General features: G+C 27.4%; 27 protein-coding genes and 2 long non-coding RNA genes across 50 annotated transcripts in view; 17 read left to right on the top strand and 12 right to left on the bottom strand.

Annotated features, from left to right (window-relative positions):
- The window catches only part of LOC123267545 (transcription initiation factor TFIID subunit 6-like), a 4,812-nt gene extending 4,554 nt beyond the window's left edge, over positions 1-258 (top strand). Inside the window, exons 5-6 of the mRNA XM_044732227.1 lie at positions 1-13; positions 153-258. The exon at positions 1-13 is cut by the window's left edge and continues 189 nt beyond it. Coding sequence (XP_044588162.1) covers positions 1-13; positions 153-178 — 39 coding nt within the window. The 3' untranslated portion in view covers positions 179-258. The remainder of the gene's footprint in view (positions 14-152) is intronic.
- Positions 1-4,804, bottom strand: part of LOC123267547 (28S ribosomal protein S28, mitochondrial) — a 10,663-nt gene extending 5,859 nt beyond the window's left edge. Inside the window, exon 1 of the mRNA XM_044732229.1 lies at positions 4,792-4,804. The gene's annotated coding sequence lies outside the window, so the exon portion shown is untranslated. The remainder of the gene's footprint in view (positions 1-4,791) is intronic.
- Positions 1-61,121, bottom strand: part of LOC123267544 (RAC serine/threonine-protein kinase-like) — a 74,089-nt gene extending 12,968 nt beyond the window's left edge. Inside the window, exons 1-2 of one of the 2 annotated variants that reach the window (XM_044732223.1) lie at positions 61,036-61,121; positions 6,086-6,119 (exon numbers count right to left, since the gene is read on the bottom strand). In XM_044732223.1, the coding sequence (XP_044588158.1) occupies positions 6,086-6,119; positions 61,036-61,074 (73 nt within the window). In that variant the 5' untranslated portion in view covers positions 61,075-61,121. The remainder of the gene's footprint in view (positions 1-6,085; positions 6,120-61,035) is intronic. The other variant, XM_044732224.1, reaches the window with a different exon arrangement.
- Positions 1,506-3,648, bottom strand: LOC123267548 (cytochrome b5). 2 transcript variants are annotated; one of them, XM_044732230.1, is made up of 2 exons: positions 3,234-3,434; positions 1,506-2,069 (listed from the first exon to the last, which is right to left on the bottom strand). In XM_044732230.1, exons 1-2 carry the CDS (start codon positions 3,296-3,298, stop codon positions 1,586-1,588), a joined length of 549 nt encoding a protein of 182 aa, XP_044588165.1. In that variant the 5' UTR covers positions 3,299-3,434; the 3' UTR covers positions 1,506-1,585. The 2 variants fall into 2 exon arrangements, with proteins under 2 accessions (XP_044588165.1, XP_044588166.1); XM_044732231.1 differs by lacking the exon at positions 3,234-3,434 and adding an exon at positions 3,584-3,648 and having other exon boundaries at positions 1,508-2,069.
- LOC123267542 (junctophilin-1) lies at positions 6,003-27,885 on the top strand. Of its 7 annotated transcripts, none has more exons than XM_044732214.1 (12): positions 6,004-6,236; positions 10,093-10,481; positions 13,372-13,583; positions 16,701-16,996; positions 17,053-17,220; positions 18,239-19,264; positions 19,667-19,744; positions 19,908-20,179; positions 20,256-20,372; positions 20,813-21,059; positions 27,429-27,638; positions 27,773-27,885. In XM_044732214.1, exons 2-12 carry the CDS (start codon positions 10,183-10,185, stop codon positions 27,857-27,859), a joined length of 3,012 nt encoding a protein of 1,003 aa, XP_044588149.1. In that variant the 5' UTR covers positions 6,004-6,236; positions 10,093-10,182; the 3' UTR covers positions 27,860-27,885. The 7 variants fall into 7 exon arrangements, with proteins under 7 accessions (XP_044588153.1, XP_044588154.1, XP_044588149.1 ...); XM_044732216.1 differs by lacking the exon at positions 6,004-6,236 and adding an exon at positions 6,759-6,779; XM_044732215.1 differs by lacking the exon at positions 6,004-6,236 and adding an exon at positions 8,151-8,636.
- Positions 36,815-61,195, top strand: LOC123267541 (RB1-inducible coiled-coil protein 1-like). The gene is made up of 10 exons (XM_044732213.1): positions 36,815-37,135; positions 40,291-40,499; positions 46,504-47,308; positions 48,348-48,765; positions 49,124-49,356; positions 50,798-50,948; positions 53,064-53,804; positions 55,195-56,271; positions 57,725-57,834; positions 61,045-61,195. The coding sequence occupies exons 1-10, from the start codon at positions 37,068-37,070 to the stop codon at positions 61,091-61,093; spliced, it is 3,861 nt and encodes a 1,286-aa protein (XP_044588148.1). The 5' UTR covers positions 36,815-37,067; the 3' UTR covers positions 61,094-61,195.
- Positions 61,196-70,648: 9,453 nt separating this feature from the next.
- On the bottom strand, positions 70,649-71,641 carry LOC123266900. Its single transcript, XR_006509893.1, has 2 exons — positions 71,393-71,641; positions 70,649-70,678 (listed from the first exon to the last, which is right to left on the bottom strand). It is a non-coding gene; the product is annotated as an uncharacterized LOC123266900 (long non-coding RNA).
- Positions 71,642-73,875: 2,234 nt separating this feature from the next.
- LOC123266892 lies at positions 73,876-74,800 on the bottom strand. Its single transcript, XM_044731344.1, has 3 exons — positions 74,738-74,800; positions 74,350-74,392; positions 73,876-74,294 (listed from the first exon to the last, which is right to left on the bottom strand). Exons 1-3 carry the CDS (start codon positions 74,783-74,785, stop codon positions 73,909-73,911), a joined length of 477 nt encoding a protein of 158 aa, XP_044587279.1. The 5' UTR covers positions 74,786-74,800; the 3' UTR covers positions 73,876-73,908.
- Positions 74,801-78,317: 3,517 nt separating this feature from the next.
- On the top strand, positions 78,318-79,330 carry LOC123266898 (protein SRC2 homolog). Its single transcript, XM_044731349.1, has 2 exons — positions 78,318-78,419; positions 78,921-79,330. The coding sequence occupies exon 2, from the start codon at positions 78,997-78,999 to the stop codon at positions 79,318-79,320; it is 324 nt and encodes a 107-aa protein (XP_044587284.1). The 5' UTR covers positions 78,318-78,419; positions 78,921-78,996; the 3' UTR covers positions 79,321-79,330.
- An 8,711-nt stretch (positions 79,331-88,041) lies between these two features.
- On the bottom strand, positions 88,042-90,483 carry LOC123266891 (hsp70-Hsp90 organizing protein 3-like). Its single transcript, XM_044731343.1, has 5 exons — positions 90,372-90,483; positions 89,988-90,197; positions 89,003-89,156; positions 88,497-88,597; positions 88,042-88,427 (listed from the first exon to the last, which is right to left on the bottom strand). Exons 1-5 carry the CDS (start codon positions 90,390-90,392, stop codon positions 88,188-88,190), a joined length of 726 nt encoding a protein of 241 aa, XP_044587278.1. The 5' UTR covers positions 90,393-90,483; the 3' UTR covers positions 88,042-88,187.
- Positions 90,484-92,304: 1,821 nt separating this feature from the next.
- LOC123267201 lies at positions 92,305-98,180 on the top strand. The gene is made up of 5 exons (XM_044731747.1): positions 92,305-93,294; positions 93,905-93,976; positions 94,035-94,124; positions 96,003-96,297; positions 97,045-98,180. Exons 1-4 carry the CDS (start codon positions 92,305-92,307, stop codon positions 96,075-96,077), a joined length of 1,227 nt encoding a protein of 408 aa, XP_044587682.1. The 3' UTR covers positions 96,078-96,297; positions 97,045-98,180.
- An 881-nt stretch (positions 98,181-99,061) lies between these two features.
- Positions 99,062-103,002, top strand: LOC123266885 (8-oxo-dGDP phosphatase NUDT18-like). The gene is made up of 4 exons (XM_044731337.1): positions 99,062-99,622; positions 101,299-101,842; positions 101,923-102,028; positions 102,730-103,002. The coding sequence occupies exons 1-4, from the start codon at positions 99,514-99,516 to the stop codon at positions 102,967-102,969; spliced, it is 999 nt and encodes a 332-aa protein (XP_044587272.1). The 5' UTR covers positions 99,062-99,513; the 3' UTR covers positions 102,970-103,002.
- A 569-nt stretch (positions 103,003-103,571) lies between these two features.
- Positions 103,572-109,375, top strand: LOC123266877 (protein smoothened-like). Its single transcript, XM_044731318.1, has 6 exons — positions 103,572-103,695; positions 103,764-103,964; positions 105,697-106,645; positions 108,596-108,773; positions 108,845-109,039; positions 109,176-109,375. Exons 1-6 carry the CDS (start codon positions 103,675-103,677, stop codon positions 109,264-109,266), a joined length of 1,635 nt encoding a protein of 544 aa, XP_044587253.1. The 5' UTR covers positions 103,572-103,674; the 3' UTR covers positions 109,267-109,375.
- Positions 109,376-114,020: 4,645 nt separating this feature from the next.
- On the top strand, positions 114,021-125,899 carry LOC123266882 (protein smoothened-like). The gene is made up of 4 exons (XM_044731329.1): positions 114,021-114,159; positions 114,675-114,899; positions 116,000-116,824; positions 125,641-125,899. The coding sequence occupies exons 2-4, from the start codon at positions 114,675-114,677 to the stop codon at positions 125,728-125,730; spliced, it is 1,140 nt and encodes a 379-aa protein (XP_044587264.1). The 5' UTR covers positions 114,021-114,159; the 3' UTR covers positions 125,731-125,899.
- On the top strand, positions 119,139-119,808 carry LOC123266895. The gene is made up of 3 exons (XM_044731346.1): positions 119,139-119,350; positions 119,429-119,605; positions 119,712-119,808. Exons 1-3 carry the CDS (start codon positions 119,157-119,159, stop codon positions 119,728-119,730), a joined length of 390 nt encoding a protein of 129 aa, XP_044587281.1. The 5' UTR covers positions 119,139-119,156; the 3' UTR covers positions 119,731-119,808.
- A 752-nt stretch (positions 125,900-126,651) lies between the features above and the next one.
- On the top strand, positions 126,652-127,185 carry LOC123266896 (protein smoothened-like). Its single transcript, XM_044731347.1, has 3 exons — positions 126,652-126,677; positions 126,752-126,919; positions 126,992-127,185. Coding segments are annotated over exons 1-3 (312 nt in total). The 5' UTR covers positions 126,652-126,675; the 3' UTR covers positions 127,134-127,185.
- A 699-nt stretch (positions 127,186-127,884) lies between these two features.
- LOC123266894 (40S ribosomal protein S11) lies at positions 127,885-131,026 on the top strand. The gene is made up of 5 exons (XM_044731345.1): positions 127,885-127,982; positions 128,259-128,384; positions 128,745-128,950; positions 129,202-129,335; positions 130,957-131,026. The coding sequence occupies exons 1-4, from the start codon at positions 127,971-127,973 to the stop codon at positions 129,323-129,325; spliced, it is 468 nt and encodes a 155-aa protein (XP_044587280.1). The 5' UTR covers positions 127,885-127,970; the 3' UTR covers positions 129,326-129,335; positions 130,957-131,026.
- A 254-nt stretch (positions 131,027-131,280) lies between these two features.
- Positions 131,281-133,889, bottom strand: LOC123266889 (lysM and putative peptidoglycan-binding domain-containing protein 4). The gene is made up of 4 exons (XM_044731341.1): positions 133,731-133,889; positions 133,426-133,627; positions 131,561-132,054; positions 131,281-131,464 (listed from the first exon to the last, which is right to left on the bottom strand). Exons 1-4 carry the CDS (start codon positions 133,754-133,756, stop codon positions 131,392-131,394), a joined length of 795 nt encoding a protein of 264 aa, XP_044587276.1. The 5' UTR covers positions 133,757-133,889; the 3' UTR covers positions 131,281-131,391.
- A 118-nt stretch (positions 133,890-134,007) lies between these two features.
- On the top strand, positions 134,008-134,710 carry LOC123266897 (cytochrome c oxidase assembly factor 5). The gene is made up of 3 exons (XM_044731348.1): positions 134,008-134,193; positions 134,292-134,393; positions 134,666-134,710. Exons 1-3 carry the CDS (start codon positions 134,086-134,088, stop codon positions 134,702-134,704), a joined length of 249 nt encoding a protein of 82 aa, XP_044587283.1. The 5' UTR covers positions 134,008-134,085; the 3' UTR covers positions 134,705-134,710.
- A 2,720-nt stretch (positions 134,711-137,430) lies between these two features.
- LOC123266879 lies at positions 137,431-152,655 on the bottom strand. Of its 4 annotated transcripts, XM_044731323.1 has the most exons (9): positions 152,407-152,655; positions 152,157-152,224; positions 151,930-151,982; positions 146,478-146,701; positions 141,498-141,656; positions 139,792-140,029; positions 138,962-139,255; positions 138,102-138,362; positions 137,432-137,770 (listed from the first exon to the last, which is right to left on the bottom strand). In XM_044731323.1, the coding sequence occupies exons 2-8, from the start codon at positions 152,195-152,197 to the stop codon at positions 138,148-138,150; spliced, it is 1,224 nt and encodes a 407-aa protein (XP_044587258.1). In that variant the 5' UTR covers positions 152,198-152,224; positions 152,407-152,655; the 3' UTR covers positions 137,432-137,770; positions 138,102-138,147. The 4 variants fall into 4 exon arrangements, with proteins under 4 accessions (XP_044587256.1, XP_044587258.1, XP_044587257.1 ...); XM_044731322.1 differs by having other exon boundaries at positions 152,157-152,655; XM_044731324.1 differs by having other exon boundaries at positions 151,930-152,074; positions 152,157-152,654.
- LOC123266888 (regulator of microtubule dynamics protein 1-like) lies at positions 147,122-156,657 on the top strand. Of its 2 annotated transcripts, none has more exons than XM_044731340.1 (4): positions 147,122-147,300; positions 154,927-155,115; positions 155,229-155,477; positions 156,004-156,657. In XM_044731340.1, the coding sequence occupies exons 1-4, from the start codon at positions 147,274-147,276 to the stop codon at positions 156,349-156,351; spliced, it is 813 nt and encodes a 270-aa protein (XP_044587275.1). In that variant the 5' UTR covers positions 147,122-147,273; the 3' UTR covers positions 156,352-156,657. The 2 variants fall into 2 exon arrangements, with proteins under 2 accessions (XP_044587275.1, XP_044587274.1); XM_044731339.1 differs by lacking the exon at positions 147,122-147,300 and adding an exon at positions 154,469-154,703.
- A 590-nt stretch (positions 156,658-157,247) lies between these two features.
- LOC123266880 (protein Wnt-7b-like) lies at positions 157,248-201,232 on the bottom strand. 4 transcript variants are annotated; one of them, XM_044731327.1, is made up of 8 exons: positions 200,543-201,232; positions 173,636-173,856; positions 161,490-161,604; positions 161,360-161,431; positions 161,165-161,252; positions 160,582-160,767; positions 159,239-159,557; positions 157,248-157,993 (listed from the first exon to the last, which is right to left on the bottom strand). In XM_044731327.1, the coding sequence occupies exons 1-8, from the start codon at positions 200,608-200,610 to the stop codon at positions 157,842-157,844; spliced, it is 1,221 nt and encodes a 406-aa protein (XP_044587262.1). In that variant the 5' UTR covers positions 200,611-201,232; the 3' UTR covers positions 157,248-157,841. The 4 variants fall into 4 exon arrangements, with proteins under 4 accessions (XP_044587262.1, XP_044587261.1, XP_044587263.1 ...); XM_044731326.1 differs by lacking the exon at positions 200,543-201,232 and adding an exon at positions 191,036-191,746 and having other exon boundaries at positions 157,248-157,987; XM_044731328.1 differs by lacking the exon at positions 200,543-201,232 and adding an exon at positions 191,036-191,746 and having other exon boundaries at positions 161,165-161,240.
- A 3,159-nt stretch (positions 201,233-204,391) lies between these two features.
- On the bottom strand, positions 204,392-208,028 carry LOC123266878 (ataxin-10). Its single transcript, XM_044731320.1, has 6 exons — positions 207,877-208,028; positions 206,690-207,064; positions 206,130-206,629; positions 205,646-205,842; positions 204,703-204,766; positions 204,392-204,602 (listed from the first exon to the last, which is right to left on the bottom strand). The coding sequence occupies exons 1-6, from the start codon at positions 207,975-207,977 to the stop codon at positions 204,424-204,426; spliced, it is 1,416 nt and encodes a 471-aa protein (XP_044587255.1). The 5' UTR covers positions 207,978-208,028; the 3' UTR covers positions 204,392-204,423.
- A 167-nt stretch (positions 208,029-208,195) lies between these two features.
- Positions 208,196-211,803, top strand: LOC123266890 (proteasome subunit alpha type-5). Its single transcript, XM_044731342.1, has 3 exons — positions 208,196-208,334; positions 209,210-209,770; positions 211,250-211,803. The coding sequence occupies exons 2-3, from the start codon at positions 209,210-209,212 to the stop codon at positions 211,415-211,417; spliced, it is 729 nt and encodes a 242-aa protein (XP_044587277.1). The 5' UTR covers positions 208,196-208,334; the 3' UTR covers positions 211,418-211,803.
- A 6,336-nt stretch (positions 211,804-218,139) lies between these two features.
- LOC123266883 (proline-rich protein 4) lies at positions 218,140-219,604 on the bottom strand. The gene is made up of 2 exons (XM_044731330.1): positions 219,501-219,604; positions 218,140-219,424 (listed from the first exon to the last, which is right to left on the bottom strand). Exons 1-2 carry the CDS (start codon positions 219,504-219,506, stop codon positions 218,309-218,311), a joined length of 1,122 nt encoding a protein of 373 aa, XP_044587265.1. The 5' UTR covers positions 219,507-219,604; the 3' UTR covers positions 218,140-218,308.
- LOC123266901 lies at positions 219,544-226,899 on the top strand. The gene is made up of 4 exons (XR_006509894.1): positions 219,544-219,622; positions 223,807-224,086; positions 224,189-224,802; positions 226,663-226,899. It is a non-coding gene; the product is annotated as an uncharacterized LOC123266901 (long non-coding RNA).
- Positions 226,900-241,604: 14,705 nt separating this feature from the next.
- On the top strand, positions 241,605-260,738 carry LOC123266884. Of its 6 annotated transcripts, none has more exons than XM_044731333.1 (9): positions 241,605-241,693; positions 241,835-241,898; positions 242,893-243,122; positions 243,218-243,504; positions 248,949-248,981; positions 253,363-253,583; positions 259,086-259,326; positions 259,491-259,665; positions 260,265-260,738. In XM_044731333.1, exons 5-9 carry the CDS (start codon positions 248,969-248,971, stop codon positions 260,668-260,670), a joined length of 1,056 nt encoding a protein of 351 aa, XP_044587268.1. In that variant the 5' UTR covers positions 241,605-241,693; positions 241,835-241,898; positions 242,893-243,122; positions 243,218-243,504; positions 248,949-248,968; the 3' UTR covers positions 260,671-260,738. The 6 variants fall into 6 exon arrangements, with proteins under 6 accessions (XP_044587268.1, XP_044587270.1, XP_044587266.1 ...); XM_044731335.1 differs by having other exon boundaries at positions 242,893-243,131; positions 243,218-243,349; XM_044731331.1 differs by having other exon boundaries at positions 242,893-243,131.
- A 2,338-nt stretch (positions 260,739-263,076) lies between these two features.
- On the bottom strand, positions 263,077-270,910 carry LOC123266887 (LHFPL tetraspan subfamily member 3 protein). The gene is made up of 6 exons (XM_044731338.1): positions 270,891-270,910; positions 268,377-268,607; positions 267,015-267,209; positions 265,479-265,566; positions 265,240-265,394; positions 263,077-263,311 (listed from the first exon to the last, which is right to left on the bottom strand). The coding sequence occupies exons 2-6, from the start codon at positions 268,591-268,593 to the stop codon at positions 263,079-263,081; spliced, it is 888 nt and encodes a 295-aa protein (XP_044587273.1). The 5' UTR covers positions 268,594-268,607; positions 270,891-270,910; the 3' UTR covers positions 263,077-263,078.
- An 8,147-nt stretch (positions 270,911-279,057) lies between these two features.
- The window catches only part of LOC123266876, an 82,326-nt gene continuing 73,025 nt past the window's right edge, over positions 279,058-288,358 (top strand). For both annotated transcript variants that reach the window (XM_044731317.1, XM_044731316.1), the window contains exon 1: positions 279,058-279,344. The gene's annotated coding sequence lies outside the window, so the exon portion shown is untranslated. The remainder of the gene's footprint in view (positions 279,345-288,358) is intronic.

The following is a 288,358-nucleotide window of genomic DNA, read 5'->3' as shown; positions in this document are numbered from 1 at the left end:
TTTATTCAATATGGTAAGTTTTTTTTATTTATTATTAAAATTTTTTTATTTAAAAATTAATTACTTTTTTTGTAAAAAAATTATTAATTAATTTTTTTATTTAAAAACTATTTATTGTTTTTTTGTACAAAAATTAATTATTTTTTTTTTAGTGCAAAATAATCAGACTTTAAATTGACCTTCCGAAAAAAAGTCTTCTATTTTTGAATCAAAATCTGAAACGAGCATTGAACATCAAGAAAAAATGTAAAATTTAATGGTAATTATTAAATTTCTCAAACTAAAAAAAATTTTAATTACTAGGAAAAAATTAATGCAAATTTTGATTCAAAATAAGTTAGATAATAAATAATTGTAACTTTGATCTCAGTATGTCTGTAAAAATTAAGAAGAAATAGTTGTAAAAGTTAATTGTGATAATTTTTTTTTAGTGATTATCAATTATTAGATTAGAATTTATATTATAAAAATAAATGATGACTGCGTTTTTCGAAACAAAAAACCCGGTAGTTTTTATAGTCATTATTGATAGTTAATAATAACAAATTAATTATAGCCTGAAGGTGTAAAAATTTATGAAAGACAATAATGATGATTGATGATAGTAAAATTTAAAATTTTAATTTTAAAAATTCTTGCTCAATGATTAAAGCTACAATCAATGTTTTAGCTAAAAATAATTTTTTAAAATTTTGAAAACTTAGGACAAGTTTTATAATTTAATTTTGAAGTTTAAATCCAAATTTTAGAGAAAAAAAGAGAGATAAAGTAAAAATTAACCTTTTTTGTAGAGAATTTAATTTTCTATAAAAAAAGTCTGATATAATTTTTTTTTATTTTCAAAATTTAGTTAAAATTTTGAATTTAAATTTAAATGTCAAAAATTTAAATTTTTTATTTGAAAAAAAAATTTATTTTCTGCCCTCCAGGCGGAAAGTGGCAACTTTCGGCCCGCTGCGCTAAACGAAATTGCCGCTTTCCGCCTCTGTCGGACAGAAAAATAGTATACAAACCTATGGCAGGAAAATAATAAATATCTCAAATCACATATATGTCGACCTCGGCTTCGCCTCGGGCAACATATATGTGTTCTGAGACATTTCTCATTTTCTTGCCACAGGTGTGTAATATACTATTTGTTGAAGAAATTTTTCAATTAATTTTTTATTAAATTAATTTTTTTTTAAATTAATTTTATTTTGTTGAAGAAATTTTTTCATTAATTTTTATTTTTAAATTCATCTTTTTATTAAAATAATTTTTTTTTTAATTAATTTTTTTTAAAATTAATTTTTTAATTTAATTAATTGTTTTATTAAATTATTTTTTAAAATAAGATAATTGATTTTTAAATTATTTTTTAAAATAAGATAATTTATTTTTAAATAAAACTACAAAAAACTTAAAAATAAAAATAAATAATAATACAAATGTCAATACATAAAAAATTTCAAGAATACTTATGCTTAAAATAACGCAATAAGCAATAAATAATAAAAAAATTAAAAATTAAAGGTAACAATGCTAAAAAATTTTCTCTTTTCAAAAATTAATTAAAATAAACACATTTGGTGTCAATAAAACGCTACAGAACAACTTTGACCCCGTTCTCGATGCGGAAAAGCCGCTCGTTAGGAGGCAGCTCGCCAATTAAGTACTTGTCCAATAAATTAACCGCTGACTCGGAGTGTCCCGTGCTGATAAACGCGATGGTTCCATCCCTGCCCGCGTATTCGCAAAGGACGTCGTCGCCCCCGGGGTGTTTTATCATGAACTCGGTGCAGTCGTAGACGTAATCGTAAATAGCGATCCAGCAATCGTCAATTGTGTCGTGCCAGGATAGCTCCTCCAGAGTTATTGTCTTCAAGTTGCTTTCTGACTTGTTGCTTACAATTTTGTTGTTATTTTTATTTTCTACGGCGCTTTGCTCGCTCAGGGTTTGCTTCAATTCGTTTTTTATTGAAGACAAAGTTTTTGATACTGTCTCGCGTAATTCCAGTGCGAGGAATCCTAAATTTAGGTAGTCCATGTCTAAGTTATTTTCTGTTGACGGATTTTTGGATAATTTACTGGAAAAATTATTATACTAGGTTAAAAATAATTTTAATTATTAAATAAAAATAAAAATTCAAACCAATAATAAAAATTATTCATTTCTTCAGCATGGTTTCATATCATTTTAACCAACAGTCAATTTATTATGATAAGTATTTAAGCTGCATTCGAAAATATTTCTAGATACATAATTAAGAAATGTATCTCGTGAACTATTGACATTTTTAAAGATATAAGCTCATCCCGATGTTACCCTCATCAAGAGCTTTCATTTGAGTACCCACATCAATTTTTCATATATTTTATATATTTATATCTATTATATATATGTATATATGAAAAATATATCAAAAATGCATGTGGGTACTCAAATGAAAGCTCTTGATGAGTGTAATAACGTAATGAGCTTATATCTTTAAAATCATCAATAATTAAGAAAGTACAGTGCAATTTAACAAAAGTTATTATTTAGTAAAGATTTTGTATCTTGTAAACTATTGATATTTTTAATGATATAAGCTCATCCAGATGTTACTTTCATCAAGAGCTTTTATTTAAGTACCCACATCAATTTTTCATATATTTTATATATTTATATCTATTATATATATGTATATATGAAAAATATATCAAAAATGCATGTGGGTACTCAAATGAAAGCTCTTGATGAGTGTAATAACGTAATGAGCTTATATCTTTAAAATCATCAATAATTAAGAAAGTACAGTGCAATTTAACAAAAGTAATTATTTAGTCAAGACCTTGTATCTTGTAAAGTATTGACATTTTCAAAGATATAAGCTCATCTCGATGTTACCCTCATCAAGACCTTTCATTTGAGTACCCACATCAATTTTTCATATATTTTATATATTTATATATATGTATATATGATAAATATATCAAAAATGCATGTGGGTACTCAAATGAAAGCTCTTGATAAGTGTAACATCAAAATGAGCTTATATCTTCAAAAAAGTCAATAATTAAAAAATTCCAGTGCAATTTAACAAAAGTCATTATTTAATAAACCGAAATTTTATTAATTTATTTTTTACATTTTTTAATTATCATTTTATCATTCGAAAAAATTTTCCCAACACTTTAAACTTTAAAGAATTTTTCTTTGCACTTTTTTCATCAAAAAATAAATAAATAAATAAAAAGCAATAAAATACCCAAACATTCGAATTTCCCCGGAAAGACGTTCAAGCGATACCGCGCGAGTTATTGACGAGAGCATCCTTACAACAGTGCAGGTAAACTAATCACCTCTTCACAAATCCCTGCACTAGTTATATAGGTATACCAACACACATAAATTTGTTCAAAGTCTCACACACATATATATATATATATGCCCATTATCCCACAAAAAAAAAAAAAAAATAAAATAAAAAACATTTTATTACTGGTTTGAAATTTAAAACCTTTCTTAATATTTTTCCTCCACAGAGGTATAAAATATATATTTTATATAAAATATTAAGTATCAAATTACTTCACAATGCAAGCTTATCGAACTTACCTCTTACAAATTAAACAATTATTATTTGCAGCTAAAATTTCTTAAAGTAGATAAAAAAAAAAAAATTAAATAAATTGACAATAATTTAATTGAAATATTGACTCAGCAAGTATTGAAGTAAACTGAAAGATTCCTTGACCTTTTTCAGCTTATATACCTCTCGGCTCTTATTATCTTCCAGAGCATTGATTATAAATTTTTGTTTTAATTTTTATTTATATTATGAAATTATCTTTGAGTTAGACGCACGAAATATTTTACGCTCTTACGTTAGACAATTTATTATTAATTATTTGTAATAATATTTTGGTGAAAATAAGTTGGTATTTTTTCTTAATGTCAATAACTAGAAAAAATACTAAATAATATTATCGGGTAATTGTAATTGTTATTGAGGATGCCACTTGATAATTTATAATTGACGCAGCCTTGCGCCAGTGATGAAATCGTGACGTTTTATTATTAAATTATTATTGTTTCATCGGATTTTTATTTACTACAATATATTTTTATTTTTCATGGTTGACGTTAAAACGTAATTAAAATGTAATTAAAATTACAGCGAACAAAACATAAATACTATTTTTTATTATTAAATTTATTGAAAAAAAATATTTACTTTGTATTATTTTTTTTTATTCGGTAAAAAATGTTTATTTATTTTAAATTAATGATGCAATAGATGATTTAAAAATCCGTTATCAAGTTCCGATATTTAATCATTTCGAGCACGCGCCCAAAGAAAAAAAATTGTGATAATTATCGTGAGAAATAAATGATGTAATTTTGGTTTGTTTTTCATAGTGGGTTTAAAAAATTTTTTTTTATTTTTTATCATTAGATAAAATAATTTTTGAAACGACGCATTCAATTTATTGATTTATTTATTTATTATCTGAATTATTTTAAACTATTGATGACGGAAGTTGTTTAGGAAAATGTTAATAATTTTATTATAATTATCAAAATAGTTATAAATAATTTTAAATTTTATAAAAATTATTTTATCGGTAGTCAGCAAAGAAATTTATTAGCGCAAGATAAAATAACAAACTATTTAATCATTGTATACTAAAAAAAATTTTTATTTAAAATATTTTTAAAAAAATTAATTTTTTCACTAAAAAGTAGAACACAAAAATTTATCTTCTTATTTCTCAGCTTAAAAAATTTTTAATTTTACTTTATATTACTAAAATTAATTAAACTTAAAATTAAATTAATTAAAAATAAAAAATTTAATAATTTAAATTAATAAGTTAATTTTTTATCTAAAAATTTAAAAAAAATCCCTACAAAACTTATAAGAATTAAAATTTTTTTTAATGTATCTTAAAAATTCTAACAGATGGCGCTAGTAAATGACGTCACAACACAAACTATACATAAAAAAGGCGTTTCTAATGTTAAAAGCGCGGGTTTTTTTTTTTAAATCTCATAAATTATGATGTAATTTTAGTTTGATTTTCATAGTGGGTTTTAATAAATTTTTTTTTTTTTAAACTTTTTATCAATCACCTAAATTTTTTTTTTTATATTCAACCAAAATGATTTTTTTAACGACGCATCTATTAATTTATTATCTAAATAATTTTATGTTAAATTTGATGACGGAAATTGTTAATAATTTTATTATTATTATTAAAATAATTTTAAATTCTATAAAAATTATTTTATCGGTAGTCAGCAAAAAAATTTATTATCACAAGATAAACTAACAAACTATTTAATGATTGAATACTAAAAAAAAATTTTTAATTTAAAATCTTTATCTTTAAATTAATTAAAAAAAAATTAATTTTTTCACTAAAAAATAGAACAGAAAAATTTATCTTCATGTTTCTCAGCTTAAAAAATTTTTAACCTTACTTTGTATTACTAAAATGAATTAATCTTGAATTAAATTAATAAAGTTAATTTTTTATCTAAAAAATAAAAAAAAATCACTGCAAAACTTATAAACCTAAAAAATAAAAGAATTCAAATTTTTTTTTAGAATTTTTCTTAAAAATTCCAACAGATGGCGCTAGTAAATGACGTCACAGCACAATGTATACATGAAAAAGGCGTTTCAAGTGTTAAAAGCGCGGTTTTTTTTTTGAAAAATGTTATAAATTATTATTTTTCTTAAAAAATTGTTAAAAAAAAATCAATTTTTAATACTTTTAATCAAAAATAATAGAATTTTTACCAAAAAAAAATTGTAAAATACTTTTAAAAAAAGCGTAAAACAGATCTCGTGACCTCGGGGTACTAAACTACCTTAATATACATAAATAAATATATGATGCAATAATATAAGCAACCGGTATAGCGTATGCCGTACAAATAAAATGAAAATGTTAAAAGCAAAAGAGCGCATGTGTTGTCTCTCTCGAGCAGTAGGGAAACTCTTTAGGTAACGACGGTACTGAGGGCTGCGCCGGCGACTTCAGTAGTCAGTAGTCGCAATCATGCCACCACCTTGACAATTCCGGATACTTTGCTTCAACTTGTACTTACTTTTATTCTCGCGGATCTTTCCTAGTCCAAGTATCTAGAAAAAACATAATAAAAAACACTTGATTATTTTTAATGAAACAAAGTTTAGTATTCTTAAAAAGGAAATTATTTTTTTGTACCCCTAATCAAGAGGATTAATTACGAGTAAATGGTATTAATTTCATTAATAATTTTTAATAATTTAAAATAGAAGAAAAAAATTTTTTTTCCATTTTTTTCATCTTTTCTTCAGTGAGCTTTTATTTAAGTTTGTTCGGGCAGTGGCCGCGCTCAGAAATTAGTGACCGAATTTCTGGATCGAGCTTTATATTACTTGAACCAGAATCGGAACCAGAACTAGAGAACGGGTGAATAAAATAAAAATAAGAAGATAAATATATGAAGAATTTATTTTTTTTTTTTAATTAATTTTTGTATACATTTGTTTTTATTATTAAAATTTTTTAAGTAAAAAAAATAATGTGAAAAATACATATAAAGATTAAGTGGTACAAGTATTTAGTGATCCGGATGGAAGGCAATAGATATAATATTTTATTTTTTATGCTGAGTTAGTGGTTAATATGTGACTATTTTTGGAATTTTATTTCAGTGAAGTGATGTGACTAGTGGGTGTATTATTAATATTGTTATTTTAATTAATTATTATTTATTAATACTTAGCTGTGTTTTTGAAGTGCTTTTGAGGCCGTAGGTAAACAAGGGGTTGCTTTTTGTGGGGGTGGTAAGGTTGCTTGTATTTTTTGGAAATTCTCACTGGATATTTCACTTAAATTTTTTTATTTAAAAATTAACTAATTAATTAAAGAAAAATTTTATTGTCTTTGATCGGATATAATTTTTTTTATTCTAGACTTTTTTATTAATTTAAAAATTTTTAAGACCGGCGAAGAAATTTAAAATATTATTTATTATTTATTAATATTAAATATTATTTATAAATTTCTTTTTGTAAAAAAATTTTTAATTAATTTATTTTAGAGACAAAAAAATGAAAAATTAATTTTAAAAAATATTTTTGTAATTTAAATAAATATAAAATAATTTTCCGAACTAAGAATCTATTAAACTTTCGGAAAAAAAACGTATAAATTACAAATGAAGCTCGCTATGATTAAATTAATCAATTAATTAACTAATTAGATGGAAAAGAGGGTCATATATTGAAGTGTCGCAAAAAAGGAGATCATTAAATCGATAGGACGTTATGAATATTGATTGACGTGGCCGCCGCGTGGTTGCCTATATATATATAACTCATTATTCACGATAGTAAATTAAAAAATCAAATATTATTTTTATTAAAAATTATTTTTAATATCAATAATAAAGAAAAAATTTTTATTTTTCTAACTTTTAAATATTTAATTTTCATTTTAATAATTTTGTTTGTATCTAATTATAAGCCGGTTTAATTTTTTATTTATTTATTAAATTAATTAAAAATAATAAATAAAATTTTTTTAAATAATAATTAATTTTTTTTTTTAATTCAAAATAATTTTTTTTGTCAATTAAAATCCAACAAATTTTTATTTAATTTTTTCTTTGATATCAAAAAATTTTAAAATAATTATTTTAATCCTCAAAATTATAACTACAATATTTTATTTAAAATTTCTTATTAAATTAATATTAAAAATTTTTAAATAATTATTTTAATCTTTAAAATTATAACTACAATATTTTATTTAAAATTTCTTCTTAAATTAATATCAAAAAATTTAATTAAAAATTCTAAAATAATTATTTTAATCTTTAAAATTATAATTGCAATATTTTATTTAAAATTTCTTCTTTGATTAATATTAAAAATTTTAAAACAATTATTTTAATTTAAAATTATAAATGCAATATTTTATTTAAAATTTCTTATTAAATTAATATCAAAAAATTCTAAAATAATTATTTTAATCTAAAATTACAACTGCAATATTTTATTTAAAATTTCTTCTTAAATTAATATTAAAAATTCTAAAATAATTATTTAAATTTTTAAAATGATTAAAAAAATAAAAATAAAAATTGTATTAGGATAATATAGTTAATATTACAATAAAGCAGTAGCCGGGAACAATTACTAGTGGCTACCCCATGCCCCATGTATTCAATGATAGAGTATAAAATGTATAAAAATAGAAACCCTAGGCCAGCTACTAGACTCACTTGACCGACTAGAGACGCTTCATATAACAATTAATTAGCATTTCTTTTAGAATAAACATTTGCGGTACAAGATATTCCTCTTTCTCTTTGTTCTCTCTTTCTCGGACTAAGATCTCGGGCTACGACTAAGATCCAAGATCCAAGATCGGAGAAGATTATTTATCCGCGGGGCGAAGAATAGTAAGATAGAAAATATAAGAATATAAGAATATAAGAATATAAGAAAAATATAAAAGTTATAAATGTAAATGTGGGGGATAAATTCCAAGCAGATCACGGATGCTTATAGAACCCATTGCGTAACATTAGACGGTGGTAAAGTAGCACCTCCACAGACCCTGCTTGCTTGCGAGCTTACGCCTAGTAAGCTCCGGTTCGCTCTAAGGTATATAAGCTTAACATATATACATCGACATATATTTATATTACTACACTAGCGCCACACATGTTGGCAATATATAAATTTAAATACGATCAATGCGCACGCGTTTTCAAACACCAATAACTTTTTTTTCTTTCTTTTTTTTTGGAGTCAAGATTATTTTTACTAATTTTTTTTACTAATTTTGGGAGAAAAAAAATTTATTTTAGCTCTTAAAATTTTTTAATTATTAAAAAATAATTTTAAATTAATAATTTAATTTTTTGTTTAAAAAAAATTTTTTAATTTAATCCCAATAAAAAAAAAGTAATAAAATTTTATCTTTAATTTTAGCTCTTAAAATTTTTTAATTAGTAAAAAATAATTTTAAATTAATAAATTAATTTTTTGTTTAAAAAAAAATTTTTTTCAATTTTTTTAATTTTGTCCCACTGAAAAAAAAGTAATAAAAATTTTATCTTTAATTTTAGCTCTTAAAATTTTTTAATTAAATTTTTTATTAGTAAAAAATAGGTTTTAAATTAATAATTTAATTTTTTGTTAAAAAAAATTTTTTTTTCAATTTTTTTAAATTTTATCCCAGTGAAAAAAATGTAATAAAATTTTATCTTTAATTTTAGCTCTTAAAATTTTTTAATTCAATTTTTTATTTATTAAAAAATAATTTTAAATTAATAATTTAATTTTTTGTTTAAAAAAATTTTTTTTTTAATTCTTATAATTTTGTCCCAATAAAAAAAAAAGTAATAAAATTTTAATAAAAATTTTATCTTTTATTTTAGCTCTTAAAATTTTTTATTTATTAAAGAATAATTATTTAATTTTTTGTAAAAAAAAATTTTTTTTTTAATTTTTTTAATTTTGTCCCAGTGAAAAAAAAGTAATAAAAATTTTTTTGTAATTTCAGCTAAAAAAATTACAAATATTTAATTATTTTTTTATAAATAAAATTTTATTGCATTTAAATTTTATAAAAATTTAATTAATTAAAAATTTTTAAATTTTTAATTTTAAAAATTGAATAAAAAATTTAGCAATTTTTTTTTTTAAAACAAAAAAAAGTATATAATTGAAATAATATACTGGTTATTCTCACGACCTCACCCTCTTTCTTTTTCCTCTGATTCTTCTCTTACGAGGGCGAAGGCCGGTTATTTTTGATCACGACTGAGTTACGGTTTAGAAGAGACCAAGAGAGTAAACTAACCAACATTTATAAGCCCGAGAAAGAAAGAAGAGAGAAGAGAGAAGAAGCTAAGGAAGGCTCTGGCCGATTTATACCAGCCACGTCCACGGATTGGAATGGCTTGACAGTTTAAGAATTGCCAAACTTATTGATAATTTATAAACACATTTTCTATTTAATAATAATTATTATTTTAAATGGCGGGAGTGTTTAAATTAATTTTTATTTTGATAAATACTTATAAATAAATCCAGTGGACAAAAATCTTTTTAGGAATCGGAGGAACCGCGAGTTCTCACCGAGAAGCTTGAGAGGATGACGGACGGAGACACGGGAGTGAGTCACGCCGGGGACTGGTGACGAATGAACGCGATGCAGCAACAGCAGAGCCAGGGAGCTCCTGCCCCGAACGGGGTCGCCGGTGGCGCCCAACTCCCACCCAATCCGGCCCAGGTCAGTCCGGCCTCGGGGACCACCAACAACGCCCGGCTCCAAGTCAACGGCGGCAGGTTCGACTTTGATGACGGTGGGACCTACTGCGGGGGCTGGGAGGATGGTAAGGCCCACGGGCATGGAGTCTGCACCGGGCCCAAGGGCCAGGGCGCCTACTCCGGGAGCTGGCACTACGGGTTCGAAGTTTCTGGGGTCTACACCTGGCCCAGGTGAGATTTTTTAATATTTTTTTATCCTTTGCATTTTTATTTTTTAGAAATTTTGTTGAAAAATTTTTTTGTCCAACAAAAAAATAGTTTTGATGAAGAAATTTATTTTTTTTTTTTTTTTTAATTTTAAAAAGATAGAAATTGATTAAAATTATTGAATTTGATTACGCCAAATATAAAGATAATTTTTTAATTATTGATCAATTGCTTTTTATGCATCGTATTCAAATTTTTTAGATATTTTGCAGGTAAAAATTTGTTTTTTGAGTAAAATTAAATATTTATCGACTTCTAGGTCATTTTAGTTAAAAAATTAATTCATTTTAAGTTTTAAGTGTTGGAAAATTTTTTCTGTCCAATAAAAAAATTATTCTTTTTATTAAAAATAGTTTTGATGAAGAAATTTATTTTTTAATTGAATAAAATTATCAAATTTGATTACGCCAAATTTGAAGATAATTTTTAATAATTGTTAAATTATAATCAATTTTTTTTTATGCATCGTATTCAAATTTTTTAGATATTTTGTAGGTGAAAAAATTTGTTTTTTGAATAAAATTAAATATTTATCGACTTATAGGCCATTTTAGTTAAAAAAATAATTTTGCTAAAGAAATTTATAATTTTTTATATAAAAAAGGAAAAAAAATTAAAAATTAAATAAAATTATTAGACTTTAAAATTTTATAATGCAAAATTTAAAGATAGTTATTGATGAATTTTTTTTTATCCATCGTATTCAAATTTTTTAAATATTTTGTAGGTGAAAAAATTAAAAAATTTGTTTTTTGGGTTAAATTAAATATTTATCGACTTGTAGGTCTTTTTAATAAAAAAAAAAATTTCCTTTTAAAGAAAATAATTTTACTAAAGAATTGTTTATTCATAAAAATTTGTAAGATTCAAAAAAAGTAACTATTTAATTTGAGATTAATTTTTTTTGGAAACATTTTTAATTTTATTATTAGTTTGAATTTTTATTTTTATTTAGTAATTAAAATTTTTTTTTGTCTATTATAATAATTTTTCCAGTAAATTATTCAAATTTTTTTAGATATTTTGTCAGTGTAAGTTTAAGTAAAATTAAATATTTATCTTCTAGATCTTTTTAATTAAAAAAATAATTTTTTTTAATGAAAATAATTTTTTTAAAAAAGTTTATAGTAATTTTTTATACAAAAAATAGCTGAAAAAAATTGAATAAAATTACAAGATTTTAAAAAACTAACCATTTAATTTACCTTTAGGCTGTTGAAAAAATTAAAAAAACTTTTTATATAAATTAACAAACAAATTTTTCTTTCAAAAAATTGGAAATATTTATTAAAAAGTATAAAAACTTGCTTTTGAATTAAAAAATTGATATATTTTCATTTTCAAATAAATTTTTGTTTAAATTTAAAAAATCTACAGTTGCAAATTCAAAAAACTATTATTTTATTTCAAAATATCATTTTAATACTTTAATTTTCTTTATTTTAAAAGAAGTTTACAAAAATTTGTTTTTTTATTTGAAATAATTCTTTAAAAAATTAAAATAATCTATACAATTTAAAAAATTACTAGTTTTTGTTAAAAGTTATTTATTTTTAATTAATAATACTGACTTTAACATGATAAAAAATTAATTTTTTTATTTAAATCTAAATTAAATTGCTAATTTATTAAAATTCCATTTTGTAACTCTTAAAATTTTAAAATAATTAAAATAAAAAAGGATTTTTTAAGATGTTAATTTTTAAATTTATCATCTTGATAAAATTTCCTGATTTTAATTATTTCTAATTAATTATTTTTGTAAAAATGATTAATTTTATTATTAGTTTGAATTTATTGTTTTTATTTAATAATTAAAAATTTATTTAACTAAAAACAAAAAATAATATTGTGGGGCTGACTTAATCTCAGGCCTGACTACTAACAAACCCGCAAAAGCAAGCTGTCATAAAATAAAAAGTGTAGTTTTAAAAGACTGACGGGATTTAATTCAGCATTGAAGATTCTACCGTAGGGAAATAGGAGAGTTGTGCCGAGGAATTAGGTCGAGGGTTCAAGTACGACATCAAGTCTAGGTCACAGTGACCTCGACCTAAAACCTCCTCCATTCGTTCTCTATTTTTTATTTTTATTATTATTATATATACAATAACAATAACGACTAAAAATCAAACAAAAATATTAGTGGGCCGAGGTCGATTTTCCCCATTTATTTTTTCATTTTCCCCTCAGTTATTTCGCGTTACTGATGCCATAAGGGCGTATCCCGAAAAAAATACCCTTAAAAAGGCATAAGGGCGTATAAAAATTTTTTTTCCGGGAATCGACGTAGTTATGTCTGAAACGGGCAGAAATGCAAAAAAAAATTTTGGTACGCCCTTATGGCACCCAAGGTACCTACCGGGAACCATAAGGGCGTACCAAAAAATTTTTTTTTCGGAAAACAACGTATTTTTACTTGAAACACGTAGAAATGACAAAAAAAATTTTTTTTCAAATTTGAAATTTTTTTTTGGTACGCCCTTATGGCACCCGAGGTACCCACTGGGAGCCATAAGGGCGTACCAAAAAATTTCAAATTAAAAAAAAATTTTTTTTCATCATTTCTACGCGTTTCAAGTAAAAATACGTTATTTCCCGAAAAAAAATTTTTTAGCACGCCCTTATGGCCTCCGGTAGGTACCCTGGGTGCCATAAGGGCGTACCAAATTTTTTTTTGCATTTCTGCCTGTTTTAGGCATAACTACGTCGATTCCCGAAAAAAATTTTTTGGTACGCCCTTATGGCATTTGTAACGCAATTTATTTATTCGGTTAATGACTAGTGACTAATGACGGATGACAATTTGTCAAAAGAGTTAGCTTGATATTTTATTTTATTTTATTTATTTCAGTGGCTCGGCTTACGAGGGCCAGTGGCAGAACGGAAAGCGGCATGGTCTGGGCATGGAGACTCGGGGCAGGTGGATTTACCGCGGAGAATGGACTCAGGGCTTCAAGGGCCGGTATGGGGTCAGACAATCCACCACTTCCACTGCGAGGTACGAGGGAACTTGGGCCAGTGGGCTTCAAGACGGATATGGCTCAGAAACTTATGCAGATTCTGGTAATTTTAATTTTTTATTATATCTTTTGTATAAAAAATTAAAAATTTTCAATCAATATTTCTCAAAAATTTTATTAATAATTTTATAAATTATTTTTATTGAAAAATATTTATTTAAAAAATTTTATTATTAATTTTATAAATTATTCTTATTGAAAAATATTTATTTAAAAAATTTTATTACTAAATTTATAAATTATTTTTATTAAAAAATATTTATTATTAATTTTATAAATTATTTTTATGAAAAAATATTAAGATAAAAAATCTTATTACTAATTTTCTAAATTATTTTTATTGAAAAAAATTATTTAAAAAATCTTGACATAATTATTAGTAAAATAATGACCAGAAATTCAATAAAAAAATTCTCGCATGTTGTTTAGGAATTCATAAAATTTTTTGCGGTCTAAAAATAAGTTTGTAATCACCCAAGTTAGTCTAGAAGACTATTAAATAAAATAAAATGAAATATAGTGTATCGGTTGGATGTTATAGCTGAAACCACTTAAAAACAGTAGCATCAGTGTAGCAGATAAGTTTTATTGCATTTCATTCTGCTCTATTGCCTCTTGAGAGCTTTATTTATATGCATACAAATCTCAAAACTAATCAACTTAAACAAAACCAAAATTAAAGCTACTCCCCCATGGAAATTTATTTTTTAGCTGGAAAAAATAAGTATTAAATTATAAAATAAATTTATTATTTGACCCTTTTAAGAATATTAAAGCAATAATAAATTTCCAAGTGTTTTTTTAAATTTAAACAAAAATTTATTTCAAAATTAAAATATCGATTTTTTAATTTAAAAGCAAGTTTTTATATTTTTAATAAATATTTATAATTTTTTAAAAGAAAAATAAAATAGTTACTTTTTTTAAAATCTTAAAATTTTATCCAATTTTAATTTTTTTAAACTATTTTTTTGTATAAAAAATTACTATAAATTTTTTTATAAAAATTATTTTCATTAATTATTTTTTTTTAATTAATTTAATTAATAAATTAATTAAGAAAAATTATTTTTTTAATTAAAAAGACCTAAATATTTAATTTCACTCAAAAAATAAATTTTTTCACTTAAAAAATATCTAAAAAATTTTAATTCAATGTATAAAAAAGAAATTAATCAATAATTATCTTTAAATTTGGCATAATAAAATTTTGGCAAGATTGTGGTACAAATTTTCGTAATTTTACGCGGGATCTTCGTCATAAATTATAATAAACCACCGAAAGTTCAACGGTCATGATAAAACGTTATTTATTAATAAAAAAAATTTTTATGTAAATAAAAATAATAAAGATTACGCAAGAATGTGTCAGAAGCAAGTTGAGAAAAAATTGTAAGAGTTGAATTAAGTGATGAAAAAAGCAAAAGAAGAAAAGGTTGAGAAAAAACAATGGTTACAGTCCTGGCTTTTTGGTACGTGGCAAAAACGGCTCGGGTGCCTGAAATAGCAAGCCACGTATCACCATCCGACATAGTGTGTACTGTAGTAATGGTAATAGTTATTTTATTTAACTTGTGTTGTACAATCTATATGTATAGATCGAGTACCTCGTGTTTTGTGAATAAGTATTGGGTGTTGGCGTGAATTAGTCGTGCTAGTGTGTATTTCGGTACGCAGCTTCTTTCCACTCTACTAGGATCTTAACCATCACACGAGGCTATCGCCCGGGAACTTTGTTATTATTATTATATTTTCAAAAATTATTATTTATAAAAAAAATAAACTAGTTTTTTTTTATTTTTCGATAGTTTTATTTTAATTCAAAATTTGAATTTAAAGTTCAAAAATTAAATTGTAAAATCTATCCCTAGTTTTCAAAAGTTTAAAAAATTATTTTTGGCTAAAATATTAAAAATACAAAAAAATAATAGACTTTTTGATACACTAATAGAAGGATTTGTTTATATTTAATAAGCTTTATTAATTGTTAATAAATGATTATTTAACATAGGATTTAATTAATATTTATTAACAGTTAATGAATATTTATTTAAAATAAAAAGCAAAAAAGGTAAAAGCCCTAATTATTGACAAGGGTCCAAATATTGACACCTTTAATTATTTTTTAATATATTTAATTATGGGCCCTGGGCCCATAACCTGTTGTAAAATAATTTCAACTGCCTCTAGCTCCTTAAATAATCATTCTATCGAAATTTACAAGACCTTTTTTGTAGATTATTAAATTCTCTACAAATTTTGTTCCAAACTTTTTTTTTTAAATCAAAATTTCAAAAGTTAAATATTTTATTAATTTCGAAATAAGGTAAAAGCCCCAATTATTGACAAATTATTTTTAAATATATTTAATTACCTGTAATAAGAATAACTATCATCTACATTTTTATTAAATTCTAATTAATTAAAAAATTTAAAAAAATTACTGCCCGTTAATATTAAATATTTATTATTAAAAAATAAAGTTAACACCAGTTAAAACCTTACGAGCGTCTATTTTCTTAACAACTTTGGTTAGAAAAGCAATTTTTTTAAATGCCGAGTTTAAATTAATTTCTTCATCTAATTATATGATCATTTTTTTTTTTAATTAACAATATATGAAAAATTTATAAAATTGAATAATTGAAATTAATTGTATGCTTTATAATATTTAAATAATGAGTGTCAATAACTAGTTGATAATTTTTAAGTTGAATCTCATATTGACAGCCAGTCGACAACGCTATCACGCCTTTTTTTTACTTTAATCTAAAAAATTAACTGTAAGAGTTTGAACTCTTCTGATTAAATAAATTATTTTTAAATTAATTTTTATATTTCTAAAAGTAATTAATCATTTATGGAAATTATTATTAATAAACTTTAATAGTATTGATTACTTAATAATAAGTTTGGATTCTCTAGGCATGCTTAGTATAGGTGTCAATAATTGGGGCTAAGGTATGTCAATAATTAGATCAATCAGTTTTTTAACCTATCAATAATTGGTGTATCCGGATACTCTATTTAATTATTTAAAATTAACTAGTAAATATCAGTGATTATCATTTAAAAAAAAAAAAAAGAAATTAATTAGTAATATCATTCAAATAAATTAAATTATTAATTGTTAATAAATCTTTCTATCCAAATTTTCCAGGAACTTATCAAGGACAATGGCTGCGTGGGATGCGTCACGGGTACGGAGTAAGAACAAGTGCTCCCTTTGGCCTTGCGAGTCATTACAAACCTCCCAAGCAAATCCGCGCCTCCTTGACATCTCTAAGAAGCACCGACGGCGCACCAGCAGTCCCTCCGACTCCAGAACCGACAGATCGACGGGACCGCCGCGTGGATGACAGTCGCGGTGGCTTTGTACTTAAAGCACGCAGCGATGATCCTCCCGCGAGACGGAAAAGCTTGACGGAAAAATCACTAAAGAAAGGAATCCTTTCGGTATTTATTTACTTTAAATTATTTTTTGGCTAAAATTTATTGAGATTTTTTTTTAGGGGTTGAAAATTCGGAAACAACGCAGCACAGGGGACCTGGAAAAACGGGGAACTGTCGGGAGTATAAGGAGCAATGCCAGTTCTGCGTCATGGATGTCAACTGAGAGTTCACAGAGTCAAGCTTCTGCGTCGGTCCATACTGATAGTAATGCGTCGTTTGTTATTGAGGTAATTATTATTTATAGTTCAAGTTATAGAAAAATTATCTATATTATTAGATATTTAATTAAGAAATGACCTTGTATTTTGTAAACTATTGACATTTTTTAAGACCTTTCATTTGAGTACCCACATCAATTTTACATATATTTTATATATTTATATATTTCACAAATACCATATATATAAAATATATAAAAAATGTCATGTAGGTACTCAAATGAAAGGTCTCGATGAGTGTAACAACAAAATGAGTTTATATCTTAAAAAATGTTAATAATTAAGAAATTACCTTGTATCTTGTGAACTATTGACATTTTTTAAGATATAAGCTCATCCCGATGTTAGTCTCATTAAGACCTTTCATTTGAGTACCCACATCAATTTTTCGTATATTTCATATATTTATATATATCATATATATAAATATTAAAAATATTTCAAAAATGCATGTGGGTACTCAAATGAAAGCTCTTGATGAGTGTAATGTCAGGATGAGCTTATATTTTTAAAAGCATCACTAGTTAAGAAAGTACAGTGCAATTTAATAAATATTTTGTGAAATATTGACATTTTTAAAGAAATAAGCTCATCCCGACATTATACTCATCAAGACCTTTCATTTGAGTACCTACATCATTTTTTCATATATTTTATATATTTATATATATTACATATATGTATATATGAAAAATATACGAAAAATGCATGTGGGTACTCAAATGAAAGCTCTTGATGAATGTAACATCAGGATGAGCTTATATCTTTGAAATATATATTATATATATATATATATATATGAAAAATATATCAAAAATGCATGTGGGTACTTAAATGAAAGGTCTTGATGAGTGTAACATCGGGATGAGCTTATTATATCTTTAAAAATGTCAATATTTAAGAAAGTACAGTGCAATTCAACCAAAGTCATTATTTAATAAAGCAAAATTTTATGTATTTATAAAATAAATTGCTAGTTTTTTTATTAATTAAATAATTTAAAAAAAAAAAAAAACTAAATTTTCAGGACGAACAAATGGACGCATCAGTAACAGAAACATACTTAGGAGAGTGGAAAAACGACAAACGAACAGGCTTCGGAATATCCGAGCGCAGCGACGGACTCCGTTACGAAGGCGAGTGGTTCAACAACCGGAAATACGGGTACGGCGTGACGACCTTCCGAGACGGTTCCAAAGAAGAGGGCAAGTACAAGAACAACGTCTTGATAACCTCCCAAAAAAAGAAACACCTGTTCCTGATCCGTTCGGCAAAGTTCCGGGAACGAATAGACGCCGCAGTGAGTGCAGCGCAACGTTCCAGCAAGATGGCGCTCCAGAAAGCAGACATAGCAATTTCCCGCACAGCGACATCTCGCGGAAAAGCCGAACTGGCGGACATTGCCGCTGACCACGCGAGACAGGACTCGGAACTGGCCCAGCAGACGGCGAAGCAGTTCGCGCCTGATTTCAGACAGCCTGGGCTCGAGCGTTTAAGGAACCGGGAGATTCCCAAGTACGTTCCGCCTCCGCAAGACGCTCAGCCGGCCAAAAGCATCCTCTCGTCTGCGAAAACTGCAGCTGAGTCTACGCCTGCGAAATCAAGTGAAGTTCCAAGCCCACCCGCGCTCTCTGCTGGAGGAACCGCTCCGAACAATGCCCAGAACTTCAACCAGTCCATCCGACGACCCAGCATGAAGGCGATGACCAATCAGATTCCTATCTTGGGGAACGCCAATCAAAATCATCCGCAGAACAGTGGACTTGCGGGACAATATGGCGCAGGCTCGGGTCTAGGTCCTGGTCCTGTTCCCGGTCCTGGGCCTGGGCCTGGGCCTACTGGTGCTCAGAGTTATAATTACGGTGGTGGTAGTGGTGGTGGTGGTGTCAGTGATGGTGGACAATTTATGGTTAATTCAAACGCATATGCACCAGGTGTTAGTCAGTTTGGTTTAGGACCAATGCCCAACACGCAACAAGTTTTAGAAATCAGTGGTGGCGCTCCTGCTTCTGGATATCTACCTCAACATGGATATCAATTTCCAAATCAACAGGTTACTATTTTTTTTTTTTTAATAAACAATATAATAAATTATGAAATTATTTGAAGATAACTTAAAACACTTATTTATAATTTTTAGTCAATAATCTGTTATATTATTTATTCTTTCTAAAATTTATGTATTTTTTAATTAATTAAAAATATTATTTGCTAAAAATATAATTAAAATACGAATTTATTAAAAAAAGAATTTTTTAAGTTTGAATTTTCGCGGGGTTGTGACGTAGTTCTCTTTCCGGCGCGCAACGCCATCTTACATCAAAATTAGAAAGTATATTTATATTTTTTTTTTTAATTCTAATTTTTAGTGATAAATTAATGCAAGGTTTGATGATATTTTATTTGGAAACTATTTTTAATTGTAAATACAGGGAGAGAATGTCTTTTTGTGTAGATTTATCAGCAAACCCAGAGTTTATACGACCCGACGAGTATGGCCCCTAGCAATTTATTACCACAACAAATTTATGGTGTAAGCTATTATATCTGATGAATTTTTTGGTTATACCCTGGTTGGTTTTAGACTATTAATAAACCCAACGTCCTCCAAAAAATTTATAAATTACTTCCCACTAATAATTTTGAATTTTTCAAAAATTATGTTACAAGATTTTAATTGACCTTGACGTTTACAGGGGATGAATAATTATCCTAATGGTAATTATAATTCAATGGCTTTCCAACAAATGCAACAACAACTTCAGCAACAACAGCAATTGCAATTGCAACAACAACAACAACAACAACAAATGCAACAGCAACAAATCCAGCAACAAGTTCAACAGCAAAACCAACAGTACGAAGCTAATGATGGAATGAGACAGTCTACTTTGAGAAGAAATAGCAGAATTTTGAGTCAGCAAGATCGACCTACTACGGTCGTCAATGCGCAGTCTTTGAATGATCGGTAAGAATACTAATTTATTAAATGTTTTTGATTCAAGTTTAAGTGATTAACACATTTGTGACTAATTATTTTTTAGATTGGATCATTACAAAAGGCCACCGAGTCGAGATAGTTCTGTCGATCGTTATCGTACGAATCGTTTACTTGGATCACGTCAACCTTCTGTTGATAAACAATCACAAGATGGTGATAGGTTAGAATTATTTTATCAAAATTATTATTAATTAATAACTATTATAAATAATTTATCTTAATTTAAATAGAGAAATTGTTAATTTTATTTCATTATTTTTAAGTTTAAAGGTTTAAAAGTCGAAAAATTAAAAAATATTTAACTAATTTACTCATTAAAATAATTTTTAAATAAAGAATTATTTTAAAAAATTCAAATTTTCGCGGGTTAGTGACGTAGTATGATATGTGGCGCCATCCTACAGAGAATTTAAGAACTAAAAAATTTAAATTTTATTTAAAATGAAAAAGAAACTATTTTATAATATAATTTTTAATATTAGTGTTGAAAAATTAATACAAGTGCTTGATTTTATTTTTTAAAAAATTCTAAAAATATTTTTTTGTAATTTAAACTCACAAAAATTGTAAAAAGTAAAATTGAGTATTTTTTTTCCAAAGAACTGGAAGAAGCGGAAGTTTAATAAGATCGGGAACACCATTGAACGGATCAGCTATCGGAAGCGGAGCAGCCACGCCGACTTACACGCCTCCTACAACCAGCCAGTTCGAGGGCGCCCTGCGACGTCGCGGAACCGGCCAGGAAATAATTCCCAGCGCCGTCCAACCGAAGCGAACTGAAAGCTTGTACGTAGCACCTGCCCGCGGTTCCATCGGCGGCGGAGGCGGCGGCGGCGGTAAAATAAAAGTGAGTAATTTTTAAAAATAATTTTTATTAAAAACTAAACTCTTGTTTAATAATATAGCTAATAATTTTTAACTTCCTTTGTTTTAATTTAATTTAATTTAATTACTGTGTGTTATGTTGTCATGTGTATTTTGTGCATGCTAACCCAGGACACGGGAGGAACGGTCCCTGCCTTCAACGCAACACCCAAGGCCCCCGCTACTCTATGAGTATTTTTAAATTAGCAATAAATATTTTTCAATACTGGGAAAAATTAATATTTAAATTAGAATTTTTTTTTTGCTTGAATTGGCTTGTATTAAGATTCACTCGTCACTTGTGACCAATAAGGCTAAAAAAAAAATTCTAATTTATATACACAATCGGTCAATGAAAAAAATAACTTGAAAATTAATATTTAAAATTTGTTTTTAAGGTTCCGGATTCATTTTTCGAGCTTGTATTTTTAAAAACATTTACACGATTATTGCCGACTACTTTTTTAAATTATTATAATGCAAACAAACGCCCTCCAAATTTTTTCTGCTGAAATAAAAAATATATAATATATATTTTATATATTTTAAAATGTATACTATTATTATTAAATAAATATTATATATAAGAGATATATTTAATTAAGTATATATGAAAAATTGTTGCCCGGTTTTTAAATTATTACCAAAAAATATTTAAAAAATTGTGTCAATTTTTATTAAAATTTTAACACAGTTTAAAAAATACAAATAAATAGAAATCGTGATTGGTGTGGAGGCGGGGACCGTTTTCGATAAAATTAATTAAAAAAAAAAATTTTTTCTCCCATAAATAGTAAAAATAATTTTTTTTTTTTCAATTTAAATCCATATACATACGTATTTAAATATACATTAAAAATTCCATGTCTAAATGATAATTACTCAGTCTAACTTAATAGGTAACTGAATAGTAATTACGGATAGGTCTCGGATAGTTTAACTGGTAGAGCATTTGGCGCATAACCAAAAGATCCAGGTTCGAGTCCTGGTCTGGGCTGTCCGAATTATTTTTTCAGTCACTGAAAAAAAGTTACACTGAGTAAAAAATTACATCTTTCTTTAATAATAATTGTCTAAACAAATTTTAATTGTTATCGTCACCTAAATTTTCTCTGATGGTATTGAGACTTCATACCGATAAAATATTATGGTGAACAATTAATAATGAAAAATTAGTCATTCTCCAACAATTTGTATCGGGTAGCTGGCTTATAATATTAACTATCTTTGATTTATTAAATATATATATATATATATATATTTAGTTATTATTTATTACTCTCTTCCACACCTTCACGAAGCCTTTTGTCAGAGAAATTATTTTTCTAACGCATGCTATTGAAAATTTATAATAGTTAAATAAAATAACAATTTTAAATCCACACACTTTATATACACAACAATTTTAATGTTTGTATTCGATATTTAATATATATGAATTTATTCTCATAAAATTCTTGACAATTCGATCCAATAACATAAATATATATTTACATATTCATATTTAATAATAAAATCGTGTGATTACTGTTGATTCGATGTTAAAGGAACGAATTATAAATTATTCTATATATGTATTTTAAAAATGTCCAGAAACTGAAGCGCCTTTATGAAGAAAGAAACGAAAATAATTCAATTATTTAATTACTTATCATTTATTAATCAATACTCTAATAGAAGGATTTTTTTAATTAAAAAATAACTTTTTTATAGCAGACATTAAAAAATTTTTTATATTTTTTTTTATTAATTAAATTAGAGCTAAAAAAAAATTTTTAAAAATTGCATTCATTGTTTTTAAAATTTTCTAAATGTAGAATTAAAAAAAAATTTTTTTGTTACAAATTTTTCAATAAGAAAAATTTTTAAAATTGTCAAATGTCTGCTAATTTTATTTTCATCTCAATTTACACAATATATTCTCAACAGATGGCATTTTTTTAAATATAATTAAACAAAAAGTTATTTTTTATAAATTTTCATAAATTAATTTATTAAAACTCTAAAATCCTTCTATATCAGTGTAAAAAAATACAATTGATATAAATTTCAATATTTATGTCTGAATCCTAATTACCTGTGATACATTAATATAATTTTTCACCGCTTTTTATTCATAGAAAATTTTTAAATGATTTGCAGAAAAAATGATAAATTTTGTTATTAATTTTACGGCCTAATATTTTTTAATTAAAAAAATAATTTAATAATTTAAATAAATTTTCTATGAATACAAACAACTTTTTTTTATAATTTATTCAAATAATTTAAAGGCTGACTTATGTTGTAATTTTATTATTTAAAAGGCTGATTAATTAATTATTAACCGATAAATATTATTTGAAACTTTGCCTTGAAAAATAAGAAACTATAGCTTGTCTAAAAAAAAATGAACTCGTCTGGTGAATAAAAAAAAGTGCCAAGAAAGAAACTAATAAATATTTCCATAACTACAAATAATAATAATGATAATATTGATAAAACTATTAATGGAAATCCAGAAAAAGAATCTATATTTATACAAAGGACACTAAATATATGTATAATACACGCGTTGTGTAACATTATATTAATTAATTAATTAATTAATGGAATAACAAACATAATTAACTCCGAGCTTTTAAAATAAACATAATATTTAATTGCTGAAATTACTTTAATTAAATGTTAAGGCTAAAGGTGTAACAAATGTCCATTAATCTTCAGCGTATAATTTCGCACAAACATATATTAAGTTTATAAAATACTTGAATTTATTTTTTATGCACATGTAATTAAATTTTAAATATAAATTATTGGAAGAAAATATATATAAACATATATACACGTTGATTGATAAAAATATTTGTTTGTTTGAGATTAAATTAGGATCAAAATTATTAGAAATTATTGTATCAATGCTGTAATTAACATTATATTATAAAAATCTGTAAATATGCATGCTGTTTTTTTTTTTTTTAACCTATTAATTTAGTTGTAAGAAAATTTTTTATTTCTTTTAACAATTTTTTTATGTTCAAAGTACTTTTAGACTGACTATTTCTGGTAGAGAGAATAATTTTTATCCATGCACCGCCTAGCGGAATTTTTTAAAACTAAAAATTATAATTTTAGATTTTTTTCAAATTTTAGTAAGACAAATTCTTTTTAATTTTTATTAAAAATTATTTTTACTAGCGAGAAGAATTTTTTTATAAGCCATCTAGCGGAATTTTTCAAAACTAAAAATCAAAAAAATTATAATTTTTAAGTTTTACAAAATATTTTTTAAATTTTTGTTAAATTCTTTTTAATTTTTACAAAAAATTATTTTTACTGGCGAGAAGAATTTTTTAGAAAGCCATCTAGCGGAATTTTTTAAAACTAAAAATCAAAAAAATTAAAATTTTAAAGTTCTATTAAATATTTTTCAAATTTTAGTAATACAAGTTGAATTCTTTTTAATTTTTACAAAAAATTATTTTTAATAGTGAGAAGAATCTTTTTTCGAAAGCCATCTAGCGGAATTTTTCAAAACTAAGACTTCAAGATTGTTTTAAAAGCTTTTTTTGATACTTTTCTTCTCATATAATCTTAAAGATTATCAATACAAAGATTTATTTGCCCCAGGGGGCGCCACTCTCCATTCTAACGCGCATGCGCAGCAAAAATAAAATAAAAATTTCTAGTTTTTAGAAAAATAGAAATATTAAAAAAATTCTAACAAATATATAAAGTACTTAATGATTCATCTTAAAACGATGCGCTTACATAAATAAAGTATATAAACAAAAAGTCAAAGCATTGAAAGATTGTTTCGATATAATTTAAATCGAAGCTTCGTAAAAGTCGAGCGAGTGTTATTTTAGTGTTTCTATTTTAGAAATAAACCTTAGACATTTTGCTTTTTAAAATTAATTATTTACACAAATATAAATTAATAATTAATCATCAGACTATTCGGAATTTACGATATAATTTTGTTAAAGATATTTATGAGTCTAGAATGTCGAGTAGAAGACAACATTCTTAAAGTTTAAGATAAATAATGGCCGTCGAGAGCGATTAACGAAAAAACAAAATAAATAAATAATAGTCAGTTAGGCTTTCGGCTATTTCGATGTCCAATAAGTGGGGACATCTTCGGGGAGTTGTCTCCTAAGTATCTAGAGTTATTTTTGTCCTATGAGGTACATCTGATCATCAGTCTGTGCTCTAGCTTCATAACTTGAGCTTCTATTTAATTATTTTTTTTGTTTATTGATTCAAAAAGTTTTTATTTTAGAGAAGAAATAAATTTGATAACTATGGCTTGAAGTTTCCGGAAATTAGTGATTTTTTTTTGGGGAGTAAATTTTTTATAATGTTTCGGACAAGGTGAAAAGTTTCGGAGTATAAATAGTGTAAATTAGGGAAGACGAGGTTAGAGTTAAAAATTAAAAAAAGGGAACAAGGTTAAGATGTTTTGGTCAGAGCCAGATGAAGAAGAAGAAGCTTTGTTGTGTAGTCCGGCTCTGATGGCTCGCAGAGCTTCAGAGTCTTGGATTGTTGCGCCTCCTGTTGAGGTATTATGTTTTTTTTTTTTTTATTGTTAATTAAATTTTTTTTTAATTAAATTTTTTACCGATAAAACAGAATGTTAGGTCGGATAATATTATTTTTTATCGGTATTGTAGAATTTTGTCGGTAATGTAGATGAATAAAAAAATTTTTTGTTGTAGAATTGTTCAAAATTAGATCTTTTATCAATTTTATTCTAAAAAGTTCATTCTAAAATAAAAAAATGCTAACTTAAAGCTATTTTTTAGGTATATAATCTTCTGAAGAAATACGCATATCTGATTTTTAAAAATTGTCTATATTTTAGAAAATATTATTGACCCTAAAATTTTGAATCAGACTAAACTTGTTTGAAATAAAATTATCTACAATTTTGATCCAAAGAATTTTTGACTAAAATCAAAAATTTAAAAGTTACAGCAATTTTTTTTATGCAAAACACACTTTTTATACACTAATAGAAGGATTTATTAATTATTAATAATTTAATTTAATTGAAGAAAATTATTTAATTTATTAAATATTTTTGAACATTTAATAAATATTCAATTGGGAGGAAAGTACATTCATTAATAGTTAATAAGTATTTATCAATAGTTTTTTTTTCAAATGTAATTTTTTAATAATTTTTCCAATGAAAAAAAATTTTTTTCAATATTTTAGCCAAAAATAATTTTTTAAACTTTTAAAAACTAGGCATAGATTTTATAACTAATTTTTGAGTTTTAAATTCAAATTTTGAAGAAAAAATGAGAGATAAGAAAATTTATGACCTTTTATATAGGAAATTAAATTCTCTATAAAAAAAGATTTTTATCATTTTTTTGTATCAATATTTTAGCCAAAAATAATTTTTTAAACTTTTGAAAACTACGGATATCTATGATTTAATTTTTGAGCTTTAAATTTAGATTTTGAAGGGAAAATTAGAGATAGGGAAATTATTTTACCTTATTTGAAGACAATTGTTAAATTTTAATAAATATTTTTCAACATTCAATAAATATTTATTTGAGAGAAAAGTACATTTATTAATAGTTAATAAGTATTCATTAATCGTTAACAAATATTTATTAACAGTTAATAAATATTTTGTTGAGTGAATTTGTTTCGCTTGCAATTTTATATGATATCTAGATTGCTTATAAACAAAAATCATCTTTATAAATTATTTGCATTAATTATATTACATTATAATAACGTTTAATGTAAAATATCAAATTATATCACAGTTCATAGTTATGTTTTATATTTTTAAATATTAAAAAGGTTAATTTATTTAGCGAATTTAATTATTATCATATATTCCAGCTAGAGTTATAAAAAGTGGCCCAGATTTTTTTTTTATTTTAATATTTCTAAGTCTATTTATTCTACACTGATAGAAGAATTTATTACTTATTAATAATTTTATTTATTTGAGGATTTTTAAATAATTATTAAAATTTTTAATTATTTTTAATAATTTAAATTTTTTAATTATATTAATTAGATTTATAGAATTTGATAAAAGGAATTATTAACTATTAATAATTTAATTCATTTGAAGATTTTTAAATAATAATTAAAATTTTTTAAAAATATTATATATTTTATCAATAAAATTTATTCTAAAGAACTTGTGATTAAAACATTTTTTTCTAAAATCAAAATTTCCAAAAAATAAATACTTTATTACCGACAGCTGATAACAAGACACTTACCGACAGAATACTAAACTAACAATATCCCGAATGATTAACGCTAATTACCTTAGAAAAACAAAATAACAAGTAGAACTTTTGTATGTTTTTTTTTTGTAAAACCTCATCAGGCCATACCGGTACCAGCGATGCCACTCCAAAGGAAGAAATCGCTGCCGGACGTGTACCAACCGATCCAATTGACAGCGACAAGTCCGCTGTCCAGAGAGGAGGTCAGCGTGCTGAGCAGTATGAGGAGAGAGGAGATACGAAGACAAATTGACGAAAGTGAAAGACTCAGGGCCAATCCCCTTCTGTATCTAGTCAGTCCCCAGGTCAAAGTGAGTCGCTCTGCTTTTCCTTATTTTATTTGTTTTTACCCGCCAATTATCTTAACTCCGCCGGTAATCGGTAATTAATCTTCAGTCGGTAAAATATTCTTCTTTTTTAATAAAATATTTTTTCTTTGTTTCAGGACTGGTTCTCGCGGCAGCAACTAGTGATGCTTGTACTTTTTATCAACATATCATTGGCCCTGATGTTCTTCAAATTGTTGACGTAGCAAATGCTTGTTGATAAATATTTAATGTAAATGTATTTTGTAACAATAATTGCGCTTGATTGAAATTCAAGCGGTAATTAATGTCTGGTAAATTTTATCTAGTCTTCTGAAGAAAGACTGCTTTACCGAGATAAGTTTTCAGTTAAATTTTTTTGTTAAATTACCGACGGTCGGTAACTTTTTAACAAGGGGCAAAACGAGAATAATTTGGGCGATTTTTAAAACTACTTACGATTTTTATGCTACGAAAATAATTAGTTAATTTAAAAAAGAGTATCATAAATTTTTTAAAGTTAACAAATTAATTTATTTATTTAATAAATAAATAGGAAATAGGAGACTCAATATTTCCAATTAATAATTTTTAATATCTGTATAAAATATGTATAAATACAAATATAATATATATTATACATTCGAGGGAAGAAATATTTATATGTCGCTATCATATGAATAATATTTAATAATAATAATAATAATTATTATATACGTAAATCTGTAAATTTGTTGTCACTGCAGTGAAATTTAATTGGAAGTTTATTGATTAATATTAATAATCAAAAATTTTATAGGCAGCGCCTATTGTTATTTATTTAAAAATAATTTTATTTATTATTTGTTTTTTTTTTGTTTGTTTTTAAAAATTCTTTGGCTTTTCGAAAATATTCAAAAAATTTATTTGTAAATAAAATTAAAAAAATTTTTGAAATATTTAAAACTTTTCTAGCTTTTTAAAAGTTATCGTAAAATATTAAATATTGAATATTTAAATAAATAAATTGTATGTTATTTGAATAAATATTAAAAATATATACGAAGTGTAGTGTGCCTTCTTCGCCTTCTTCAAGTTTCCAAGGTACTCGAATACTTTTTGAATAAATAATATTAATATATATATATTTATGTAATTATTAATTTACATGAGGATTTAACATCATTTGTAATTGTTATAATTATTGTCAGTAATTATACAATCGATAAAACATTTAATATTGTAATACAAAGTTTAAATAATATAATAAATATTTAAAATTATAATTATTGTTTGTTTAATTTTTATTTTTAGTTTACAGTGGCCGGCCACTTGCAGCGCTTCGGCAGAACAGGGTTCGATTCCCGGCGCGGAAATTTTTTTTTTTTTTCATTTAAAAAAATTTTTTTTTCTATTTAAATTAATTGAAGGTTACGCTCCCATTTTTTAACCTTCAGAGAACCTTGAATAGCTGCGAATCAAATTTATAAGATTTGAGTTAAATAATTTTAAGATCCTTGAAGCTGTTCAAGGCCAAACTCCCTAAGCTTGACAATTTGAAAGTGTATGTTCATTTAAATAATTTTTATTATTATTTCAATTGTGAAATCGATGAATTTTTTTATTTTCTTTTAAATGACAAGAAATTAAAGATTAAATGCAGTAAAAAAGTAATTTTTACGCGGTTTATAGTTTAATAAATAATAAATGGATTTAATTAATATCTTTTGTTGAAAAAAGTATTTTTTTATTAGTTGTATGCACTATATATGTGAATATATGAAATACGTGAATAGAGGTGATTCACTTTTATCGATCGGTCGTAAAAATTCTTAGAAGTAATTGCATTACAACATTAAATATTATTATATTGTTATGAGACTTAATAATAACAAAATTATTTTTTTTTTAATAATAATAATAATAATAAATAAAAAAATTATTTAAAATTAATTTTATTATTTTAAATTAAAATTAAATAATGATGATGAATTTTTGCAGTCTCAAATAACTGTTAATTCTTTTATTACTATTATTATTATTATTTAAAATTAAATAATAATAATAATAACAATAAATTTTTGCAGTCTCATATAACTATTAATTATTATTATTATTATTAATGTTAAATTTTTTTATAAAAATAAATTACCATAAATTAAAATTTAAAAAATTGATTAAAATTTTAAAGTATTATATAAAATCAGAAAATTGATAAATGATAATTAAAATTTAAAGCAGAGTTTTATGAATTAATTTGCATTTTTATGCTTATATACTAATAAATAAAATCGATTATGTATATATAAAAGAAACTCCTACGTTCAGTGTATTAATAAATAAACACATGAAAGATAATTGAGTAAAAGTAGATACAATTCTTTGTCTTTAAAAAAAACTGCGTCATTTATATTTTTATCTCTTTTTTTTTTTCTCTATTGCTCTTTTTATTTATTTTTTTTTTATCACTGTAAATTTTTTTTTAAATTGTAAATATTATTTATTTTATTAAATTCAAGATTTAAGGTGAGAAATTTTATTGATCGCAGGTCAATGACCTGAAGATTATTTTAAATATTTATTTTTAATTTAAAAAATTTTTTTCTCAGAAAATAAAAAATTCTCAATTTTTTTTTTGGCAATTTTTAAATAAATAAATAATAATAATAATTCCTGATAAAAAAAACGCACAAAAATTAGTTTAAATATTTAAAATAAAAAAATATTGTACCAAATAATTAAAAAAATGTTCTCTAAACAATTTATAAATGTATTTGTATTTAAACATAAAATAAAATAAATTAAATAAACAGATGATGTAAAAAAAAAAAAGGCAATTCTATTTAAGAATGTTAATTGTAATGTTTTCAATAAATAGAATAAATAAAAAACGTTTCGATAAATATATAATTATTAATTATATCACTGGAAATTTACCACCGGACCCTAGTTTATTTTAAATCCGCGATATATATATTTATTAGATTGTATTTTTTTAATTATCGCTTTTTACATACATACGCTTCGGAATGTGCGCCAAGTAATTGACCTCAAATGTGTAATTTTCTTTATCACTATCTCAACTCATAAATAATTCTATAAATTCAAATTTCTCTTAAAAAAAATAAATTATCTGTTTTTTTAATTTTTTAATTACCAATTAAGTGATTTGTAATTAATTATCATTTGTCATAGGTCATATTTGTTAATTTGGCGGGTTGAAATTTAAATTTGTATTTTATGAGTAAAATAAAAATTATATTTTTGTCGAGGAAATGATTGACGGAAAAAGTCATTATTTTCATTGATTTGTTGTCTATTGTGCTATTTTTAAACTAATGATTGAGTATACTCAAGTTATTTACATGAGTAGTAACGAATTTTGACTGTTGCTATGCGGAACTCACCCCGTAGGTTAAGCCGCAACCGATAGATGGGTACTACGCTGTATTATTGTATTTTATATATTATGCTGAACTCATAAATAACTTTTTTTTCAGAGGTTTTATTCAATGCGTGTGGTGGAAAATTTGGAATGAAATTTCTTATTGATTTTTAGATTTTAATAAAATTTAATATTTGTTTGAAAAGTATGATAATACATTTCAAACTTATTGTTATATTTTGGAAAATGATTATTAATAAATTAAAAATTTTATTTAAGTTTTTAATGCTCCAATTCAAAATTTTGAGTTAAATATTGAAAATATAAAACAAATATAAGAGACCTTTTTTGTAGAAAATTTAATGTATAATAAAAAAGGTCCTTAAAAATTTTTTTCTTCAAAATTATAATTTAAAATTCAATAATTAAATTATTAAATTTATCCCTAGTTTTTAAAAGTTTGAAAAATTATTTTTGGCTAAAATATTGATACAAAAAAATGATAAGAATTTTTTTTTTATAGAAAATTTAATTTCCTACAAAAAAAGTTCTTATAAATTGTTCTATATATCTTTTATTTTTTACAAAATTTAAATTTAAAGTTAAAAATTAAATTATAAAATTTATCATTAGTTTTTAAAAGTTTAAAAAATTATTTTTAGCTAAAATATCGAAGATAAAAAAATTAACAAGAATCCTTTTTTATAGAAAATTTAATTTCCTATAAAAAAAGCTCCTTATAAATTTTTCCTTGTCATTTTTTTCTTAAAAATTTGAATTTAAAATTTAAAAATAAAATTCTAGAACTTGTACATAACTTTCTATAGTTAAAAAAATTATTTTTAGCTAAAAATTGATACAAAAAAATAATAAGAATCTTTTTTTTATCGAGAATTAAATTTCCTACAAAAAAGGTCATAAATTTTTCTCTAATTTTTTTCTTCAAAATTTAAATTTAACTCAAAAATTAAATTATAGATCTTATCTTTAGTTTTTACAAGTTTAAAAAATTATTTTTGGCTAAAATATTGAAGATAAAAAAAAAATAACAAGAATCCTTTTTTATATAAAATTTAATTTCCTACAAAAAAAGTCCTTAAAAATTTTTCCCTCTAATTTTTTTCTTCAAAATTTAAATTTGAAGCTCAAAAATAAATTTGTATAATTTATCGCTAGTTTTCAAAAGTTTAAAAAATTATTATTGGCTAAAATATTGATACAAAAAAATGAAAAGAATTTTTTTTCATTGGAAAAATTATCACAAAAAAATTCATTTGTAAAAAACTTAAAATACTATAAGTGCAATTTTGTTGTTCTAATTTAATTATTGAAAAAAAAAAAATCAAAAAACTAATTTTAATTTTCATTTTAATTATTCTTTCTAAGGACAGAAATATTTTTTAAAATAATAATAACAATAAAAAGTGAAAAAAAAATAAGAATCAATAATAGGAAAGTAACTAATTAGCTTTCCCAGGTCGTCGGCTTAACTCTCGCGATTCTCTATTAACGACCTCCTAACGTGCACGTGCACGTGCGTGTTCTGACCTCGTATTATTGTTCACGCAATTCTCGCATGCATCACTATATACATATTTTATCTATATCCCTCTCTATGAAGTATATACTTAAACATCAAACTAATTACATACAGATAAGTAAGCAAGCAAGTACATTTATATAAAATTTATCTACAGATACAATACTCCGTAGACTACACTAAACACCGCAAAACTGTTTAGACTTCTAATGAGATTGTTAATAAACGTAAGTTTAATTGGATACGAAGATCTATATGGCCGTAAGTAGCCGGAAACCTTCGCAGCAACAAGCAGAAACATGCTGAGACCTGCGTTTATTTATATGTATATATATATATACTTTTTTTTCTGTATATATACAAAGAGATAGATATGACTAGCCAACCTACACGCATTAATTATCTCACTCTGAAAAATGAAGCTCCTATCTTTATTCTGTAGCGCATAGCAGTGAGTGGAGTTTTTTTCTACAATCCACAATTGAACCTCTTTGAATTCTTAACACTCTCTCTCTCTCTTTATGGTTTAAGTTAAAAGATGTTTTTTTGTTGGTCGGTCTTTATTTAGATTTTTTACCGAGCTGTGGGTGTGTTAGACCTCAAGGCTTTTGTATGCTACAACTCTGGAGTAAAGATTCTTTTTGACCTTATTATGTTTGTATCACAGATTACATTTTAATAGTATTGTCCTTTACTTTGTAATAAATAAATTAATGAATTTTATTTTGGAGTTGATAAATCAATTTTTAAATAATAATAAGAAGCTTATTATAATTTTTGAAAATTATTATTTAATAGTTTGATGTTTAATTTAAAATTTTGAGTTAAATATTAAAAATTTGTTTATATTTAATAATTATTAACAGTTAATAAATTATTTATTAAATATTAATAAATATTTGTTAACTGTTAATAAAATTTATAATATTTTTAAAAAATTTTAATTATTATTTAAAAATCTTCAAATAAATTAAATTATTATTATTATTTAATAAATCCTTCTATCAAATTTTATAAATAAAATTTATATTATTAAAAAATTTTAATTATAAAAAATAATTAAAAATTTTAATTATTATTTAAAAATCTTTAAATAAATTAAATTATTAATAGTTAATAAATCCTTTTATCAGTGCTGAATAAATAGACCTAGAAATATTAAAATTAAAGAAAATCTGGGCCCATAACCTGCACTGATAGGATTGTTTATATTTAATAATTATTAACTGTTAATAAATGATATTTTAACATAGAATTTAATAAATATTTATTAACAGTTAATAAGTAATTTATTAAGTACAATTTATTAACTGTTAACAAATATTTATTTGAAATAAAAAGCAAAAATAATTTTCTTTTGACACTTTTTATAACTCTCTAGCTGGAATATATTTTATTTTATTTTATTTTATTTTATTTTATTTCAATAAACAAACCCAACAGCCTAGGCCATTAACAGGGTTAATAATACAATCGTTAGTACATAAGAAAAATAAATTTTTGATGTATGATATATGATAATAAATAAATTCACTAAATAAATTAACCTTTTTAATATTTAAAAATATAAAAGATAATTATGATCTGTGATAAAATTTGGTATTTTACAATAAACGTTATTATAATGTAATATAATTAATGCAAATAATTTATAAAGATGATTTTTGTTTATAAGCAATCTTGATATCATACAAAATTGCAAGCCAAACAAATTCACTCAATAAAATATTTATTAACTATTAATAAATACTTATTAACTATTAATGTACTTTACTTCCAAATAAATATTTATTAAATGTTAAAAAATATTTATTAAAATTTAATAAATTAAATTATTAATAGTTTATAAATTCTTCTATCTAGAAAATTTAATTTCCTATAAAAAAAGGTCATAAATTTTTTCCTATCTTTAATTTTCTCTTCAAAATTTAAATTTAAAGCTCAAAAATTAAATTATAGATATCCCTAGTTTTCAAAAGTTTAATAAATTATTTTTAGCTAAAATATTGATACAAAAAAATAATAAGAATTTTTTTTTTTTATAGAGAATTAAATTTCCTATATAAAAAGTCATAAATTTTTGCCTATCTGTCATTTTTTTTTTAATTTGAATTTAAAGCTCAAAAATTAAATTATAGATATCCCTAGTTTTTAAAAGTTTAAAAAATTATTTTTGGCTAAAATATTGATACAGAAAAATTTTAAAAAAATTTCATTTGTAAAAAACTTAAAAAACTATAAGTGCAATTTTTTAAAAATATTTTTTTGTTCTAATTTAATTATTAAAAATAAATCAAAAAACTAAAACTTTAGTATCATAATTAAAAACTAAAATTTCCACTTTTAAATTATTAATTAAATTGAAATCTTTGCCAATAATTTAACTCAATAATTTTTTTGCGCTTTAAAAATAAATATCCAACATTAGATAAAAATAAAAACCAAAGTAAATCATAAAAAAAGAAATATTACGCATTCTAAATGAAAAAAATAATATTTGCGCGGTACTTTTGTTTAATTTGCGTGCTTACACGTGTCGGTACTTGCTATTAGTTTACAGTATATAGTTTATAAGAGCTTCAAGGTCATTTGTTAGTTAAACTTTATACAAATCCATTAAGTTAACTTGGGCAGAGCTCCATCATATTACAACCATCAGCAATTAAAATGATCTTTCATCTCTAAATTTGAAAATCTCAAAAATAAAAAAAAAAACAAATCATTGAACCAACAGTTTGTTTTTTTAAATTTATACTTGCATAATTATTGCATCATTTAAAAGCTTAAATTTAAAATGTTTAACAGTAGCAATTTAAAAATTTTTAGAATTTTTTTTTATTGAAAAAATGGTTACAAAAAAATTAAAAAAAAACTTTCACTTGTTAAAAACTTCAAAAACTATAAGTGCAATTTTTTAAAAATATTTTTTTAGTTATAATTTAATAAATTAAGCAAAATAAAAAATCAAAAGTGTCGGCTAACTTTATTATTATAAATTTTTCTCAACTTATTTCTACACGTGCCGTGATAAACTTTTTTTCCTTAATTAAACCTTTATTATTCAACAATTTTAATTTTAAAAAATTAAAAATTCAAATTAAAAAATGATGCAATAATTATTTTTAAAAAATCACCTCAAAATTTTTTAATTTTTTAATTAGAAATAAAAAATAAAATAAAAAAAAAAACAATATTAAAAAAATCTGACGTAATTATTAAAAAAAATCAATAAAAATTGTAATTTTAAAAAACAATAAATTAATAAACAAGATACTCCACACGGAAGATAAATAACTTGACCTTTCAAACTTTTCTAAATTTAAAAAAATTTATTTTTAACTTTTTACTGAAATAAAATAAAATTTAATTAATTTCTCAAAATTATTTAAAAAAATATTTAAAATCTTTGAAAATTTTGATAAGTTACAAAAAAAAAACATAACCTAAGTCCAAAAATATTTTTTTGCGCAGGCGCGGTAAATTTCGCGCATGCGCAGTTCTTCCCGCGCATGCGCAGAGCAAACCAAATAAAAAGTGGAATATCTTGACAAGTAAATTGAAAATACATGCACTGTACACCTTTAGTGAGACATTTAAATGTGTGTGGATATATATATAGATATATAAATATATATAAAAGGTTTAAAAGCGTTTGCACGCGCAGTAAACAGCTGGCGTCGCGATGCGTCAGTATTAAGTAAAATGTCGTGTAGTGATCACTGTTAGTTTGTTCAACGTTAACAATAACAAGAGTAATTTTTTGTTTAGTTGTTATTTTGTTAAAAAGAGTTTAAATTTGTGACGCGGATTAAAACAAAGAAATATTCTGACATTTTGTTTAAAACTGTCAGAGTTTTGCTGGTTGACAGTCCGATATTTAATCCAAATATTGTTTTATAAAATATATAAAATATACAAGTGATCGCATCATACATTGTACACACACACACAAATATATATATTACATGAAATATAGTAACATAGAAAACCGTGATTTTCTTTGTTCGCTTCGTCTTGCGCATTGGAGTTAGTTACTGCGCGCAGTCTTTGTTCTCATTTGTTTTAATAATATTTCCTACGTAAATAATATTAGTGTTACAATTAACACACTTATTATATAAATAAATAAATAATAATTGTTTACAAAATTGGAGAAGCTAGTATGAATTAAAATAGAGTTTTTCATTATCTAAATGTCAAGATTTGGTGACAATTGATTGACAAGTAATAATAAATTATATGGTTGATAATAATTAATCATAAATCCGATAATTGCCAGTGGGTATATATGATAGAAAACAGATTAAACGGGGCCGTCCTCGCAAATTGTGAGATACGTGGGGTACGGCCCCAAAGCTGACTACTGGGGTTACTAAGGGACATTTAAGTCTCTTTTTTGGTAGTTGTTTACTCAACATTATTTTTTTCCTATCTAAATATTTCAAGAAATTATTCAGAATTTTCTACGGCTGTTTTTCTAAATTGGATTATTTTTGGTGACAACAATATTTTTATTTTCTGGATTACAAAAATGTTGTATGTATTTCATGTTGATACTGGTGCTACGTTGACCTTTGACATCAAATTAGCACTTCAAACGTGAGTATTTTTTTTTTTTTTTAGGTTAAGTTTTTTATTTTATTTTGATCTTTTTTAGGGTTAAAAAGTTATAATAATAAAGCTAGCCAACATTTTTGATTTTTTTATTTTGCTAAATTTATTAATTTATAACTAAAAAATATTTTTTTTAAATTACACTTATAGTTTTTCAAGTTTTTAACAAGTGAAAAAATTTTTTTGTAATAATTCTTTAATAAAAAAAATCATAAAACTTTTTAAATGTCGGCTAACTGTATTTTTATTAGAATATTTTGTGGTTTGTTTTTGACGCGACTTGTTTTTTTTTTTTTTTTTTTTTTTTTTTTTTTTTGTGTCAAATAATTTATTTTGTGTTGAAAAAAATTTTATAAAAAATATTAAATAATTTTTTTTGTTAAATTAAAATTTTTTTTGATTATTTATTTAAAATTGAGTTGAAAAAAATTTTATAAAATTCAATTAAGGTTTAAAAATATTAATTGTTAATTTTATTCAGAAATATTTTTAAAAAATTATTTATTAAAAAAAAATTGAACTTTAAATATTTTTACACTAATTTGTCAAAAATAAAATAATTATCAGCTGTCATAATATTTTTATTAATTAATTATTAACTTATAAATTATAAAATTGCAAAACAATATTTTATAAAATCATTATTAATAATTTAATTTTACAAAATTTTTTTATAACTCAATTTTTAAGGTTTAAAAATTTACTCAATTTTTTTGTTTGATAATTTATTAAAAATTGACATAAAAAAAATTTGTAAAATTAAATTAAGGTTTAAAAATATTAAATTTCAATGTTAAATATTTTTTTTTTTAATTTTATTCAAAAATATTACAAAAAAATTGAACTTTAAAAATTTTTTACACTAATTTCTCAAAAATAAAATAATTATCAGCTGTCATAATATTGTTAATAATTAATTATTAATTTATAAATTATAAAATTGCAAAACAATATTTTATAAAATCATTATTAATAATTTAATTTTACAAAATGTTTAAGGTTTAAAAATTTACTCAATTTTTTTTTTTGATAATTTATTAATTTATTAAAAATTGAGTTATAAAAAAATTTTGTAAAATTAAATTATGGTTTAAAAATATTAAATTTCAATCTCAAATATATTTTTTTAATTTTAAAAATTTAGAAATATTAAAAACAATTTATTTGTTAAAAAAAAAATTGAACTAAATATTTTTTACACTAATTTCTGAATAATAAAATAATTATCAGCTGTTATAATATTTTTATTAATTATTAATTTATAAATTAAATTGCAAAACAATATTTTATAAAATCATAAAATTTTTTATTTTAATCAAACTAAAATATTTAATTTAATTTATAAATTTTTTTAGAAAAAAATAACTTGCCTAAATAATTAAAAATCAAAGATAAGAATGATGAAATAGAAAAAGATATTGCTGCTTAAAAAATATAAATACATTAAAAGAACCTGTTGAAAAAAATTACGTATCAAAGTTGGCTGGTGGCTTGTAATTTCGTAGCGTTGACGCAACATTACCTACGATTTACTAGATATATCTATTAACTGATTAGACATATATATTCTCTTATATTTAATGGGTTACTCTGTTGGCTCGTGTCAATCCTCACCCAGCCAACTTGATACGCGTAATACGAGCGGAAATTCACTTTTATTAATATCCAGTCAATATATGTCACAAATAACAATAATCAGTATGAAATTAATGACTAATTAAAAAAATAAATAGAAGGGTTATCTATTGTTAAGAGTCAAGGATGTAGATAATAAAAGTCGATAAAAAATAAATAATCACAATTATTGAATTAGAAAATTAACGCGGGTCAGATAAAAATTTTCGCGGTCTATTTCTTGTTACGATTACTGTAATATGTTAATATGTTTATTAGATGGAGAAAGAGGGAAAGAATAGATACTTTATTAGTTATTATATAGATAATGTTAAGAAATGAAAGAGTTGAGAGAGTTAACAGCTGAGATTAAAGAGAAAGAGGAATAACAAATAGCGAATAGCCAAGTTAATTCAGCTAAATAATAAGGAGTGGGAATGGGGTCTGTTGGGTGTGCGACCCGGTTTTCATTCAGGCACTTGCGTATTTTTATATATATATGCTTAAGTCTAAGATGTTACGATCTGACAACTAAACTACTGTACTATTTATTTTTTACACGATATATATTATCATTTTGTGATATTAAATCACCGGATGTTTTTAAATTTTTTTTTGAGAAATTAAAAAAAATTTATTATATTATTTAAGTCAATATTTCTAGATGTACGTAAATTTTAGTATTTCATTTATTTATTAAGTGATAAAACAAAAATTTTAGAGGGAAATTTTTAATACTGAAGTAAAAATTAATATTTTTTACAAAATTAAAATTTTAAATAATTTTTATTTTTTACTATTAAATTATTTTAATTATAAAAAATGGATTAATAAAAATTACTAAGTGGGAAAATATATGATAAAAAAAAAATTTAGATTGAGAAATTTTTAATTTTGGAGTAAAAATTAATATTTTTTACAAAATTAAAATTTGAAATAATTTTTTTTTTTAAATATTTTTTTATTTTACTATTAAATTATTTTTATAATAAAAATGGACTAAGAAAATAATCTATACAATAATTTATTGCTAACTGGGAAAATATATGATAAAAAAAATATTTCACAGAGAAATTTTTAAATTTAAAATAAAAATTAATATTTTTTACAAAAATAAAATTTGAAATAATTTTTTAAAAATATTTTTCATTTTTTATTATTAAATTATTTTAATTGTAAAAAATTGATTAATAAAATAAATTATGAATAATTTATTACTAAAAATTAATATTTTTTGCAAAATTAAAATTTGAAATAATTTTTTAATAAATATTTTTTATTATTAAATTGTTTTAATTATAAAAAATTGATTAATAAAATAAGCTATTAATAATTAATTGCTAAAAATTAATATTTTTTACAAAATTAAAATTTCAAATAATTTTTTTTTATTTTTTCCTATTAAATGATTTTAATTATAAAAAATGGATTAATAAAAATAAGCTTTTAATAATTAGCACTTGTAGCTTAATAAAATATTTTTAAATAAATATTTAAAATGAAATTTTTTATGACTGTAATTACAGGGTTGGCGAGCTGAAGGAAGCAATTGAACGAGAATGTGGGGTTTTAGCAGTACACCAAGTGCTACTGATGAGCGGTGGCGAGAGTTTAGAGCCTCATGCCCGAGTTTGCTCGTACTCTGCTGGCACCGACACAAATCCCATTTATTTGTTCAGCAAAGCAGCTATCGAAAGTCAAGTGCCGCCTATACCTCACACTGATTACAGTACAGGTAATTTTTTATTTTTGTTTTATTTATTTTACTCAACTTTGTTCCGCTAATTCAATTTCAATCATTCCGTTCATTTATCACTCTTGTCACTCATTAATTAAACATTTAATTAAATTCTTATTGTGTACTCAATCAAGCCTCGGAAATTTTCTATTTTCATCCATTTTTTTCACAATTTATATTATAATAATTGTCAGAAATAATTTTGATAAATAGTTGATTATTTAACAATTTTGAAAGAAAGCCAAAATATTTTCTGACTCAGATCTTAATTTTATTTTGCTAAAAATTGGTCCCGTCAAATTTTACGAATTTTAAATTTTAATTTGATTTTTTTTTTAAAGAAAGTCAAGGTCGAAAAATTCGGGGTTATTTTAATATCTTAAAAAATAATTTTATACTTCAAAATTATGCCACGGTCAAATAATACATTTTTTTTAGCTTGCAAATATTTTTTTTTTAATAATTTAATTTAAGAAAAAATTAAATAAAAGTAAAAGCTCCAATTATTGACACTATAAGAGACAAAGTTATGATTTGATTTTTTTTAAGCAATCAAATATCAATATCGTTGAATTTTGTTTGTGGTAATGTCTCAAGTAATGTTTTTACTAATCAATTTCTTTTTTTAATATCATAATCACTGATATTTACTAATTAATTTTAAATAATTAAATAGAGTATCCGAATACACCAATTATTGACCGGTTAAAAAACTGATTGATCTAATTATTGACATACCTTAGCCCCAATTATTGACACCTATACTAAGCATGCCTAGAGAATCATCTGCTTATTCGTATTTATCCAAACTTATTATTAAGTAATCAATATTATTAAAGTTTATTAATAATAATTTCCATAAATGATTAATTACTATTAAAAATATAAAAATTAATTTAAAAATAATTTATTTAATCAGAAGAGTTCAAACTCTTACAGTTAATTTTTTAGGTCAAAGTAAAAAAAAAGGCGTGATAGCGCTGTCGACTGGCTGTCAATATGAGATTCAACTTAAAAATTATCAACTAGTTATTGACACCCATTATTTAAATATTATAAAGAAAACAATTAATTTCGATTATTCAATTTTATAAATTTTTCATATATTGTTAATTAAAAAACAAAAGATCATATAATTAGATGAAGAAATTAATTTAAACAGCATTTAAAAAAAATGCTTTTCTAACCAAAGTTGTTAAGAAAATAGACGCTCGTTAAGTTTTAACTGGTGCTAACTTTATTTTTTAATAATTAATATTTAATATTAACGGACAGTAATTTTTTTTAATTTTTTAATTAAGTAGAATTAAATAAAAATTTATATGATAGTTATTCTTATTACAGATAATTAAATAAATTTAAAAATAATTTGTCAATAATTGGGGCTTTTACCTTATTTCAAAATTAATAAAATATGAAACTTTTGAAATTTTGATTTAAAAACAAAATTTGTAGAGAATTTAATAATCTACAAAAAAGGTCTTGTAAATTTCGATAGAATGATTATTTTAGAAGCTAGAGGCAATTGAAATGATTTTACAACAGGTTATGGGCCCGGGGCGCAAAATTCAAAGATTTTAATCCAAAAAAAAAGGAGCTTATAAAAAATAAATTAGATTAATTACCAAAAAGTAATTCAACTTTAATTGCAAGTTAATTTAAGTAATAAAATGTCAATAATTGGGGCTTTTACCTGTTGAAAATTATTTTAAAACCTTCAATTTTATAAATTTTTTATATATTGTTAATTAAAAAAACAAAAGATCATATAATTAGATGAAGAAATTAATTTAAACAGCATTTAAAAAAATGCTTTTCTAACAAAAGTTGTTAAGAAAATAAACGCTCGTTAAGTTTTAACTGGTGCTAACTTTATTTTTTAATAATTAATATTTAATATTAACGGACAGTAATTTTTTTTAATTTTTTAATTAATTAGAATTTAATAAAAATTTATATGATAGTTATTCTTATTACAGATAATTAAATATATTTAAAAATAATTTGTCAATAATTGGGGTTTTTACCTTATTTCAAAATTAATAAAATATGAAACTTTTGAAATTTTGATTTAAAAAAAAATTTGTAGAGAATTTAATAATCTACAAAAAAGGTCTCGTAAATTTCGATAGAATGATTATTTTAGAAGCTAGAGGCAATTGAAATGATTTTACAACAGGTTATGGGCCCGGGGCGCAAAATTCAAAGATTTTAATCCAAAAAAAAAGGAGCTCATAAAAAATAAATTAGGTTAATTACCAAAAAGTAATTCAACTTTAATTGCAAGTTAATTTAAGTAATAAAATGTCAATAATTGGGGCTTTTACCTGTTGAAAATTATTTTAAAACCTTCAATTTTATAAATTTTTTATATATTGTTAATTAAAAAAACAAAAGATCATATAATTAGATGAAGAAATTAATTTAAACAGCATTTAAAAAAATGCTTTTCTAACAAAAGTTGTTAAGAAAATAAACGCTCGTTAAGTTTTAACTGGTGCTAACTTTATTTTTTAATAATTAATATTTAATATTAACGGACAGTAATTTTTTTTAATTTTTTAATTAATTAGAATTTAATAAAAATTTATATGATAGTTATTCTTATTACAGATAATTAAATATATTTAAAAATAATTTGTCAATAATTGGGGTTTTTACCTTATTTCAAAATTAATAAAATATGAAACTTTTGAAATTTTGATTTAAAAAAAAATTTGTAGAGAATTTAATAATCTACAAAAAAGGTCTCGTAAATTTCGATAGAATGATTATTTTAGAAGCTAGAGGCAATTGAAATGATTTTACAACAGGTTATGGGCCCGGGGCGCAAAATTCAAAGATTTTAATCCAAAAAAAAAGGAGCTCATAAAAAATAAATTAGGTTAATTACCAAAAAGTAATTCAACTTTAATTGCAAGTTAATTTAAGTAATAAAAAAAATATCTCGTTAAAACTATAAAAGATAATTAAATTGAGCGTAATTCAAGTAGCTGCGCAGCTAAATAATGTCGATAATAAGCGTAAACAAATAACAAACAACAAACGAGCAAAAAGAGTGTTATAAAAAATGTTTAATAAAAATCGTAAACAATTAAATAATAACAATAAATTTCCATTGTTTATCAGAAATAAATAATTATTTAAAAAGTTTAGATATGAGTAAGCAAAAAACGGGTGAGTTGGCGTTAGCAGACTGTTGGACGCCAATCGTACGACAATTTTTATTCTTCTCTCTCTCTTTTGTAAATGTATAGAGTACCTTGCATACATTTGTACATTGCACATTGCTACACACTCATACATATAACAGTTTATCGCGAAGTTGAGCGCGTGAATCGAGGACGGTACTGACTTACTGCATTGCGTAACATCAAACATGAAGACTTTTAAAAGAGCCTAGATACTGAGACTTTGACCCTTTATAAAAATAACTTTTTTTTTTTTGCTTATATTTTTATTAGAAAGTTGAAAAATGAAATTAAGCCGATGGTTTTTTTAATTTAATCAGAGTACCGGGTCACTGATATGAAATAAAGTTTTATTTGATCTTAATGAATGATTTATTAAGAGCGGTGTATTATTAGGGTTATAAAGTGCAAAAGTCACTTGTCATGATTCATTTTATTTTCTATTATTGTTGTTATTAGTTTTTTTTTTTTTTTTTTTTTTTTTTAAAACTGCTTTAGTATTCATTTATTTATATATGCAGACAGCGGCAATTGGTTTTATAGATTCAGTTATTAATTATTTATTATTTATTTAGCATTCACATATGTGGCAATTAATACGACCCACTCATTTATTAATTCGGTCAACGAGATATAAATTAATGTATTGTCTGTAATGGTTTAATGATAATACATTTATGGGTTATTATTATTCTGGAAAATTAGTATAAATATTTTAAAAAATAGTTTTTTCTTTAATTTAAAATTTTGTTAAATATTGAAAATAAAAAAAAAATCCTTATCAATTTTGCTCTCTATTTTTTTCTTCAAAATTTAAATTTAAAGTTCAAAAATTAAAAATTAAAAAATTTATCCCTAGTTTTCAAAAGTTTAAAAAATTATTTTTGGTTAAAATATTAAACACAAAAAAATGATAAAAATTCTTTTTTATAGAGAATTATATTTATTATTATTATTAAATAAAATAATAGAAAACTTTATTAAAATTTTAAAGGTCTAAGTTTTTTAATTAAATATAATTGCTCTGTAATTATGACACGAGTTTTATTGTAGGTCATGCAAGAATTTAATAAGAAATAATTAATGTTATTTTTCAATAAAATTCTTATTAAATTTTCAAGTAAATTTATGACTGAAAGTTACAACAAACTAAAAAATTAATAAAATTAATCACACAAACATAACCTTCCTCAATAGAGCGCATTAATCAAGATAACCGCTTATTTTGACACTTTTAAAATTATCAACGGTAATTACCAGAAAAAAAAAAAAAGTTGATTAATTTTAAACAGTAGATTCTCAAGTTCAATAAAACAGAGATATATTACATGAAATAAATATAATATGGTAAAAAAAAGTTGACGTAATCAATGTAACTAATCACATTTGTAACCTTGGAATTTTATTAAACATTAATTAATAATTACTGTTATTATTATTATTATTATTTTTATTTTTTCTCTCTATTTATCATTGCCATCATATTCATAAATATTCCAGCTAATCTGTATTATATTAATTTAGTAACTTCCGGAGGTTTATGTTATAAAAAAGTATTACGTTTTTATTAAAAAAATATTTGCTCAAGTGGGTCTCTGTGTCATTAATAGGTCATTAAATTTTAGATTGTAAAAATTATTTTTCTGAGGCGTAAATTCTATTTATATTGATCATTTTTTTGTACATTTATTTCATGAGTTTTTAATGAGGATCAATAGTTTTTTTTTAAATTTAGACCTAGAAATATTAAAATTAAAGAAAATCTGGGCCCATAACCTGCACTGATAGGATTCTTTGTATTTAATAATTATTAACTGTTAATAAATGATTTTTTAACATAGAATTTAATAAATATTTAATAACAGTTAGTAAATTATTTATTAAATACGAATTATTAAATGTTAATAAATACTTATCAACTATTAATAAATGTACTTTACTTCCAAATAAATATTTATTGAATGTTAAAAAATATTTATTAAAATTTAATAATTGTCTTCAAATAAATTAAATTATTAATAGTTAACAAATCTTTCTATCTAGAAAATTTAATTTCCTATAAAAAAGGTCATAAATTTTTCCCTATCTCTAATTTTTTCTTCAAAATTTAAATTTAAAGCTCAAAAATTAAATTATAGATATTCCTAGTTTTCAAAAGTTTAAAAAATTATTTTTGGCTAAAATATTGATATAAAAAAATGAAAAGAATTTTTTTTTATAAATAATTAAATTTTTTATAAAAAAGAATTTTAAAATTAGAAATTAAAATTACCTTAATAAAGTTAGCCGTTATTTTTTATTTTTTTATTTTATTTAATTTATTAAATTATAACTAAAAAATTGCACTGATAATTTTTGAAGTTTTTAACAAACGAAAAAAAATTTTTTTTACTTTTTTGTAATAATTCTTTAATAAAAAAAATAATAAAAATTTTTAGATGTCGGCTAACTTTATTTTCATTCTAAAAATTTTTTTTTCATTGAAAAAATTATCACAAAAAAATAAAAAAAAATTTTTATTTGTAAAAAACTTGAAGTGCAATTTTTTAAAAATATTTTTTTGTACTAATTTAATTATTGAAAAAAAAAATCAAAAAACTAAAATTTCCACTTTTAAATTATTAATTAAATTAATTTAAATTTCTGCCAGTAATTTAACTCAATAATAAAAACTTACTAATATTTTTGCGCTTTAAAAATAATTATTCTTCTATCAGTGTTAGTAAATTTTGATAAATAAGTTAATTAATTAAAATTAATAAATTAAAATTAATAAATTAATTTTACAAGTTATAATGATAATTTTGCAGATGTCGACTTAGTAGAACAAATAACAGCCTCGCTAGCAATGCCAGCAACTTACGCAACTCTAGTAGCTCGGGCCCAATTGGCCCAACAATGCTGCGCAATAGCCCGGGACCAGACACGAACATGCGAGCGACTGGTCCACGACCAACATCTCCAACAGCAGGGCTGGGCGGCGGTGGTAGCAAATTTGGAAGACATAACGCAAATGTTCAAGTCAAAGGCGGATTTGTTGCAGCAATCTTTCACCCAATACCTAGCGGAGCGGCAGCAGCACATGCAGCTGCTGAATAACTTCAACAAGGACCTGGACACGCTTTCGAAAATTCCGATTTTGCCGGCTCTGAGGGCCCAAGCTGAAGGACTGTTGAGCGTTGACGACGGGGATGAAATCATCGAGCCTAACAACTGCGAGGTCATGAGTCTCCTCCGTTGGATCTCTGCTAAAGACAACCAGAGCAGCTTGGAACAGGTCGCGGAACAGTGCTCGCGAGGATTGGAACAGTTCGACGAACGGATGATGGAGGCGCTCAAAAGCGAAGTTAATGCCGCCATTGATGCGTCTAATAAGCCTGAAATGAAGGAAATTAAGGGCCTGGGGGAAAGGTTGTTTGCTTTAGAGCAGCTGATGGCTCAGACAAAGCGGCTCGTTCAAGAGCAAGGCGAATTGGCCCAAGGGTTCCACCAAAATCAGACTAGGGCCAATAATTTGGGCGATGCTAGTGTCTTACCTGATTTATGTGCAAGTCATCGCAAACAGCTGGCTGTTATGATGGAGAATTATAGTCAATTGAGGGATATTAGAAGAAGGTGAGATTTTTTTTGTTAGTTTATCAAAAATTTCTTTTTTTTTGGTTTCAAAATAATTAGAAATTTGAAACCCTTAAAAATGATACTTATAATTTATTTTCTTAAGATAATAAGCAAAATATTAACATTTTTTAGGATATAAGCTCACCATGAGGATACACTCATCGAGACCTTTCATTTGAGTACCCACATCAATTTTTCATATATTTGATATATTTATATATATTATATATATGTATATATGTAAAATATATCAAAAATGCCATGTGGGTACTCAAATGAAAGCTCTTGATGAGTGTAACATAGAAATGAGCTTATATCATGAAAAATGTCAATAATTAAAAAATGACCTTTTATCTTGTAAAATATTGACATTTTTAAAGATATAAGCTCATCTCGATGTTACACTCATCGAGACCTTTCATTTGAGTACCCACATCAATTTTTCATATATTTTATATATTTATATATATATAATATATATGTATATATGAAAAATATATGAAAAATGCATGTGGGTACTCAAATGAAAGCTCTTAATGAGTGTAATATCAGGATGATGAGCTTATATCTTTAAAAATATCAATATTTAAGAAAGTACAGTGCAATTTAACAAAAGTCATTATTTAATAAAACAAAATTCTATTTATTTATAAATAGATATTTTTTTTTAATTAAAATTGAATTGTTTTGATAAATTTAAAAATAAAAATAACAAGAGTATAAAATTGAAGTCTTTAAATTAAATGAATATTGACCCCAATGAAAAATCAAGGCTAATATTTAAAAAAGTTCAACGACTATTTTAAGCATCATAAATATTTATGTTTTATTATCACTAAAATAGTAAATTAAAATGAAATAATCGTATTTTTCTAACGGAAACTATAAAATAATATTGATATTATAATTATTTATAGAAATAATTCAAGTTTTATTGACCTACGTCATAAATATCCGGTTTTTAGTATAAATATTATGTAATTTAATGTTTTAGAAAAAATAGTGACTAATAAAATATTTTTTTTTTTTGCTACAGATGTACTCGAGCTAAAGAGGAGTTATCAGTAAATATATATCAACGGCTAAAATGGATAATGTATGTAGAGAACAAGATGATGGAAGTGAACGGAAAACTGGTGATGTACCACGAAAATTTAAAGCGATTACGTCGTCATTTGGAGGTACTTCTGCAAATACATTTGGCACCGCAGATGTATGTTAGTGCTGTCAGCGAAGTTGTTAGAAGACGTACGTTTTCGCAAGCATTTTTGGTGTGGGCGAGTAATCTCGCTTGTCAATTATTAACAGTACACAATGAGGAAATTGCTAGACGTAGAGAATTTCAGAGCAAATTCGATGGGCATTTTTTGAACAGCCTATTTCCGGGTTTGGAGGATGTTCCACCTAGTTTTGCTACTCAAGCGCCAACTGTTTTCGATAATGGATTGCCTAAGGTAATTTTTAAATTCAAATCATTATTTTTCATGATTAAAAAAAAATTTTTATCATTTTTTGTCTAAACTTTAAAAATAATTAATTTTTTTTCAAAGGTCAAAATTAAATAAATTAAAAGCAATTTAAATTTATCAAACAGAGTTAGTAAAAAAATTTATTTTGAGGCTTGCAATGTCAATTTGAAATAATATAATTGACTTATTTAAATAATCGAAAGACGATAAATTGATCTGAATGTTAAATAAATATTTATTTAATAAAAGAGAAATGCTTTACCGAGAAATGGAAAGTAATATACACAATGGAGAAAGAGCAAATTATTGTTATTAAATTATTAACTATTAATTTGTTATACAGCTGACTGCGGACGATATGGAATCTCTAAAAATTCAATTACCCGATCTCACGGATTCCATTTCAACGCCCGATTTAAATAGCATCACGCAATTTTTCCTCTCCAAGAGTCTCACGTCGGTTACGAGCAGCGAAGAAAATAATATTAACAAAATAATTAAAGAAGACGATAGTACAACTTCAATGCCTGTCGATGTGTCGGCTACCAAGGAACCAAGTGACAGAATTTCTCACAGGTGAATTTAGAAAAAAATTTAATAAAAATAATCATAATAAAGTTAGCCGACGATTTTAATTTTTTTTTTTTAATAATTAAATTAGAACAAAAAAATATTTTTTTTTAATTGCACTTATAGTTTTTAAAGTGTTTTACAAGTGAAATTTTTTTTTAAATCATTTTTTCAATAAAAAAAAATTCTAAAAATTTTTAAATGTCGGCTAACTTAATTTTCATATAAAAATAAATTTAGCAGACAGCTGACAATTTTCAGAATTTTTTTTTATTAATAAAATTATTAAAAAAAAATTAAAAGAAAAAATTGCACATGTAAAAAATTTAAAAAAACTACACGTGCAATTTTTTTTAAATATTTTTTTATTGCTAATTCAATTAATAAAAAAATTTTTTTGATGTCGGCTAATTTTAGTTTCATAAAATTGTATGATTAAGTAAAATGTCAAGTTTTTAAAAATTTAAATTTATTAGAAAAGTTTATCGGTCAGAGATAAAATAAATTTTAATTTATATTAAATCTGGATTTATCGTCCACCGACCGATTGACGGGTGAAAAATAGATCTTTGTATTTTTGTAGACAGTTATTATCAATGTGATTACTTTGATTGATAAAAAAATTAATAACTCTTTTAAAATTTTAATTTTGATATTATTATTTCAAATTTTGATTAAGATAATTATAAAGTGCTGATAATTTTGTTTTTGTAGTTGATTTATTTGAGAAGGAAAATATTTTAAGATTAATTTTAATAAATATTTTTGATCAGATATTTTGTTAAAAAAATTTATGAATGAAATTTTTTTATTAATTTTTAATTTATTAAAAATTTTATTAAGTGTTACAAAATAATTTATCTATATTATTAAGAGAATAAGCAAAATATTGACGTATTTTAAGATATAAGCTCATCTTGATGTTATACTCATCGAGACCTTTAATTTGAGTACTCACATCAATTTTTCATATATTTTATATATTTATATATTTCATAAATACCATATATATGAAATATATAAAAAATGCCATGTGGGTACTTAAATGAAAGGTCTCGATGAGCGTAATATAAAAATGAGTTTATATCTTTAAAAATGTCAATAATTAAGAAATGACATTGTATTTTGTGAACTATTGACATTTTTAAAGATATAAGCTCATCCCGATATAACACTCATCAAGACCTTTCATTTGAGTACCCACATCAATTTTTCATATATTTTATATATTTATATATATTATATAAATGTATATATGAAAAATATATCAAAAATGCATGTGGGTACTCAAATGAAAGCTCTTGATGAGTGTAACATCAGGATGAGCTTATATATTTAAAAAAGTTAATAATTAAAAAATTACAATGCAATTTAACAATAATCCTTATTTAATAAAGCAAAATTAAAATTATTTTTAGTCCATAATTAATAATAATTTTTGTTTCAGAGTTGGCTTTGAATCAGAAACAGATACAGACGAATTTGAGAAAATAAGCCAGCAAAATGTGAGCGATTCAAATTCATCATCATCAAAACAGCAGCAAGAAAGAGTAAATACGTACGAGAAAAAATTAATGATGCCGAACAAACAATTGGAGGTTGGTTGTTCGCAATCCTCCATATCTCCCGCAATGTCCTTATCACTGTCAACAAACATATCCACATCAGCAAATAAATCATCGCGTCTGATAGACTTAAAACATATCAAATCATCATCATCATCATCAACTTCCTCCTCAAGCTCCTCATCATCAAACTCTCTAGATCGTAATGAAATATCGGTAGCTCGGTTCCAAACAACTAACAATTACTCATCATCCCAAGAGCTTAAAAGTTCCTCAACATCTCCTTGCCCAATCCCGACGTCCTCAGTGCGTCCAGTGACGTGCGACGGCCAACAACAATTACTGCAAGTGCAACAGCATCAGCAGCAAGTCCAGATATGTAGACAAATAGACAGTGGTGGAAGTAGTCCATTTGCTGATCCAAGTATCAATAATGATTTTATAAATACGGAATTCTATATCGATGAATCCCTGCCCAGCAGCCTGAGTGAGCATCCAAATGACGCAGAACATGCTATTGTTTCTCTTCTTCAGGTACTGGACGAATTTACAGCTCACAACCACTTTATCAGTAGTCGCAGCCGTAAACGTTCCACTACCTCCATTTACTTTTATTTCTACCGAATAGTTTTTTTTTTACTTCAATGCTTCCTCATCCAATCATTCATCTGTTGATAATTTTTCATTTTACTTCGATTCTATCTAAATTGCATGGATAACTATTTACTCTTTTTAATCTAATTTTAATTTATAAGTTTTAATTATTTCCAGGGTAGCCGACGCCGTCGCACTATAAGTCCTTGTCCTTCCTTATTTCAATCGATTTTATATACCACGTATTTTTAAAAATACTAACACACACTCAATACACTCATCTTTTATTTTTTTTAATATTTAAAAGGAAATTAACATTCATCAGGGATTTAAATTTTTTAAGTGTTAATTTTTACATAATTCATTTAATATTGGGGCAAAAATTATTAACACCATCATTCAAAATTAAAAAAAAATTATGCAATGTTAATTTTTTAATATTTAGCATTAGAAAAAAATTTTTTTAAATTGTGTTAATTTTTTAACAATGAAGTGTTAAATTTTTAACACTTTAAAATGTTAAATTTTTTTCAAACATTAAAAATTGTAAAAATAATTATTCTAGTAAAATAATTTAGTGTTAATTTTTTAACACTAAAATATTGAATTTTTTAATATTGGGGTAAAAGTTATTAACACTATCATTCAAAATTAAAAAAAAATTACTCAGTGTTAATTTTTTAACATTTTTATTGTGAATTTTTTTTTTTAAATATTTATTGTGAGACAAAAAATTTTTTTTTTTACATTTTAAAAAATTGTTTTAATTTTTTAACAATAAAGTGTTAAATTTTTAACATTTTAAAATGGTAGATTTTTTTTAAAAATTAAAAATTGTAAAAATAATTAACACTATCATTCAAAATTGAAAAAAAAAAATTATTCTAGTGAAATAATTGTGTTAATTTTTTAACACTTATTATTAGTTTTTTTTAATATTTAGCATTAGAAAAAAATTTTTTATTAAATTTTTAATAATAGTGTTAAATTTTTAACACATTAAAATATTAAATTTTTTTTAAACATCAAAAAATGTAAAAATTATCAACACTATCATTCAAAATTAAAAAAAAAATTATTTTAGTAAAATTAAGTGTTAATTTTTTAACACTTATTATTTTTTTTTAATATTTAGGATTAAAAAATTTTTTTGTTAAATTTTTAGTGTTAATTTTTTAACATTAAAGTATTAAATTTTTAACACTAAAATAATAAATTTTTTTTTAAACATGAAAAATTGTGAAAATAATTAACACTATCATTCAAAATTAAAAAAAAAAAAATTGTTCTAGTAAAATAATTCAGTGTTAATTTTTTAACACTTTAAAATATTGATTTTTTTTTAAACATACAGAGTAAAAAAAATAATTCAATAAATTTTAAGTGTTAAAAAATTTAACACAACAATTTTTTTTCCCAAAAAAAAAAAATTTAGTGTTAAAAATTTATTTATTAAAAAAAAATAACACAATTTTACACATAAATAAAAATTAAATTCCCAAAACTAATTAAAAAATTTATTTTTAATTTTTTTTAATATTTGTATGTCAACAGGAAAATTTGGGAAACACACGCAGTGAAGTAGAACGTTTACGTACAATATTACGTACCCTAAAATTAGCAATGAACGAGGCAATATCGGCCTTCAAGAGCGAATTAAATTTATTACGTGAAAAAGTAAACACGGATAAAAACGGAATAATTGATGTAAGCGAGCGAATGAACGAAGCATTAATTCTACACTCACGTGAATGTGAACGTATATTACGTGAACGTGAGCAAGAATTAACAGTGGATCATGAATTGGAATTAGCGGATGCTAAAAAATTGATCCAAGCCCGCGACGACGAAATACGTAATTTGGAAGCTTCCATTGAGGCGAAAGACACCGAATTTACCGAGCTGAGGGCCCAGCTGATGCGTCAAAAATTGGACAACAGTCAGCAGGAAGAAATGTGCAATTTGCAGACGCGCTACCAGAGTCAATTGAACGAGGCGCTGGAGCAGGCCAGGATGGACAAGGAGAATGCGCTAGCTCGGGCTCGAGAGGCCAGTTTGATTGAAAAAAACGCTCTTATGATCCAGCTTGAAGAGTGTCGAAAAAATATTTGCGAGTTGGAGGATACTTTGGCTAAGACTCGCGCCGATCAGTCGAAATTGATAAAAGAAGCTACTGATAAACTTCAAGCTGAGCATAAAAACGAGTTCGAAACTATGAAGGGACGATTTAAATTGATGACTGCATCTTCTGTTATGGAACGCAGTCCTAGTGACTCAAGTCTTGAGAAAATCGAGGTAAGTTTATTTATTTTGTACAAAATTTTTTTAGGATTTATTTTTAACACTAGTGTGAGGGAAAAATTTTTGATATCTAAAAAAAAAATCAATCCTTTGGCCTAAAAACCTTGTAGACGATGCAAAAACTATTTAATTGGTCTACAATAATAATTACTAGCAACATTGCAGTCACTATGTGACTGCCGTGGCTTGTGGACTATAAATAAATAAAATTTTGCTTTATTAAATAATTACTTTTGTTAAATTGCACTGTATTTTCTTAAATATTGATGTTTTTTAAGATATTAGCTCATCCTAATGTTACACTTGTGAAGAGTTTTCATTTGAGTACCCACATGCATTTTTGATATATTTTTCATATATACATATATATAATATATATCTTCTATATATATATATAAATAAATTGCTGTGCATTAGTCTCGCTAAAACTCAAAAACAGCTGGACCGATTTTCAAAATTTTTTTTTTGTTTTGTTCGTTATAGTTCAGGGATGGTTTAGAAACATAAAAATTTTTGGAAAACCCGAAAGTTCAGCTAAAAAAATAAAAAATTGTTAATTTTGTATCGGAATCGCTATTGTTACGCTTGAGCCTCAAGGTTGCAAGAGTGTACCAAAATTGTTCAATATGTAGGAAGATACGTACAAGTACACTGCAGAGTTATACTATCTTCTTCTTCTATATATATAAAAATGAATTGCTGTGCGTTAGTCTGGCTATAACTCAAAATCTTCTGTATATATGAACAAAAAAAAAAATTTCATAAATTCAGTGTTCATTTTTTGGGATCTTGATTTTCAGGCGATAATGAGAAGCGAGTTTCATTTAATAACTTGACAAAATTCTATTCGCACTTCATGCAGCCAGTATTTATTCTTTATCGAAGTAGACTAGAGTTTAAAGATTGATTATCGCTGATCAAAAGGTGTAATAAAATATATTGTAGGTCATACGAAGTTCACCGGGTCAGCTAGTAAATATATAAAATATATGAAAAATTGATGTGGGTATTCAAATGAAAGGTCTTGATGACTATAACATCAGGATGAGCTTATATCTTTAGAAATGTCAATAGTTCACGAGATACAAGGTAATTCCTTAATTATGTAATATATATTTTAAAGATACAAGCTCATTCCGACGTTACACTCATCAAGAGCTTTCATTTGAGTACCCACATGCATTTTTGATATATTTTTCATGTATATATATAAAATATATGAAAAATTGATGTGGGTACTCAAATGAAAGCTCTTGATGAATGTAACATCAGGATGAGCTTATATCTTAAAAAATGTCAATATTTCTCAAGATACAAGGTAATTTCTTACTTATCTAAATAAATTTGAGATATTAAAAATGAGTTAATTATTACAAAATTTCAGCGTCCAGATGTGATAGAACTATCAAACCACGAATCAATTCTCGCGCAGACGAGAGAAAATCTCGAGTCAGAAAAATCAGAAGCAGTGCGCCAAGCTCTAGTAAAAGAAGCTTCAGACTTCGAAGCGAAGCTGCAGTACGCCTTAGCATTGTCTACCAAGAAGCTGACCTCCGAATTGGAGTCTCAGCGACTCCGCGAGACAGTCTTGGTGGATCAGTGCCGTCAGTACCAGGAGATGATCAGACGCCTGACAGAAGAAGACCACTCAGCGCATCAGGTGCTCAAGGAGAAGGTATCCACCCTAGAAGCTGAGAACTTTCACCTGGAGAGCAAGATGTCGGCTGATAGGAAGATGCTGAAGCAAAGAGAGACTCAGTTGCATGATTTAGAGACCCAATTGTCGACCAGCAAGGATGACATCGACGTGTCCGAGTCTAAGAAGGTCAGGTTGGAGTCTAAAAGCGAGCAAGACTCGCTGAACCTCAGGCTGGAAGCTAAGAGCGAGACTGATTCGCTGACCCGGCGCCTGGAGATCCTCGAGGTGGACAACAAGCGGCTCAGTGCGGAGTTAAAAGTTTCCAGGGAGAGCAGAGAGTCCATTGAGAACCGCGTGGAGGCTCTGGAGGCAGACAAAGTTCGCCTGGAGATCGAATTAGTAAAAGAACGCGCTCTCAGAGGATTCGCTGGAAGAAGTCTTGGATCTGTTAGCGACAGTGGTATGGCCTCTTCTATCGAGTCCAGGGACAAGGACATGATTGCTTCGGTCGCTGTTGTTGAGGCTCATGAAGAGCTGGCCGCTTCCAAGGGAATCTTCCGCGAGAAACTCATCAAGAGCACCAACAGCTTGCTCAGTCAGTTTTCCATCAGCTTGCACACTTGCAATACTGGAGACTGCGTGGTGGTTCTTTGGGACTCGGTTCATACTAGCTACATTGTTCTTCAAGAGTCTACTACTATGTATTTCCTCCATTCGGACTGTGTTGATCTCCTTGGGTTGAAGACTGGCTCCGATGGTATTCCTAAGCAGATTTATGTCTTTGGGGAGGTCATTGATAAACAGTATTGTCACGCCAAAAAGGTGGGTTTAGTTTTTTACTCTAATATAAAACTTGTTATAATTTTATTTTTTTTTAATTGAGAAAATTAAATGAAAATTAAGTTAGCTGATTTTTATTAATTTTTATAATTTTTTTCATTAAAAAAATTTCAGTGCAAAACAAATATTTTTTTTTTTTTCAATTCAATAAATAAAAACTAGTAACCTTGAGTGACTATGAGAACTATATAAAAATTTTGCTTTATTAAATGAGTTTTGTTAAATTGCACTGTACTTTCTTAATTATTAATGTTTTTGAAGATATAAGCTCATTCTGATGTTACACTCATCAAGAGCTTTCATTTGAGTACCCACATGCATTTTTGATATATTTTTCATATATACATATATATAATATATATAAATATATGAAAAATTGATGTGGGTACTCAAATGAGAGGTCTTGATGAGTGTAACATCGAGATGAGCTGATATCTTGAAAAATGTCAATATTTCACAAGATACAAGGTCTTTACTAAATAATGAATTTTGATAAATTACACTGTACTTTCTTAATTATTGATGTTTTTAAAGATATAAGCTCATTCTGATGTTACACTCATCAAGAGCTTTCATTTGAGTACCCACATGCATTTTTGATATATTTTTCATATATACATATATATAATATATACAAATATATGAAAAATTGATGTGGGTAATTAAATGAAAGGTCTCGATGAGTGTAACATCGATATGAGCTTATATCTTTAAAAATGTCAACAGTTCACAAGATATAAGGTCTTTAATAAATAATGAATTTTGATAAATTGCACTGTACTTTCCTAATTATTCATGTTTTTAAAGATATAAGCTCATTTTGATGTTACATTTATCAAGAGCTTTCATTTGAGTACCCACATGCCTTTTTGATATATTTTTCATATATACATTTATATAATAATATATATAAATATATAAAATATATGAAAAATCGATGTGGGTACTCAAATGAAAGGTCTTGATGAGTGTAACATCGAGATGAGCTTATATCTTGAAAAATGTCAATAGTTCACGAGATACAAGGTCATTTCTTAATTATGTATCTAAAGATATTTTCGAATGCAGCCTAAATACTTATAATAAATTGACTTTCGGTGAGAATGAAATGAAACCTTAAAAAGACACAAATTCAAATCAAGACACTAAATTTTACTAAAAAAAAAAAAAAAAAAAACCGATTTTATCATATGACTATCCTGGAAAGGAAATTTTTCTTATTATCTTAATAATATAGATTATAAACGTCGGCTAACTTTGGTATTATATTTTTTTAACAATTAATTCTTGGTTTCAAATAACAAATTTATTTTTTAAAATCTACTCTAAATAAATTTTTTTATAATTTAACCATAAATTTTTAGACATATTAAATTAATCCAAAGTCTCTATTATTAATTAAAATTAATAAAAAAATATATATTATTATTTACAGAAGGAGAATCGTTACCACGTGCCTCAAGGTACGAAATTTTACCGTGTAAGAGTGAAACCGCTGCAACGAGATTGCACCCTGATAGCTTCGTCGTCCGAAAAAAATCAGCAGTAATTATAATAAATAAAATTTTCACAATTTATTTACAAAAAAAAATCAAGCTTTACTAACAAACCTAACGTAGAATTTAGACTTTTACTAAATATAAAAGTATAAATTAATTATCACAAAAATTAAATGTTAACGCAACCTACTAACGAATTAAAATTTGTGAAATAAATTCTGCTGTGATCGACTGAGCTCGTATCATTATTTACAATTAATAAATTTAAAATAAATTTTTTTTTTTTTTTTTTTTTTTCATTATATAACTTAACAATTATCAATGATACGAGATTAAAAACATAAATATGTTGGAGTTATTGTGATATTGTCGATTATGGATAAGCTGTGTGGATTTAGCTGTGACCGTGATAAATTTTAAAAATATTAAAGAAAAAAAATAATTATTATTTATAATTGATAACTTTAATAGCAAATTAATTATTAAGCGAAACTTGTGGTTAAAAGTTGGAAAATCGGTGGATAGTTTTTAGTTTTTAATTTTTGATTCTTCAATTAATTTAATTTTTTTTTACTTTATCTAGTGCACCGTGAAGATAGTACGTATTAACATTGACTAATCGAACATTTTTTTTATTAATTGGTATGAATAAATATGTATTAACAAAATATTAAAGGCATGCAATATAAAGCGCCTGATTATTATTTTAAAAAAATAATTATAATTTATTTAATTTTTTTATTTATTAGACTTAATACGGAAAGTTTCGGAGTGATTTTTTTTATTGGCTCGATTTGCAAGAAAAATAAGTTTTTTTTTCTCAAATAATTATTTAATCTTTAGGTTACGATAATTAATAATTAATAATTGAGTAGTTTTATAGAAATATTTTTGATTGCTTTGTAAAATTAGGAATTTTGATCTTTGAAATAAAAATTAAAAAGGGCCCAGCTTATAGACAATTATCATAAGTATCATACGTAATTGTTTTTTTTAAACTATAAAGTAGTGAGCGGTCAGTACTTTATTGTTTATCAAAACAATTATTTAATACGTAAATATAAAATTATTATTTAACAATTGCACACAATGGTTAAGTGTAAAAGGGTGTGCAATTTTAATTAAGAGTGAATTTTGTACGTTTTTTTCTAAGTGTGAAAAAAGGTGTGTAGATAATAAGATTTTTGCACACCAGTGTAATTGATGTTAATTTGAGGTGTGCAATTGTAATTCAATAGTTATTATTAGTAAACATTTTATAAGAATAAATTAATGGTGTGCATAATTAGTTGTGCAGTAGAATTTTTTGCACTTTTGGGTGTGCAATTTTTAAGTTTTTTTTTTTAAAGAATTAATCATTAATATTTAAGCGAAATTATATGCACACCATTATTTAAGCATAATAATTGTATTAAATATTTTGTTTAATGCACACCAAATTCAATTAAAAATTTTATGAACATCTGAACGTATTAAATGGTGTGCTAATAATTTTTTGCACACTTAATTAGTGTGCAGTTTACAAGTTTCAAGTGAGTTTTTTGTAAGAATAAAAATGGTGTGCATTAATAATTAATAAATAAAATAATATTCACACCATTCTTTGTTAAGCATAATAATTTATTGTATCAACTGTTTTATTTAATTAAATGCACACCAAATTTAATAAAAAAATATTTGAACCTCTGAACGTATCAAATGGTGTGCAAACAATGTTTTGCACACTAAATTGGTGTGCAATTAACTACAAGTTTTATTGGGTTTTTTGTATGAATTAAAATGGTGTGCATTAATAATTATATAAAAATTATTTGCACACCATTTAATACATTTTTTTATTAAATTTGGTGTGCATTTAATTAAATGCACACCAAATATAATAAAAAAATTAATCAACATCTGAACGTATTAAATTGGTGTGCTATTAACTACAAGTTTTATTGAGTTTTTTGTAAGAATAAAAATGGTGTGCATTGATAATTAAATAAAAATTATTTGCACACCAAATTAGCGGGAATTGATGTGTGAATAATAATTGTTATTACTTACACACCAGAGTACGTTGAGTGTAAATGACAATGGTGTGCATAATATGATATTATTTTATCTAACCTACGATATTATTAAAAAAAAAAATGGTGTGCAAATGAAATGAGTTTACAAATACAAGAAAGTACACAAATTTATAATTTTGTCCATAAAATAATTTTTTTTTCTCTAATTAAACAAAGAAACGATGATCAAATGATTTTTAAAATTAACCAATAACAAAAAAACTACGAAACAATGATAATCATATTATTAATGAAACCTGGAATCAATAAATAAATTATTGATTAAATATAATATAATATACATAAATAAATATATATAAAATATATAATATATAGGCACACGTAGAAAAAATAAAAAAAAAAAAAGAACTAAACAATGAATAAACAAAAAAAAATAGCTGTGATCGTTAGTCCAATAAAAAATTTCCACCTATATACAAACAATATTAAGTAGTTTGTTAGCGTTAACAATTATTAATAATTTATAAATAATATGAACGAGGTAATGCATGGATATGTATGCGGTAATTTTTTTTTATCACGTAATTACGATTAAAAATTATTTATAATTTATACTTTTGTCAAAAAATAAATAAATGATAAGTGAACAACTGAATGGTTTTTTTTTTTTTTTTTTTTTTTTTTAATTGTTGATAATTATTAATGAATATTGTAATAACAACGTATGTATTTAGCTGAATATTGTGACTCAACTATTTATAGGCTGAACGTTTTGTGAAGAATAATTATAAATAATAAAAACAAGAATAATTAATAAATAATTATGATTTTTGTAATTGGAACTATGATTTTATTTTTTGCTTTCTATTCCTGCAGTTTGGAATTTATTTTTATTTTTATAAAATTAAAGAAAAATTAATTTTAAGAATTTTTATAAATAAATTATGGCAAAAAAAATTAACATTAAATTTTTTAAAATTAAAAATGCAATTTTTTTAAAATAATTTTTTTGTTAAATAAAATTAAAAAATTGTAAATAAGCTAATTTTAATTCCGTTAAAATATAAAAATTAATTAAGTATATATTTAATAATTTTATAACAAATAAATTATAGCAAAAAAAAAATTGACATTAAATTTTAAAAAATAAAAAATGCAATTTTTTTAAAATAATTTTTTTGTTCATTATATGTATTTTAATTTCATTAAAATTAATTATCAAAAAATCTTACCTTTTGCAGGAAGTTGCATTTTCTTGAAGACACCGCCATCGTGATTACACTCAATTAATCAGTTATTGTTTAAAAAAAAATTGTCTAATTAACTATTCACTACTTGTCACTAACAAAAATACACCACAAAACACTTGACAATTAATTTTATCAGTTGTCATAAAAAAAAAACACTTCAAGAAACAATTTATGTCAGTAGTAATGGAAAAATGTCAACAAAAAATGGAAGAAAGCTCAGTACAAACTACTTTTAAAAAGATTTTTAACATAATAATGTTCAGTGTTCAGAATTATAACAATAATTATTTGTAATTAGTATATTTTAAAAATAAATAGTATTTACGCTCAATTTATGATGGTTGTAAACAAAAGTTTGACGTAGAAATTTGCTTTTGTTGGAGGAATTGGCGTCTAAAATGGCGGACAAGTTTTGCACATGCGCAGACGCTGAGTCGTTACAATGCAATTTTTTGTTTTAATAATTTTTTTTTATGAAAATTAATTTAGTAAATATTTAATAATTTTTGTAATAAATAAATTAGTCAAAAAAATTAAAATGAAGTTTTAGAAAATTAAAAATAATTTCAAAAAAAAATTAAAAAATGGTCAAGAGCTAAATTTAATGTCATTTTTTTTTTTTTAAAATAAAAGTTAACCTTGTAATTTATAAATTAATGGTTAAATTAAAATTTTTAATTACTTTAATCAATTTTTTCTGATTTTTAAATATAATTATATTTAATTAACTTATATTTATTATAATTATAAAAAAAGTATGTAAAAAATTAGACAAACACTTCGTAAATTCCGGAACATTACGAACAGCTTCAGCGCAGGACTAAACTTGAGTGCTAACTTGAATTTCAGCGCCTCTAGCGGCTAAAAAATAAAACTTTTTTTTGGCGCCAAATTCAAATTTAAAATTAACCACAAAATTCAAATGAAACTAGTAGACATTAAACAATTTTTTATATATGTTTTTATTAATTAAATTAGAGCTAAAAAAATATTTTAAAAAATTGTTTTTTAAATTTTCTATACGTGGAATTTAAAAAAAATTTTATTTTTTACAAATTTTCCAATGAAAAAAATTCTGAAAATTGCCAAATTGGATAGGATAGGAGTACTTAGTTGTACGTAAGTATGGAACAAGGTACAAGTAGGTCTAGGTATAGGATAGATTCTGAAAGTATGTAAAAATTACAGAAGTAGAAGTATCCCTGTTGAAAAAGATTAAACTACTTAATGTTGTATGATATTATATATTATAATGTGTATATATATGAATAATATAAATACTATATAGCATAAATATCATTTTTTTTTCTTTCAACGGAGTTTATTGTAGCTTAACAATTAAATAAGCAAAAAGATCCTCCAATAAGATCCCATCAAAATAAAATTTATAGGTTTCTAAGTAGCTTTTGTCGCTTTTGATGAGATCCTATTGGAAATTTTAAACAGGGATAGTTAAGAGAGGAAGAGAGATAAAGAGATAGAGGTACAGGTTAGAGCAATTACCGAGCTGATGGGTCCGGTCACTGGCCAGGCGACAAGGGTTTTTAATCCCTTTTTAATCCCTTAATTGCTTTTTAGAAAAACGTAGGTTATTGGGATATTTTTATGGAAAATATTTGGCAAAGACCTTTAAGCTTCTTACAAACAAACTTATCAATATTTTTAATCTTACTATAATATATTTTATTAGGGTCTCGTCAGCTGCAAATGTGAATTTTATTATATTGTACCAAAATTACAATAGACTAAAATTTCCCAAAATTGTTTTTGCACCAGACGAGACTTTATCAATTGCTTGGCATCACCAAGTAAATTATAATAATCCGGTATAATTTATGGTGATGAGACATACCCGAACTTTTCTAACGAAATCTTAAGTTAATAACCCTAGTGGTTTTTAAATGCCGAAAAAATGTCGCAATTATACAGTATTTTTTTAGCATTTTTTCGATTGTTTTGATCAGTTTTTTTATCGAAAAATTACGGAATATTTACCATAAAAATGCAATACATTTACGCTGAAACAGTATTTGTTTTTGCAAAGTAGCGATGGAGAATAAAAAGCAAAATTTGAAATTTTTCATTTTATTTCATTTCTAACATAGAAGTGAACTAAAAATAAAACTAAGTCTTTAATAATTGTCCATTATGTCAGAAAATATTCGGCAAAATTACTGTATTATTACGGTAATTATTTGGAATTTTTTGGGTAAAATTTGGGCATTAATGCGGTAATTGTATAGTATATTTTTGGTAACTGTACAGCATAAGTGCAGTATATATACTGGATAACTACAGTATAAAAACTGGCCAAAACAACTACACGGAAAAAACGAGATTTAACTGGTTTCCATGTTGGACAGAACCTAGTTCCATCTATAGTGAAAAAAATTTACAAATGGTTACTACACGGAAAGAAAATTGAAGGAGTTTTTACTATTTTACTATTGTAATTTTTACTACATAAAATAGTAACGGTGGACTATACTTCTCATTTAGTAATTTTTACGATCTACTATTGTAAATTTTATCCAACAAATAAGACTAGCAAGAGTCTTAAAAAGTCGGATACTATAGAGCAAATTATACAATATGTGTTTGTGAACTTTACAATTCAACTATTGTAAAAATTCACAGTTGGTTTTTTTAAAAGAAATATTAGGGAGGGAGAGAGATAGAAGGTTGGACTAATTGGTACCTATATAGTAAACGAAAAAAGAAACCGATATTTTCGTGTTATCTGGGAATCGAACCCAGAACCCTGTGTTGGCAGCCAGAGACTCTCCCTCTACGCTATCTGAGGTAAACTAAAACCCATACCATTTAACATTTACATAATAGTCTACTGTCCCTACTACGAAGTGTTTGGCAACAAAATTATAAACCGGGCAAACTTAATTGATTTTTATGTAAAAAAATGTGAGGAATTCAATGATGCTATTTGCCAAACTGCATGAGTAACAGCAAATTAGTTATTAGCAAAAAAGTGTGCAAATCGATGCTAGGTCATACTTTAATCGCTATTTATATTATAGTTAATAAAGATGATTGCCTAAAATATTTTTTTTTGGCAAGCTCCATTATTGGTTCATACGAACCAACCATTTTTTTTATAAAAATCAATTAATTATTAGTCCAAAATAATTAATAAACTTTTACAAGCGAATGCTAACAGCTGAGTGAGTTACCGACGCAGTGCGCGCAGCTCCGAGCGACTGGCGGCGATGCGCGCGCAACTGTTTCGTTCAAATTACCCTTCTAGGTGATGTCTCTGATAAAAATAATTTAACGTGATAATAATTATTTAATATTACATTCAACTGATAGTTGTTACTATTTTTTACTTTTAATATTGACATTATACTCATTCAATATTTAAGTATAAAAATTTTAATTAATTATCAGTAAATATTACTGCAAAAAAATCATTTATACTCACTTATACCAGGAAACTTAGACATCATTTTCTTTTTAAGCCACGAACAGTTACTAAAATCTTTTATATAATTACAAAGCTCGATAAATATTTAAAAAATTCTGAAATTAAGTAAAGTATTATAAGTGTTTTAGGATGTCAGATAAATTAGGTAAACACATATATACAGTATTGATTTTTATTTGTTCAAAAAATACATATTCATTTTACGGTTTTAAAAAAAATGGGATACAATATTAAAAAGGTTCTTCATCGTCTTCTTCAGCCGCTACACTGGTTTCAAGGGATTTTTCTTTTCCAAAACATGAAAAGTTCCTTTGCCATCAGTTGTTCGCGTGTTATGATCAGCGTTATCTGAAGCAAATTGAACAAATCTACCAGGAGAATATGTAATCGTTTTCATTGAAGTACATTCCTTTCTTGAAAGACATGAAGCCTCAAACAATCGAACTTCTTTATAAGTAGCACCAAAACCCATTGACGATATTAGATCTATAAGCATTTCAGAACCAAAATTTTGATGTAAACTGATTGACAGACCTAATAATACAGGTGAAATAAATGAACGTGGTCGCACCAATGATATTATAGAATGACAAATGCTCGTGACTTTTCTTTTCAATTTGTCATCACATTGAGATGATTCATCATTGTCTATCCGTTCAGCAAAATTTGGATCTGTAATTTCCTCACCATCGCTGTCATCGGTCAAACCATCAGCAGATTCGTCAAGGCTCATGGCCGATGTATCATGGCTGGGTGCATCACTTTTTCGAAATTTGCTTTTATTAGGATCCATAGTCAGATAATTAAAAAATGTTAACAAAGAAGAAGGGATATTATCTTCAGCATCTTCCAAGAAGTTATTGGGTGGTGGATAAACGTCGTTTCTGTATATCTGCTTCCGAATATCTTCTCGCAATATTATTGCAGCAGCTTTAACTACTTGCAGACGCCGATCTTCTGCATTGGAATTCTGCATCAATTTCAAATGTCGAACCAGAAGTTTATCTACCTTCCCGGTGAAAGTTAACACACACTTACTTGAGCCAGTACGTGAAAAATACATTCGATCTCCAAAATGATCTTTCAAGAGTCTGATAAAATGATTTTTGGTTGGCCGCTGCATTCCCATTTGATCATATAATTTATCAAGGTAAAATTGGCAATCGGACGAATTTTCAATAAAAGAGCAAACTTTTTTAAAAGTGTCCTGCGTTTCTAGATCAGCAGGGCGTCCTTGATGTTCCTGAACAGTCGGCTTTCTTAATAAAAATTTAGAAACACATGGCTTATGATAAACTGCGTTTCTTTCAAACAAATCAATATCTTCTGGTAAACGACTCGTCACAGCGACCCCGAGATGATCATCTTTAACGGCAGCAGCAACTCGTATTTTTTGAAGCAAGTCCGTTTTTCCTGAGTATACACACACTTTTCTTCTTTTATTTTTCGGCCTGAATCGTTCCCGATCTTCACTACACACTTCATTGCAAATAAAACAATAGCGAGAATAGTCAAATGCATCTGATTTGCTTGGAGAATCATCATCAGCAACTCTTATCACCTCTGCTGCTCTTTTTCTCGAAGTCTCAGCTTTCTGTAATGCAGATTTTGAACTTGCTCTACTTAAATATGCTTTTCTGCATTTATCGTGTAAATGTACAACTTCTAAATCTTTCCACTGCAGCCACAGATCATCATCAAATGTTTTACTTGCTTCAATCAATTTCACTGCACCTTTTGAAAGAACCCTAGTTCTATCATTCACAATTTCAGAATGACAAATAAGGCAAATATCATTTGAGTTTTGATTGGCCATTTTTCAATACTGAGTTTAAAATTTATGAAAACACGTGTATAACGAATAATTACTACCTCGTGATTCACTCACTACACTGTATTAATATTTTATTACTAGTTTGTACTTATAAAATATATAAATATATATATATATAAATATATATATATATATATATATATATATATATATATATATATATATATATATATATATATATATATTTAAATGTTAAATTGAAAATTAACTGAATAACTTAAATGTTATTTTATCGCACTGTGAATGAAGGAAAAGTTTTAAAATACAAGATCGTATGTAAAACGTCTATACGTACAGAATATCTGAGTCAGAATGGCGTAGTCTCATCAGGTCGGGTAGTATATTTTCTAAAACATCAGTAGTATAGACAAATGTTAAACACATGATAGTATAAGAAGGTAGTATAAGAAGGAGAAGTAAAGCAGATGTTGAAATTTTCGAAGGTCAGCTTAGGACCCTTGCCTGACAATCTAATCTATTGTTAACCGAAACGTTGGGCTCTATACCTGAGCTGTAAGACTAAGTGATTTTATTTTCACATCAATGTATAATATATATTCAAAAATTCTAAGTAAATTTCTGATTTTAATTTGACAAAAGGCTACAATATATTTTAATTTGTTTTTAATGACGACGTTAAAAACTAATTATAATATTGCAAATAGCTAATTATAGTATAAGTTAGTATAAATGGTTTTTTCGTAGTTATTTTTATACTTAAATAATTATTATCACGTTAAATTATTTTTATCAGAGACATCACCTAGAAGGGTAATTTGAACGAAACAGTTGCGCGCGCATCGCCGCCAGTCGCTCGGAGCTGCGCGCACTGCGTCGGTAACTCACTCAGCTGTTAGCATTCGCTTGTAAAAGTTTATTAATTATTTTGGACTAATAATTAATTGATTTTTATAAAAAAAATGGTTGGTTCGTATGAACCAATAATGGAGCTTGCCAAAAAAAAATATTTTAGGCAATCATCTTTATTAACTATAATATAAATAGCGATTAAAGTATGACCTAGCATCGATTTGCACACTTTTTTGCTAATAACTAATTTGCTGTTACTCATGCAGTTTGGCAAATAGCATCATTGAATTCCTCACATTTTTTTACATAAAAATCAATTAAGTTTGCCCGGTTTATAATTTTGTTGCCAAACACTTCGTAGTAGGGACAGTAGACTATAAACTCGGAGTCTAGCGCTGTCACGGCCATCACTCACACTAATTGAGAAACATTCCAATTCAACTATTGTAAAATTTGCTATAGTTCTATTGGAAAGATACAGAGGCAGCACTGGAAATTTTCATCTCTTACTTTTTACAATAGTAATATCGTAATTTTTCATGAATAAATAGTATTTTTTCTTCTAAAATATTTGACAATTAATAGTAATAAAAGTATAGTCCAGCTTTACAATAGTTGTATCGTAAATTTTCCCAGAAATTTTTCCCGTGTACTTCTATGTAGATTGTAGTAGGTACAGTTTTCGTTTATTTCAGTTCAATCCGAGATGGGGCTCAGAGCCATCTGAGATTTATTTGTCTCAGATGGTTGTCAGTACCACGCGCATGCTCGTAAGTCCCATCTTACATAGAAGTGGCGTCCATTTGGAATTTAACTAGAATCTATCTGCAGATAGTACCTATTTTTACATTATCATTTTCGAGTGCATTGTGCAATCAAATATATATGAATGAATAATAAGTATATTATAATGAATAATACAGATTATAATTTTATTCCAAATCAAAAACCGAATTCTTCATAAGTTTTAAAAAAAAATAAATTAAAAAAAAATTTTTAGTTTAAAATTAAAAAATTAAAATTTTTTTTTTTTAAACTTATTAAGGATTAGTTTTTTGATTTTGAATAAAATTATAATCTGTATTATTCATTATAATATACTTATTATTCATATATATTTGATTGCACAATGCACTCGAAAATGATAATGTAAAAATAGGTACTATCTGCAGATAGATTCCAGTTAAATTCCAAATGGACGCCACTTCTATGTAAGATGGGACTGACAACCATCTGAGACAAATAAATCTCAGATTGCTCTGAGCCCCATCTCGGATTGAACTGAAATAAACGAAAATTGTACCTACTACAATCTACATAAAAGTAGTAACCATTTGTAAATTTTTTTCACTATAGATGGAACTAGGTTCCGTCCAACATGGAAACCAATTAAATCTCGTTTTTTCCGTGTATAGTTTAGCCGCATTATTACCGAATTATAACGGTAAATATACGGCATGAGCATTATCAAAACCGCGAGGGAACGTTGTAGAAAATTTAAAACTTAAATAATAACTACATTAATTAACCATTACTAATAAATAATCATAATTATTAACTAAATAATTATATATGATAATAATAATCGAATAATTATAACTAATAATAATTAATAGTTAAATAAATAAATAAATATAATAATAATAGTGAAATAATGATAATAATTAAATACTACTGATTATAAATAATATTAATTAAATTAAATTACAAAGGAGTGGGTGAAAGATATGAAATTTTTATTTTAATAATTTTTTATTTTAATAATTAAAAAAAAAATTATAAACATTTTTAGATATCGGCTAACTTTATTCTCATATACTGAAGTTAGCTGACAATTTTTGAAATTCTAATAACAAATTAATTACAATATTAAAAGTGTGCTTCTAAAAATTTTTACAATTATTTTTTTATTGAATAAATTTTCACAGAAAAATAAAAAAAAAATTCATTTGTAAAAAAATTTAAAAAATACAAGTGCAATTTAAAAAAAATATTTTTTAGTTGTAATTTAATGAGAGAAAAAAAAAACAAAAAATCAAAATCTGGAATTTTTTCATTAAAAATTTAGTTATAAAATTCTAAAAAGTTTCTAATGTTTTCTTCAGTGTTATACAACAAAATAAATAATTACAAAATCAAAAAAAAAAAAGACAGTAATTTTTTAGAATGAAGTAATTTATTAATTCCACAGAATAATTTTAAATTCTTACTTCAAAAATGTATTCTTCACCAACTACTGCTAGAACTATAATGTGTAGAAGATCCTTCTTCAGTCTTGTTGTGCATGACAGTCGTCAGCTTAAAGCCGTAGTCAGAAACCTCAGTAGTCGTGCTAGGTTCCCGGAACATATTGAAAGGATCCGTTGGAACTTTAGTATTCTGGTTGTTGACTCCAGAGAACTGGGGACGTTCCAAACTATTATAGAACCCATAAGGCGGAGCCGAAAATTGATAAGATGGACCAGAGCTTGGCATGTTGTTATACGGAGCTGGTCTTTGCCCAGAACTGGGGTAAGTCGGGAAGGAAGGGTACTGTGGTGGATAATAATTGGAGTATACTGGATAAGGAACTGGTCCTGGGCAGTAGCAGTTGAAAGGTGGTTGTTGAGGCGGCCCGGGGATGTAATGATTAAGTGGAGAAGGTTGTGGTTTAGGATTTGGGTATTTTGGTGTTGTTGTTGGTGGTGGCGGTAATGGTGAGCTTGACGGATATTTATAGCCATTTTCTAGATATAGTATAGGTAGTTTCTCATTTTTGATGGTAGACTGTGATGGAATCAATCGGCAAGGTACTCTCCAAGTGTCATTTTGATCAGATATTGGTATACATGGAGCTGAGAAAGAAGAATAAGGATTTATTAATTATTAATAATTCAATTTATTTCAAGACAATTATAAATATTTTTTGACACTTAATAAATATTCATTTGGAGGAAAGGACATTTATTAATAGTTAATAAGTATTTATTAATAGTTAAAAAATATATATTAGTTAATAAATATTTTGTTTGGCTTTCAATTTTATATGATATCAAGATTGCTTATATAAATAAAAATCATCTTTATAAATTATTTGGATTAATTATATTACATTATAATAACGTTTATTGTAAATACCAAATTCTATCACAGTGAATAATTATCTTTTATATTTTTAAATATTAAAAAGATTTATTTATTTAGTAAATTTAATTATTATCATTTATTTCAGCTAGAATTATAAAAAGTGTCAAAAGAAAATTATTTTTGCTTTTTATTTTAAATAAATATTTGTTAACATTTAATAAATAATTTAGTAACTGATGTTAATAAATATTTATTAAATTCTATGTTAAAAAACTATTTATTAACAGTTAATAATTATTAAATATAAACAAATCCTTTTATCAGTGCAGGTTATGGGCCTAGATTATCTTTAATTTTAATATTTTTAGATCTATTGATCCTGATTAATTGGAATATCATGGTATTAATGAATAATTACATTTTATTGAAGTATCTGCTGAAGAAGGTTCATGTGGAGAAGCATGAAGAAATACCTGCAAAATAATTATAATAGTTTTATTATAATAGTTTCTTTATTTAGCTTTAAGCTACAAATATATACAATATAAAAAATAAAAAATTTATAAAAGATCTTAGATCTTTTATTACAGATCACACTTGCTTCCCGTCTACATTTTAAATTTTTCCTTCTCTTATTTCTTCTCTTAACAATTTTTTAAAATTTACTAAATTTCTTGCATTTTTTGTGTTTATATTTAACTTGTTGAATAATGAAAAACCATACACATTTATTGTTTTTTGAGCACTCACAGTTCTTGTTCTTTGTACTAGTAGTCTATTTTTGTATCTTGTATTATAATTATGTTCATTATCAACAACAGTTCTATTTAAATATTCTGGTAACAAATTATTTTTCATCTTATATACAAACACACATACATTAAATTTAATTCTTTCTTCCACAGACAGAAAACATAGTGTATCTAGCATACATCTAATTGGCGTATATCTATTCACTCTTAATATTATTCTCATCGCTTTATTCTGACATTTTTGTAATTTTTTCACACATTCCTCATTAATATTAATCAAAATAATGGGATTATCATTGTGTAATTTGGGAATCAAAGAAGAAATCTATGAGATTCGATGAAGAAAGGGTTAGCGGATGGAGCTTTTGGAAAGCTAGTAGTTCACAAAAGGAATAAAGAGAATTATTTTAGGAAATAATTAGTGTAGGAACTTACCGCGTTAGCAGCGAGTGCCATTAAAATGGCGAGAGTTGTAGCAGAAGCCATTGTTCGTTATAGTTAAACGAACAACTACTTGGAAGAAACTCGTACTGTGACAGCCCCCGAGGTGGTCAGTCTTTTTATATATCCATTTTGAGGTAACAAACAGCGCCCGTATTTTATTTGGGCACTTCGTATGTTAATTAATCGTGACACGTATACCATCTACCGAATTGTAGCTTTTAAAAAAAATATTAATTAGTGGGTGAATTATCAATAGATGATTGCGGCATGCGTCATTGTTGTTAATTAATAAAAAATAATTGCTTTTTGACGTCATCTAAAGCAATCACCGACGAAGCATTATTGATCAATCGCTATCTTAATAACGACACTTATGTCGTTAATTTCTTTGATTACTGGTATTAAAAGGTGGGTTTCTTGACGTAAAAGCGGGAAATTAATCTAACACGATTAATAACGATATATGTTATTAAATTATCGAATTAACAAAGGAATTATTATCAATGGTCATATTGCGTTAAGAAATACAATCTTAATTAGTTAAAAAACATGTTTTTCTCAGAAATTAATTAAACTTTGGAAATAAATTCCTGGATAAATAATTCCCGATTGATTTGTTTGCAATAACTTTGTCGCGTGACAGGCAAGGATCCGTTTAAAAGACAAAATTTTTTAGAGTCTCCTCGAGCACTAAAATTGTTTGTATCCTGCAGAAATGATTAATTTTATAAATCATGATAAATGCTTCCCTAAAATCCAGTCAGTGGTATCGTCTAATTCGAGGAGCGCATAAAGAATCGTCGGAGAAAAACCAACTAAAATCTCAAAAGTTTATCAATAATATCTCAATTTGTACTCAGAGACTAAAAACTTTTAAAAGTGTCTAAATATTTATTTAAGCGATAATTTGGCAACTGCAAACCAGATAAAGGATCAACACCTGCCTTCTTTTTCATTAATTCAAAATCATCTTAAAGTTACTCAGAAGAACGATCAACAAATGATATGAGGTTTAGAAAATTATAAAGAAAACATCATTAAATAATCAGTATTCAATATTTATTGAAGATATTTTGATAAAAAATTTACAATGATTCAATTTATAATTTTTGCAAACTTCGATTGAAATCTTCTTTTGTTTAACAATTAATTGAAATCTGCTAAAGTGAATCCTTAGAATTTTTATAGTTCGGATTGTTAATTTGTCGGAAGTTTTTGTTTCTTCTCAGAAAATTTACTTCCATGTACGATGCTCCTGATAATGGCTAGCATTTCCGTCAGTAGTTATCGTGTGCTCAGAATTAATGTCACCAAGGTGAATTCCCCACAATTTTATCTGAGTTTTTCCGTCATCATGAGTTACGTTGTGGTTAGACCATCTATCAGTGTGGCTCCAACCATGACCCCTTCCGTCAAAGCCCGGAGGAAGAGAACCTTCAAGAAAATATCATCATATTCACGAAATATTCCCCTTTTTAGACAAATAATATCGCGTGGTGCAATAATTAACTCAATTAAAAGGATTTTCAATAAATAAATTACCTGGGCCATATCCTGTCGGGCCATATCCTGTTGGGCCATATCCTGTCGGGCCATACTGCGGCATACCATTGGAGTAGATCTGCAACAAAAATAAATAACTAAATGCTTGTAACTTTGGAAGCTACTGAAAGATAACGACAAAACTGTTGATGGATCATCAACGAACCACCGCTCATGGGAGATTTATTTAATTCGGTCGTATTGTTGGTATCAAATTAATCCAAGCGAGGCTGGACAGACAAGAGGCTCCAGCAGAGCGGAGGTATCTCGCCGGGAATTTAAAAATTAATAAACAAATCTGATTTATAAATAATTTTAGGTGAGAATAAACGTACCGCAAGGGCTGACAATGCCACCAGAAGGGCGAGAATTGAAGTCGTAGCCATGGTCGCTCCTTATTTCGCTGACGAGTTCTCAAAGAAAACGTTCTACTGTAACGAAACACCAACACCCGGTCGTTTTATATCCATTCCAGGCACATTCCGTCATCAGTTTCTTTTGTTAAAACAGTTTAACCGCCCTCTAAAAACCGATCCTGTCGAGATTAGTCTTCCTTAGTGACGGTTCCTCCACATCCCCACTCCTGACTCCTTCTATTCCCGCTTGCGTAGTGGCTTCTTATCACCGCGGCATACTTTTGCTCACTCTGATTGGTTGAAAATCACCAAAGTGGGGAAACCGCTCACAAGATTCTTTTCACTGAAGAAATTAACGTAGTGAAAAAAATTATTCTCTTCAAGAATCTTAATCTGATTTTAACCTTAGAAATTTTTTTACTCTTTTAAGACCAAATTTCTTCCATAGTTTAAATTGTCACAATTTTATTAAAGTACTTTACTGAAGTTTCTATTTTTCCAGGAATTAATTTAACATTTAGTAGGCTTTAAAAAAAAAAAAAAATACTATTTTAATAGATAATTTATTCGGACGTTTTTGAATTGACAACAAAATTAGCTTTTTTTTACTCAGTACTCTTGTTTAAAAACAGTTTTAGTTGCTGTTCCTTCGTTGGTTGTCTTTCTTTCAATCTCCGCATGCAAGCTAGGATACCTCGGAATTTTAACATCTAAAGATCCATCCGAATTCGTCTTGTCCCAGTGACTGGACTCGTATGTCTCCTTGGATCCGTGATATTCTCGCGGTTTGGGTTTAGGTTCAGGATTTGGATATTGAGGAGCTGGATTGTAGACAGGATAGCTTCCGTATGGAGGTTGATAGTAACCATAGTTATATCCTGGATAAGATGGTGCAGGAGCATAACTAGGATATTGTCCGTAATTAAGATACTGAGCTGGTGGTTGATTGTAAGGATATGATCCTTGGCCGTAATCTAGATATTGACTATTAATTCCTGGAAAAATAGAAACTTCAGTAAAGTACTTTAATAAAATTGTGAAAAAACTTACTGTCATATTGAGGAACCGGTTGAGGAAAAGCATCTGAGCAGATCTGCAAAGAAAGTTTCATTATTTTACAATAAAAATATTTTTTGAGGAGATCTAAGTACCCTTATAGTGTAAAGAATGTCTATAAAAAAATAATAAAAATACTTTCGTTATCTTTTTTTATTGTTTTAATCTTTAGCTTATTATTTTTTCAATCAAATTTAATGAAAATAAATTTTTTTTTAAATCGTTAATTGCATTTAATTCTTAACCAAATACACGGCTGGTGGGATCTCCGTTTGATTAAATATCCCAGAAACCTGTTTTTTAATTTTTTTATGAATTATTGGGCTACGTAGATTGAATTTAAAAATTTCCAAAGTTCAATAAAAAATAAAATATACTTTACCGTAAAAGCCGTAAGTGTTACAATCAATATAATTATATTTGTAGCCATCGCTGCTACTAATTAAATTGATAAGCTTGTAATAAATACTTGGTCTTTTTATACTTTGGTATGACCTTTTTTTTTTTAATTAATTTTTTAAACTACTTTATAGATAATTTAAACTATGGAAGAAATTTGGTCTTAAAAGAGTAAAAAAATTTCTAAGGTTAAAATCAGATTAAGATTCTTGAAGAGAATAATTTTTTTCACTACGTTTATTTCTTCAGTGAAAAGAATCTTGTGAGCGGTTTCCCCACTTTGGTGATTTTCAACCAATCAGAGTGAGCAAAAGTATGCCGCGGTGATAAGAAGCCACTACGCAAGTGGGAATAGAAGGAGTCAGGAGTGGGAATGTGGAGGAACCGTCACTAAGGAAGACTAATCTCGACAGGATCGGTTTTTAGAGGGCGGTTAAACTGTTTTAACAAAAGAAACTGATGACGGAATGTGCCTGGAATGGATATAAAACGACCGGGTGTTGGTGGTTCGTTACAGTAGAACGTTTTCTTTGAGAACTCGTCAGCGAAATAAGGAGCGACCATGGCTACGACTTCAATTCTCGCTCTTCTGGTGGCATTGTCAGCCCTTGCAGTACGTTTATTCTCACCTAAAATTATTTATTAATCAGATTTGTTTATTAATTTTTAAATTCCCGGCGAGATACCTCCGCTCTGCTGGAGCCTCTTGTCTGTCCAGCCTCGCTTGGATTAATTTGATACCAACAATACGACCGAATTAAATAAATCTCCCATGAGCGGTGATTCGTTGATGATCCATCAACAGTTTTGTCGTTATCTTTCAGTAGTTTCCAAAGTTACAAGCATTTAGTTATTTATTTTTGTTGCAGATCTACTCCAATGCTGATCAACAAGTACCAGGAGGTCAAGCATACCCCCAAGGAGGTAATTCTTTATTATTACTTTTTATTGTTGAATACTGATGTATCTTATAATGACAGGTCAATATTCAGGAAACGGCGCAGCTCCCCAAGGAGTTGGTCCCTACAAAGGATATTCACCTCCTCCATACTCAGGATACTCACCTCAATATCCAGGGTACCAGCAACCTCCTCAATATCCAGGATATTCATATCAATATCCTCAATATCCAGGATATTCATATCAATATCCTCAATATCCAGGATATTCATATCAATATCCAGGATATTCATATCAATATCCTCAATATCCAGGATATTCATATCAATATCCTCAATATCCAGGATATTCCCAGTCTCAAAACCCACAAGATTCTGGATATAATCAGTATTATAACCCTGATAAAAATACTGATCCTCTAACTGTAGCTCAAAATGGAACCGGAGAAAGCCACGGTTCATACAACGAAGTTAATTTAACCAACAAGAACAAAACGACTGAACAGCAAATTGTTAGAACTGGAGTTTTTGGAATAAATGTAGCAAAATGGGATTATCAAAATACATTCGAAACGCAAGGAGGTTCTAAACATAAAAAAAGCATTGAAACTTGGTAGATAAATCACAATCGGAAATTCAAGAGTTTAATCAGGACAATTTAGTTTTTTAAGTCTTAAAAAATTTGTAAAATTTTTTGATTAAATAAATATTGAATAATGATTATTTAATAATTTTTTCTTTACAATTTCCTAAACCTCATGTCATTTGTTGATCGTTCTCCCGAGTAACTTTAAGATGATTTTGAATTAATTAAAGAGAAAGCTGGTGTTGATCCTTTATCTGGTTTGCAGTTGCCAAATTATCGCTTAAATATATATTTAGACACTTTTAAAAGTTTTTAGTCTCTTAGTACAAATTGAGATATTGTTGATAAACTTTTGAGATTTTAGTTGGTTTTTCTCCGACGATTCTTTATGCGCTCCTCGAATTAGACGATACCACTGACTGGATTTTGGTGAAGCATTCATCATGATTTATAAAATTAATCATTTTTGCAGGATACAAACAATTTTAGTGCTCGAGGAGACTCTAAAAAATTTTGTATTTTAAACGGATCTTTGCCTGTCACGCGACAAAGTTATTACAAACAAATCAATCGAGAATTATTTATCCAGGAATTTATTTCCAAAGTTTAGTCATTTTATAAATTTTTATGGTGAATAGATAGATAGATAGATATATATTTATTTGTCCTTAGAGCCGAAGCTCCCTCAAGGCCATCAATAAGCAATACATTTTATACATATATATATATATATATATATATATATATATATATATATATATATATATATATATATATATATACAGTATAAAAATACAATTACAATAGTACTGTAAGTTTGATAATATAACAACAGCAAGGTTTTAAAGTTACCTAAATGCAATAAAGTTACTTAATAAATTTACAGTAGTTAGTTAGTAAATTTATAAACACTTTGAGACACTTTGAAAGAGAAATTATAATTAATTAAACAAATATAATAATGATTTTAATTGTCATTAGCCAGAAAAAATGAAAAAGATGCATTTTGAAATTCAGGAAGATTATCTACAGTTGTCAGCCCAGGTGGCAACGAGTTCCAGATACGTATACGTGAATCATTATTAAGTTAATTATTATCTTAAAAACAAAAATTAATTTCTGAGAAAAACATGTTTTTCAACTAATTAAGATTGTATCTCTTAACAAAGTGACCATCGATAATAATTCCTGATTTGTTAATTCGACAATTTAATAACATATATCGTGATTAATCGTGTTAGATTAATTTCCCGCTTTTACGTCAGAAAAACCACCTTTTAATACCAATAATTAAAGAAATTAATATGCTTTAATAGCGATTGATCAATAATGCTTTATCGGTGATTGCTTTTGATGACGTCAAAAAGCAATTATTTTTTATTAATTAACAAAAATGACGCATGCCGCAATCATCTATTGATAATTCACCCACTAATTAATATTTTGTTTAAAAGCTACAATTCGGTAGATGGTATACGTGTCACGATTAATTAGCATACGAAGTGCCCAAATAAAATACGGGCGCTGTTTGTTACCTCAAAATGGGTATATAAAAAGACTGACCACCTTGGGGGCTGTCATAGTACAAGTTTCTTCCAAGAAGTTGTTCGTTTAACTATAACGAACAATGGCTTCTGCTACAACTCTCGCCATTTTAATGGCACTCGCTGCTAACGCGGTAAGTTCCTACACTAATTATTTCCTAAAATAATTCTCTTTATTCCTTTTGTGAACTACTAGCTTTCCACAAGCTCCATCCGCTAACCCTTTCTTCATCGAATCTCATAGATTTCTTCTTTGATTCCCAAGTTACACATTGATAACCCAATTAATTTACAGGTATTCATCCATGCTTTCCCACAAGGAGTCAAGACTCCTGAAGGAGCTAACCAACCTAGTGATAAACAGCCAATTGAAAAAGGTACTTTCCAATGAATCAATAAGAATCATTTATATCAGATCAAGTATCAAATTTTACAATTCTAAATTAATAATTCTATTCCAGGTGATAGTCCTAGTGGCACCCAACAACCAGGTTATGGACAACTACCTCCACCAGGTTATGGATACCCACCACCCCAACAACCAGGTTATGGACAACTACCTCCACCAGGTTATGGATACCCACCACCCCAACAACCAGGTTATGGACAACAACAACCACCTCCACCAGGTTATGGATACCCACCACCCCAACAACCAGGTTACGGCCGACCACCACCACCTCAACAGCCAATTTATAACCAACCACCACCCCAACAACCAGGTTATGGACAACAACAACCACCTCCACCAGGTTATGGACACCCACCACCCCAACAACCAGGTTACGGCCGATCACCACCACCTCAACAGCCAAATTATAACCAACCACCACCCCAACAACCAGGTTACGGCCGACCACCACCACCTCAACAGCCAATTTATAACCAACCACCACCCCAAAAACCAGGTTACGGCCGATCACCACCACCTCAACAGCCAATTTATAACCAACCACCACCCCAACAACCAGGTTACGGCCGACCACCACCACCTCAACAGCCAATTTATAACCAACCACCACCCCAACAACCAGGTTATGGACAACAACACTCACCTCCACCAGGTCATGGACACCCACCACCCCAACAACCAGGTTACGGCCAACCACCACCACCACCTCAACAGCCAATTTATAACCAACCACCACCCCAACAACCAGGTTATGGACAACCACCACCAGTACCTCAACAACCAGGCTATGGACAACCACCAATGCAATACCCTGGTTACGGTCAAACATACCCCGGTTATAGTCCTCCAGCTCCATATGGAGGCTACCCTGGTTATGCTCCACCCCAATATCCAGGTGGTTACAATCCCTACCCTGGATATCCTCCATATGGACCCCCTCAACAACCGCCAAGAAAGTACCACGGTTCCAAGGAATCCGACGCGTCAGAGGACTGGAAGAAGACTGACACTGATCGTCAACTGGACTACGGGTTATTTGGATTAAAAATAGGCGATGTGAATCACCAACGACATACAACTAGCGAGGGGACTGCTACTTATAGTACTTTCAAGCAATCATACTAACTTACAATTAATTAACTCCTTATTTTTAACTTCCCGCTAAGAAAATAGAAGATTTTCAAAAATCGGGAAGTTGTTTTTACCTCGTTTTACGAAAATCAAGTTTTTATCGAATCTCGACGATCAGCCTGGCGGACTACCACCCGAAATTTCCGTTACCGACCTAGCTAAATTAATGTGTAGCCCCCATGACGTCACAAGACGACACGAGGAGGGGAAAATCAGCTACGAGCCTCAAAACCTGAGCAAAACCTTAGTCAATTTACTACTATACCACTATTATCACTTTACTACCATAGATTACTCACCAAAATTTATAAAACTTCTTACTTAAACCTACTAAAATTCTATTAATAGTTTAATACTAATTATCAGAAATATTTTATATTACTTCTATTAATTTTATTATTTTTGCATTAGGTGATTATTCAACACGTTTATTACTATTGTTCAATTATTTATAACACTAAGTTAAATTATTCTATCCCTATAAATATTTTGTTAAATTACGTAACCGAAATGCCACAAGTTTATATTAAAAGTGCTTATTTTGTGTAATAAAGTTAAGTTTATTGTTATCACCGCTATACACTATTGCTAAACTACCACTATTCACCTATCCATTTACTACGACTATCTATCTACAACCTGCCAAAGGGTCAATCAAAGACGAGGGGTCATCGTTGCAGTTAAAATTTGTAAGTAAGTAAAATAAATTAACTGGCACGCGTGAGAACTTCTGTCTCAAACTAATAAAATCATCTAAAGACAAAGACACTCATTGGTTCACGGGAGCGGAATATCCCAGAGCAGCGTATCCCATTTTATGAAATTTGAGTGATTATTTGCCTATCCGCGAGGACTTAGTGACTTAAATAATTAAATTTTTAAATTAAAGAAAAATTTAGTGTTTCAGTATGTGTGTGTGTGTGTGTGTGTGTGTGTGTGTGTGTGTGTGTGTGTGTGTGTGTGTGTGTGTGTGTGTGTGTGTGTGTGTGTGTGTGTGTGTGTGTGTGTGTAGATGTATGTAAACCTCTTATAACTTTTGAACGGCTTGACCGATTTGATCGTGGTTGGTGCCATTCGAAAGGGATTGACCAAACTTAGATTTTGTATATACTTTGGAACGATTCTGACCGGTAGATTTTGAGAAATCTCAAAAAAAATCGGAAAAAAATTTTTTTGAAAGTGGTTTTTTTTGGAATAACTTTTAAACGGCTTGATCGATCAACTCCAAAAACTAATCAGCTCTCAACATAAAAAAAAACCACGTCGATCGCCGCCAGTCCGGTCAAAATCGGTTGATTCGTTCGTGAGTTATCGTTGACGAAAGAAAACCGAAAAAAGTGTTTTTTCGGAATTACTCCGAAGTTTTCCGCTCTATCAATATAAACTTAAAAATTTTTTATGGAGCTTAAAAAACTGCGCTGAATTCCACCAACCGCGTAAAAATCGGTTCATTCATTCAAAAGTTACTGCGATTTGAAAATTCAAAAAATAGTGTTTTATCAAATTTCTATCAAACTTTTGAGCTTGAAGAGCTCAAAAGCATACAAAAGCTATTTTTTGAGCTCGGAGAGAAAGAAATTTAACTGTGACAAAATATCCAAGTCTAATCTTTTTATACTTAATTTTAGAATCGGGACTTCCATTTGTCTTTGTTTTTGAACAATGGTCAATTAAAAATGCGGAGCTAGTGTCAAAAATTACTTGATTAGTGTTATCTTCTAAACGATATTCCCGACAATTATTAAAAAACCACTTTCGTAAGAACTTACAACAGACTTTTGTTCTTCGTCAGCTGATTACTCTTTAGCGACATCTGGTGAGTGAAATGAAAACTAATCGCATGTTTAAGGACTCTGCAACAAAAATTTTTATTTATTTATCATTATAATAATGAGTTTATTACAGAAAATTAATAATTTTTGCATAAAAAATTTTTAATTACAAGTTTTCAATATTAATTTTGATTTTTAGGTTTTTTGTCTAGCCCTAATTAAGATTTTTTATTCAGTTTGTATTTTTGCTACAAATTAACCTAACTTTTTGAAGTAAAATTTCTTTATGAGAAAAATTTTATAGCAATTATTCATTGATTTTGAATTCTATAAAATCATTGCATATCTACAAGATTAAATGTCGTCTTATAATTGTTATTACTTTAACTCTTCAGCACTCTCGCTATGAGATTTTCTCTCACGCTCATTAATATTGTAAATTTATAATTTATGCTATTGTTTAAATAATTTTCTGGTCCAGTTTTATTTGTAAGGAGATCTAGTCATAGTTTTATTTAAAATTAATAAGGCCTGAAAATAATGATCCACCTATTGAGTGAGATGTAACTTTGGTATTTGTCTCTGTGTACTTATTATTGCAATAATTGCTCCGATTGTATGTCAAAATATCTTAAATAAATATCAATTATCATCAATTTTAAATTGTTCTTAATTCTCGACTCTTTTTTGTGTAATTTATTTCCAATTTTTATTTTTTAGTAGCAAATTGAAAATTATTCTTCCTGATTAGCGTTGTTCATTATTTTGAGCATAAATTTTCAAGGAAATTAATTATTGACTCCTTCAAGAATTTTTCTTTGATTTCTTGCTATAAAATTTTTAAATCAATTATTGTAAGAAATTAAAAAAAGGAATTTGATAGAATTCAAAAGAATTAAAATGTTAATACTTTCGAATTCTGCTGAATACTGCAAATCCTGTTTCAAAAATCACGATTAATCATATTAAATATTTTTTAATACTCAAATAATCGAAAGGAGTAGTAGAATAAAACAGAATTAAACTAGTATTTAAAATTTTTAATTCTGTTAAATACTTATTAATTCTAAAATAATATCTAAATTCGAATATTTTTTCAGAATATAAAAGAATTCAACTAGTATTTTAAATTTATTATTCTACTAAATACTCTTTAATCCTAAAATGATGCCTTCATTTTATTATCTTTTTAGAATATGAAAAAATTCAACTAGCATATGAAATTTATAATTCTACTGAATACTTTTTAATCCTAAAATAATGTATTAATTTGATTGTTTTTTTTTTAGAATTTAAAAGGATTCAACTAGTATTTAAAATTTCTGTTTCTATTGAATACTTTTTAATCCTGAAATAATACATTCATTTGATTATCTTTTTAAGATATAAAAGAATTCAACCAGTATTTAAAATTTCTGATTCCATTGAATGCTTTTTAATCCTGAAATAATGTCTTCATTTTATTATCTTTTTAAGATATGAAAGAATTTAACCAGTATTTGAAATTTCGGTTTCTACTGAATACTTTTTAACTTCCCGCTAAGAAAATTAGAAATTTCCAGAAGTTGGAAAGTTATTGGTTTTACCCCGTATTTCAAAAATCGAGTTTTTAGAGGATGTTAACGTTTTGATGTCCTAGGAAGCTTCCCCGAATGTTTCCGCGACAATGTCTGTATGTCTGTCTGTGTGTGTATGTGTGTATGTGTGTGTGGCCTCTTATATTTTCTGAACGGCTTGACCGATCTCATCGCGGTTGGCACCATTCGAAAGGGCTTGGCCAAACTTAGATTTTGAATATAGTTTGGGCCGATTTAAACTGGTGGATTTTGAAGAATCTCAAAAAAACTACAAAAAAAAATTTTTTTAAATGTGGTTTTTTTAGAATAATTTCTAAACGGCTTCCCCCACGAAAAAAATTTATAAATAGAATATAAAAAAAATATATTTCATTTTATACCCAAAATATATGTGAAATATATTTGAATTATATTCAAAATATACTGGCATATATTCCAAGTATATTTCAAATGTAAGCAAATTATATTCAATTTACTGAACTTTTGGCCGTTTTTGGTATATGAGAAATATATTTCAAATAAAAGTAAAATATATTATTAATGTATTTATTTTATATGATAAATATAAGTTATGGAATATAACCGGAACATATGAGAAATATACTTACTGTGTATGAAAAATACAAGCTGTAAAATATATTCAAAATATATCCGAATTATAATTTTTTTATATGAAAAGTATAATGAAAATATACTGAAATTATAGTTAAAATATATGCGTCATGAGTCGTGCAGTAGATAACTTATTCATATAAATGAACATTGGTTCTGGTCAGTTTCTAGGACATCCAAAAATTTCAGACATTTAAAATTTTAGTACATATTTTAAATATAATTTTCGTATATTTGTTATATAAAAAAATTATAATTCGAATATATTTTGCAGCTTATATTTTTCACATACAGTGAGTTTATTTCTCATATATTTCGATTATATTCCATAACTTATATTTATCATATATAATAAATATATTAATAATATATTTTAATTTTATTTGAAATATATTTCTCATATACCAAAAACGGCTAAAAGTTCAGTAAACCGAATATAATTTGCTTACATTTGAAATATACTTAAAATATATGCAAGTATATTTTGAATATAATTCAAATATATTTCACATATATTTTGTGTATAAAATGAAATATATTTTTTTTATACTCTAATTATAAATTTTTTCCGTGGGGGTTTACCGATCGATTCCTAAATCTAATCAGCTTTTAACATCAAAAAACCAAGTTGATCGCCGCTAGCTCAGTCAAAATCAGTTGATTCGTTCGTGAGTTATCGTTGTCAAAAGAAAGCCAAAAAAAATTTTTTTTTTTGGAAATTATAAGAGAATCCAACTGTACAGAAAGAAATAACATTTTGACTCAACATAGTCCATCGACTAAGGAGGGAAGCCCGTGTACATTTTATGTCCATGGAAAAACCCAACGAATTCTTATGTATTTTAGGCCAAGAATTACGAATATCGTATTCAATTTGTTGACAAATGATGCAAAAAATTGTTAATAACAATTTAATTGTTTAAATCGTGATAACTCGAGAACCGTAAGTTTGAGGGGGAAGTTTATTTAAAAAAAAAAACTAAAATGAAAAACCAACAAAGATGTAATTATCAATTTTTTTATTAAATAAATATTTTCGGAGATATCACGAAAAACACCAAATGGCGGTCGGACCTTTCTGTCACGCGCATGCATCCCGCGGAAACTATCGAGAAACGACAAGCAACAAAAAAAACAGACGAAAAAAAATTAGATGCTCGGTGTCCAGCAAAAAATAAAAGATAAACGCGATGTGTACCTTAAATATACACATTCTAGAGTGTCAAAAAATCAATAAGACTTTAACCCACCCCATGGACACGAAGAAGCAGCCCCATAACTGATTACTTTCAGCTAATTTTACATTATTTTCAAATTTAAAAATTTATTTCTCAGTGTCCACTAGAGATTAAGAGAAAAAAACTCATGAAAATCATAGAATAGACTCCACAGAAGATTTCCAGATCCATAATTGATCGATCAACCCCATGGGCACCGAGTAACAGCCCCATAAAAAGCGTTTTTTAAGTAAATTGGTAGAAAATTGACGATTAAAAATTTATTCCTCGGTGTCCAAGGGGTTGATCGATCGATTCTTGGTCTCGAAATCTTCTATGGAGTCAACTCTATGATTTTCATGAGTTTTTTTTCTTAATCTCCCGTGGACACCGAGGAATAAATTTTTAACAGTCAATTTTCTGTCAATTTACTCAAAAATCGCCTTTTATGGGGCTGTTACTCGGTGTCTATGGGGTTGATCGATCAATTATGGGTCTGGAAATCTTCTGTAGGGTATACTCTAGGATTTCTATGAGTTTTCTTCCTTATTATTGTATCTATAATGGAAAATGGAAAATTTAATAGTGATAAAAAACCATGATCATTTAGAAGTTGGAATAAATTATTTCCTATGCATACTACCCACAAAGAATGCCCAATCATTACCTCCATATCAAAATTACAGGCCTTATTAATTTTAAATAAAACTATGACTAGATCTACATACAAATAAAACTCGCGCTTAAAACTGGACCAGAAAATTATTTAAACAATAGCATAAATTATAAATTTACTAATATTAAACTTAGCCGCCGTTTATATTTTAAAAAATTATTTTTTATTTAAATTAAAACAAAAAAATGTTTTTTAAAAATTCTACTAAGTTTTTTACAAATGAAAATTTTTTTTTGTAATGAAAAAAAATTTTTAAATATCGGCTAACTTAATTTTCATAGTTTACTAAACCTTTTATTTTCTCAAACTTATTTTTTATTTTTTAATTAATTAAAAAATTCATCTTATAATCTACAATAAAGAAAGAGAAAATTCAGAAAAAAATGTAATTTATTAACCTTAAAGTACAAAATTAAATCTTTGTTCATAAAATAACTAACATAAAAATACTTGAATATCTACTTGATCATCAAAATGGCGGACCTACGGCCATTTTAACTTCATTCTGATCAACTGCAGCAGAAACAAACCGCAGAATAGTTCCAGAATAAATCGGAAATCTATTTCTAAACTCTTTTGTCAAAAGAACTGCAACAATTTTTTCCGTGCAAGAATATTTAACAAAAGACTCTGCAAGAAGATCAGAAACTTTAGCGCTAACCTTCTTATCATAGTCAACAACACGATACCCGCGCATTTTTAAAATTTCAACTTCACATTTCTCCGCAAAGCAGTGCAAGTCCCTAAAAGAAGAAATAACCCGCTGATTAGCGGGAGAAGAAATGAATTTGCACATTTTTAGCCTGGAAATTTCCCTGACAAGGCAGTAAACAATGTTCCTGAACAATTGCATCAGATAAACCAGCTTGGGGTCCATGAACTTCATCCGATCAGTGTAAATCTCCAGGACTGTCTTCTGGTCGTACATTTTGTTGATGTCTTCCTCGGAAATTGTCAAGTCTATCTCCAAGGTAGCTTCGTCGATGGACAGCTGGATGCCGAATAGATGGCACTGGTGCCTCGGGTACTCTATCAGGAATTTTATCATCTTCTTTGCTCGGAAATTCTGATCATCTTGCTTGTCTGTTTGGTAATAATTCCTGAACGCGTCTTGAATTATGCAGTCGTACATGTCAAAGTCAGCTGGATTAATCATCAGCTTGAAATTATTGTGCAGCATCACTTTTACCAGGTTAAGATTGTCATTTCTTACAGCGTGCCTCAAGATCTGAAGATTAAACACTGTGTCGTCGCTTAAAACCTCTGGGTACATTTTTAGCATAAAAACAATTATTTGGTGGCTGCTGTGAATCACTGACTTGTAAAATAATTGCTGTTTTAAATCATCCCAATGTGGCGTGATTGCTAATTCTGTTAGTTTTGGTTTTATCGCGGATAAATTGTCCTTTTCTATTTCTTCTAACATGTTTAGGTATATTTGGTAAGGATTTTTTGGATCCATTGTTTTAAATAATTTATTATTATTTATTTTTTTTCATTAATTGTTACAATAATAAGAAACTGGAACTTGTTTACGTTTTGATGACAAAATGGTGGAGCTTCAGGTGGTTCAAGATTTTTCCAACAGATGGCGCTATAGGTAAGAACCTTTTTAAATTCAATTATTCAGAATAAAATTCTAAATTTTTTAATAAAAAATATATTAAGAGAAATAAGCAAAATTTTGTGGCCTGTGTATTTATATCTTAAAAAATGTCAATTATTAAAAAATTACCTTGTATCTTGTAAACTCTTGACATTTTTAAAGATATAAGCTCATCTTGATGTTACACTCATCAAGACCTTTCATTTGAGTACCCACATCAATTTTTCATATATTTTATATATTTATATATTTCACAAATACTATATATATAAAATATATAAAAAATATCATGTGGGTACTCAAATGAAAGGTCTCGATGAGTGTAAGATAGAAATGAGTTTATATCTTAAAAAATGTCAATAATTAAGAAATTACTTTGTATCTCGTAAACTATTGACATTTTTAAAGATATAAGCTCATCCTGACATTACACTCATCAAGACCTTTCATTTGAGTACCCACATCAATTTTTCATATATTTTATATATTTATATATATTATATATATGTATATATGAAAAATATATCAAAAATGCATGTGGGTACTCAAATGAAAGTTCTTGATGAGTGTAGCATTGAAATGAATTAATATCTTTAAAAATGTCAATAATTAAGAAATGGCCTAGTATCTTGTGAACTATTGATATTTTTAAAGATATAAGCTCATTTTGATGTTACACTCATCAAGACCTTTCATTTGAATACCCACATCAATTTTTCATATATTTTATATATATATTTTATATATGTATATATGAAAAATATATCAAAAATACATGTGGGTACTCAAATGAAAGGTCTTGATGAGTGTAACATCAAAATGAGCTTATATCTTTAAAAATGTTAATAATTAAGAAATTACCTTGTATCTTGTGAATTAATATTTTTAAGAATATAAGCTCATCCTGATGTTACACTCATTGAGACCTTTTATTTGAGTACCCACATCAATTTTTCAGATATTTTATATATTTATAATTATTATATATATATGTATAAATGAAAAATATATAAAAAATGCATTTGGGTACTCAAACGAATGCTCTTGATGAGTGTAACATCAAAATGAGCTTATATCTTTAAAAATGTCAATAGTTAAGAAGGTACAGTGCAATTTAACAAAATTCATTATTTAATAAAACAAAATATTATGACTGTAAGGTTGCTAGTTCAAATTTAAAAATTCTAAATTTTACAAATAAAAAATCAATTATTAATAATTCTTTTCAATCTTAAAATAATTAAAAACTGCAATGAAGAAATGATTAATAAGTTTATTATGTAAAATTTACCACACTATCAATAAAAAATGTATTTAAAAGTATAAAGGTGCTTAAATAAAATTACTAGGTGCACAAGCAGCTTCATAATATTTTTCTAATATCCTTAAACCGCCTAAAAACTACGTTTTTCCTTTCTTGAACCGCTGACGCGCTTGCGCTTTGCTGTACTTTGGATGCTTGTCGCTCTGCTTGTCAGCCTCTTCGCTCTTGTCATCTTGCTTGGTATTCTCATCGAGCAAGTCGAACGGCGGTTCTAGCAAAGATTTCCTCTGACATTTAACAAAGTATCTGAATCCTTTGGCGATTCCGAACCCGATCATCGCTATTGATATCGTTAGCAGCGCCATCAGTAGCGGATGCTACAGTTTACATTATAATTACTTATTTTATATTTTATTAAAATTAAAAAAAGTTTTATAAATTCTTACAGTCAATGTCGGCTTGTTGGTGAACACATAATCAGCTATGACAACTATTACACCTAAAATTATTCCGATTCCAGCTCCGAGCCACGGAATTTGTTGGTCAGCTGATTTTAATAAAATATTTATTAATAAATAATAATAATAATTAATACTAAATAAAGTTAATAATTAATATTAATTATAATAAATAATTGATAATTAATAAATAAATTAATTTAATTTAATTTAAATAAATGTAAAAGATGTTTTATAATTTGCACTACTTAGTTTAACTCTTTAATTTTTAATTTTCAATTTTTATACTCAAATTTATGTTTTTCTTGTATCTATCATAACTATATTCCAAATTTAAGAAAAACGATTATTTTTTAATACCTAAAATTTTGAAATTTTATATCTTTATTATTCATACGTGTACTTTAATTGTAATTCTTTTTGTATACTTTTGCCATTTGGCTATACTGCCTTGGCATTGAAATTAAATAATAAATAATAGAGTGAAAAAATACCTCTTTGGTCTTTAATTAATGATCTAGATGCTTTATTAATCGCTTCCATTATATCTGGATCATTTGGTTGCAAAGATAATGCTTGTCTGTAAGAATGCAGAGCATCGCCGAATCTAAATGTATGAAATTCAACTTCTGCTTTGCGATAATAGCCCTGCAATTTTTTTTTTTATTGAAAAAATTATTTATTTGTAAAAAAACTTTAAGTGCAATTTTTAAAAAATATTTTTTAGTTTTAATTTATTAAAAAATGTCGGCTAACTTTATTATTATAAAATAATGACAATTTTTTTTTTTAATTTTTTTTAACAAATACATTTTTTCCAAAAATTATTAAGAAAATTTTTATTTGTAAAAATTTTAAGTGCAATTTTAAAAAATATTTTTAGTTTTAATTTATTAAAAATGTCGGCTAACTTTATTATTATAAAAATAATGACAAAAATAATTTTTTTTACAAATAAATTTTTTCCAAAAATTATTAAGAAAAATTTTATTTGTAAAAAATTTTGTGCAATTTTTAAAAAATATTTTTTAGTTTTAATTTATTAAAAAATGTCGGCTAACTTTATTATTATAAAATAATGACAATTTTTTTTTTTAATTTTTTTTAACAAATACATTTTTTCCAAAAATTATTAAGAAAAATTTTTATTTGTAAAAAAAATTTTGTGCAATTTTTAAAAAATATTTTTTAGTTTTAATTTATTAAAAATGTCGGCTAACTTTATTATTATAAAATAATCTTTTTTTAATTTTTTTTTAACAAAAATTTTTTCCAAAAATTATTTTAAAAAAAATTGCATTTTTTTTTTTAAATTTTTATCAGTCAATTTTTTTTTTCTAATTTTTTTTTTGCCATAATTTATTTGTTAAAAAAATTCTTAAAATTATCAAATATCTGCTAAATTAATTTTCATGTATTTATTTGTTAAAAAAATTATGAAATATCTACTAAATTAATTTTCATTATAAAATTATGTACCTTAGTCCAATCTGGCTTTAATTTTATGGTCATCATTGCATCTTCCATAGCAAAATGATACTGCTGCATTTTTAAAAACACAAAAGACCGGTTGCTGTATAAAGAGTAATTGCTAGGATCTATTTTAATTGCATGAGTGTAATGAAACATTGCTTCAGGATATTTTTGCTGTCGGACACAATTATTTCCATCTTCTTTTAATTTTTGGACCTGGAAAAAAAAAGTTATTTAATAAAAAAAAAAACTTATTTGTTATTTTATTAAGTTTTAATGTCATTAAATTTTTAATAAAAAAAAATTTTATCTTAATAATTAATATTTCATAACAAAAAAAAAAAACATCTGATGAATGATAAAAAAATTTGTCAATAAAAAGTAACTTACCTTATCTTGCTCTTCAGACATTTTTATAAATAAATATTTAAATAACTTTATTCCAACAAAAATATAATTAGTTTAATTATAAAAAAACACGTGGGAAAATTATTAATTATTTGTTGATAATTTTTTTAGTAAAACTGCAAGATGACAGTCATCTGTCTGGATAAAAATACGGTCATGCGCGCTGAGGTTTATTTATTGCGCATGCGCGAGAAAAATGGCTGCGGTGCGGGAAATTTATCAAGTGTTTTTTTTAAGTTTCTTGATAAGTAAAATATATGTGCATAGTACAAAAATACATAAAGTTTTTTATAATTTTTTTATTATAAAAAATATTTAATAAAAAAATTCAAAATGTGAAAATTAAAAAAAATTTTTAAAGCATTTTTTAAATTGTAATTAAAGTGTTGTAAAAATAAAAAAAATAGTTGTCAGCTAACTTCAGTATTATTTTTTTTAAGGTAAGTAATTAAAGAATGAAATTTAATTAATAATTTTAAGAATTTTTTTAACAATTAAATTATGAAAAAAATTGACATCTAAAAATTTATAAAAATAAAAAAATGCAATTTTTTAAAAATAATTTTTCAGAATGAAAATTAAGTTAGCCATCTAAAAAAAATTTTAGAATTTTTTTTTATTGAAAAAATTAATACAAAAAAATAAATTTAATTTGTAAAAAACTGTAAGTGCAATTTTAAAAAAATATTTTTTTGTTCTAATTTAACTATTAAAAATTAAAAACTTCGACTGACTTTTAATTATTTTTTTGGAATAAATCTTTTTTGTTAAATGACACTGAAGTTAGCAGACGTCTAGAAATTTTTGATTTTTTTTATTAATTAAATTAAAATTTAAGTTCAATTGAAATTTTTCCAATAAAAAATTTCTGAAAATTTTGAAATGTCAGCTAACTTTATTTTCATTTTTGTTAATATTAAAAAATTGTCAAATGACAGCTAACTTTAATGTCATCAAAGATTTTATCTTTTTAAGAACGAAAAAATTACAATATCACTTTTAGAACCTAAATTTTTAATAATGTTTATTTATTAATCCCTAAAACACTTGTTAAAAAACAGTTATTAAAAAAAAGTGCCAGTCATGCCGCCAGCTGTGATAACTGTGACAACGAACCATCAAAACTAAGTTCCTGTCATCAACCCTCAGACATTTCCTGACATTTAATCGCATTAGCGTCACCGATTAATAATTAATCAGTCAAATAACTTTCCAAACAAAGGGTGTTTTATCAACCAAAGCCACCAAAAAGAATCTTTTCTTCCATCCAAATGACATAGTAAAGTTAGCAGTCATAATAGAATTTTTTAATTTTTTTTAACAAAAAAATTTGTTCCAAAAAATAATTTAAAAAAAATTGCATTTTTAATTTTTAATCTTACATCAAAGTTAGCAGTCACTTGAATATTTTTCAATTTTATATAACAAAAGATAAGTTCTAAAAATAATTTAAAAAAAATTGCATTTTTAATTTTTTTAAAGTTCTGAATCTCAATTTTTTGTTTTTTATTTTTTTGCCATAATTTATTTGTTACAAAAATTCCCAAAGTAATTAAATATCTTCCGCGTTAATTTTCATTTTTTAAATTTCTCTACATGTCAATTTATTTTCTTAATTTTTTGTTAAATAAAAATTTTTTAAATAATTTCCCTGATTAAAAAAATCTATTGATAAGAATTAAAAATGAATTATTCATTTCTATACTTTAATAATTAATATTATCCTATCCTATATTATAAAATAGATGAAAGTCTTGAAGTTAGTCAAAGGTCGAAACTCGCAAAAAACGGGCCATGATTCATTATTGGTTAAAATTTTGGCGCGCGCATAGCGCGCTATTCAAATTTCTAGTACTTTATTAATTAATGTCTGCTAAATTTATTTTCATTGAATACTTCAAAGAACTAATCAAAAATGGTGATAATAGACAACTTATCAAAATCAGACACCCAGCTTCTGAGTTTAATATCTTCAACCTACAAGCTCTTCGGACTAGCGCCAGTTTCTGTGCGAGAGTATCCAACCTACCGGAACCACAAGAAAGAAATTGCCATAGAATTTACTTCAACTTCCTCAGCACTGATCATAAACTCTCTTGGGCTGCTAATCCTGCTGCCCTTCGAAGTGTTCTACCTGTACGGAAAGTTCACCAAAGACTTGGAAGAAGAATCGCGCCTTCGCCACCACTTCGACATCTTCTTCAGGATCAACGTGATCTTCATCCAGATCCTGCTGATTTTAATCTTCAGCATCAAGCGCCGGGAGATCGCGGGGATTTTAAACAGCCTGCTGTCTTTTGAAAGCGAGCTGGTGAGGAATTTAAGGGACCTGGACCAGCTGCACACTGGCCAGCATCATCAACTGGCAATTTTCACAGCTTATTTACTAATCAGCTCGGTGCTGCTGTTCAACAAGCTGATGGTCCAAGACACTCTTCAAGCTGTTGCAAACGTACTTCCAAAATTCGTTATCAGGAACTTGATGATCCAGTACTCGATTTTGTTGATATTCATCAAGAAGAAGTACTTCAGCTTGAACGAGTCGCTTTTGGTATTAACCAACCGCAGCGGACAATTGTGCTATCCATTTATTTCTAAAATTGATCCTCCGTCGGAGGAAACTGTTTTAGACTTCGTGGTCTTTATTAGAAAGTCTTACTACAGCTTGAGCGGAATTAGCAACAGCATAGCACAATTCTACTCTGTTACTATATTGGTTTCTTTATTGTACTACTGTTTAGGCGCTATTTATGTTGGATACCTCTTTGTGTCTTCTATTAGGGATTATTTGGTTGATAAAACTGGAGGGAAGATTCCTGATTGCATTGATCATGGGCTGCTTTTTATAACGTGCATTTATCCTACTGTTATTCTGGCTAATTCTGTGACGGCTGTTTTAGAAGAGGTGAGTTGTTAAATTGCACTGTACTTTTGTAATAATTGACGTTTTTAAAGATATAAGCTCATTATGATGTTACACTCATCAAGAGCTTTCATTTGAATACCCACATGCATTTTTGATATATTTTTCATGTATACATATATATATATAATGTAGATATAAATATATGAAAAATTGATGTGGGTACTCAAATGAAAGGTCTTAATGAGTGTAATGTCAGGATGAGCTTATATCTTTAAAAATGTCAATAGTTCACAAGATACGAGGTAATTTCTTAATTATTGACATTTTTTAAGATATAAACTCATTACGATGTTACACTCGTCAAGACCTTTCATTTGAGTACCTACATGGTATTTTTTATATATTTTATATATATGGTATTTGTGAAATGTATAAATATATAAATATATGAAAAATTGATGTGGGTACTCAAATGAAAGGTCTTGATGAGTGTAACATCGGGATGAGCTTATATCTTTAAAAATATCAATAGTTTTTAAGATATAAGGTCATTTTTGAATTATTGACCAGTTTTTTTGTAAGTATTTTTGTATTAGCTGCAAAAATATTTATTTAAAATACTTTTTAAAAAATGTAATTAAAATTGCAGATAAAAAGAACAAGCAAGATAATTTACCAACTAGCTTCAGTGTACTCTAAAAACACCGGAATATCCTACGAGGTAAGTTTGTTTTCCAAATTTTCACTTAACACAATTTTACAACCCCCAAAAATTCCAGCTAGAACAATTTTCCATGGAACTATTTCACCAAAACGTCTCCTTTTCCGCCTTCGAAATGGTTCCTTTGGACAACAGTCGACTTACTTCAGTAAATCAATTTTAAATGACTTTAAATAAAAAACTAACTTTTATAATGAATATTAAATTAAACATAAACTTTCAGGTGTTCAATATGATGCTCACCTATATAATTATCCTGCTCCAAACAGATGTCAGGCAGGGCGTAGGCCGTCAAGAGTTTATTAAAAATTAATCTAATAATCATAGTGTTTTACAATGACCTAGTTCGCCTATAAAACCAAATTAAAAAACCAGTTACCCTCCAGGACTTCAAAGAAACACTTAACTCTTCCGCAAAATGAAGAACATTTTCAACTTTTTAAACTCCAAAGAATCTTCAATTACCTTCATAGTAACATTCTTCAAAATCTTCGGCCTTGCGCCTTTTGAAGTAGTGTTTTCCAATTCCCAGCGACAAATTTTCCTGCGTCCTTCAACTCAAGACAGAATATACACTTTTCTGCTGTCTATTCCTTGCGTAGCTTTGTTAGTAAGACTAATAGTGAACTACAGCACAATTACACCAAAATTAGTGCTCAGAAAGTTGGTAACAATTAACCTATCATGGATCTCGACGGTAATTTTGTGGTACTACTGCTTCAACCACCAGAAGATCATCAGAATCTTAAACGACCTTCTGGACCTTGAGCAGGACTTAATTAACCAATTCAACAGGTCAGTTTCCCGTCGCAAGACCAGAAACTACGAAATCGCATCATTTATTTCAGAAGTAGTCTTAATGATTCTCCAAGTGATACCTTTCGTTTTCGAAGCTGTGGCTTCTAATGACTGGTGGGCGGTTGTAATGGTGACCTCTGGGTTCATCATCAACATTTTAATGCTGCAGCACACCATATTGGTGCACTTTATCAACAAACGGCTCAATTTCACCAACGAATTGCTTTTATCATTGATCAAAAAAGATACTTGCAGCGATTTAATCTTTGTTAAGAGTGCTACGCACAATGAACTCATCCTTAAGACTGTTATTTTACTAAAACAGCACCAGAGGAAGCTTCTTGTCATCTTCAAAGACTTATCCAATTTTTTTGAATGGCCTATTTTGCTGACAATAATCATTTTCTGCATCAGACTCATTCTTTACTCTTATAAGATTGCAAAGAGAGTCATTTTCTTCAACCACAAAATTCCTCTGATGTCTTTTATATGCGAACCTGCGACTATGGTCAAGGAAATATTCATCATCGTCATTTTTACCAACCAAATGACTCAGATCACTAGTGAAGTTAGTATCTTGCTATTTCTGATCCTAATTCTTGCGAAATTAATTTTTTCTTTAAGAAATTTGGAGTTAAAGATCAGTTTCTTTGTTCCAATAGAGGTTCTCTATGTTTTGTTTTTTTACAGACAAAGAAAACTGGAGAGGTCATTTTCGAAGTTATGGATGCTTACTCAACCCACGGAGGGATACAATCTCAGGTAATTATTTTTAATAATTTTTTATAGCTTCTTTACACCTTAAAATTGTTTTTTTCAGTTGAAACAATTTGCAACTGAAGTTTTGCACAGAAAAATACCGGACTCAATTTTTGGACTTTTTAGAATCAATGGTGGTCTTGTTATAGCCGTAAGGAATTTATATTTTATTAATAAAATCATCATTTATTAAAAAGTTGATGTGACGTTTTCATTGTTGTCGCTTTTCGTTGCTATGGTGACCACTTTGGCAACTGTTACCATGGCAACTGTTACTATGGCAACTGTTACTATGGCAACAGTTATCATAGCAACGGTTACCATAGCAACGGTTACTATGGCAACGGTTAAATACTGATGAGTTAAATTTTTGAAAATATTGATTAATTAAATTGTCAATAATAAACATTTTGACAGAAGCGCGTTCGATTTTCTAATTATATATAAATTTTTATTAAATTATTTTCAGATCACCGCTTCAGTGATCACATATTTAGTGATCCTCATTCAGTTCAATTATAATTTGGATATAGATGACGCTTAAAGTTGCGCAATTAAAATCATAAATATAATTTAAATAAATTTTTTTATATTATGTTGAATTTGTAAGTTGAGTTTAGGAATAACTAGTTTTCTCCCCACTGAAATTTTTTAGATAAGGATAACTTATCTGAAAATTAAGGTATTGTTTTCTGATTTAACTTTCGAATAGATAAAATATATCACGCTTGGCAGTAATGACTCCGACGCGACAATAGTAACAGGTAAAAAAAAATATTTTTTAATAATAATAATAATATTTATTTTATTCTAAAAACTGGTTTATGCTTATAGATTTTTTTTAATTAATTGGCTATCCAACCTAATACAACAATTTTTTTTTTAATATTGTTAGCCTATATAGACAATTTTTCCACAATTGATATCGAAATTTGTCAATAAAGATAAATTAAACTGAAAAAATAATTCGGCCGGCCCAGACTAGGATTCGAACCTGGATCTTTTGGTTACACGTTAAAAGCTCTACCTGTTAAGCTATCCGAGACACTGTTCGCAACTACTATTAATGACAAACTCAGCCATGTATGATGTTAATTTTGATCTGCATGTTTTTTTTTCTTTTTTTTTAACCTCCTAATACATTTTTAATATTTATTTCACTAGAAAATGAAATAGCGCGCTAAGCGCGCCTTAATTTTGACCAATAAGGAATCAGGTCCCATTTTTTTGCGAGTTTCGACTATTGACTAACTTCACACTCTCATGTATTTTTATTTTAGGGATCCTAAAGACGTAACCAAAAGATTCAGGTTCGAATCCTGGTCTGGGCCGTCTGAATTATTTTTTCAGTTAAATTTATTTTTAATGACAAATTTAGATATGAATTGTGAAAAAATTGTCTATATAAGTTAACAATATTAAAAAAAAAAATTATTTAATTAGATTGGATAGCCAATTAACTAAAAAAATCTAAAAATAATAATAATATTTTTAAAATATGCATTTTTCAGGTACAAAATGGCAAGTTCATTTTACCTTAAAGTAAACTTGATAGAAGCAGCTGAAAAATCGCAGACGGACTTGCTCAAAAAAATAGTTTCATCAAACATAACCTCGTACCCGCAATGGCGAAGTGACAACGGGTACGAATTTCTCCGCGCATTGGTCAAAAAAAATTATTCTGCTTTAACCGAGCTAATTTTGTTAAAAAACCCGGATGTAAACAATTCCGAAGATATAGACAATGCTACGCCATTGCAAATAGCGGTAAAGAATCAAAATTTGGCGATTGTCAGGCTTCTGATCCAAAATGGCGCAGATGTAAACCCTAAAGCTCGCGAATCTGCGAACCCTCCGCTCGCTATTGCTTATAAAAGTCTCTATTTGCTTGAAAAAGAGAAGGAAATTTATCAAAGATTGAAAATTGAAAGCCAATCTTTGCCTTTTTCCGCGGAAATCGTCAGCGGAGTGATGAAGCGCCGCTGTTTTATCAACGATCGGTTGTTTGAAAATGCGCGGGAAATTTTTGAGCTCTTACTTAGGCACGGCGCTAGTGTCAATGTTAAATATGGCAGAAAGAAGAATCTTCTTGTCGACGCGGTCAGATATCGGGACACTATTTTTATAAAAATGATCCTGGAAAATTATTGGCCGGATTTTAATGTCACTTTTGAGGAAAATTGCTCGCTTTTTGATGTGATTTTAAGCGAGAAATATTTAAATAAAATTTCTAAGGAGAAGATGTATGATTTGTATGAGTTTAAATTTAATATTAACGAAGTTGTTAAGATTTTTATCCGCCATATTGTCAAACTTGAGAGTATAAAGGCTCTGAAATTGTCTGAAGGAAATGAAAAAGCCATTTCTATGATTGATAAGATTGTATTTTATAGGAATAAATGCAGAGAAGAAGTTTCTAAGATGAAGAAAGATTTTTTTTATGTTAATCAAGATTTGTGTGTTTATACCGTTTTAATTTCTAACCTTAATTTTGTGGAGTTTGTTAACAGTGAGGTTATGGAAGAAGTTAAGACTAAGGAGTTTAAATGCGAGTATCCGATTTATGCTAATGATCTTATTGAACGATTGATGATTGTTTGGGAACGAAGAAAAGGGTGTGAAAATATTTGAGTTAATTTTAAAAAATTAATTATTCAAATTTTTGATTTAAAAATCAAAAAAAAAAATTTGAATCATGAAAGCCAACATTTAAAAATTTATAGAATTTTTTTTATTAAAAAAAATTTTTCTGTTAAAAAAAAATTTTTTAAAGAATTTGAAAAACTGTAAAAACAATTTATAAAAAGATATTTTTTAGTTATAATTTATTAAGTAAAATAAAAAATGTCGGCTAACTTGATTTTTATTAATTAAGGAGTCGAATTTTTAAAACTAGTAATCAATTTAAATTTTCTTTTAGAATAAAAAATTTTTTACTTCTTAAAATCGACTCAAAAAATAATAATTCAAGTTTTTATTGCATAAAATTGTTTTATAAAAAGCTAATTTATTAGAAATCATAAAGAAAGAGATTATCAACGGTATTTGACAAAATGGCGGCTGTAATTCCCGCGCCACAAAATGGAGGCTTGTAATACCAAGCGCGGCAAATTTAAAAATAATATATTTCAAAAAGTTATAAAGAGATCTACCCTAGGAGAGTACTCCGATTTCCTTAATTATTACAATTTTAATCTTTAAGATTAGAAAATTTTTTAATTTTTAATTAGTATTAATATATTGTATCATAAATAATTAAAATTGTAAAAAGTAAAGATGAAACTAATATTGTAACGCTCTAATTTTTTTATCTAATTAGAGAGCGTTTGTTATTATTATTTAATAATTAATAACTTTCAATAACTATTTAATACAATATATTAAATAATAATTTTTTATATTATTTGAAAAAAAATAATTAAATAATTTTTTTCAGGTAAAATTAAAGATTTTTATATTTAGAATTTTTTTAATATTTGTGATAAAAATAAGAAGAAATAAATATTTTTCAATAAAATTAGATTTTTTCCCGCTTATAAATAGTAAGAATTAAAAAAATAAAAGAAAGTATCGTTACGGATCGCGTACATAACACATGATACAGCGAGTAGATGTGAAAGATGTAGTTAGATCTAGTAAATGTAATATATCTAAAGTATAAAAGTAGTGATGACCTAGAATGCAACAAACTATCAAATCAAGTTGAGAGAAAAAGGCATGAAAGAAACTCACAGCACACCTGTGTAGCTAACTATAACTGTACGTACGCATTGTAAATAAATTCATCGATGTGTGCGCTCGTTGAATTTTAAGTAGGAAAAGCCGAAAGGAATGTGAAGTAATATAACTACGATCTTGCTAACAATATTATCAGACACCTGTCAGAGTTACCGAGTTAATGTCAGCTCTGTTATTGTTCAGTGATTTATTTTTATTTAAATGATTTGTTGTTTTGACAGTGGGAATAAAGTTGTTCAAAAATGCCGGATAGTATTGAAGAGAATATACGACGGGTTTTAGGAGGATTTAAATTGGATGATGGAGAAGAAATTTGTGATTATCCTCTGGGACAGCAGAATGAAATTATTGGTAACTATTTTTTTTTTATTATAGAAATTTTTATTTTGAATTATACCTTGTGAAATATTGACATTTTTAAAGATATAAGCTCATCCCGAAGTTACACTCATCGAGACCTTTCATTTGAGTACCCACATCGATTTTTCATATATTTTATATATTTATATATTTATATATATTATATATATATATGTATATATAAAAAATATATCAATAATGTCATGTGGGTACTCAAATAAAAGGTCTCGATGAATGTAACATCGAAATGAGTTTATATCTTAAAAAATGTCAATTACTAAGAAATGACATTGTATTTTATTAACTATTGACATTTTTAAAGATATAAGCTCATCCCGAGATTATTCTCATCGAGACCTTTAATTTGAGTAACCACATCAATTTTTCATATATTTATATATATTATATATAAATGTATATATGAAAAATATATGAAAAATCCATGTGGGTACTCAAATGAAAGGTCTGAATGAGTGTAACATCGAAATTAGTTTATATTTTAAAAAATGTCAATTATTAAAAAAAGACCTTGTATCTTGTGAAATATTGACATTTTTAAAGATATATAAGCTCATCTTGATGTTACACTCATCGAGACCTTTCATTTGAGTACCCACATCAATTTTTCATATATTTTATATATTTATATATTTCACAAATACCATATATATAAAATATATAAAAAATGTCATGTGGGTACTTAAATGAAAGGTCTCGATGAGTGTGACATCGAAATGAGTTTATATCTTAACAATTGTCAATAATTAAGAAATAACATTGTATCTTGTAAAATATTGACAATTTTAAAAATATAAGCTCACTTCAACATTATACTCATCAAGACTTTTTATTTGAGTACCCACATCAATTTTCCATATATTTGTATATATTATATATACAAATATATGAAAAATATATCAAAATGCATGTGGGTACTCAAATGAAAGCTCTTGATGAGTATAACACCGGAATGAGCTTATATCTTAAAAAATGTCAATAATTAAGAACTGACTTTGCTATCTTATCAACTAATGATATTTTTGAAGATATAAGCTCGTCTCGATATTACACTCATCAAGACCTTTCATTTGAGTATCCACATCAATTTTTCATATATTTTATATATTTATATATATTATATATATATATATATATATATATATATATATATATATATATATATATATATATATATATATATATATATATATATATATATGTATATATGAAAAATATATCAAAAATCCATGTGGGTACTCAAATAAAAGGTCTCAATGAGTATAACATCTAAATGAGTTTATATCTTAAAAAATGTCAATAATTAAGAAATTACCTTGTATTTTGTGAAATATTAACACTTTTAAAGATATAAGCTCACTCCAGCATTATACTCATCAAGATCTTTCATTTAAGTACCCACATCAATTTTTCATATATTTTTCATATTTATATATATATTATATATATGTATATATGAAAAATATTTCAAAAATGCTTGTGGATATTCAAATGAAAGCTCTTGATGAGTGTAACATCAGTATGAGCTTATATCTTTAAAAATGTCAATATTTAAGAAATTACAGTGCAATTTAACAAGAATCATTATTTAATAAAGCAAAATTTTAATATTAATTTTAATAATTAATAATTAAATCCCGGGATTCCAGAAACAAAAGGAATAAAACCAACATCGACCTCCAACTACCTTCCAATATGTCAAAAAACAGTCACCTACATAGTAGCAGCAGTGATAATAAACGACAAAGACCAAGTGCTGATGATTCAAGAAGCAAAGGCATCTTGTGCCGGAAAATGGTACTTACCTGCTGGAAGAGTCCAGCCGAATGAGTCGCTGATAGCAGCAGTGAAGCGGGAGGTGTTGGAAGAAACCGGGTTGACGATGGAGCCCAAATCGTTGCTGATGGTCGAGTGTGCCAGCGGTTCTTGGTTCAGGTTCGTCATGCTGGGTGATGTAACCGGCGGAGTGCTCAAGACACCCGACCAAGCTGACCAGGAGTCCTTGCAAGCTTCATGGGTCAGCAATGTCGACGATTTATCGCTTAGGTCGACTGATATCTTGCCTCTGATTCAGCGCGCGAGGGATCACAAGAGTGGAGGCAATCCACCTTGGCATTTACCTCTGCTGCCGGTTGAAAAATCATCGAGCAAACTTTTCATACGGCTTATTGTCTGTATAAAAAGAAAAGCTACGTAAGTTTTTTTTTTTTAATTATTTTTAATAATTAAAAATTAATTCAAATTCAAAATTTTAATTAAATAATTTTTTTTAGCAACCGGATGCATGTTTTAATATCGGAAAAAAATTATTTACATTTACCGGTTTGTGAAATTAATCCCAGTAAGAATTTACATTCAACTTTACATAAATTTATGGTGGTAAGTATCCATTTTTTTTTTTAAATAGTTATTAATTAATTTTTTTATAGTAATTAATTAATTAATTTTTTAAATAGTTATTAATTAATTTATTTTATAGCAATTATTTTTTTTTATAGTAATTAATTAATTAATTTTTTAAATAGTAATTGATTAATTTTTTTATAGTAGTTAATTAATTAATTTTTGTAAAAATTAATTTTTTTAAAATTGATTTTTTTATAGTAATTAATTAATTAATTAATTTTTTAAATAGTAATTGATTAATTTTTTATAGTAGTTAATTAATTAATTTTTTTTAAGTAATTAATTTTTTTTTATAGTAATTAATTTTTTTCATAGTAATTAATTAATTAATTTTTTTGTAGTAATTAATTTATTTATTTATTTTTAATTTTAAAGTAATTAATTTTTTTTTATAACAATTAATTAATTTTTTTTTATAGTAGTTTATTAATTAATTTTTATATAGTAATTAATTTTTCTTTTATAGTAATTAATTAATTAATTTTTTTTATAGTAATCTATTAATTTTTTTAAAGTAATTAATTTTTTTTATAGCAATTAATTAACTTTTTTTAGAGTAATGAATTAATTTTTTTGTTATAGCAATTATTTAATTCATTTTTTTAAAGTCATTAATTTTTCTTTATAATGATTGATTTTTTTTATAATAATTAATTAATTTTTTTTTCAAAAAGGAAATTTTTGGCCACAATGTAGCTCAACACAGACCTCACGGATTATTATCAGTAGAATACAGCGGAGAACAACCAGGCGACGGTGTTTGCTTTACAATACTAGTGTCATTCCGTCCAGCTCTTGAAGAAGTTCCTATCATGGGGAAATACGTCTGGCATGAAGTCAGTAAGAATATTGCTGAATTAATTGCTACGAGGTTACCTCGCAATATGGCTATACCATTGAATGTAGTTCGCTGATTAATTTATTTACAAAAAATTAATTCTTAATTTTTTTCCTGAAAAAGAAATAAGACATTTTTTTATTGTCTAGTTTCAAAAATTTCCTTGATTAACCAAAAGAATTTTTTTTTAATATTTATTAATAATTTTTAATCCTTTTGTTTCTTCAGTTTGTCTATCAAATTTATTATTTTGACATTTAAGCTTAAGATTAAGTTATTTTGTAATAAAAAAAAAAGATTAATTTTAAGTACTAATTGTTGAAAATTTTATTTATAATTCTTATGTATATTTTTAATTATTATAAACTTGTAAAAATAAAATATTAATTTTTTTTGTAGATATTAATAAACAATAATTTAATTAAAAAAAATTTTTTTTTTTTTTTATAAATTTTCCAAAAAAAAATTTTTAATCAATTAAAAATGCAATTTTTTTAAAATAATTTTTTCGAACAAATTTGTTTGTCAAAAAAAAAAATTTTAAAAATGATAAAAATCCAAACATACCACAAAAGATAAAATCTAATAACTAAAATATACATTTTTCAATACTCACCATTTCTTAGAACCCAACAAATTGCTATAGTCCTTGTATATAATTCCAAAACTAACTTCTACACACAGTAAGTATACTTTTGAGCACTTAATATTCTTTTGTAAAAGTCAGTATAGCGCTGTTGGCCGGTAAAAACACTTGTTGATTGTTTGCGACTCCAAAAGCATGGATTTTCACTATAGCAAAGTAAAATATCAATTATAAATTATAATAAATAATAATGATTAATAAAATAATTTTTTTTACCTATTTAGGTTGTCTGGCTTGTATTAATTGTAGTAATAAATAAAGTGACTACCGATGATGTTGGTGAAATTTTGAAAACGAAGGACTGTATAAGACCTGTGGAATGTGTCCGGATGAAAACTCCTGACTGTCTGACTGTTACCTTGCCGTATTCCATGAGCAGCAATGGGATTGTCAAAAGGTACTATAAGACAGAAGATGAAATTCAGGTAATTAACATTTTTGATTTAGAAAATTTTTATTTAATTTTTTAGGACTGAAATTTTTAAATTAAATTTATTAAAAAAATATTTTTTAATTAATTTAAAATAATAATAATAATGAAAATTAATTCATCAATTTCGACAATTTTAAGAATTTTTTTTAATTCAGTTTCATCTATATTATTAAGAGAATAAGAAAAATTTAGTGTCCAGGATTTCATATCATTTTCACCGATAGTCAATTTATTGTGATAAGTATTTAGGCTGCATTCGAAAATACTCTATCTCTAGATACATAATTAAGAAATGACCTTGTATCTTATGAACTATTGAAATTTTTAGAGATATAAGCTCATCCCGACGTTACACTCATCTAGACCTTTCATTTGAGTACCCACATCAATTTTTCATATATTTTATCTATCTACCCTCACGGTTTCGGAAATGCCGCAAAGATTCGGTATTTATACGATATAAATGCTGTATGTTTACCGTAATACTTCAGTTATTTTAGCCAGTTTTTTTGCCGAATTATGACGAAAAAATTACGAAATAAATTCAGAATATTTACGGCAATACAATAGGAAAATTACGGTATATTAACAGCATTCAAACCGTAAATGTACCGCATATTTACTGTATATTTGCGGCACTATTGCAGCAAAGAACCGGAAAAGAAGATCCCTACATTCTATTACCGGTAAAATACCGAAATTATGCTGCTTTACTACTATTATTCAATAGCTTAAAAAATTTTTTTATATATTATTATAAATTATCATGAATAAATTTTTAAGAGGTTACTATAATTATTTCCCTATTAAGATATTTATTACAATTTTTTTGAGTCCAGACCGGGATTCGAACCCGTATCATATACTTACGCGTCAAAGGCTCTACCAGTTGAGCTATCTGAGACACTATCCGTAACTATTTATTCAGTCACCTAATAAGACCCACCGAGTAATAAACATCACCGTCCACCTTACGGTAGAAAGCATTATATCAGTATAAACGCGGCAAAATTGCAGTACATCTTCGGTATTTTTACCGTAGAAATACGATTTTATTATAGTAAAATTATAGTTAATACATAGATTTTTTACGGTAAAAGTTCTAGAGTTTTACGGTAATTTAATCGTATTATTTCTGAATTTTGCAGCAAAAGTACAGTAAAAATGCTGTATAACTATAGTAAAAAAAACTGGCCAATATAACCACAGAAATACCGTATTATTTCAGAATTGTAACGGTAAATTTATGGTAAACGCATTAATACCGAAAAATTACGGTATTTCAAAAACCGCGAGAGTATATATATTATAAATAAGTATATATGAAAAATATATAAAAATTGCATGTGGGTATTTAAGTGAAAGGTCTCGATGATTGAAACATCAAAATGAGCTTATATCGTAAAAAATGTCAATAATTAAGAAATGACCTTGTATTTTGTAAACTATTGACATTTTTAAAGATATAAGCTCATCCCAATGTTACACTCATCGAGACCTTTCATTTAAGTACCCACATCAATTTTTCATATATTTTATATATTTATATATATTATATATATGTATATATGAAAAATATATGAAAAATGCATGTAGGTACTCAAATGAAAGCTCTTGATGATTCTAACATCAGGATGAGCTTATATCTTTAAAACCGTCAATATTTAAGAAAGTACAGTGCAATTTAACAAATTAATTAATTAAAACTAACTTGACTTTTCCAGGCAAAGCTGCACGAGCTTCAAACATCCTTGCAATACATCCCTCGATGCTGGAAAGTAGTCCAACCATTACTTTGCATGATCTTCCGTCCTCAATGTTTGAACAACCACGTGGTGCTTCCATCGCAGGAGACGTGCCGAAGGATAGAAGAGCCTTGCAGGCTCGTCTTCGACGAACTCATCTGGCCCAAGTTCATAAACTGCAGCAACAGGGATCTCTTCCCGCAGCTGAACAACCAGCCGCACTTGCCAGTAGACTTTGACTCTTCAAGTTCCTGCTTAGCACCGCTGGTGCGGACCAACGACACCCGCGTGACAGTCGAGGGGCTCGAAGGCTGCGGCTTTCCTTGCAAAAATGCTCTCTTCAGCGAATCCGAGCACCAGGAGACCCACCAGCTGATCCTCTGGTCAGCTATCACCTGCTCTTGCTTTAACTTAGCAGCAATTTTGACGTTCCTGATCAACTGGACAGATGGAAGCCACTCGGACCGCGCTATCTTCTATATCAACTGCTGCTTCCTGGCCTCTTGCATCGGGTGGCTGCTCCAATTCACCGGGATCAGGGAAGCCATTGTCTGCCGCCCGGATAACACTCCGAGGATCGCTGAGCCTGCTGGAGATAGTTCAGCTTGCATTGCGGTGTTTATTTTGATTTATTTCTCACTTCTTGCTGCTATCATCTGGTTCGGAATCCTCGTCTTGATCTGGTTCATGAAGTTCGATGAGACTGCGCAGAAAAAGTATGATGTTAAGTCTCTCTTGTTCCATTTTACTGCTTGGGGAATTCCCGCTTTTTCCACGATTATGATTGTTGAGTCCTTGAATATTATTGATGCAAATAGTATGACTGGGATTTGCTTTATTGGATACCAAGATTTTCATTTGGTTCATCATTTTGTATTCATTCCGCTTTTTATGGTTGTTTTTGCAGTAGCAGTATATATTATTGCAGGTTTGGGTTTTTTAATTTTATTTTTTTAATATAGATATTTTACAAGTCTTTGAATTTTTTATGAAAATAAAATTAGCTAGCATTTGAAAATTTTTATAATTTTTTTTCGATAAAAAAATTTGAAATTTTTTAAATATGTTTTTATTTATAATTCTGTATCTCTAGATACAGAATTAAGAAATGACCTCAATAAGCTCATCTTGATGTTACACTCATCGAGACCTTTCATTTGAGTACCCATATCAATTTTTCATATATTTTTATATATTATATATATTAGGGTGGCGCAAAAAAACCGACTATTTTTATTTTTTGAGTCTCGAGTGAAAAAATGTTAGTTATTGATGTTTTAAGAGTCCTCACCAAAGGACAGCTTAAAAAAAAATTTTTTTAATTTCAAAAATCGTCAAAAATCGAATTTTTTTTTTTTTAATTTTTTTTTCTCGTTACGGTATAATTTTATAGACAAAAAAAAAATAAGTTTCTGAAAGTTTCAGTTCAAAATTTAAATTTTGAAAGGTCGCTCATAATTTTTTTTTTTTTTCTTTAATTAGTCATATCGCCGACTTTAAGTGTTGGGAGTGGTACGTTGGGGTCTTCTTGGTTTGAAAAAATCTTAACCTACGCGGCAAGGTCAAATCTCAACCAAGCTGGTTTCTAAGACCAGCTTGGGATTTGAACCCACGCCTGGCAGTTGATTAAATAAAACTATTAAATTAACAAAAAACTATATTTTCTATGTTGTGGTTGATTTTTAGTTCATCTCGTGATGTATTTTTATCGATTATTGTACTAAATAAAAAAAAAAAAAAATGCATGGAATTTTAATTTGAATAGTAAAAGGTCGCTCGAAAAAATCTAAACTAATGCACTAATAAATTAAAAAAAATTTAATTTTTTTTCTCGTTACGGTATAATTTTATAGACTAAAAAAAAATAAGTTTCTAACAATTTCAGTTCAAAATTTAAATTTTGAAAGGTTGCTCGTAATTTATTTCATTTTATTAGTGCATTAGTTTAGATTTCTTCGAGCGACCTTTTACAATTCGAATTAAAATTCCATGCATTTTTTTTTTTTTTATTTAGTACCATAATCGATAAAAATACAGCACGAGATGAACTAAAAATCAAGCACCATACAGAAAAAATAATTTTTTTTAATTTAATAAGTTTATTTAATAAACTTCCAAGCGTGGATTCGAATCCCAAGCTGGTCTTAGAAACCAGCTTGGTTGAAATTTGACCTTGCTGCGTAGTTTAAGATTTTTACAAACCAAAAAGACCCCAACGTACCACTCCCAACAGTTAAAGTTGGCGATATGACTAATTAAAGAAAAAAAAAAAATTTACGAGCGACCTTTCAAAATTTAAATTTTGAACTGAAACTTTCAGAAACTTATTTTTTTTTGTCTATAAAATTATACCGTAACGAGAAAAAAAATTAAAAAAAAAAAGTTCAATTTTTGACGATTTTTGAAATTTTAAAAAATTTGGAGTGACCTCTTAAAAAATTTTTTTTAAGCTGTCTTTTCGAGAGGGTTCTTAAAACATCAAAAACTAACATTTTTTCACTCGAGACTCAAAAAATAAAAATAGTCGGTTTTTTTGCGCCACCCTAATATGTATATATGAAAAATATATCAAAAATGCATGTGGGTACTCAAATGAAAGCTCTTGATGAGTGTCACATCGTGATGAGCTTATATCTTTTAAAATGTCAATAGTTAAAAAAGTACAGTGCAATTTAACAAAAGTCATTGTTTAATAATCCAAAATTTTATTTATTTACAGTTTACAAGTCACGGCAGTCACGTAGTGACTGCAAGGTTGCTAGTTTTTATTGAAAAAATAAAAAATGATCAAATATCTGCTAATTTTAATATTATCAATTTTTATAAAAATCTAAAATTACTTTTGTTTATTAATTTCATTAACTGTCATAATTTTCAGACTCCAAATGGATTCTGAAAACTCCAACAGAAGAGAAAAAGTCCAAACGTATGCCAATTTCCAAAATATTATATTTGTCGCTTCCCGTATTACTGACAATTATTGTAGCATTTATTTGTCACATATGGGAAGGAATAAATTCGCTGGAGTACATTGAGGACTTTAAAAGCTATATCATGTAAGAATACTTAATATTTATAAATAAAAACCTATAAAATTATTAGTCACTTACAAATTTCTTGATTTCAGATGCACAGTTTTGAACAGAATGTCAGAATTAATAAGAAGCAATCTCAAAATGGAGGCCGAGTGTAAATTAAAATCCAGCCCAGATGTTGTCAAACTTCATTTGCAAATTTTGACACATTTTTTCGCGGGTATTTTTATGTCGCTGTTTGTTTGCGAGAAGCACTCTCTTTATTTGTGGATAAGTTTCTTCCGGCGGTAAGTTTTTTTTTTCTTTTTTTATTTATTATTGTTTATTAGTTTATAATTTATTCATTTATTATTTATTATTGATTTATTTATCATTTATTATTTATTTATTATTATTAATTATTAAATTTTTATTTTTTTTCAGGATATTTAGAAAAAAATTAAATAAAGAAAGTCCTGATAACGGAATGGAAGGTCAAGAAATGTTACCCCTAAGAAATAGATTTAACAGTTAGATAATAATCTTAAGATTGTACAAATAATTAATTGTCGATAGTAGTTAAATTTAGATTAACTACCTGTAAAAAATTTATTTTTAAAAGTAGATTGTTAAGAAATTATTTAAATAGTTGATAAAAAATTAGGAAAACGGTTGACCCCTGTTGAAAAGATCTTATAAAACCTCATAAAAAAGACAAACTTTTATATAAGATTTTATAAGTCCGTATGATTTCTATGAGGTACAGAAAATTTGGTAATCAATTTTTTTTATAAGGATTTATAAGAATCGACTTTGTATGCTATTTTAAGAGAATTTTCTAATATAATTTTTAAAGGATGAACAAGAAATTTTATGTTATAAGATTCTATGAGGAAAACTACAAATTTTTTGTATAAGATTCTTAAGTGTTATATTTTCTATGAGTCTTTACGAGAATTTAAAAATTAAATTAATATACGAGTTTATGAGGGAAATCCTCATTCAATCAAAAACTCTTAAAACTTCATTAAAAACTTTTTTGTGGGAAATTCTCAAATTATATAATGTCCAATGAGAATTTCTGAAAATTGAATTTCTCATAAAACAATAAGCTTTACCTATAAGATTCTATGAAAAATCACTTAAACATATTAAACGTAAAAGTTTTATGATAATCAACGAGTAATTTCAGTGCCACAAACACATCGATTTCTTATAAATAATTTATGTGGTTTTTAGAGAAATTTTCTAGTAGAAAATTACCGATAAAACATAACAGCAAATTATGGTCATTTATGAGAAATTTGTTGAACAGATTAACTTAGAGTACTGATAAATGATTTTATAACAATACTTCGTAACTTTATAGCGCAAAATTTCCAGGCATATAAGATTATATAAGAGATTTATCCTGAATGTATTGAAATATAGCTGTTTATGAGTTTTTATAAATTTTGAGGTTTACATAAGCATTTTATATTTATTTATCTATTATCACTATTATAACTATTTATCATATCGCGTTACAGATGCCATAAGGGCATATAAAAATTATACGCCCTTATGGCACCCGGGAACGATAAGGGCGTATAAAATTTTTTTTTGCATTTCTGCACTTTTCAAACGAAACTACGTTGATTCCCAAAAAAAAAATTTTTTATACGCCTTTATAGCTCCCGGGACCCACCTCGGATGCCATAAGGGCGTATCAAAAAAATTTTTTTTTAGGAATCGACGTATTATTGTATGAAACGTGCATAAATGCAAAAAAAAATTTTTTCTCCTAACTAAAAATTTTCTTGGACTTAGAAAAAAAAACAGAATTTTTATTATACGCCCTTATGGCATTTGAGGTGGGTCTCGGGAGCCATAAGGGCGTATAAATTTTTTTTTTGCATCTCCGTACATTTCGAACGAAACTACGTTGATTCCCAAAAAAAAATTTTTTTTATACGCCTTTATAGCTCCCGGGACCCACCTCGGATGCCATAAGGGCGTATAATAAAAATTCTGTTTTTTTTTGTCCAAAAAAAATTTTTATATGGAAAAAAATTTTTTTTTGCATTTCTACCAGTTTCATACAAAAATACGTCGGTTACCAACAAAAAATTTTTTTGATATACCCTTATGGTATCCGAGATGGGTCCCGGGAGCCATAAGGGCGTATAAAATTTTTTTTTGCATTTCTGCACCTTTCAAACGAAACTACGTTGATTCCCGAAAAAAAAATTTTTATACGCCGATTACATATGTATATCACTCATTTATAAAATAACAAATTTTTACTCTTATTGTCTAATTCAAATAAACACTTAAAACATAGTGTGTAATAAATCAAAGTAAGGTAAAAGCCCCAATTATTGACAGGGGTCTAAATATTGACACCCTAAATTATTTTTAAATATATTTAATCATCTGTAATAAGAATAACTATTATATAAATTTTCATTAAATTCTAATTAATTAAAAAATTGAAAAAAATTACTGTCAGTTCTAAATATTAAATATTAATTAATAAAAAAAAAAAATGAAGTTAGCATCCGTTCATCAAACCAGCTTACGAACGTCTATTTTCTTAACAACTTTGATTAGAACAATTTTTTTTTTAAAATGCCGAGTTTAAATTCATTTCTTCATTTAATTATATGATTTTTTTTTTTTTTTATTAACAATAAATGAAAAATTTATAAAATTGAATAATTGAAATTAATTGTGTGTTTTATAATATTTAAATAATGGGTGTCAATAACTAGTTGATAATTGTTAAGTTGAATCTCATATTGACAGCCATTCGACAGCGCTATGACGCCATTTTTTACTTTAATATAAAAAATTTACTGTAAGAGTTTGAACTCTTCTGATTCAATTATTTTTAAATTAATTTTTATATTTTTAGTAGTAAATAATCATTTATGGAAATTATTATTAATAAACTTTAATAAAATTGATTACTTAATAATAAGTTTCGGTAAATAAAAGAATAAGCAGATGATTCGACGCGTGCGCAGTATAGGTATCAATAATTGAGGTGAAGATATGTCAATAATTAAATCAATCAGTTTTTTAACCTGTCAATAATTTGTGTATCCGGATAATCTATTTAATTATTTAAAATTAATTAGTAAATATCACTGATTATCATTCAAAGAAAAAAAAAATTCACTAGTAAAAACATTACTTGAGACACTACCCTAAAGGCCATCCCTGCAACTTCCCGCTACACGGGAAAAAATTTCTAGGAAAATTTACGATACAACTATTGTAAAGCTGGACTATACTTTTATTACTATTAATTGTCAAATATTTTAGAAGAAAAAATACTATTTATTCATGAAAAAATACGATATTACTATTGTAAGAGATGAAAATTTCCAGTGCTTCCTCTGTATCTTTCCAATAGAACTATAGCAAATTTTACAATAGTTGAATTGGAATGTTTCTCAATTAGTGTGAGTGATGGCCGTGCACATCGCTAGACTCCGGGTTTATGTAAAGGATATGGGTCTTAGTTTACCTCGGATAGCGTAGAGGGAGAGTCTCTGGCTGCCAACACAGAGTTCTGGGTTCGATTCCCAGATAGCACGAAAAAGTCGGTTTCTTTTTTCGATTACTGTACAGGTACCAATTAGTCCAACCTTCTATCTCTCTCCCTCCCTAATATTTCTTTTAAAAAAACCAACTATGAATTATTACAATAGTTGAATTGTAAAGTTCACAAACATATATTGTATAATTTGCTCTATAGTATTCGACTTTTTAAGACTCTTGCTAGTTTTATTTGTTGGATAAAATTTACAATAGTAGATCGTAAAAATTACTAAATGAGAAGTATAGTCCACCGTTACTATTTTATTAAGTAAAAATTACAATAGTAAAATAGTAAAAACTCCCTCAATTTTCTTTCCGTGTACCTCCATACCTAAGTGCTAAACAATTCACTTATTTTTTAAGCTCTTCGAGCTTAAAAATATAATTTTTTTGTAATTTTGAGCTCTCCGAGCTCAAATAAATCGCTGTTCTGTGCTTTTGAGCTCTTCAAGTTCAAAAGGCTAATGGAAGTTTTATAGAACACTATTTTTTGAATTTTCAAACCGCAATAACTTTTAAATGAATTAACCGATTTTCTCGCGGTTTACGGCATTTAGCGCAGCTTTTTAAGCTCTTTGAAAAATTTTTAAGCGTAAATTGGTCAGACTAAAAATTTCATAGAAATTCTGAAAAAAAAACATTTTTTTCAATTTTTTTCGACAACGATATCTCACGAACAAATCAACCAATTTTGACCAGGCTGGTGGCAATCGACGTGGTTTTTTGAGGGTAAGAGCTGATTAGTTTTTAGAATTGATCGGTTCAGCCGTTTAAAAGATATTTCAAAAAAAACAAATTTTTGGAAATTTTATTTTTGAGATTTCTCAAAATTGATCGACTCAAATTTTGTAAATTAGTATCAGAATTCTAGGGGCAAAGGAACTCTTCAGAACACCGCTTATTTTGATCGAATCGGATGATCCGTTCAAAAGTTATGAGAGATTTACACACACACACACACAGACACGGTGACATCACCGCGGAAATAGTCAGGAAAGCTTCCTCTAGGACCTCAGAACGTTGAGATTTGATGAAAACTCGATTTTCGAAAAACGGGGTGAAAACTATAACTTGCCGATTTTTGAAAATTTTCAATTTTCTTAGCGGGAAGTTAAAAAAATTTAGTCAGTGATTTAATTTTTGTTTTTAAAAACAAAATAGAAAAAATGGCGGACATTTGAGAGTTTTTTGTTATTTTCAAATTGTCAAAAAAATTTAATTGTAAAAAAATAATTTGTCAGGTGTCAGCTAATTTTATTTTTATAATTTAAAAAAATTATAATTAAATAATCTTACCTAAAAGAAAGCGCTTCCAAAATTGTTAAATTTTATCAAGTAAAAATTAAAAAAAATTTTAATTTGTACAACAATTGACGGATTTAAATAATAATTGTTGTAAATAATTAATCATTTATTATTGTATTATAATTCAAAGTGTTAATATTAAATAAAAAATAAATAATTTTAAATTACTAAAATTATTTTCTAGAAAAAAATACAATAATAAATAAAAATTGAAAAAGCTAGTGGTTAATTTATTTATTTTGATCAAAACTGCCGTTACAATAAAGCGACTGCAGCGCCGCGGCCTTGACATGACACATACTACAATGTGCAAAAACATAATGGTGGCGTTTGAATCGAAGACAGGTAGAAAAATTACTACAGTGCGGGCTTTTATAAAGGGGGGAAATGTTGGTGTAGTGTTGACCTTGGCCATGGTCTTGCAATATTAGATTTGAGTTAGTTTGTGAAAATTCGACGCATTGTGTGCCACGCTGATTTTTATTTCCGACGCTTTTAGTTCTAAAGCTTGACTGTGTAGGCAGACTTTTGAAAGGTGAATATTTTAAATAAATTATTTATTATTGTCAATTAATTAATTTTATCTTTAAATTGAGTAAAAAAATTATTGTTTTTAAAACCACGTGAGATTTTTTAATTCTTTTTTTTTAATTTTTAAGAAGAATTATTTTGAACAATTTTTATTAAATAATAAAAATTAATTTTTAAGAATAAAATTAATTAATTTTTAATAATTTATTAAAAGTAACTAACAAAAATTAAAATATTTTTTGTTATCTTCCCCTTAATCTATACGTTAGATCAAAAATTTTAATTTCCCCCCATTTTAAAATACTTAAGATACAATAAGCTTCCTAAAGAAACTTTTGTAATTATTTTAAGCTTAATTCAAAAGCCTGACTCATTAAAATTCCATTAATGTCTACAATGAATCATTACAATTAATATTTGTACTTACTAAAAATTTTTTTCAAAAATAATTAAAGAAGAAACAACTCTAGCTTATTTATTTATTAATTTTTTTTTTTTTTTTTTTTTTTTTTTTTCCAGATGAAGTTCCTACTGTTAGCCCTCTTCCTCAACAGCACTGAGTACGGATACTCAAATGACTTAGTAGTGGTTAAAAATGATGGAAAACATATTTCTTATGGTGCTTCAAAATTAGAGTGCCATCATAGACCCGAAGGTATTCAATGTTTGGGTAATACTTTACCATACTCTTCATTTTCGAATAGGTTAGTTAATAAAAAATTCGGAGATTTTGAAGATGCAGAGGTAAATAAATTTTTATAATTGTTCTTTTTATTTATAAAGTCAATTTTATTTTTTTAATTAAAAATTTTTTAACTAAAAATTGAATAAAAAATTAATGCAATTAATTACAGCTAGCTTTTAAACAAAATTTTGCTTTATTATAAATAACGACTTTTGTTAAATTGAGCTGTACTTTTTTAAAAATTGATGTTTATAAAAATATAAGCTTATCCCGATGTTACACTCATCAAGAGCTTTCATTTGAGTACCCACATCAATTTTTGATATATTTTTCATATATACATATATTTAATATATATTTTAAAGATATAAGCTCATCCTTATGTTACACTCATCAAGAGCTTTCATTTGAGTACCCACAGGCATTTTTGATATATTTTTCATATATACATATATGTAATATATAGAAATATATAAAATATATGAAAAATTGATGTGGGTACTCAAATAAAAGGTCTTGATGAGTGTATTGTCGGGGTGAGCTTATATCTTTAAAAATGTCAATATTTCACAAGATACAAGGTCATTTTCTAATTATTGACATTTTTTAAGATATAAATTCATTTAGATGTTACACTCATCAAGAGCTTTCATTTGAGTACCCACATGCATTTTTGATATATTTTTTATATATACTTATATTTGATATATATATAAATATATAAAATATATAAAAAAATTGATGTGGGTACTCAAATGAAAGGTCTTGACGAGTGTAAGATTAGGATTAGCTTATATTTTTAAAAATGTCAATAGTTCACAAGATACAAGGTCTTTACTAAATAATGATTTTTGTTAAATTGCACTGTATTTTCTTAATTATTAACATTTTTGAAGATATAAGCTCATCCTGATGTTACACTCATCAAGAGCTTTCATTTGAGTAGCCACATGCATTTTTGATATATTTTTCATATATACATATATGTAATATATATAAATATATAAAATATATGAGAAATTGATGTGGGTACTCAAATGAAAGATCTCGACGAGTGTAAGATTAGAATGAGCTTATATCTTTAAAAATGTCACTAGTTCACAAGAAACAAGGTCATTTCTTAATTATGTACCTAATGCAGCCTAATATATTCTTCCAGGAAAAACTACAAGAACTAGAAACCGCAGCAAGATTCTACCGAGAATGCTGGCAAGTGATCCAACCAATGCTGTGTTCAGTCTTCAAGCCTCCTTGTCACCTAACAACAACTTTATTAGAATCCTATAAAGAAAGCCTCAAAAAACCATGTCGCTATTTGTGTACCGAAGTTGAAAATCACTGCGAAGAGTTGATGAGCAGCGAAGTTTGGCCAGAGTTCCTCACCTGTGACAACAACGACATCTTCGGGGACAAAGACTGCGTGAATCCTTTGGAAAGCTTCGAGTGGAACGACGAGAGCGAGTGTCCTGAGTACCTGGTTCCATCATCGATCCGCACTGATGCCTTAGCAGAGTTCCCGGGCTGCAGAATTGGTTGTCACGACCCCTTCTACTCGGACGAGGAGCACCTTCAGATGCGTGTTACCATCTTCTGGTTATCGACAATCTGCGCTTTGATCAACATCCTGTCAATCCTGACCTACATGATCAACTGGGACTCAGGAACCTACCCAGACCGCGCTCTATATAATCTCAACTGGAGCTCCTTGCTCTTCTGCGCCGGGTGGCTCCTCCAGTTCTTCCCGTTCTCTTTCGATGACATAGTCTGCAACTCGGACGGCTCTCTGAGGACATTTCAGTCTTTGTTGACATTGAAAACTGTCAAAGACCTGCCTTGTCTGGCCACCTTCGCCCTGATCTACTACTCGACGATGGCAATGGCTATGCGGTTCTTGATCCTCTCCTTCATCTGGTTCATGAAGCTTGAAACTATCAACCGGAAGTCTGATAAAATCAGCGAACTGTTTGATGTTATTGGCTGCGGGGTTCCTGTGTTCGCTACTTTTCTTATGATAACCTTCGGGGTTATTGATGGTATCAGCATCACTGGAATCTGCTTTGTTTCTCTTAAAAAATCATTCTATGGGATGTCTATGATTTTTTGGACTGTACTTCTTCCTATTATTATTGTCGTTGCTGTTTCAGCGTGTTTTATCTTTTCAAGTAAGTGTTTTATTTAAAAATTTTTTTTTTTTTTTTTTTTTTTTTTTTTTTTTTTTCAATATACTTCTCTTATAGGTTAGGAAGAAATAATAAATTCTAATTTAAAAATTTATTATTTCTTATTTTATTATACTTCTTATAGGTCAGGAAGAAATGATGAATTTTTGTTTTTTTTTTTTTAACTTCCCGCTAAGAAAATCAAAGATTTTCAAAAATCGGGAAGTTATTGTTTTCACTTATGTGGGTGTTTGTGTAAGTGAATCGCTTATAACTTTTGAACTATTGAACCGATCGGAATCTACCAAACGGCGTTCTAAAGAGTTCCCTCAAACTTAGATTTCCTAAAAATTTGAAACGATTCGGACCGATAGATTCTGAGAAATTTTTAAAAATCTCAAAAAAAATAAGAAAAAAATCATTTTTGAAAGTGGTTTTTTTTTTGGAATATCTTTTAAACGGCTCTATCGATCAACTTCAAAAACTAATCCGCCCTTAAGCTTGAAAAACCACGCCGATCGTCACTAATCCGGTCAAAATCGGTTGATTCATTCGAGAGATATCGTGAACGAAAGAAAACCGAAAAAAGTGTTTTTTTAACATAACTCCGACATTTTTTGGAATAACTTTTATACGGCTGCACTGATCGATTTCAAAAACTAATCAGCTATTAGCATGAAAAAATTACGTCGATCGCCGTCAAGCCGGTCAAAATTGGTCAATTCGTTCAAGAAATATCATGAACGAAAGAAAACCAAAAAAAGTGTTTTTTTGGAATTACTCCAAATTTCCTAGTTTTATCAATTCAAACTTGAGGATTCTTCATGAAACTAAAAAAATTGCGTCAAATACTGCCAACCGCGTGAAAATCGGTTGACTCATTTAAAAGTTAGTGCGGTTTAAAAATTTTAAAAATATTGTTCTATGATACTTCTATCAGACTTTTGAGCTCGAAGAGCTCAAAATAACACACAAATTGTATTTTTGAGCTCGATGAGCTCAAAAACGTCATTAGTGCAGTTTTATGCACCTAGGTATGGAATTAACGGGAAGTTACATGAATGGCCTTCAGGGTCTACCGTTTTTCTAATTTTTTATTATACTTTTTGTAGGTTAGGAAGAAATGATGAATTAATTTTGATAAATTTTAACTTAAAAATCTATTAATTTTTCTTGAGACTATACTTTTTATAGGTTAGGAAGAAATTATAAATTTGTTACTTTTTTTTTTAAGTTACACTTCTTATAGGTTAAGAAGAAATGATAAATTCTAATTTACTATTTTTTTTAAATTATACTTCTTATAGGTTAGGAAGAAATTATGAATTAAATTTGATAAACTTTAATTTAAAAATCTATTAATTTTTTTTTTGAGGCTGTACTTTTTATAGGTTAGAAAGGAACGGTAAATTAATTTTGATAAATTCATTATTTTCTCTTTTAATATATTTCTTATGGGTTAGGAAGAAATGATAAATTAATTTTGATAAATTTTAATTTAAAAATCTATGAATTTTTTTTGAAGTTATACTTTTTAAAGGTTAGGAAGAAATGATAAATTTTAATTAAAAATTTATTGTTTCTTCTTTTAATATAATTCTGATAGGTTAAGAAGAAATGATAAATTAATTTTTATAAATTTTAATTAAATGATTTATTGTTTTTTTTTTTTTTTAATTTTAATTTTGATAGGTTAGGAAGAAATGATAAATTCTAATTTGAAAATTGATTATTATTTATTTTTTAATATACTTCTTATAAGTTAGGATGAAATGATAAATTAATTTTGATAGATTTTAATTTAAAAATCTATTAATTTTTTTTTAATATACTTCTTATAGGTTAGGAAGAAATAATAAATTCTAATTTAAAAATTTATTACTTTTTTTTCAATATACTTCTTATAGATTAGGAGGAAATAATAAATTAATTTTGATAGATTTTAATTTAAAAATCTATTAATTTGTTTGAAGCTATACTTTCGATAGGTTAGGAAGAAATGATAAATTTTGGTTAAAAAATTTATTTTTTTTTAAACTTGTAACATTTTAGTACATAAAAAAATCAATTTTTTACATAATTAATTGAACTTTAATGAATTAAAAATATTATTTAAACTTAAAACTAATAATATAATTTTTATTAGGAGTTATCTCTATGATCTGCTTCATAATTAAGTGTAAGAAGCGATCACTGCTAGTAAAAACCAGGGAAATAATCTCAACAATACTTAATTTAATCGCTTTCTGGAGTGTGCCAATGATCGCCATTTTCTTCACAGTCATCTTCCATTTTGTCGACAGCGATCAATCTGAATTAGCGATCAAGCGGTTTAAATCTGATTATCTTAGGTAAAAACTTAAAAAATTGTAAACTCTAGTCTTTATAAATTTTATATTGCTTATATAACTAGTAATAATTTTTTTTAGCTGTGTTCTTCACAACAGAGCTTACGATGACGACATGGACTGCGTCTCATACATTTTCAACAAGAGCTTCTTTTTTATACACAGACAAGTTTGTTTGAGTTTTATTGTTGGTGCTTGGATGTCATGTTTGCTTTGGACCTCTTCGACTTTAACAACATGGATGAGATTTTTCCATCGGTAAGTATTTTATTTATATATTTTATAAAAATTAAAATATTGATTTAAGAAAAAAATTAACAAAAATATTTAGAGTTAGAATTTTTATTCTTATTTTTTTTTTCAGAATTTTCTGTAATGAATGAAGAGTTCCCGATAAAAAAATGCCAACAATTATTCCAACAATTAGCGTAAAAAAATATTAAGACTGCATCAATAATTTATTTGTTAAAATGTAAATAATTTATTAAAATTTTCTTAAAACTTTTAATATTGTAGCAAAAATTGAAAAATATTTTTCAGATTACAAAATTTGGTAATTTGTGAACAAAATTTACTAAAAATATCATTTTTTTGTAAAAAATTTTAAAATTTCCATTAAAACTAAATATCATGTCTGTAAAATATTTATTAAAATAAAATCTTATTTATTATTAAAAAAAAAATAATATTTCTTCAATAAATCCAAAAATCTAAATAAAATTTATATTAACCAACAAAACCATAAAAAATCAACCCAATAATAATAATAATAATAATAATAATAATAATAATAATAATAACCAAAAATCACCTTTATAGCGCTTAAAGGAAGTCCTTTTGCTCCAGTTGAGTCACAACAACTGTAGTAGTCAATATTCGATAAATTAAAATAAAAAACCCATAAAAATTCCTAAAATTAAAAAATCAATAAGGTAAAAGACCCAACACCTCTTTTCGTACGGAAACTCACAAAAAGCTATAGTTTCCTACCTGCATAGCCAGTTAATTTTAATTTATTAATAACAAATTAAATAATTGTTGTACATGTAAAACTACTGTGCAAATATTTTCTTGAAGATTTAAATTATTAGCAACAATTTTTTTAAATTTAAAAAGCTCAAGTACCATTTATTTATCATTGAAATAAAAAAATCCGTAGTAATACCTACATCCGCAGTAATACCCACACTTACCCTAGTAGATACATAAGGACTTTAACTATTACATAAAAATTAATTTTATGCATGATCTAATCCTCTAAATTAAAATACATGATAGTCTTGAAATTATTCAAAGGTCGAAACTCGCAAAAAACGGGCCACGATTCATTATTGGTTAAAATTTAGGCGCGCGCGTAGCGCGCTATTCAAATTTCTAATATTTTTTATTTAACATTGATGGCGAAAGGACCTCCTTAATTAAAACCAATTCCTCAGGATTAAAAAACTCAACTAAATTTCTACAAAACCTCTGCGGCAAATCAAACTCGCAAAAAACCTTTTCCAGGATTTTTTGCGCAGACTTTCTGAGCTTCTTGTACCCTTCTGCGCGCGCTAGCTTATAAACGAGCATACCCCCGTACAAAGGAAAGTTGTAGGTCAACCTATCCACGTCTTCCTTAGAAACCTCCTTAATTTTCCTAGCAATCTGCCCCAAAGGTCTTTTGAGAATGTCAAAACACCTTAGCCCAGTTACTGGATCACAGAATAAGCTCTTCATCATCTCAATTTCTTCCTTGCACTTTTCCCTAAATTCCAAATTCTCACTTACCACACTGAGATTTCTGTTGCGAAGGTCAAACCCAGCAATTACTAACTTTACAATGTGCTCATGGATGATCAAGCAGGACTTTTCCGTAGAATCAACATCAACTGGAAGCTGGTTCTTTCTATCAAGAAGATTGACATCGCAGCCAGCATCAAGAAGCATCTGGAGGACCTCAGTGTCGCCTTTGTCCATAGCCAGGTGAAGAACAGAGCGATTATTCTCATCCGTGGTGTCCAGCTTGATGGTGGGGTTCTTCAGCAAGATCTCCAAGCCTTGTTGATTTCTCTTGAATCTGTGCTTAGAAACAACACAAGCTTTAAGTGGAAAAGTGACCTGGCCCTTGCTGACAGTTACCTTGTTAATATTAGCACCGCTGTCCACCAGGAGCTTGGTCATCAGTGCGTTGTCATACTTGAGAGCCACCAACAGCGGCAATGTCTGCGGAAAAACCTCGAGCTGGTTGTTAACAGCTGCTCCTTTTTTTATCAAGAACCTAGCAACATCCTGGGCGTTCACTTCAGCTGCCATCTCCAGCGGAGTGTGGTTCATTTTAAAAACAGCTGACTCATAGCGGCTCTGGTTGACGTTAGCGCCAGCTGTAACTAATTTTTCTACGAACTTCAAGCTCCGCATGTGCACGGCGGAAAATATCACCGGGCCCATGTCCTCGGTGCTGAGAGAAACATTGATGGCTTTTTTTGCTAGGAGATAATCCACGAAGTTCTCGTCGGAAAATCTTATCGCCATGTTCAGGATCGTCACCTGGATCATCGTGGTTCTGTCAACTTCGTAAGTGTAGTAACATTTGTAGTACTTACGGCTGAAATTTACAATTGTGTTCACTGATAGCTGCCGGGATTGCACTCGTCGACGGACCTGCTCGTAGTCTAGCTCTCCCAGGAGCTTCATCTGCTTCAAGTGCGCTTCTTCGTCCATTTTTTCTGATTTTTTTTTAATTAGATTTATTTATGACATTGAAGTAGAGAATTTTTTAATTATAATAGTATAATTATCGAGAACCTGGACAGGAAAAAAACAATTTTTTAATTTTTTTTCTTTGAACTATTTAAAAAAAATTGCATTTTTAATTTTTTTAAATTTCTACTCAATTTTTTTTTTGGCCATAATTTATTTGTTAAAAAAAATTCTAAAAATTATTATCATGATTTATTTATAACATTAAACCCAGCTGTCACTTTTCAAAATTTTTTTTATTTTAATTACCAAAAAAAATTGCATTTGTTATTTTTCAAAATTTCTACCTGTTAATTCTTTTTTTTTTTTTTTTTATAGTTGATTTGTTAAAAACTTCTTAAAACTATTTTTAAAATTCTAAATTTCATATTTTAATTTTCTTACATGATTTTAGTGTTTTTTAACAGCTGTTTTGAAATTTAATTGACATTTTGTGACGTTGACAAAAATTGGGCAGGTTTGTATGGCAGCTTTGGCGCTGATGATTGTGGAAAAATTAGGAAGCTTGGCTTGGAAATTCGGAGGGCACTTTAGGTGTCAAAAGTGCTGTTGTTTGGTTTAGACAAGCGTCGGGTCAAAAATAAAATAGAACTCCGAATTTTTAAGGTATTTATTTTTTAATTTTCTTTTATTAAATTAAAAATAAAAAAAATATTTTTTTTAAATTACACTTATAATTTTTCAAGTTTTTTATAAAATCAAAATTTTTTTGCAATTATTTTTTGATAGAAAAAAACAATTTTTATATTTTTAGATGCCGGCTATTTTTAGGAGAGTTTATTTATAATTGACATCTAAAAATTTTTATAATTTTTTTTTATTGAAAAAATAATTATAAAAAATTTAATTTGTAAAAAACTTGAATAACTTAAATGCAATTTTTAAAAAATATTCTTTTGTTCCAATTTAATAAATTAAAAAATTACAAACGTCGGCTAACTTTTTTTTCTTTGTCTCAATACTTTTTTTTTAATCAGGGTGATTAAAATAATTCGTGTTTTAAATTAATTATTTGTTTTACAATTTGGAAAAATGAAAAAATCTTAGAAAAATTATTTATAATATTAAAAAAAATTATTTTAGTAATTTTGAAGCTTCAATTTTTTTTTACCAAATTTAAAAATCAAATTATTGATGTAATAAAAAATATAAAATATAATTTCTCTTTCTAGATGCTATTTCTACAATATCTATTAATCTTCTGCCTAACAAGCATCGCTAGTTCCAGTTATTTAGACTCCCAGAACTTTTACAACCACGAGAAAGAATGCATTAAAAAGACAGTCTGTAATCCGATAGACAGCACGGATAATTTTTGTGGTACCTTACCGTATTCCATGACAACATCAGACCTTCTGCCCGACAATGAAAAGTCTTTTAAGATGAAATCTGTAAGTACTCCCTAAAATTAAGTCAGAGAAGAGATTACTTCATAGCAAGTTTGTTTTTCAAAGAAATTCGGCTAAATTATCGGCAGCTGTTTGGCCCAGGACTTCAGTATCTTAATATTTCAATGTCTAGAGGTGACATTAGGCAAATTACTTGCGTCTACCTAGAGCAAACAGTAACATGTATGAACGATCTTTTATAATTCATGGCATATTTCTCTGGAACTCGTTAATACCACCTGGGCTGACAACTGCGAATAGTCTTTCTGATATTCAAAATGTCTCCTTTTTATTTTTTCTTGCAAATGACAATTAAAATTATTATTTGATTCGTTTAATTAATTATCATTTCTGTTCAAAGTGTTTATTGATTAATTAATTAACTGCGCTGTATTAAGTTACTTAAAAACCTTGCTTTATTGTTATTATTACGTTATAATCTAAAAGTATTATTGTAATTATATTAGAATGCTGTATACTTATGTATAAATATATTCTCTAAGGTCAAATAAATCGCGTGCCTAATGCCAAAAGGGCGTATTACAGCAGTTAGATAGGGTTTTATGCCAAAAGGGCGTATAAAAAAATTTTTTTTTGCCATTCTTTCTAGAATCGCTCGAAATGTAAAGATCTGCAGAAAAAAAATTTTTGACGTACTAACGCCAAAATGGCGTATCTTAAGATATACGCCCTTTTGGCTTTAGGACATTGTCGGTCTAAGGCCAAAAGGGCGTATAAAAAAAAATCAGGATTTTTCAAAATTTCGAAAAATAGTCTTCAAAATTGTTCGGAGAAAATTTGTATAAAAAAAATTTTTTAAAAGTCTCCATTTCCGATGATAGTAACTTCAAATTTTCATCATCTTGGACAGACCAATGATTAAAAAATCATATGAATTAAAAATTTTTTCGCGTACTAAAATGTTCATATTTTTTATAAATTTCTTTTTTTTTTTCAGACAGAAAATGTAAAAGATGCACGTATAGAAGGTGCAGGAATTGTACCCCAATAAACTTTCCGTATTTTGATATTAGTTTTTTCTAGTATTTTTTAACTTCGAATTATTATAATAATTCCTTGCCCGCAATAGCTGCAATAAAAGATATATTTTTGTTTAATTGTATACTTTAAGCGCAAGCGTAGGTATGCTCTACTCGCCTAAAAATTCAAACCACCGATTCCGTTGCGTAAAATTGGTGTTAAAATCCATAATATGTATGCATAGAATGAAAAACACCTTAACGGGAAGTTAAAAATTATACGCCCTTTTGGTTTTAGATCACTAAATTTTCAGTGTACTAAATCCAAAAGGGCGTATAACTTGAGACATACGCCCTTTTGGCTTTGGAAATTTTTTTTTCATTTTTAGGCTTAGAACATGTTTACAAAAGGATTGGGACCAAAAAAAAAAATTATACGCCTTTTTGGTATTAGGCACGCGAAATATATTTAACTAATTAATAATCATATTCCAACAATTCTAGAAACGGTTCCGCGAACTGCAAGCCGCGAAATATTTCCCAGTCTGCTGGGAAGCTCTTCAACCCCTGGTGTGTGCTCTGTACAACCCCAAATGCGTCAACGGGTCCTTCAGAGTTCCCGGGTTCAAGATGTGCATGAAAGCTGTGATAGCTTGCGAGCCAATCCGGGAGCACCCGATCTGGCCGGAGTTCATCGACTGCAACAACAAGACCTTGTTCCCGCGGTCCTGCGAGGAACCAATTTCCAAAACCGAGTTCAACAATACCAGCCAATGCATGGAGCCACTGCTAGCTTCAGAAAATCAGTCAGCTCTTGGAATTGCAGGCTGTGGGCTTCCTTGCTACGATCCGTTTTACTCTCGTGAAGAACATCAGACTACTGACCAGGTGGTCTTTATAGGAGCTTGGACCTGCATGTTCTTCAACCTAGTAGCGGTCTTCACCTTGGTGATAAATGGCCCGCTGGATCCTCCAGCTTTCTCTGCGTTCTGCACCAGCTCCTTCTTCGTGATCTTCTGCTTAGGCTGGCTTTTGCAATTCACCCCGTTCACTTCCAGGGAAGACATTGCTTGCCACAAAGACGGAACTCGCAGAATCCACGAACCGATTGATAGCAATATTATATCTTCGGTGGTCTGTGGGATGATTTACTATTCTATGATGGCTATCTTGCTCCAGTGGGTCACTTTTGCAGAGACCTATTATCGGATTGTTTGCCAGAAGCCAGAGAAATCTAGCTTTAAGTGGCTTAATTTCTTCTTCGTGGCAGTGATATACTCGGTTATTATATATGGGAATCTTGATGGAAGCGGTCTTACTGGGATCGCTTTTAAGGGGCTTGATTATGATCGGACAAACATGTGGTTGTCTGTTATGACCTTTGTTGTGGGCTTTGTATCCTGGGGGCTTTACTATTTCCGTCGTGGTAAGTTGCAGGACTCTAAAAAATGGCAATAATTAAGAAATTCCCTTGTATCTTGTGAAATATTGACATTTTTAAAGATATAAGCTCATCATGATGTTACACACATCAAGGCCTTTCATTAGAGTACCCACATCAATTTTTCATATATTTTATATATTTATATATTTCACAAATACCATATATATAAAATATATGTAAAATACCATGTGGGTACTCAAATGAAAGGTCTCGATGAGTGTAACATCGAAATGAGTTTATATCTTAAAAAATGCCAATAATTAAGAAATGACCTTGTATCTTGTGAACTATTGACATTTTTAAAGATATAAGCTCATCCTGATGTTACACTCATCAAGAACTTTCATTTGAGTAGCCACATCAATTTTTCATATATTTTATATATTTATATATATTATATATATGTATATATGAAAAATATATCAAAAATGCATGTGGGTACTCAAATGAAAGCTCTCGATGAGTGTAACATCGGGATGAGCTTATATCTTTAAAAACGTCAATATTTAAGAAAGTACAGTGCAATTTAACAAAAGTCATTATTTAATAATAATTTTTTTATTAAGAATTTTTTTAAATATTAACAACATTTTAGCCATCAATCGAATGAAGGAATTGTTTAAAAAAAACGATGATTCAATTTTACCTACATTAAACTTCCGAACGTTTGTCTTCGTTGAACTTCTTACCGCACATTTCTGTTTTATACTAATTTATACCACATACGAGCTGTTCAATGGAATTTCCCAGGAAAAATCCTTGAAAAATTACATCATGTACGTATCAAAATTTAAGACACTTAAACGCATCAAAAAATTTCGAGCTCTTTCAAAAAAGTATTTTAATCCAGGTGTAAGATTTTCAACACTATCGGCGAAAACAATGAGTGTTTATTAGAACAATCCGAATTGGCGGGAAAGTGGTTCCAAATTCTGTCCATGTTTTCAATGGGTGTTGTAGCTACGATGCTAGTTTGGACCAAATCAGCTGTCCAATCCTGGAAAAATCTCTTCAGCTCGTTAGTGTTCCTCAAGAAATTTTTTTGCGTGATTTTGAGAACAGTTTTTTATAAAAAATTTTCATTTTTTAGGTTTTTTGGAAAAGAAATAAAGGAGGAAAATAAACTTGTCCTTTTTATTGACTTTGATGCATTAGACGCTGAAGTTCAACGTCTCGAGATGAAGGAAAAGTCCGACGATCCGGAAAAGCAGCAACTGGAAACTAAAAATTAGTTAAATAATTTATTTTTTTAATATTGATCTCTTTTTTATTTAATGTAATTAAGTAGGAAAATTTTAATGCTTATTTAAAAAATTGTAAAATAAATTTTTTTAAATAATTGCATGAATTTAAAACTAACTGAATTTTGAATTTCATAAAATGAAAAATAACTAAAATTGTATTAATAAAATTTCAAATTTCTACATGTAATTTTTTTTTTTTTAATTATTTTTTTCAATAAAAAAATTCTAAGAATTTTTTATAAAGCTAAAATTATTTTTTGGATTTTTACAACAAATAAATTACTATTAAAAAAAAGAACATTTAAAAAAAACGCAACAATAAATTATTTTGAGATCTACAAGTGAAATTTTTTAAAAAAAGTATTTTAATAATTTATTTATTTATTAAACATTATTAATTAATTTATTTATTTCAATAATTTATTTTTTCAAAAAAATCTTAATTTAATTTTCGTTAATTAATTTTTAATAAAGATAAAAATTAATTTTTTTCAAATTAAAAGAATAATTTTCAAGTCAGTTAATTTAATTTTCATTAATTACTTTTAAATTAATATAAAAATTAATTATTTTTAAAATTAAAATTAAAATTTTCAAATCAGCTAATTTAATTTTTAAATTTCCCGCTAAAATTTAAATTAAAAAATTTTAAAGCCGCCAACATTTAAAACACAATTTTTAAATTTTTACCGCCAAAACAATTCACCACTAGCGCCACCTCTTTTTATTTCCCAGCACTAATTTAATTAACTACTTATTCTCCACTTCCGTTAGTCCACGACGCACGCAACCGTAGCTCGCACTCTTTTCGTCCTTTCAGCGACCATGGCGGACCAAGTAAGTCATGTTTTTACTTTAATTCAATAAGTAATTGCACAAATCATTTATTTAATTAAATTTCACCCGTTAGATCGCTTAATATTGATTAATTTTATTAATTAATAATAAAAACTTCAACTTTTTTTGTCTTTCCCACCTGTAAAGTTTCTAAAAAGTCACTTATTTTTTATGAGCACATGCCATGCGGCGTTATAGGTTATTTTTATTCAATTATTTTTTATTTTACACTATTATTATTATTGTTAATTATTAATTATTTTTTTATTATTTTAGGTAGAGCGTGCTTTCTTGAGACAACCGGCGATTCCATTGTTTCGCAAAAGCTTGACTAAGCAAAAGACTAAGGCTGTCGAGAGATACACTCGCGATGTAGGACTTGGCTTCAAAACTCCGCGTGAGGTGAGTTTTATTTTAATTTTAATTTATTTTACAATTTTTTATTGCTTATTTTTTAAAAAATTTTATTTATTTTTCAAAATTAAAAAAATAAAATATTTGTTAAAAAATTTTTCTCAAATTTATTTAATTAATTATTAACATTAAAATTGATTAAAAAATTAATTATTTTAAATAATTTTTTTTTTTTTTTTAAATTAAAAAAATTAAATTTTCATTAATTAATTTTTATTATTATTAGTGATCAAAAAATTAAATTTATTTTTTAATAATTAAAAAATTTTTTTCAATTAAATTTGTATTGAAAATATTAATTTTAATTAATTATTTTTTGATTTTTCCTATTAATGAAAAATTTTTTAGGCATCCGAAGGAACTTACATTGACAAAAAATGCCCCTTCACTGGCAATGTATCAATCCGTGGACGCATCTTGACTGGCGTCGTCCAGAAGATGAAGATGCAGCGTACAATTGTCGTAAGACGTGACTACTTGCACTACGTCCGAAAATACTCACGTTTCGAAAAACGTCACAGAAATATGAGTGTTCATCTTTCTCCATGCTTCCGGTAATATATATATATATATAATAGCATATTATTTAGAATTATTATAAACTTTTATAGAAAAAAATTCATTTTTTAATAATTGATATTTTTAATTTAAAAAAAAAATTAAAATGATGATAAATGACGACGGTCTTCTGAAAAAATAATATTTGAAGTCAAAATCGTCTACTGATTAATGTAAATTCAAATTAATTTTTTTTTTTTTTTAAAGAAACAAATTGATTTTTAACAGAATAAATTAAAATTTTCAGTGATGTGGAAATTGGAGACACTGTTACAATTGGTGAATGCCGGCCTTTGAGTAAAACTGTGCGATTCGTCGTGTTGAAGGTGTCCAAGAGTACCAGCTCCAAAAAGAGCTTCAAGAAGTTCTAAAACCACTAAGGTAATAAATAATAATACAAATCATTAACTAATGCATTTTCATAGTTTCATATCTTTCTCACTAATAGTCAAAGTAGGAGGATGCATATAAAAATGCTCTATCTTTACATACTTAATTAAGAAATGACCTTGTATTTTGAGAACTATTGACATTTTTAAAGATATAAGCTCATCCTGATGTTGCACTCATCGAGACTTTTCATTTGAGTACCCACATCAATTTATCATATATTTTATATATTTATATATATATGTATATATGAAAAATACATCAAAAATACATGTGGGTATTCAAATGAAAGCTCTTGACGAGTGTAACATCAAAATGACTTTATATTCTACAAAATGTCAATAATTAAGAAATTACCTTGTATCTTGAGAACTATTAACATTTTTGAAAATATAAGCTTATCTCGATGTTACACGCATCGAGACCTTTCATTTGAGTACCCACATCAATTTTTCATATATTTTATATATAAATATATATATATATATATATATATATATATATATATATATATATATATATATATATATATATATCAAAAATACATGTGAGTATTCAAATGAACGGTCTTGACAAGTGTAACATCAAAATGAGTTTATATTCTACAAAATGTCAATAATTAAGAAATGACCTTGTATCTTGAGAAATATTGGCATTTTTAAAAATATAAGCTCATCCTGACATTATACTCATCAAGACCTTTCATTTGAGTACCCACATCAATTTTTCATATATTTTATATATTATATATATGCATATATGAAAAATATATCAAAAATACATGTGGGTACTCATATGAAAGCTCTTGACGAGTGTAACATCGAAATGAGTTTATATCTTAAAAAATGTCAATAATTAAGCCATGACATTGTATTTTGTCAACTATTGACATTTTTAAAGATATAAGCTCATCTTGATGTTACACTCATCAAGACCTTTTATTTAAGTACCCACATCAATTTTTCATATATTTTATATATTTATATATGTCACAAATACCATATTTATAAAATATATAAAAAATGCCATGTGGGTACTTGAATGAAAGGTCTCGATGAGTGTAACATTGAAATGAGTTTATATCTTAAAAAATGTCAATAATTAAGAAATGACCTTATATCTTGAGAAATATTGACATTTTTAAAAATATAAGCTCATCCTGACATTATACTCATCAAGATCTTTCATTTGAGTACCCACATCAATTTTTCATATATTTTATATATTATATATATGTATATATGAAAAATATATCAAAAATGCATGTGGGTACTCAAATGAAAGCTCTTGATGAGTGTAACATCGCTATGAGCTTATATCTTTAACAACGTCAATATTTAAGAAATTAAAGTGCAATTTAACAAGAGTCATTATTTAATAAAGCAAAATTTCATTTATTTATACTTCACAAGTCACAGCAGTCACGTAGTGACTGCAAGGTTGCTAGTTTAATTATAAATTAATTTTTATTTAAATGATGAGTTTGACGACGGTCTTCTGAAAATAGATTGAACGACAATTAATCGTCTACTGATTTAATATCATCATTATATATTTTTTTTAATTAACTTAGATTGTTAATTTTGTATTAATTATACAAATTTTGTTACAGATCACATTCAACATGGAAATCGGTCGAGCGTGAGATATTTAATTTAAAAAAAATAAATAACTAAAATTAATCATGGTTTGTTTTTTAAATAAAATCCTCCATTTAGTATCTAAATAATTTTTTATTTAAAAATTTAAAAACAAATTTATTTTAAATAATTTTTTAATTAAAAATCAATTAATTAATTTTCTAAAAAATGAAGAAATAGAAAATTTAATTAATTTGTTTAAATTAAATTAAAAAAACTACTTTTATAATTTTAAAATTCAACAAATTAGAAAATAATTTTTATTAAAATTTTCTAACTATACTTATAAATTTACAAATAACTATTTTACATAAATATAAAAATTATTTCACCTCAGGTACACGAAGGCACTTTTTAAAAAGCGAGATTTTAATTTTTATAAATTATTGTCTGCAATTATAAATTTCCTATTTTAATTGTCTTACGATGCTATTTTCTATTAAATTGCTGTCAGTAAAATTACTATCTATAACAATAATTATTGTTCTGTCTTATTAGCGGACCAAAATACGTACCCTTAGTTAGGTCCGGTCAAATGCACATTCTACTTAATTTTTTTTGTGTGCCGGTGTAATGTGCTGAGGATGCTCAGCGATGTAAAAAATATAAACAATGGGAAGAACAATTGCTAGAAGGATGACCAAGAGCAGAAGGTGAAGAAAAGAGAGACCCCAGTCTGCTCCGGAGCATTTTAGGGAATTAATAACCTGAGCTTCTGGGGTAGAGTCTCTAGATCCCCCCGGGAGTAATTCGTTGCACTCGTCGTCGATGTCCAGGTCTGGGCCGGTGAATTTATTCACCGGCCCGCATACCGAGTTGAGTATTAGCGTGTTTATGTCCGACTCGTCCTTTGATACGAAGCCTTTTGAAGAGGAATCGGATCTAGGCAGATTTATTATCAGTTGCGCGTTACTGGTACTTGGGTGCAGTGCAGCTGGCTCATCTTCAATGTCTATTAGCTTTTCTGTTTCAGTTAATACTGAAAATGGCTGGATAGGAACTTTTAATGTTCGACGAGCGAAAATTTCATTCTCTTTGTGGATACTGTTGATACGCTTTAATTCTGATATCTGTTGATCAATTTTAATTTTTTATTTATTTAAAAATTAATTTTTTTTTGTCATTTTATAATTAATATTAAAATTAATTTTTCTTTTAATAAATTTTCTTTTTATTTAAAGATCAATTTTTAATTAATATTAAAATTAATTTTTGATTTTTCTTTTAATTAATTTTTTTTTTATTTAAAAATTAATTAATTTTTTTTTAATTCATTTTATATTTATTAAAAAATCAATTTTTAATTAATATTAAAATTAATTAATGATTTTTCTTTTAATTAATTTTTTATTTATTTGAAAATCAATTTTTAGTTTATTTTAGAATTAATTTTGTTATTAATTAATGTACAATTTATTTAAAAATTAATTCATTTATTTTAGTTATTTATAATTTATTGAAAAATTAATTATTAATTTTTTGTTTACTTAAAAATCTTTTATAATTGAAAAAAAATTTTTTTTTCATTATTATTAATAAAATAGTGGCGTTCTAAAAAAGCGCCATCTGTGATTCATGAAACTCATAATTTAACAATTAATAAATCCAAACTTCTCATTCTCTAATTAATTTAACCAAAATAAATTTCTTTAACAAACTTATAAATAAAAAAACAATTGATTTTCCCTAAAAATTAAGAAATTAATTAAAAAAAATGACTGAAAAAATTTCTATCTTCAAATTGACGACAAAATGGCGGTTTAATTCAAAATTTCTCCACCAGAGTAAACTAATAATTTAAAAATCAATTTTTTTTTATTTTTACACTAATTAATTTAAACAAGATAAATTTTTTAAAAACTAATTAATTTTCTCTAAAAGTCAATAAATAAATTAAAAAAATTTTTATCTCAGTTGATGACAAAATGGCGGATTAATTCAAATTTTTACCACCAGAGTAAATACATAATTTAAAAGTCAATTTTTTTTAATTTTAACACTTATTAATTGAAACAAGATAAATTTTTTAAAAAACTTATAAATTTTCCTTTAAAATCAAGAAATTAAATAAAAAAATTTTTATCTTACAATTGATGACAAAATGGCGGATTAATTCAATTTTTCACCACCAGAATCAACTCATAATTTAAAAGTCAATTTTTCTTGATTAAATAAAAATAATGATTTAAGAAAAGTGAATTGAAAATAAAAAATACTAATTTATTTAAAGAAAGTCAATTTTCTTCACAAACTTATAAATTAAAAACTCATTAATTTTCCCTTAAAAATTAAAAAAAATGACTGAAACTATTTCTATCTTAAAATTGACGACAAAATGGCGGATTAATTCAAAATTTCTCCACCAGAGTAAACTCATAATTTAAAAGTCAATTTTGACAAATATTAACATAAAAAAAAATAGATAAAAAATAAATACTTACAGTACAATGATACCGAAGAGCTAAAGCCTGCAAAGTGTCATCAGGCTTCAAATTAACAACAATCACCTCAACCTTCCGTGGAGTAGATTTATGCTTACGCACTTGTAACGGAACTTCCTCACAATCGACCTCGTCATCGGAGTAAAGAAAGACATAATGAGGTGACTTGTCTCTTTGGTTTCCTCGCTGATACGGAATATTTCTAAAAAGCGCTCAACATTAACTTTTTACAATGCAAAATTAATAATTAATAACTAGGTTATGTATCCATCACTTAAAAATCAATAATAATAATAATACTATGCCTTTTATCGTCATTTAATTTTTTCATTTTAATTTAATAATCATTTTTTATAAATTAGTCCAAAAATTAATCATCTGTCAGCACATTTTATTAATTTCAATATTTTAACAGTAATACGTGGTTTATTTATCTGTCAGTTTAACTTTTGTAAACTAAAAGCAGATGGCGCGCAGAAGTTACTAATTTAAATTTTATTTCGCCGCTAGAGGCGCTGTAATAAACTTTTAATTCAAATCAGCAATCAGCTGTTCTCAGTTCTAAGTCTCCATGCTTGTAATTTTGTTTATATCAAAATAATAAGTGTAAAATATTTTATTAAATTATTTTAATTAAGTTTATAAATTATATTTATCAAGATGATGCGTTATGAGCTTGAAAATGAGCAGTTGAAGGATAAATCACGGTGTGCTCATGTCAGAGCTAACTTAAAAATGTGTTTATTGGAAAGCGACTGCTGTAAAATAGTAAGTAACCTAAAATTTAATTTTTTATTATGTATAATTGCATCATGTGGGTAATTTATTGAAGTTATTAATTTATTAAGATAATTTTAATGTTTTAGCAAAGAAAAACTCCTAAAGAATGTCTCCAGATGAAAGATGGAAGTGTTCCTGAGGAATGTCAGGCTTTGAGTTTGCTGTTATATGATTGCAAACGTTCTATTGTAAGTAAAAATTTTAATAATGACATTTAATGATTTTTTACAATGAAAATAAAGCTAAAAATTTTTATGATTTTTTTTATGAAAGAATTATTACAAAAGAATAAAAAAAAATTTTTTTCATTTGTTGAAAACTTTAAGTGCAATTTTTAAAAAAAATTTTTTAGTTAGAATTTAATAAATTGAGCTAAATAAAAAAATCAAAAATGTCGGCTGACTTTATTATTATTTTTCTATAAATTAAGTATTTAGTAATTTATGAATTTTTTTTTTAGATTGACGCTAGAAGAAGATTTCGTGGTCCTAAGCAATAATTTTTTTAAGGAAATTTTTTCATCCTCGCCACAAAAAATCTTCAATTTTTTTTTTTCCAGCAAAGGTAAATTTATATTTAATTTAAAAAATTAAGGTAATTGTTTACAAGTTGAGTCAAACCTATTTTTGGTCATGGTAAATAATTAACATTTTTTATTTATTTTATTCTGCTTGTTTTAACGGTGGATTTATGGTGTTGACATCGAAAATATTAAAAAATTGATTTTTTAATCTTTTTCTTTTTTTTGCCTTCAAAAGTTGGAAAAAATTTTGGCTCATGTTTTTGAAAATTCTAGATTTAGATGAAAATTCTATTTCATCTTTTTTTGATATATTTTTTCTAAGAAGTATATAAGAAAAAAGAAGTTGAATAAATACTGTATCTTTATTTCTAGATACTCGAGGAAATATTCTATCTGTAGATACATAATAAAGAAATGACCTTGTATCTTGAGAACTATTGACATTTTTAAAGATATAAGCTCATCCCGATGTTACACTCATCAAGACCTTTCATTTGAGTACCCACATCAATTTTTCATATATTTTACATATTTATATATATGTATATATGAAAAATATATCAAAAATGCATGTGGGTACTCAAATGAATGCTCTCGATAAGTATAACATAGAAACGAGCTTATATCTTAAAAAATGTCAATAATTAAGAAATGACCCTGTATCTTGTGAATTATTGACATTTGTAGCGATATAAACTCATCGTGATGTTACACTCGTCGAGACCTTTCATTTGAGTACCCACATCAATTTTTCATATATTTTATATATTTATATATATTATATATATGTATATATGAAAAATATATCAAAAATGCATGTGGGTACTCAAATGAAAGCTCTTGATGAGCTCAACATCAGGATGAGCTTACATCTTTAAAAATATCAATAATTAAGAAATTACCTTATATCTTGTGAACTATTGATATTTATAAATATATAAGCTCATCCTGATCTTATACTCGTCGAGACCTTTCATTTGAGTACCCACATCAATTTTTCATATATTTTATATATTTATATATATTATATATATGTATATATGAAAAATATATCAAAAATGCATGTGGGTACTCAAATGAAAGCTCTTGATGAGCTCAACATCAGGATGAGCTTACATCTTTAAAAATATCAATAATTAAGAAATGACCTTATATCTTGTGAACTATTGATATTTATAAATATATAAGCTCATCCTGATCTTACACTCGTCGAGACCTTTCATTTGAGTACCCACATCAATTTTTCATATATTTTATATATTTATATATTTTATATATATGTATATATGAAAAATATATAAAAAATGTATGAGGGTACTCAAATGAAACTTCTTAATGATTCCAACTTTCTATTTTATCTTTTTTTGAAGTTTCTGATACATTTTTTTTTAAAGTACATAAAAAAACGAACAATTAAAAAAAAAAAATGTATATCACAATTTTTAAAAAAATTAAAAGGGTAGACCCCACTTGTAAATAATTACCAAAATGAATTACAATATTTAAATAAAATTCATAAAATTTTTGTTCAGGGAACCGCTGGAACAAAAAGGATCGTTATCATTATTAGTTTATTTATTTATTAGGAAATTTTTTAAAAGCAAGTATTTATATTATCATTATTAATAATACTAATAATTTTTTTTGATAAAAATCTATTAATTTAAATAAAATTATTATTATTATTATTATAAAATAATAATAATAAAATAACTTGTAAAATTGTAAATAAATCCAAAACTCAGGAATGATTGGTCGATAATTATTTATTAGCATAGTTAATAGTAATTACATAATTAATAAATAGGCAGAACAGTTAGATAATTATTTTTCGAAACATGTAATCACAGTTTGTGTTTATGTACCATGCATAATATGCACTTTAATCACAGTTATTATTTATCAAGGCTCTTCAATTATTTTTATGATTAATTTTGTTTAATTAGGGCTCTTGTTTCACAATCAGTGACTACTGTACTTCATTTTTATTATTTATTACAAGAAACTCAATTAATTAATTTCTAACTATTGTCAAGCGTTGCGTATCTAATTATTATTATTATCATTATTAATTAATAATTATTAAATTTTAATTAATGAGTCTAATTAATGTCCAAAGATCTTGAGCCTTTTGTTCTAGAAAAATTTAACTATGCAAAATTTTATTCAGAATTATTCTAAGAGAAGTTCTATAAAAAAGTGTCGCTCTTTCATTGTTATTATTTATTACAATTAAGTAAATTCACTTGTATTTTGTAAAATACCTAGTAGCGATGGTCGTGATTGTGATAAGTAATATCACAGCTTATTTAAATATGATATGTCGTATACGTATTTAATATTTAATATTACTTTAGTTGCGTAGATAAAAATTATGCACGATATTTAAATTGCGAAGATTTCGTACAAATATAGAGCTGAAATTTAGTTTTAAAAATTGTGGGTTAGAAATTTTTTTTACTGACTTACCGTCGGTAAAAATTCATTTTATCATAGGTCGATAATTTTAAGAGGAAATTTTTTTACAGGTTGATAAAAAAACTTACCGGATGTCAGAGAAAATTCTTACCGATTGTCGGTAATAATTTTTTTTTATATTAAAATTTAAAATATTTTATTTAAAAAATTGTAACAAAAAATTTCTGTTTTAATTTTTTGACATTCAAATTGTGAAAAAAATATTTGCAACTTTTTTTGAGATTTAAAAAAATTATTTTGTTGAAAAAAATTTTCACTGGCAGTCGATAATAATAACAAATTTTACAAAAAAATTTGGCTGCGTTCAGGTTTACTAAGTTCTGAGCAGGGCTGACTTTATCTACCAATAAAATTAATTTTAAACACACTTAAATAAATATACCTTGCATTGTTTTATTATAGATTTGTAAAAAAAAAATAATATAGTTGATTTAAGTTGTTGCTACAAGACGTGCTCGGATCTGCTAAGAACTTAGTAAACTTGAACGCAGCCATTTAAAGCCATTAATTTAAAGAACTGGAATGAAAGATAGAAAATTTTGCCGTCGATAAAAATATTTTTTACTGACAAATTAATTAACCATGGTTGATTAATTAATTAAAAAATTAATTCATCAATTAAATAATTAATGAATTAATTGAATAATTGATTAGTTGATTAATTTATTAAACAATCAATTACTTAATTAATTTATTAAGTAATTGATTAATCAAGTAGTTAAATAATTGATTGGTTAATTAATTTATTAAACAATTAATTAGTTACTTAATTTACTAAATAATTAATTAGTTAATTAATTTGTTAAATTATTAATTATTTAATTAATTAATTTATTAAATTATTAATTAGTTAATTAATTAATCATCTGTTTAGCCGGTAAAAAATATTTTTGACTGGACAAAAAAATAGTATTTTATGTTTTTTTGTTCTTGCTTCCGAGTCAGAAGCACACCGACGGTCGGTAAAGCCCAGTGTACCCACAGAGCCGCGCTCTTAAAGCCGGTAATAAAATGGCTGCTGCTGATAAGTTGTCTTGCAATTGTGAGCACTCGCAGATTAACATGTACATTTTGTCTCCTTGAGACATTGACTTGTGAAGTGTGATCCGCTTCAGTCCTACGGACTTTGGGAGATACCGATAAATCATCCTTGCTCCTGTAATGTAAATAATAATAATAATAATAATAATAATAATAATAACAATAATAATTATAATTTTAGAAATGAATAATTACAAATTAATAAAATAATAAATTGATGAATAATAATAATAATTATAAATGATATTAATGATAACCGACAGTCGGTAAGTTAATTTATAACAATAAAAATTCTAGAAATAAATAATAATCCCTGATAGCCATCTTAACTTACTTTTATTCAATCTACTGCCGAAATTTGTAGCCAACTTGATGAAAAAGTTGCAAACCAAACGTTTTAGTTAAGTTGTCTACAAGTTACAGTGCAATTTGACGTCAAGACTTGCAGTACAAGTATTTTATTCAAGTTGTAGTAAAATTGTAGTACAATTTAACTAAAAGTTCGGTGTTAACTTGTATTCAAATTGGGGCTGTAAATTGCATTCAATTTGTTTACAACTATTGTACTATAAAAATTTACGGCAAACTTGATGTCAAGTTAACTGTAACTGCTGAAATGCAACTACTTTTAATCAAAGCGTGGCTATCAGGGATAAATTATTAAATTATATTTAGAATTACCGACAGTCGATAAGTTAGTTAAAAAATTTTTACCGGTCCAATAGAGCCAATTTTGCTCAAATTTGAGACTATCATCGCCCTCAAAGACTTTAAAAATGGAAACGATGTATCCAGTGGACGGGATTGGTGGTCTGCCACCAGGAGGCTCCAATGGCGGCCTGGCTATCGTCGCGACTTCATTGAACAAGTCTAATGTGTGACTCGCAGCGTAACGGAGATCTCGTGGGTCAAATTTTCGTAGTGCTGCGCATTGGACTTCTTGATAAAAATCCGCGGGGTCAGTGTTGTGCTTGTTTATTAAATAATATGTTATAAATGGAAAATCCGCTGGAATAAAATAAAATTAAAGTTATTATTAATTTAAAACTAAGAAAAAAATTTTTTTCTTTAATATTAGTGAAGAGTTTTCAATTTTTAGGTTAGTTGACAGTTTTATTGTAATTATAGAATTTAATGTGCGCGCGCAAGCAAATAAAGTTAGCCGACAGCTGTCAAATTTTAAAATTATTTTTAATAATTTAATTTTTGTAATTATAATTTTTTTTTGTTTAATTTCATATTAAGAAATTTATCAAAATTATTAGTGTAATTTTTGTTGAAATTTTATATTATAATTATTTAATAAAAAAAATTGTTTTATAATTTTTAGCAGTGAATTTTTTATAAGAAAATTTTTTTTTTAATTCTAAATGTGCAAATTAAAAAAAATTGATAATGGAAATTTTTTAAAATATTTTTTTATTGTTTTTTAAATATAAAAATTTAAAAAAAATGTCAACTGTTAGTTTTCAGTATAAAAATTTCTTATTAGATTAATGTTTCAGATTTGTGAGATTAAGTGAATATTAAATAAAAAATGTTACCGTTCCGCTCCATGTTGGTCAACAAAATGCTCTGAGTCGCAGATGGCGCTATCTCTGCAATCAGTTCAGCAGCGGTATCCCGCTGCAGAACGAGCGGCATTGCAATTGGTGACTCCACGATAGGATCTAGCGGCTCCAAAGGTGTCATCAAGTGTGCCAAGACACATTGTTTTGGATCTTCGACTTCCAACACCGATAGCGGACTTCCTGGCTTCTTTTTATCTGCTATTGGCGCGTGCTATAAATACAACATTTTTGAGCCAATACTCCCCGTAAGTTATTACATACCCTATAACATTAGTTTTTTTTTTATAATTAATTCAATTTTTTTTTAGGCTGCATTCGAAAATGCTCTATCTCTAGAGACATAATTAAGAAATGAACTTGTATCTCGTGAACTATTGACATTTTTGACGATATAAGCTCATCCCGATGTTACACTCATCGAGACCTTTCATTTGAGTACCCACATCTATTTTTCATATATTTTATATATTTATATATATTATATATATGTAAATATGAAAAATATATCAAAAATGCATGTGGGTACTCGAATGAAAGGTCTCGAGGTGTGTAACATCGAAATGAGTTTATATCTTATAAAATGTCAATAATTGAGAAATGACCTTGTATCTCGTGAACTATTGACATTTTTAACGATATAAGCTCATCCCGATGTTACACTCATCGAGACCTTTCATTTGAGTACCCACATCTATTTTTCATATATTTTATATATTTATATATATTATATATATGTAAATATGAAAAATATATCAAAAATGCATGTGGGTACTCGAATGAAAGGTTTCGAGGTGTGTAACATCGAAATGAGTTTATATCTTATAAAATGTCAATAATTAAGAAATGACCTTGTATCTCGTGAACTATTGACATTTTTAACGATATAAGCTCATCCCGATGTTACACTCATCGAGACCTTTCATTTGAGTACCCACATCAATTTTTCATATATTTTATATATATATATATATATATATATATATATATATATATATATATATATATATATATGTATATGTGAAAAATATATCAAAAATGCATGTGGGTACTCAAATGAAAGCTCTTGATGAGTGTTACATCAGGGTGAGCTTACATCTTTAAAAATATCAATAATTAAAAAATGACCACCTTGTATCTCGTGAACTATTGACATTTTTAACGATATAAGCTCATCCCGATGTTACACTCATCGAGACCTTTCATTTGAGTACCCACATCAATTTTTTATATATTTTATATATTTATATATATTATATGTATATGTATATATGAAAAATATATCAAAAATGCATGTGGTTACTCAAATGAAAGCTCTTGATGAGTGTAACATCGGGATGAGCTTATATCTTTTAAAGCGTCAATAGTTAAGAAAATACAGTGCAATTTAATAAAAGTCATTATTTAAAATAGTCATATGATAAAATCGGTTTTTTTTTTTAGTCATTGCAAAGGTCTTGATTTGAATTTGTGAATTTTCAATTTATTTATTTAGGCTGCATTCGAAAATACTTAAATTATAATTATTATTATGCGATTTTTTTATCACTTATTAATTTCAAAAAAAATTTTTAATTATTTTCAATGATAAATAATATTTATATATTTTAAAATTGTAACCTAAGAAATTTTTATTGAAAGAAACATAAAAAAAAAAATAAAAGAAGAAAATGATAAATTACCGGAACACCAGCAGGAAGAAAACGCTCGACAGAAGCCAAAGGAATGATAAAACAGTCACGATCGAGAGTCGCTAGTGATATTGGCTCTCCTCTTGGGGGACTATTACCAGAAACTACCAACGGAGTGTATATTCCTCCCGTCCTCCCACTGAATGACACCTACAATCATAAAAGTTGCATTAATATCTCCTTTCCGAGATTAAATAATGAAAATATAAAGATGTAAAAGCCCGGATATTTTGTTGGAGAAACACCCGGTGAGCTGGATATACTCTGGTGAAGATTTTAGATTCACCTCGACGAGGTAAAAGCGTTGAGGCTTACCATCATATGAATATTTAAACGAGTTCACGTGTACATAAACTTTACGATCCATGTAATGGTACATATATATATATGTGCAAGTCATACGGCTATGTAGAATAGATTACATGCTATAACTACACAACACTATCGAGTCGATAAAATCTACGAGCAACTCGGTGAGTTATTATGACACACTACAGATAAATGTCCTTTGAAATTTATTTATTTCACTTACTTTTAAGTTTTTGGGCCAATCTTTTTTAATGAGATAAAATTTTAATCATAATAATAATAAAATTTCAAGTGAAGATTTTTATATAAATTTTATCATTATTGGAAAGTTTCGTAAATCTATTAAAAATTCTATTATTAATAAAAAATTCTATTGATTGGTTAAAATTTTATAAATAGAATATTCCATTAGTCTATTAAAATTCCATCATTAATGGAATTATTGTTAATAGTCCAATAATCCATTCAAGTTTTATTATGAATATAATTTTCTATTAGTCCATTAAAATTTCATTATTAATGGTCCATTAATATAATGAAATTTCATTATTAATGGAATTGTTATTATCAGAGTTGTTATTATCATTAAACTGTAATTATTAAAAAAATCTATTGATCCATTAATAATCTATTATTAATAAAATACTCCACTAATCCGTTAAAATTCCATTATTAATGGAATTATTATTAATAATCCATTAATTTATTAAAATGTAATTGTTAAAAAAATCTTCCATGGATCTATTAATATTCTATTATTAATGGAGTATTCCATTAGTCTATTAAAATTCCACTACCAATATAATTATTATTAATGGTCCATTTATCCATTCAAATTCTATAAATACAAAATTTCTATAAATCCATTAAAATTTCATTATTAATGGAAGTATTTTTAATAATCCATTAATTCATTGAAATATTATTATTAAAAAAATTTTGTATTGATCTATTAATATTTTATTATTAGTAAAATATTCCATTAGTCTATTATAATTCCATTATTAATGGAATTATTATTAATAATCTAGTAATTCATTGAAATGTGTTTATTAAAAGTCTTCTTTTGATCCATTAATATTCTATTGTTAATAGAATGTTTAATTAGTCTATTAAAATTCCATTATTAATAGAATTATTATTAATGGTCTATTTATCCATTCAAGTTTTATAAATAAAAATTTTTTTATTAATCCATTAAAATTCCATTATTAATAGAATATTCTAATGGTCTATTAAAATTCCATTATTATTAGAATTATTCATATTAGTCCATTAATCCATTAAAACTCTATAATTAATGGAATTATTATTAATAATTTATTAATTCATTGAAATGTAATTATTAAAAAAAATTTTCTATTCATCTATTCATATTGTTCTATTATTAGTAAAATATTCCATTAGTTTAATAAAATTCCATTACTAATGGAAGTATTATTAATAATCCATTAATTAATTAAAATGTAATTATTAAAAGTCTTCTTTTGATCCATTAATATTTTATTATTAAAATAATATTCCATTAGTCTATTAAAATTTCATTATTAATAGAATATTTCAATAGTCTATTAAAATTCCATTGTTATTAGAATTATTTATATTAGTCCATTAATCTATTAAAATTCCATTATTAATGGAATTTTAATTAATTATTAAAAAAATTTTTTATTCATTTATTAATATTCTATTATTAATAAAATATTCCATTACTCTACTAAAATTCCATTATTAATAGAATTATTATTAATAGTCTATTAATTCATTGTAATATAATTATTAAAAAAAATTTATTGATCCATTAATATTCTATTATTAGTCGAATATTCAATTAATCTATTAAAATTCCATTATCAATAGAATTATTATTAATGGTCCATTTATCCATAAGTAACAATTTTTTATTATTCCATTAAAATTCCATTATCAATGGAATTATTATTAATAGTCTATTGATTTATTATAATGTATTGATTAAAAAAAATTTTCTATTGATCTATTAATATTCTATTAATAATAAAATATTCCATTATTTTATTAAAATTCCATCACTAATAGAATATTCAATTAGTCCATTAAAATTCCATTATTAATGGAATTATTATCAATAGTCTATTGATTTATAAAAATGTAATTATAAAAATAATATTCTATTAATCCATTAAAATTTCATTGTTAATAAAATATTCTATTAGTCCATGAAAATTCTATTACTAATAGAAAATTTATTAAACTTATTAATACATTATTTCTAATTAAATAAATATCAATAGTCGATTAATCTAAAAAAATTCTATTATTAATAGAAAATATCTATTAATCAAAAAAAAAAATATAATAGACTTTTTTTGTAGAAAATCAAATTTTGTCGTATCTTAGTTTAGCTAAAATTTGAAGAAAATCGTGATTATTATTGAACAAGACTAGACTATTAAATTTAACTCATCTTTGAACTTGACCAAGCTAACGGCAATGAGAATAAGTGTAACAAGTTTCATTAAGCCACCGAGAATTGAGAGCCGTACAGTAATAGCGTTATTATTAGAAACTGAGGTCAACTTAAAACTTTAGAACCTCAATTAAAAAACTAAGCAAAAGTGATAAGTAAAATCATAATTAAGGACAATTTAAAAAGTTGTCAGGAAGATTTATATTTGTTCCGAGAGACAAAAATAGACTGAATCGTTAATTTAAACACACACGGAACTAATCGATTTCAGATCTGTGAATTATCCAAGATTGTCACGTAGTTCTAAAAAAAAATGGCCCTTTTATTTTTAGGATTTACATTACCTAACTCGCTTGGAAACATAATAATCATTCGATATAATCTATATATCGCGTGCCTAATGCCAAAAGGGCGTATTACAGCAGTTATATAGGGCTTTATGCCAAAAGGGCGTATAAAAAAATTTTTTTTTGCCATTCTTTCTAGAATCGCTCGAAATGTAAAGATCTGCAGAAAAAAAATTTTTGACGTACTAACGCCAAAAGGGCGTATCTTAAGATATACGCCCTTTTGGCTTTAGGACATTTTCGGGCTAAAGCCAAAAGGGCGTATAAAAAAAAATCAGGATTTTTCAAAATTTCGAAAAATAGTCTTCAAAATTGTTCGGAGAAAATTTTTTAAAAGTCAACATTTCCGATGGTAGTAACTTCAAATTTTCATCATCTTGGACAGACCAATGATTAAAAAATCATATGAATTAAAAATTTTTTCGCGTACTAAAATGTTCATATTTTTTATAAATTTCTTTTTTTTTTTTTCAGACAGAAAATGTAAAAGATGCACGTATAGAAGGTGCAGGAATTGTACCCCAATAAACTTTCCGTATTTTGATATTAGTTTTTTCTAGTATTTTTTAACTTCGAATTATTATAATAATTCCTTGCCCGCAATAGCTGCAATAAAAGATATATTTTTGTTTAATTGTATACTTTAAGCGCAAGCGTAGGTATGCTCTACTCGCCTAAAAATTCAAACCACCGATTCCGTTGCGTAAAATTGGTGTTAAAATCCATAATATGTATGCATAGAATGAAAAACACCTTAACGGGAAGTTAAAAATTATACGCCCTTTTGGTTTTAGATCACTAAATTTTCAGTGTACTAAATCCAAAAGGGCGTATAACTTGAGACATACGCCCTTTTGGCTTTGGAAATTTTTTTTTCATTTTTAGGCTTAGAACATGTTTACAAAAGGATTGGCACCAAAAAAAAAAATTATACGCCCTTTTGGCATTAGGCACGCGATATGTAACTTAATCTTTATATCAGACGCGCTTTATGCGACAGACGTGCAATGCTGCATAATAATCTTTTTAAGCACGACTTTTGTAGTTTATATACCACAAAATCATTACACTTCATACATATATTATGATTATCATAAAAAAAAGTAAAAATAATTTTTATACACTGATAGAAGGATTTTTTTATATTAAATAAGCTTTATTAACTGTTAATAAATGATTTTTTAACGTAGAATTTAATTATTTATTAGACGATTTATTAAATGTTAATAAATATTTGTTAGTTAAAAAATATTATTAACTATTAATAAATGTACTTTCCTCCCAAATAAATATTTATTAAATGTTAAAAAATATTTATTAAAATTTAATAATTGTCTTCAAATAAATTAAATTATTAATAGTTAATAAATCCTTCTATTTAGAAAATTTAATTTCCTATAAAAAAGGTCCTTATAAATTTTTCCCTCTAATTTTTTCTTCAAAATTTGAATTTAAAGCTCAAAAATTAAACTATAGATATCCCTAGTTTTAAAAAGTTTAAAAAGTTATTTTTGCCTAAAGTATTAATACAAAAAAATAAAAATCCTTTTTTACAGAGAATTAAATTCCCTACAAAAAAGGTCTCACAAATTTTTCATACCTTTAATATTTAATCCAGTATTTTAATTTTTTAATTAAAATTTTTAAAAAATTCATTTGCACAATAATAGACCTGACTTAAAATTAAAATTCTGGCTTAAATATTGAAGAAACAAAAAAATTATAAGAAACTTTATTTAGAGACTAAAATTTCTGATAAAATAGGTCTTTTATAATTTTTTTATCTCTAATATCAAGAAGAATTAAAACTAAAAGAACAAAAAAAAGAGGAATAAATCAGAGTTAAAAAAATAAATCGATACATACCTGTCTGGAAGCAGTGGGAGTGGGAGGTTCCGAGATGTCCTTGATCTGATTGCTCTGTTTCCGTTTGGTTCCAAGATTAATATTGATATTACCACTATTATTATTGCTAACATTATTATTGTTCCCAGCAGTGTTGATGTTCCCGCCGCCCCATTTTACCACATGAGAAGAGGAACTCCTCCTGGGTCCAGGACCAATCCGTTCCGCGGGTTCCTCGACGGCACCTGACGGCGGAGAAAGAAACAGATGAGTTCTGTACGCGTGAGTAGGGTGGTCGTCCATCGGAGAGTATCCGAATTCCCGGCTTCTTCTGATTGGACCGCGGCCTCCCGCGGTTCCGATACTCGGGCGAATTCCGAGCCTGGCGCCCCCTGGCCCGAGAACACTTGTTCCGCTTGTTCCTGTAGAAGCGCAGGGACCGTAAACGCCCGTAATGCCGGTGCGTGTTTCACCGCTCGAAGCTTTCTCGGCACTAAAGTTCTTGCGGAACATCAAATTCATTGTGGTACGTTTTATTTTTATTATTTATTTTTATTTTTATTTAATGCGTAAATTTCTATTTTTAATTACAAAACTCCCGGCGATTTATTTTACGAGCGAGCCAAGGCCACATTTTTTAAATTTTTTCACTCTAAAATTGGCACCCGATATTGCTCGTCATTAACAACAACAATTATTATTAATATTGTTTTTATAACAATTGTTTGCAATGTCAAGGGTCGGATTGCTCGATAAGTTTTTATTATTTAAAACCCGGTTTTGTTTATAAAGTTACGTCGATAAGGATTTAATATTTATGAAGACAAGTCACTTAAGAAGAAAGGTGAGTTTTTCTTTTCTTTTTAAGTTTTAGTTTTAGTTTTTTAAAGTTAGGGTTGGATAGTTATTTATTTAAAGTTGTAAAAAAGGACTATTGAGGATGTTGGCCAGTAGCTACCTGGACGAGGAACGTCCTCGTACTGAGAAACACTCGTCGCGACTCTCAGGTTAATTTAAAAAGTGGGGAAACTCACGTGGTCGATTTACGTTAGACCTTCGTCTGACAATCAGACCTCGAGATGCGTTCAAAGATAATTTATAGAGCTTTTACTGGAAAATTTTTTAGGGATTTTTTATTGTTTTAAAAAAAATTTTTTAAGGGAATTTATTATTATTATTATTATTACTAGCAACCTTGTGACTATGTGACTGCCGTAGTGAGCTATAAATAAATAAAATTTTGGTTTATTAAAGAGGATTTTGTTAAATTGCACTGTATTTTTTTAAATATTGAGATTTTTAAAGATATAAGCTCATCCTGATGTTACACTCGTCAAGAGCTTTCATTTGAGTACCCACATGCATTTTTTATATATTTTTTATATATACATATATATAATATATATTTTAAAGATATAAGCTCATTCCGATGTTACACTCATCAAGAGCTTTTATTTGAGTACCCACATGCATTTTTGATATATTTTTCATATATATATATATATAATATATATGAAAAATTGATGTGGGTACTCAAATGAAAGGTCTTCATGAGTGTAACATCGGGATGAGCTTATATCTTTGAAAATGTTAATAGTTCACAAGATATAAGGTCATTTTTTAATTATTGATATTTTTTAAGATATAAACTCATTTCCATGTTACACTCATCGAGACCTTTCATTTGAATACCCACATGTCATTTTTTATATATATTCATGTATATGGTATTTGGGAAATATATAAATATATAAAATATATGTGAAATTGATGTGGGTACTCAAATGAAAGGTCTTCATGAGTGTAACATCGGGATGAGCTTATATCTTTAAAAATGTCAATATTTCACAAGATACTAGGTCATTTCTTAATTATTAACATTTTTTAAGATATAAACTCATTTTGATGTTACACTCATCGAGACCTTTTATTTAAGTACCCACATGGCAATTTTTGTATATTTTATATATATGGTATTTGTGAAATATATAAATATATAAAATATATGTGAAATTGATGTGGGTACTCAAATGAAAGGTCTTCATGAGTGTAACATCGGGATGAGCTTATATCTTTAAAAATGTCAATATTTCACAAGATACTAGGTCATTTCTTAATTATGCACCTAGAAATAGAGGCCACAAAATTTTTCTTATTCTTTTAATAAAATAAATTTAATCCGATAAAATAAACATTAACCAAGGATTGTTAGTCACTGTTAATATAAGTCACATACAATCCCTGGAGATTTGAAACAACCGAGTAAACTCGACAATAACTTGACAACTCATAAATGTCCTTACGTGTATATAATATACATCATATTTCCGAGCTTTTCTCTCCGTTATAATAATATTATTATTATAACTCAATAATAGCGTACATAAATTTATAATAATACGTAAATATTATAATCCACCCTTAGAGACATATTACGTATATATTTGGCAAGAGTGTGAAAACTAAAATAAATTTATTTAATAATAGATCAGTACTGTAAATACTTATAAATACCACAAGGTTTTTATAACAACTTTTGTAATTCATCTGAATAATTAACTTACTTATTTTTATCATATTCAACAAAAATAGTTTTTTTTTTTTATTTTATCTAGTGTTAAAGTTTTAGGATAAATTTATTTCCCTTGAGACTTTAATATTGATCATGTTAAAGTTTAATTAAAATTTTATAAATTGTAATAATAATTTAAAAAATTATTCTGATATCAACATTCAAAATTTTTTTAATTAATTAATTTTTTAAAATAATAATAATAATAATAATCTTCAGTTTTTAAAATTATTATTATTATTATTATTATTTTCGAACTTAAATTTAAATCTTAAATAATAATAATAATAATAATAATAAATTTTTGTAATTAATAAAAAAAAATTATTAAAAAATTTAAACAGCGGAAGTAATAAAAAAAAAAAAAATTGAAACTTTTTTTCAGTATTTGAAAACTCAACAAAACAATGTCATGCATTTTAAAAGCTTTTAAGTCAAGAGCTTATATTTGCAGCTTTGTTTAAATCTACTTCTGTAAAGCTTTCAATGCTTTGAGATATTTATATTTTTATTTGAAAGTTAAAAAATAAAATAAAATAAAATAGTGAGGATTGTTGATTATAAAGCGACAGATAATGATTCTTTGATTCTTATTTATAGTTAGATACTTTGACAGAATAATAAATGACTAAAATATAGAAGAGAAGAGAATAATAATATGAGGTGTATTATTAAAAGCTATTGAACTGTACTGTATCACAAAGCTCAGTTTACGAGCTTTCAAGTCACGGTGTTACGGTCAAGGTAAAATAAATGTATGAGCTGAGTTCAATGGCGGAGATGGCCTCGTTGATATACATATCACAATATATTGCTATATGCTTAGTCACGAGAGACTAATCAAAAAAATTGGCTGTGCTCATTTCGGATTTTTTAAACTTACGAGATTCCAAACGGAGATTTATATTACTTCCGGCGAGTGACATTTTGGCAAGCTTACATTTATTTATACTGATAATAAAAAAAATGAATTGATTTTTAAAGTACCTATTAAATATCACGCTCGATTAAATTATTCCAAAGTTCCAGGATTTTATTTTTATTTATTTTCCGGAAAATCTTTCAATATTGTTTTTAAGAATTTATTTTAAAAAAATTGGATTTTTGTCAAAATTTTTAATTTTGATTTTTGGGTCAAATATTGAAAATTAAAAATAATTTTTTAAAAAATTATTTTAATTTTAATTAAAAAATATTTTTATTTTTTAAAAATAATTTTTTATAAAAATTTTGTCCCAAGTTTTCAAAAGTTCAAAATTTTATTTTTGGCTAAAATATTAAAAATTGTAAAAAAAAAAATGAGAAACTTTTTTTGTAAAAAATTAAATTAACTACAAAAAAAATCCTATTTTGAAAATACTCAAATTTATTATTATTTAATGATATAATTAAAACGATAACAAAAAAAAATTGATAAATACGAGTTTAAGTGTGACCTTAACCAGACTCTATCACTTCCCGTTGGCGAGTTGCCGGGTACGATAAATAAATAGTTTAATATCCAACTTGTAGCTCTTCTAACTTCCAAAAAGTAAATGTCACTTTAAATCCTCCACTTGGAATAAATAATTAACATTATTTAATAATTTTAATAAGAGCTTTTGTGATAAGAGCGTGAGATAAATTAATTTTAATTTTTTATAAAATTCTTTAAACTTCTTTCAAAAATTACCAAAAGTCCATCATAATCAAAATTTAATTTATATAATTAATCATTGTAATTATTTTAAGAGCTTGTTAATTAATTCAGCTTCATTAATCATGTCTAATTATCAACTATTTTTAACATTATTTTTTATTAATTACAATCTTAATTTAAATTTTTGGCAATAGTTCAAATTATTACATAATTATGTCTAAAAAATTTTATTGGGTAATTATTAGTATTATTAATTACCCAGATAAATTTTTTATTTTACATTTTGTTCTAATATTAAATTTCATGAATAATTATCAATATTATTAAGAGAATAAGCAAAATTTTGTGGCCAGTGTATTAATATGATAAAATGGGTTTTTTTTTGGTTAAATTTGATAGAAACATAATTAAGAAATGACCTTGTATCTCGTAAACTATTGACATTTTTAAAGATATAAGCTCATCCCGATGTTACACTCATTAATACCTTTTATTTGAGTACTCACATCAATTTTTCATATATTTTATATATTTATGAAAAATATATCAAAAATACCAAGTGGGTTGTTAAATGAAAGGTCTCGATGAGTATGACATCAAAATGAGTTTATATCTTAAAAAATGTTAATAATTAAGAAATGACCTTGTATTTTGTAAACTATTGATATTTTTTAAGATATAAGCTCACATTGACAATACACTCATTGAGACCTTTCATTTGAGTACCCACATCAATTTTTCATATATATTTTATATATTTATATATATATTATATATATAAATATAAATGAAAAATATATCAAAAATACATGTGGGTACTCAAATGAAAGCTCTTGATGAGTATAACATTAAGATGAGCTTATATTTTTAAAATATATATTGTATATATGTATATATGAAAAATATATCAAAAATTCATGTGGGTACTCAAATGAAAGCTCTTGATGAGTGCAACATCAAGATGAGCTTATATCTTTAAAAACTTCAATATTTAAGAAAGTACAGTGCAATTTAACAAAAGTCATTATTTAATAATGCAAAATTTTTTTTTGTATTCGTGTATCAGAACACACTCTTTGCTCGTTGCGCAACTTCACCAATGCCCAAAAAAATAGTTAAATAAACTATTAACAGATGGCGTTTCAGGTAATTTTTTTTAAATTGAATTTATTTAATTATAATTATCAACTGTATTTAAAAAGCACAATTGACCTTTAATAAAAACAAACAAACAGATCAATAATAAATAAATAAATACTTACCGGAGTCATGCAAAGGACACGCGATGTATGCATAACGTGAATCCTTTTGTCCACTAGACATCGTTGCCAATTTGGTCACGTAACGCAAGAATTCGTCATAGAAAAATATAAATGTCGAACGGATTATCTTTGAATATTAATCACTCTATTATTAAAAATTAATAATTATTTTTAAAAAATTCACTTTAATATAAAATAAAATTTATATAAATAGACTCCACACTCACTTTTTCTGTAATTGTGAACTCGAGTACTGGACCAAAGACATTTAACAACCCTTCCAATTAATTGGTCGCTTAATTAGAGCAAAATAAAATAAAATTAATTTAAAAAAATGGAAAAAATAATTTTTTTTCCAGGGTTTGAAAGAGAAAAAATAAATTATTTGGGAATAATTGAGCAAGAGTGGGGAAAATAAAATAATTACGCAAAATATAAAGGATAAAAATTGCGACCCGGCTTCGGGGTGAACTTTACCAGCACTGAGGTAGACTCGGCGGTGATACGAGAAGAGAGAGTGTGTGATATTATCCTGAAGAGCCACGTGAATAAGAGCGAGCAGGCGGATGCTGCAGAAAGATTTTTCGTCTCTGTTCAGATGCGCCGCAGAGCGTTTGTGCGCGAATTCACCCTTCGCGTTCAATGGCCTCCCACCACCCCCCCTGAGAACTACCTAGCCACCCTACTCAAGGCTGTCGCAATGTGCCTGCAGTCGTATGCCGAATAGAAGAGAAGAGGCCCGGCGCAGGTAGTTCTATTCTTCTTTTTATTCATCTATTATGTACATCTATATATGGGTCATTTTGCCCCAGAAGAGTCGGATTAGTTTTAGATTGATTACTTTTAAGGAAAATTTATCTTTTTTTTATGAAAATTTTATTGTTTCAGTCACTGTTACGAAAAAGAACCGAATTTCCTTTCATTTTAAAGCTAACTAAAAAGTACAAAATAATTTAGAGTTTAAAGATAATTAAAGTTTACAACTTTCTTTAATTTTTTAGGATTTTTTCAATGAAATAAATTTTTTTTAGAAAAATTAAATAATGTGCCTTAAAGAAGACATTTCAACAATTAAAATGAGCTATAATAAATTGAATTTTGATATCGGAAAGTTAAAAAAATTAAAAGTTGAAAATAAGATGACTTAATTTTTGCCTATTATGGCAGTTTTTCGAAGTTTTTTTTAATTTTTTAGGATTTTTTCTGTGAAATAAATTTTTTTTAGAAAAATTAATTAATGTACCTTAAAGTAGACATTTAAACAAATAAAATGAGCTATAATAAGTTTACTTTTGACCACGGGAACAATTAAAAAAAAAATGTTAAAATTTTTAAAAGTAAAATTTACCGAAAAATGATATTTTTTCAAAGTAACTTTTGCTTTTTGGGATTTTTTTGGGGAAAAAAATTTTTTTGATAAAAATCAATGAACGTACCTTAAAGAAGATATTTCAACAAACAAAATGAGCTATAATAAATTGAATTTCAATAGCTGGAAGTTAGATAAATAAAAAGTTGAAAATTGAAAAAAATTATTTTTGCCTATTATCGAAGTTTCTTTAACTTTCTTCAATTTTTTAGGATTTTTTCTATGAAATAAATTTTTTTTAGAAAAATTAATTAATGTACCTTAAAGGAGATATTTTAACGAATAAAATAAGCTATAATAAGTGGAATTTTGATAACGGGAAGTTAAAAAAATTAAAAGTTGAAAATAAGATAATTTAATTTTTGCTGATTATCAAAGTTTTCGTGACTTTATTTGATTTTCTAGGATTTTTTTATTGAATAAAATTTTTTTCATGAAAATCAATAAACGTAACTCAAAGAAGACATTCCAACAAATAAAATGAGCTATAATGAATTGAATTTCGATATCTGGAAGTTAGATAAATAAAAAGTTGAAAATTGAAAAAATTGATTTTTGCCTTTTTATTGCAGTTTTTTTAACTTTATTTTTTCAGAATTTTTCCCATGAAATAAATTTTTTTCACAAAAATCAATGCATGTACCTCAAAAAAGGCATTCTAACGAATAAAATGAGCTATAACAATCGGGATTTTGATAACGGGAAGTTAAAAAAATTAAAAGTTGAAAATAAGATAATTTAATTTTTGCTGATTATCAAAGTTTTCTCGAGTTTATTTGACTTTTTGAGATTTTTTTAATAAATAAAATTTTTTTCATGAAAATCAATCAACGTACTTTAAAGCAGACATTTCAATAAACAAAATAAGCTATAACAAGTTGAATTTTAATACCGAGAAATCTAAAAATATCCAAATTTAAATAATATCTATCAATAAAATATTTACAAAAATTAATTTTGTCAAGTAAATTTTCAAAAAAATTCAAGTTATAATTTTTGAAGTCAATTGACAAGCACCCGACTCTTTCTTTAAAATAAATTTCATTTTAATCATTAGTCGAAAAATTAATAAATTCAAATTTCCGCGGTCGATAACTTCCCAACCGTTAGTTTAAAAAACGACTGCAGTGCTACTGCGCACAAGATGGCGGCGCGAGTCCATTTTCAGTCCGCTTCTGCTCAGTCATATCACTTGTCACAACAATTCCAACCAAAACAACTGAGAAATAATATACACTTGTCACTTGTTGATTTTGACACTACAAATTTCAACAATTAATCATTATACAATTACAATAATTAATTAAAAAATAACTGTAACATGATTTTTCAAAGAATCTTACGGCTTGCAAGATCTTATAGCTCCCGTATTTCCTTTAATGGCTTACCGTTCATCTTTTCTAAAGTAATTTTTTTACTTTTTATTCATAAAAAAATTAAATGTCGGAAATAATTATTATTAATAAAAATAATTATTTATTTGTTATAAAATTAATTAATAATGTTTAATAAAATTAATCAAATATTTTCAATAAAATTAATTAACTATTTGATTTTTAATAAAATTAATTAATTAATTTTTTTTTATTATTACTAACATTAATAATTTATTTTTTCTATTTTTTCAGAAATATTTCCCAGTAAAAAAACTTCCAGCTCCATTACCAATAATATCTCTTGGACTTTGGGGCTTTGCAAAAAAAGATGAGCTGGATATAAGCTCTACCAAGTCTAGAAATGCTTTGTTTTCAAAAGTTGACGCGTTGTATGAAAATCGGGAGTATAGCAAAGTGCGGGATATTTTGGATCAACTCAGAGTATGTATATCAGTTTAATTTTTTAAATTAAATATTAAATTTAATTAAATTTAATTTTTAAAATTAAATATTAAAAATTGTAAAATAAATTTTTTTTTTTCTTAATTATTTAGGATTCGAAAGACGTTGAAGTTTTATGGCGACTCGCACGAGCTCTTTATAATATTTCAAAGACAGCTAGTGATGTTGGAGCTAAAAAACTTATTTATGACGCTTATAATCTAATCACTGAAGCTGCTGCTATAGATGACAAGCATTGGGCTGTTCATAAATGGACCGCGATTTTGATTGATAGCAAGACTAATTATGAAGGGATGAAAGAAAAAATTAAAACATTGAATGTTGTTAAGGAACATATGCTGGTAATTATTTATTTTTATAATTAATTAATTAATTTGATTAAATATAAATTGATAAATTTTTAATTAATAAAATTTTTAATAATTAATTTTAGTAAAATTTTTATTAAATAAAATTTTGAATAAATAAGAATTTTAACATAAAAATTTTAACAAAATTTTTAATAATTAATTTTGATAAAAATTTAATAAAAAAATGTTTATAATTAATTTTAATAAAATTTTTAATAATTAATTTTGAACAAATAAAATTTTTAATATAAAAATTTTAACAAAATTTTTAATAATTAATTTTGATATAATTCTAAATAATTAAAATTTTTAATTATTAATTTGAATAAAATATTGATTAAAAAAAATTTTATTAAAATTTTTAATAATTAATTTTGAATGAATAAAATTTTTAACATAAAAATTTTAACAAAATTTTTAATAATTAATTTTGATAAAATTTATAATAATTAATTTTGATAAAGATTTAAAAAAAAAAATTTTAATAAAATTTTTAATAAAAAATTTTAATTTCCAGGCAGCAAGTGAACTAAACCCAAACGACGCAACAACACTGTACATGCTAGGCAACTGGTGTTACTCTGTCGCCGACTTGGCGTGGTACCAAAAGAAAATCGCCTCGGCGATTTTCGGAAAGGTTCCAGACTCCTCTTTCGAAGAAGCGCTGCAGTACCTGGAGGCTGCTGAAAAAGCAGATCCGCTGTTCTACAGCCACAACCTTCTACTCTTGGGGAAGACTTACCTGAAATTGGACCGCAAGGACGAGGCGAAAAAATTCCTGAAGATGACTGCGGAGTTTCCTGCCAAGAACGATGACGATCAGAAAGCCAAGCAGGAAGCCTCCAAGATTTTAAACTCTTTTTAGTTTAGAGTGAATGCTGTGATTGAAGATGAAAGATGAGTGACTGTGATGGTGTCGGTAAGCGAATGTGATTTTTTTTTATTTTTTCATTGAGCGATTTTTTATTTTTTTACTTAGATTATTTTTTTGAGGAAATATTTTTAAAGTAAATCATAAAAATTTTATTTTTTGTTAAAAAAAAAATTAAATATCTAATCTATATTATTAAGAGAGAAACGGGATAGTCATGTGATAAAATCGATTTTTTTTAGTGAAATTTTTATCCTTAGATACATAATTAAGAAATGGCCTTGTATCTCGTGAACTAATGATATTTTTAAAGATATAACCTCACCCCGATGTTACACTCATCAAGACCTTTCATTTGAGTACCCACATCAATTGTTCGTATATTTCATATATCTATATATATTATATATATGTATATATGACAAATATATAAAAAATGCATGTGGGTACTCAAATGAAAGCTCTTGATGAGTGTAACATCGAAATGAGTTTATATCTTAAAAAATGTCAATAATTAAGAAATGACCTTGTATCTCGTGAACTATTGACATTTCTAAAGATATAAGCTCATCTTGACATGACACTTATCAAGACCTTTCATTTGATTACCCACATCAATTTTTCATATATTTTATATATTTATATATATTATATATATGTATATATGAAAAATATATCAAAAATGCAAGTGAGTACTCAAATGAAAACTCTTGATGAGTGTAACATCGGGATGAGCTCAAATTTTTAAAAACGTCAATATTTAAAGAAGTACAGTGCAATTTAACAAACATTATTATTCAATAAAGCAAAATTTTATTTATTTATAATTCACAAGTCTAATATTAAAAAAAAAATTGCTTGAAAAGAAATAATATATCTAAGTAAATTTAAAAATCCCAGAGAAAAATATTTCCTCAAAAATTTAAAAATATTTACTCACGTTTTAAAAACTAAAAATAATATAAATACTAAAACTATACTTATAAGTACAAATTTTAAAAAGAAACACTGTTTACCTAAATAATAATAACAGATTAACAAAATAACCCCAGATAAGAATACAACCCTCGCCCGGCTGAATTCCTTGAAAGTAAAATAAAAAAAAAATTACTTATACTAGTAAACCCAGCAAATAGGATTAGCTTAAGTGGAGACCCACTTTACAAAACACAAAACACAATTAGAAAATCACAGGGATTGTCATACAAAAGTGATTTATTTCTGAGAAATACAATTACACATTACATAGCCGAGTATAATTTAAATTATATGCATTAATAAATAATAAAATAATATTAATAAGTACAGTTGCATTAATTTACGAATTAAAACTATAGGTACATAGAAAAAATAGTAATAATAATTATTACCAGGAATAAAATATAAAGATTATATTAAACGCAATTATTGTACAGCCGTGTCATGAGAAAATTATCGCCGATAATTTTCTAGGTTACATATATAATTATGAAAGCTAGGGTGGATTATTTGCAAGTGTACTCCTCGGTACGCTCTGTACAGGTGTCGCAAAAGACGCGACAGCACCAGTGGAACTTGCATCTGCACTGCCAGGTTTTTGTGTACTGGTGGGTGTTGTATCCTCGGCCACAGCACATTAAATCGCATCCATCTGTCCCTAGGAAAAAAATTATTTATTAAATGAACTAGAATAGAGAACTTAGAGCATTCATTTAATAGCTCAAAATAATGATTAATAATTAGTGGTGACAAATTTTTTAAATTACGGAGTAATTATTGAAAATATTGATGGAAAGTACTTTTGTGATAGGTCATTATGTTTGTTAAGATGACCACTTTAAAGTAGTATCAATGATTTAGAATAAAAAATTTTTTTCATCGAAAAAATCCTAAAAAACTAAAGTTGCTTTTCAAAATTGATGATTTTGAGCAAATTAGACTACTTTACATTTTCATTTAAGATTTTTGGATTGTTTCGTTGATGAAAAGCACTTTTGTTTAGATCATTTTGTTCGTTGAAATGTCTCCTTTAAGGTAATACCAATGATTTTAATGAAAAAAAATTTTTTAATCAAAAAAATCCCAGAAAACTAAAGTTACTTTTCAAAATTAATGATTTCGAGCAAATTAGACTACTTTCGATTTTCAATCACGATTTTCAAATTGTTTTGATGATGGAAAGTACTTTTGTTATAGATCATTTTGTTTGTTAAAATGTCTACTTTAAGTTAGTATGAATGATTTTAATGAAAAAAATTTTTTTCATCAAAAAAATCCCAAAAAACTAACGATACTTTTCAAAACTGATGATTTCGAGCTAATTAGACTACTTTTCATTTTCAATCACGATTTTCAAATTGTTTTGCAGACTAAAACTACTATTGTTATAGATCATTTTGTTCGTTGAAATCTCTACTTTAAAGTAATATCAATGATTTTAATGCAAAAAATTTTTTTCATCAAAAAAATCCCAAAAAACTAAAGATAGTTTTCAAAATTGATGATTTCGAGCGAATTAGACTACTTTTCATTTTCATTTAGGATTATTAGAGTGTTTCGTTAATTAAAAGTACTTTTGTTATAGATCATTTTGTTCGTTATGATGTCTACTTTAAGATCCTTTCATTAATTTTAATGAAAAAAATTTTTTTCATCAAAAAAATCCTAAAAAATTATGAGACAATTTTAGTAAAAAATAAAATTTCACTTTAAAATCCTAAAAAATCAATATTTAAAAAATATTCCACTAAATTCTCTAAGTAACTTTAATTAAACTAAAAAAAAATTAAATCACATTCTTTACACAACCAGTAGAGCGTTTAAACTCTTAAAATTTTTTGAAAAACAAGATTAACTCTTGTCTCGGGTAGATTAAGTCTTTAACAAAAAAAAGTGAAGGTACCTTTGCTAGTTCGATTGCAAGATCTCCCCTGGGTGCCGAGACTTCCTTGAGTTAAGTCCGGCTCGCAATAATTGGGCGAGGGCTGAAGAAAGACGAGCTCACTTCTTTTGGGAATCCTCTTTTGGCTGATCCCAGGTCCGCTGTTAACTTTTGTCCGTTTTAGAATTAGATGCGCTCGTTTTCCGTTTCCGGATTTCTTCAAAGACCTTCGATCTGTCCTGCCATTGGAGCTAATCTCGTTAGGCTTCCCGTGGGACTTTGCCTCGTTCCCCATAATAGGGACCACTTCTATCGATGATTGATCCAGATAATCCGAGTTCTTAAACAAATCAACGCATTGTTAGGCTTTTCTCAATTATTTTCTTTATTCTCATTTTGTTAAAGATTAAGAAATAACAGGATGCGTGGTCTCAATTTATTGTCTTAGCAAACGTATTTGCATACGCAGATATGAACAACTCCCACGCGGATTTAAATTTTTATGGTAGTTTTAATCATCTAGATTTTAAATTATTCTCTTTCTCTTTTAAATTTATTACTAATAATTTACTCCAAAAAAAAAAACTAGAATTTTTTTAAATATCAAATTTTAATTTTAAATATCATTTAATTTCGCGCCAATTTTAAACTAGCGCCATTTTAGAATTATAACGTAACAAAGTCAACAAAATGGCTTCAAAAGTCACTAGAATTTTTTTAAATACTAAATTTTAATTTTAAATATCATTGAATTTTGCGCCAATTATAAACTAGCACCACTTTAGTATTAAAACGTAATAAAGTCAACAAAATGGCTTCCAAAGTCACTACAATTTTTTTAAATACCAAATTTTAATTTTAAATAACTTTAAATTTCGCGCCAATTGTAAATTAGCGCCATTTTAAGATCAAAACGCAACAAAGTCAACAAAATGGCTTCCAAAGTCATTAAAATTTTTTTAAATACTAAATTTGTATTTTCAATATCATTTAATTTCGCGCCAATTCTAAATTAGCGCCACTTTAGTATTAAAACGTAACAAAGTCAACAAAATGGCTGCCAAATTCAACAAAATGGCTTTCATAGTCAACAAAATGGCTTCCAAAGCCAATAGATTTTTTTTAAATACCAAATTTTTATTTAAAACATGTTTAAATTTCGTGCGAATTGTAAATTAGCGCCATTTTAGTATTAAAACGTAACAAAGTCAACAAAATGGTTTCCATAATCAACAAAATGGCTTCTAAAGTCACTAAATTCAATTTTAAACACAAAATATTGATTTAAAAGTCTAAAAATTGATACAATGTTAAATAATACATCATTTGAATACCAAAAAAATTTTTTTAACTATCAATTATACCTGAATTGTCAAAGTAGGGGCCGATGGAGGGGTGATAGCCATGACAGGCCTAGCTCGGTAGTATTTCTTCATCAAAGCGTCCCCAATTTGTCTGAAGTTAGGCAAAGTTCGCCAGCAAGTCCTAACCGTGCAGGAACCCGACACCCCGTGACATTTGCATTCCGTTTGCAGCATGGCCTTAACGATCTGAAACAAAGACCCAATTACTGTCCATTCAATGACAATATAAAAATTAACAATAGCTTTGTTGAATTTATTTAAATTAAAGGCAAAAGAATAAAAATTAATTATCATTCTAAAGAATTAGCAAGAAGAATTGTAAATATAGAGTGAGTTGTAAGTTGTTGTACAACTTGTAACCGATCTCGATTGAGAGATATCCAGTGGCTGTTATACGGTTGGACTAGTATACCTGTTATTATCCGTAAGATCGATTTACAGTGTAATTGAAGGAAATCGTGGCGAATCGTCATTAATGACTCATAACATTGCCATACAAAGCGCAAAATACAATATAAATGTTGAGTGTTTTAGATTTGCCGATAACTATACAAGATTTATTTATTTATTTTGTAAAACTCACCTTTCTTCCGGCCTTGTTGTTATGCAGATTCATCAGACTCCTTGCATCGCCTTCCACCTCCCGAGCGTCGAGGAACCTACGCGCGAACCTAGATTATTCAGACATTTGTTCCAAATAATTGTGTTATTATTTAAAAAAAAAAAAAAAAAAAAAAAAAAAAATGGGTGTTTTAGGTTAAAAAATCTTGTAACTTACCTCATGCCGTAAGTTACGTCCGCAGAACAGCCGCCCCACTCCCATCCGCTAGGTGGAGACGCTTTTCTAGTCCTGGAAAATATTTTAGGGTTAGGATTGAACAATTTTAATTGATAATTTGATTACTTACCTTACAGTAGGCTCGCAGCCGCAAGCCGTGATGTTTCCGCGGCTACAAGCCGCAGTAACTGCGTAAGTCACGCCTGCGGAGCTTATCGCGTAGGTAAATGCGGCTTCTCTGCTTCCTGAAATAAAAAATGTGACAATTGAGTATTTGCGTAGGAAATTTTGTTTAGGATTGTATGCGCTAGTGAGTAATTAACCTTCAGGAGAATTAATTAGCTTTCTACAACCCTCGATACTCTTGTTAATCTTCGACTCTCGCCTCTTTCGAGTTAGCTAATTATTCAACCCTCCCACACTCTGTCGCTGACTAATTTATCATCAGGGACGATTGACTGAGGTGCTTGGAGAGAAAATTCGAGCCCGAGAAAGTTAAAATGTAGGAAAGCGAAAAAAATTACGGATATTTGTCAAAAGAGGAAATAGACTACTTTTGATTTTTAATTAGGATTATTGGAGTGTTTCGTTGATGAAAAGTACTTTTGTTATAGGTCATTTTGTTCGTTAAGATGTCTATTTAAAGGTCCTTTCATTAATTTTGATGAAAAAAATTTTTGTCATTAAAAAAATCCTAAAAAACTTAAGATACTTTTCAAAATTGATGATTTTGAGCGAATTAGACTCTTTTCATTTTCTTTTAGGATTATTGGATTGTTTTGTTGGTGAAAAGTACTCTTGTTATAAATCATTCTGTTCGTTAAAATGTCGACTTTAAGGTAGTACCAATAATTTTTATGAAATGAATTTTTTTCATCAAAAAAATCCTAAAAAACTAAAGATACTTTTCAAAATTGATGATTTCAAGCTAGTTAGACTACTTTTGATTTTCATTTAGGATTTTTGGATTGTTTTTTAGGTGGAAAGTACTCTTGTTATAGATTATTTTGTTTGTTAAGATGTCTACTTTAAAGTAGTTCCAATGATTTTGATGAAAAAAAATTTTTTCATAAAAAAAATCCTCAAAAACTAAAGATACTTTTCAAAATTGATGATTTCGAGCAAATTAGACTATTTTTAATTTTCAATCAGGATTATTGTAGTGTTCCGTTGATGAAAAGCACTTATGTTATAGATCATTCTGTTCTTTAAAATGTCTACTTGAAGGTAGTACCAACAATTTAAACAAAAAAAATTTTTTTCATCAAAAAAATCCCAAAAAACTAAAGATACTTATTTAAACTAACGAACTTGCCAAAGATTACTTTTAATTTTCAATCTTCTCTTTTGGACGAATATTTTGTTGAAAATACCTTTTATTATAGGTCATTCAGTCCGTTTAAATGTCTTATTTAAAACCGTACCAACAATTTTAATAAAAAAAATCTCAAGAAATGACAAAAAAACTGATTCTGCAAACCCGCCTCAAGGAATTCGTTTTGAAATGGTGGCGAGCGCATACCATCTTTACAAAGGTCCACTTACCCATATCTCTGTCTCAATGGCTACCGAACTGTCATTTAATTTGATTTACAATCCTCCCAAGGCAATTAATACCTCCTCTTTTTAGGTTTATCTCGTTAAGCGGCGGCCGTTGATGAGTTGCTTCTTGCAGAGGTTCTTGCGATCGCGGTTGAATATCTCGCCTCGATATGACTCGTCTTTATCATTTAATTTATATACACAGACACATATACACATACGGTCTTTTTATCTCCGTCACCCGAGGTCCTTGCTACACTAGGAGATAAATAACCTAGAGTTATAGAGCCTCGACAAAATAATACACGTGCACCCTGTCCAGGGTTGATATACGCGCGCATAAATCTATTCGTTTGATTGCTCTCTTATTTATTTATTTATTTAGCATACGCGTTTAAAGCTAAGGAGAGTAATGTAATGAAATGTACACAATGTACAATACAATGCCGGTATTTATGTTCTTTTCATTTTACTTGTTCGATTATTTTTATTATTCTATATCAATGAGCATAAGCAAAACAAAACTAACCTAAAAGTTATCAACCCAAGGTTATGTCGGTGGAAATATATATTGCAAAGTATAAATGTATATTCTATAGTACATAAATTGGCTGGATTGCGACACGAGGACGCACCAGATACTTATCTTCGAGTCGATAATAAATCAGGGATATCCAACGGATACGGATCTTCTGTTATCCGCTGATCAACGCGTTCTGTTATATCACTCATTAATTGCATGCCTTATGCGTGGAGAAAGTATCTTTAGGTTTTTCGGATTTTTTTTATGAAAAAAATTTTTTTCATTAAAATCATTGATATTACCTTAAAGTAGACATTTCAACGAATAAAATGATCTATAACAAGAGTACTTTCCACCTACAAAATAATCCAAAAATCTTGAATGAAAATGAAAAGTAGTCTAATTCGTTCGAAATCCTCAATTTTGAAAAGTATCTTTAGTTGTTTAGAATTTTTTTGATAAAAAAAATTTTTTTCATTAAAATAAATGAGACTACCTTAAAGTAGACATTATAGCAAAGAAAATGATCTATAACAAAAGTACTCTCCATCAACAGAACAATTTGAAAATCGTGATTCAAAATCGAAAGTAGTTTAATTCGCTCAAAATCATCAATTTTGAAAAGTATCTTTAGTTTTTTTGGATTTTTTTGATGAAAAAAAATTTTTTTATTAAAATCATTCATAATACCTTAAAGTAGATATTTCAACGAACAAAATGATCTATAACAATAGTAGTTTTAGTCGGCAAAACAATTCAAAAATCCTAAATGAAAATGAAAAGTAGTCTAATTTGCTCGAAATCATCAATTTTGAAAAGTATCTTTAGTTTTTTGGGATTTTTTCGATGAAAAAAATTTTTTTCATTAAAGTTGTTGGTACTATCTTAAAGTAGACATTTCAACGAACAAAATGATCTATAACAAAAGTACTTTTAATCATTAAAACAATCCAAAAATCCTGATTGAAAATCAAAAGTAGTCTAACTAGCTCGAAATCATCAATTTTGAAAAGTATCTTTAGTTTTTCAGGATTTTCTTTGTGAAAAAAAATTTTTTTTCACAAATTCACAATTACAAACTTAAGTTTACGTTCTATAAAATTATAAAGAGATTATATACACCCAAAATAAGTTGTAATCACGAAGAAAGTACATAATATTAACTGTTGACCCCATGACAGCCTGCAAATCATGCTTTTACCCTCGGTCGTTATACGCTGGACTCGTAGTAAGTTAACAAAACAAAAAAAGGGAATAAATAAATAAAGAAGCGAGGAATAATAATAAATAAAATACCGCATTTATATGTATGCGATCGATCGTAACTCACGCGTATTTTCATCGATCAGATAAATCTTAGCAGGTTTAACCGCTCGGTTCTCATGAACGACAGGGAAATTATACTTAACGATTATCGAGACCGCGGTATTATATACATATATAGATCTATATACAAGATTCGAGATTTTTGTCCTCTGGTGTATTGACATCTTGTTTACGTCTTAATAAGGATGAGATTGCCGTGATGAATGTCATTCTATTAATTCACTTAATATTTTTATTTATTTTCCTTTGGTTGAATTTTTCTTAGCGCATAAGATTCGTTGTCCATCGATTTATCGACTATTAAATATTAAATAAGTTAGTAAGTCGCCTGAGGGGCTAGCAACCAATAAGTCAACCTTCCATCCAATTATCACCATTTCAATTTCGAATTAATCGGTCATAACTTTTTATTTAATTGGCCAATTTCATATTCAATGGTATCACCTCTTTCGTTTTAATAATCACTAATGCAATTCATTTTTATTCAGTTTATTCATTTTATTAATTTTATTCATGCCAGGCTTAATACCAATTTTTATGCTTCACGCATTTATTTGTAAGAATTTAATTCCTATTTTCAATAAAATTTTATTACTTTATAAATTATATCAAAATTTTTTTATTAAATTTTGATTTCAATTTTTGGATAAAATATTTAAGATATCAAAAAATAAGAAATCAATTAGCCGTAATTAATTAATTAAAATTCAATATCAATTATTATGAAGTCAAATTTTTTAAGAATAAACCAAAAGTGTAATTTTTTGATTAAATTTTGGATACAAAAAAATAATAAGTAACCTTTTTTATAAAAAATGTTATCCTCTACAAAAAAAGGTCATCAATTTTGCTCTATCTCTCTTTCTTTTTTCAAAATTTGAATTTAAAGTTCAAAATAAAATTATAGAAATTGTCCCTAGTTTTCAAAAGTTCAAAATTCTATTTGTGGCTAAAATATTGAAAATTAAAAAATTATAAGATATCTTTTTTGTAGAAAATTAAATTCCCTATAAAAAGTTCCTTATCAATTTTAACGTATCTCTAACCCTTGAGCGAGAATTATAAAAATACTAAAATACACATCTGGGCCCATAACCTGTTAAATGATTAGTAGGTTTCAAAAGTTTAAACCAGTAGTTTTAGCTAAAATATTGAAGGTACAAAAAAATAATGAGACGTTTTTTATAGAAAATTTTATCCTCTATAAAAAAGGTCATCAATTTTATTCTATTTTTTTTTCTTTTCCCAAAATTTGAATTTAAAGTTCAAAATAAAGTTATAAAACTTGTCCCTAGTTTTCAAAATTCTGTTTGTGGTTAAAATATTAAAAATTTTTAAAACGTATGCGAAATATGAATCTTATAAAATAGATCTGTTTCAAAATTTATAATTTCAACTTACAAAAGGATTTTTGAACTGAAAAAAATTATTTTTCACCGATAAGATCCTCGGGGTAGGTACAACAGACAAAGAGAGTTCAAATGTTAAGTAGGCTGGTGTCTTAATTACAGTAATTGGTTAATTGTTTCTTTATCTGATGCTTGGAAATGTCAGCGGACTTGTATTAGAATTTCGATGTTAATCTTAAACTCGCGGATAAATGTAACGACCGGTCTTTGCTATCTGCTTTGGGACATAAATACGTCGGGAATTGACATTAAGGACTTTGATAAACATTACTTATGTTATTGCCATTGGAGAAATAACTTATTGTACGCATTACATATAACAATGTTGCCAGAATATTAAACGCTACCCTTTATTTCCCTTTATGTTAACGACAATAGTACCTCTATCTATTATCTTTATTTAACTTGAAATAAAACTGGCCAGATCGCTTTCACGCTATTCTAAAGCCTACTTCTGAATAACACCCACGCAAGATTCTCTTGTACTTGAGTAAATATTCATCGGTGTCTACTCTGCCGACAAATAACCAGACTTTGGGTGCCATTAGTCAAATTATAACAAAGCTGAGCTCAAGAATTATTGTTATTACTAAGAGGTTACATTTTTGACAATTATATTTATGGTTAAAGATGTATGACCATTTTTAGTTGGAAAATATTGTCATATATTTCAAAAAATAAATTTTATTTTTTAATTTTTGGACTTTTTAAGAGATAGAGAAATGAAATTTTTGTAATTAGATAATCGTTTTTTGGGATTTTTTTGGAGAATTTAATTTTTTTGAAAAAAATTAATTAATGTACCTCAAAGTAAATATTTCAACGAAAATAATGACGTATAACAATAGTACTTTTGACCCGTACAATATTTTTAAAAAGTATTTTGAAAGTTTATAGTGTTAGTTTGGCGGAAAAATGACATTTTTGAAATTTGATATTCGTTTTTTGGGATTATTTTTGGGAATTAAATTTTTTTGAGAAAAATCAATAAATGTATCTTAAAGTAAACATTTCAACGAATAAAATGAGCTATAATGAGTTTAATTTCGACCACGGGAACAATTTAAAAAACAATGTTAAAATTTTAAAGAATAAAATTTACAGAAAAATGACATTTTTTTAAGGTGACTTTTGTTTTTTGGGATTTTTTTGGGGTATTAAATTTTTTTGAGAAAAAATGTTGAATGTACCTTAAAGTAGACATTGCAACAAATAAAATGAGCTATAATGAGTTGAGTTTTGATGCCCGGAAAGTAGAAAAATTAAAGATTGAAAATGAAAACACTCCATTTTTGGCAAAATATCGTAGTTTTCTTAAGTTTTTTTGATTTTTTAGGATTTTTTCAATGAATAAAATTTTTTTGACAAAAATCAATGGATATATCTTAGAAAGACATTTCAACAAACGAAATGAGCTATAGAAAGTTTACTTTCGACCCCGGGAACAATTAAAAAAAAAATATCAAAATTGTAAAAATCAAGATTTGCTAAAAAATGACAGTATTTGAAAGTAATTTTCGTTTTTTATGATTTTTTTTACTGAATTGTTTTTTTTCTTTATTAAAATCAATAAAAAATTTAATAAAGACCTTTCTTGTCAAGGATTAAATTTCCTACAAAAAAGGTTTCCTATAATTTTATAATATTTTCAATATTTAACCCAAAAATTTGGGTTCAAAACTTTTGAAAAATTTTTAACTTCTTATTAAATTTTATTTAAACTTTCATTTAAAAAAAAAAAATTAATTAATAAAGGACCCATTAGAAACTTAACAACATCCTTGATTACGTTGTTAAATATTTTGAATGACGTTGATTTCCCCGCGAAAGTTATCAGAAGTGCTTACTGTTGAGAAAATAACTTGGCAACAAGTTTTATCGAAATAAAAATAAGTTAAATTAATATGTACAAGCTGAAAAAAAATGTAACGTCCATGCCGCTAATTTAATTAGTTAAATTAACGGTCTCATTCAACATGCCTCGCTAAATGCCCTCACTGGTGTACCTCCTCTGCGAGCGGTCATATAATCTCTTTTTCATATACCTTTTTTATTTTATTTATTTTCATATCATCCAACATTAATTCCTTTTAGCCGGGCTGAATAAATTCGATCGCCCACACCGAAAAAACGTTAATTGGACGAGTTAACTTTGATTGAGTAGTTAATTTTATTTATCCCGGTAATTTGTTTCCTACAAGAACTTTATTATAATAAATAATGTTGTTAATAAAAATTTGTTGTGCCGGATAATTAAATCCTCTGAATTAACCGATTAGCAGGCAATAAATTCACTTTACTTTTATAAATGCCGTTTTCCTTACTATTTTATTTTATTCTTTTATAACACGCTTTTAATTTAATTTTTGTAAATATTTTATTGAGAGATATTGTTTAAACTAGAATCTTTTAAACTTGAATTTTTTTAGGTTTCTCAGTATTAAAATTCAACTTGTTATAGCTAATTTTGTTTTTTAGAGTGTCTACTTTAAGGTACATTGATTAGTTTTTCTAAAAAAAATTTATTTCATTGAAAAAATTCCAAAAAATTGAAGAAAGTTAAAAAAACTGCGATAATAGGTTAAAATCATTTTTTTCAATTTTCAACTTTTTATTTATCTAACTTCTAGATATCGAAATTCAATTTATAATAGCTCATTTTATTCGTTGAAATGTTTACTTTGAGGTACGTTCATTGATTTTTATGAAAAAAATTTTATTCATGGAAAAAATCCTAAAAAATCAAATAAACTTAAGAAAATTGTGATATTCTGCCAAAATGAAGTTTTTTAAATTTTGATCTTTTTTTTTTTCACTTCTTCGATGTAGAAATTCAAGTTGTTATAGGTAATTTTGTTCGTTAAAATGTCTTGTTTAAGATACAACAATTTATTTTTCTAAAAAAAATTTATTTCATTGAAAAAATCCTAAAAAATGGAAGAAAGTTAAAAAAACTGTGATAATAGACGAAAATCATTTTATTGAATTTTAAATTTTTTATTTATCTAACTTCTAGATATAGAAATTTGATTTATTATAGCTTATTTTATTTGTTAAAATGTATACTTTAAGGTACATTCATTGATTTTTATAAAAAAAATTTTATTCATAGAAAAAATCCTAAAAAATCAAAAAACTTTAGAAAACTGCTATAATAGGTAAAAATTAAGTTATCTTATTTTCAACTTTCAATTTTTTTAACTCCCTGATATCAAAATTCCACTTATTATAGCTTATTTTATTCATTGAAATGTCTATTCTGAGGTACATGCATTGATTTTTCTAAAAGAAATTTATTTCATTGAAAAAATCTTAAAAAATAAAAGAAAGTTACAAAAACTGCGAAAATAGGCAAAAATCATTTTTTTCAATTTTCAGCATTTAATTTTTTTAACTTCCTGATATCAAAATTCAACTCATTATAGATTATTTTATTCGTTGGAATGTCTATTTTGAGGTACATGCATTGATTTTTCTAAAAAAAAATTTATTTCATAGAAAAAATCCGAAAAAATTAAAGAAAGTTACAAAAATTGCGAAAATAGGCAAAAATTATTTTTTTTTAATTTTCTACTTTTTGTTTATCTAACTTCCAGCGATCAAAATTTAATTTATTATAGCTCATTTTATTCGTTGAAATGTCTACTTTAAAAGACATTAATTGATTTTTCTGGAAAAAAATTTATTTCATTGAAAAAATCCTAAAAAATAGAAAAAAGTTAAGAAAACTGCAAAAATCAATTTTTTTAATTTTCAACTTTTAACTCTAAATTGTTTTGTATTTTTTAATTTTCTTTTTTAAATTAATATAAACTAATGCGATCTAATCACTCTGACGAAGTGAAATAATTAAGAGATCCATTACGCAAAGCTCCTGGCGCCCAGCCAAAATTAATTCAATCGGCGAATCGTGAATTTAATTATGCCCGTCCATCTGCGATGGAAAGTTAAAAAAAAAAAAAAAATAATAAATCTCGCGTGCAGCCGTCTTCTTTATTTTCAGTGTTGGCTCATTTTTAACCTCCACTTATTTTTTTTAATAAATTAAAAATCGGTAATTTATAACAAATTAAATATTCATAGAATTCAGTAATTGGAAAATCGAATTTAGACATCACCTAAAATATTATCGGCCCGAAGAATTTAATGTCTGGTTTGTGTTAATGTCCGAGCTTATCAATTTATAAATTCAAATTCTTAAATAAAAATATAAATATAAATTTTGGACGTTGAATCGGAATAACTGGATTGGCCCACACCGATTGGCCGATCTTCCACCCACGGCTATTATAATAATAATAATAACCGAGCGGATAATTAAGTGAAAAAATATAGGAAATAAATATTTAAGTATTGAGATAGAGGCGTTGGTAGTGCTAGCGATAATTGTATCAACGCTGAACCGATCTGTCTCTGTCGAGTTTATCGCCAGGCTAATTTGTTCCTTCGGTGTAACGAGGAGACCTCAAATTCACGATATTCGATACTTGCTTTTAATCGCAGAACCCCGTGGCGCTGATAGATACCGTTTTTTTAGGTTTCGATTTATGGGCTCGCTTTTTAAGTGTTTTTGTTTTTTGGGGATAGTTTATTTAAAAATATATAAAAAATGTCAGGAATTAAGAAATGACCTTGTATCTTGAGAACTATTGACATTTTTAAAGATGTAAGCTCATCTTGACATTACACTCATCAAGACCTTTCATTTGAGTACCCACATCAATTTCTCATATATTTCATATATTTATATATATTATATATATATGTATATATGAAAAATATATCAAAAATGCAAGTGGGTACTCAAATGAAAGCTCTTGATGAGTGTAACATCGAAATGAGTTTATATCTTAAAAAATGTCAATAATTAAGAAATGACCTTGCATTTCGTAAACTATGGACATTTTTAAAGATATAAGCTCATCATGATGTTATACTCATCGAGACCTTTCATTTGAGTACCCACATCAATTTTTCATATATTTTATATACTTATATATATTATATATATATAAATATATGAAAACTATATCAAAAATGCATGTGGGTACTTAAATGAAAGGTCACAATGAGTGTAACATCGAAATGAGTTTATATCTTAAAAAATGTCAATAATTAAGAAATGACCTTGTATCTTGAGAACTATTGACATTTTTAAAGATATAAGCTCATCTTGACATTACACTCATCAAGACCTTTCATTTGAGTACCCACATCAATTTTTCATATATTTCATATATTTATATATATTATATATATATATATATATATATATATATATATATATATATATATATATATATATATATATATATATATATATATATATAAGAAATATATCAAAAATGCAAGTGGGTACTCAAATGAAAGCTCTTGATGAGTGTAACATCGAAATGAGTTTATATCTTAAAAAATGTCAATAATTAAGAAATTACCTTGCATTTCGTGAACTATGGACATTTTTAAAGATATAAGCTCATCATGATGTTATACTCATCGAGACCTTTCATTTGAGTACCCACATCAATTTTTCATATATTTTATATATTTATATATATTATATATATAAATATATGAAAACTATATCAAAAATGCATGTGGGTACTTAAATGAAAGGTCACAATGAGTGTAACATCGAAATGAGTTTATATCTTAAAAAATGTCAATAATTAAGAAATGACCTAGTATCTTGAGAACTATTGACATTTTTAAAGATATAAGCTCACCTTGACATTACACTCATCAAGACCTTTCATTTGAGTACCCACTCAATTTTTCATATATTTGATATATTTACATATTTCACAAATACGATATATATAAAATATATAAAAAATGCCATGTGGGTACTCAAATAAAAGGTCTCGATGAGTGTAACATCAGGATGAGTTTATATCTTAAAAAACGTCAATATTTAAGAACGTACAGTGCAATTTAACAAAAATGATTTTTTAATAAAGCAAAACATAGTGACTATAAGGTTGCTAGTCAATTATTAAATATTTTAGGATAATCCGGTGTAATCTTAGGATTTCCTCGGTAAGTCACAATAATTCTGGGCCGTTAATACTCGAGTGACAAACACAGTCTGTTAGTAATATTTATGCAAACGGATTATCTTGCCGTGTCTTGGAGAGACTTTTGCGTACTATATACGTTTTCAGTACGGTAAGACGATTAAGAAGTGATAATAAAAAGAAAAATAAAAAAAAAAAAGATGTATGAGTAAAAAATAAGGTACCGCAAAAGGACAATAACAAGTGTTAAATATATTTTGTCGGTTTAGTGTACAAGCATAAAAATAGTTAAGTTCCAGCTACTTGAATCTTTACTTTATATACATTTAAACTTTAACATCGGTTTTAAAGGTGTTAACACCGTCTAACAACCTCGTTCCGCTCGTTAATTCAGCCCGTGGGTGTTGCATGTGTGTAAGTTACTATATGTTACTTTTATTTCAGAAGCAATACAACTAACACAAAAGTATCCAAATAACGTCTTATGTTATACGCGATTTTAAGCCAACTTTATAAATTTAACGCTTCACTAGAAAGTCATCTTTATCTTGATCTTGATTTTCATTTTGATCCTGAGAATTGTGACTTATATTCTAAAAGATAGCTTTTTATTTCTCGCAACCGTAACCGAGTTGACGGTTCAGTCTTCTTTTTCTTCTCTTCTATTGGATTCTTCTCTTTTACTAAAAACTATCACTAAATATTTTTTAGTTAACGCCGTATGCCGTGTAAGATATTTAAAACCTGTTTTCTTTTAAATCCGAACCTCCAGTCCATCGATTATAAATATTAATTGGACGGTACCGTAACCGTATTGGTATTTTATATAAAAACTTATATTTCTTTTGATGACACTTACTAATGGATTTTCACCTCGGTCATACTAATTGTTATTATTATTATTTTTTTTTGTCATATAAGTTCATCCTGATGTTACACTCATCAAGAGCTTTCATTTGAGTACCCACATGCATTTTTGATATATTTTTCATAAATACATATATATATAATATATATAAATATATGAAATATATGAAAAATTGATGTGGGTACTCAAATGAAAGGTCTTGATGAGTGTAACATTGGGATTAGCTTATATCTTTAAAAATGTCAATATTTCTCAAGATACAAGGTCATTTCTTAATAATTGACATTTTTTAAGATATAAACTTATTTTTATATTACACTCATCGAGACCTTTCATTTGAGTACCCACATGCATTTTTGATATATTTTTCATAAATACATATATATAATATATATAAATATATGAAATATATGAAAAATTGATGTGGGTACTCAAATGAAAGATCTTGATGAGTATAACATCAGCATGAGCTTATATCTTTAAAAATGTCAATAGTTCACGAGATACAAGGTCATTTCTTAATTATGCAACCTAAATACTTATCATTACAAAGTTTTTTTTTTTGGAAAAATAATTATATAAAAAACTTACCGACAACAACGACATGCCCAAAAATTCTGTCATTGACAACATGAGTACAATTCCACCTGTGGTGTCGAAACTGGTACCGACATTCGCGTAACCCAAGTTCAGCACCTTCCCCAACGGCGGGCATCACATGTGGCATTTTTCTGCACTGCTCGCGCTGGCTTTTCGCGAGTCCTGGGATGCGACCACAGACCGCAGCCCCGACGACAACCGCACCAACTACTCTGAAACACAAAATTGTCGTCCATTAAAATTCAAGAGATCATAAAACTAAATACTATTTTTATTATTATTATAAAATATATATTAGCCAATTAGATCAGCGTAGGAGGTGGTGTTTATTATATCATAACCATAATATCGAATATAAAGTTAACTGGGCGATAATGTGTCGGTGATTTCCAATATAAACTTGATAATAATTGGTGAAGATTTTAGCGGGAAGACGTCAGCGATCATGAGTGGCGGATAATTCGTTTCACGCTGTTTCTTCGCCTCATCATCACCCAGTCTGATGAACACGTTGTAAACCCTCGTAAAAGATGATCAACACCGACGAAACCCTGGAGCTAGCTAAGCGAGTTAACGTAATATAATATATACATATATATTGATATTTTTCGCCGCATGGTGTCCGATAAATAAAATTGTTTTTTAGCCACTATTACTTCACCCGGAAATATTTTTTAAATCAACAACTCTGTTTTAAAGATAATTACACTGGCCAAAACTCATTTTGATAATTAATTTAATTAGTATATAAAAATCATTAGAAATTTATTTTTAAAATCATTTTTACACTCATAAAAGTCTTATTATTTCTCAAAATTAGGTTTTTTTTTAGTTTTTTAGGATTTTTTTTGAGAAACCAGGATTTTTCTTGAAAAATTCTTATTGGGTCTTTTGGTTAACACTCTGATGAGTAAAATGATGTATAATAAGTTGACTTTCGTCCTCAGGATCCTGAAAAAAATCCCATTTTAAGTTCCAAAAGTCTTTTTTTTCGGAAAATCGTGTCTTTTTTTAGTTTTTTAGGATTTTTTTGAATAAATCGGATATTTTTTTAGAAAGTTTGGGTAGATTCGTCAAGCTCACATTCTTATGAGTAAAATGGTGTATAATAAGTTGACTTTTGTCGCCGGATTCATTAAAAAAATCCTATTTTAACTAACAAAAGTCTTCTTTTTTCTCAAAATCATGCTTTTTTTTTAATTTTTTAAGATTTTTTTCGAGAAATCAAGAATTTTTTTGAAAAATTCTAATAGGGTCTTTCAGGTCACATTCTGACAAGTAAAATGGTGTATAATAAGTTGACTTTTGGCGCCGGATTCATCGAAAAAATCCAATTTTGCGTTAAAAAAGCCTTATTTTTTTTTTCGTAAAATCATGTTTTTTTCAGTTTTTTAGGATTTTTTTGGGAAAAACTGATATTGTTGCTGAAAATTCTTATTAGGTTGTTTAGTTTACACTCTGAGGAGTAAAATGATGTATAATAAGTAGATATTTGTCTCTGGAATCATAAAAAAAATCCTAATTTTAATTAACAAAAGTCTTCTTTTTTCGTAAAATCATGTTTTTTTCTAGGATTTTTTCAACTAAAAATAAAATAATAAATTTAAAAAAAGTAACTTTCTTTAACGTCTACAAATTATCGAACCAAAAGCGATTCTACTTAACCAACTAAAAATTTCCCTGAAAGTAATTACCTCCTATCCAATTTGTGTAAAACCAATATATTTGATCGAGTAATAAATAATGACGTTTCCTCAATTTACATAATAGCTTCGTGATATGCTACTGTTAAACATACTTCCTAGAAGCTGGAGGTAAATATAATATCGTCGGTGGCAGACGATTATAAATAATGGATGTATATTAATCGCGATGACTGGAAATCGAAACAAAAGTGGGTTTTAAGCCTTCTATTAAATCTCAGAACAGGGTTCATAGTTCTCTGATTCATTTCTCGGCTCACCTGGTGACTAGATTCCCCAAGAATGTCAAGCTAATTTATTACCTGTCTTAGGAAGTGATGGGCAACCACATCTCGGTTATTATTGTCTCAGGACAATAATAACAACAGCAGTTATGAAAAGACCGAGCGATAACAAAAAGGCTGATGAAGAAATTAAAGTCTGTGGACACGGCATGAATCCAGATTATCCTGGATCAGTCATCAATCTTGTGGAAAGTTCTGTTCTCAGGGACTTACCAAGGTCTTTATCTCACTTAAAAGTGTTTTTTTTTTATTAAAAGTTTATTCAAAGCGAAAGATAAAGTAGAAGTTGAGGAGACAAAGAAGTGAATTGGTCGCGTGCGTTAAAATGTGCGTGAGTACTAGCAATCACCCTAATGAGCAGTCTGGGGATTCAAAACCAAAGAATCAACAAGTCGAAAGGGAAAGACATTGATCATCCAGCCATTGATTTCACGCGAAGACAGAACCAGTAGTCACGATAAAAACGAGTAATTACAGAGCTTTCGACACTTTGTTCAATAAAACGAGGATATTTCCCGAGAAATTCCATGGATCAAGATCCATTAAAGATCCCTACAGTGGATCTGGTGCTTCAATGCATCAGCTGCTGCTTGTTGGGCATGATATTGTTGATAAATGGATTGCTGAAGGAAAAATCCCGATGATGCACTGCCGACGGAATAAACAGGAAGATAAATGATAAGGGCTTGATCCTTTTACAACGGAATACAACAATAACAACGATCTTACTAGTTTCATCATCAGTATTATCATTATCATTATCATCGGTTGAGCGATACCACCATCTACCATCACCATGAATCATCATCTTTTTATCTAATATTAAATAAGAAAAGATGCACGAGCTATGATAATCCCAAGGCTTATATTCACCTTACGCTTCGGGGAATCCTTTTTTTTATCGCGCTATTTCCTAGCGGTTGTTGCGCAGTCGGTTGGACAGTATTTTTAACTGCGGGAATTATAAATAAAGATTTGGTAAATTTTTTTTGCAGAATGGGGAATTACTTTTATTTTTTGGGATTTTTTTGGGGAATAAAATTTTTTTTGTTAAAATCAATGGCACTACCTTAAAGTAGACAATTCAACAAACAAAATAAGGTATTATAAAAGTATTTTAGACCACGAGAACTTTGAAAAAAAAATTATTGAATTTGAAAAACATCATTTTTGATGTAATTTCAATTTTTCCGAAAGTGCCTTTAGTTTTTTGGGATTTTTTTGGGGAAAAAAATTTTTTTATTAAAAATCAATTAATGTACCTTAAAGTAGACATTTCAACGAATAAAATAAGCTATTATAAAAGTATTTTAGACCGCGAGAACTTTTAAAAAAAAATCATTGAATTTTAAAAACATCATTTTTTAATGTAATTTCAATTTTTTCGAAAGTGACTTTAGTTTCTTGGGATTCTTTTCGGTAAAAAATTTTTTTTTTATAAAAATCAATGGTACTGCCTTAAAGCAGACATTTCAACGAACAAAATGATCGATACTAATAGCAATTTACAATTGCAGAAACACAAGAAAATTTATCAAAAACAATCAACATTTACCTTAAAAACATTGTACAGAGCGTCTATAATCATGCTTTTACGGTAATATAAATAATTTCAAAAATATTTGTCCAGTGGGCACCATTACACCTCCCCAATTACGGGCATGGAGCCTGAGCAGTGGAACATGATCTATACAATTTTACGCCGTAAATCACACTTTGAAAGCAATATCGTATAATTTGATGCGTAATCCCGATACTCAATGAGGGTATTTTTATTGTAGCAACCCAGAAATGGCAGAACCAGAACTTAAGTTCCGATAAAGAGTATCTAGCCGTTCAATGCCTCCGACTTGTAGCGTAATGCTATATATTACTTAGCTTAATGGCAGCATTACATACCTACACCCATATTCGATAGCAATATCAATATTACAATATTACAAACGGCAAAAGCTTCTGGGTCCGGGGATCTAAGCATAACATTATAAATCAACCAGCACGTATCTTTCTACACCTTTTATATTTGTTGTGTCATTGTCCGGTTGCTTGTGAATTACGGTGGCCGGAGTAAGGAATGAATGAATGATCTGATCGACAGACAGATAATTAATAGCGACTCGCTTTTGCTCGCATATATCAAACCTACAGACAAGTTTCGCCAAAGGGCGTCGAGATACTTGGACTATTTTCCCTGATATGTTGTTCTTGTCACTGTCTTTGGCGTGACTGTTCAGCACGCACGATGAATAATTACCGGTGATAATTTACCTTTCGTGACAAAGCCGCCAGATTCATCAGACCCTGGCATTAATTGACTCGTTCGAGTGCCAACGCCATTTCTAGCTCTTAATCCCGTTGAATTAAATAATTCTGATGATGATGATGATGAGTAATTTAAAGTTCTCACGTTGCATCTACAGGACACCCTGTAGATTATCTCACGTGGAGCTGAGTTTCGGCACCAGCCCCCAAGTGCATTCCAATGCAAATATCTCGCCTCGGGTCCTCGTGTAATCGCTGCAATTTTCATGCTTCGGAGAAATTCAACCGACCTCATCTCGCCCTTCATCACTTCACTACATATCACCAGAAACTCGACGAAGAGTTCTTTTTCAGAGAAGTGATCTCTTTTTTTTTTTTTTTAATTGGCAGGAAAAAGGAAAAATAATTAATTTTGATGATTGTGAGACGAAACTTTAGCGAAAAGTTGATTTGAATTGACCATTTTACCCGTTAGAGAGTCTATTTTAAGCTTTGAGTAATACTTTATGTGTAAAAAATTTATTTCGTAAAAAAAAATCCTAAAAAACTACGAAAAAACGGGATTTTTAAAAAAAAGAAGGCTTTTGTAACTTAAAATTAGGATTTTTTATATGAATCCGGCGACAAAAGTCAACTTATTATACATCATTTTACTCGTAAGAATGTAAACTTGACGTATCTACTGAAAATTTTCAAAAAACCATCTGATTTATTCGAAAAAATCCTAAAAAACTAAAAAAAAACACGATTTTCTGCAAAAAAAGACTTTTTAAATTTAAAATTGAATTTTTTTAAAGATCCTGAAGACGAAAGTCAACTTATTATACATCATTTTACTCGTGAGAGTATGAGCTTGATATATCTAGCAAAAGTTTTCAAAAAAATACTTGATTTCGTCAAAAAAATCCTAAAAAATTTGTTTAAACTACTAGCACTTATACATATCGATCAGTATCTAACGTTCGCTTAAACAGAAAGTATAAATTCTTGCTCGTATTTCATAAATAACATCAAAATATAATAAACCTGCATTATTCACGGCAATTAATAAATACTCGTATAAACAGACTCGATTACAATCACTAGATCCTATCAAAGGGTATTATTTTAAATAATAGTCTTTGGGGAATTTATTTAATGACAAATAAAGAGAGGTATTGAACTAATTTAAAGGCAATATAATATCATAGAAGTCAGCTTAGAGTTTCGCAAAAACAAAAATTAAAAAAAAAACCAGAATCATGATAAATAATAGTGATATAAATAAGCAACTTCCTCTGTTGGTACTCTTATATTTATCAGGAAATATAACTAATAATCCTCATTGAAATCAGCGAAACCTTTCTCTGTTGCGTCAATAAAATAGGTAATTTAATGACCAGCAACAAAAAGGCGTTGTGGCTTGGCAAAAAAAGTAATGTAAAAATGATAATAAAGGTAGGATAGCAAAATCACTCGGCATTATCGGATATCAATATGCAGCCGAGTCCAGAGATTAAGCCAAAGGACACAGACACCACACGGATACCACATGTGTACATAAATTATCAGAATGGAGGAAAGGCTAACTTGCCGGACAACAACCACTATTATTATTATATTCAATAAAGGTGTCCATAAATATGAGCATTAGATGAATGACGAAGCGATAGGGTGGCATAATAAGCCGGGTCAGACCGCCTCCTTCAGCTTAGAAGTACCTGCCTTCTAGTTGAGCTAATATAAGGACATCTCCGTCCCACGAATCAAGATTAACATAAAGATGACACTACTTGGCTTTTAAATTCAAATATCTGGATTATGTATTCAAGTGCAATTCAACAACCTGCTGACAAATTCAACGTTATATTATTAGATGGTGATCTATTATAATGATCCGTATGATCTATTCATGAGGGTAATTATGGAAATTAACAAACGATACCGGATCTCTCGATGGATCCTTCTCAATTTAAAACCCTACGAATTAGACAGATATTGGATTATGATTGTGTCAAGTTAAGTGTTAGATGTGGTTCCTAGATAGGGAGGCGTGGTGGATCTCATGAATAGACCTCCCATACATCAGCCGTCAGCCATCACCCGTCGCTTATTAATAACCTACGTTAAAAGTGTATTAGGCGCTATCTTCCATCTCTTCTATGGGATACTTCTCCAGTTGTTTACTTTTCGACTTTCATTGTGGGAATTCGTTTGCTCTTTTGGCTCCTGTCGGTTCTTTTCGCATGCATTAGTGCCTTTCATACGATGGGGTGATTGAAATTTTCGCTGACAAGTTGACTTATATGATTAAAATCATCGTAAAAATCCAATTTTGCGTTAAAAAAAGCCTTATTTTTTTTCGTAAAATTGTGTTTTTTTTAGTGTTTTGGGATTTTTTTGGGGAAATCGGGTATCGTTGCTAAAAATTCTTATTGCGTTCTTTAGCTCACACTCTGACGAGTAAAATGATATATAATAAGTTGATTTTCATCGCTGAAATCATCAAAAAAATCCTATTTTAAGTTACAAAAGTCTTTATTTTGAGTAAAATCACATTTTTTATAGTTTTTTAAGATTTTTTTGGGAAAATTAGATATCGTTTTCAAAAATTTCTATCGGATCGTTTAGTTCACACTCTGACGAGTAAAATGATATATAATAAGTTGATTTTCGTCGCTGAAATCATTAAAAAAATCCTGTTTTAAGTTATAACATTCTTCTTTTTTCGGAAAATCATCAATTTTCATAGTTTTTTAGGATTAAAGGGAATTAGAGGGTATTAAAAGTACCTACTGAAGTTTTTATAGAATTGATGATCCTGGTGGTTAAGATCACCAATAATTCCTCAACAAAAAATCGAGAATTAATAAACTTAATCAAACCCAAGCCTCTAAATCAAATCGATTATTCTACCCAATAAATAACGAGTCGTTAAAGACAAACCTACAAAATGGCGAAGCCCAGTTGCGAGGGCAAAGGCAATAAGGCGCCAGGCAATATATCTTAAGGCGCCAGAGCTAAGATTTTCGCCACCTACTCCAGTGTCAGGACCCTACTGAGATCTTTATGCATCGAGTTCTCCCACACATACCTGGGCTGTTCCTAGATCCCAAAGATACTGACAACGGCCTGAAGCTGCTAAAGGAGTTGCTAAAAGTATAATGCTAAAAGCTTATGCCTGTTCTGTGGATCCTCGAGGTGAAAAATGATAATTTAGATCTTGACACCTGCCGGTTCCTGAGAGACTCGAGTTTTAACTCGAGGACTAGCCAAACAGATAGCCATGTCATAACAAAATCCTCGATCCTTGATAAATACGTTTAATCCGTTAAACAAACACAAGCCACTTTCGAAGGTTTGTTCTTATTTAGCTTGGCATTCATTGTCGGCGCTTGTGAGCAGAAGCTCATCCGCAATAACCAAGCCAGCTGGTTATCTGAATCTTCGAGAGCACTTGACTTTAGAAGTAAAGAACGAGAATATTTCTCTCAGAGCAGGCGGTTTTATTGATAGTCACGTGACCGCGACAAAGACCACCTGCATGAGGATCAGGCATCAACCATAAAGTCTGAACTCATCCGTCACAGTGTGGATATGTGTCTCGGTTTAATTTCACGCCCTGAGTCACCATCACCAGAATACCGTTTTTATCTCGATGATCATGACTTGTCGTCGTGACAGGATACATTAATGGTTGATGATGGTAGTAAACCTCAACACACACTACACACTGACGGATCTGACGGTCTTAGTTCTTAGGACCACGTATCTTCTGATCACACGTTCAAAACCTCAGACTCTTGACCTCGCCACTATTTTATGCCAAACGCGTCTTCTTAGTCTCTCTCAGCTGGTACGGTAACTGGACCGCGGGCACCTCTTTCTTACTCCGTGACACTGGGAATAACCACAATTACTCCAGAACTTACAGTCCGGCAAATACTGAGTTAACATAACAAGCTGATCCCTATCGCGCCACAAAAAACATCTTAGATCTTGCTGAAATATTCAGAGGGACGCACTCGGTGTAAATTTGCAAGAATTGGAGTGTTTTTTAAGGCCAAGCCTGCCGGTTGTTTCAGAATTTTTTCGAGTGTGCATTGGTGATTGAAATTTTTGCTGACAAGTTTACTTACGTGATCAGAATCATCGAAAAAATCCAATTTTAAGTTAAAAAAGTCTTCTTTTTCGGTAAAATCGTATTTTTTTTTAGTTTTTTAGGATTTTTTGGGGAAAATCGGGTATCTATTTTAAAAATTTTCATTGGATCGTTTAGTTCACACTCTGACGAGTAAAATGATAAATAATAAGTTGATTTTTGTCGCCAAAATCATCAAAAAAATCTAATTTTAAGTTATAAAAGTCTTCTTTGTTCGGAAAATCATCAATTTTCAGAGTTTTTTTAGGATTTTTTCGATGAAATAAATTTTTTTTGAAAAAACTTTCAATTGTACCTTGAAGTAGACAATCTGATGAATAAAATGATCTATAACACATTAAGATCTATAACACGCAAAGCTATATATAGTAATTGTTCTTGAAAGTTTTAATCATTGGCCAAAATTAGCGCCATTAGGTAGCAAGTGGGCATTCCAAAAAAGACCGGTTGAATAATTAAAAGTAAATGACTGTAATTACTCGGTGGAGCCGATTAATAAATAAAAAATCCAATCAAAAAGTAAATTAATAACTATCAATTGAATATACAAAGTTGTTTACGAGATCAACTTATCTTAAGTTATAAAACAGTGCGTTTTGAAAATCCGGTTATTGAGTTTGTCATCTCCACTAATTGGAGTTGAAGAATATTTATGTAAAGCCGGCTGATGGCTCATGGCTCCCGCCCATCGATGGACGTCCAGGAGTCAGCCTTGCAATGACATTTTTTGAGTCTCAGGTTCATTATTGTCGAGTAATTTATTATTTTGGATGTCGGAATTAATTACAGGCACACGTTGACTAAAAGCCACTAATTTATCGTAAACCTTGATGCCCCACAATTCGATCGGTATGGTCTTAGAATATTTATATGAGTGAGGTGTGCGAGGAGAAAACCTCAACTCAACAAATGCTCGTTATTATGACGATACGCTGGAGGTTTATCACCCAGGTGAAACACTTTGCGGTTAACTGATCGTCCAAGAGCGACGTTTATACTTTGCCGGGACTAATTAAAAGGATACCCAGTACGGTGGATCTGATAAGATCGGCATTGACGCCACCGATTACTTCTCCTTCTTTACTTCGGGAATTGAACTCTTCCTAGTTTTAGTTTTTCTGTTATGCTTACATTCGTTTTTTAGTCGTTGGAATGTAGTTACAAGTTAACAGGTGAAGTGGAAAAATTTTCCTGGGCACCTGGCGGGGGCGCCGTTTTTTAGGCATCTGTTTTTTGTTCTCCGTATCGATATATAGGTCATTTTACTCCAAGGAGTGTCTACTTTAAGGTACGAGCAATATTTTTTATAAAAAAAAATTATTTTATAGAAAAAATCCTAAAAAACTTCAAAAAAAGCATGATTATCTGCAAAAAAAGACTTTTAACTTAAAATGGGATTTTTTTTATGATCCTAAGGACAAAAGTCGACTTATTATACACCATTTTATTCGTAAGAATGTATACTTAACATATCTACTAAAAATTTTCATAAAAAAACCCGATTTCCTCAAAAAAATCCTAAAGAAACCATGATTTTCTGCAAAGAAAGACTTTTTTAACTTAAAATGGGATTTTTTTCAACATCCTGTAGACTAAAGTCAACTTACTATACACCATTTTACTCGTAACAGTGTAAGCTTGACGTATCTACAAAAAATTTTCAAAGAAATACCTGATTTCCCAAAAAAAATCCTATAAAACTAAAAAATTCGATGATTTCTGCAAAAAAAGACTTTTGTGACTTGAAATGGGATTTTTTTCAAGATCCAGACGACAAAAGTCAACTTTTTACACGCCATTCTCTTCGCCAGAGTATAAACTTACCAATCCACGAAAAAATTTCAAAAACGATACCTGATTTCCTAAAAAAAATCCTAAAAAAGGATGAACGTCGTCCTTCAGAAAGTTTAACAAAAAACCCGATTCCTGGAAACACTTGACACCCTGAATAATTCATACCTCCTAATTAAGGCCGTGCTCCAAATTTTTTCCCATTGGACCCAATTCGGAATGGCAATATGTCGGGTCATAAAATGCTCCTTAGCCTTGAAATGGTGATCCCCGTTCTCGGTGAATTTCTTAACGGATCGGCAAAAAAAAAAGGAATTAGCAGGTTTCTCTGGGAAAAACATCTCGCATTCTATCCCCCCTGTTTAATCAATTTAAATCGCTTAGCGAGCGGCATGCCTTGTATTTTTTACTTCCTAACTAAAACTGTCCGGCAGAAGATATCCAGTATAAGTAGTACCTCTTTCATTTCAATTGAAACGCTCTCACCATCAGGAGAGCCGGAGATAGAAAGAGAGAGAGACTCTAAATATTTTAATGCCGCTTTGTCCGGTTTTATTTATCCTCTTAATTTCCCAGGTATCTGCGATCCTTCTTGTCTTCTATCCCAACACATTATCAGCATTAGAAGTACATATATTCATTATTTTTACTACTTACAGCACCGCTTTTTACTTCAACCCTCTTTAACCAACTCGTTATTTTAATTGGCAGCTTTTTTCACTGCATTCTTCATATTTTGCAAAACTACCGAATCTTTTCTTCTTCTTCTTCTTTCTCTAGCTCGGTTCCGATTTGTAAGGAGCTTACTGCTCATCAACCGGTAGACGGTAACTAATAATCATCATATATTTCTATTACAACTGGTGAATAGTGTTACCGGTCCGCTCTCCGGGGGGCTGGAGGTTTTTAAAAATATATGGAATTTTATTTTAAAACTTAGAGCTCAAAATTCTGGGTCTAATTTTGAAGATATCGAGAAAGGTTCTTATCAAATTTTTCATTAAATTTAATAAAAAAAAATCATAAAAAACGAAAGTTACTTTCAAATAATGTCATTTTTTTAGCAAATCTTGATTTAGGGAATTTTAATATTACTCTTTAAATTGTTCCCGTGATCAAAACTAAACTTTTTATAGCTCATTTCGTTCGTTAAAATGTCTACTTAAAGGCATATTCATTGATTTTTCTCAAAAAAATTTTTTTCCCCAAAAAAATCCGAAAAAACAAAAGTTACTTGAAAAAAAAATGACATTTTTCGGTAAATTTTACTTTTTAAAATTTTAACATTTCTTTTAAATTGTTCCTGTGGTCGAAAGTAAACTTGTTATAGTTCATTTTATCCGTTGAAATGTCTACTTTGAGATGTACGACCATAAATTTTTTTCGAAAAAATTTAATTCCCCAAAAAAATCCCAAAAAACGAATATCAAATTTCAAAAATGTCATTTTTCCGCCAAACTAACACTATAAACTTTCAAAATACTTTTTTAAAATAATCTATGGGTCAAAAGTACTATTATTATATATCATTTTCTTCGTTAAAATGTCTACTTGAAGGTACAACCATCAATTTTTCTCAAAAAAATTTAATTCCCCAAAAAAATCCCAAAAAACAAAAATCAAATTTAAAAAATGTCATGTTTCGGCTAAACTAACACCATAACCTTTCAAAATACTTTTTTAAAATATTCGAGAGGTCAAAAGTACTATTATTATACGTCAATATTTTCGTTAAAATGTCTCCTTTAAGGTACATTAATTGATTTTTCTAAAAAATATTTAATTCCCCAAAAAAATCCCAAAAAAGCAAAAATCACTTTGTAAAAATCTAAGTATTCAATTAAAAAGATTAACTCAAAATCTCCAGAAAAAACGCAAGCTAAGAATTGGATTGAGCGTAAAATGAAAATTTGGCTAGGCAGGAAGACAAAGTAAAAAGTAAATCGGAAATTAGTATCGCCCCGTGAACATAAGTAATGACTAGATAGTTATTTATTCTCCTTTCTTCAAAGTATATCCGTTCTTAGCTACGTTTATTTCATTTGACTAGTCCTCTTTTCGTCACGGTGACCCAGTGATTTATCTGAGAAATCCAAAGTAAAAGGTAATAGAGTTGTCCGGTGGTCGGTTGGACCGTGAAGATCGAGTAGTAGGAGGAGTTTACTTCTATATATTCTTCTTCATCTATTCATTGAGATCACCCACGAATTATTCCGTGGATCGTGGGAGTCGCAATGTCGAATTTTTAAATTTAAACGATCTGTTTCTCTTTTTTTATTTTTTATTCGGGGAATTAACTTTTTGTTTGCAGGAGAGCAGCTCTTTGGTAGGCCGCTCGTGGGATTTGATGACAGATTGATGACTCTTTAGGTTTAAGAGCTGTCGTTGATACTAAGCCGTTTTATGTAATTGCTTGTAATAACTCTCGAGTTTTGTTTATTTTTTTTTTTGACAATTTTTAAAGTGGATACTCTTTTTTAAGAAATTCTAGATCAAATATTAAAGATACGAAAAAATTATTAGAGACCTTTATTGTAGAAAATTCAATTATTCATATTTCTCATATTTTAGTCAAAATTTGAGCTATATAAATTTCGAAAATAGAATCTCTAAGTAAGGTAAAAGCCCCAATAGATGCTCATGTACCAGTATATGATCACTCCATGTATTTGTATATCTATATTCACAAATATAGATATACAAATACATGGAGTGATCATATACTGGTACATGAGCATCTGTTGGGGCTTTTACCTTACATAATTAAGAAATGACCTTGTATGTTGAGAACTATTGACATTTTTAAAGATATAAGCTCATCCCGATGTTACATTCATCGAGACCTTTCATTTGAGTACCCACATCAACTTTTCATATATTTTATATATTTATATATTTTTATATATTTATATATTTATATATAACAAATTTGTGCAATCGCGCTATGAGTATTCTAGCACAACTAAAAATAAACAATGAAATATTTAGTGAAAGTTTACGTATTAAGCTAGTATCTACTTTAATAATTCCTCTCTTTGATTATTGTTGTGCGGCGTATACGAATACGTCAAACAAATTATTATTAAAGATGCAGCGTAAATTGAATTCATGTGTTAGATTTATCTATAAAGTACCAAAATATGAACATGTTACTCCATATTTCAAAAAGTTAGGTTGGCTAAAGGTTGCAGCGAGAAGAGACTATTTCATTGCTTGTCTGTTTTATAAGGAAATTCGACTAAATTATCGGCAGCTATTCGGCTCAAAACTAGACTTTTTGCCTGTAGCACTGCGTAGAGGTGATGTCCGACAAGACTATCTTCGTATACCGAAGGCTAATTGTGTCATGTATGATAATTCATTCTTAATTCATGGCATACGTATCTGGAATGCACTGCCAGCTGAGACTATGGCTGTAGATAATTTGGTTGAATTTAAAAATGCTTGCTTCAATCACTTTTTTGAACATGACAATTAACAATTGCAATCTTTATTTTGGATCGTATTTAAATATTTTTTCTTGTAGAATTATTATGACTTTAAATTAAGTTATTTGTTTGTATTAAATAATCTATTTGGATTTTATAACATTTGAAATTAAATCTAATTGTAAACCCTTAATTAGTTAAGTAATCTTGTAACCTATGTAAACCAATGTAATTTAAATATTGATGGCTTTGAGGGAGCTTAGGTTCCAGAGCCAAATAAATTTTTTATCTATCTATCTATATATATATATGTATATATGAAAAATATATAAAAAATGCATGTAGGTACTTAAATAAAAGGTCTCGATGAGTGTAACATCGAAATGAGTTTATATCTAAAAAAATGTCAATAATTAACAAATGACCTTGTATTTTGTGAACTATTGAAATTTTTAAAGATATAAGCTCACTCCAACATTATACTCATAAAGACCTTTCATTTGAGTACCCACATCAATTTTTCATATATTTTATATATGTATATATATATATATATATATATATATATATATATATATATATATATATATATATATATATATATATATATATATATATATATGTATATATGACAAATATATCAAAAATGCATGTGGGTACTCAAATGAAAGCTCTTGATGAGTGTAACCTCGGGATGAGCTTATATCTTGAAAATATATATAAGTATATGAAAAATATTTTTTTCTCATATTTTAGTCATAATTTGAACTATATAAATTTTTTAAAAAATTTTATTTAAAAAAAATTTTTCTTTTACATTTATAATTCAAATTTTTGGGTTAAATATTGAAAATATAAGAAATTTTGAAATGAAAATTAAAGAAATAAGGTTAGTTAAAAATAAATTATTACGTTTTTAATAAAGAATTTTTTAATTGGAAATAAACCTTTGAATAATTAAAATTCTTTAAGAATCTAAAAGTAAAATGTCATTTGCAACATATGTCAAAAGTGATTTGTACATAAATAAAAGAGATTTACTGGTATGTACAATAACAAAGATTTATTGGTGACACTGATGACTTATTTAATAAAAATAGTGTCTAAGTCAAAAGAGTAATAGATCGGAGATCCGTGATCTTGGCTGAGGACTTTCGATAAAAGCGATTAAGAAATTTATAGACAGATCTTGTAAGATTATAAGCCGTCGAGTTTAGACGCAGATTAAGACTGAACTATAATAATAAAAAGGAAGCAAGAGGGAACGATCAGCTTCAGGTTCAGTATACTTATATATGTATCTGGCCTGAGGCCGTGAAATCAGATCCAGTATCACCCAAGTAAAGCTAAGAGTAGGAGACACTTTGTGTTTGGCATACACTCGCCACGCACCGTACCACGCTCCGGTCCATGTTCATTTTTTTAAAATCCAAATAAAACATTCATGTCATGTCAATAAATTTAAGGTTTTGTTTCCGCCAGAGTGCTATTGTCCAATAGATCGTGGGAAAGTCAATACTAAGAGGACCGAAATTATTTGCAAACTTTCGTGATGTTTATTGTGGAGAAATAAAATTTTAATAACGATTTTTTCTATGAATTAAATTTTTTTGAGAAAAATCAATGAATGTTCCTTGGAGTCGACATTTCAACGAATAAAATAAGCTATAAAAAACTTACTTTTGACCACGGGAACAATTAATAAAAAAATGTCAAAATTTTAAAAAGTAAAATTTACCGAAAAAAGACATTTTTAAAGTAACTTTTTTTTTTGGGATTTTTTTGGGGAAAAAATTTTTTTTGATGAAAATCAATGAATGTACCTTAAAGTAGATATTTCAACAAATAAAATAAGCTATTATAAAACTATTTTTGATCTTGGAAACAATTAAAAAAAAATTATTGAATTTTGAAAACTTCGTTTTTTTCCGAAATTAAGATTTTTTTGAAAGTAACTTGCTTATTTTAGAATCTTTTTGATGAAAAAAATTTTTCTCGATAAAATCAATGGTTGGAATTTAAAGTAGATGTTTTAAGGAAGATAATAAGCTATCAAAAGTTTAATTTTGACCACGGGAACAATTTAAAAAATAATAATAAAATTTTACAAAGTAAAATTTTGCCGAAAAATGACATTTTTTTAAAGTAACTTTTTTTTTTTGGGATTTTTTTGGGAAAAAAATTTTTTTTGATTAAAATCAATGAATTTATCTTAAAGTAGACATTTCAACGAACAAAATGAGCTATAAAAAGTTTAATTTTTATGGTGATTAAAAAAAAATAATTTTTGTTATTTTTTTCAATTAGAAACTTAAAATCTAAAATCAATCGAAAAAACTCGAATATTACTTAGGTCTGGACATGAGCCATAAGAACAAAATAAAATAGCATGAGGGATCCGACGGAAACGCTGTTTGCGGATTTATGAGCCCTCTCGGATCAGGAATATGGAGCCGTAGCCCCGGGGGATGCTCGGGAATTTAAAGTTTAAAGGATCGGGATAAAAAGGCTTGAGAGTCTCGCAATTAGGTCCTTAGGTCCATGGTATCCGTCTTAAGTCTTAACCGTCTCCGGACATGGGACCACCTCGCTCGACATCTCGTTTCGGAGGCCACGACATTTCGCCAAAGAAATTGGAGATCGATCGGCAGATACCGGTCTCTTTCTCTTCCTCTCTCTCGCGGATTTCTCGCTCAGTTTAGTTCGGCGATCTTTCAAATGAGAACGATTCATTCCAAATGCTCCTTGATTCTCATTGGAATCCATTGCGTAAGTTATTCTCTTCTCAGCAAAAAAATATACCCGATCAATTCTCCACCAGCTATTTATCTCACAGTTTTTACATCACCAATTAATGCTCCTCTAATTGATGGAATTAAAATTTATTCGATAATTGCCTGTTGCTCCTCCTTCCTGATTTACATTTTTATTCATCTGATAATATCAATGTTTTTTTATCTAATTTTTGTCGAAAAATAAACTTGTTATGTCATTTTGTTCCTTCAAACCTCTACTTTAAGTCGCATTCATTGATTTTAATAAAAAAAATTCAATTCAGTAAAAAAATCATAAAAAAACGAAAGTTACTTTCAAATAATGTCATTTTTTAGCAAATCTTGATTTTTAGAATTTTAATGTCACTTTTTAAATTGTTCCCGTGGTAAGAATTAAACTTGTTATAGCTCATTTTATTTATTGAAATGTCTACTTTGAGATACATTCATTGATTTTTCTGAAAAAAATTTTATTCATTGAAAAAATCCTAAAAAATCAAAACAACTCAAGAAAACTGTGATATTTTGCCAAAAATGGAGTGTTTTCATTTTCAATCTTTAATTTTTTTACTTTCCGGGCATCAAAATTCAACTTGTTATAGCTCATTCTATTCGTTAAAATGTCTACTTTAAAGTACATTCAACATTTTTTCTCAAAAAAATTTAATTCCCCAAAAAAATCCCAAAAAACGAATATCAAATTTCAAAAATGTCATTTTTCCGCCAAACTAACACTATAAACTTTCAAAATACTTTTTTAAAATATTCTACGTGTCAAAAGTACTATTATCATACGTCATTTTCTTTGTTGAAATGTCTACTTTAAAGTACATCAATTGCTTTTTCTAAAAAAAATTTTCTTCCCCAAAAAAATCCCAAAAAACAAAAATCACTTTAAAAAATTCAAAAAATTTTTCAAAAAAATCAACATAAACTCTATCTAGATCTTCACAATATTTTTTTTTTTCAACTAATCTCTTAATTACCCAAATAAAAATTCCACAATACCTGGTCTGATCCGGGCCCTGAGCAAGCCCAATAATTAAAAGGGCAATCGCGATCACCGCGATGTCACCGCGACGCATCTCTTACATCACAATCACAATCAATTAATGATTTCATCAAACAATTTTGTTGGTATTATCCCGTTCCACAAGCAAAAAAAAACAAACAATAATTAAAATAATTAACGAACAAGAACGTCCGCGCACAAAGGACTCGAGTAAATAATTATTCTACCGGTGGAATGTTTTGAAAGTTGGAAAATACGCAACACATATTTATCGCTGCACCGTTTTATTGATTAGATCCATTAAAAACAGAAACACTAATTGATTTAACTACTATTTATAAAATTCCTCCTCATTTTTAACCACTTAATCTTTCACTTAATTAACTCCATATCGTCGAGCCAATCAAAAAATTTAGATTTTTATTCACTGTATTGCTTTCAAAATTTTATATTAATTTTTTTTCAATCCTTCTTTCCTTCCTCTACACGTGCATTTTTAAAATTTTTTTTTTCCGACAACCCTTTCTTAAAAAAAATCCTAATTTATCACAACACTTTTCTCAATTTTGCAATTTTCGGGAAAATTTTTAAATAAATAAAAAAAATTTTAATAGTAAGATCGGCAGATTTGGGATGTTCACGCGGAGAGTTTAACGGGCGCATGGAAGAGAACGGTGCGTTTGGACGACTGGAGGCTTCACTCAGGACTGGCCCGCCGGCCACCTATACTACACACTATATTACTATATAGAATATACCTTTGGCTTTGGGATCGTATTATATATCTGTATCGTACCGGGTCCGAACAAACCACTCTCCTATCCTCTTACTTACATCACATCACTATAAAGATACTTTACGCGGCGTGTAATTCTCCAGCTGATATATCTGGACACATTTTTAATAATTATTTTATTCCGAAAATTTTTTCATTGATTTCTAACCGAGTTACGGCGCAAGACTGACGTACAGGTAGATAATTGTTCGGTTATCTTTTATTGCTAGGTATATTTTTATATTATGGTAGACCATATTGTTTCTTGATAACTGTTAACCTAGGATTTGTGTGTTTGCTTAGATAATACCGGAAAAATTTTAATTCATTTATCATAAATGAAATTTTAAAACAGAGTTACTTTAAATTGGTCAAAAATTTACAATTAAAAATTTTGAATTTCACGAAATTTTTTAAATTTTGACCTCTACAAAAAAGGTCTTTGTCAATTTTGTCGCTTTCTTTTTCTAAAATTTGAATATTAACTCTATTTTTGAACTGTTAATAACGAATTTTTGGGGTAGTGGTAGTAATTTTTAGGATTTTTTCTATGAATAAAATTTTTTTAAGAAAAATCAATGAATGTATCTTAAAGTAGACATTTTAACGAAGAAAATAAGCTATAAAAAGTTCACTTTTAACCACAGGAACAATTTAAACAACAATATTAAAATTTGAAAATATAAAATTTTGCGAAAAATTACATTTTTTGAAATTAACTTTTGTTTTTTGGGATTTTTTTGGAGAAAAAAATTTTTTTGATTAAAATCAATTAATGTAGCTTAAAGTACACATTTCAACGAACAAAATAAGCTATAAAAAGTTTACATTCGACCACGGGAAAAATTAAAAAAAAAATATTAAAATTTTAAAATGTAAAATTTGCCGAAAAATGACATTTTCTAAAAGTAACTTTAGTTTTTTGAGATTTTTTTGGGGAAGGAAATTTTTTTGATAAAAATCAATGAATGTATCTTAAAAAAGACATACCAACGAAAAAAATGAGCTATAAAAAGTTTAGTTTCGACCACGGAAACAATTAAAAAAAAAAAAAATATTAAAATTAAAAAATGTAAAATTTTCGGAAAAATGACATTTTTTTAATGTAACTTTAGTTTTTTGGGATTTTTTTGGAGAATGAAATTTTTTTGATAAAAATCAATGAATGTTGCTTAAAGTAGATATTTCAACGAATAAAATAAGCTATGATAATAGTAATTTTGATCTTGGGAATAATTAAAAAAAAATTGTTCAATTTTGAAAACTTCATTTTTTAACCGAAATTTTGATTTTTTTAAAAGTATCTCAGTTATTTTAGGATTTTTTTAATGTAAAAAAATTTTTCGATAAATCAACGACTTTACCTTAAAGTTGACATTTAAAAAAAGAGAATGGGCTATTATCAGTTTAATTTTAACCCCGGGAACAATTTAAAAAATTTATCTTTGATAGTTCACTAAGAATTTAAAATTAAAATTTTTGAAATGAGTTTGAAGGTAAAAAAATTTATTAAGACATTTTCAGGCTGAAGTTAAAATAAAAAAAAAGATCCAAGGCCAAATGTGGAAAATAGAAAATTAAAAAAGTAAACAGTGACGGAATTTAAAAAGGTTTGATTGAGGAAGTCTTTATTTATATTTTTGAAAAATCAAACAAATTCCGGTTTTGTGTAAAGAAATCATGTGGATACTAGATAAATAAAATAAAAATAAAAGAGAAAGATGATATGACAGTCAGTGGGTCATCGGACGGTTTATATAATTCAAAAAACCTGAGTTGTTACATTTATTTTCCCAGGATTGTGATTCGCGGTAAATAAATGCAATGACGGGAACGAATGGCGGCCCCGGGGTGTCTAATAAATAAAATGATAATAATAAATAAATTAATAAACGAATGAGAACGGGAATGAATGAATGATAAGAGAAGAAAAAACCCTGTTATTTATGTGGCTATAAAGCACAAAGCCTTAACGTTTAAGATTGAAATACAAACCTTTGCTTGTGTCTGTACTATTGATATCCCGACATCCAGGAGGAATACTTTTTACCGACGAGCATCCACCCGCGAATGAATCATCCTCGATGATAGCGATCGAATTCGACCGACCGTAGTATCAGTCATCAGCCCGTGGGTGATTACTAACTGGAGTACCAGATAAATTATTTACTTTTACTTTGATTTTACATGTTAAAAATAACAATAAAAATTTTACCCGATTGAAGGATCGATCCTAGATCCTTCAAGCATTAAGTTTAAAGGTCCAGCCATTGATTTTATCAAAAAAAATTTTTTACATAAAAAAAATCCAAAATTTAAAAAATTACTTCAGAAAAATCAAAATTCCGGTAAAAAAATGAAGTTTTTTAAATTTAATGATTTTTTTTCAATTGTTCTCGTGATCAAAAGTACTTTTGTTATAGATCATTATGATCGTTAAAATGTCTACTTTAAGGAACAGTCATTGACTTTAGTAAAAAAAATTTTGCTCATAGAAAAAATCCTAAAAAACTAAAGTTACTTCAAAAAAATCAAAATTTCGGTAAAAAAATCAAGTTTTTTAAATTTAATAATTTTTTTCAAATTGTTTCCATGATCAAAAATACTTTTATTATAGCTTATTTTATTCGTTGAAATGTCGTCTCTAAGGTACATTCATTAATTTTTGTCAAAAAAAATTTGTTTCTCAAAAAAATCCCAAAAAACTAAAGTTACTTAAAAAAAATTGCATATTTCTACAAAAATGATGTTTTTAAAATTCAATACTGATCTTTTTAAAGTTGCCGTGATCAAAAATCCTTTTATTATAGGTCATTTTGTTCGTTGAGATGTCTACTATAAGATCCATCCATTTATTTCAGCGAAAAAAATTTTGTTCATTAAAAAAATCCCATAAAATCCTCTCCCCGAAACAATTTTCAAACCTTCACTCAAATTAACTTATCAAACTCTTTTTTACCTTCTATCTGCCAGCTTAGCTTATCAATAGATCTAAAAATGTCCATCTAGCTCCTCGAAGCACGGAAAACCTATTAACACAACCGTCAAACCGTTAGCTGAAATCGAAATTCAAAAATGTCTGTCTCATACGTCTCTATATTGAATAGCAACCCCGCCATTAGCTTATAATTAAATTATAGAGCAGCCATATGGTGCATATGCTCGATCCTTTCATCCATTGACATCCGAGCATAATAATTACCAAAATTAATAATAAATTCAGTGAAATGCGATACCCTTTTTTGCTTTCTCACTCCTTAAAAACTTAACCGGCAATAAATAACCAGTGGAACATATCTCGATTTAAATGCCGATAATTTATTATTACCGGAGTTTTAAAATAATGACGAGTATAAAGAGATATAGAGCTAACTGGGATTATTTTATTTTATTTTATTTACACTCTGGTTATTCATGTCGATATTGTTAACTCGGTTCATTTAAATGGACGTACAACGTACAAGTTAAAAGTTAAGAGAATTAACGTCGTTCAATACAACGATCCAACAAAGCGAGATATATTTAATATATACTTATATTATACATGTATGTGGAACTTGAAACTCAAACTGGTGCTGTGATGTATGTATACGCTCGTATGTACTCCATTTCCCCCTGCCTCCGCCCCCTATCCTCGATTTTTTATTCCAATTGCGGGAACAAATAACAGGAATCGTGTCTCGTTGCGCAGGATCGCCAAATGCCGTAGTATGCAACTCTATATTTATTTATTTATTATTTACACATAACATTCATTTTTATATGGTTTTTAACCCAACTTTTAATCATTTATTCTCGTTCAAAAGGTTTTTAAGTTTGTATCAAGAACGCCGATGTGTAGATGTGTGATCTCAAACACAAAAGATACCTCCGGTTGATGTTGATTAAAAACTATATTTCCAACCTCTTGATTACCGGATGATTACGCAATCATTTTTATGATTCTGACTCATCTGATATTATATCGTTAATTTATTTAGCTTCCAGGAATTTATACCTCGCAAGTTTTCTTTGTTTTGGTGAGGTTTTATAATTGAAAAGGGTAAAAAACATTTAGTAAGGTGCGAAATTAGAAAAGGATGGATTTTTAGTTTGGGGAGCTTGAGTTTTGAATTACGATTTTTTTATTGTTTCCGTGGTTTAAAATAATGTTATTATAGGTCATTTTGTTCGTTAGAATGTCTACTTTAAGGTACAATCATTGATATTGATGAAAAAAATTTTATTCATTAAAAAAATCCCAAAAAAAAAAGCTAGGTTCGAAAAACGGCAAATTTTGGGAAAAAGTTACTTTTTTAATTTTCAATGATTTTTTTTTTTTAATATTTCCGTGGTTAAAAATAAAGTTATAATAGGTAATTTTGTTCGTTAGAATGTCTACTTTGAGGTACTACCGTTGATTGTAATAAAAAAAATTTTACTCCTCGAAAAAATCCTGAAAAAAGAAAGCTAGGTTCGAAAAATAGCGAATTTTGAGAAAAAGTTACTTTTTGAATTTTCAATAATTTTTTTTTAAATGTTTCCGTGGTTGAAAATAAAGTTATGATAGGTCATTTTGTTCGTTAAAATGTCTACTTTAAGGTGCAATCATTGATATTGATGAAAAAAATTTAATTCATCAAAAAAATCCCAAAAAACAAAAGTTAGGTTAAAAAAATAGCGAATTTTGGGAAAAATTTACTTTTTCAATTTTCAATAATTTTTTTCTTAATATTCCCGTGGTTGAAAATAAAGTTATTATAGGTCATTTTATTCGTAAGAATGTCTACTTTAAGGTACAACCATAGATTTAAATCAAAAAATTCCAAATTTAATTAAAATTGATACATACAAATTTTAAATATTTTTTATCAAATTGTTCCGGTGGTCAAAATTAATTTTATTATAGCTCATTTTACTCGTTGAAATATCTACTTTCAAACAAAACAACGTATTTTCCAAACAAACCATAAACTTCCCAAAAAAATCCCATAAAACCGTGTTATCCACGACATTGCTTCAAAAACAGTTAAAGCAAACAATAAATATTTGGAGTTTTTATTATCAATAAAATTCCTTGCTGACCGTCACCTTCAACCTAAACCTTTTTTATTTGTTTCATCACGTCTTACTCGGGTGGATGGTGGACGGAGGAGGATGAGTGCTTACAGCCCGCCGTGAATTTCCGAGTTACGATTATCCTGCACACACCCGGTTTAATGTTTAATGGGACGTTATTAGCTTTATGATTGCGTTATTTATACGTCAGCCAATTACAGGGCTTTATGAACCTCTGGGCAGTAAAAATGTTAGACTGCAATATTTAAACTCTTTAAATTTTCCTTAATACCGTCCATAAAATGTTTCAATGTACCAGCAATTTTTTTTATGATTAAAATTTTCAACATTGATAAAAAAAATGATGAAGAAATCGGAGAGACAGATTCGCGAGTTGGACACAGTTTATTTGTCTGGTCCAGAGATACTCGAGAGGGTCTTCATTTCTAGATGATGACATAAAAAGGAAGGAAAATAAAAGAGAAGAGAGTTAGAGAGCCGAGAGATTACCCGAATCTTTTGTATCTTGAGCCGAAGCAACAATACCGTATTAGGCTGTAACAGGCTAGTAGCCCTTGTAGAATGCTCCATTGTAAGTGGGAAACATCTGCCAGTAATACAAACTGCTAATAAAAACATGAGAAAAAACGAAAAAACAGTTTAGAGTTAAACAGGAAGGAACACCATAATAGAGTATTTCTGTACTTTTTACTTTCAAGTTTTTGGTTTTTAGTTGTCATGTACACAAGTTTCATTTGTTTTATCCTTTACTTTTATCTCGGAGATGTTTGCTTTTTATTTTATTACTTTAAATACACACATTTTTCTTCGGATTCGACGTGCCGCTGATAACTTACCCGGGACTAAATAACTCACGATTAATAAATACTATCAGGTTTAAGACTCTATTAGTGAATTTTTTAATAAACAACTTTTGTTTTTTAGGAAAAAAATTTTTTTTTATTAAATCAATTAATGTTATCTTAAGTACACATCTTGATGAATAAAATGACCTATAAAAAGTTTAATTTGAACAACCAGAAAAATTTAAAAAATTAGAATAGCCAAATTTGCCGAAATTCGGTATTTTTTGTTAGTAACTTCAGTTTTTTGGGATTTTTTTTATGAATAAAATTTTTTTCATTTAAACCAATGGTTGTACTTTATAATAGACATCTCAACAAAAGAAATAAGCTATAATAAAAGAATTTTTGATCACGCAAACCCTAAAAAGATCAGCATTGAATTTTAAAAACATCATTTTTGCACAAATATGCAATTTTTTTTAAGTAACTTTTGTTTTTTGGGATTTTTTTTTATGAATAAAATTTTTTTCATTTAAACCAATGGTTGTACTTAAAAATAGACATCTCAACGAAAAAAATGAGCTATAATAAAAGAATTTTTGATCACGGAAACCCTAAAAAGATCAGCATTGAATTTTAAAAATATCATTTTTGCAGAAATATGCAATTTTTTTTAAGTAACTTTCGTTTTTTGGGATTTTTTTGAGGAAAACAATTTTTTTAATAAGAATCAATGGTTGTACCTTAAAGTAGACATCTCAACGAAAAAAATGAGCTATAATAAAAGAATTTTTGATCACGGAAACCTTAAAAAGATCAGTATTGAATTTTAAAAACATCATTTTTGCAGAAATATGCAATTTTTTTTAAGTAACTTTCGTTTTTTGGGATTTTTTCAAGGAAAAAAATTTTTTTAATAAGAATAAATGGTTGTACCTTAAAGTAGACATCTCAACGAGTAAAATGAGCTATAGCAAACTTAAAAAATAAAAAGGATGTCCTGAAGGGAATCAAATGGCGCCTACATACCCTGTTTGAGAGTTTAAACTAGTGAGATGTGAACTTCTAACTGATTGCTCTATTGGGATGGGAAGAGATATATCTGCATAACATAGTAGACTCCGATTAAAGATGCGGAGAGTGATTGGCCGGTATCTTATCTGCGTGGGATGGCTCTGTTTAATAGGAAGAAAGAGTTTGAGTAGTTAAACTGCACCGCCCATTATTTGTTGTTATTAAATAACAATATTCAGGGTGATTTCATTTGCCGATTCTCGGTATTCTTCTTTCAAGCCAATGATGATGATGATGATGATGATGATGATGACACAGTACAGAGGTCTGCTGCCGTATTAGAGAACGGCTAATTTCCATCCTTCTATATTAGCCGGATTATTTTGTTTATATGTGTGCGAGCAATCTTAAGAGGATAAGCCGCAAAGGCGAAACAATTTTAAAGGAGCGAACGAAACAGAATCCTTTGGCTGTAGATGGACTCAAGGAACTCTTAAAGTGCCGCGGTCTTTCGATAATTAGAGGGCGGCTATTGTTACCTTCTCCTGAAAGACCATAGGCCAGCCAGAGAGGAGAAGGGGCCTTCCAAAGTGGAAAAAGAGATTATGAGAAGTATCAAGGGACGATGGATACCTTACTGCTGATGCTGATGCTCCTGCTCCAGTCCCACTCAAATACCACTAACGCAAAAAATACATAATCATCATAAACAATAAAAATATCTGGCATTACCCTTTTACAGGTCCACCCAGTGGATACTACTCACCAAAAAATTTATTGACCAAAGTTATATTACTGCTTTTTGTTATTCTGAGTTTTCTGCTACAACTGGGTGGGTTTGTTTATAAATAATGGGTGTAGTAATGATTACACTTTTGCTTTAGCCGCTCAAATATTTTGATAACCTATATTTAATATTATTTTGTAGGATAGATTTATTTATGTCTTAGTTTTGAGAATTCAGAACTTTCAATTTGAATTTTTTTGAGGTTCCTTAGGTGATAAATTCATTTATCATAGATCATTTTGTTTGTTAAAATGTCTACTTTAAGGTCCAGACATTGATTTAATTGAAAAAAATCTTTTTTATTGAAAAAATCCTAAAATAAGAAAGTTACTACGGAAAAAACGAAAATTTCGGCAAAAAATGAAGTTTTTGAATTTTAATAATTTTTTAAAATTTTTCCCGTAATCAAAAATACTTTTATTATAGATCATTTTGTTCTTTAAAATGTCTTTTTTAAGGTAAATTCATTGATTTTAGTCAAAAAAATTTTTTACATCCAAAAAATCCTAAAATAAGAAAGTTACTTCAGAAAAATCAAAATTTTGGTAAAAAAATGAAATTTTTTAAATTCAATAATTTTTTTCAAATTATTTCCGTTATCAAAAATACTTTTATTATAGATAATTTTGTTCATTGAAATGTCTCCTTTAAGTTACATCCATTGATTTTTATCAAAAAAATTTTTTCCCCCAAAAAAATTCCAAAAAACTAGTTACTTTAAAAAAATTGCATATTTCTGCAAAAATGATGTTTTTAAAATTCAATATTGATCTATTGAGGGTTGCCGTGATCAAAAATACTTTTATCATAGCTCATTTTGTTCGTTGAAATGTCTTCTTTAAGGTCTATCTATTGTTTTTAGCAAAAAAAATTTTGTTCATCAAAAAAATCCCGAAAAACAAAAATTATTTTTTGGTAAACTACGGTGATTAATAATCGGTAACTTATGGGTAAATTAACCAAATTTTTAAATAACTTTTTGTTTAGAAATCAATTAAAATTCTTTTAACTTAATTATTGTCATAAACGAAGCGAATTAAGATTGGCTGTAAATGAAAGCATAAAGGAATAAAAAAGAACTCACCCGAAAAATAGCCGGCGAATGATCACCATGACGCTCATTTTTTTCATCACATTCTCTATCTTCCTCATTTACATACCCATGTATCACAATTAAATGAATCATTAGTAAATAGAGACTTAAATAATGTAAAATATTTGTAATCTTTCAGCAGTGAGACTCAACCGAAATCGGTTTACCGGTTCTCAGTAACCGAAACAAACTTTATTCGAAATTGATTAATTCCTACGGTTTTATTCAAATGAAACGTTAAATTTTAATAAAACACTGATGATAATTGCCCCAGGTATAAGCTCGCTCTGATAACAGGTTTCTCCTTTAAGTAAAACTGAGCGCCTGCGCAAGTTACCGGGTTTCGAGGTCGTAAAGATAATGCCCACCATCGCTTCTTACTAATAATTTAATACACCGTGTAATCTAGATTTGCCGGCTCAAATAATTATTTTTTGTCAGCAAACTCCGAACTCTTCTTCCTTCTCTTTCTACCTCGGGAATTAACAAACTCGATGGATTATGAATTATTCATACACATCTTAGCCGTAAGTACTAACAAGATCACTGTTTCATTTTTTTTAAAATCCAATTAAAACTGTCTTTTCTCACATCAATTGCTCTCTTCTTCAAATTTTACCTCTTTTTCACTTTTAATCTTTCCAGCTTCCTGGAATCCAAATCCCACTTGTTATAGCTTATTTTGTTCGTTTAAATGTCTATTTTAAGATTCTATCATTGTTTTTATTGAAAAAAATTTATTTCATTGAAAAAATCCCAAAAATTTGAAAAAACTATCATTTTTCCCGAAATTTTGATTTTTTCTAAATTAACTTTTTTATTTTAGGATTTTTTCTATGTACAAAATTTTTTTTACTAAAATCAATGACTGTACTTTAAAGTAAACATTTTAACGAACAAAATGTTCTATAACAAAAGTATTTTTGATCACACGAACAATTTGAAAAAAATTATTAAATTAAAAAACTTCAATTTTTTACCGAAATTTTGATTTTTCTGAAGGAACTTTCTTATTTTAGGATTTTTTCTATGTGCAAAATTTTTTTTACTAAAATCAATGACTGTTCCTTAAAGTAGACATTTTAACGATCATAATGATCTATAACAAAAGTACTTTTGATCACGGGAACAATTTGAAAAAAATTATTAACTCTAAAAAACTTCATTTTTTGTCAAAATTTTGATTTTTCCGAAGTAACTTTCTTATTTTAGGATTTTTTCTGGGTACAAATTTTTTTTTACCAAAATTAATGACTGTACCTTAAAGTAGATATGTCAACAAACAAAATGATCTATAATAAAAGTATTTTTAGTTACGGGAACAATTTGAAAAAAATTATTTAATTTAAAAAACTTTATTTTTTTACCGAAATTTTGATTTTTCTGAAGTAACTTGCTTATTTTAGGATTTTTTTTATGTAAAAAATTTTTTTTGCTAAAATCAATGACTGTACCTTAAAGTCGACATTTTAACGAACAAAATGATCTATAACAAAAGTATTTTTGATCATGGGAACAATTAAAAAAAAATAATTGAATGATAAATTCCTGAAATTCGTAAATTTATCAGTAATTATCCGGAAGATTGATGTCAGGTAATCGCCGTGTCTGAGACGTCTTGCGGCGAATGAGTATCAGACGTTAATTGATCGATGTAATTACGAATTAAGGACGCAAAGTATTAATTATCAATAACACGTTGGTCTAAAAAAAGAAAACTGTTCATTGGAAAAAATGAGACTAATAAAATTAGAGAAGTTAAATGATCGGAGTTATACTGGAATTAATAGTGGTAAAATGAGGTCCGGGGCCGGTACCTAATAAGTCTTGGAGTACATAGATGTACTTGTATATTCTCAATACGAATGTTGTCTTGGTACGCGCCTACGCTTTAAACGTGTCTCAAAGCGCCGCCTGGTAATATATTTCCAATGGCATCAACCAGCCAGCATCATGGATCGTGGTATCGCCCAGGTATGGTATGAGTAAGAGCATATCGAGTTATTAAAACCCTTTTTAACCGGGACATTCACATTGTACTCCATAATCCATACTTACATACTTCGTGGTCCATAGTCCTCATGTCATGTACAATCTCCTCCATTGATATCATTAGCATTCACGTAACATGGACCTTCCCTTTCTTCCGCCGAATCTTCTTCTGCTTTCTTTTCTTCCTCAGAAATTCAACCGATAAATACGTTCATGCTAATGACTCGGTAATTACATACTTTATTTATTCGTACATACGAACAACAGATCAATTATTGATCACTATTTTATTTCTTGACACAAAGTGTCGCATTTTACAAGAATTTTTGTGATTTGGGGAGTTTTAATTTTGAATTAGGATTTTTTTATTATTCCCATGATCAAAAATACTTTTATTATAGATCATTTTGTTCGTTAGAATGTCTATTTTATGATACAATCATTGATTTGAAGAAAAAAAATTTAATTCATAAAAAAAAAACCCAAAAAAAGAAAATTAGATTTGAAAAATAGCGAATTTTGGCAAAAAGTTACTTTTTTAATTTTCAACAATTTTTTTTAATTGTTCCCGTGGTTGAAAATATAGTTATTATAGGTCATTTTATTTTTTAGAGTGTCTACTTTAAGGTGCAATAATTGATTTTAACAAAAAAAATTTATTTCCTACAAAAAATCCTAAAAAACCAGTTACTTCAAAAAAACCGCGAATTTCGGCAAAATTCACTTTTTAAAATTTTCAATAATTTTTTTTTAATTGTTCCCGTGAACAAAAATAATTTTATTATAGGTCATTTTATTTGTTGAAATATCTAGTTTAAGGTTCAACCATTGAATTAGCTAAAAAAAATGTATTTCCTAAAAAAAATCTTAAAAAACTAAAGTTACTGTAAAAAAACCGCGAATTTCGGCAAAATTCACTTTTGTAACTTTCAACAATTTTTTTTTAATTGTTCCCGTGAACCAAAATAATTTTATTATTGGTAATTTTATTTGTTAAAATGTCTTCTGTAAGATACAACCATCAGTTTTACTAAAAAAAAATTCCTTGATCCGATAGATCCCAAAAAACCAAAGTAACTTCTAAAAAAAATCGTATTTTTTCGGTATAAATAACCTCGGTTATTAATCCCCGGTAAATTAGCCGCATTTTTTCTTACCTTATAGCTTCTTTCTCTTCTTTCCATCCCCCGCAAGATGTCACTGCTTTACAAATCACCCGCCATCATTCTTCGATCGATAATCATCGATAAATTTTGCCTATCAGTCTTGTGATATGTAAATCAATTGTTTGTTAATTAACATCTTATACAAGTCAATTACACTCCATAAAATAAATTAATTAATACATAACCTAAAGCATAAAATCTACGCTCAAAAATAGTAAAGTTTTATGTTCTATTGGCATGCTCCATTGAGCGAAGGCTTAATAGTTTTATCCGTGTGTCTACGGTCGATTAATCCGTGAGTTACAGGTAGAGTATATTATTATACCCCGTAAAATATACACCGTAATTTACTCGATAACATAATAACATATATGTTTATTATATATTCAATATAATAATAGTAAAAAATAGTAAACAATTATCTGAAAGGTAACCTATTACTTATCGAATTAAAATCCCCGGTAATTCATTATTGCTTATGAACATTGAATTTGGCGATTTATATTACATTATATTATAATTTATAATTATCGATTAAGCTATCTACCGAACAACATAACCGCAATTGAATTCTTAAACACAACTTTAAAGGCAGGCCGTAAATTAGCGACTCTGTCTATGCAATCACGCGTAAAGATTCAAGCCCAAGTGCCTGATAACAATTTTATTCTTTTTTTTCCTCTTAGTTCGAGATTATTCCAGGTTATAAATAAATTAATCCGGCAACGGAACGATTCCGATAGGATTCCCATCTTGATTAAGAGTTATTCCCATCTCCCGAATAACCTCTGTATCGATGAATCGAATCTTCTGGGAGTTTCTGATTAATTCTTGGTTCGCTGGATTATTCTCCAGGAGATTCCTGATCGCCAGGATGCACCACTGCATTATTACTGGATATTGTGGTCAAGGAAATAAATTAATAAGGGAACTTTTAAATAATCATTGATCAGCGATTGTAAAGAATAATAATTAACGATTTAAAAAGGATACGTGGATTGCGAGCGTCGATGTTGCAGCAGTCTAAAATCAGCGACATTCCGTCCAGTTCTTGCACCTGGAAATATTTTTTTACTTGGTTAGTTACTGGGGAACGCGAGCGCGGCGCCACTTACTGGGAAGCTTTTTTACCGATGGATAGTTTATGATTTTTTAGAGAAAACTGGTATTTCTTTTATTATTCTGGTGGTTTAAAATATTCTAATTATAGATCAATATGTTCGTTGAAATGTGTACTTTAAGGTACAACCATTGATTTTAATAAAAAAAGTTTAATTCCTTAAAAAAATCCTAAAAAAAAGAAAGTTAGGTTAAAAAATCGCGAATTTAGAAAGAAGATACTTTTTTAATTTTCAATGATTTTTTTTTAAATGTTTCCGTGGTTGAAAATAAAGTTATTATAGATCATTTTGTTTGTTAGAATGTCTACTTTAAGGTAAAATCATTGTTTTTGATGAAAAAAATTTTATTCATTAAAAAAATCCCGAAAAACATAAGTTAGGTTCGAAAAATAGCGAATTTTGGGAAAAAGTTACTTTTTTAGATTTCAATATTTTTTTTTTTTTATTCTCGTGGTTGAAAATGAAGTTATTATAGGTCAATTTGTTTGTTAGAATGTCTCCTTTGAAAAACAACCATTGATTTCAATGAAAAAAATTTTTTTCATTGAAGAAATCTCAAAAAAACAGAAGAAGCTTTCAAAAATGTCATATTTTGGCAAAACTAGTGTTTTTCATTTTGATTAATTTTTTTTTTTAATCGTTGCCGTAGTAAAAAATTAACTTATTATAGATCATTTTATTCGTTAGAATGTCTACTTTAAAGTACAACCATTGATTTTAATAAAAAAATTTTTTTCATTGAAAAAATCCCAAAAAACCAAAATAGTTACTACTAAATCGCTTTAAAAAAAGAATATCTGTTAAATTCCACTTACTTTATCTTGATTAGCTCGATTCTTATAAACATCATTAGCAATAAATCTAACAAGAGAACTCTTGAACCCAAAAGCAACATGATTTTCAATAGACTCTCTATCAGAATTGTTACTAGGCGCTACTTGAGCCAATTTTTGCAGCGGAGTGAAATTATTTGAGGATGACTTCCCTGCCATGTGGATTGCCTTCAGGAGAACTGAAACACAATTTATAAACATACAAATTTTTAATAACTACACAGAAAAAAAATTTTCTTGAATCAAGTAAATAATTTTGAATAATTTCATCTTCTTGATTTGAGTAGAAAAATTCTTGAACTAAGAAATTTTTCTTGGTTTAAGTAAATTTTATTTAATTCAAGAATTTTTCGTCTTGATTCAAGACAATGACACTCTTCAAAATTGCTTTCTTGGTTCAAGAATTTTCCTTTTGATTCAATTTAATTGTTTTTTCAGTGTAATTTTATTTAAAAAAAATACTTACAAACAACATTGATCAACAAACTAGCATCCCGCTTAACAATCTCCATCTTACAACTCAGCGTCCCCAAAATATCCAACAAAATAATAACCTCCGCAGGTTCCTTCATCTGTTCTTTGACATACGACTCCTCAGTCTTCAAGATCAAGTTGCTTCTATCTTTAAACCGCTTTATCAAGAACAAAACCGTGTCTTCGGGCAGAAAAAAATCTTCCCGGTTCTCTAACTCATTGTTGACCAACTTGCAAACAAGCTCCAAGAAATACAACCTGGAATCAAGACTCAAGCCCTCGTAGTTTCTCACAAAGGCGTCTTTTTTGAGAAGAATCAACAGCGAGTCTCTAGCAGCCTTGAAGCCGTGTTCATCAGCCTTGAGCAACCCTTCAGTGATTTTCACCAAGTTCTGGACGTCAAAATATCTGTACCAGGTGTTCATGATGTTATGAGTCAAACAACAGGCTCTAATAACAATTCCATCCTCTTTGCAATTCATCAGCAACTTCCTGAAATTCCATTCTTGATTAATAACTGTAATTAGTCTTTAAAATTAATTTTTAAATTACCCCAGGAGATTAATTGTTTTCTCATGGTAGGACTCATCAACTAAAATGTCATCGTTATAAGCTAGCATGTTGCATAGGAATGACAGAGATTCTTTGATGACATCAATTTCGTCAGGGTTCTCCAAGATGGCTGTCAAGTTGTCAATTGTCCATTTTGTAATTTCGTCAAATGGAAAATATGAAGTTGGGTAGTCAGGGTCGAATCCTTCTGAGGATATTGAAGAGTAATTCTTTTTATAAGGCTTGTGATGATACTGGGTGTCTCTTAAGCAAGCTAGCTTGAAGGATTTTAAAATTGACACTTTTATTGAACTTGGAACTTCTTTTTTGGACAAACAGGCGCCGAGTTTTGCGAGAATTCTTCGATTTTTTTTTCTGTAATAATTTTAAATAAGTAAATTATACCAAAAAAGATTTATAAAAAAAATTTTGGGTGTCAAAAATCATACATGCAATACATTAAATTTAGCTGTCACCACAATTTTTTTTAATAAATTATGGCAAAAAAAAATTATTAAAAAAATGGACTTGTAGAAATTTTAATAAATTAAAAATGCAATTATTTAAGTATAATTTTTTTGTTAAAGAAAATTAAAAAATTGTCAAGTGAAAAATAAATTAAAAGCCATACTTGCAATTTTTTATAAAAATTTTTCTAGATCTTTTCAAGAATAAAAATTTTTTTTAACGAATAAACAATTATGAAAATGAAAATAAATTTAGCAGATATTTAATCATTTTTAGAATTTTTTTTTTAAATAAATTATGGCGAAAAAAATTATAAAAAAAATTGACATGTAGAAATTTTAAAAAATGCAATTTTTTTAAAGTAATTTTTTTGAACAAAATTGTTTGTTATAAAAATTAAAAAATTCTCTAGTGACTGCTAACTTTAATTTAATGTCATATTATAAAAAATTATATATTTAATAATTAAAAAGAGTTTTTTTTATTTATTTGAGTAAGAAAATTGTAAATTATTAAATAATACTAAAATTTATAAAAATGAAAATTAATTTAGCAGATATTTGATAATTTTAAAAATTTTTTTAACAAATAAAAAATGCAATTTTTTAAAAATAATGTTTTTGAAAAAATCTATTTGTGAGAAAAAATTGAAAAATGGTTAAGTGACTGCTAACTTTAATATCATCTTTAAAAAATTAAAAAAAATTAAAAATATTTACCCATTTTCTTCTTCAGGAAAGTTTTTAATATTAAAAACATTATAAAACTCTTCCCAACAACAATTTTCCTCAATATAATTTAATTTCTCCAATAATTCCATGTTTATTTACGTTTTTCCACGTGAAATAACCAACTCAGCCTTTAAAACGCTGTAAAAGCGGGTTTCTAACTTACTGGCGGTAGTAAACTAAGGTATTTCCCTAAAATCTGTCGCGCAGTCGCCAGAAAGTTCCGCGGGAAATTTAAACTAGCCAATGAGAATTTTTAAATTTAATAACTTCAAATCTACAAGTGGCGCCGCGGGTTTAGTTTTCATTAAGCTTCATTTTGCTACTCATTTGGTTATTATATACACTATTACACACTTTGTGCTTACTTATTGAATGACTGGCGTTTGTCATAAAAAACAATTGTTATATTTCTGTAATTACGCGTTTTAAAACTAAAACAATTTAAGGTAATAGTAAAATTAAATTAAAAATAAATAATTTCAAAATAATTAATAATAAATTTCAATTTTTAACTTTTAAAATTTGTAAAAAATAATTTGACAATTTTCTAACCTTAAAAAAAAATATTAATTATAAATAAATAATTAAATAAATAATAATAATAAATTTTAATTATTGAGTTTTAAAATTTGTAAAAAATAATTTAACAATTTTTTAACCTTAAAAAAAAAATTGCAAAAAAATTATTAATTACAAATATTATTATTATTATTATTATTATTATTATTATTATTATTATTATTGAAAATAAATAATTTGACAATTTTCTAACCTTAAAAAAAAATATTAATTATAAATAATTAATTAATTAAAAAATTAATAATAATAATTTTTAATTTTTTAAATTTGTAAAAAATAATTGTACAATTTTTTAACATTAAAAAAAAATTGCAAAAAAATTATTTTAAAATATTATTATTATTTAAAATAAATAATTTTACAATTTTCTACTAAAAAAAAAAATTATTAATTATAGATAATTGATGAATTAAACAATTAATAATAATAATTTTTAATTTTTAAAATTTGTAAAAAATAATTTGACAATTTTTTAAAATTTGTAAAAAATAATTTGACAATTTTTTAACAATAAAAAAAAATTGCTAAAAAATTATTAATTACAAAAATTATTTTAAAATATTATTATCATTATTATTAATAATAACAATAACAACAATAATAATAATATTTTGAATTATTATTAATAATAATAATAATTATAATTAATAATTTTTTTGCAATTTTTTTTTTTAAGTTAGAAAATTATTAATGTTAATTATTAATATTATTATTATTGATAATATTAATATTTTTTTTTTAGATGTTCCTGACAAGATCAGAGTACGATCGTGGAGTGAACACCTTCTCTCCAGAAGGTCGCCTGTTCCAAGTAGAGTATGCAATTGAAGCTATCAAGCTTGGCTCAACAGTAATCGGGATCTCGACATCGGAAGGCGTAGTGCTGGCAGCGGAGCGCCGGATCACTTCCCCGCTGATGGAGCCGACGACTATTGAAAAAATCGTCGAGGTGGACAAGCACATCGGGTGCGCGGGCTCAGGACTGATGGCCGACTCCAGGACCATGATTGACCGCGCGCGTGCTGAGTGCCAGAACCACTGGTTCATCTACAACGAGAAGATGACTGTTGAATCTGTCGCTCAGGCTGTTTCTAACCTGGCTATTCAGTTCGGCGACAGTGATGATGATGGCAGTGCCATGTCCAGGCCTTTTGGAGTTGCTATTTTGTTTGCTGGGATCGATGAAAAAGGCCCGCAGCTGTTTCACATGGATCCTTCTGGGACTTTTGTTCAGTTTGATGCTAAGGCTATTGGATCTGGAAGCGAAGGCGCTCAGCAGTCTCTTCAAGAAGTTTTTCATAAGGTGTTTTTTTAAAAATATTTTTTGCAATAATAATAACTATTAATAAATGAATTTTGTTAAATTGCACTGTAACTTGTTAACTATTGATATTTTTTTAGATATAAGCTCATTCTGATGTTATACTAATCAAGAGCTTTCATTTGAGTACACACATGCATTTTTGATATATTTTTCATATATACATATATATAATATAAATATATAAAATATATGAAAAATTGATGTGAGTACTCATATGAAAGGTCTTGATGAGTGTAACATCAAAATGAGTTTATATCCTAAAAAATATCAATAATTTAAAAATGATATTGTATTGTGTGAAATATTGATATTTTTAAAGATATAAGCTTATTCCGATGCGGTATTCATTAAGATCTTTCATTTGAATACCCACATCAATTTTTCATATATTTTATATATTTATATATATTATATATATATATATATATATGTATATATGAAAAATATATCAAAAACACATGTGGGTACTCAAATGAAAGCTCTTGATGAGTGTAATGACAAGGTGAATTTATATTTAAAAAAATATCAATAACTAAAAAATTACATTGTATCTTGTCAACTAATGACATTTTTAAAGATATAGGCTTACCTCTATATTGCATTCATCAAGACCTTTCATTTGAGTACCTACATAAATTTTTTATATATTTTTCATATTTATATATATTACATATATGTATATATGAAAAATATATCAAAAATGCATGTGGGTACTTAAATGAAAGGTCTCGATGAGTGTAACATCGAAATGAGTTTATATCTTAAAAAATGTCAATAATTAAGAAATGACCTTGTATCTTGTAAAATATTGACATTTTTAAAGATGTAAGCTCATTCCGATGTTACACTCATCAAGACCTTTCATTTGAGTACCCACATCAATTTTTCATATATTTTATATATTTATATATATATTACATATATGTATATATGAAAAATATATCAAAAATGCATGTGGGTACTCAAATGAAAGGTCTTGATGAGTGTATTATCAGGATGAGCTTATGTCTTAAAAAATGTCAATATTTAAGAAATTGCAGTCCAATTTAACAAAAGTCATTATTTAGGAAAACAAAATTTTATTTATTTATAGTTCACAAGTTATTATTAAAGTAAAAGACCCAGTTATTAAAACTTGAAATTTTATTTTAATTAAAAAAATAAAATGTTCTTAAAAAGCCAATTATCTTAAAATTTATATTAAAAAAGTTATATTTATTAATTTATTAGAGCCGATTTGTTTTATTTATTTTATTTAATTAAAATAAAATTGCTAGTGTCAATAACTAATTTTAATATTAAATTTATTGATATATTTTCATAATATTAAATTATTGACATAAAACATAAAAAAAATTTTATTTCATATATTTTATTAAAATTAAATATTATTATTTAATAAATTATAATAATAAAAATTAATTTTTTTTTAATAAATAATTATGATTAATTTTTCAGTCAATGACATTGAAAGAAGCAATAAAAGCAACTCTGACAATCCTAAAACAAGTAATGGAGGAAAAACTTAACGAAACAAACGTTGAGCTGATGACAATGACACCAGAGGCAAAGTTCCACATGTTCTCAAAAGCCGAGCTCCAGGAGGTGATTAAGGACATTGCTTAATAATAAAACGTAAACTAAGGCACCAGGGAGCACCGTCAGTGAAAGTGCTTCAAATTAATTAATTTTCATATTCATATATTATTTGCATTGATATAAAAAAATAATTAAAAAAGCAACATCAAGATTTGTTATTAAGTTAACATCAAAAAATTTACCTTCCTTTTATTATTTCCCTAGATATTAGAAAGCTCCGAAACGTCATCACCTAGAAGATCAAGACGACGAAGCAGCAGCAGGTCTAGCAGATCTAGACCCGGGAGCGCATCTTCACCTACACCACCACCTTCCGCTTTCCTGCAAGCCAGCTACTGAGTTCCTAACGTAAATCCTGTCATTTCCTTTTTTTTTTATTTTAAAAATGCATGAATAAACTCCTTTCTATCCTCTCTCATGTTTTCATTTTTATTTTCGCTGAATTTTTTGTTTCAAAGGTCTGCGACCTTTGAAACAAAAATGACAATTGCGGGGAATATTATAGGCTTTAAGAAAATTATTTAATTTTATTTTTATCTTAATTAGTTTAAAACTTATGGTAAAAAATTTATTTTTTTTTAATTTAGAATTTTTAATTATTAATTTTTGATAATTAATTTTTTAGAACTAAATTTTCTTTACAAAAATTGTAGCTTAAGGCTTTTTTTTTAATTTTAAACTTTAAAAAGTGATTATAGCGCCATCTGGAACACGATTATTTAATTTAATTTTTATCTTAATTAGTTTTAAAGTTATGATAAAAAATTTAATTTTTTATTTTTTTAAATTTAGAATTTTTAATAATTAATTTATTAGAACTAAATTTTTTTTACAAAAATTGTAGCTTAAGGCTCTTTTTAAATTTTTAAATTTAAAAATCGACTCTAGCGCCACCTGGAACGCAATTATAAAACCAAAATGGCCGCCACTTGACAAACAGCTGATTTCTCATCAGTTTTAAGAGAAATTTGTCGATTATAATTAAGGTAGTTGTAGCGTGATAGGCATTTCAACAGAAAATTATGAAATTTTTTTTATTGAAAGATAAATATATTAATAATTCACTACCAAAATTTCAGATCAATTGACCGCACCGTTTTTAAGTAATTAATTTTCGAAATTGCATCTTTTACACGTAGAGGTATAGAGAGATGGTAAAGTTAGTATGAAATCTTTGGCCCACTCGAGTGGTACGGAAGATTTCATACTAACTTTACCATCTCTCTATACCTCTACGTGTAAAAGACGCAATTTCGAAAATTAATTACTTAAAAACGGTGCGGTCAATTGATCTGAAATTTTGGTAGTGAATTATTAATTTATTTATCTTTCGATAAAAAAAATTTTATAATTTTCTGTTGAAATGCCTATCACGCTACAACTACCTTAAACGGATGAAAATAAATCTCTGAAATTTTATAGAGACCTTCTTTAAGGTTCCCCGGAGCTAGAAAAAAAATATTAAATTAATTTGCAAATTTTTAAAGTTAAAATTTAATATTTGAAAATTTGAGGTCTAAGTATGAATTTTTAAATTGAGTTTTAATAATTAATATTTTATAGATAATTGATCCTAGAATTGAATTTTCTTTACAAAAGTTGTAGCTTGAAGCATTTTTTACAATATAAATTTTAAAAATTGACTTTAGCGCCACCTGGAACGCAAATATAAGACCAAAATGGCCGCTAGTTGACAAACAGCTGATTTTTCATCAGTTTTAGCAGAAATTTGTTTATAATAATTAAACGGATGAAAATAAATTTCTAAAATTTTGCAGAGAGCTTCTTTAAGGTCTCTTAAAACTAGAAAAGAAATTTTTAATTAATTCAAAAATTTTTAAAGGTCCAATTTTAAAAAAATTTGAAGTCTAAGTGTGAATTTTTACATTAATATCTTAAAAATCTTACAAAAATTGTAGCTTGAAGCTTTTTTCACAACATAAATTTTAAAAAATGACTGTAGCGCCACTTAGAACGCAAATATAAAACCAAAATGGCCGCTAATTGACAAACAGCTGATTTTTCACCAGTTTTAGCAGAATTTTGGTTATAATAGTTAAACGGCTGAAAATAAATCTCTGAAATTTTGCAGAGAGCTTCTTTAAAGTGTCTTAAAGGTATAAACAAAATATTAAATTAATTAAAAAATTTTTAAAGGTCAAATTTAAAAAAATTTGAAGTCTAGTATGATTTTTTATTTTTCCAAGTCTAGAATTTTTAATTATTAATTTCTTAGGAATAATTGATCCTAGAACTGAATTTTTTTTACAAAAGTTGTAGCTTTAAGCTTTTTTTACAATATAAAATTTAAAAAGTGACCGTAGCGCCATCTGCAACAACTATGAAACTAAAATGGCTGCTACTTGACAAACAGCTGATTTCTCATCAGTTTTAAGAGAAATTTGTCGATAAAAATCAAATGGATGAATATAAATCTCTGAAATTTTGCAGAGAGCTTCTTTCAAGTGTCTTAAAGCTATAAAAAAGAATATTAAATTATTTTACTAATTTTTAAAGCTAAAATTTAAAAAAAATTTGAGGTCTAAGTATGAATTTTTCCATTAATATCTTAAAAATCTTATAAAAATTGTAGCTTGAAGCTTTCTTCATACTATAAATTGCAAAAAGTGACTTAAGCGCCACCTACAAGGTAACTATGAAACTAAAATGGCCGCCACATGCCAAACAGCTGATTTCTCACCAATTTTAGCAGGAATTTGTCGATTGTAGTTAAACGGATGAAAATAAATCTCTGAAATTTTACAGAGACCTTCTTTAAGGTTCCCTGAAGCTAAAAAAGGAAATATTAAATTAATTTACAAATTTTTAAAGCTAAAATTAAAAAAAAATTTGAGGTCTAAGTATGATTTTTAAGGAGATCCGGGCAAAGTAAAATTTTTAAAACTTCTTGAAAATTTGTAAATTCAATTTATTCAAAAAAGGTTTCTTATAATTTTTTTATATTTTCAAAATTCAACACAGAATTTAAAAAAAAGCTTAATTTAAAAAAATCATTAATAATATTTAAAAAAAATGATAATTAAATTAAAAAAGAAAAATAAAATAATTGTTCACGGTAGAGTAGCGTTGCCCTCCTTCACTATCGGCTTGACTGTGAAGCGAAGGCAATTATCGTAGCGAAACTTGAACGCGAGTGTCGGGTTCTGATAGGACGGGTCGAGTCCCCGGGGATCCTCCACTCGAACGGGACTATCCCAGCCACTCAGCGTCGTTAATTACAATCGAGAGTTCTTCCCCTTGTCTCGGGGTAGCTTTCTTCTTCGGCGGAAATCTTGTATCAAAAATCCATCGTCAATTCGACGATTAAATCTCTATAAAAGAGCTCCTCCTCCTCCTCCTCCTCCTCCTCCTCTTCTCCCTCTTTTGTAGAACTCTTCACCAGAGCACGGGAATCCAGGCGAATCGCACCAGGATTGAACGGTTTAGTTGAAATGGAATAATATCCAATAATCTGCCGGGAGAGGAGAAGTAGGTTGGGGACGGGATAAAAAGGGACGTGTCGTTATCGGGACATCGCAGCTCCAGCACTGGAAGCCATTCTGACTCACCCGACTCGACTCGCTTTTCCGACACTCGGCTCTCCATCCAAATTAATTATTGATTTCGGATATGACCAATTCACAAGTTAAACCTCGGTAATGGAAAGCGAACCAGTCCGTCACCTCTCACCATATATATCATCACCACCGTAATGCTTTCATACTTTTGTTTTATTTTTAGCTTTATATTAAACAAGCTAAGCTTCTGAAAAAGTAAATCAATTTAAAAAATAAAATTAAGGATCCAAGTATCCTCCTAAGGTAAAAGCCCCAATTATTGACAGGGGTCTAAATATTGACACCCTAAATTATTTTTAAATATATTAAATTATCTGTAATAAGAATAACTATCATATAAATTTTTATTAAATTTTAATTAATTAAAAAATTGAAAAAAATTACTGTCAGTTAATATTAAATATTAATTATTAAAAAATAAAGTTTGCACCAGTTAAAACCTTACGAGCGTCTATTTTCTTAACAACTTTGGTTAGAAAAGCAATTTTTTTAAATGCTGTTTAAATTAATTTCTTCATCTAATTATATGATCTTTTTTTTTTTTTTAATTAACAATATATGAAAAATTTATACAATTGAATAATCGAAATTAATTGTTTCCTTTATAATATTTAAATAATGGGTGTCAATAACTAGTTGATAATTTTTAAGTTGAATCTCATATTGACAGCCAGTCGACAGCGCTATCACGCCTTTTTTTTACTTTAACCTAAAAAATTAACTGTAAGAGTTTGAACTCTTCTGATTAAATAAATTATTTTTTATATTTTTAATAGTAATTAATCATTTATGGAAATTATTATTAATAAACTTTAATAATATCGATTACTTAATAATAAGTTTCGATAAATAAGAATAAGCTGATGATTCTAGGCATGCGCAGTATAGGTGTCAATAATTAGAGCTAAGGTATGTCAATAATTAGATCAATCAGTTTTTTAACCTGTCAATAATTGGTGTCTCCGGATAATCTATTTAATTATTTAAAATTAATTAGTAAATATCAGTTATTATCATTTTAAAGAAAGAAATTGATTAGTAAAAACATTACTTGAGACATTACCACAAACAAAATTCAACGATATTGATATTTGATTGCTTAAAAAAAATCAAATCATAACTTTGTCTCTTATAGTATCAATAATTGGAGCTTTTACCTTAAGGGCCTTTTGATAGATCATTAAATTTTCATATTTTCAATGTTTAACCCAAAATTTGAATTTCAAAATTTAAAAACCAATTTTTCTACTTATAGATTAGATTTTCTCGCTAGTTTTCTGGAAAGGTGGAACTTTAATTAAGATCTTTTGATAGTTTCCTTGGAGAAAACTCATGCTGTTACAGGTTATTTTGTTCGTTGAAATGTCTACTTTAAGGTACATTCATTGATTTTGACAAAAAAAATTTTTTTCATTAAAAAAATCCCAAAAATCAAAAGTTACTTCTAAAGAATTTGGAATTTCATCGAAATTGAGGAGTTAAAATTTTCAATATTTTTTTTTTTATTGTTCCCGAGGTCAAAAGTAAACTTATTATAGTTTGTTTTACTCGTTGAAGTGTCTATTTTAAGATACAGCCATATATTTGGACAATAAAAAATTTTTTCATAGAAAAAATCCCAAAAAACAAAAGTTACTTTCAAAGAATTCCAAATTTTATTGAAATTGGCGTTTTCGAATTTTAAATATTTTTTTTCAAATTATTCCGATGATCAAAAATAAACTTATGATAAAGTTTAAAAATGTATTTTTGCCTAAAATATTAAAAATTCAACAAAATAAAGAAGATTTTTTATAGAGGATTAAATTTCCTAAAAAAAAATCCTTATCAATTTTTCTAAATTTTCAACCTTAGATCCAGAATTTTGAAAATAAACATAAAATTTTTCCGATCCATAAAACTTATAAATTTACAACTTATGTTTTAGATAAAAAAAAAAAAATAAACCAGTATCTTAAGACTAAATTCCAAAGAAAGTGAAACTCGTTACCCTTTTCCATGACGTAACAATCTATTAGCCGACAACAATGAATTGCACATATGCAGCAACATCCTTAATATAACAATCCGCCATCTCATAGCTCATGTAACCGCCGACGGCCATCTTGCAAACAAGGAAATTAGTATTTCCTGATTGCCATAGAAAACCGGAAGTATATATGAGAACACATTTTTATGAGAACATATATACTAGAGTCGCATGACAGGAATTGTCAAACCTCTCTCAACTTTCACATCGCAAATATTTATAAGGTTTACTGACGAAAGCTGCCGTAAATAATAAACTGCTTTTATAAAATCAATATCCGGAAATTTAAATTACTATTAATAATAAATATCAAACAATAATAATATAAACAAAGTATAATTAACCATATGCTGAAGATAAGTTCCTTTCACTGGTGATATCTCGGATTTATCATAGATAATAGATCTGCACGCTTACATCTTGCCAATTAACAATTACTATTTACAGATTGTATCTAAGATCTACAATTCTATTCACGCTCTGACTAATTTCAGTGTGTAAGAATAGTGAAAGCATTATATTATGACCATACTTTCCAATAATAACCCTTTTACTTATATTTTTATTTTTCCGATTAATAATTCTACTTTTCAAACTTCCCGCCAAAAAAAACAACATTTTGCCAATTTTTAAATTTAAAATTCAAAAAATCCCGCCAACTTAACTATAGACCCAAAATGGCCGCCTTGGAAACAAACAGCTGATTTCTCACCAGTTTTAACAGAATTTTGTCAATTAAAATTAAACGGCTGGAAATTAACCTCTGAAATTTTGCAGAGACCTTTATTAAGGTTCCCCGAAACTAGAAAAAAAATATTAAATTAATTTATAAATTTTTAAAGTTAAAATTTAATCTTTAAAAATTTAAGGTCTAAGTATGAATTTTTACATTGAGTTTTAATACAAAAACTTCAGCTTGAAGCTTTTTGTACATTAAAAAATTTTAAAAGTGACTATAGCGCTACCTGCAACTTTATACAACCAAAATGGTCGCCTCGGGACAAACAGCTGATTCTTCACCAATTTTAACAGAATTTCGTCAATTAAAATTAAACTCCTAAAAATTAACCTCTGAAATTAAGAACGTTTATTAATTAAATCACCCTGAATCTAAAAAAAAAAAAAAAAAATGATCAATATACTTGAAATAAAAATCTCTTTATTAATACAAAAATATATCCTCAGGTACCAAACTCGAACAATATAAATTTACACTTAACCTCGAGTTTCCTTAAATCACAAACAAAATTAATAACCATTAATTTCATAAACTATCTCATTAAAATTACTTAAAAATAAATTGCCCTAATTTCAGTGATAACCTCCATACCCATGACTTTCATGCCCACCATAGCTCTCATGGCCGCCATCTTGTCCATACCCAGAAGAAGGTTCAAAGCCGCCTTCATGATGGTGTTCCTCTTCATGATGTTGGTGTTCGTGTTCATGAACAGTGTGGTGCTCATGATGAACATGCACAGGATACGGAACAGGAACCTTGACGGGATACGGAACCTCCTTTTCCACCGGAACGGGAACTTTCTTCTCAATAAAGTAAGGCTTATCTACCGGAACCTTGACGGGATACGGAACGGGTTTCTCCACATGCACCGGATAAGGTTTGTGAACAGTATACGGCTGCGGAACAGGAACCTTGACCGGATACGGAACATGTTTCTCAACATGAACTGGGTAGGGCTTGTCCACAGGAACCTTGACTTCATAAGGCACCGGTTTGTCCACAGGAACCGGGTAGGGCTTCTCGACAGTCACTGGGTAAGGTTTGGGAACATGAACCGGGTAGGGCCGATCCACAGGAACCTTAACTTCGTACGGAACATGTTTCTCAACGGTGTACGGCGCAGGAACTGGCACTTTAACCTTAACCGGGTACGGAACGTGTTTTTCCACGGTGTAAGGCTGCGGAACAGGAACCTTTACGTGCACCGGAACGTGTTTTTCTACGGTGTAAGGCTGCGGAACGTAGACCTTTACTTCGTACGGCTTGTCCACTGGAACCTTAACTTCGTACGGAATTTTTTTCTCGACAGTGTACGGCTGCGGAACGTGGACCGGAACCTTTACGAAGACCTTAACCGGGTACGGAACGTGCTTCTCTACGGTGTAGGGCTGCGGAACGTTGACTTTGACTTCGTACGGAACGTGTTTCTCCACTACGTACGGAACGTGCTTGGTAACTTCGTACGGAACCGGAATTTTCTTCTCTACGGTGATAGTTTTAACGTGTTCCTCGTGCGGATGATCCCAGCTGCCGCCGTAACTTCCCAAATCTCCGTAACTGCTATGGAGGCCGCGCTTTTCCGTCTTTTTTTCCACCTGGGCGTCTTGTGAATCTGACGTTGGGGAATCTTCGGCTTTTTTATCTTCGGCTAATGCCACGGCCAAAATGGCCACTAAGATGAGGACCTAAATAATTTTTTAGGTTATTAATTGTGGATTAAAGGTGTACTAATGTAATTATTGATTTGTTTCAGAAACTTACCTTCATTTTGCGGCTGTGTGCTACCGTGGCGCTTAACCACGACTGAACCGCTTCCTTTTGTAGGCGCTGGTTTATATACGCCGGCTAGCACTTTCCCTGGACGGTTCTACTGAGTAGTATGGGTAAGTACCGAGTATGAGTTTGCTTTTCATTTTTGTTTGGATTCGAGAGATAGATATGTAGATTTCGCAATGAGAATAATTGGAGCAAATGGGCAATGTCATTTTGAGTTTGATTGTTGGTTGTTTGTTTATTTAGTTGTTTAATTGGGTGGTTTGAGTATGGCGGAATAACGAAAGTTGGATTAGAAATTTTTATGGAAGTGTTGCTTGTGGGAAAATTTTTAATAGTGATAATTAGTGACGGGGTAATGTGACAATGATGTAAAGTTTGGGTTAGAGAGGGAGATTAGTGGCGTAATTTCAGGAAATTTTTTGGTTAAGAAATTATTGCCAGTTTTATAGGGGAAAATTTAGGTTGTATAAGGTTGTTTTGTTCGTTGGAATGTCTACTTTAAGATACAACCATTGATTTTAAAAAAAAAATTTTTTTTTATTGAAAAAATCATAAAAAATCACGAAAACTTAAGAAAAATACGATTTTATGTCGAAATTGAGATTTCTAATTTTCATTCTTTTATTTTTCTACTTTCCGGGAGTCGAAATTTGACTTATTATAGGTCATTTCGTTCGTAAAAAAGTCTTCTTTAAGGTACAATCATTGATTTTTCTCCCAAAAATTTTTTACATTGAAAAAATTCAAAAAAATCAAAACATCCAAGATAATTGCGATATTCTGCCAAAATAGAGTTTTTTAAGTTTTGGTCTTATTTTTTTTCACTTTCTCGATATGAAAATTCAATTTGTTATAGGTCATTTTGTTTGTTAAAATGTCTAGTTTAAGGTACAATCATTGATTTTTCTCGAAAAATTTTATTCATCGAAAAAATCCTAAAAAATAAAAAAAACTAAAAAAAATTGCGATATTTTGCCAAAATTAAATTTCTTAAGTTTTAATCTTATTTTTTTTCACTTTCTCGATGTTGAAACTCAATTTATTATAGATGATTTTATTCGTTAAAATGTCTAGTTTAAGATACAACCATTGATTTTTCTAAAAAAAATTTTATTCATTGAAAAAATCCTAAAAAATCAAAAAAACTCCAGGAAACTACCATATTTTGCAAAAATTAAGTTTTCTAATTTTTCTACTTTCCAGTCGTAAAAATTCAACTTATTATAGCTCATTTTATTCGTTAAAATGTCTCCTTTAAGGGACATTCATTGATTTTTCTGAAAAAAATTTAAAACATAAAAAAAATCCCAAAAAACAAAAGTAACTGCAAAAAATCACGAAAACTGAATTTTTAATTTAATTTTTTATTAATAAATTTTAATGATAAAAAAATAAAAATATAATGGGGCGTAAGAATTTTTTATATCCCATAACTATAAAAGTAAATAATTAAATTACCTAAAAAAAAAGATAATGATTAGAGTATGGATATTGTATAATTAGTCATGACAAATGGTGTATAAAAAATAATCGAAAGTCACGGTAAAATTAGTAAATCTAGTATAACCAGTTTAAAAATTGGCAATCAAGCCCATGAATAAATTTTAAAAAAATTAATTGACTCGAGACAAAACTTTAGCCCGGTGTTGCTGGCGAGCCCCGGAAATATTGTGTACCGTGGAAATAATGGCCCTGTCGTAATAGATTAACCATAGATGTATCCTCTATTATACTACTCTATGAACTACACACACGTTAATCGAGGATTTAGTTGCCGATGCTTGGATGGTTCAGGTGAGAGCTACTTTTACAAGTTCTATGTACCGACGCTCTACACTGCATAACTGAGACATTAATCATTTTTTTCTTCCTCCTTTTTCAAACCCAAACACTATCATCAGCTGGGAACTTTATTCTTTAACTAAAAAAAACAGTCAGACACGTAAGTCAGTATATTTTAATTAATTCATTACTTCACTAAAAAAATTTGCTAATTTTCGAAGGTTTACTTTTCTTTTTTGGGATTTTTTTTGTGTTTTAAATTTTTTTTAGATAAATTAATGGTTGTATCTTAAAGAAGACATTTCAACCAACAAAATAAAGTATAACAAGTTGAGTTTTGATTTCCAAAAAGTAGAAAAATAAAAGATTGAAAATTAGGAAATTTAATTTTTGCACAATATCGTAGTTTTCGTGAGTTTTTTTCAATTTTTAGGATTTTTTCGATGAATAAAATTTTTTTTAGAAAAATCAATGGTTGTACCCTAAAGTAAACTTCTTTGCAAACAAAATGACCTATAAAAAGTCATATTTTGACGTCCGGAAAGTAGAAAAATAAATTAATGAAAATTAGAAAACTCAATTTTGACAAAAAATCGCATTTTTCTTGAGTTTTTTTGATTTTATAGGATTTTTTGGATGATTAAAATTTTTGGGAGTAAAATTAATTGCTGCACCTTAAAGAAGACTTCTTAGCGAACAAAATGACCTATAATAAGTCACATTTTGACGTCTAGAAAGTAGAAAAATAAAAGAATCAAAATTAGAAAACTCAATTTGGACAAAAAATCGTATTTTTCTTGAGTTTTCTTTATTTTTTATGATTTTTTCAATGAAAAAAATTTTTTTTAGAAAAATCAATGGTTGTATCTTAAAGTTGACTTCTTAACGAACAAAATGATCTATAAAAAATTAACATTCACTCTCAGTAACTTGCCTCAGCTCAAAAAAATCAGCGCGCAAGAATACTTCTAGATCAATCGTTTAAACGCACCAACTCTCAACTGCGGAATAGTCATATTGATGGCTACGTGATACCGTTTATGTTGCATGTGAGCAGGCCATTTTTGTGGATCTAGATAGCGGCACTTTTGAGTGATTAATCTTAGCACTATCCGCCGTCCCAGGCGTCATATCCACGTAAAATTGCCAACAGTGAGACGAAATAAAAATTCGGAAAAAAAATGCGTATTTTAATTATTATTGTTTTATTTACAAAAAAGGACGACAGTAATTATATCATTTAATTGGGTGTGGATTGAAGGTATTTAAAACTGAAAATCGCGGATCGGAATATGCGTGCCGGTGTAATTGGAAACTTTTACATTGCGTGCTGAGCGCGAGTCGCCGAGCCGTGAATCCAAAGGTTTCTATACAGGTATGAGTAAGTGCAATATAATATAATATATCTATCTCGGAATACGGTACCTCTTACTTGTAATGTAAGTTGAGTTGTAAAAAACAAGCCGTTTACGTTGCTTGTTTTATTGTACTTATTTTCAGGAGCTCAATGAATGAATGAGTTTACTTATTTGAACGTCGAGTTTGTGAATTATGATTATGATCGAGGAAAATCAGCCGCCGATATCCGGAAATATTGACGAGGTGATATAAATCGCGGAGGATATATTATATTAATGGAAAGCCGGGCATCGAGAGTGAAACGGATAGGAGTGGATGCTTTTATTGAGCATGTGAAAGTGAATTCGAGTTAACTGATTATTTTATTTTGAATATTATTGCGTTTTTTGCTGAAGCTGATAAATTAATTATGTTTTCATAACCACCTTAAATTAACTGCTAAGTGCTTCCGGAGCTGTCTCATGTGTACTGTCGCTTCTTTTTTTTGATTGGGTTACATAATCAATTTATTTTTTGTTATGAATTTCAGCGACTGAATACTTTCGATTTCTTTAATGTTCTTAAAGTTGAATAATTATTTTCGACCAGTTCCCGTGGTTCAAAATACTTTTTTTTATAGCTCATTTTATTCCTTAAAATGTCACCTTTAAGGCCCTTTCATTGATTTATTTCAAAAAAAATTTTTTCTTAAAAAAATCCTAAAAAACAAAAGCTACATCTAAAAATTTCCAAATTTCAATAAAAATTATGTTTTTAAAATTCAACAATTTTTTTCAAACTGTTCCCGTGGTCGAAAATACTTTTATTATAGCTCATTTCATTTGTTAAAATATCTTCTTCAAGTTACATTAATTGATTCGCATCAAAAAAATTTTTTTCCCCAAAAAAATCCCAAAAAACTAAAGTTACTTTAGAAAATAAGATATTTTTGCAAAAATGATGTTTTTAGAATTCAATATTGATCTTTTGAGGGTTGCCGTAACCAAAAATACTTTTATTATATTTCATTTTATTCGTTGAAATGTCTACTTTAACATCCTACTATAGATTTATCTTAAAAAATTTTTTTTCCCCAAAAAAATCCTAAAAAACCTTCTCTCCCTTCAAAATCATCCATATTCCAAGCAAAACTTTCAATCTTTTTTTCCAGAGTCGCTTCTAAAGAACTTCTCACTCAATTAATCGGAAAACTAAACTCGTAAAAAAGTTAATTAGTTAATTGAAAAACACATAAGGACATAGTATGCAGCCAGGAGGACGTGTAGTCGATAATTGGGTATCGGATCGGATACTACAAGCCCGTCGTCGGCAGTATACTTAACCGAGCAGAGTGCCTACATTGAATCGAACATGAACATAATCGCGACACCTTGTCATATATCAGAGAACGTGTATTACCTTCACCTCAGATTACATGAGTGCGGAACTTGGTAATCATTATCTTTAACAAATAATACAACAAACGCGTACACCGCATTGATTGCTTATGAATTAAAAAATCGGATTATTTTTTCTTTTTTTTTATTCTTTAGTTTTTGTTGGACAATTGCGGTTAGAAGATCGAGATTTTGGAGAAGATAAGGCGAAGATATTTTCAAACGGTCGACAAGTACTTGCTTGCTAAGAATAATAAGAAAGAAGTTGGTTGGGTAATAATAATATTGAAAAAGAAGTCACGAACCCCGATAGAAGGCACGCGCCTTTCTTTTCTTCGAGATTTTGGGATTAGGCCGAAGATCGCTGGTGAAACTATTTGCAAGAGCCTCCAAGCTGTTTGCAGGTGCAACTCAGGCTACCAGGAAGACTAAAAAAAAGAGGATGGACAAAGAATATAGGGACAAATTACCTGTTCTTAACACTCTAAAGGTAATCGTGATTAGTATTGTCTTTATCGGTACGTGCCGAACAGAGATCGCTGATACTGCAGGTGCCGGGTTTTCCGTTTTCGGTTGTCACTATTATGTAGGATGGAACGGAAGTTTGATGTTGGGAAAATGGGTGACGTGGCGAAATTACGAGTCAGGGAGTTGCTCAATTTAATAGACGGCTTTCAGTGACTATTAGTGGTGTGTAATCATAGATGAGTTTTTGAGGACTGGAATTATGGTTGGAGATCCTTCGGAGATAAACGCTTTTATTGGTGAGGGTTTTTAGTTTATTTTATTATTTTACATAGTGCTAGAATTACGTAATGTTGAAAAACAAATTTTTGGTAAAATTTTTATTTTTAAATTTGGATTTTTTTAGATTTTCCTGTATTAAAATTCAACTTGCTATAGCTCATTTTGTTGGTTGAAATGTCTTCTTTAAGGTACATTCATTGATTTTTATAAAAAAAATTTTTTTCACTGAAAAAATCCTAAAAAATCAAAGAAAGTTACAAAAAATAGCAAAACAGGCAAAAATCAATTTTTCTAATTTTCAACTTTTTATTTTTTTAACTTCTGGATATCGAAATTCAATTTATTATAGCTCATTTTAATAGTCAGAATGTCTACTTTGAGGAACATAAATTGATTTTTCTAAAAAAAATTTACTTTATGGAAAAAATCCTAAAAAATCAAAAAAAGTTTAAAAAACTGCCATAATAGGCTAAAATTAAGCTATCTTATTTTTAACTTTTAATTTTTTGAACTTCCCGATATCAAAATTCAATTTATGATAGCTCATTTTGTTCTTCAAAATGTCTACTTTAAGGTACATTAATTGATTTTACTAAAAAAAATTTATTTCATTGAAAAAATCCAATAAAATTAAAATAATTCAATAAAATTGCGATATTCTGCCAAAATTAAGTTTTTTAAGTTTTGATCTTATTTTTTTTCACTTTCCAGATGTGGAAATTCAATTTGTTATAGTTTATTTTGTTCGTTGAAATGTTTACTTTGAGTTACATTAATTGATTTTTCTAAAAAAAATTTTTTTCATGGAAAAAATCCTAAAAAATTAAAAAAAGTTTAAAAAAACTTCCATAATAGGCAAAAATCAATTATTTTAATTTTCAACTTTTTATTTATCTAACTTTCAGATATTGATATTTAATTTATTATAGCTCATTTAATCCCTTGGAATGTCTACTTTAAGGTCCGTTCATTGAATTTAAAAAAAAAATCATTTCATTGAAAAAATCCTAAAAGTTCCAAGAAAAGCTTAAAAAACTGCGATAATAGGCAAAAATTAATTTTTTTAATTTTCAACTTTTAATTTTTCTAACTTCCCGATATCAAAATACAACTTATAATAGCTTATTTTATTCGTAGAAATATCTTCTTTAAGGAACATTAATTGATTTTTCTAAAAAAAACTTATTTCATTGAAAAAATCCTAAAAATTCAAAGAAAGTTAAAAAAAACTGCTGTAATAGGCCAAAATTAACTTCAATTTTCTACGTTTAATTTTTAAACTTCATGATATCAAAATTCAATCTGCTGTAAGTCATTTTGTCCATTAAGTCGCCTTCTTTGAAGTACACCCAGTTAATTCCCTTCAAAAAAATTTTATTCCCAAAAAAAATCCCAAAAAACTCACGGGAAAAAAATATTTTGCATAACCCTTTAGCTTACCCAATTACCTCAATAAAAAATATACAGCAATAATTTTCTAAAACTCAGGAAAGATAATTAGGACGAAATAGGCCTGTAATAGCCTCGCCGTTTACTTGACCAAAATATTAATCGTAAATCAGTAAAAAACCAATAAACCTTTTTATTACTGGATCGTAACCTCTTGCATTGGAACTGCGAGCTCCTCGGGCTCGAGCATGTTCCCTGTAATCCTTGATCAGCTAATGTCCTTAATAGCCACGAGGTTGATCGTTAATAACAGTCTGATATGATATTAGAGTCGAGGACGATCCACGAGAAAGTAAAGTTTGAGTGTCGCGTGGCGGGCACACGACGTAATTTGCTGTCGCATCTGCCTAACCGTTTTCTAACCCATTATCAGCCACCCGTAAGCTAATGTCCAGAGTAAAACAACAACTAACCGCTTTATTCTGTGCTTGCAGATTCATCCAGTAGAATCCTTCGGCCTTGGGGCCCTTTTTTGCCACATTGTTGTAATGGGTTAGACGCACATCATGAATTTTAAATGATATCAGCTCACGGCGACGCATTATTTCATACATCAAATGTTACTTCCCAAGTCTACTGAAGTTACGGCGGCTAACATTCCAAATTACACACTGATAGAAGGATTTGTTTATAGTTAAAAAGATTTGTTAATATTTAACAAATCATTTATTAGAAGCCATTTGTTAGTCCTTAACAAATATTTCTTATTATTTAGAAAGATTTATTAATATTCAATAAATGAATATCAGATTTATTAAATACAAACAAATCATTTTAAATACTAAGAAATATTTATTTAATACTAAAAAATGGTCTCTAATAAATGATTTGTTAACTATTAACAAATCTTATTTAATATAAATAAATTCTTCTATCAGTACAAGAGTAGGCCGATGTCTCGGCTCTTCGATGCAGGATTTACTGTGTAATTTTTGAAGATTTCTTGGCTAAGTCCTTCATAACTTACAGGTTAGTTCACAAAGCTTTATTAGATTATGAAAAGTCGCTTTTATCGGAAAGATACTTTTGTTTTTTGGGATCTTTTTGGGAAAAATATGGATCAATGGTATGACTTTATGTATCATTTTGTCGGAAAGAGTATCTACTGTAAGATACAGCTATTGATTTTGATGAAAAAAATTTTTTTAATGGAAGAAACTTGAGAAAATTGCGATTTTGTGCTAAAATTGAGATTTTCATTTTAGAACTTGGATTTTTTTAGATTTCTCAGTATTAAAATTTAACTTGTTATAGGTCATTTTGTTCGTTAAAATGTCTACTTTAAGGAACATTTATTGATTTTTATAAAAAAAATTTTATTCATTGAAAAAATCTTAAAAAATCAAAAAAACTGCGATAATAGGCAAAAATCAATTTTTCTAATTTTCAACTTTTTATTTATCTAACTTCCGGATATCAAAATTAAGTTTATTATAGCTCATTTTGTTCGTTAAAATGTTTATTTAAGATGTATTAATTGATTTTTCTAAAAAAAATTTATTTTATTGAAAAAATCCCAAAAAATCAAAAAAACTTGAGAAAAATTACGACAATAGGCAAAAATCAATTTTTCTAATTTTCAACTTTTTATTTTTCTAACTTCTGGATATCAAAATTAACTTTATTATAGCTCATTTTGTTCGTTAAAATGTCTACCTTGAGGTACATTAATTGATTTTTCTAAAAAAAATTTAATTCATTAAAAAAATCCTAAAAAACCAAAAAAAGTTACAAAAACTGCGATATTACGCAAAAATTCATTTTTTTTTCTTTCTTTTTTTAGGATTTTTTGTAGGAAAAAAATTTTTTACATTAAAATCAATGGTTGCACCTTAAAGAAGACACTTTAACGAGTAAAATGAGCTATAACAAAAGTATATTCACCAACGGGAATAATTAAAAAAAAAATGATAAAAATTCGCAAGACTGAATTTAAAAGTTTTCATGAATCCCAGTAGTTTTTTTGATATTTTCTAAATGATATAAGTAACAAGCGTGTGCCAATGTCTCGGCTTTTGGGTCCATGTAATTTCGTACAATTTCGCTGGCAAATCCTCGACAACAACGAATTCCTCGTGAAGGTTCGTGATGGAATCGTTCGGGCTGAAATCCTGAGGAGTAACGCAACCACAGCAGGTAATTTTGTTACGGTATGTCCTTCGCTCGAAATCTTTTCGCTAATGAACTAATGAACTAATGATTGTTCGTGCAAGGGCCGCAAAAACCTAAAAGTCAGCGTCTCAAAAGCTAAAACGTTTACGCATGACGTGCGCCCCCACGATTAAACTAGAGTCCGCGAGGACGATTCTTCATTTGGAGAACTAGACACGCAAATCGGTTACGTAAATTATCCATCGCAATATAATAGGTTCCAATTCTAAATTCCAATAATTTACCATTATCTGGGTCCAGGGTCGACCGTTTTCGCTTAATGTGTATAATTTTGTTCGGACAATAATTTTTGTCATTTTTCCCGAAAAAACACACGATTTTATCGGCGAATAGCCTAGCCAGCGATTAGCCCAACCTGATTGGGGTTCGCGAGCAATTTATCCCGCGATTTCGATAAACGGCATTTTATTTGACGTTCTTTTTTGTTATTTTCGTTGCTTAGAAACTCGAATGATTTTAAGACCGGCAGATGCACGTGCAAATATCTCGAATACATTATCGGTAATTAGAGGTTTTCTACAAGTTTGTTTGCTATTTTCTGTAGACAGAAGGTGTGAAAGGGCTATTACTTTTTATAGATACTTTTTATAACACTTTTCGTTGGTTTTATTCCAAATTAAAGGCTTATGCATAAAAATTGGACCCTTCAATACAATCAGATTGGCGAATCTTCATTTTTTGGGTTTGCCAACGATGAAAATAAAGTTATTAAAGGCCATTTTGTTTTATGGAATGTGTGCTTTGAGGTAAAATCATTTATTTTAACCAAAAAAAATTAAAATGATCTAATAAAATCTAGGGCACTTTTAAAAAATTTAATTTCAACACGCTTTTATCAATCTGTAGTTTAAACTTGGATTTTTTTAGATTTCTCGGTATTCAAAATCAACTTGTTATAGCTCATTTTGTTTGTTTAAATGCCTACTTTAAGGTATGTTCATTGATTTTTATAAAAAAAATTTATTTCATAGAAAAAATCCTAAAAAATGAAAGAAACTTGAGAAAACTGCCATAATAGGCAAAAATTTAGTTATATTATTTTCAACTTTTAATTTTTTTAACTTCCCGATATCAAAATTCAACTTGTTATAGCTCATTTTATTTGTTGAAATGTTTACTTTAAGGTACATTGATTTTTCTAAAAAAAATTTTTTTCACCGAAAAAATCCTAAAAATTCAAAGAAAGTTAAAAAAACTGCGATTATAGGCAAAAATCAATTTTTTTAATTTTCAACTTTTAATTTTGCTAACTTCCAGATATCAAAATTCAATTTGTTATAGCTCATTTTATTTGTTGAAATGTCTACTTTAAGATACATTAATTGATTTTTTTAAAAAAAATTTTTTTCATAGAAAAAATCCTAAAAAATCAACGAAATTTGATAAAACTGCGATAATAGACAAAAATCAATTTTTTAAATTTTCAACTTTTAATTTATCTAACTTCCAGAAATTGAAATTCAACTTATTATAGCTCATTTTATTTGTTGAAATGTCTACTTTAAGAAACATTAATTGATTTAAAAAAAAAAATTTTTTTTCATCGAAGAAATCCCAAAAAATCCAAGAAACTTCAGAAAACTGCCATAATAGGCAAAAATCAATTTTTCAAATTTTCAATTTTTCATTTATCCAACTTCCAGATATCAAAATTCAATTTGTTATAGCTCATTTTATTTGTTGAAATGTCTACTTTAAGGAACATTAATTGATTTTTATGAAAAAAATTTTTTTCATTAAAAAAGTCCTAAAAAATCAAATAAACTCAAGAAAACTTTATTGATTGATTTTTCTAAAAAAAATTTTAGAGGGATCTTTTACAATTTAAAAACAATAGAGTCATAAAAATATCTTAAAAAAGCACCCACGTTTTTTTACAATAAAAAAATTATTTTAAAAATCACTCTTTAAAGTCAAAATTATTGTGTACTCTTTAGTTAGCTTTTTTCTTCCTAGTAAAAAGGGAACTCATTACAAAACACAGTGACAAAAAATACTGGGACTATAAATATAAACGTGTAAAACAGAAAAGATATGGAGCGGCTAAAAGACACGCATCAGTGGTTAGGTTGTCCGTTTATTCGTTTGTCGACAAGTAAATCCCCCGAGACACCCCACTGACACTTGGTTAGGGTAAGGGTGGACGTTCCCTTCACGCGAGCCAATAAACGAGTAAACGGGTGATCATCGGGGTGTGCTGCTCTCTATTATACTCCTATTTATATTTACATTTATTTATATATAAATATAAATAGAATTGAACACACACCGAGCTATCTTAAATCTAATTTCAACGTTAGCCTTTTATGTGTTTGTCGAATAATATAAACCGTGGTTTAATGATTTAAAGAAACACTTTTAACATGGTGTACTATTATGTAGCAGGAGTCGAGAGCACTCGAATCAACGTGATAATAATTGTATAAATATATATAACAGTCGGTGTAATTCTGGTGTGTATCATTGTGTGTAAAGTGACACGCGATCTCGCCTCTTTCTCAGGATTACTAGGGGATTACCAGTTGCTGCTGGTACCAACAGATAACACACTCCAACTCCAAGTATTCATATCGCTCTATTCGCGTTCCAACTACAATAAGACATTATTTCCTCGACCGAGAATAATTTAATCAAGATGATTTTAGATTATCAACCCATTCTCTATTTTGCTGCTAAATTTCGCGCGGGGGTTCTTGGTATTTAAACTGCGTGAGAAAGTCGGCGGGAGATTGAATTTGTATGCATTTTATTCGTTAAAGTGTCTGCTTTGAGGTACAACTATTAATTTTAATGAAAAAAATTTTTTTCATAAAAAAAATCCCAAAAAACAAATGTTACATTTGAAAAAATTAAAATTTCATCAAAAATTAGGATTTCAAATTTTTAATATTTTTTTTTAATTGTTCTGGTAGTCAAAAGTCAACTTATGATAGCTCATTTTACTCGGTAGAATATTTACTTTAAGCTGCATTTATTGATTTTGAAGAAAAAAATTTTCTTCATCAAAAAAATCCCAAAAAACTAAACTAACTTTAAAAGAATTCCAAATTTTATCAAAATTCAGGATATCAAATTTTCAAATTTTTTTTCGAATTGTTCCGGTAGTCAAAAATATACTTATGATAGCTCATTTTATTCGTTAAAGTGTCTACTTTAAGGTACATCCATTGATTTTAATTAAAAAAATTTTTTTCATCAAAAAAATCCCGAAAAACAAAAGTAACTTTCAAAAAATTCAAAATTTCATCAAAATTCAGAATATAAAATTTTCAAACTTGTTTTTCAAATTGTTCCGGTAGTCAAAAATAAACTTATAATAAATCATTTTATTTGTTAAAGTATCTACTTTAAGGTACATTAATTGATTTTGACAAAAAAAAAATGTTTTCATCAAAAAAATCCCAAAAAACAAAAGCAACTTTCGAAGAATTCCAAATTTCATCAAAAATGATGATTTCTGAAGTCAATATTTTTTTTTTTAATTGTTCCCGTGATCAAAAATAAATTTATTATAGCTCATTTTACTCGTTAAAGTGTCTACTTTAAGGTACAACCATTGATTTTGATGAAAAAAATTTCCTTCATCAAAAAAATCCCAAAAAACAGAAGTTACTTTCAAAGAATTCAAAATTTTATTGAAATTGGCATTTTCAAATTTTAAATATTTTTTTCAAATTGTTTCGGTGGTCCAAAATAAACTTTTAATAGGTCATTTTATTTGTTAAAGTGTCTGCTTTAAGGTAAATTTATTGATTTTAATGAAAAAAAATTATTTCCCAAAAAAAATCCCAAAAAACAAAAGAAACTTCCAAAATAATCGACGCTCCAAAATCAAGAAAAAAAAACCCAGGTCCTTAATAAAATAGGTCACTCTTAAAATCTTAAGAGATATTATCTGGGTTGTTTGCACGCGACAGCCTCTCGAGCGAGATTTCCCCTACCAGATGTCCCAATGTCATTTGGCCGGCTCCTGCCGATAAATCTCTTGTCCCTTGAAATAAATAATTTGTTGAGTGTAATTCCCAGAGTCACTTACCCGGAGATTATTATCCGAGTTATTTTTAAGAATTTTGGGTTAGTTACCGATTCTGAATCGTGTATTGTATAAAATACGGATCCATCCTCCGTCTGTATAACATATATATCCGCGTGTCAAATTCCAGTGACTGGTTTTACGTCAGAACTGGAAACATGTCGGGCCAATTTACCGGTGTCTGGTGCCCCTGGGCCGTCGCGATCCTCTTGCATTGCTCTTGTTAGTTCGTGAACCAGCATCCAGTAGCAGCATAACTCGATCTGCTCGTCCATGCCTCAGGCAGCTGGTCCCGAAGCACCATTTACAGCTAAAAAAATAATTCGAGGCCACCGATCTCTTTTTCCTATCGGGGTTTTTTTTTTTCCTAAAAAATCCCCGTAATTAAAAATTTATAATTCAACATTTGTTATCGGTAACTAATGGGTAAATAACCAGCAAATAATTTTTTAGAGTTTTAATTGATTTAATACATTATTCAAGATGACGGAACCTCTCGGTTATGGACGTGAGGTGTTTGCCGATCAAGAACACTCAAGATAAATATAATAATATGCTCCCCGTGACATAAATGAGGCCAAATATTACTTTTTCTTTTAATAGCTCTCGTTTTTTAGGATTTTTTTTTGGAAAAAAATTTTTTTGATCAAAATCAATGGTTATACCTTAAACTAAATACTTTAACAAGTAAAATCACCTATTAAAAGTTGATTTTGGACCACTGGAACAATTTGAAAAAAAATATTTAAAATTTGAACTCCTCATTTTCGATGAAATTTTGAATTCTTTAAGACTTTCATTAGTTTTTTGGGATTTTTTTGATGAAATAAATTTTTTTAATTAAAATAAATGGTTGTACTTTAAAGTAGACACTTTTACGAGTAAAATGAGGTATAATAAAGTTATTTTTGATCACGGGAAGAATTGAAAATCTGAAATCCTCATTTTTGATTAAATTTGCAATTCTTCAAAAGTTACTTTTGTTTTTTGGGATTTTTTTGATGAGTAAAATTTTTTTGATTAAAATCAATGGTTGTACCTTAAAGTAGACACTTCAACAAGTAAAATGACCTATCATAAGTTGATTTTTGACCACCGGAACAATTTAAAAAAAAATACTAAAAATTTGAAAACGCCGATTTTAATGAAATTTCAAATTCTTTGAAAGTAACTTTTGTTTTTTGGGATTTTTTTGATGAAAGAAATTTTTTTCGTTGAAATCAATGGTTGTACCGTAAAATAGACATTTTAAGGAGTAAAATAAGCTATAATAAGTCTATTTTTGACCACGAGAACCTTAACAAAAAACATTGAATTCCAAAAAACTCAATTTTTACGGAATTTTGAAGTTTTCTAGGCAACATTTAGTAAATCGTGATTTTTATAAAAAAAAAGTGATTCATTAAGAAAACTCATGTTCTTACTACGAAGTAGACATGTGAGGGAGCAAAATGACCTACAATAAATAACTCCTTAATTTATATTAATCCATTATTCAATAAGTGAGAATCTCTCGGTTATGGACGTGAGGTGTTTGCTGATGGAGGACTAAAAACAAAAGAAAAATAAAATGTACTACCGATTTTGGGCGTGGAGCTGAACTGGGATCAGTTTAATATCGTAAATTTGCGTGGGTTGACATATAAATTTTTTAGCATAATTCTTTAAGGTCTAAAAAGACAAATGACAATGAGAAGAAGCGAATACGGGGACTTAATAAATCTTTATTGGGATTTAATTTATTTTATTTTAAATGATAAATATAAACGGACGATATCAATTAAATGCCGATGAAAAGTTTAAACTCGGTGGACAAAAAGGTTATTTGTAAAATTATGTGACGAACCTGATTCCGAGGCTGGATAACCTCCTGGATAAAATAAAAAAAAAAAAAGGGGATTGTTTTTGCGGTTAATTTCTGGGATTCGGTATGGGCTTATTATATTTTTGTCAGGACCTTAAATCATCGAGTAATTATTCGCCGGGTTTGTCCAATTATTTAAGGACGGATCTGGATTGAGGATTGAGGAATTAAAATTGCAGCTCGTTTCAAGACGCCGGGGAATCGTTTTTGACATTGCGAGCAATTACATTGTATGTAAGAAGTATTTATTCCGAGATCGATTGTTTCGGATGAGATACATCATGTCATATCACTCTTGTCATGTGCAAGTTTCTTTAGATGGAATTTTACTGTAAAAAATAAAAACTACCCAGTTTTAATTAGAATCTTAAAAGGGGAACTTTTTTTTTTTTTACTTTTAAATCCTGAATTTATTTTATTTATTTCTTCCAAATTCTGATCCTCAAACTTTTTTTTTGTTCCGCTCTTTACAATAAACTCATCAAAATATTTTTCCTACGGAAAAATATTTATTTAAAATGCTCTTGAGAAAATAACTACAACGCCATCTGTTGAAAATATAATTAAATAATTAAGTAGAGGTGCAACGAACAAAGAGTGTGTGCTGACACACGAGTGCAGAAAAGATTTTTTAATTAATTTAAATAAATAAATGTAATTAATATAATACGAGCAACTTTGCAGTCACTACGTGACTGCCGTAGTGGACTATAAATAAATAAAATTTTGCTTTATTAAATAAGGTAAAAGCCCTAATTATTGACACTATAAGAGCCAAAGTTATGATTTGATTTTTTTTAAGCAATCAAATATCAATATCGTTGAATTTTGTTTGTGGTAATGTCTCAAGTAATGTTTTTACTAATCAATTTCTTTTTTTAAAATGATAATCACTGATATTTACTTGATAATTTTTAATAATTAAATAGATTATCCGGATACACCAATTATTGACAGGTTAAAAAACTGATTGATCTAATTATTGACATACTTTAGCCCCAATTATTGACACCTATACTAAGTATGCCTAGAATCATCAGCTTATTCTTATTTATCGAAACTTATTATTAAGTAATCAATATTATTAAAGTTTATTAATAATAATTTCCATAAATGATTAATTACTATTAAAAATATAAAAATTAATTTAAAAATAATTTATTTAATCAGAAGAGTTCAAACTCTTACAGTTAATTTTTTAGGTTAAAGTAAAAAAAAGGCGTGATAGCGCTGTCGACTGGCTGTCAATATGAGATTCAACTTAAAAATTATCAGCTAGTTATTGACACCCATTATTTAAATATTATAAAGCATACAATTAATTTCGATTATTCAATTTTATAAATTTTTCATATATTGTTAATTAAAAAAAAAAAGATCATATAATTAGATGAAGAAATTAATATAAATTCGGCACTTAAAAAAATTGCTTGTCTAACCAAAGTTGTTAAGAAAATAGACGCTCGTAAGCTGGTTTTAACTGGTGCTAACTTTATTTTTTAATAATTAATATTTAATATTAACGGGCAGTAATTTTTTTCAATTTTTTAATTAATTAGAATTTAATAAAAATTTATATGATAGTTATTCTTATTACAGATAATTAAATATATTTAAAAATAATTTGTCAATAATTGGGGCTTTTACCTTATTTCAAAAATAATAAAATAGCTTGTAACTCTTGAAATTTTAATTTAAAAAAAAAGTTTGGAACAAAATTTGTAGAGAATTAAATAATCTACAAAAAAGGTCTTGTTTCGATAGAATAATTATTTAAGGAGCTAAAAGCAGTTGAAATAATTTTACAACAGGTTATGGGCCCGGGGCGCAAAATTGAAAGATTTTAATACAAAAAAAGGAGCTTATAAAAAATAAATTAGGTTAATTACCAAAAAGTAATTCAACTTTAATTGCAAGTTAATTTAAGTAATAAAATGTCAATAATTGGGGCTTTTACCTCAACTTGAACATTATTTTAAAACTTTCAATTTTATTAATTTTTCATATAAGGTAAAAGCCCCAATAGATGACCATGTACCAGTATATGATCATCTATTGGGGCTTTTACCTTATTGTTAAATAGAAAAAAAAAGATCATATAATTAGATGAAGAAATTAATTTAAACAGCATTTAAAAAAATGCTTTTCTTACCAAAGTTGTTAAGAAAATAGACGCTCGTAAGCTGGTTTTAACTGGTGCTAACTTTATTTTTTAATAATTAATATTTAACATTAACTGACAGTAATTTTTTTCAATTTTTTAATTAATTAGAATTTAATAAAAATTTATATGATAGTTATTCTTATTACAGATAATTAAATATATTTAAAAATAATTTAGGGTGTCAATATTTAGGGGCTTTTACCTTAATGACTTTTGTTAAATTGCACTGTACTTTCTTAAATATTGACGTTTTTAAAGATATAAGCTCATCCTGATGTTACACTCATCAAGAGCTTTCATTTGAGTACCCACATGCATTTTTGATATATTTTTCATATATACATATATATAATATATATTTTAAATATATAAGCTCATCTTGATGTTACACTCATCAAGAGCTTTCATTTGAGTACCCACATGCATTTTTGATATATTTTTCATATATACATATATATAAATATATAAAATATATGAAAAATTGATGTGGGTACTTAAATGAAAGGTCTCGATGAGTGTAACATCAGAATGAGCTTATATCTTTAAAAATGTCAATAGTTCACAAGATACAAGATCATTTCTTAATTATGAACCTAGAGATAATTTTCTCTATTTTAAAAAAAAATCACCTCTAAAAATCCAACCGGTTCCTCGGTATTTGCAATTAAACCCTGGTTATCAAGCTTTCAATTAGTATTGTGTGCATAAAACCTCCATAACTTACCACGACAAAAACTCCCTCTGAAATAAGTACTTTCACTAAAGATAATCAACTAAAAATTGAAGAACTTGCGCACGTGATCTAACCTAAAAAAAAAACAATAATTAGATGATTAAAATAGATACTCTACTAGATATGAAATAAAATGTATTGCAAGATTGCAATACCCGAAAACATACCTTAGATCAAAGATTATCCGAGTGAGTCGTCGTCTGGTCCGTGAAGTTCGCTATAAAACGGAGTGCTCGCCGACGTAATTACCTTGGTGGTAACCGGTCACCTCGTGTCCGTTAATTCTTGTTTTGTTTTTATCTTTTAAGAGCCATAAGACCGAATGGAGCTGAGTCGGCGAGATTGGAGGCAACCATAACCATCTGAGTTCAGCACCAGCCCATAACTCCGAGTGTAAATCGAGTGGCCATTAACGGACAGGCGATTATTCATGTTAGCTGTGAGCTGTAATGAGAAACGAGGTGCAGTATTATTTTCTAACCTTTATTTAATTTATGCAATTTATGTTAGTTGATTATTTTTAGCCTTTTGCCAGTTTTTCCAAGAAGGTATTGTTGTTTTTACCGCGACATTTGGCACCTCAACCTCAACTTTATTTAGAGGTTTTTTTAACGATCTAAAAGCTTCGGAGCTGTAAAACTAAGGATTTTTCGAACGATGGATGGGTTTTTTGCCGGCCGGCGTGAATTACTAAGTAAAGGGACGGATATTTGTATAGCCGAAGAGGCCACCACGGATAACCAACCGGGTTAATGCTCCACTATTATCGGCACCTGCTGTAATAATGAAGCAATTTTGCAATTATCCAAACACTCTTCGGTGTAATTGAGGAAATGCGGTGAATAATTACTGGACCAGCATCCCAAGACCCCTCAGTTCACGGTTTTTCGGATTTTATCTGAGATTTTTGCGTGTACCAAAGAATTATTTGCTTTGATTTTGAGGAAATTTGGAATTACTTTGGTTTTTTGGGATTTTTTTGAGGAAAGAAATTTTTTTGGTTAAAATCAATGATAATATCTCAAAGTAGACACTTCGACCAATAAAATGAGCTATACCAAAAGTATTTTCGATCACGGAAACTCACAAAAGATCGGTATTAAAGATTTAAAAATGTTATTTTTGTCAAAATCTGATGTTTTTTGAAAGTAACTCTAGTTTTTTGGGATTTTTCTAGGGAAATAAATTTTTTTGGTTAAAATCAATGGTTGTATCTTAAAGTGGACACTTCAACGAATAAAATGAGCTATAACAAAAGTATTTTTGATCACGGGAACTCATAAAAGATCGCTATTAAAGATTTAAAAATGTTATTTATGTCAAAATGTGATGTTTTTTGAAAGTAACTTTAGTTTTTTGGGATTTTTTCGAGGGAAAAAATTTTTTTTCTGCCTTCCGGCCGGAAAGTGGCAACTTTCTGGCCGCTGCGCTAAACGAAGTTGCCACATTCCGGCTACGTCGAGCAGAAAAATAGTATACATACCTTGGCGAGTAAAAAGTGAAGCCTCAGACCACATGTTTGTCAACCTCGGCTTCGCCTCGGCCAACAATTACATGTGATCTGAGACTTTTCTTATTTTACTGGCCTAGGTATGTAATATACTATTGATAAAAATCAATGACTGTACCTCAAAGTAGGTACTTTAACAACTAAAATGACCTATCATAAGTTTATTTTTGACCACCGGAACAATTTGAAAAAAAATATTTAAAATTTGAAAACGCAAATTTCAATAAAATTTTGAATTCTTCAAAAGTAACTTTTATTTTTTGCGATTTTTTTTATGAAAAAAATTTGTTTTGTTAAAATCAATAGCTGTACCTTCAAAAAGACACTTCAACGATTACATCAAGCTATAATAAGTTTACTTTTAACTACGGGAACAATAAAAAAAAAAATATTGAAAATTTGAACTCCTCAATTTTGATGAAATTCCAAATTCTTTAAAAGTAACTTTTAATTTTTAAGATTTTTTTAATGAAAAAAATTTTTTTTGTCCAAACCAATGAATGTACCTAAAAGTAGACATTCCAACGAACAAAATAACCTATAACAACATGAGTTTCTCCAAGGGAACTATCAAAAGATCTTAATTAATGTTCCACCTTGCCAGAAAACTAGCGACAAAATCTAATCTATTACCAAATACTGACAAGTCTCTAGTTAAAACATCAAAAAGTCCCGTATAATCCAATTTCCTTAGTCACGGATGTCACCAATTTCCTCCGAAATTAAAAGTCGGTTTTTCATATCGTAACTCGACTTTCGACAGGTGTTTGTCCCCGAAAATTCCGTTCAGGTCTTTTCCTCCAAAAACAAAACCTAAAAAACTTGTAAAGTAGCCAAACAAAAAGTTTTAAAGATAAATTATACTTGTAGGTCGTTTTATTTGTTGTTCGCACATGTAACCTCATATCTCGGACTAGTCTAACCGATCAATTTGCTATGCTGTTCTCGGGTTAGTAGTTTGTATAGGAGCAAACAAAGCATAGCGTTGGTAAGAAAAACCCAAAGCAATTTTATCGACAGCAATTTCGTCTAAACATCATTCACTCTAGCAGCTGCTCGCTATTCACTCTTCACTCTTTCGATGCGATATTAACTAAAGTATCTTCTATAAAATAAAAACAAACAAAAAATTATTTTTTCTTTTTTAAATTCAAAGCATAAAAATTAAGAATTAAATTATTTTTTTAAAGTAAATTCTAAAAAATCAAGTAGTAAAAATTTTAAGGTGCTTTTTTTGAGGATAAATATTTAATATCAACCCCGATTAATGATTTATGAAGATCTGAGATCGGATTTTCCACCCTTGTAGATCTGCAAGTATTTTGATGATAAAATCGCGGAATCCGACTGGCCGATGACACCCGTAGAGATAGTCCTGGAGGATCCAATTGGTAGACAATTGATAGACAGAACGGACTCAGGGCGTCGCCTACCCGGTGCCAGCTACGCCCAGGAAGGATGCGCAGCTGTTAATTCTACTGTTAGGACATGCGTTCTCGATTCTTCCTTCTCTATTCTCAAGTCGAGATGTCACGAGTCATTACTAGATTAGGGCTGGTGTCAACCCACTTTTCGTCCTTCGAAATATTACCAGTTATTATTTTGCGGTTATTTTTTAGAAGCGCGCTGGAAGATGCTCTGGATGACAATGTTTGGAACTTTTTATCAGAAGCCTTGAAAACAGATCAAAAGAACTTGTTTAAAGGTCAAAATGATGCTTTTACTTAATTTGGATCTTTCTGAAGATGGAAATTTGGAAATCGATCCATACAATTCAAATTAGTACAAAAATATGCAAAATATTGAATTATTTGCGAGAAATTTTGAGTTTTTTTGATAAAAATGCTGCAAAATTGATCATTTTTTTGGATCTTTCCATAGTTTTCGACCCATTAGACTTTTTTTAATATTAAAATATCAAAAATGATCTATAAAATGTTCAAAAATTAAATAATAGTCCAAAAATTGAATTATTTGCAAGAAATTTTGAGTTTTTCGATAAAAATGTTGCAAAATTGATCATTTTTTGAATCTTTTCATAGTTTTCCATCTATTAGACCTTTTTTTAGTCTTAAAATGCTAAAAAAGATCTATAAAATATCAAAAAATTGAATAAAAGTCCAAAAATTGAACTAATTACGAAAAAATTTGAGTTTTTTGATAAAGATGTTGCAAAATTAATAATTTTTTTGGATCTGTTCATAGTTTTCTATTCATTACATTCTTTTGAGTATCAAAACGCTAAAAATGAACTATGAAATGCCAAAAATTTGAATAAAAAACAAAAAAATAAACTATTTGCAAAGAATTTTGAGTTTTATGATTATTAAGTTGTAAAATTGATAATTTTTTGGATCTTTTTACAGTTTTCAATCCATTAGACTTTTTTAAGTATTAAAATACGAAAAATGATCCTTAAAATATAAAAAAATTGAACTATTTGCAAGAAATTTTGAGTTTTAGGAAAAAAATGTTGTAAAATTGATAATTTTTTGGATCTTTTCCTAGTTTTCTATCCATTAAACTTTTTTAAATATTAAAATACTGAAAATGATTAATAAAATATCAAAAAATTGAGTAAAAGTAAAAAAATTGATCTATTTAAAAGAAATTCAAAGTTTTTCTATAAAGAAAAAAAAAATAAAAAATTTACTATAGAATTCTAAAAAAGAACTTTTCTAATTCAAAACCATCTAGCCAGATTGTGCAAAACTTTACAAAAGGACTCACCCAATTGTCGAACCGCAAAAAGGCGCCAGATGCAAAGCAATGCCTTGACCACCGATCCGTGTGATGATCTAACCAACAAAGACCTAAATCCAAAGAACCGCAACATCAGTCAGCTGGTGATGATCCGTGAAGAACCTGTCGTTACATCTCTCCAGGGGGTCGTTCCATCCCCGTCTGCTTCTCCAATTAATCCAAGTTAATGTAACCTACAAATCTCCAATCTCTTGTCTTTATCTACAATTATATAAGCTACAAGTATGTAAGTATGTAAAGCAAAATATTTACAATAACATTTCTATAACCTAGATAACCCAAATAGATGTCAAAGAAAATTCTAACCTGTCGCGTGCCTCGCGCAGGTGTAGCGGCTTCTAAGATCTGTTTATCTTAATCTCCATAGATCATTATCTGTGTCTTCTCTTCTACCTGGTTTAGTTCGAAACTCCGATACAGGATCTAGAGAAGTAAGTTTCTATTTTTTTTTAAATAATATTTGATATTTATTTTATTTATTGCATGACATATAATTCGCAGTATAAAATATGTACAATTATATAAATTACATATTTTTTATCAAATTTTAAATGTCAACATAAAAAAAAACTCGATTTTTTGCCAATTATTCTCTTTTTTTAAATATTATTTAAATTATATAGATTAATTTTTTAATTTTTGTCTTTAGTAAGATTTAAAAAAAAATTTTTTTTTAATCTAATAATAATAACTTTCTTTAAATTGCACTGTACTTTTTTAATTATTGACATTTTTAAAGATATAAGCTCATCCCGATATTAGACTCATCAAGAGCTTTCATTTGAGTACCTACATGTATTTTTGATATATTTTTCATATATACATATATGGAATATATATAAATATATAAAATATATGAAAAATTGATGTGGGTACTCAAATGAAAGGTCTCGATGAGTGTAACATCGGGATGAGCTTGTATCTTTAAAAATGTCAAAAGTTTACAAAATACAATGTCATTTCATAATTATTGACATTTTTTAAGATACAAACTCATTTCGATGTTAAACTCATCGAGACCTTTCATTTAAGTACCAACATGCATTTTTGATATATTTTTCATATATACATATATGTAATATATATAAATATATAAAATATATGAAAAATTGATGTGGGTACTCAAATGAAAGGTCTTGATGAGTGTAACATCGAGATGAGCTTATATCTTTAAAAATGTCAATAGTTTACGAGATACAAGGTAATTTCTTAATTTTAAGGACTACAAGCTGACATTTTGATTTTTTGATCTCACCTATAATTTTTTTTATCAAATAACTCTAGATCTTTCACAACTACGACCTTAAACATTTTTTTTTCCAAAATCTCCTCAACAGCAAATTTCTAAAATAATTTTTAATTTTTACTTTCTAATTAATAATTAAATTTGTGGTTGCTAAAAATTTTTCGATCCTTGAACCCTAGATGGCGCAGTCCCTGAAAGACCTTAAAAAAAACAATCATAAGGTTAGAGCTGGGATAAAGTTAAAAACAAAAAAAAACACAAGGGTAAAAAGATAATGAAGAATCGAAGCGTTAAGTCTCGTGGCGGAAGGCGTGCCAGTACCCGCCCCCGGTGGAGGGTCGCGAGGTCGCTCCCACCAACCCCAAGACTACAGCACGCGACGGACACTTGTCATCAACTTCGCGGCCAAGTAGGACAGGTTACTATTCGCTGTTCTAACCTCAAAACTTAAACAAAATTTTTAAGTTCTACAAATTATCTCTTACTTTAGTATTTTTCTTTTAGTTCTACCGAGTCTGGATGCAGATCTGGATCTCCCACTCCAGACCTACCACCGAACAGACACGCGAGCTTACCTGCCGGCAATCAGCCTCGTGCTCGGACCAGCCAATTCACTGGCAACCTCTGCCGAACAAGGTACCCCAAGTGCCTCTCGAACATCTCTTTTGACAATCATTTTTTAGTGACCTAGTGATCTGTGAGTTTTTTTACTGATTTCGGTATTCGTGACGGGTTATTATCTGGACAATGGATATTTCTTTTTAGTTCTATTTGTTTCTGCTGTTGTTCAGGTGAGTTAGTTAATTATTTATGTCTACTTTTAAATTAATTTAATTATTTTAACAAAAAAAAAATTATTTTATAGAAAAAATTCTAAAAAAACCCACTTTTTTATCAAAATGTCACTTTTAATTTTCAAAACACTTTTTCAAATTATTATTGTAGTCAAAACTAAACTTGCTATAGCTCATTCTCTTCCTTGAAATGTCTACTTTAAGGTACATTAATTACTTTTAACAAAAAAAATTTTCTTCATAAAAAAAATCCTAAAAAACTAAAGATACTTTTAAAAAATGACGATTTTTGGTAAATTAGACCACTTTTTATTTTCAATCTTATTTTTTATAATGATTCCTTGATTAAAATCCTTCTTGCTATACGTCATTCTCTTCCTTGAAATATCTTCTTTAAGGTACATTCATTCGTTTTAACAAAAAAAATTTTCTTCATAAAAAAAATCCCAAAAAACTAAAGATACTTTTCAAAAATGACGATTTCTAGCAAATTAGACCACTTTTGATTTTCAATGTTGTATTTTATAATGATTCTTTGATAAAATTTCTTCTTGTCATAAGTCATTTTATTGGTTGGAATGTATATTTGAAGGTACATTCATTTATTTTGACAAAAAAAAAATTTTTCAGTGAAAAAATCCTAAAAATGCAAAGTTAGGTCGAAAAAACTTAAATTTTGACAAAATTTGATTTTTTCAAATTAAATATTTTTTTTTTAATTGTTCCTGTGGTTAAAACTCAACTTATGATAGATCATTCTGTTCCTTAGAATTTCTACTTTAAGATCCATCCAAGGATTGTGTGAAAAAATCTCAATTTCCTTAAAAAAATCCCAAAAAACCATCAACTTCTTTGGTACCCTATTTCAGCACTTCCTTACTAAAACATTAATATAAATAAATAAACGTAATTTTGCGAAACTCGAGTAAGGTCGACACGCTAACGGTTAATTTAAAATGCAAATTTAAATCGTAGCGTGAACCCACGGCCGAATTATTCTAATTAGCAAATCTGATAAATAGAATATAATCTAGTAATTCTGATTTTCATTTTTCACTTGACATTTTGTTTGTATTAAATTAAAATACCGATTTTAATGCATTGAGAAGGTGTAGCGTAGCGGTGAGAGTTCTTTGATTCGGTGCGTGGATAGTTCTTAAGAAACGCGAAAGAAGGGAAAGAAGAAATGACGATGGAGGTGCGATTATCAGGAATGTGCTCACAAGTCGCGATGTCGTGCCAGCGGGTTAATATATTCAGATTTTTATTTTATGCCCGGTGGCGTATCGAGATGGCTACCCCTGGTATGACATGTATATGTAGTAACTGAGGTAAGCTTCGGGTCGATTATTGTAATTTTTACGCAATAGGGTTCGGTAAATAAATAATTCCTTGCAAACCGTGACCGGTTTTAATTTTTTTGAAAATTTTCAAATTACAGAAACTAAAAAAAAATTATAAGTAAATTATGTTTACTTAATTATGTATGTCGGCCATTGTTATTATATATCATTTTGTTCCTTGAAATGTCTACTTTAAGATTCAGTCATTGATTTTATAAAAAAAAATTTATTTCCTAAAAAAAATCCCAAAAAAAGAAAGTTACTTTCAAAAGTCAACATATTTCAGCAAAAAAAATTTTTCAAATCTTTGATTCGGATTTTTTTAGGGTTCCCGTAATTAAAAATACTTTCAATATAACTCATTTTGTTTGTTGAAATGTCTAATTTAAGATACATTCATTGATTTTTATTAAAAAATTTTTTTTCCTCAAAAAAATCCCAAAAAACTAAAGTTACTTTAAAAAAACATCACATTTTGACAAAAATAACATTTTTAAATCTTTATTACCGATCTTTTGTAAGTTCTCGTGATCAAAAACACTTTTGTGATAGCTCATTTTATTCGTTGAAATGTTTACTTTAAGATACAATCATTGATTTTTATCAAAAAAATTTCTTTCCCCAATAAAATCTCAAAAAAACAAAGTTACTTTAAAAAAACAGCGTTTTTCGGCAAAAATGATGTTTTGAAAATTCAATATTAATTTTTTTAGGGTTCCCGTGATCAAAAATACTTTTATTATAGCTCGTTTTATTCGTTGAAATGTCTACTTTAAAATACAAGCATTGATTTTTATCAAAAAAATTTTTTTCCCCAAAAAAATCCCAAAAAACTAAAGTTAAAAGTAAACTTATAGCTTATTTTACTTGTTAAAGTGTCTATTTTAAAACCAATTTTTTTGTATTAAATTGAAATATTAAGACTAAAATAAAAAATTTGGCTTTAATAAAAATAGCAAAAATATTTTTTACACTGTAAAATAGTGAGGGTATAAAATAAAAAATGTAAAAGGCGGGTAGAACGATATGTCCTGGTCTCACAATGAAATATCCCAGTAATGAGGATTGAGCGATTATTATAAATCAAACGGTTGACCGTGTGCCAGCCGTTCAGGCGTTCAGAAGCATTTCTCGCGTTCCCGATGTTTTGCCGATGTTACTCTTAAGAACACGTGTCTCTACCGCAATATCCAGATCCAATCCACTCCCTTTATGTACGCGGAACGCGAATTACACCCGTATCACACTGTACACTACATTTATTATTTAACGTGTGTGCACATCCACGGCTTAAGCTAAGGACTGATAATTAAATTGAAATCCACCTGTTTGTATGTTACATTTTACACAAGATAAAACACTCGCCCGACGGAAAATAGTTCAATTAACTACCACGTTTAATCTTTAATTCGCTTTTCCGTAAAATATTTCGCTTTTTCTTCATACGTTCAATTATTTCCTCTGGATTTTTTTAAAAAATTCATGGATAATTAGAAAACATCTTTTCTCACTTGGAATTAAAATTTATTAATTATCTTTAATTAAATAATTTACTTTTTATTGAGACAATTTTCTAATTAAAAGATTAATTTTTTACGGTAAAAAATTTACTATACATCATTTTGTTTAATAAGATAAAATTATAAAATTAAAAAATTTTTTTGATGATAATCAATAGTTGTACCTAAAGTAGGGACTTTAACGAGTAAAATAACCTATCATAAGTTTATTTTTGACCATCGGAACAATTTGAAAAAAAATATTTAAAATTTGAAAACGCCAATTTCGATAAAATTTGGAATTCTTTGAAAGTTATATTTGTTTTTTGGGATTTTTTCTATGAAGAAATTTTTTTTTGTCCAAATCAATGGATGTATCTCAAAATAGACACTTCAACGAGTAAACCAAGCTATAATAAGTTTACTTTCGACCTCGGGAACAATAAAAAAAAAAAATGTTGAAAATTTTAACTCCTCTATTTTGATGAAATTCCAAATTCTTTAGAAGTAACTTTTGATTTTTGGGATTTTTTTAATGAAAAAATTTTTTTTTGTCCAAATCAATAGCTGTATCTTAAAATAGACACTTTAACGAGTAAAACAAGCTATAATAAGTTTACTTTTGACTTCGGGAACAATAAAAAAAAATGTTGAAAATTTTAACTCCTCAATTTTGATGAAATTCCAAATTCTTTAGAAGTAACTTTTGATTTTTGAGATTTTTTTAATAAAAAAAATTTTTTTTGTCAAAATCAATGAAATTACCTCAAAGTAGACATTCTAACAAACAAAATGACCTATAACAACTTTAATTTTCTCCAAGAGAGCTATCAAAAGATCTTAATTAAAGTTCCACCTTTCCAGAAAACTAGCGACAAAATCTAATCTATTACCAAAAAAATTGGTCTTAAAATTTTGAAATTCAAATTTTGGGTAAACATTGAAAATATGAAAATTTAATAATCTATAAAAAGGCCCTTGAATTAAAAGGTCCAATTATTGACACTATAAGAGACAAAATTATGATTTGATTTTTTTTAAGCAATCAAATATCAATATCGTTGAATTTTGTTTGTGGTAATGTCTCAAGTAATGTTTTTACTAATCAATTTCTTTTTTTAAAATGATAATCACTGATATTTACTAATTAATTTTAAATAATTAAATAGAGTATCCGGATACACCAATTATTGACAGGTTAAAAAACTGATTGATCTAATTATTGACATACCTTAGCTCCAATTATTGACACCTATACTAAGCATGCCTAGAATCATCAGCTTATTCTTATTTATCGAAACTTATTATGAAGTAATCAATATTATTAAAGTTTATTAATAATAATTTCTATAAATGATTAATTACTATTAAAAATATAAAAATTAATTTAAAAATAATTTATTTAATCAGAAGAGTTCAAACTCTTACAGTTAATTTTTTAGGTTAAAGTAAAAAAAAGGCGTGATAGCGCTGTCGACTGGCTGTCAATATGAGATTCAACTTAAAAATTATCAGCTAGTTATTGACACCCGTTATTTAAATATTATAAAGGAAACAATTAATTTCGATTATTCAATTTTATAAATTTTTCATATATTGTTAATTAAAAAAAAAAAGATCATATTATTAGATGAAGAAATTAATTTAAACTCGGCATTTAAAAAAATTGCTTTTCTAACCAAAGTTGTTAAGAAAATAGACGCTCGTAAGGTTTTAACTGGTGCTAACTTTATTTATTAATAATTAATATTTAATATTAACTGACAGTAATTTTTTTCAATTTTTTAATTAATTAGAATTTAATAAAAATTTATATGATAGTTATTCTTATTACAGATAATTAAATATATTTAAAAATAATTTATGCTGTCAATATTTAGACCCCTGTCAATAATTGGGGCTTTTTTTAAATAGATCTTTAAATTAAAACCATTGCGTTTTTTTTTTTTGCATAAAAACCAGTGGAATAAATTAGTGATATATATATAAAAGCATAACCAAGGATTGTGCCGAGATTACATATTAGTTGGGTATAAAAAGGGTAACAGAGCTTGGTACAAAGTACAAGCAAAACGTAAGCTGAGCTTAAAGGGTGGCTCCGTACCGGTAATCGTGCATTAATTTGCATCGCTAAGTACACGCTATCCACCCGCTTCTGATACGCGTACACATTCTATTTAACGGTGGAATTAAAACAAAAAAAAATATATATTTTTGAGTCGGAAAATAAATCTCAAGCTAATTCCGAATAAACTCTGGATTAATCATCTTAATTACACCTTACATTTAAAAAAAAAAAAAATAAGTGGGCTGTGATTAATTGAATTATTCAAATTTTTTTTAGAATACTTTCTTGATTATTATTGTTTTTTATAGTGTTGGTAGGAATAAAAGTCACGGTGTCCGCGGTAATACTAAAGCTTATCAGTTGTGCATATTTAAGGGTGGCATGTCAAGCTTGCCCTTTGAATACATTTAAATTAATTACAGACCGAGGAATGGACACACTTACTACTAAACTATTCATGTATTTATTATTTACCGTACAGTAAAAAAATATTTGTTGAATAATTATCATTCTTTTTTCTTTTTGTTCCAGGAAGCTTCCAGGAGGACAATATGCCCCATACCGGTGAGTATTAGTTTGTAATTATCGTAGAACTTTTTAATTTTTAGCGGGATGGTTGATTTTTTGGAAGTTAGTTTTGTTTTTTGGGATTTTTTTGGGGAAAAAATTTTTTTTGATAAAGATCTATGGATGGATCTTAAAGAAGACATTATTACAAATAAAATGATCTATAACAAAAGTATTTCTGATCACGGGAATTCTAAAAAAATCTATATTGAACTTTAAAAACATTATTTTTATTGAAATTTCGTGTTTTTTTTAAGTAAATTTCGTTTTTTGGGATTTTTTCGGGGTAAAAATTTTTTTTGATTAAAATCAATGGTTGTATCTTAAAGTAGACATTATAACAAATAAAACGAGATATAATAAAAGTGTTTTTGATCACGGGAAATATAAAAAAATCCATATCGAACTTTAAAAAAATTATTTTTAATGAAATTTCGTGTTTTTTGAAAGTAACTTTTGTGTTTTGGGATTTTTTTGGGGTAAAATATTTTTTTGATAAAAATCAATGGTTGTATCTCAAAGGAGATATTTTAACGAATAAAATGAGCTATAACAAAAGTATTATTGACAATATAAACCCCGAAAAAATCTCTATTAAAAATTTAAAACCATCATTTCTACGAAAATGTGCAATTTTTTGTAAATAACTTTGGTTTTTTGGGATTTTTTTGATGAGATAAATTTTTTTGATAAAAATCAATAATTGTACTGTAAAGTAGACACTTTAACGAGTAAAATAAGCTATAATAAGTTTATTTTTGATTACGGGAACGATTAAAAAAAAAATGAAAATTGAATCACATTACTTCCATAAAAATCGTGAGTTTTTTCTGCAAACCTGTTTTTTTTTTTTTTTATAAACGAACCTATTTATTTCAATAATTACATATCTTGAAGTAGAGCAGAATGACACACAAGAAATGCACTTCTGAGGAATTCTAAAAAAAAATTATTCCGAATTCATCCGCCCAAAAAAAGAAGAATTTATTTCACATTAACATGAAAGATTAAAAATAAATATAACAAATTACAAACGCATTATCTTTAGATTATCTTTTGATAAAGATCTCAATAAAGGGCTCCTGTTGTTGCAGTAATGATTCAAAAGCATGTGTTGTTGATAAAACTGAAAACGCGAGCCCGATTTATGATATAAAAATCCGTCAATCAAAGATTGACATTTAAAAAATAAATTATTCGGATGCTCCTGATCTGTAATTGAGTTAATTACGTAATTAGGAAGCTTGTAATTACTGATCGTCCCAATATATAGATATATATTTGGGAGTAAATGGTACGTGAAGGCGCGTGCAAGGATTTATATCCTTGGCCGTCGCCGCCTCTTCATTCCGTAACGGTTTTATGTGTTTTTAAACGTTTTGCCTGTCATCGTGCCGATTCTTTCTTACAATTGAGCTGTATTTCTCCTCAGACTCATTTTTGTTTTTGATTCTCCGTAACTTAAGAGCTAAAGAATTTTTAAAAATAAAAGATCAAACACTTTATACTTTATTCTTGAGTATATAATAAAAATCAATGATTGTACTTTTAAGTAGACATTTCAACAAATAAAACGAGCTATAATAAAAGTGTTTTTGATTCCAGAAACTTTAAAAAAATCAATATTAAATTTTTAAAACAGTATTTTCATCGATATACGCTGTTTTTTGAATGTAACTTTCTTTTTTTTGGAATTTTTTGGGGAAAAAATTCTTTTTGATAAAGATCAATGGATGAATCTTGAAGCAGACATTTTGACGATTAAAATGATCTATAAAAAAAATATTTCAGGTTAGATAAACCCCAAAGAAATCCATATTGAACTTTAAAAACACTATTTTTAATGAAATTTCGTGTTTTTTAAAAGTAACTTTCGTTTTTTCGGATTTTTTTGGGGAAAAAAATTTTTTTAATAAAAATCAATGGTTGTATGATGAAGGAAACATTTCAACAAATGAAACGAGCTATAATAAAAGTGTTTTTGATAACGGGAACTTTGAAAAAATCCATATTAAACTTTACAAACATTATTTTTAATGAAATTTCGTGGTTTTTAAAAGTAACTTTCGTTTTTTGGGATTTTTTTGGGGGAAAAATTAAAAAAAAAAAATCAATGGCTGTACTTTTAAGTAGACATTTCAACAAATAAAATGAGCTATAATAAAAGTGTTTTTGATAACGCGAACTCTAAAAAAATCCATATTGAACTTTAAAAACATTATTTTTAATGAAATTTCGTGTTTTTTAAAAGTAACTTTCTTTTTTCGAGATTTTTTTGGGGAAAGAAATTTTTTTGATAAAAATTAATGGTTGTTTCTTAAAGTAGACATTTCAACGGAGAAAATAAGCTATAACAAGAGTATTTTTGATCACGGGAACCCTAAAAAGATCAGTATGAAAGATTTGAAAATGTTATTTTTGCTAAAACATGCGATTTGTTAAAAGTAACTTTAGTTTTTTGGGATTTTTTTTAGGAAAAAAATATTTTTCATCGTACCGATTCTCCTTACAATTGAGCTGTATTTCTCCTCAGACTCATTTTTGTTTTTAATTCTCCGCAATTTAAGAGCTAAAGAATTTTTAAAAATAAAATATCAAACACTTTATTCTTGCCATGTGAAAGTAAGGGGATTTAATAAAGATAAATATAATAACTGAGCAAACTTAATATTAATGATTCGACGGTAATTAACTCGTAAAATCTCAGCACGTCGGTTAATTATTATTTATTGCATCTGCATAAAATCACGTGGATGGACCTCGTATTTCTCACGCTCAAGTCCTGATTAAAATATCATTTTCAATTGCAACTTGCAATTTAGGTCTCGGTAAAAACGTTTCCGGATACTTGCAAAAGGGTTAATTAACTTTTTATCAGTTGATAGAAAAATAGACAACATTTTATTGGGGATTTTTATGTCCAGGGATCTTTTAAATGGATTTATATTATGGTCGGTGAATCAAATAATTGAGGGTTATTATTTTTTTAATGATGTGTAAATTTTTTTTGGGAATCAAATGATAGTGATAGCAAAAATAATAATAGGGAGCTGGTTAAGGATGTTAAGCAGCTGGATATTTGCTAGGTTTACAATAGTAATTAGTTTGATTGAAAATAGGCTAATGTCCAGCTGCTGTTGTGAAGTTTTAGCAGTTCATTTTCAATATTTGTTTTCAAAGAGTTACCGTGATTAAAAATACTTTTATTATAGCTCATTTTATTTGTTAAAATGTCTATTTTAAGCTACAACCATTGGTTTTTGTCAAAAAAATTTATTTCCTAAAAAAAATCCCAAAAAACTAAAGTTACTTTTAAAAATCGCATATTTTAGAAAAATAACATTTTTAAATCTTTGATATCGATCTTTTGAGAGTTCCCGGGATCAAAAATACTTTTGTTATAGTTCATTTTATTTGTTGAAATATCTACTTAAAGGTACAGTCATCGATTTTGATCAAAAAAATTTATTTCGTACAAAAAATCCCAAAAAAAGAAAGTTACTTTCAAAAATCAGCATATTTCATCAAAAATACCATTTTTAAATCTTTAACACGGATCTTTTTATGCTTTCCGTGGTCAAAAATACTTTTGTTATAGCTCATTTTAATCGTTAAAATGTCTACTTTAAGATATAACCATAAATTTTAACCGAAAAAATTTAATTCCCCAAAAAAATCCCAAAAAAACGAATATTAAACTTCAAAAATGTCATTTTTCCGCCAAACTAACACTATAAACTTTCAAAATACTTTTTTAAAATATTCTAGAGGTCAAAAGTATCATTATTATACGTCATTCTCTTCATTGAAATCTCTACTTTAAGGTCCAATCATTGATTTTAATCAAAAAAATTTTTTTCCCCAAAAAAATCCCAAAAAACGCAATTCCAATCTCTGAATTTCACCCCAAAATCGATTAGCAAAACCAACAACCAATTTTCTCGTTAAAAAAATCCGATCCACTTCCGATAGCGATCATACTAACATCTAATAGACCTACATGGAGCAGGTGGATCCTCTCCAAGATGTCGTGATCTAACTGACAGTGAAAGGTTGATAGCCGATGAGCATCAAGAGCCAATTCGTCTAGGTAAGGGTTTCCGAACGCTCCTTTTATTTTCTCGGCATAATTGCACTTGGCAAGAGTCGGGGACACGCGAGGTGGAGCTGGAGCTGGAGCTGGAACTAGAACCAATGTCATTAGACCGAAACCGCTGTGAAAACACCTGCCCTCCCCTAATGTCATTTCCAACGGGACTGCCAAATTTTTTTAGCTATTAAATTTCCAGCCTCCATTATTATCTTATTATAATTATCATTATTATTATTATCATCAAGATGTACTTATACTTTACTGACTTACCCGGTGACTTTTCAGGTCAAGCAGGAGTCAACCAGCTGGGAGGTGTCTTTGTAAACGGACGTCCGCTTCCAGACTGCGTTCGACAAAGGATTGTCCAATTGGCACTGGTTGGCGTCCGTCCTTGCGATATCTCCAGACAATTGCTCGTTTCCCATGGCTGCGTTTCCAAGATATTAACCAGATTCTACGAAACGGGGAGCATCAGGCCTGGCAGCATAGGTGGCAGCAAGACTAAGGTATATAATACACTCTTTATACTATAATGTGAATTTATATTTATGATGATGAGAATGAGAGTGAGTATGATCGGCAAATAAAAGGGATGAATGGAAGGTTTGCTGATTTGATTTTAAGTGAAGCCTTGGTGTTAACCACACACGTAATTATCCAGCACACCTTGCTTCGGGCATTAACATAATCACTTTGTGTGCATCTTTAAGATATCTTAGTACGATCGGTTACTCTTTTTGTTTAGTTTTCAAAAAGACGCGATTAGTCAAAATTTCTAAAAAATAGAAGAAAAACTTTGATTGCTTTTTTTTGTAATTTTTTTTTTAATGATAGACAAGTCGAAAATACTTTTATTATAGCTCATTTTATTTGTTAAAGTGTCAACATTAATGTACATTCATTCATTTTAATCAAAAAAATTCATTTCATAAAAAAAACCTAAAAAACAAAAGTTATTTCCAAAAAACTGCATATTTTCGTAAAAATGATGATTTAAAACTTTCAACAGGGATTTTTATGGGGTTTTTATGGCCAAAAATACTTTTGTTATAGCTTATTTTATTCGTTAAAGTATTTACTTTGAAGTAAAACCATTGATTTAAATAAAAAAAATTTTTTTCATAAAGAAAATCTCAAAAAACAAAAGTAATTTCCAAAAAATTTCATATTTTCTACAAAAATATGGTTTTAAATTTTCAACAGGGATTTTTTCAGGGTTGAAATCGTGAAAAATACTTTTGTTACAGCTCATTTCATCCGTTAAAGTATCTTCTTTGCGATACAACCATTGATTTAAACAAAAATAATTTATTTCACCAAAAAAATCCCAAAAAACAAAAGTTACTTCCAAAAAATTGCATATTTGTACTACAAAAAAAACTTCCACAGCAGTGAAAAAAAAATGATAAATCCCGATTCCTGCAAGTTGTCATAAACTTAACTACCGAGAGACTTACAAGACAGTGACCCGAAGAAATAGATTATGAGAACCGTACGCAGTAAATTAGTCTCTCCTGAAAACTGTAGAATATCTCCATCCTCATCTCGCCGGTCGGTTATAACACAACCACATAACTATAATGCTGATTACACACGACACCGAATGCCTCAGTATTGCATCTATGACACTAATGATATTATAATTATACCCCGGGTTTTTAAATTTCGCCTGCTAAAGCATTCCTGACATCAAAATGGCCGCTGGTAGCTGAGTGAATATTAGAAGGTAATATCAGCATTAATATTGGGTATTAGGTAATATTTTGCTAGTGATAAATTCGTAGGATGGAAGAGAAGATCCTAGATAGAAAATCTGTTGATATATTGTACCACAGTGTATATTCTACAGCAGATCCCACGTTAGGTTGTTAGTTGTTAACTTAAATTAATTACCTCAGACACGTGATGGGCTTAAATACATGGATAGTGTGGTAGCGGCGGGATGGAAGGATAGGCGCATGATATTCTTACTCAAATATTAGCTGATGCCTTGATAGGATCCGTAGAACCTGCAATTTGGTAATTTATTTGACGGTTAATTGACTATCTAATTTATGCCCGAATAAAATTGTTACATGCTTCATTTTTATCTGATTGATTATCGTTGCTTTTTTTTTTTAAATTGTATATAAAATTTTTTTTTGCATGTAGTTGATGTAAATAATAGATGCGCGAAAATAAATTATTCATAATTGTTGGTAATATTCAACGATATAGGCCTAGAGCTAAATCAATACTTTTTATGCTTCGCGATGCTCTTGACGATTTGTAATATATATACACAGAACACACCGGTAATCAGGTAATTACGATCTTCAAGTATTAAACCGACATCCGTTAAAACACGGGCAAACAAACACTGTCTATTAGGTCATACTTTTTTTTTTATAGATCGCTACTTTGTATACGGGTAAAATGATTGTTTGTGGGAAAAAAATCGATGAGTTTGTTCATTGAGGTGTTTGCTTTGAGGTACGACCATTGATTTTTACAAAAAAAAATTTATTTCATAGAAAAAATCTTAAAAAACAAAAGTTATTTCCAAAAAATTGCATATTTTCGTGAAATTTATGGTTTTAAATCTTTAACAGTGATTTTTTTGGGGTTTCCATGGTTTAAAATACTTTTGTTATACATCATTATATTTGTCAAGGTATCTACTTTAATGTACATTCATTAATTTTGACCAAAAAAATTTATTTCATAGAAAAAATCCTAAAAAACAAAAGTTATTTTTAAAAAATTGCATATTTTTGTAAAAATGATATTTTTAAATCTTGAACGGTGATTTTTTTAAGGTTCCCATGATCAAAAATACTTTTATTATAGATCATCTTATTCATTAAAGTGTCTACTTTAATTTACATTCATTAATTTTAACCAAAAAAATTTATTTTATAAAAAAAATCCCGAAAAACAAAAGTAATTTTCAAAAAATTGCGTATTTCCGCTAAAATGATAGTTTTAAATCCTTAACGATGATCTTTTTAAGGTTTCCATGATCAAAACTACTTTTATTATAGGTTATTTTATTCGTTAAAGTGTTAACTTTAATGTCCAACCATTAATTTTAACCAAAAAAATTTATTTCATAAAAAAAATCCTAAAAAACAAAAGTTATTTCCAAAAAATTGCATATTTTCGTAAAAATGATGATTTAAAACTTTCAACAGGGATTTTTTCGTGTTCGCATGATCTAAAATAATTTTATTATAGATTTTTGTTCGTCAAAGAGTCTACTTTTAGGTAAATTCATTAATCTTAGCCAAAAAATTTATTTCATAAAAAAAAATCCAAAAAACGAAAGTTATATATAAAAAAATCCAAAAAACAGCATGTTTGATTAAAAAAACTTTTCTTCCCAAATAGACAGCAATATTTGTCCCCATAAAAACATAATTTTCGCTACGACCGTTAAAAAAAACAAAGATAAAGAGTAAACAATTTAAACAATGACAGTATTTATGCGACACGAATGTTATCCATCGAAAACAGGGTCTGAGGGTTAGCCATTGCGTGTGAGATGATCTCCGATTACAATCGACACTTCCGTAGTGACAATTACCCTTCGACCCAAACGGTCACCATTATATAGCTCACCACACTTAATACATATCTACGTATCTATATGGAGTATATCTTGAGGCTCCTAATGTCGGACACATCCTATGCCGAGCACCGTCGATCAAAAGGGACCGGACGGACGATAGGGCCACTTACAACTGAGTATGAGGGGAAGTGTAACATCAGGAAGCAACATCTGGTGTCAAACGTTATATTAGATAACCCGTACATTAACCATTAACCATCGCCACCTTTCAGGCAGGTTCACCAACTTGCTGATTATCTCTCCAACGACACTCACTGATCGTCTTTCCACAAATAAACACATTGATGGAAAATTATTTAGTTGAATTAAGCGGAATATTATTTTTTTCGAAAAGTGTTTTTTGTTTTATGGGATTTTTTTTAGGAAATAAATTTTTTTTGTTTAAATCAATGCTTGTTCCTTAAAGTAGACACCTTGATGAATAAAATGATCTATAATAAAAGCATTTTTGATAATGGAAACCCTGAAAAGATCACTGTCGAAAATTTAAAATCAACATTTTTACGAAAATATGCAATTTTTTAAAAACAACTTTTGTTTTTTAAGATTTTTTTTATGAAATAAATTTTTTTGATTAAAATTAATGAATGCACATTAAAGTAGACACTCTAAAGAATAAAATGATCTATAATTATAGTATTTTAGATCATGGCAACCCTATAAAGATCGCCGTTGAAGATTTAAAACTATCATTTCTGAGGAAATACGCTCTTTTGTGGAAATTTATTTTGTTTTTTGGGATTTTTTCTATGAATCAAATTTTTTTGGTTTAAATTAATGAATATTCATTAAAGTAGACACTAACAAATAAAATGATCTATAATAAAAGTAGTTTTGATCATGGGAACCTTAAAAAGATCACCGTTGAAAATTTTAAACTATAATTTCTGCGGAAATACGTAATTTTTTGGAAATAATTTTTGTTTTTTAGGATTTTTTTTATGAAATAAATTTTTTTGGTTAAAATTAATGAATGTATATTAAAGTAGAGACTGTAACAAAGAAAATGATCTATAATAAAAGTATTTTTTATTACCAATACCCGAAGAAAACCAGCAAGTTTTTCAGGAGATTCATGTAAATAAAAAATCATAAGTCAGTCCCCCACGACGTTAAATCGCGTGTCCTTAGCGGGTGGCAATCTCAGCTCCCTTAAAGAAGATCGTTGATCTCAAAATCTGTCGGCTCGTATAACATTTCCATCGCGTTAGCATAAAATTATCCAGTGGGCATTCACCTCATTAGCAATTCAAATTCACCCTATTATACGTATACACAATCACCGACAAACTACTATTAGCTCACACTTCTCACTGAGAACCACTGAGTTGTAATAAAATAAAAATTTGTGTAAGAGTGTCTGTGAGTCTGAGGAGAACCGATTTGCGGTTTAATGGGGTGACGAAGTTGAGAAACACACTAGGGAGGGCCATATTCTTATCTTGATCTCCAAGCAAGTTCACCTGTGAGCCATGTGTCGGCATTTTCGTGCAAATTGTTAATCCGAGTGTTAATTTCCAAATGATTAAAATAATAATAAGTTTTTAATTTTATTGGCGGTGAAAATTCAATTTTTATTTTTGAAATTCTGGCTTAAAGTCAAAGATATGGTCAAATTAATAAGAACCTTTTTTGTAGAGAATTTAATTATCTATCAAAAAGGTCTCGTATAATTTTTTTGAATTTTCAATATTTCACCCAAAAAAATTTATTTCATAAAAAAATCCTAAAAAAACAAAATTTATTTCGAAAAAACTGCATATTATCGTAAAAATGATGATTTTAAATTTTTAAAAGTGATTTTTTAATACTTCCGGTAGTTAAAAATAAACTTGTTATAGCTCATTACACTCCTTAGAGTGTCTACTTTGGGATAAAACCATTGATTTTACCGAAAAAAATTTAATTCCTCAAAAAAATCCCAAAAAACAAAAGTTATTTCCAAAAAATTGCATACTTTCGTAAAAATGATGATTTTAATTTTGCAAAATTGATTTTTTAATACTTCCGGTGGTCAAAAGTAAACTTGTTATAGCTCATTTTACTCGTTAAAGTCTCTTCTTGAAGGTACACTCATTGATTTTAACAAAAAAAATTTATTTCATAAAAAAAATCCTAAAAAACAAAAGTTATTTCCAAAAAATTGCAAATTTTCGTAGAAATTATGGTTTAAAATTTTTAACAGGGATTTTTTTGGGGTTGCCATGGTCAAAAATACTTTTGTTATAGCTCATTTTATTCATGGAAGTGTCTCCTTTGAGGAACAGTAATTGGTTTTACTGAAAAAAATTTAATTCCCCAAAAAAATCCTAAAAAAAAAAGTAACTTTCGAAAAACATAATTTAAATTTAACGGCTAGTATTTTATTTATTATTATTAATAATAATTTTTTTTCCAGCAAGTCGCAACTCCGACAGTCGTAAAGAAGATCCTCAGGATGAAACAAGAGCAGCCAACCATGTTCGCTTGGGAAATTCGTGAGCAATTGGCAAGACAAGGAGCTTGCGATCCCCAAAGTTTGCCCTCAGTTTCTTCCGTCAATAGGATCCTGAGAGGCGGAGGATTGCACACGGATCATCCGATTGACGCTGGAGCCTCCGGAAGTTATCCAGGACATGTGTCAGGAAACGAATCCAGAGGTATGTCTAGTTCTTACGAGGATTTTTGGTTAAAATTAATTTTTCTTTGACTTTTGATTAGATTAAATGAACGTAAGCCCATCGGTTGGTTAACTAAGCTGACTGTGGCTCAACTAAATTTATTTTTGAGTAAATAATCTAGTTTGGTGTCTCTATTCCAACAGAATCCCTCATGAGAACGGATTATCAGCTGTTCTATCCCGGCTCACTGGGACCGCTCCACATATCCACCAACGGATCAACTGGAGCCTCCGGAGCATCCACCTGGAATCCTGGATTTTACTCCTCGCTTTATCAAGCGACGACATTGCACTTGCATCATGGGATGCAGTCCTTTACGTAAGTCATGGTTTATATATAGTTAGTGCAATTCAAAATTGATTTTTTAATACTTCCGGTAGTTAAAAGTAAACTTGTTATAGCTCATTACACTCCTTAAAATCTCTACTTTAAAGTGCGATCATTGTGTTTGACAAAAAAAATTTATTTTATCAAAAAAATCCTAAAAAATAAAAGTTATTTCGAAAAAAAAAAACGCAAATTTCCGTAGAAATGATGGTTTAAAATTTTCAACAGGGATTTTTTTGGGGTTGTTATGGTCAAAAATACTTTTGTTATAGCTCATTTTATTTAATAAAGTGTCTACTTGAAGATATAATCCTTGATTTTACCGAAAAAAAATCTAATTCCCCAAAAAAATCCCAAAAAACAAAAGTCACTTTCGAAAAACTTCACTTTTCGACAAAATCAACACTTTTAATCTTCAAAATGGATTTTTTTATTGTTCTGGTGGTTAAAACTAACTTTATTATAGATCATTTTACTCCTTAGAATCTCTACTTTAAGATCCATTCATCAATTTTACCAAAAAAAATGTATTTCTCCAAGAAAATCCCAAAAAACAAAAGCTCTAACAAACATTCTCTTAAAAATTGCAGATCCTTAGAAACCGAGCGACTTTCCGAGCAGCAGAACTCTCAGAACCAAGAACTAAAGTCCAGCAGCTCCAGTTCCATGGCGGGAAGTGACGATTCTCTGGATAAAAGCGACCTGGACGAAGCTAACGAGTCCCAGGACTTCAAACCCTTCCAGAACTCCCCCACAATCCTAGAACTCGGGCAGAAAATCGGCAGCGACCGGAGCGCCTTTGTTCGACACGGAACTCCCGGTTTCGTTTCTAAAGAAGGTTCCGAGAACCCGCAACCAGCGCCACCACAGAGAAAGCGGAACCCTTATTCAATAGAAGAATTATTGAAGAAGGACGAAAATGTCGTTAATAATAAGCGACGCGTTATTGATACTGGGGTTGTCCAACCTTGTGGAATCGTCGTTGATGAAGTTTAATTATATTTAATTAGTAATTAATTATATTTATCTAGAAGTTGTAAATTATTATAATTATTATTAGATATTAGCGGTTAGTTAAATTATTGATTTTAAATCACTTAGCATTGATGATATTATATTAATAATAATAATATTAACGGTAGTAATAATTTGTAAATATGAAACACTCATCAGCTGATTGTAATTTTAATTGTAAAATTTTTAGCGTAGTAATTATTATTATAAATGTTTATTGCAACTTTGTCGTTAAATTAAAAATAAGTGGACAGTATTATAATTATCCGTACAAGTTATGTTAGCGTAGTTAAATTTTTTATTACTTACCAGTAATAATTTTATTGCAATTATTTAACTTATTAAGAGATTGCCTGTCGTAAAACGATAAACTTTTTATGATTTATCTCGAGCGCGAAAAATATTTTTATTGAACCGAATAAAAGTGAGGTTATGGTGTCATTTTATTTAAGGTACAAAATTTAATTTTTTTAGTAAATTGCAATTATTGTGATGCACAATTAAGAGTTTAAATTTATTAGATTTCACGGTGTCATACAATTGTAGACTTTATTGCAGTTATTGAGGTTTATGAGGCTGTAACGATGTTACAATGTTGCGAAACTCGTTTTTGATTAAATAACATTTTTTAGAGGTTGCATCTAGTCATTTAGCATTTTTATTATTTATAATACTTTAGTATTATTTTATAGCGTGATTTTTTATTTTTTTTATAATTTTTAGGTGAATTTGAGGTTATATTGAAACAAAGTGGGAAATATGATACAAGATTAATGATTATGATATGAAACAAAGTAAAATTCGAATTGTTGAATTGAATTAGCTTCAAATTTAATATTCTCAATTTTTTTGAACAAAAATAAATAAAAAAAAAAAATTTGAGGTTAATATAAAACAAAGTGTGAAATTTATAATACAAGACAAACAATTATGACTTAAAACAAAGTAAAATTTAAATTGTTTCATTAAATTAGCTTCATATTTAATATTGTCAATTTTTTTTAGCAATTAAAATTTTTTGGAACAAAAATAAAAATTTTTTGAGGTTAATTTGAAACAAAGTGCGAAACATAATAAAAGACAAATAATTATGACATGAAACAAAGTAAAATTTCAATTTTTCCATTAAATTAGCTTCAAATTTGATAGTCAAATTTTTTTTTTCAATAATTCAAATTTTTTGGATCAAAAGTGACAATTTTTTGAGGTTAATGTGAAACAAAGTGTAAAATATAATACAAGACAAAAAATTTGACATGAAACAAAGTAAAATTTGAATTACTACATTGAATTAGCTTCAAATTTAATATTGTCAATTTTTTTGCAAAACAGAAAGAAAAATTTTTATGTTAATTTGAAACAAAGTGTAAAAAATAATATAAGACAAAAAATTGTGACATGAAACAAAGTAAAATTTATATTGTTACATTGAATTAGCTTAAAATTTAATATTGTCAATTTTTTTTAACAATTACAATTTTTTCAAACAAAAAAAATAACTTTGAGGTTAATTTGAAACAAAGTGTAAAATATAATACAAGACAAAAAATTATGACTCAGAACAAAGTAAATTTATAATTGTTACATTAAATTAACTTCAAATTTAATATTGTAATATATTTTTGCCCTCCGGGCGGAAAGTGGCAACTTTCGTCCCGCTGCGCTAAACAAAGTTGCCGCTTTCCGCCTTCGTCAGACAAAAAATAGTATACACTCCACGGGAAGTAAATAAGAAAGCCTCAGATCACATGTTTGTTGACCTCGGCTTCGCCTCGGACAACAATTAAATGTGATCTGAGACATTTCTACTTTACTTCCCTAGGTGTGTAATATACTATTTAAACAAAAAAAATTTTTTTGTGGTTAATTTGGAGCAAAGTGTAAAATATAATACAAAAAATTATTAATTTATAAAAATATAATATTAATACAAGATACAAGATGCGATCTCTAAAAAATGAGAATTAGAATAGAGTATTAAAAATAATATTAACAATAAATAATTAATAATTAGCAAAAAAAATATGTAATTAAACAATGTATGATTAAAAAAACTAGTCAAAGTGATAATAATAAAATAAGTGTATAATTAATTAATAATTAATAATATCAATAATAATAACTGACATTGCAAGCACTGTAATAAATCTGTCAGCATTAAAAATAAATGTCATTAAATAAACTAATAATATTTATTAACGTCCTCACACATCTCACGTATGAATTATAATAAATGTCTGGAATAAAAAAATATAAAACAATCACACGGATAAATTTATCCACCACCAATGCATCCAAGTCTTAGAAGAAAACTTAAAATTAAAGGTAACGTCAATTATTTATACGTCAGTCACTTAACTATTAATTCTATAATTAATTTTGTTTTTATTTTAGAGCTGGAAATTTCTCTGGGAGTGACTGAGAGTGTTTGTCGAGAGAGTATGGACCGGATGAGGCCCGCTGGGCGAGTATAAGCTGTGGTGAGAGTGAGACTTTGCTCGTGATAGTTCGCTGTACCGATCTTGCTCAGGTGGCGCCACCAGGAGGACCGGTCGCAAAGATAGGGATTTTCTTGACCCTGCTACGCTCTGGGCTTCGTTTACGTATCCTGGATTTACTTCACCTGGTGAGTAAGAAATAATAACAATATTAAAAATTAATTTTAAACTACGGATTAAATAACCATTTTTTTATTTTTGAAAAATAAAAATTTATGAGACCTTTTTGATAGGGAATAAAATTTTCTACTATCAATTTTTTGAATTTTCAATATTTTAGCCAAAAATAGCTGTTTAAATTTTTTAAAACTACCGATAAGATCTATAACTTTATTTTTGAACTTTTAATTCGAATTTTGAAGAAAAAAAGCGAGATAGAAAAAAATTGATAAGGACCTTTTTTATATAGCATCGTTTTTCCACAAACAAACACATTGATGGAAAATTATTTAGTTGAATTCAACGGGATTTGATTTTTTCGAAGTGTTTTTTGGGATTTTTTTTATGAAATAAATTTTTTTTGTTTAAATCGATGGTTGTACCTTAAAGTAGACACTTTGACGAATAGAATGAGCTATAACAGAAGTACTTTTGATTGTACAAACCCCAAAAAAATCATTGTTGAAGACTTAGAACCATCGTTTCTACGGAAATATGCAATTTTTTTAAAACAACTTTTGTTTTTTGGGATTTTTTTTATGAAATAAATTTTTTTGGTTAAAATTAATGAATGTACATTGAAGTATACACTATAACGAATAAAATGATCTATAATAAAAGTATTTTTGATCATAGGAACCTTAAAAAGATCGCCGTTGACGATTTAAAACTATCATTTCTGCGGAAGTACGCAATTTTTTGGAAATTGCTTTTGTTTTTTAAGATTTTTTTTATGAAATAATTTTTTTTTGGTTTAAATTAATGGTTGGACATTAAAGAAAACACTTTAAAAAATAAAATGATCTATAATAAAAGTATTTTTGAACCGGTGACGTTAGCCGAGTCGTCTAAGGCGCATGGCCTATAGAGAACTCGGACTAACTTACCGGCCAGGCGTGGGTTCGAATCCCAAGCTGGTCTTAGAAACCAACTTGGTTGATATTCGGCCCTTGCCGCGTAGGTTAAGATTTACACAATCCAAAAAGACCCCAACGTACCACTCCCAACAGTTAAAGTCGGCGATATGACCTCAGCAGTTAAAACCGACTCTAAATAATAATTAATAAAAAAAAAAAAAAAAAAAAGTATTTTTGATCATGGGAACCTTAAAAAGATCACCGTTGAAGATTTAAAACTATAATTTTTGCGGAAATACGCAATTTTTTGGATATTACTTTTGTTTCTTGGGATTTTTACTATGAAATAAATTTTTTTAGTTAAAATTAATAAAGATACGTTAAAGTAGACACTTTAACAAATAAAATGATCTATAATGAAAGTATTTTTGATAATGTGAACCTTAAAAAGATCACCGTTGAAGATTTAAAACTATAATTTCTAAGTAAATACGCAATTTTTTGGAAATTACTTTCGTTTTTTAGGAGTTTTTTTATAAAATAAATTTTTTTGGTTCAAATTAATGAATGTACATCAAAGTAGACACTTTAAGGAATAGAATGATCTATAGTAAAAGTATTTTTGATCATGGGAACCTTAAAAAGATCACCGTTGAAAATTTAAAACTATCATTTCTTCGGAAATACGCAATTTTTTGAAATTTACTTTCGTTTTTTAGGATTTTTTTTATGAAATAAATTTTTTTGGTTCAAATTAATGAATGTAAATCAAAGTAGACACTTTAAGGAATAGAATGATCTATAGTAAAAGTATTTTTGATCATGGGAACCTTAAAAAGATCACCGTTGAAAATTTAAAACTATCATTTCTTCGGAAATACGCAATTTTTTGGAAACTACTTTCGTTGTTTAGGATTTTTTCTATGAAATAATTTTTTTTTTTTATCAAAATCAAATTTTCTCTTATATCTTTTTAATATCTTCAAAATTTGACCCAGAATTTTGGATTAAAAGATTAAAAATGAATTATTAATTACCCTTGTAGAGAGACCCGTTGTTAAAAGGCTCGGCTTCAAGCCTGACATGTCTTGACGCGAGGATAAAAGCGAGCGCAGCGAGGGTCACTGCATCCAGGGCAGCGATCGCTGCCAGAGGAATCGCCCATCTTATCGCGCAAGCACCGGGAACATATCTGTAATAATCAAATTAATTATTTTTACTAGAAAAAAATGTTAATGATAATGATTAAGGTTTTATTTAATTTAAGGAAGATTACCTGGACGCAGAAGCTCCACAGACGGCTCGTACCATCGGCGAATCCCACCCAAGAGGATACACGCCCACGCCGACAGCCATGCAGATTGCTGAAACGAAAGAAAAATTATATTATACGGTGTAATGATGTAAAGCAAAGCGATATAGGAAGTGAGTTTCATTATAATTATTCCTATTAAATTCACACGGTTGAATAAAAAATGAAACTGGCATTTAGCTTCTTGAGAACCGTCTAAGTGAAAGGTGAGTATATGCGATATTATGCTATGTATTATCTACTTGCTAATGTTAACTGTCTTTACATTTATGTATTCACAATTGCGGTAATTTTTAATATTTTTTTAAATATTAATACGTAATATTAATGTTAATATATGTGACTGGACATATTGTTTCTTAACTTTGCATTATATATTTTGTAATATGTATTTTTTTTTTCAGTTCAATAGTTCAGAAAAATATTAATAATAATTTTTTTTTTATTAGTTTTTTAATATTTAATCAAAAATTTTATTAAAAAATTTTAAAGTTCATAAAAATTTTAATAATAATTTTTTTTAATCAATTTTTCAATATTTAATTAAAAATTTCATTAAAAATTTATTAGTTCATAAAAATAATAATAATAATTTTTTTAAATTAATTTTATAATATTTTATCAAAAATTTTATTAAAAAATTTAAAAGTTTATAAAAATTTTAATAACAATTTTTTCATATTTAATTAAAAATTTCTTTAAAAAATTTGATAGTTCATCAAAATATTATTAATTTTAATGATGATTAGAGCTAGAATTTTCGCAGTTGTTTAAATGATCATTCTCATGTTTAACTTCAAATTTGAATAAAGAAAAACCGCAAACTTCATGGTCCTAGTGATAATTTTTTAAAAATTAATGTTATAATTAATTCACTTGTAAACTAATTAAAAACTCAAAAATTTCATTTAAAAATTAAATAGTTTATTTTTAAAGTGTAAATAAAATCTTCAAGTGATAAAAAAATTGCCAAATTTCAGTCGCCATTTTGTTGAAGTTGAATTTTAAGATAATTTTTTTTTTTATTTGTAAATTGTTTAAAATATTAATAATTTTTTTTTTTTATTAATTCACTTATAAATTATTTAAAAATTCAAAAATTTCATTAAAAAATTAAATAGTTTATTTTTAAAATGTAAATAAAATCTTCAAGTGATAAAAAATTGCCAAATTTCAATCGCCATTTTGTCGGGGCTGATTTTTCAGATAATTTTCATTTAAATTAATATTGTAATTAATTTTTTTTATTAATTCACTTGTAAATTGTTTAAAATATTGAAAATTTTATTAAAAAATTCAATAATTTATTTTTAAAGTATAAAAAAAATTTTGAAGTGATGAAAAATTGGCAAATGTGTCGACCGTCATTTTTTTAAGGCTGATTTTCAATTAGAAATTTTTTTTTTAGATAAAAAAAATTGATATTTAGATTTATAAGATAAATATAATTTAATCTTACTAATAAAATGAATTATTCTAGGATATAGAAAAAAAAATTACCTGATATAACCTGCATCCACCCACAAATATAAAAAACAGTAGTACTTTGACAGAAAAAGAATAATAACATTGCACAAATAGACACTAGTGCAATAACAACAGCTATTCCTACAAGAATAGTACTGGCTTTAAATGGCACGTTTCCAACAGTAGATAGATCATCTAACCGTCCAATGCATTCTTCTCCGACTTCACCTGGTGAGTTAACAATTAATTATTCATTTTAATTTTAATTACTAGATACATGATTAAGAAATGACCTTGTATCTTGTGAACTATTGACTTTTTCAAAGATATAAGCTCATTCTGATGTTACACTCATCAAGACCTTTCATTTGAGTACCCACATCAATTTTTCATATATTTTATATATGTATATATATATCACAAATACCATATATATAAAATATATAAAAAATGTCATGTGGGTACTCAAATGAAAGGTCTCGATAAGTGTAACGTCAAAATGAGTTTATATCTTAAAAAATGTCAATAATTAAGAAATGACATTGTATTTTATAGAATATTGATATTTTTGAAGATATAAGGTCATCCCGATGTTACACTCATCGAGACCTTTTATTTAAGTACCCACATCAATTTTTCATATATTTTATATATTTATATATTTCACAAATACCATATATATAAAATATATAAAAAATGCCATGTTGGTATTTAAATGAAAAGTCTCGATGAATATAACATTGAAATGAGTTTATATCTCAAAAAATGTCAATGATTAATAAATGACCTTGTATTTTCAGAACTACTGAGATTTTTTAAGATATAAGCTCATCCTGATGTTAGTCTCATTAAGACCTTTCATTTGAGTACCCACATCAATTTTTCATATATTTATATATATAATATATATCTATATATAAGAAATAAATCAAAAATGCCATGTGGGTACTTAAATGAAAGGTCTCGATGAGTGTAACATCGAAATGAGTTTATATCTTAAAAAATGTCAATAATTAAGAAACGACCTTGTATCTTGTGAACTATTGACATTTTTAAAGATATAAGCTCATCTTGATGTTACACTCATGAAGACCTTCCATTTGAGTACCCACATCAACTTTTCATATATTTTATATATTTATATATATTATATATATGTATATATGAAAAATATATCAAAAATGCATGTGGGTACTCAAATGAAAGCTCTTGATGAGTGTAACATCAGAATGAGCTTATATCTTTGAAAAAGTCAATAGTTAAGAAAGTACAGTGCAATTTAACAAAATTCATTATTTAATAAAGCAAAATTTTATTTATTTATAGTTGACAAGTCTACAAACTCTACTAATTTAATTTTGTAGCTTATAGCAATGGTGTGTCTCTTTGACTTACCGCTGGATCCGTAGCTACAGCGGGACCAAAGTCCAAATCTACCCGGATTTTCGTGCTCCAGATCCCCGATCCACTCAGGTGTGACAAAAGCTACCACTCCAATAATTGCATAACAAATAGTAAATATTCCCCACAATACTGCTATTGCTTTTGAATTACGGACGTAATTTGAGGCGTACATGTGGGAAGATTCAACATATTCTATTTTTGAACCCATTTTTATGATTTTTGCTAGTAAAAAATAATTAATTTTTATTAAAAATTAAAAAGTAAAATTTATTTTTTTTTAATTAAGTTTAAAAGAAACAATTTTTAAAATTATAATAATAAATTTGTATTAATAATTTAAAATCAAAATATTTTAACACAAAATTAAAATTAAAAAAAATTTTAATAATAATTTATTGATTAAAAATATTAAATTAAAAAAAAAAATAATTATTAAAATACTGTTATTGCTTGAATTAGCATTGAAATCACTGGCATAAAAATAAATAAATGAAATATAAAAATAATTATGACTTTTAATAATAAATAAATAAATAATATTCATTTTCTAAATAAATAAATAATAATAATTTTCTAAAAAAATAAATAAATAAAAAATAAAATACCTTATCAAAATAAATGAGTAACAATTAAAAAAAAAATCCTCATTTAACCAGTGAAGCTTATAAAATCCATTTACATGATAACAATCAAGTACACATTTAAAACTAGCAATAATTAGAGTTTGGTTCAATGTAACATTAGTTTAATTATCTAATTTTTTTGACAGATGTTATTATGAGGTGGTTAGTAGTGTATACTCGGTACACGTTGCAAGATACAAGATACAACTCACAACTCACAACTCACAACCGGACGACTAAGACCTGAGGCAAGACTCGGGATTGAGGATCGAGGATTGAGAATCAAAATGGCCTCTCAGGCAACCTGGTACAAGTATAAGTATAATATAAGTGGCTTATTACATAGGTGTAAGTTGTAAGTGTAAGGAGTAGAGAGGAAAGAGAGAGCCGGAGAATAGAATGGGCCTCGTGGGACCGATACTTCTCTCTCCAGTCTTCGGTCTATCTCACCGAGTTACTTGTACAGAATTAAATGTAAATGAGGACAGGGAGGGGTTTCACTCTCCTTTGACATTTCTTGATACTTTTTTTGCTTACTCAATTTTTACAAGTACCGTCATTTAGATATTACATTTATGCTGAGTTTGATTTTTATTGTTATGGTTAATCATTATTATTATTTTAGTTTATTGAAATTGTTTTGAAATTTTTTATATAAAAGAAATTTTAAATATTTTTATTAATTTTATAAATTTATTACACTTAAATTAGTAATTAATTTAGTAGATATTTAATAATTTTTTTTAATAAATAAATTTTGGCAAAAAAAAAATGTGAAAAAAATATTGACCCAGAAATTTTAAAAAACTATAAATGCAATTTTTTAGAAAAAAATTTGTTTATTAAATAAAATTAAAAAATTATTAACTGCTTATTTTAATGTCATTAGAAATTATTATTTTTTAATTTTATTTTACAAATAAATTAATTCTAGATAATTAAAAAAAATATTTTTTAAAAATTACACTTATATTTTTTTACAAATAAAAAATCTTTGTTTTATTTTTATGAAAATTAATTTAGTATTATTAAATTTTAATTATTTTTTTAACAAATAAATTATGGCAAAAATATTGAAAAAAAAAAAAAAAAAAAACAATTGATACGTAGAAATTTTAATAAATTAAAAATGCAATTTTTTAAAAATAATTTTTTGGAACACACTTTTATGTTAAAGAAAAAATTTTTAAGTGACAGCTAAATTAATTTATGAAAATTAATTTAGCATATATTTAATAAGAATTAATTTAGCCGATACTTAATAATTTTATAATACTAAAGTTAGCCGACATTTTTAATTTTTTGATATTTTTTCGATAATTAAATTAGAACAAAAAAATCATTTTAAAAAATTGCACTTGAAGTTTTTCAAGTTTTTTACAAATAAAATTTTTTTTTCATTTTTTTGAAATAATTTTTTCAATGAAAAAAAACTCGTAAAATTTTCAGATGTCGGCTAACTTAATTTTCATAATAATTTTTAGAATTTTTTTAACAATAAATTATGGCAAAAAAAATAAAAAAAAAAAATGTCATTTAAAAATATTGAAAAATTATAAATGCAATTTTTTAGTAAAAATTTAGTTGTTAAGTAAAATTAAAAATTCATTTAGTGACTGCTAACTTTAATGTTATATATATTTAATCATTTTAAAAATCTTAAAACAAATAAATTATGCCAAAAAAAAATTAGAAAAAAAAATTAAGATGTAAAAATTTTTAAAAATAAAAAATGCAATTTTTTACAAATAATTTTTTGGAATAAATTTTTTTGTTTAATAAAATTCAAAAATTTTAAAGTGACTTCTAATTTTAGTGTTATAATTAATATTTATTTATTTTTTTCTATAAAAAATTTCTCTTATAATAATAATCCACAAACCTGAACGTCAATTTAATTTTTCCGCTAAAACTGGAAAAACTAGATTTCATTTTTATAGAAACTTGATAAATTATTCTCGGCACATTAATTAATAACACTAAAACTTTTAAAAGACAACAACAATAATAATAATAATAATAAAAATTGCAAGAAAAATAGTCAGAGATCTTCTAGATTTATTATTGGTACTAAAGTTTCCCGTGCACGGCCGCGCGACAGCTGGTAGTGCCGCCATATTGGATTTCACTCAAATGCGCAAGATGGCGGCACACGCTCTAAACTCTAACGTACCGCTCCTTTATTTTATCAGTTTTTAATTAATAATTAGCTTGAATTAAACTTAAATTTATTGTAAAAAGTTAGTATTAATTATTTAGAAGCTTTTGAGATAATTATTTTTATTAGTAATCACTTTTTTATATCGGATGTCAATTAAAATAGTACCGGCGTTTAACAATGTCATTTTTCCGTTGAAATTTTTATCAATTTATAATTTACAATTATTATTATTTATTTTTTATTACTAAAAAGATATTAATAATAAAATAATAAATAATAACAATTATTTTTGATAGATTTTATTAATTTCCTAAATAATTACAATTATTTTATATTAAATAAAATAATTAAAAAAAAAAATTTTAGAATAGTTCAAATTTTTGCCACTAGAGCGCGCCAAAGTAATAATTTAAAAAATAGCGGAAGAATAATAAAATTTAAATTTATTTAAATGTCAATTTTGTTACAAAAATAACTTTTTTAAATGTTTAATATATTTTTATTATTTTTTTTTTTTAATAAAAATAATTTTTATTGAATTTTTAATTTTATAAAAGACAATTTTTGAAAAAAGTATTTTTTTCCTTAAATGCCTAGTGAAGTTTTTTTTTAAAAGTGAATAAGTGTAATTAAAAAAGAAAAGTTTTTTTTTTTCAAGTTCTTAAAAAAGTGAAAATTAAAAAAAAAGTTTAATTAATTTTTAACAAAAAAGGTAAGAAATTAATAGGTATAAAATAAAAGCGCCAAAAAATTATTTCAAAATAGTTTAAATTTTCGCCGCTAGAGTGCGCCAAAATAATAATTTAAAAAATAGCGAGAAAATAAAAAAATTTTAATTAATGTGTCTATTTCGATATAAAAATAATTTTTTTAAGTGTTTAATAAATTTTATTTATTTATTTTTTTTATTAAAAAACAATTTTAATTAAAGTTTATTTAAATTTAAAATTTTATAAAAGACAAATTAAAAAAAAAAAAGTGACAATTTTTTTTAAAAGTGAAAAAATTAATTTTTAAGTGTCACGTAGCTTTTTTTTTTAAAAGTGAAAAAATTAAGTTTTATTCTTTAAGTGGCGCATAGTTTTTTTTTAAAAGTGAATAATTAAGTGTAATTAAAAAAAAAGTATATTTAAAAATTTTTTTTTTCAAGTGTCAAGTTTTAAAAAGTTTAATTTTAAAAAAGTGAAAATTAAAAAAAAAGTTGTGTAAAAAAGATTAATTAATTTTTCACAAAAAAAAAAAAAATAATTAATTAGTTGAAAAACAAGGTAAGAAATGAATATGAATAAAATACAAGCTCCAACTTAAATATATGATATAACACTAATAAATATTATTTAATTTAATACGGGAGTTAAAAGCAGCATGAGTGTTGAATCCCAGCTCGTCAGTCTCAGTCTGTTATGTAAAACATAAAAATGTCGACGTTGAGTTTTCGCTCGTCAACAATTTATTTATTTTTGCTGTTGAACATTAGAGGAGTAGAGAGGAGGGAGAATTATGAGCTGGGATCACGCATGTGATGTTGACTTTAAACCTCTGGAGTCTCACGTGAATAATCTAAAGTATAGAAATTCCTCTGCCTATATCCAGGCATCAGGCATCACACTACATCTCAAGTAATTGCACCTACTGCGTTGGGAAATTAAATATCTTATAATGTTATATGTTATAATGCACCAAGGGTCACACTACCACTTCTCACTACCGGTATGTATAAACATATTAGACCGGACTTATTGATTGCAGGAAACATTTAGATGTCTAACGTCTCAATGTTTTTTATTTTTATTTTAAATAATCATTTTTTTATTTTTTTAAAATAAATCAAAACATTGGTAAGAGACTTTTTTGATAGGGAGTAAAATTTTCTACAAAAATAGCTGTTTAAATTTTTGAAATCTACCAATAAGATCTATAACTTTATTTGAACTTTAAATTCAAATTTTGAAAAAAAAGCGAGATAGAACAAAAACACATTAATGGAAAATTATTTAGTTGAATTCAACGGATATGATTTTTGCGAAGTGTTTTTTGGGATTTTTTTTATGAAATAAATTTTTTTTATTTAAATCAATGGTTGTATTTTAAAGTAGATGCTTTGACAAATAGAATGAGCTATAGCAAAAGTACTTTTGATTGTAGAAACCCCATAAAAACCATTGTTAAAGACTTAGAACCATCATTTCTATGGAAATATGCAATTTTTTTAAAACAACTTTTGTTTTATAGGATTTTTTTTATGAAATAAATTTTTTTGGTTAAAATTAATGGATGTACATTAAAGTAGACACTTTAACGAATAAAATGATCTATAATAAAAGTATTTTTGATCATGGAAACCTTAAAAAGATCACCGTTGAATATTTAAAACTATCATTTCTAAGTAAATACGCAATTCTTTGGAAATAACTTTTGTTTTTTAGGATTTTTCCTATGAAATAAATTTTTCTGGTTAAAATTAATGAATGTACATTAAATTAAACACTTTGACAAATGAAATGATCTATAATAAAAGTATTTTTGATCATAGCAAGCTTGAAAAGATCACCGTTGAAGATTTTAAACCATCATTTCTAAGTAAATACGCTCTTTTGTGGAAATTTCTTTTGTTTTTTGGGATTTTTTCTATGAATCAAATTTTTTTGGTTTAAATTAATGAATATTCATTAAAGTAGACACTCTAACGAATAAAATGATCTATAATAAAAGTAGTTTTGATCATGGGAACCTTAAAAAGATCACCGTTGAAGATTTAAAACTACTATTTCCGCGGAAATACGCATTTTTTTGGAAATTACTTTTGTTTTTTAGGATTTTTTTTATGAAATAAATTTTTTTTTTTTTGAATAAAATTTTCTATAAAATAGGTCTCTTAAAAATTCAAAATTTCAATAATAATAATTTTATCTGAGACATTTGGAGCACTAATTTGCCGATGTATGTAAAGATTGAAAATAATAACTAATTACTATAATTTATTAATCAAATCGGTTGATATTTAGCGATACCGTTATAAGCGTGAGGTCACTCGGAATAAATAAGTTCGTAAGGGTTAAAACGGCACTATCCACTATCGGAATTATGGTACGGTATTAGTTGATGCTCTTGTATTTATACAAAAGACACTCGTAGATATATTTACACTACCTGGGAGTATATACATATACCTATCTATATATACGTATATATTAAAGAGAGAAAAGAGATGAAGATCAAGGTGAAGACCTCGTGCATGTTTAACAGTCATTAATCAACATGATGCAGCCCCATCACTATAAATTCCGTTAGACTGCACAAATTGTCCTCTAGTTACATATTACACGTTGTCTACTGGAGCCATCACATCTTCACCGTAACTATTAATTTATAATTAAATTTATTTTTTTTTTTTTATCAAAAATTTTCAAAAAAAAAAATTATTTTACTCGTTCGATCTTAGATATTTTAAAAGGAAAAAAATAATCAACGTTGATAGATGTTAGACAGAGGTATTCTATGAACATAGATCAAATATTATGTACATACTCCCACTTGCTGTAATAAAAAGAGGTAAAAGTCCGGGAGAATGCATAGCAGGAGATTAATGTCGTACATTTGAAACATTGTTACAATTTAGACTTCCGCTATTTAAATTTATGACTACTCAATATTGTTTTATTAATAATAGCGAGCATAACAATTGTAATTACGTTAAATGTATTTTTATTATTATTATTTAAATGTTAAATAGTATTAATAAAATGACCGTTTAAGGTAAGGTTAAAGGAAGCGTGTCATATATGCGTTAATTATGTAGATAGTAAGTATAGTTAGTTAATAATCGATGTAATTGAATTTAACCATTTATTAAAGGAGCGTACACATGCACGCAATGGGTGTAATATTTGTAATGATAATCGTGAGATAAGCCGTACAGAGATTCAAGTGTTAGATAATACTAAATGTGAGAGTATCCATGGGCGATAACGCCGTAATATGCTCCACAGGGTTTGTTAAATTATATTAATAATTGTTAATAATAGTTATTACCTCCTTTTTACGTGGGAATGCTAAAGATTAGGTAACAGTAGCATCTAGATTTTTTTTAAGATTACGTTTATTTATGGATAGTTATTTTTAGAGTTTTGGGATGGACGTTTTTTGGGATCTTTTTAGGGAAATTGATGGTTGTTTTTATATATTATTTATGGGTTGTAAAGCTTATGCTTTTACGAGTAAAATGATCTATAATAAGTTGACTTTTATGAATACGATCATAAAAAAATCCTATTAAGGTACTAAAGTCGTTTTTAGAAGGAAAATTAGGTTTTTTTGAAGTTTTTTAGGATTTTTTGGGGGAAATAAATTTTTTTTTCGAAAACTATTAGTTTTGTATCAAAGTAGACATCATTAGGAATTGAATGATCTATAACAAGTTGATTTTTATCGCCAGAATGATCTAAAAAATTGTATTTTAAGTTAAAAAAAGTCGTTTTTTTTTTTTGCGGAAAATGATGCTTTTTTGAAGTTTTTTAGGATCTTTTGGGGGAAATAAAATTTTTTTTCGAAAAGTTTTGTTTGCTTATCAAAGTAGACATTATAAGGAATAGAATGATCTATAATAAGTTGATTTTTATTGCCAGAATGATCTAAAAAATCCCATTTTAACTTATAAAAGTCGTTTTTTAGCGAAAAATCATGTTTTTTGAAGTTTTTTAGAATCTATTGAGGGAAAAAAATTTTTGTTCCGAAAACTACTGGTTGTTATCAAAGTAGACATCATAAGGAATAGAATGATCTATAATAAGTCCATTTTCACCCACGAAAATAATTTAAAAAAGAAGGTTTAAGAATCAAAACAGCCATTTCCATCAAAATACCAATTTTTCCAAAAGTATCTTCAGTTTTTCAGGATTTTTTCAATGTAATAATTTTTTTTCGTCAAAATCATTGGTCAAAACTTAAAGTAGACACTCTAACGAGTAAAATGACCTAGACTACGTCAAGTTTCCATAGCAGGAAGAATAAAAAAAAAAAATCTCGAAAGTCAGTAGTAATTTAAAAATAATTCTTTCGAAAAGCAAAAATTTCTCTTTAAATCACCAACCTGTGAGTAAAATACAAGAACAGCTTTCTTCCTCGTCTCTTTTCTCGACTATTCAATTCCACGGTCGATCATAAATCATCCTTGGGCATGTATGCATCTACATAGATCTTAAATGTCCGCCGATAAAACGTTTTACGTCGTACCCTAAATATCCTCGATTATCCTCTAGGAAGTGATCCGAGAAAATTGTCCGTGAAAATTGCTTCTTGTTTATTTTAATATTTTCCTACAATTTTAAATTTACATAATTTTATTTATTACCGTAAATTTTATTGTCGTTAATGAAATAATAATCAGTAACCCAAGAATAATTTAATAACGTTTTAAATAATAATTAAACTTTTCTTTAGTAAAAGATAAAAAATAAATTTTAGTTGGTCGCGGGTTGAAGGACCGAAAATTGTAGCTCGATGATAAGGGGAGTGCTTTGCCTCACGCCCCCGTAACGGTCAGAACAATTTCCATAATTATCTCACGATGGAATAACCAAACACGGAAGTGATCTTGTGATGTTGTAGATCGCGATAAAACAATTGTTTCTTCTCCAACCTATTTTACTCTTAACTTTTAACTCTGGGCACTGCTACTGTTGTACCAACTACTTGTTACCTCTATATATACCATTGATCCCAAGGAACAATTTACATTCATATTTTCATATTCTACATAAATCATAATAAATTAAAAGCATTAAACCTCGGGGTTTTTCGGTCTCAGGGTTACCTAGGGTCAATATCAATTTCTCATCATTTTTTACCAGATTGTTGGGAAAAATTTTATATAAGGTAAAAATCCCAATTATTGACACTATAAGAGACAAAGTTATGATTTTTTCTATGAAAAAATTTTTTTTGTCCAAATCAATGGCTATATCTTAAAATAGACACTTCAACGAGTGAAACAAGCTATGATAAGTTTACTTTTAACCACGGGAACAATTACAAACTAATGTTGAAAATTTGAAATCCTCAATTTTGAAAAAATTCCAAATTCTTTAAAAGTTACTTTTGTTTTTTGGGATTTTTTCTATGAAAAAAATTTTTTTTGTCCAAATCAATGGCTGCATCTTAAAAAAGATACTTCAACGAGTAAAATAAGCTATAATAAGTTTACTTTTGACCTCGGGAACAATAAAAAAAAAAAAATATTGAAAATTTTAACTTCTCTATTTTGATGAAATTCAAAATTCTTTAGAAGTAACTTTTGATTTTTGGGATTTTTTTAATGAAAAAATTTTTTTTCGTCGAAATCAATCAATGTATCTTAAGGTCGACATTCTAACGAACAAAATAACCTGTAACAACATGAGTTTTCTCCAAGGAAACTATCAAAAGATCTTAATTAAAGTGCCACCTTTCCAGAAAACTAGCGAAAAAATCTAATCTGTAATCAAAAAAATTGGTTTTAAAATTTTGAAATTCAAATTTTAGATTAAACATTGAAAATATGAAAATTTAATGATCTATAAAAAGGCCCTTACGGTAAAAGTTCCAATTATTGACACTATAAGAGACAAAGTTATGATTTGATTTTTTTTAAGCAATCAAATATCAATATCGTTGAATTTTGTTTGTGGTAATGTCTCAAGTAATGTTTTTACTAATCAATTTCTTTTTTTAAAATGATAATCACTGATATTTACTAATTAATTTTAAGTTATTAAATAGAGTATCCGGATACACCAATTATTGACAGGTTAAAAAACTGATTTATCTAATTATTGACATACCTTAGCCCCAATTATTGACACCTATACTGCGCATGCTTCGAATCATCAGCTTATTCTTATTTATCGAAACTTATTATTAAGTAGTCAATATTATTAAAGTTTATTAATATTAATTTCCATAAATGATTAATTACTATTAAAAATATGAATATTAATTTAAAAATAATTTATTTAATCAGAAGAGTTCAAACTCTTACAGTTAATTTTTTAGATTAAAGTAAAAAAAAGGCGTCTTAGCGTTGTCGACTGGCTGTCAATATGAGATTCAACTTAAAAATTATCAACTAGTTATTGACACCCATTATTTAAATATTATAAAGGAAACAATTAATTTCGATTATTCAATTTTATAAATTTTTCATATATTGTTAATTAAAAAAAAAAAAGATCATATAATTAGATGAAGAAATTAATTTAAACTCGGCATTTAAAAAAATTGCTTTTCTAACCAAAGTTGTTAAGAAAATAGACGCTCGTAAGCTGGTTTTAACTGGTGCAAACTTTATTTTTTAATAATTAATATTTAATATTAACGGACAGTAATTTTTTTCAATTTTTTAATTAATTAGAATTTAATAAAAATTTATATGATAGTTATTCTTATTACAGATAATTAAATATATTTAATAATTTAGAGTGTCAATATTTAGACCCCTGTCAATAATTGGGGCTTTAAGCTTTATTTAAAATAAACTTTTTCTAGTGCCTAAAAAAATCTAGATTTTTTTATAATTTGGAAAATTAATTTTTTCATTAGAAATTTTAATTTTTATTTGTAAAAAATTTTAAAATTTAAACCCCCAATTAATTTAGAGTCAATAAAATAACTTTTTTAATATTTCGCATCAAAAATAAAAAAATTATTGAATTTTTTGATAAAATAATATAAAAAATATTAATTTTTCAATTTAAAAAATTTTTCTAAAAATGAATCCGCAATTTTTAAGTAGTACAAGCAAAAAAAGTACGGCGACAGTCGAGTCCGTAGCGATCCAACCCGAAGAACTGCGAAGTCTCCCGAAGAGGAGCCGGTTGTCCGGTTGCGCGTTCGGCGCCGATCACTCGAGCCAGTGTCGCGTCAGTCGTCGACCGAACAGGTCACCGGTCTCACTCGGGCGTGAGTAAGACCAACTCGGATCGATCCCCACGGGGGTTTTTTAAAATATATTTTTTTTTCCAAAAAAATAACAATTAACCTAACAGCAATTCGTTTGTCAATTGTTATTATCATAAATAAAATTGATTACTAACAATTTAATTACAATTGTCGGTAAATTGTTTATTTACAGATTGATTAATTAATTAATTAACAAGTGTGTTGTGCATTGGACATTATTAAAGGATAATTTCTCAATCGGTGAGTGATTCAATTTTTCAGTGAATTTTTAATATTATTTTTATTTTTATTATTATTGTTATTATTGATATTGATATTATTTATGTAATACATAAATATAAATAAGGGATGGAATATGAATAACAATATAAATATATATAAAGTGAAGTGTGTAAAGCTTCAGTAGATTCTCTGGATGGTTTACGTACTTTTGACATTCGAGACGGTGGTTCAAGGCCGTAGACGTGCGAGGTCCGTGACTTTATATATATATTTATATATATATATATTTTATATATAGGTATAGGTATATATGTTCGATGTACGAATAGGTATAGAGTAAGTAAAGTAAGAGCAACAGCCACGGAACGCACAACTTCTTTACTATTCGCGGTCGTTGCTCTAAAATTATAAACTTGTATTCCTTTTTCATATCAGCTTTTATTTTTTGGATTTTTTTTTTCAAAAATTTGTCTTTAAATTGAGATTTACAAGTTAATTATCCATAAAAAGTCTATTTTTTGCCTCAAAAACGATTTTTTTAAACAATTAGAGCTGCTTTGTCAAAATTCAATTTACAATTGTTGAATTAACACTGTTTAAAAAATTGTTCTAAAGGTTTATTTTTAAAAAATTGTAGGCCATCTCACACAGAATTTAATAATTTAGAAGGTACAATTTTCATATTTGAGAAAAAAAATTTTTTTCATACTCCAATTGTCGATTAATTGTCCAATTATTAAAAAATGCGATTTTTCGGGTCAATTTTTGATAGAAGATTAAAAAACTTTCTGGGGGTCAATTTTAGAAAAATTATAGGCTATTTTACACAGAACTTAATAAGCTAGAAGGTACAATTGTCATATTTGAGAAAAAAAATTTTTTTCTTACTCCAATTGTCGGTTAATTGCTAAAAATTAACAAATTTAGGTCTAAAATTCCTTCGAGGTGAGACTTAGAAAGTTTTAAAGTTTCTTAGCTCGAAAAATTAATAATATACATTTACAATATCAATATATAACCCATAATTGCAGAGTGCGTACGTCGAGTAGTCGGCAATAAATAAATACCGAAAAAAAAATAGGAATTATTTCTAGCGAAATTAGCTAGACACTAGTAACTATCTCAACGAGCAAGCAATCAATTTCTCTCTAATTATTATTTACTGTCATCCTCGCGGTTTTATTAATTTCGATTACTTCAATATATCCATAAATATATAATCTGTTATTTATTTTTAAAAGTTCACCAACAGTTTTACAATATACAAAGATTTAATGGCGTTAATTTAATAGAAGAAATATTAATCTAGAATAAATTACTTATTAAAAAGGAAATTAATAAAATTTTATTGGCCATGATAACTGTAATTATGTTATTAGCTGCAATTGTAAATAATTTCTCCAATTTTAGGTACGTGATATTATTTTCCGTGTTATCATTTTAATCTTATATACTGTAGATATTTTTTAATAATTTTTTTAAAGCTTATAGCAATAGATTAAAGTTAAATTTAAAGACTAAAAATTCTAAATTTGATCCTAATTTTTACAATAATAATAATAAAAAAAATTCTAATGAAGCAACAACTTAAAACCGGTAATTCAACTAAAAATAGTTATTAATTTTTAGTTCAAGACGAGTCATATCTTCTCGAGGACAATATGTCGCAATAATTAACGGGTTTTAGAGTTTAATTGTCAAGTGAGAATCGTCACGTGTTCTCAATAAACCGTGACACGGTGACCGATTAACTCTTTTTCTTTTCACCGAATTTATTCTTTTATTAACACCTTAATTATCGTTATTGTCAGAGTTATTTTTATTCCAGCTTCCAACCCAAATTAGATATCGCAAAAACTAATTTTTTACCGAATATAGGTCTACAATTAAAAAATTCATTAATAAAATACGAATTTTTTAAAAAAAAACGGACACGACAGGTTCTTTAACATTTAATATGTGTGCGGGTATTAGTCACATCTGCCCGACAGACGCTTTGTTATCCTTCAAGCTCCTTTCATACATTTATATACGTATAATTTTGTTAATAATATATATTATCATTATATAATGTAGCAGATCCTCCAAAAAAATTATTTTATTTTAGAATAAACCGCAAAAAATGTTCAAATTGTTGTTTAGGCTTTACAGCGGGAAAAAATGTCGGAAAAAAAATTAATAAACATTTTATGGTAATTTTACATTTTATGATTTACGCCTTAACTTTTATTTTTTATGGTGGAACAATTGTTGCCTCAAGTTAAACTTTTACTGCTATGCCCTGTACTGAGTATCACGGTATACAGTTGTAGGTACCCATTTTATGTGTCTGGTTCTCAATGTACTTACACCAGTAAAAGTTAAATATTATACTTTGGCTTTTGTTTTAACGGTTTTAGCTTTTCGGTTTTGCTGCTACTGTTGTTTTTAGCCTTGAATATGGAATGTTTATGAAAGGGGCTTTTTGATACTATAGAGGCTTTTTTTTTCATCGGAAACAATTTAAATATTCAAATTATTCTATTAAAAACTTCCTATGGGTTAATTTTCAAAAATTTGCGTGACTTTACTTGAAATTTAGTAAATTATAAAGTACAAGTTTTATTTTAAGTGAAAAAAAATTTTTTCACATTCCAATTGTCGATTAATCAAAAATCGAGATTTTTTGAGTTGAATTTTGAATTGCTGATTAAAATATTCCCATAGGTCAATTTTTAAAAATTTATAGACTATTTTATGCAGAATTTAATAATCTAGAAGGTTCTTTCATCAAATTTGAGAAAAAAATTTATTTCATATTCTAATTGTCGGTTAATTAGTGAAAAATTGCCAAATGCGATTTTTGGTGAAATTTTGATTCGATAATAAAAATACTTTCTGTGGGTTAAATTAAAAAAAATTATAGACTATTTTATGCAGAATTTAATAATCTAGAAGGTACTTTCATCAGATTGGAGAAAAAAAATTTATTTTATACTCCAATTGTCGATTAATTGCAAAAAAACGAAAATTAGCGATTAGGTTATCAAAAAAGAATAATTTCTAAAAAGTAATCATAAATTTGGGATATTTTTATGAAAGTTTACTTAAATACTTAAAAATTTATGAAAAATAAATGTACGTATTTTCTGTAAATATATTTTATTGTATGTATAAATCGTAAAACAATGAAAATAAATTAAAAGAAGTGTTTATATAAATTTATTTGATAAAAAATAAATCAAGATCAAAGATAAAAACCGACCGTGAATTTTATAACACAGCTTAGAATATAAAATTCAAGGTATCTTATTTTTATCCATAAATTTATCGACGATAAAATTTATTAGGCCATTCTTGGTATTTTTTGTGAATCTACGACCTACGTTTAGCTTTTTTTGTCGTAAGCCATTGCACTATTCATTGAATTAACACAAAAAACTTACGGTGGCTAAAAGTTTGTAATATGGTAGAAAAAAAGAGTTAATATTATATGTAATTAGACCACATATTGCTAAGTACCGAGTAGGAAGCCTTAAGGCTGATAATTCGTGGCATTTGTGAATGTTTAAAGTATTAAATCTCTTAAAAGTAAATGCTAGACAGCTGTGAGAAGTGAGAATCCTCATATAGGATATATAAGTCGCGCTCACTGCGCATTATTTATACGAGTACATTATTTATAAATAATTACACGTGCCCAAGTATAAGTACCGTTCTTACTGTCTCTAATATATGAATCGTGTCACATGATAAATAGTCCGGTTGAAAAAATAAATTATCTAATTATTAAAGTTACTTTTTAATTTCCTTCGGAAGGTCTAAAGGTCGGAGGTTTATTTTTAATTACGGTCTGGGTCTATTTAATTATTACCAAGAAAAATAGCTACCCTTTATTCTTCGCAACAGCCTTTGGTAATTTATTCTGATCCGAGTGTAGGGTAATTATATCGAACGGTTTATTTTACCTTTTTTTAAATGCTTCCCACGAGAGTGAGAAATCGAGTGCACTTTCGTATTAACCTTAAGATATTTTATTATTTTATATTTTTAATCTTTTATGGAATAATTTATTTCGCGGAATGGGCTATTACTGTTTTTTAGTGACGTTAATATACGATTTTATTCATTTTTCGTTTAATAGTCGAGAAAGTTGCTGATTCATCCGTCACTTTAATTTTATATTTCTGACTTTAAATACATATGAACTCGAATGGAATTTATTTTAAAGTGACCCAGAAAAAAAATATTTTAATGATTAATCTCATAGTCAAAAAGTTAAAATTTTTGACTTTTCATGATTAATCGACGATTGGAGTATGAAAAAAATTTTTTTTCTTAAATCTGATGAGTGTACCTTTTATATTATTAAATTCTGCGTAAAATGACCTGTAATTTTTTTTAAATTGACCCACGAAAAGTATTTTTAATGACTAATCAAAATTTCACCAAAAAATGCATTTTTTTATAATTTGACAATTAATCGAAAATTGGAGTATGAAAAAAATTTTTTTTCTCAAATTTGATGACTGTACCTTCTAGAGAATTAAATTCTGCATAAAATAACTTATAATTTTTTTAAAATTGACGCATAAAAAGTATTTTTAGCGCTGTCAAAATTTCACTAAAAATTCAAATTTTGTATTAATTGACAATTGGAGTGCCGAAAAAATTTTTCTAACATTAGATGACCATCTAACCTTGTAAATGATGAAATTCCAAGTATAATGACTAGTAATTTCTGCAAAAAACCTTCAAAATAACGTGGCTATAGACAGAAATAAAAAAGAATTTTTTATAAAACTCGTTGCATTGAATGTGATATAACGACGAGAGAAAGTAGTTAGTCGTTATAGTTATGTTTCCGCTCTGCTAAATTCAAGGTTAAAGCTAATTGCCAGTGTAACTATTAAAAATAAATATGTCTCATAATTTTTTCACTTTCATCATTTATTACTCTATTACAAAGTTTCTAAGTTAAATTTGATGTTTTAAAACGTAAAAAAAAATAATTAATTATCAGGCAGTCTAAAATTTGAAAATAGGCCGGCAATTATTGCAAAAGTGAGTCTGCAGTTAATTCTAGAGAGAGTAATAATCGATAACTGGACTAAGTTCTTAAGCGACCCAGTTATTGCGTGTCTTGAATGTTATCTCTCTGGGCATCGGTAGCTATTTGCCATCCTATTTCCACTAACCATTTATATCAACTGCCTATAAACCTTTTCAAATATTTACCAAGGATTTAACGCCATTATTTTATTTTTTTTTAAATAACAAAATTTATTGTCTGATAACATTTAAAAAATTATTAAAAGTCACGCCAGCAATTTCTTAACATAAAAATATATTTTTCCATAGAAAAAAACCTTGGCTGTATTAAAACCCTAACATGGTTAAATTATCAACGCATGTCTGCGCATATAAATGCTCTGTAATTGGTACATACACGGTTGGACTGTAGGATAATAAAATAGTTATTTAAGTACTTAAAAAAAACAACAATTGGTTATTTTGTCATGAAAATTACCAAGAGAAAGTCTCGAGTTAATTTATCGTTTAAAACAAAAAAAATAATAGAGGTTTGAGGGCTCGGTGTAGACATCACGGCTGGTTGGACGCGGAACGCCGAAGAATCCGCAATCTCAGGTGACAACTTTCTTCAAGGTCCAACCTACCGGATGCTCGAGGACGATACAAGTCTGGTATGTATTTTAAAACCGTCTATATAATACTATACCTGGAGACTGAGATCGAGACTGGTCCCCCTACCAGCCAAACAGAGGATTCACGAGCGTCAGTCCCACCGGAGCAAAACGATATTATGGGAAACATCGGATTGAGCATCCTTTCTAAGTAAACCACTGGCTTTATTATCAACCGACAGTTGTAATAGTGCAAATATATATATGAATCCTGCCTATAGGTAGACCTTTTGTGGTTTTTTTTTGTAAAAAAACATTCAGAGTAAGCAACGGACCTCTTCGCTCCAATTGCAAAATCAATCGATCGAGATATTTTATCTTCCGAACCCTTTATTCAACCGCTGAGATACGAATTGGGTCAGACTTGCTGGAAAAAAAGAAATTGGTCTACGGATTTGTGCATAGAAAATCGATTAATCGACAATTGGAGGATAAAAAATTTTTTTTTTATAAATCTGGTGGTTGCATCTTCTAGATCATTAAATTCTGCGTTAAATAGCCTGTGTATTTTTTTAAATCGATCCACGGAAAGGATTTTTATGAGCTACTAATAATTTTACAAGAAATCGCATTTTTTTGCATTTTGACGATTAATCGACAATTGAAGTACCAAAAAAATTTTTTTTCTCCAATATGATAATTGTACCTTCTATATTATTAAATTCTGCGTAAAATGACTGGTAATTTTTTTAAAATTGACCCACGGAAAGTATTTTAAATGACTAATCAAAATTTCCTCAAAAATTGCAATTTTTTATAATTTGGCAATTAATCGACAATTGGAGTATTAAAAAATTTTTTTTTTCAAAAAATAAAGGTTGCATCTTGTAGCTTATGAAATTCTGAAGAAAATGACGTGTAAATTATTTAAAATTAACCCACGAAACTTATTTGAGTCGAGATTAATAAAAGAGCAAACCTCAAAAGTGCATAAAAGAAATGGCAGTAAAAAAAGTACGTGTAAAAAAAGTTTTAAAATAAAATTTATTGCATTAAATATGTTGTTACATGGATGTGGGTATATTGAGTAATGCTATTGCCTGCTTTCACTGTCGCCTACACAAGTTAAATTCCTATTACCCAGCTACCGGGTGAACTAAATTGTAAACCATCGATCTTACCAGACTGTCTGACCCGCATCTTAAAATACTTAAATCAACTTATCTCTACGGCGTATATAAATATATACTCTTTATTTCTATTCTTTAATATAATAAATATATGTATATATTCTCATATATATGTTGAGTGACATATTTCAACATTACGTACTTTTGTGCTGCCGATGCCTGACCCCGGTTAACCTTAACAATTTACTTTCAAAAATATATTATTTTTTCCGCTAATGTCTCTCTACTTTCTACTTTATTTTTTATAATTAACTCAACGATTTTTTACTTTCGTAATAAAAAAAAAAAAAAAAATAATAATCTTAAACACTTTGTTATGTTCATTTGGAGAATACGAATAATTGCAATTTATCGTAATCAAGTGTGTAAATGATTGACGCTGGTGTCAGGGGCAATCGATTTATTCATAAATCGATCAATGTCCATTAGATCCTCTCAACAAGCTGCATTCTATATATATATATATATATATATATATATATATATATATATATATATATATATATATATATATATATATATTTTATTTATCTACTATATATATTGAGGTGTGTAGCGTGAATATCCTGACGGAATTGACTTGATGCATGAGTAATTTGTATTCAAGTTATTTTCTCACTATTTTTACTATTATTTCTCATATATATTTTATTATTATTGTTGTTGTTCTTGGTTGTAAAGGCGTTAAAATATTCTGATAAAATTTAAATCATAAATTCCGATCTTTATTTTATCAATTTTATTCATCGGAATCATCTTTATTTTTATTATTTCATTTAGAATTTAATTTTTTTTTCATAAGTTAATAAAATTTATATTTTACGAGGAATTTATTATTCCATCGGCACTTGGGATAGAAAAACCTCAATGTCAAAATATTTTTATTATTGGAACATTTTGTGCATAATTTTTCAATTTATAAGGCAACACTATTTTGAAAGAATAAATATTTTCACTTTCAAATTGTTGATTAATCCTTATTTTAAAATACTTTTTGTAGGTCAATTTTAAAAAATTTATAGGCTATTTTACACAGAATTTAATTATCTAGAAGGTACAATTATCATATTTAAGGAAAAAAATTTTTTTCATACTCCAATTGTCGATTAATTGGCTAGTTGTAATAAATTGCGATTTTTGGGTAAATTTTGAGTCAGCCATAAAAATACTTTCCGTGGGTCAATTTTGATAAATTTCTAGACTATTTTATGCAGAATTAAATAATCTAGAAGGTACAATTATCAGATTTAAGAAAAAAAATTTATTTCATATTCCAATTGTCGATTAATTATCAAAAACTCAAAAATTTGCATTTCTTAACTTTAAAAATACTTTATTATCTACAAAAAAAAATAAAATTAAGGCTTCTATGATAGCGAGGGGCTGTCTGACTTGTTCATACGTGTGTTAATTTCTCATGTGTGCTCAAAGTACCCCGAAGCGTAGCAGTACGTCGCGTTTATACGTCGCTGACGGTCGCCCCATGTATGGCAGCTTGTTTTATGCTGCTCCGCGTTGCATTGCGATCCGCAGCCTTCTCTCTTCCTCTCGATACCAACTATAACAATAATAACAATAATAACAACAACAATTATAATAGCAATAACAATAATCACAACAATAACTCCTTCTACATTAACACCAAAATTTTTCCGTCAAATTTTCCATTTAAAAAAATCAACTAATGGCATTCCATAAGCGTTATCTGCATCTCTCTTTAAACACACACATATGCATACTTTTTTTTATTTAAGGTGCATGTGCTCAAACGTCTATAAGCGGTTACACGCGTGCGTGCACACCCTGACCTTACTCGGCATATCGGGCGCCTTTCCCTTGATTGCTTGCTTAATTTTTTCAGGCCAGTGTTAACGTACTTGCATTTGCCCTATTATATATGTATATATCTATATATGTAGACATACATGTGTGGAGTGAGTCTCTAATTCAGTATATGCGTGCTACGGGCGTGTCTTATTACGTTGTCGTTTCCGTATGCACGCGTATACCCTTTACTTAATGGAGACGCTAAGTAGATTAGACGGATGATTGCAACTTTATTTATTTATATTTATTTATTTATTTATCTACCTCTGATAATAATATTATTTTTAAATTACCTTATGATTACATGAGAATATTTGTTGTACAATTTTATCATAATCATTATCGTCAAGTATCGTGATTACTTCATTTTAAATTAGTTACTTTTTTTTTC

This window comes from Cotesia glomerata, linkage group LG6 (assembly GCF_020080835.1).
Source record: "Cotesia glomerata isolate CgM1 linkage group LG6, MPM_Cglom_v2.3, whole genome shotgun sequence".
Taxonomy (NCBI): Eukaryota; Metazoa; Arthropoda; class Insecta; order Hymenoptera; family Braconidae; genus Cotesia; species Cotesia glomerata.
Note: the sequence above shows the minus strand (reverse complement) of the source record. Positions and strands in the feature narration are given on the sequence as shown.

What these genes read in the sequence shown, in the direction of transcription:
- LOC123267548 (XM_044732230.1), bottom strand. Translation starts at nt 3,298, where the DNA reads ATGCTCTCGTCAATAACTCGCGCGGTATCGCTTGAACGTCTTTCCGGG. An exon ending in GGGGAAATTCGAATGTTTGG is followed by an intron (nt 2,070 to 3,233) that starts GTATTTTATTGC and finishes TAATTTTTCCAG; the next exon opens with TAAATTATCCAAAAATCCGT.
- LOC123267542 (XM_044732214.1), top strand. Translation starts at nt 10,183, where the DNA reads ATGAACGCGATGCAGCAACAGCAGAGCCAGGGAGCTCCTGCCCCGAAC. An exon ending in GCGCAGTCTTTGAATGATCG is followed by an intron (nt 20,180 to 20,255) that starts GTAAGAATACTA and finishes ATTATTTTTTAG; the next exon opens with ATTGGATCATTACAAAAGGC. An exon ending in TAGTCAGTCCCCAGGTCAAA is followed by an intron (nt 27,639 to 27,772) that starts GTGAGTCGCTCT and finishes TCTTTGTTTCAG; the next exon opens with GACTGGTTCTCGCGGCAGCA.
- LOC123267541 (XM_044732213.1), top strand. Translation starts at nt 37,068, where the DNA reads ATGTTGTATGTATTTCATGTTGATACTGGTGCTACGTTGACCTTTGAC. An exon ending in ATCAAATTAGCACTTCAAAC is followed by an intron (nt 37,136 to 40,290) that starts GTGAGTATTTTT and finishes CTGTAATTACAG; the next exon opens with GGTTGGCGAGCTGAAGGAAG. An exon ending in TGCCGAACAAACAATTGGAG is followed by an intron (nt 50,949 to 53,063) that starts GTTGGTTGTTCG and finishes GTATGTCAACAG; the next exon opens with GAAAATTTGGGAAACACACG.
- LOC123266892 (XM_044731344.1), bottom strand. Translation starts at nt 74,785, where the DNA reads ATGGCTACAAATATAATTATATTGATTGTAACACTTACGGCTTTTACG. An exon ending in TAACACTTACGGCTTTTACG is followed by an intron (nt 74,393 to 74,737) that starts GTAAAGTATATT and finishes CTTTCTTTGCAG; the next exon opens with ATCTGCTCAGATGCTTTTCC. An exon ending in ACCGGTTCCTCAATATGACA is followed by an intron (nt 74,295 to 74,349) that starts GTAAGTTTTTTC and finishes CTATTTTTCCAG; the next exon opens with GAATTAATAGTCAATATCTA.
- LOC123266898 (XM_044731349.1), top strand. Translation starts at nt 78,997, where the DNA reads ATGCAATACCCTGGTTACGGTCAAACATACCCCGGTTATAGTCCTCCA.
- LOC123266891 (XM_044731343.1), bottom strand. Translation starts at nt 90,392, where the DNA reads ATGTCTGAAGAGCAAGATAAG. An exon ending in TGTCTGAAGAGCAAGATAAG is followed by an intron (nt 90,198 to 90,371) that starts GTAAGTTACTTT and finishes TTTTTTTTCCAG; the next exon opens with GTCCAAAAATTAAAAGAAGA. An exon ending in ATTAATTAAAGACCAAAGAG is followed by an intron (nt 88,598 to 89,002) that starts GTATTTTTTCAC and finishes TATTAAAATCAG; the next exon opens with CTGACCAACAAATTCCGTGG.
- LOC123267201 (XM_044731747.1), top strand. Translation starts at nt 92,305, where the DNA reads ATGGTGATAATAGACAACTTATCAAAATCAGACACCCAGCTTCTGAGT. An exon ending in ACACCGGAATATCCTACGAG is followed by an intron (nt 93,977 to 94,034) that starts GTAAGTTTGTTT and finishes CAAAAATTCCAG; the next exon opens with CTAGAACAATTTTCCATGGA. An exon ending in ACAACAGTCGACTTACTTCA is followed by an intron (nt 94,125 to 96,002) that starts GTAAATCAATTT and finishes AATTATTTTCAG; the next exon opens with ATCACCGCTTCAGTGATCAC.
- LOC123266885 (XM_044731337.1), top strand. Translation starts at nt 99,514, where the DNA reads ATGCCGGATAGTATTGAAGAGAATATACGACGGGTTTTAGGAGGATTT. An exon ending in TGTATAAAAAGAAAAGCTAC is followed by an intron (nt 101,843 to 101,922) that starts GTAAGTTTTTTT and finishes AATTTTTTTTAG; the next exon opens with CAACCGGATGCATGTTTTAA. An exon ending in CTTTACATAAATTTATGGTG is followed by an intron (nt 102,029 to 102,729) that starts GTAAGTATCCAT and finishes TTTTTCAAAAAG; the next exon opens with GAAATTTTTGGCCACAATGT.
- LOC123266877 (XM_044731318.1), top strand. Translation starts at nt 103,675, where the DNA reads ATGGATTTTCACTATAGCAAA. An exon ending in AGCAGTATATATTATTGCAG is followed by an intron (nt 106,646 to 108,595) that starts GTTTGGGTTTTT and finishes CATAATTTTCAG; the next exon opens with ACTCCAAATGGATTCTGAAA. An exon ending in GACTTTAAAAGCTATATCAT is followed by an intron (nt 108,774 to 108,844) that starts GTAAGAATACTT and finishes TCTTGATTTCAG; the next exon opens with ATGCACAGTTTTGAACAGAA.
- LOC123266882 (XM_044731329.1), top strand. Translation starts at nt 114,675, where the DNA reads ATGAAGTTCCTACTGTTAGCCCTCTTCCTCAACAGCACTGAGTACGGA. An exon ending in GAGATTTTGAAGATGCAGAG is followed by an intron (nt 114,900 to 115,999) that starts GTAAATAAATTT and finishes ATATTCTTCCAG; the next exon opens with GAAAAACTACAAGAACTAGA. An exon ending in TTGATGTTATTGGCTGCGGG is followed by an intron (nt 116,825 to 125,640) that starts GTTCCTGTGTTC and finishes TGCTCCAGTGGG; the next exon opens with TCACTTTTGCAGAGACCTAT.
- LOC123266895 (XM_044731346.1), top strand. Translation starts at nt 119,157, where the DNA reads ATGATCTGCTTCATAATTAAGTGTAAGAAGCGATCACTGCTAGTAAAA. An exon ending in TTTAAATCTGATTATCTTAG is followed by an intron (nt 119,351 to 119,428) that starts GTAAAAACTTAA and finishes AATTTTTTTTAG; the next exon opens with CTGTGTTCTTCACAACAGAG.
- LOC123266896 (XM_044731347.1), top strand. An exon ending in TGGAAAAATCTCTTCAGCTC is followed by an intron (nt 126,920 to 126,991) that starts GTTAGTGTTCCT and finishes TTCATTTTTTAG; the next exon opens with GTTTTTTGGAAAAGAAATAA.
- LOC123266894 (XM_044731345.1), top strand. An exon ending in GCTTCAAAACTCCGCGTGAG is followed by an intron (nt 128,385 to 128,744) that starts GTGAGTTTTATT and finishes AAAATTTTTTAG; the next exon opens with GCATCCGAAGGAACTTACAT. An exon ending in CATCTTTCTCCATGCTTCCG is followed by an intron (nt 128,951 to 129,201) that starts GTAATATATATA and finishes TAAAATTTTCAG; the next exon opens with TGATGTGGAAATTGGAGACA.
- LOC123266889 (XM_044731341.1), bottom strand. Translation starts at nt 133,756, where the DNA reads ATGAAAAAATTAAATGACGATAAAAG. An exon ending in CTCTTCGGTATCATTGTACT is followed by an intron (nt 132,055 to 133,425) that starts GTAAGTATTTAT and finishes ATTGATCAACAG; the next exon opens with ATATCAGAATTAAAGCGTAT. An exon ending in ATCGCTGAGCATCCTCAGCA is followed by an intron (nt 131,465 to 131,560) that starts CATTACACCGGC and finishes AGACAGAACAAT; the next exon opens with AATTATTGTTATAGATAGTA.
- LOC123266897 (XM_044731348.1), top strand. Translation starts at nt 134,086, where the DNA reads ATGATGCGTTATGAGCTTGAAAATGAGCAGTTGAAGGATAAATCACGG. An exon ending in AAAGCGACTGCTGTAAAATA is followed by an intron (nt 134,194 to 134,291) that starts GTAAGTAACCTA and finishes TTAATGTTTTAG; the next exon opens with CAAAGAAAAACTCCTAAAGA. An exon ending in ATGATTGCAAACGTTCTATT is followed by an intron (nt 134,394 to 134,665) that starts GTAAGTAAAAAT and finishes TTTTTTTTTTAG; the next exon opens with ATTGACGCTAGAAGAAGATT.
- LOC123266879 (XM_044731321.1), bottom strand. Translation starts at nt 146,978, where the DNA reads ATGAATTTGATGTTCCGCAAGAACTTTAGTGCCGAGAAAGCTTCGAGC. An exon ending in CTCCCACTGCTTCCAGACAG is followed by an intron (nt 141,657 to 146,477) that starts GTATGTATCGAT and finishes TTATGATTGTAG; the next exon opens with GTGTCATTCAGTGGGAGGAC. An exon ending in GACCAACATGGAGCGGAACG is followed by an intron (nt 139,256 to 139,791) that starts GTAACATTTTTT and finishes ATTTTATTCCAG; the next exon opens with CGGATTTTCCATTTATAACA.
- LOC123266888 (XM_044731339.1), top strand. Translation starts at nt 154,620, where the DNA reads ATGATTTTTCAAAGAATCTTACGGCTTGCAAGATCTTATAGCTCCCGT. An exon ending in ATATTTTGGATCAACTCAGA is followed by an intron (nt 155,116 to 155,228) that starts GTATGTATATCA and finishes TTAATTATTTAG; the next exon opens with GATTCGAAAGACGTTGAAGT. An exon ending in TTGTTAAGGAACATATGCTG is followed by an intron (nt 155,478 to 156,003) that starts GTAATTATTTAT and finishes TTTAATTTCCAG; the next exon opens with GCAGCAAGTGAACTAAACCC.
- LOC123266880 (XM_044731325.1), bottom strand. Translation starts at nt 191,112, where the DNA reads ATGCGTCGCGGTGACATCGCGGTGATCGCGATTGCCCTTTTAATTATT. An exon ending in CAGGGCCCGGATCAGACCAG is followed by an intron (nt 173,857 to 191,035) that starts GTATTGTGGAAT and finishes TTTGTGTTTCAG; the next exon opens with AGTAGTTGGTGCGGTTGTCG. An exon ending in CCCCTACTTTGACAATTCAG is followed by an intron (nt 159,558 to 160,581) that starts GTATAATTGATA and finishes GATTTGTTTAAG; the next exon opens with AACTCGGATTATCTGGATCA.
- LOC123266878 (XM_044731320.1), bottom strand. Translation starts at nt 207,977, where the DNA reads ATGGAATTATTGGAGAAATTAAATTATATTGAGGAAAATTGTTGTTGG. An exon ending in TTTGTTGATCAATGTTGTTT is followed by an intron (nt 205,843 to 206,129) that starts GTAAGTATTTTT and finishes ATTGTGTTTCAG; the next exon opens with TTCTCCTGAAGGCAATCCAC. An exon ending in CATCGACGCTCGCAATCCAC is followed by an intron (nt 204,603 to 204,702) that starts GTATCCTTTTTA and finishes CACAATATCCAG; the next exon opens with TAATAATGCAGTGGTGCATC.
- LOC123266890 (XM_044731342.1), top strand. Translation starts at nt 209,210, where the DNA reads ATGTTCCTGACAAGATCAGAGTACGATCGTGGAGTGAACACCTTCTCT. An exon ending in TTCAAGAAGTTTTTCATAAG is followed by an intron (nt 209,771 to 211,249) that starts GTGTTTTTTTAA and finishes TTAATTTTTCAG; the next exon opens with TCAATGACATTGAAAGAAGC.
- LOC123266884 (XM_044731333.1), top strand. An exon ending in TAGGTGGCAGCAAGACTAAG is followed by an intron (nt 253,584 to 259,085) that starts GTATATAATACA and finishes TTTTTTTTCCAG; the next exon opens with CAAGTCGCAACTCCGACAGT. An exon ending in CATGGGATGCAGTCCTTTAC is followed by an intron (nt 259,666 to 260,264) that starts GTAAGTCATGGT and finishes TAAAAATTGCAG; the next exon opens with ATCCTTAGAAACCGAGCGAC.
- LOC123266887 (XM_044731338.1), bottom strand. Translation starts at nt 268,593, where the DNA reads ATGGGTTCAAAAATAGAATATGTTGAATCTTCCCACATGTACGCCTCA. An exon ending in CTGTAGCTACGGATCCAGCG is followed by an intron (nt 267,210 to 268,376) that starts GTAAGTCAAAGA and finishes TTAACTCACCAG; the next exon opens with GTGAAGTCGGAGAAGAATGC. An exon ending in CAACGGGTCTCTCTACAAGG is followed by an intron (nt 263,312 to 265,239) that starts GTAATTAATAAT and finishes CTTACTCACCAG; the next exon opens with GTGAAGTAAATCCAGGATAC.